The sequence below is a fragment of the Scheffersomyces coipomensis genome, assembly GCF_036884675.1.
Source record: "Scheffersomyces coipomensis strain NRRL Y-17651 chromosome Unknown DFJ63scaffold_3, whole genome shotgun sequence".
NCBI lineage: Eukaryota > Fungi > Ascomycota > Pichiomycetes > Serinales > Debaryomycetaceae > Scheffersomyces > Scheffersomyces coipomensis.
In genome coordinates this window covers 1-283,029 of record NW_027042894.1, presented here as the reverse complement: position 1 = coordinate 283,029, position 283,029 = coordinate 1, and the positions used below count along the sequence as shown (strand labels likewise).

Below are 283,029 nucleotides of genomic sequence, written 5' to 3'. Positions count from 1 at the left end.
CACGCTTGGCTTGTTCACTGGCTTTCTTCAACTTTCCTATTGCAGTTTCATTAGAAGCTACATCCTTTGAAGTGATTTTCTTAAAGCCCCTTGCAAAATATTCCATAAGTCTATTGTCAAAGTCTTCCCCTCCTAGATGAGTGTCTCCGTCTGTAGCCTTCACTCGAAAGGCGCCTTCGCGAATATTTAATACTGAAACATCAAACGTTCCTCCACCAAGATCATAAACTAATATATTTCTTCCTTCGCTTAAATCAGTCTGTACAGCTAATCCTGTAGCTGTAGGTCTTTTCTTCATGAAGTCATTATCATGGTCGTCGTCCAACTTGTTAAGACCATACGCAAGAGCGGCTGCTGTTGGTTCATTGATTATTCTCAAAACATTTAGTCCCGCAATTGTGGCTGCATCTTTGGTAGATTGCCTTTGCGAGTCATTGAAATAAGCAGGTACAGTTATAACAGCATCAGTGACTTCACGGTCCAATGCAGACTCGGCAGCTTCTTTCAACTTTGCTAATATCATTGATCCCACCTCTTCTGCTGGTAATTTCTTCATATCTCCACACGCATCGACCTCAATATATGGTCTATTGTTTACATCGACCACTTTATAGGGTAAATGTTTAATATCAGATTGAACTATATCATCGTCAAATTCCCTACCAATTAATCGTTTAGCTCCAAATATAGTGTTTCTAGGGTTGAACTGGGCTTGGTAATAGGCTGCATCTCCCACTAATCTATCTGTATCAGTAAATGCAACATATGAAGGTGTAGTTCTATTACCTTGGTCATTGACTATAATCTTAACCTTATTGTTCTTAAAAATGGCAGCACAACTATAAGTCGTACCTAAATCTATACCTATAGCCGTTCTTATAGGTGTCAGGTCGTTTGTGCTCGTAGAGCTTATTATACTGGTAGTTCTTGTTGATGTCATGTGGTTTGTTATTATTGCTTAAGGAGAATTTTAGAGAAGCTAGGCTACTAGATATCGATTCATATTTAACTACTAATTGAAGAGTTGCCAAAGGAATTATTTTTAGCTACAGTGCTATTTTTAGATATATGTGGATTGCGAAATCTAAATTACAATTTCTATAAAGAGCAGGGGCGGCTAATTTTTTATTTTTGTGCTACAAGATACTCCATAATCCATAATTAATTAAACAGCTCAAATTAAACTTAAATATGATAATATGATATTAGCATAATCTACACTCTCAAAGCTAATCGACAAGATCTATCAGTCTCATGAATAATTTTTATATACCTGCCAAGTAAGGAGACATAATAGAATGAACTTTCAGCTTGAACAAATCATGGTTATATTCATATTCTGCGATAGAACCCTGCATCGTGCTTTCAAGCCAAGCACACATACTATCTATTTCATCTTCAATTATACTTCTATTGATCGGGGAAAGCTTATTGCTGTGGTCTTCGAAGGCTGAAACTATTGAGTATACATAGTGTTCTAAATTATTCCTAGCTTCATCTCTTAATAATTCTTCTTGATCTTTTTGATAATACTCGTCGGCATTTCTTATCAACTGTACAATCTGTTCATCGGTCAATCTATTAGATTGATTTGTAACTGTAATATTCCTATACGATCCTGTTCCTTGATCGATTGCACTAACTTCCAATAATCCATCACAATCTAGTGACATGGTTAGACTTACTTCTGCTTCCCCTTTTCTGGCTAATGTAACGTTTTCTAAAATAAACTCGCCTAGCAAATGATTATCCTTGACCATTTTTTTCTCACCTTCGTATATTGAATATGTTCGTAACTTCTGATAATCCATAGTATTGTAAAACTTTTCTGTAACAGAAGAAGGAAGAGATGTGTTTCTTGGAATTAAAATATGCATCATTCCGCCTTCGAGTCGAATACCTAATGATAATGAACTCACATCATGTAGATGCAAATTTTTAGTTATAGAGGCCATTTCATCGTTGATTAACATAGCAGCTTGTATTGCAGCTCCGTGAGCAACTGCTTCATCAGGATGTATGGATTTGTTAGGCTTTTTTCCGCCAAAGAATTCTGACACTAAGCTTTGGATTTTTGGAATACGAGTAGATCCACCTACAAGAATAATTTCATCAATTGCATATTTTTCTATTCCAGATGCTATCAAGACATTCTTAACAGTATCTAAAGTAGAGTTAAACAAATCAGCACATAATTGCTCAAAAGCAGCTCTTGTAATAGTACCAACAAGACTTATTCCATCTATAAACAGTTCAATATTAATCTTTGCTTCTATGTTTGTAGACAAGGATCTTTTTGCTATTTCACAAGCGTTTTTCAATTTAGCCAATCCTCTTGCATCGGAGGTTACGTTTCTTCCTGTCTCTTTTTCAAATTGCTTGGAGAAGTATCTCACTAACTTATTATCAAAGTCTTCTCCGCCTAAATGTGTATCTCCGTCGGTTGCCTTTACTGTGAAAATTCCCTTGCTTATATTTAAAACTGATACATCAAATGTTCCACCTCCAAGATCGTATACTAATATATTTCTACCATCAGTCTGACTTCTTCTGTGTCCAATTATCCTTGTATCCGTTAAATGTTTTTTCTTCATAAGTCGATTATCATAATCATCGGCCGACAAGTTAAAACCATACGCTAGAGCAGCTGCTGTTGGTTCATTGATTATTCTCAAAACATTAAATCCAGCTATTGTGGCCGCATCCTTTGTAGATTGCCTTTGTGAATCATTAAAGTAAGCAGGTACCGTAATTACAGCATCTGTTACTTCCCGTTCCAACGTCAATTCTGCTGCTTCTTTCAACTTGACAAGTATCATGGAAGCTACTTCTTCCACTGGCAATTGTTTATAATCTCCACCTGAATTAATTTCAATATGGGGTCTATTATTTATGTTAACAACGTTGTATGGCAAATAATTAATATCTGATTGGACTTCTTTTTCATTGAATTCTCTACCGATTAGTCTCTTCGCTGCAAATATAGTATTCTTTGGATTCAAACACGCTTGATAATAAGCTCCATCTCCAACTAATCTGGCATTGTTAGTAAACCCAATATAAGAAGGGGTGGTTCTATTCCCTTGGTCATTGAGTATGACTTCAATCTTGCCGTTTTTGAAAAAGGCAGCACAACTATATGTTGTACCTAAGTCTATACCTATAGCTATTCTTTGATTTTTTGACATCCTCTCATAGTTTTTAGTGCATACATACCCACTTGTATGAAGTTATATTTTACGGTGCAAGAGTTCGAGATAATATATTATATTTATAAACCTGTTTATTTTTAGGTACAGTGTTATTTTTAGTTACTTTTAGAATTGCGAAAAATCCATTTACAAATTAAAAGAATATGAGTTTGCATCAAAAAAGAAATAGACATTTAATTCTCTGTATCACTTATATAACAACTATTGTTATCTAATACAAATTTAAATACGGAGATATAATACGATCAACGCTCTGCTTGAAAATATCAAGATTATATTGATATTCTTCAATGGAACCTTTTCTGGTATTATCAAGCCACGCCGTCATGCCATTTAACTCTTCTTCAACAAAATTCCGTTTGGCTGGAGAAAGCTTACTTCCATGACGCTCAAATGCAGATTCAACAGAATATACATACCTTTCTAAATCATTCCGTGCCTCAACTCTTCTCGACTCCTCTTCGTCCCTTTCTCTATATTCGCCAGCCTCGCGGATCATTTGTTGAATTTGCTCTTTACTTAATCGATTGTTATCATTCTTAATTGTTTCCAGTCCACGAGATCCATTACCAGTATCCACGGCAGAAACTTTTAATATTCCATTACGATCTAAAGACATCGTGTAAGCGACTGCAACAGTAGCTTCCGGTGCTAAAGTTATGTTATACAATACAAATCTACCAACTAAATGGTTATCTTTACCTAATTTTCTCTCTCCTTCATATACCGATAAATCAATCAGTTCTTGATAATCAAAAACAGTAAAATATTCTTTTGTTACAGTAACAGGAAGTGGGGTATTTCTGGGAATTATAAATGACATCAATCCTGAATGAAGAGTTATACCTAATGATAATGAATTAACATCTTGAAGATGTATATCATTAGTAACAGTCGATGAGGAGTCCTTAATTAATATTGATGCCTGCACTGCTGCACCATAAGCAACTGCCTCATCCGGATGAATAGACTTACTTGGTTTCCGTCCATCAAAAAATGATGTAACTAAATCCTGAATCTTGGGAATTCTTGTAGATCCACCAACTAGAACAATCTCATTGATGGCCCATTTTTCTAAATTCGCCTCTCTTAACACGTCTTTTACCGTCTGTAACGTAGCTTGAAATAAATCAGAACAAAGACTTTCAAATTTGGCTCGGGTGATCGAACTGTTGAGATTTCGTCCATGAACTAACAGATCAATTTGTACTTTCGTCAGTGTATTGGAAGATAATGAGCGCTTTGCAGTCTTCAGTGTCTCTTTAACTTTCCTAATGCAGTCTCATTCGAAGATATATCCTTTCCGGTCTGTCTCTTGAATTCCTCAGCAAAGTATTTGATCAAACGATTATCGAAATCCTCACCACCTAAATGTGTATCTCCATCTGTTGCCAATACAGTGAACACTCCTTCCTTAATATTCAACACAGAAACGTCAAAAGTACCTCCTCCTAGATCGTATACTAAAATGTTCTTTCCACCAACTTTCCCGCCCTGAAGTGCTAATCCGGTAGCTGTTGATTTCTTCATGAAATCATTGTCATTGTCGTCGTCCAATTTATTAAGACCATAAGCTATAGCAGCAGCTGTTGGCTCGTTAATGATTCTTAACACATTCAACCTGGCTATTGTAGCAGCATCCTTAGTTGCCTGTCTTTGGGCGTCGTTGAAATAAGCTGGGACTGTGATCACAGCATCAGTAACAGGTCGATCCAATGCTGCTTCAGCCGCTTCTTTCATCTTTCCTAATATCATCGATCCCACCTGTTCGGCTGAAAACTGTTTCAAATCTCCGAAAGCATCAACCTCAATATATGGTCGATTGCCCTTATTGACCACCTTGTAGGGCAAAAGCTTAATATCATCTTTCACTGTTTTGTCTTTGAAGTCACGGCCAAGGAGTCTTTTGGCTCCAAATATGGTATTTCTTGGGTTCATGGCTGCTTGATTATATGCGCCATCACCAACCAATCTATCATCTTCTGTGAATGCAACATATGAGGGTGTAGTTCTATTACCTTGATCGTTGGGTAAGATTTCTACTTTATTGTTTCTAAAGATAGCAACACAACTGTATGTGGTACCTAAATCAATACCTATGGCTGTTCTTTTTGACATCTCACAATGTTATCATCAGCATATTATCACTGAATTGACATTGAAAGTCATGATAATTGCCTCTCTATTTATTTTAAACATGTGTTTTTATCTATTTTTAGCAAGAGAATTTATTTTTAGAAATTATATTTTAGCATTTTTCTGCTTATGGCCCATTGAAGTGATCCACACTATATTTGGTTTGGCAATTATTATTAATCGTATTTCAGAGAAGTCAGAAGCCTATATTATTAATATTATTTGATATATTGCCATATAAAGAGATTATACTTGAATCACAAGAGTAAATTCTTGTATTAGAAATGTTGTGCAATTCAAATTGTTAATTTGTATTTTTCCAGCATTTAGGTGTAAAATTATTAAAATGTATATGTAAAAATGTTCCCTTTTTAAAGGAAATCTTTATATCTAATGACAGCAACACAACTCACTACAAATCATATATATCCTTTCTAATTGTTGTTGAACTATAAATCATCTCCAAAGAAGTGTGCTCTATTTTGCAGTCTTTAACAATTCTCAGTAATTTTTCAATGCCCTAAATTGCCTAATTGGAAACTTTTTGTGGTGAGGGAAAATTTTTCTACTGGAAAAGAAAATTTATATAATCAAAACAAATATCAATTAGTGATAGGTATCATCAAGTACATATATAAGTGTATATGTCAATAAATTCTTCATAACTCAAACCAACTGTTAACTATGTAATCATTAATCTCCATCGATTAACGCATAAACTTAAGTTGTCCGATACTGGTTTCATTTTATGGACTAATCAATTAATAGATCCATCGGTTCAATGTGTCACTATGCGAAGATTAAAACACGAAATACCAAATGTTGGGTTATTCGCTAAGATTCTTATTGGATGTGATAATGGAGAGTTAGTTTGTGGATTTGAATTTTCGATCATTCGTTTTGAATGTGTCGGTTTGAGTCTACGCTTTGAACTTGACTCTGTGTTTCCAGATAACATTAGGGATTTTATATTGATACTAGGATACTGGTTCTATAGTGTTTATCGATTTCGTTCTGAAATTGTGTAAATGAGAGCTTTTCTAGTGTTGATTTATTTACTCGTTGTTTGGTTTTCTATTAAATTTGAATTGGATAACTATACAAGTGATAGAATTAGTATAAATAATCTACATACTAACTCTGGAAATGGTTATTTACATCTATGTCATTTGTTCGAGCAATTTATCTTCTTCACTCTTTTGGGAACCCTTTGGTCTTCCTCCTCCTTTCTTCCATAACCATAATGCATCTATGGCATAATTTCGTACTGATAAATTCGTAGTATACTTCTCATCAGCTGCTTCCTTGATGGTATCAATAATTCGAAGTTCATCTATTAAATCCCACATTAAACTCTCAAAACTTAATATAACTTCTTTTAAACTTTCATTGAATTGTTCATCTTCAGGATTATTGTTTTCTTCAATAGGAATTATACTATATTTGTGTAAACCTAATTTATGTAATATTCTTCCTAAAGTTTGAATACTAACACATCTTTGACTTGGTACCACTGATCTTGACAAATGTCCCAATTCTGCTAATGTATAACCTGCCAAGTGTGGGTTATCCGAATGATGATGTAAACCCATGTAGGTTGGAATCTCTTTCTCGGGTTGAACTTCATTTTCTAATTGAATTAAATCTCCTTTAAAGTCAAATCTCATATCTGAAATCGACTCATATGTAGTTGAAACTTGTTTTGGCAAAGGTTTTGTCATCCATGACAACTTTTCTGTCTCTTTAGGTAAATCAGGATAATACTTTTCATGTAACTTATCATAAAAATCAGGATCATTTAAATCCAAGTCTTGATTTGATGATTTTGCTTTTGTAAAATGAACACCTAAAGTTCCTTCATCTTGATCATCATCATCAATAAGTTGATATCCATCAGGAGCAATTTCATCTTCTTCATTCTTCTGGATATTTGGAATCATTTCATTAATATCATTAACATCTTCCCATCCATTTGGATCCAACTCGACATTATCTTCTAAATCATTATAATCTATGGTAGTCACCTCTCCAAACTTGACGCCTTTCTTATTTGGACCAGAAACCTTTTCAGCATCGTTGAGATCATCTAATGAAAGTCCTTGTATTCCTAATGCTTTATTGACATCTTCTTTATCAAGTTGGGACAAATCTCTAAGCCTACCATCGGTAGTTCTTACAGCCCCAATCCATCCATTATACCCTTCTGCATGCTCATGATCATCATGATTGTGATCATGACTATGTGTATCGTGATTATGTGAATGCTCATCAAGTTTCTTCTCTGATAATCTTTGGCCGGTCCTCTTTAATAAACTTTGAATCAATTTTGGATCTAAATTATTTAATAACTCTTCTCGTTCTGCCTGTATTTCTTCCGGTGACATTTTAGACATACGATCTAAATTCTCTTGATGTATCTTTTCAGATTCACTTAAAGGCTCATCCTTACTCTTGATTTCAGGTCTAGTGGATTCTTTTTCAGTACTCTGTTTGGTTTCCACTTGTTGCCTCTGCTTCCATCTCGACACTCTCTTAAGCTTTAATTTACCCACCTCTGGAAAACCAGTAGTTTCTACCGGCACAGGAGCTATTGGAGTCTCCGTATCGTGCTCTATAATATCCGCTATAAAATCCATTAGATACTAATGTAAGTATGATGACAATTACTAGTAAATCAAATTTTGATTATACCTTTATAGATGTTGCACAAAAAATAAAAAATAAAAAATAAAAAAATTCCTGTATACAACCAATATGGTTGCTAATATATTTAATACATCTATAAACATTATTTAGAGGCAGTAGACAGCTCTGGTGATTTCTCATTTGTTGTGTCGGGTATACCTGTATCATCATTATGATTCTGTTCCTGATCCTGGTATGTATGTTCATCAATCACTGATCGTGGAAGATACAGAGCAAGATAACATTCTTTGTTTTCGATCTTTTGATATAATGATTGTACAAATTCAGGATTCATAGCACTTGAATTCTTTTCAAATTCAATTAAAAGAGACTCAGGATCACTACCTTCTCTCTCCATAGGATGTGATCGGTATTTAAATCCATAAGGAATATCAATGAATGGAACTAAGAATATCACAAATGAAGTGATTAATCTTTTCGTTGTATAAAACTCACTAGGTTTCCCATGATTCCTGTTACCGTTAAATATTAAATTGATCCAATTCTTTTTAAATCCCATGTTATAAACCTCATCCATTACATCATATTGCACCACTACTCTTAGGTTATCCTTTTTTATATTAATGTATCGTTTCCCATCTTCCTTTCTAGGTTTCCTTCTAAATGTTTTCTTTTCTTTTTCATTACTTAACTCCCATCGTTGATAAACTTGCTTTTGCTTCATCGTTATTTCATCCAATGTAGTCATGTTTACACAGACATACTTCAAATGAACAGCAAACAATGCCCCAATGATTATAATCCAAAACCCGGATAGAACATACGCCGGTATGAAGTTATGGTTTATTTCTCCTTCTCTTGAAACTTGAGATCGAGTATATCTCATTAAATAAATGATTGGAATGATAAAATGTAATAAAAAGAATGTCATAAATTTCATAAAAAATAAATAGTTACATTCTCCAAGGACTGTACCTATCCAAAGACAATAATGATCATATTTCAAAACATTATAACCAGTGTGCTTCAGATAGAAACCTCTAGGCAATACTAGAGAGTCGGTATGAGAACTATAGAATGGATAACCAAACCTATCACATTCAAACGCATTAGGAACTTGGGTTAATTCATCAGTATCATCACCACGAAGATTGAATGGAGGGAATTTTGGGGCTTTACCGGGCCCAATTATGAATATAAGTATCCAATATATAAATACCGATAATTGTAAGAATGCTAATAATATCCATAAACTTATGGCCACCCCATGAGAATGATATTTGTATATTACTTGATGACCCAAGCAAAATCCCATTACAAAATCATAATAACCCAAACCGATAACTACTAGTACCGGAACTATAAGCTGTAGTATTCGATTATTTGCAAATGGAATATCAAATATCATTTATCATTGCTTTGTCTAGGTATAGTTATAGTTGTGCCGTTGAAAGGTGGAGTTTCATATTCTATGCTATGCCAAAAGCTGATATTATATGTGCGACATTTACATGTCGTTTAACCGACATTATTTTACGTAATATACAGGAATATCCAATTAGCTTATAAAAGAGAAAAAACGAACTTTATAACTTTAATAATGATTTGAATCAATTGATTAGAAATCAAGTTTGTCAAGTATTGGTTCAGCATAGAAACAATATGGTGGTTCAAGACAATAAGTCCAACAGTTACGCGTCGCGTAGACAGAGCAATATCGTTGATGATTTTGATGATAGATCACTGGATATGTGTCCGATATGTAAGACAGATAAATATTTATCACCAAATATGAATTTCCTTATTAATCCTGAATGTTATCATAGAATATGTGAATCATGTGTGGATCGTATATTCTCATTAGGTCCAGCACCTTGTCCATATGCCAATTGTGGAAAAATATTGAGAAAGAATAAGTTCAAACAACAGATATTTGATAATTTATCAATTGAAAGAGAGATTGATATTAGAAAGAAAGTAGGTGCTATTTATAATAAGACAGAAGAGGATTTCAGTGATTTAAAGGAATATAATAAATATTTGGAAATTATAGAAGATATTATTTTTAAATTAAACAATGGTATAGATCGAGACCAAACTGAAATGGAATTATATACTTATGAACAAGAACATAAATTGGAGATTTTGGAAAAGAATATCACAGAGAGTCAAAAGAATGCTGATGCTCAAAAATATAAAGAAGCCATGGAAAGATTAAGACAAGAGAAATTAAGATTTGAAAGAGAGCATGAAATCGAAGATTTAGAATATCAACAGAAACAACAGCAAGAATTATTAGATACTTTAACCAATTCCAATTCAACAATATCAGCTGAAGAGATCATCAAACAACAACAATCCAATGCATTAAAGAGAGCATCATTACGTAAGAAGCAATTGCAACAAGTTAACACACAATTGGAACAGAAATTTAATCCAGTTTATCAACAGAAATTATTAGAACAACAGTTGGCAATAAGTAGGATGCCATTTACTCCATTTCAAGGTGATAGAGATTTGAATAAACTCTATAAATTGTTACCTATACCCAATGAAATTGATAAATTAATGGATATTGAGAATCATATAAGTGATAGTTATAATGATCCATATTTGAATAAATTAGCTAAGAATAAAGAATATTTGGGTGCCGGGTGGAGATTAACGACTGTTTATGAAAGAGCATTGGATGAAGCATTTATTGGATTGGGCTGCATAATAGAGCAAGAAAAGCGTCAAACAACTGCTGTATAGTTAATCGTAATAGGGTTTTAATAGATTAATAGTAATAAATATTTATTTTGTTCAAACTATAACTCTATAAATTTAGCTTCTGGATGATAGTAAACAGGACATGACCAGTATGATCTCTTGACGTCATCCCATACTGATTTATCTTTGTATTGTAAAGTTTCTTTTGGAACTTCAACGTCAGTATAAGTAACACTTAAACCATAGTTTTGTAAATCAATATCCACCAACTTCTTATAAACTTCATAAATGATTTGTCTATCAGCACCTAACCCGTTAAAGAATGAAAATATACCATATGGTTTTAATAATCCAACCACAAAATCGAATAAATCCAACATATCACTATAATGTTCAGAAAATGTATCATAATAAATTCCATTAAAGAATATTCCCTTTGTTAATAAATCATCTAATTGATCTTGCCATCTACCTTCTAAGATGACAACATTTGATTTTTCATACCATCCATCGTCTCGTAACTTTTTAAGCACATCAGGATGAGCTTCACAAATATAATGTTTGGTTGGATTTTCAGCTTGAATCATGGTATCTATTATACCCATACCAAATCCTATATTTAAGATATTTATTTCGGAATCAATTTCATTTTCTTCAATGATCGAACCTTTGAAAAGAGAATCACATCCTAATTTCATTAAATCTGATTCCCAACTCATCATAACACCATCTTTTCTATCTTTTGTTATAAGGGCATTATCAACATATTCTAATTTGGTGTTAAGATATGAATCTTGATTTTGGGATGGAGCATCTGGAGCATCATCGATTTCTGGTTTATTTGATTTCTGTACTACTTCAATCTCCTCTTGTTCTTTTGTCAATTCAGTTACCAATTCCGGTACTACTTCATCTTCTTGATTTGGCACATCATCTTCATCAATGAATTCCATATCATATTCCGAGACTTTACGTAATAATAACTCGGCTCTGACACCAGCATCTAGAATCAATTGATATAAGCTAGAATTATGAAACCCACGTTCAATAAGGATACATCCAGGAGTATTATTATTGACATCAATGAAACACCATCCAGCCCCATATTCGAATAATGTAGTTATCATTTGCTCCACAATGGATAATTCCTCAGAACTCAAGTCCTTTGGAACATGTTGACAAATCAAATGCAATGGAGTTGTGTTTGAAACAGATTCACTATTCTCGTCATCATCCTCTATGTTATTTAATACTTTATAAGCTTCTTCAACTGTATATGTCGCAGGAATACCACTAGTTAAGTAATGATTCAATTGTTTAACATAACCACTATCGATTGGTCTCACAGGGAATTTGCATAAATCATGTAAATCTGACATTACGGAATTGGCCTAATATTGGATATGACTTTTAAATAAGCTATGAATGGAGTCTTCGACATTAACAGCTCACCATTGCAAAATTATTCATTTTCAGGTCAACGTTTGATTTTTTTTTTTTCAATCAAACAGCAGTGATGAGCATCTCCTGTTTTTAATTCAATGTACGATTTAACCTTTTTACAACAAATCTCTAATGGTAACCGTTAACGATATTTCGCCGTAATATTATCCTAATCTACTTTTAACCTTTCGGCGTAATACTTTAAATCAATAATGTTTCGGTTAAAAGGCTAGGTCACCATCGAAGACCTACTCCGTAAATAACATTCTCGTTACTGATAGACACAAAAAAACAGACTTCAAGTTGCTACCAAATGGGACGATTTTTTTTGTTGAACTGCTCGTATTCATGACTTTTTACGGACTGAATCAAACTTGGAAGTAAAAATTATAGTAAATTCAGATCATTTGAATTTGACTTGATTGAAACCTAACTTAAAATGCAAAGAAATGATTGGTTATGAATGCTGGAACGTCATATATCTATGGTACTACGTCAAGGTGCCGAGATTGCAGACACATTTACCATCGCTATGAATAATCCAAAATACTCAAGACTCGGAAAGGAAAGGAATTATAAGAAATAGGGTTGCCAAGGTAACTCAAAACGGTTAGGTTCCAACTTTTTGAGTATTAGAATGCACTTTCCTATTTGGGAAATATAACTTGCTTCTTGAACCATTATTATTTTATTTGAATTTAGTTCATTTAATATTTTATTTTTTATTGTTATAATTATTTGTTATTTTTTTTTTTTTTTGGCCTAAGCGATGTTTGTTTGGCACTATTTCTAGAAGTCTGTTAGAGAAGAGCGCAAAAGCGTATATATTTTTAGAGACGATAGCAGTATCGAATGTCAAATCATTCTAAAATGACATTGACTACAATTGCACAGTAGTTTACGAACTAGATTGTCGTGAGGAATAATATGCAATCCATTAATAAACTACGACTAATGTGGATCAGACGGCAACAGTCTGCATAGTTAAAATCCAATTTATTGGAATTTCTCATTACACCAGACTCATACCAAGACGGAATTCATTTCTAGATTAAGATAATTATTCGATATTTCAGTTTTCTTAATTCTGGTATTTCTAGATGTATGGAAGACTAGGTCACAATAATAGAACATGCAGTGTACTTATCTCCATTTAATGTATAGGCTTTGTAACTATATTATTTTTTATGACTGGAACATGAATTTAAGCTCCCCGTTTATTATAATACCTGTGGCTCACAATCAATATCCCGCCCAATATCCAAGGCGGATTAAACCCAATATGTTGGCAATTGCCTTGACTTTCGGGATTTTCATTTAACCATTTAAACTTACTCGCTTTTAAGTACTGATTTAGATTAGACTTTATAGATTGGTGGATCGGTAACTTTTTGTTTTGTTGAAAATTGGTTTATTAACTGATATTTAACCTTAATATGAGATTACCATTTAAAACCTTAACTTGATAAGATATAGGATAAAACTTTTGACATGGAGAGATTATTGCATTGTGTTATACATAATTTTGAAGCCGCTTTTTTCTTAGCTATCGATACCGTTTACATGTATATAGATTAACTACGATAAAGTCAAACGACCTATTAATAGCAACGATAACCGTGGATATGTAATATGTATACCCCTAAATGATATGATTTACTCGGTTAAGAAAAAACTTGCCAAATATATGAAGTGTCTATAATAAATAACCGAGACTATTACGAGTTTTGATTTTCACAAGGCATTTATATCACAGCTGGATAACATTGATCCAAGTCAATTAATGAAGTTTGATTGAATCCCCCATTTGTGAGTTTCATCAGACTCTAAACCATGTATATTCAATTAATCATAAATTGCATTTACCGTCCCCCTACAGATATGATACTTGGTGATTGGGACCATTTAACTATTCTTAGCATAGGTTAATAAGGATTAAATCAAGTCAGGTACAATGGGTTAAGTAACAAACTTAATTTAGTCTATTGGATCTCTATGTCTGCCAAGTCCAAAGCAAAAAATAACCAAATGCCAATGCAAAATTGAAAGCTTTTATTGTCTATAGTAATTTTATATAAATCTATAGTAGTAAATATCCTGCACATAAACATTTCCTAACTATAAAAATTGCAACAACTGAACAGCAGAAAAAAAAATAATCGTACGATTATTTTTGGGATGTATGATAAAAATTGAGATGACAATAGAGAATAGAAGAAAACTGGGTACCTAAAGTAAACAATAAAGTATATGCAGATAAACAAATGACAGAATGACTTACATACATACATTTTAGTTGTTTCAATCTGTTTTGGGATTCTTCTACATTTGAAGTGTCCGGATAGAAACAAAATTTTGTTTATAATTTCATTCTTTCGATGCATTCCAATTTAAATAAGCATTAGCCTTTTCATATTTTATTTTATGAATTCAATTACTATCTTTTTATTGCTTCCATGTATGGACTAACCTTGAAATGTACAGAACAAGGGTAATTCTCCTTACGTCGTCCTTGCCACACTCCTATCCTGTTTCGTAGTTTAAGATTTTATGGAGAACAATGACGAACTAGACTTCTAATTCCTAAAAAGTCTTTAGAGTTAATCATACAAGAGAAAAGAAGAAAAACACAATTATGACGTTTTGCGGCCCCTATCACCTATCAAAAATTAAGGTCAAACAGCACGGAAAAATATAATTTAACAATCAAAAAAAATAAAAAAAAATAAAATCAATTAAATAAATAAATAAATAAACAAAAAAAAAAAAAAAAAAAGATTTTGCGTTTCTTTTTTCACAACCATATATACAGAGACTTACATTACAGTATATCGTAAAGGTTATATACCCTGTTTGATTTTCGTTTTTAAATACATTTTGGCACTGTAAATCTTAAATTAAAAATAAAATAATACTAAAAACCAAGAAAAAATAGAAGAATATTGACAATCATCGCAAAATCGATTTTAGTCGAGAGCTCGTCAAAGTTGTTCCCGACTAGTTTGGATCTTTTATTGACCACGTCAACTTATTAGGTCACCAGCTTTAGCCATCATCAATCCAAGCAAAATGTCATTTTTAATATTTCGATGATAAATTCCCAACAATACAGATAGAGTCTAGATTGAATTTAGTTTACGAACCTGAAACAATATCAAGTTGGGTTAAATTGGATTCTTTTTCAATCCTTATCTCTTGCTTCTTTTTGGTAAGGGTACTTTTTTTGGTTGCTGATTCTTTTATTTTGGTAACCCCAGATTTTTGATAAAACGTATAAAATAGAAAATGGAAATTATACTACCTTGAACTAAACTAGATCATATATTTTAGTAACAACTGTCATCAAGCGAAAAACAAGCTTGAAGGGGGATTAACTAGCCACTAACCGAACTTAAGGGGAGAAGGGTATGGAAGGCGTAAACCTAACCCATATATTAGATCCCAAATTAACTATACTGAACGGGATGTAAGACACTGCCATCGATTTTCGGTACTAGTTTAAAAACAAAATAACTCAAATGACAATGATTTGTTGGCCACAACTATGTCCCGTATACAATAAACTAACTCAAAGAATAATATACGTATAATCTAAATATCTCTTACATAAAAATTAATATAAATACATATTAATATGTACGTGGAGTGACTTTTTTTTTTTTGCTTTGTCCTCTTTCGGTCTTTTTTTTTTTTTTTTTTAATTTTTTTTTATTTTCACGGTTGAAAATTAAATATTGTTTTGTGCACCAGAAAATTTCCCTAAATCAGTGTTTGAAAACCACTTAAGCAGAGAGAGGAGACACCTACATGCCTAGGATTATCCCTACAGAAAAACAGTTAAGATAAAACCTAATTACACAAGGCTATTTAAGAACTGGAGATATATTCGATCCGGATTTATCACTATTATTTTTTGAAGTCAAATATTGAATCTAAATAAAAGAAAAGAAATCAAAAAATAAAAAAATAAATTAAAAAAAAAAAATTAGAAAAAAAGAATTAAAAAAAAAAAATAAAAAAAGAAAAAAAAATCATAAGTTCACATCACTCATTTTACTTGAATTCTTTTTTTGGTTATAACGGGTACAGTTTCATAGCGATTTATTTTTTTTTGGTTTAAATTTTGAATTTTCTTTTGGCTTTTTAAACAATTGAATTTCTTCGAAATTTTGTTTTTAAAACTTTTTTAGAATTGAAATATCTCAAACGTCCTGTGTTATATTTATTTGAGTGTTTTACTTAAGTTTGTTCATTCAATTATTTTCATTCCTTTCATTAAGTGTGAAAGTCTTGTGTGGTACAGAAAAATCTCAAATCACTGCTAAAAAAAGCGAAAGTAGCTACCTCAATTACCACAAAAATAATATAATCACCCCATAAAATTTAAGAATCAAAAATTTGTTGATAAACCTTACATATTCATTAAATTCAACTGGTTCAAACTCAATTATAGACTATTGTAAGAGAATTTAAAGCTACATCTATTGTCGTGATAACCTTTTCCTTAGTCAGATCCCAACTCAAAAACTATATCAAAAAGCTCATTCTGGAGTAAGGCTGTCTATTGGGGGCTTTTTTTCCGTCTTATTCTATATAATATATCGAATTCAATTCATACTTTTATCAACCGATTCTTAATAAGATCAAGCTCAGTTTATGTGAATCTAAGTGGTACAGTGAATCATATATATATATACTTCAGAAACCCATCCACTATACGTACATATCAAAATTTTATTTCTTACCTTTAGTTATATCGTTTACTAATAACTACAACTACTACTACAAATAACAATGTCATTTAAAATTAATGATTATAATGCGTTTTTAACGTCATTATTCGATAAGAACAACACCAATCCAAACTCACAAACTCCTTCCAATGCTAATGGAAGTCAACAACAACAACTGCAACAACGTTTATTACAACCAAATTCAACTGCTGCCGCAGCCGCATTCCAAGCTCAACAACATCAATTACAAGCCTTTGCTAGTGGAGGAAATATGGATGATGCTAATGGTTCATTTCCAGTTGATTTTGAATTTGGTTTAATTCCTCCTCAACAACAATCTCAACAACAAACCCAAAGTCATCAATCATCATTATCATCCGATGGATCATCTCCAACATATAATAATCGTTCTAAATCTATCAATTATCCTATAATATCTCAACAACAACCACAACATCCCCATCCTCAACAATCTCAATTACAAAATGAATATATTCCAGACATGTCAAATGGTATGAGTCCACCTATGAATAATAAACAATTCAGTCCAAATCAACAACAACAGCAACAACAGCAACAATCACAAATACTATCACAATCAGATAATTTATTCCCGTTAAGCTATATGGCTACTTACGATACTCACTCCGACTTAGTATCACCATTAAATAATCCAGGCCAAAATGGAGGACAAAATGATTTATTAATTAAACAAGAACCTTTATATAGCCAACAACAACAACAAATATTACTTCAACAACAACAACAGCAACAACAAAGTAATCAACAACAAAATTCACAAGTGTTTGTCAAACAAGAAGATGAATCTAATAGTTTATCCCCATTATCAAGTAATCAATCCCCCTGGAATAACAATATCAATCAACATTCCCAATTCCAACCTATTCCACCACCAGTTCAACCTATCATAACTAAAGTAAGAAGCAATAATAGTGTATCAGGTACTAGTAATGGTAGACAAAAATCAACTTATTCATTTGATGGATCATCACCAGTATCATCTACTACCACATTACATAATGGACCTGGTAGACCTCGAGTTAAATCTGCCCATAATGTGATTGAACAAAGATATAGAAATAAAATCAATGATAAATTCACTGCATTACAAGAACTGGTACCTACATTAAAGATTTTAGCTCGAAGAAAACAACGTCAATTATTAAGACAACAAGAGAATGGAGGGAATGGAGATGAAGATTTAGATTCTAGTGAAGAAGATAATGATTTTGATGGTCATGGATATGGCGATGATCCTAATGAAGAAATCATTGATTTAGAAGGGTTGGAACCTGCTAGAAAATTAAATAAGGGGACTATCTTAGCCAAATCGATTGAATATATTAAATTCTTGGAATTAAAGAATGATAGAATTAGACAAGAGAATAATGAATTGGTGTTAAAGGCAAGAATGTTAGGTATTCAATTCGATGCTGGATTAATCAATGATGATTCCAGAAGATAAGATAAAACGGTTTAAAAGGGGTTAAAAGAAAGTCATGATATGATATGAAAGAAAACATAAAGATGAAAAAAAAAAGAGTACAGCACCCAAAAGAAAGCATTGATGATTGTAATGATTATGTTGATGATGATTATATTTTTGTATTAGTTACTCGATTGAGATTTAGATTGATTTGTTAGTACTACTATTTGCTACTACTATTATTATTATTACTATCTATACATTTGGTTTTTAGTTTTGTTATTTATATTATTTATTTATTTATTTATTTATTTATTTTAGTTTAGTTACATTATTTATTTATTATATTATTTATTTATTTTCTTATTTGTTTAATACATTAGTTTATACAAGTTTATAATCATATGATAATCAGTGGGTGTTTTCCCCCAAGTGGTGGTGATAATAATGGTTATTGGTGATGGTTATATCCCTTAAAATTTATTTTGTGCCTCCTCCTCCCTCCCTCACTTCTCCCCTCCTTTTATCGTATACGAGCACAGAACATACACAGTGGAGGATCTCATATATAATTTATACGGGGGCACGACACATAGGAGACAATACCGTTTAATAAAACAATAAAACGAATAAAATACTTAATGCTTAAACAACTTATGGTGTGCTTTTTTCCCAATCAAGTTATAAATTATCATTTCATTTTGTACTATAAGTATGAATGATAATACCATAGCCAATAGATGGTTCCATTTATATAATTATCATTTATAAATTGCAGCCTTTTTTTGAATTTATTATATACAGTCCCATTCCATCGTTTAAGTCAAAAGTAAATAACGCGATACCACCACTCACTCATAGTTAAATTTCCTTATACGATACAAACGACCAAAACAGGTGAGAAGAAGAAAAAAAGTTATCAAATGAGTTCAATTGTTATGCAAATCTGAAATTTTATATATATATATATATATATATAATTGTATCATCCTAACGTTCATACTACTGTTAGAACCACTACTACTACTAGTACTACTACGTATCCCATTCATTTACATATTCAACGTTTAGTATGGGTGTTGTCGATTCTATTATAGATTACGGTGAAGTGGCTTTCAACTTATTCACCTCATTAACTTTAGGCCAACAAATATCAATCATCTTATTAACTCCTTTCCTTTATAACTTATTATGGCAATTGCAATTCTCATTAAGAAAAGATAGAGTTCCATTGGTGTTTCATTGGATTCCATGGTTTGGTTCTGCTATTGGTTTTGGTATGAAACCTTATGATTTCTTTGAAGAATGTAGACAAAAACATGGTGATGTATTTGCATTTATGTTATTAGGTAAAGTTATGACGGTTTATTTAGGTCCAAAAGGTCATGAATTCGTTTTCAATTCAAAATTGGCTGATGTTAGTGCTGCTGATGCTTATACTCATTTAACTACTCCTGTATTTGGTAAAGGAGTTATTTATGATTGTCCAAATGCTAGATTAATGGAACAAAAGAAATTTGCTAAATTTGCTTTATCAAAGGATTCATTTAAAACTTATGTTCCCAAAATTAGAGAAGAAATTGTTAGTTATTTTGAAGAATCTGATCAATTTAAATTATCCACTAGAGAAAAGGGTGTTGCTAATGTTATGATAACTCAACCTGAAATAACTATTTTTACTGCTTCAAGATCTTTATTAGGGGAAGAAATGAGAAAGAAATTTGATAAATCATTTGCTCAATTATATTCTGATTTAGATAAAGGTTTTACTCCAATAAATTTTGTTTTCCCAAATTTACCTTTACCTCATTATTGGAAAAGAGATGAAGCTCAACAAAAGATTTCTTCAACTTATATGAAATTCATTAATAAGAGAAGACAATCAGGTGATATTGATCCAAATAGAGATTTGATTGATTCTTTATTAACTCATTCAACTTATAAAGATGGAGTTAAAATGACTGATCAAGAAATTGCTAATTTATTAATTGGGATTTTAATGGGTGGTCAACATACTTCTGCTTCAACTTCAGCTTGGATTTTATTACATTTAGGTGAAAAACCAGAATTACAAGATGAATTATATGAAGAAATCACTTCGGTTTTAAATGAAAAAGGTGCTACTATAAATGATTTAACTTATGAAGATTTACAAAATTTACCATTAGTTAATAATACTATAAAGGAAACTTTAAGAATGCATATGCCATTACATTCTATCCTTAGAAAAGTTAAACGTGATTTATTAGTTCCAAATACAAAGTATGTGGTTCCAAAAGGTCATTATGTTTTAGTTAGTCCAGGTTATGTTCATACTAGTGATAGATATTTCCCTAATCCTTATGAATATAATCCTCATAGATGGGAAGCTCAAGCTGCTTCCACTGCTAATGATGATGAAGGTGAAGTTGATTATGGTTTCGGTGCTATTTCTAAAGGTGTTTCATCTCCATACTTACCATTTGGTGGAGGTAGACATAGATGTATTGGTGAACAATTTGCTTATGTTCAATTAGGTACGATTGTAGCTACCTATGTATATAACTTAAGATGGACATTAAAAGGTGACAAAGTTCCAGATATTGATTTTGCTTCTATGGTTACATTACCTGAAGAACCAGCTGAAATTAAATGGGAAAAGAGATCCACCTGTGTCCTTTAGATTTTGAACAAAAGAAAAGTATATAGACTCCATCCATCCATCCATCCATAAAAATCAAACAAAACAACACGTTACCCTCTACGTATGTTAACAAGTATAATAATCACCTAGTTTAATCTAATTTTAATATTAAAAAATATATATGTTCGTATATCAAATAATAATGATGATAATAATATAGATTATCGTATCACCCACCTTTATTGTCATAAACTGTTTGTCGCAAATCTAAGACAAGACGAAAAGAGAAAAAAGAAATTTTTTGCGTCATAATTGATGATTCATTTTATTTTTATTTTGTTGACTCTTTTTCTCTTTTTGCATATCGAACAACAAAACGATTTTTAAAAATTAAATTAAATTAAATTAAATTGAAAAATTAAGTACGATTAGGTCATCGATTAAGGCTAGTTCTTTCAAGAGATAACAAAGCGATTTACGTATTACATAGGTTAGAAGATAGACACGATCTGACCTTACTTTCCTTTTTATCTTACACATCACATCATAAAGGTCATACACAAAATACCATCTATGACAGTCAAACAATTCCAAGTCAAAGTCCCCGCTTCTTCAGCTAATATAGGACCTGGGTTCGATGTTTTGGGGATTGGTTTACAATTATACTTAACTATCACCGTCACTATAGATCCATCGAAAGATACCAGTTCTGATCCTCATAATGTCAAATTAACCTATGAAGGAGATTTAGAACATAAAGTCCCATTATCATCCGATAAGAACTTGGTTACTCTGACTGCATTATACATCTTAAGGGCTAATGGTATCACTAGTTTTCCAAAGGGTACTTTTATTCATGTTAATAATCCAATCCCATTAGGTAGAGGATTAGGATCATCTGCATCAGCTATTGTGGGTGGGATAATGTTAGGGAATGAAATTGGTGAATTTAAATTCTCAAAGAATAGATTATTAGATTATTGTTTATTAATCGAAAGACATCCTGATAATATCGCTGCTGCTATGTTAGGTGGGTTTGTTGGTTCATATCTTAATGAATTATCTCCTGAAGATGATGATCATATTAATGTCCCATTAGAATATGTATTACCAAAAGATTCTACTCCAAAGGATAAATATCTTAGTATTCCTCCACCTCAAGAGATTGGTGAATATGTTCAATATAATTGGAATCATCAAGTTAAATGTATAACCATTATCCCAAATTTCGAAGTTTCAACTGATGATGCAAGAGGAGTCTTACCACCAAATTATACTAGAAAGGATATTGTTTATAATTTACAAAGATTAGCAGTCTTAACTACCGCATTAACTCAAGAAAAAGTCAATCATAATTTAATTTATCAAGCTATGAAAGATAAAATCCATCAACCTTATAGAGCAGGATTAATTCCAGGTTTAACCAAAGTATTATCAAGTTTAACTCCTGATTCTCATCCTGGATTATGTGGGATTTGTTTATCAGGGGCTGGTCCAACGATATTATGCTTGGCTACATCTAATTTCGATTCCATTGCTGAATCTGTCATTGATATTTTTAAAGCTGCTGGTGTGGAATGTAGTTGGAAATTATTGGATTTAGCATATGATGGTGCTGTTGTTGAACAACAAAATTAATCCTATTCCTTTCGACTGTAATTAGAAAAATACCCATTCTTATAACATGTTCTACTTATGTATATACTCCTATCCCGATAAATATAAAAAAGTTTTTAGATTGCTTGCTTTATCAATATCTATCATTCTAATTATAACTTCTAATTCGTAAATTATTATTGACTTTGATTTGACCCCCTGCGCACGACCAAAAATTAATCTACCAATTAAAGTTGTATCGAACTAAATTTTCCATACCTCAAAATCAAACAATGAAGCATAGATCAAAAAGGGGGTTTGAATTATCATAGATACAATTTATAATAGTTCAATTCCAGTCATGGTGAGTGAGATTAAAGATGCTGATGCATTGAAATCTCAACTTTTAACCGAATCGATCATTAAACGTTCACAATCTGCTCCTATTTATTTATCAGCCATTGAAATTAATGGAGGTGAACGATTTTCAAATAATTTCTTTAAGAAATTATTATACCCCTTGGTGGATAAAAGTGATTATACTTTAAGTCAATTGATTAAAGAGATTGGTGTTACTGAAGAACGATTATTAAAAACCAATGTGTTTAAGGATATTGGCATTAGTTTACATTCTGATTATGCTAATTTACTTCCTTCATCAGTCAAAAATTATAATAATGAAACTCCAATTTCAACTAAATTAGTATTAGATTTACTGGCTATTAATTTAAATATCAATGAATCATTTTTGAATTATAATACTCAAGATAATTTAAATGTTAATTTGGATTATCTTAATAATAACTTTAATAATAATGCTGAATTAGTCAACATTGGAGTCAATTATAATCCATATAAACCAAATGATCATTTAATCACCAATTTTAAAGGGTTAGCCAGTTTAAATAATCCATCTTATAAATTCTTACTTAATATCTTACATAGTCAAGAAAATAATCAAGTTTGGCAACAATCATCTCATGGTGTAAGTGGAGGATTAATTGGATTACAATATTCTCCTAATACAAATTTCCAATCATTAACTGGATTAACATTATCAAGAAGAACTCTTCATAATATCGATGATGCTGCTCCTGATGAATTGAAATTCTTTGCCGGAGATTATTTCAAATCATCAATCTTACAACAAATCGATTATAGTGATTTATCATATTTGAATTCCATCACCAAGAATTTCCCCGTGCAAGGTACGCAACAACATGTTGATGTTGAGTTAGCCTCTAACCAAGAACAACAAAATCCAAATAATATCGCTAGTTTCATTAGAGCTGCCTATAACTCCAAATATTATAGATCATTCCTTCATAATTATTTCACTGCTAAAGTGAATTTTGATTTTGGTGGTATTTTCCCATTATCAACTAATACACCAGTTCATATTTCTGATCGGTTCTATTTAGGTGGGATCGATTCATTCAATGGATTTATTAAAAATGGAATCAATACTAATGGTGGATTACAATTTTATAAATTACAAGGTACATTATTTTCCAAATTACCTTCATTCATTCATAAAACAAAGAAAGAATCAACTACTTTAGGGGGAGAAGAATCAAACCCATTAAGATTATATATAACATCTTCCCTTGGTAATGTGTCAGATAATATCTTTGAAGATGATACCGGAGCTTCTAATGTTGGAGTTGGGTTAAGATATTTCAATTATTGGGCTAATTTCGATATTGGATATTTCATAGCCAAGAGGTTTGGAGCTGATCATGGGGATGAACTGATTGGTATTAAAGATGGATTCCATTTCTCAGTATCTCTAGGAGGATCTAACAGATCTCTCTAGGCATACATATATACATTCATCATCATATCATTATTATTTATTCATTATATATTCTGTAAAACATAAAACTATTCATATTAATAGATGCAAAAATTATACATTCATACAAAATTCTGTAAAAACAAACATCCAAACATCCGTGTTGTTTACTTTTTGGTGCCAAAATTTCATTTTTGCGTTTCCTCTTCTTAGTTTTTATTTCTTCATAAATCGCGTCTATCAAATATCAATTTGGTGTATTTGTGGACGGTAAAGGTTAAAGGAGTTAGATTGATTACATTGTTTAGGTGTAGTCACTATCTCGAATAATCATTAAGAAGAAATTGAAAGATGGGAGTTACTGGTCTTCTTCCTAACTTGAAAGATATCCAAGAAGCAGGAACCTTGGAACGATATAGAGGTAAAACTCTCGCTATTGATACTTATGGTTGGTTACATCGAGGTTTAGTCTCTTGTGCTCAAGAATTGTGTCAGGATAAACCAACTACAAAGTATATCACATCTATAATGAATAAAGTTGCCATGTTGAAACATTTCGGAGTAGAACCTTACTTTGTATTTGATGGAGCTGCTTTACCAACTAAGGCAGATACTGCTAATGAAAGAAGATCTAGAAGAGTTGAAGCGCTTCGAAAAGCTCAAGAATATGAAAAGAATAATAAATCAAGTTTAGCTTGGAAAGAATATATGAAAGCTGCATGTGTCACATCTCAAATGGCTAAATCTTTAATGGTTGAATTCGATAATCATAAAATAAAGTATGTGGTTGCGCCTTATGAAGCAGATCCTCAAATGGTTTATTTAGAAAAGATTGGTTTAGTGGATGGGATCTTATCAGAAGATTCAGATTTATTGATCTTTGGATGTAACAAACTTATAACTAAATTAAAAGATTCAGGATCTTGTGTCGAGATTTGTCGTGAGAATTTTTCAAAAGTACTGCTGTTGCCATATTTATCAAAGTATACTCAAGAACAATTGAGGTTGGTGGCTATGTTATCAGGATGTGATTATACTAAAGGTGTAGCTGGTGTGGGTTTGAAGTCGGCGTTTAACTTGGTGAAGAAATATAATAACCTTGATAAGGTGTTAATCGCATTAAGAGCTGATGGTAAAACTATCAATGATGATTTTAAAGATGAAGTATTTAAAGCAGACTTGGCATTTCAATTTCAAAAAGTTTTCAATCCTACAACCAACACATTAGAAACTTTAAATCCATATCCTGAAAACTTCGATACAGACTTTGATATCTTAGAATCTTGTTGTGGAAAAACATTTACTCATGAACATTATCAAAAGGTATGTAATGGATTCTTAGATCCTAATAGTCATGAAATATTAGTATCTAGAGAACAAAACTTATTCAGTTTGAAAAGTAAATCCGTCAATTTGGGTTCAGCTTCACAATCAACATCAGTGGCTAGTAGGAGTAAATCTACTGGGTATAAATCTGCACCTGTGAAACATTCAATAATTGACATGTTAGGAGCTATGAAAGCTCCTGTCAAGAAAGCAACAGTATTTGAAACACCGGTTAAAAGACCAAGTGAGTCTAAAGTATCACCTACAGCCAGGAAAATCCAAAAATTGTCTCCAGCTGATCAACCAAAATCAGATGGGATAAGTAAATTCTTCACTTCAAATACAGTTACTAAAGAAGAATCATCTATGAATTGGGATATTTCAGGAGAATCTGAATTTTCTGAATTCACAGCTCAACCGTCCAATGATAAATCTAAGGAAGAAGAAGTTCCTCCAAATACAGATAATATACTAGATGAACTTACCGATAATGACGAAGAGGATATCGGAACTGATGAGTTATTGGATGACAATGAAGTCTATGGTAGTGATGATGATCCAGTGGTTGATTCGTTACCTAAACCTGAAGTTTCGATACCGTCAAGCAAAGATTCTGATGATTTTGAATTATCGGATGAAGATATTGAAGAATCGCCCATTAAACCAAAAGTGAATTCTACTATAGTGACCAATAATTTACGTCAAGTGAGAACATCGTTACGTGAAAGTTTCCTGTATGGACACACCAAGGAGTTTATAGCTCCAGTTACCACTAGAGTACCATTATCATCAAAAAGCATAAATCAAGCATATTCAATAAAGGATACATTTAAATCAAAAGCAAGTTTGTCGCAAATTACAAAGACAACAACTGCAACTACGACAGCATCAATTCATTCATCTCAAGAAATACTAATCAGCAATACTACCTCACTCAAGGGAAGTGTTGCTATGAAGAAATCTTCCGGCATTAATAGTTTAAAACGATTTGCATTTCAAAGATAAAAGCATATACTTACATTTCAGCATTTTATATAACGATTAATAAAAAAATTTCTATTGCATTTATAATCTATTAACAGTATCAGTCTATGTAACATTTAAAACCCTCTTAAAAGAGTAGCTCCTATTATTAATCTTGTTAACTCAGCTTGTAACTCACTTTCGTTTCCTGAATATGTAGCATCGTTTAATTTGTATAATTTCTTTGTCTTTTGAACACTTGCAAGTTTACTGAATAGTATTTCATCATTTAATTCTATATTATGGGATTCGTCGACATCGAGTAACTTTAACAAATGTTGATTTAACTCTTTTAACGTATCAGATTCAATTTCATCTGTCTTTAACACTTTGATAACTATCAAGTTTGGACATGATTCATCTACCCCAAATCTTTTCAAAGCATCCATGATATTATTTACAGAAGATAAGTTGAAGATTATTTCCGTATTTAAAGTCTTGGCCTTCATTAATTCATTGGATTGGTTTAAGATCGACCTATGTATACTAGCATATAATTGTTCTAGGGATATAATATGATTGGTATTCAAGAAACAGAAATCATAATCTTTATTAGCACCAATTAACTCAGACTTTATGGTGGCTGAAGTTTCTGTTTTGATATTTGTGAATAATGAAATGAACACAGTAAACTGTGGGAATTGAGGAAATGAAGTTGTTATGAATCCCATGGTATCTAGATAAGCTATTCAACTTGAGTAATTCATCACATCGAATTGATTTGATTTGACTTACCTTTAATTTTTTTTTGCTGGGAAAGTTTGTGCACCCAAAAAATAGAAATAGAGTAAACAGAAACTATACCGTGTAATCACAACCATCAAATCATTAATTACAACAACACATATTCAATTGGATTATCTGGTATGAGTATTGATCAACCTGAGAATGTTAATTCAACGTCTCTAGATCAAGTAGATGGTGTATTCAACGGTGTAGAATATGATTCATCTCCTATAATACGAACACCTCCAGAGTATCCTGAGGCTATACTACAACAAACCGATAAAGCCAATCGATTGTATTCATCATTCCAAAGTCATAATAAGCAATTCGTCACATCAAATAAGAGTTCAAGTAACTTGATGGTGCGATGGAATGATTCATTTATAGATTCTACTCAACGATTAATTGTTGATTCTTGGACAGGTGCAGATCAAAAGGGTATGCAAAAGACCAGTAAAACCATATCAAAAGCCAATTCATTGTTTTCTTGGTCATCGACAGATGCATATATAGCTGAGAGGAAAAGACAATTAAAGTTATCTCGTTCCCTTAAACTGAAGAGCAATGACAATAAGACTGATGAAGTTAACCATCTTAAAGTAGAAAAAGAATCGGAAGAAACATCTGAAGATGTAAAGAGGAAAAAGGAGTTAAAGAAACTACATATTAAAGTTCTGAGTACATCAACTACTAATAAATTAAGTAGAATAGTTGAAAATGAGTCAAATAAATTCATTCATGCTCGAATACAGATGATAAAGGCTCATCATAGTGAACAAATAAATCAAGAAATTCATGATAGAAAGAAGAGAGACCACGAAACTTATTTGAGGAAATTGAAAATGAAAGAGGCTGAATATGAAAGAGAATTACTAGAAGCTACCTTGAATAGAGAGAAACATAGTTTCTTCAGTACATTATTTGGATTCAACGCAACTACATCAAAGGGTGACTCTGATGCTCAACTGAGAACATCAATAGATAGTGAAACCAGTGTGGCTACTTCAACTAATCAAACAAGCGTTAATTCCAAAAACAAACGATTCTCATTTTTGCCAGTAGTATCAATATGGGGTCTGCAAGGTTCGTCAAATGGTAAAATAAGAAGCAATGATTCATTAACAGTAAAGAAAGAGAGTAAGCCAGATCATATTCCAGGGTCAAATGGAGGTTCACCCTCACGTCCCACAACCCCTAAAATTGTTATAAGTGAAGCAGGTGCACCAGATGCGGTTGAGTCTACCCCACAAACCCAAGTTGATGAGGTTCTTTTTGAGGATGAAGAAGGTCTGGAAGATGAGGAATTTTCTGAATTTGCATCTACTCCACCTCCCACTAATTCAAGGTTGGCCTCTCCAGTGAAACAAGATTCGCCAAAGTCAGGGCAGAGTCCGAATAGTTATAAATTTATGAGCATTGATGATACCATCACGGCTCCCACTAGCAAAATTAATACAGATCTTGTCGATTTTTTTGATTCCACCTCTGTTAAAAAGCAAAATACTACTAATAATGATATTAACGACGACAATTTAGTTAATTTATAGACATGTCACAAGAATACATAGTTATATATAATAACTCTCCTAATATAAGTTTACTTAACACTTATAGTTAGAAATTTGATAAACATTTTGTATGGCAATATTTTTGAGTGCACTTTTTTTTCTAAGCAATGAGTCTGGACCTTTAATTTTTCAACTTTTGAGATAAATTCATTATCAACCATAAATCTTTCATCCATATAGCCTTGAAGAGCCCTCCAGGAAAAATAAAAGATGTTGGCAAGCATAAAGAGGGTGAATTCAAAGCCTTTTAGGATATTTAGACAGTATGCTTCTAGCTCCAAGGCTACAAATGAAAACACCGCCATCGAAATGACGACACTTAACAATGGTGTAAGAATCGTTACCGATTCTACTCCTGGTCATTTCAGTGCTTTAGGTGTATATGTTGATGCGGGATCTAGATATGAACTGCCAAGCAGACCTGGGTTATCTCATATATGTGATAGAATGGCATGGAAATCAACTGAAAAGTATAGTGGAGTTGAAATGTTACAAAACTTATCAAAACTTGGAGGTAATTATATGTGTGCAGCTCAAAGAGAATCCATGATTTATCAAGCTTCTGTGTTCAATAAAGATGTGGATAAGATGTTTGATATGATAAGTCAAACTGTTCGTTATCCAAAGTTCACCGATCAAGAATTATTAGAAACATTACAAACTGCAGACTATGAAGTGAATGAATTATCTCATAAACATGAAATGCTATTACCAGAAGTCTTGCATGCTGCTGCTTATAAGAACAATACATTAGGTTTACCGTTGTTCTGTCCTCCAGAAAGAATTCCTGAAATCACAAAAGCAGATGTAATTAAATATCACCAACAATATTTCCAACCTCAAAATCTTGTAATGGCCATGGTTGGTGTATCACATAATAAGGCAGTGGAACTTGCTCAATCTCATTTTGGTGATTGGAAAGGATTAGTCGACAGTAAACCTGATTTAGGTGTTGTCAACTATACTGGTGGTGAGATTGCATTACCTTATCAAGCCCCATTATACAGCAATTTACCAGAACTTTATCATATGCAAATTGGATTCGAAACAACCGGATTATTAAGTGACGATTTATATGCCTTAGCTACTTTACAAAAATTACTTGGTGGTGGTTCTTCTTTTTCGGCTGGTGGTCCAGGTAAAGGTATGTTCTCAAGATTATATACTAGAGTGTTGAATCAATATGCATTCGTTGAAAATTGTATGAGTTTCAATCATTCATATGTCGATTCCGGATTATTTGGTGTAACTATTTCTTGTTCTCCAAATGCTGCTCATGTCATGTCTCAAATCATATGTTTTGAATTATCTAAATTGCTTGAAAGGGATCCAAAGAATGGTGGTTTAACTGAATCAGAAGTTAAAAGAGCTAAAAATCAATTAATCAGTGCTTTGTTGATGAATGTTGAAAGTAGGTTAGCCAAATTAGAAGACTTAGGTAGACAAATACAATGTCAAGGTAAAGTCACCAGTATAGACTATATGATCAATAAGATTGAAAATCTTACTGTTCAAGATTTAAGAAATGTTGCTGAAAAGGTACTTACCGGAAATGTTGTTACAACAGGTATAAGTTCTGGTACACCATCAGTGGTTATGCAAGGTAATAGAGAAGCATTTGGTGATGTGGAGTACATTCTTCGTCATTTTGGATTAGGTAAATTTACCGGTCCTGAATTAACAGAACCAAGAGATTTTTCAGCCACTGTTAAACAAGAAAAGAAATCTAGAAAATGGTTTTAAACCCTTACTGTACTACATGTAATATTCCTGTATATATATAAATTAAATAACACATCATTTGTGATTATCATACATTAAATATTAAGACCTAATGCCTAACTTTTCCCTTAATTGTAAGACTTCTTTTTCTAACAATAACATGCTTTCCTTTAATTGTTCATTCTCTCTTTCGGAAGTCTTTAAAGATAAATCCTTTTCAGCTTGTTCACTTTGAAGGATTTCAATAGTGCTCTTTAAGTGCTTGGACTTATTTTGATATTCAAAGTTCTCATCGTTATACTTCTTGGTAAGTTTCGATTCGTTCTCGGCTCTAATTTCTAGTCTCTTGACATCTTTTTCAAGCATCTTGACCATTTTAGACGATTCATAGCTTTCCAGTCTGGACTTATCTAATTGTCTGTTTAATTCTTTCACTTTTTCTTCCCAGAATTTAAGTTGTTCATTGCTGTATAATTTCTCTTCTAAATCATGGACTTTAACACTTAAGTCTTTATTTACTTTCTTCAATGTAATATTTTCTTCAGTTGCAACTAAAAGATTCTTTCTAACATTTTGATAGTCTTGGATTTCTTTACTGTTGTTAAGTTTTGATTCATTGAACTCAACTCTAAATTCCTCTGATTCTTTTCTTTGGTTCTTAAGATGAGTTCTTAACATAGTTCCGTCAACAAGAGCCTTTTTCAATTCAACGCTAGTATTATCAAGCTGGGATGATAATTCTGAAACCTTCTCTTCCAAGAGTTCCTTATTTTTCAATAATTGTTGCTTGTCATTGACTAAATCACTATTTAACTCCTTTAAGGAAGAAACCTGCTTTTCAAAATTGCTAATCTTCCTTTCATTGATATCTCTTGTGTTTTCAAGTTGAAGTTTTCTATTAGATAATTCATCAACTTGAGTCTGCAATTCTTCCTCTGATTTAGACAATTCATCAAACTCTTCTTCAAGTGCTTTCTTTTCTCTGTTTAAATCTTCAAGATCAAGCTGAAGCTTCTTGTTCTCTTTCACCATAGTAGTTTCTGTTTCATTCTTAAAGTTCAACTCTTTATGTAATGCCCTTATTTCATCTCTATATTTTTCAGTTAATTCTTTATTAGCGTAATTCTTTGTATAGTAGCTGACTTTTTCATTCAAATCTCTCTTTTGAATTTGAAGTTGTTGAATCTTATGGTCTCTATCTCTTATAGTTTCTTCTAATTCTGAGTTCTGGATTCTCATCTCTTTAATGATTATTTGGGTAGTTCTAGCCTCTTCTTTGATTAATTTCAACTGATTCTTCATATCTTGAAGCTCATTAACTGCAAGTTCTTCATGACGTTTCGAAATCTTCACAGCAGATTCTGCTAACTCCAACTTCATCATGTACTCGTCCGCTCTTTTCTTATAAACATCAAGACTCTGGTTTATATCTTTGTTCTTAGAAGAAAGAGCATCATGTTTTACTTTAATTTGTGCAAGTTGCTCTTCATATTCCGATATCGATGCCTTGAATGTTTCAGTCTTGACTAAGTATAACTCTTCTTCTGATTCTCTTAAGAGTGATTTCAAACGAAGAATTTCTGTTTTAGACGATGATAACTCATCTCTAGTAGATTTTAAAGTTTTCGTAACATCTTGATATATCTGAGTGAAGTCTTGACTCGAAGACCTTACCATCCCTATCCTATTGAAGCTTTCACTTTTTGTCAAAGGTCTGACAACACTGTCACCTCCTTCAGAAGATACTAACTCTTCAATTCTAGCCTCTAATTCGGCATTTCTTTTCTGGGTCTCTTTGAATTTCTTCTCATAATCGTTGAAACTATTCAATCCACGAGTTGATTCTAATTTATTGAATTTCTTTTGAAGATCAATAGCATACGTTTCAGCTCTTTGGGCGTTCGCTTGTTCTTGTTGTAATTGAACCTTCAAAGAGTTGATTTCTTCCATAAGAATATCAATCCCACCATTTATGGAAATCTTCTCTCCGATAGCGACTGATCTTCTACTAGGAGTAGAGTCACCCGTGCCTCTTATTGATCCTGATTGTATTCTATCCTTTAACATTCCGAGCTCTTCGCTAAGTTTCTTGTTTTCAAACTTTTCCTTCCTCAAAGAAGCACTATGTTCATTAAGTTTCATCTTCATATTGGCAAACTCTTCCACGAAAGCAGGATCAGGTGGCTGATTCTCCTTTTCAGTATCTTTATCTATCAACTCGTTTTCTAATTGAACGAGTTTCTTATTCAATACAGCTATCTTATCAGCGTATTCGGCTTTTGCTTTCTTGGAGCTTTCATAATCTACTCTAAGTCTCGAAATTGTATTTTTAAGATCATCCTTGTCGGAATCTACAGATTCTAATTGTGATTTCAATTCTCTAATTTGATTCAAATGATCTGTTTCGGATGCTTTCAACTCCTTGATTTGATCTTCAAGAGCTTTGAGACCGTTAAGTCTTTCAGTTAAGTCAATAACTTCTTGTCTGTATTGCGATGCTGAGTCAATATGTTCTTTCTTCTCTTTGTTCAAAGTAGATATTTGTGATCTTAATTCGTTTAATCTCTTTTCATGATCAGCTGCCTTCTGTGATAATCTTGTTCTTTCCGAATCAAAGGTCTTAGAATTGGATTGTAATAATGATATTTCTTTATCTTTCTGGGAAATTGAGCTTTTATATGAATCTATTGTTTCATTTAATTTAGTAGCTTCTTTTGTAAGTGTATCTTTAATTAGTGATTTATGGGTATCAACTTCGGATTTTAATTGGGCATTAACTTGTTTCAATTTGTTTAATTCGTCTTGAACTAAACTCTTAGCCTTATCATTAGATGAAATCAATTCAGAAATTCTTGCTTCATGATGAGACGATTCTTGTTTCTTTTTCTGTAATTCATCATGGAGTCTTGAAATTGTGGATTGTGTGCTTTGTGAATCGCCGTTCAATCTTAATATTTGATCATTAAGATCTTTATGTTTTGATGATAATTGTTTAAGCTCGGATTCTTTCTGCGATTTCTCAGCACTAAGTTTCGAATTAGCATCTTTATATTCCTTTATCTTAGCTTCTAGCTTCTTAATAGTTGATACTGATCTAGACTCATCAGACTTCAATTTCTCTAACTTTTCATCTTTATCTTTGACGATATTAGTGGTAGTTATTACCTCATCTTCTAATCTATTAACATTAACTCTTAACTTTTCAATTTCTTCTGAAAGATTGGATTTAATCTTCTCTGTCTCTTCTAATTTCAGATTAAGTTCTTTAAGATTATCATTCAATTCTTGATTATCAAGAACTTTAACAGAGTCTTCTAATAATGGCTTAATAGAAATGAACAAATCTAACCAAGGATTGGCATTCTTAGATTCATATATTTGTTTGAAAGTTTTAGCAATTAATTGAGATGATTGAACTTGTCTTATTTTATGTTGAATATCTTTTCTAACTATTCCTCCTCTTATAACACTTTGTAAATCTGTAAAAATTCCTTTTAAGGTTAAATCTCTTATCTCTTCTAACTTACCCAATATACCATTTCTGAAAAAGATCTTTGTTATACCAACTTTAAAAGTATCAGGATCTAAATCGATATGTTTCAAAATTATTTCACTATTTGTTTTTAAATCCTTGGTATATACTTCTTTGACATTTATAATAGCATATCTTTGGTAAAATTCGTCAAATGTCATTCTATTTGGATAACCTGCACGTGTAATTCTGATCCCTTCAAGAACCCCGTTACATCTTAATTGACTTAATACTAATGATTTGTCGAACTTATTAGGTTTCTTTTCTAAATTTGGTAAAATACATCTCACGAAATGTGGTTCAGTTCTTTCTAAATGATTCATAAGATTACTTAATTGGCTTTTATGTTTTCTAGATACTGATTTTAATCGAGGTTTCTTGGAATCATTTGGAGATAAATGTTCATCATTTTCGAATAACTCTTTGATGAATTGATTAAATGAGTTTGGAAGTAAACGTAATACATTCTCACTTACTGGATCAGTGTTCTTTTCTAACCAACCATCAACATTATACTCGACTTGACCAGCATAATGATGAATTATAAATCCTGATTTATATTTATTTTCTTTAAATTTCTTACTTTGATCATTACCCCAATTATAAGATAACTTTTCCATGAATGATTGATCGGAAGATTTTGGCATTACACATTCTTCGTCCAATAATTTTAAGATACCCATTGGTTGAGTGGTTTCAATTAAGTCGATGGTAGGTTGTAAATCAAGACCGAAATCGATGAATTCCCATTGAATGTCTTCTTTAAGATATTCACTTTGTTCTAAGATGAATGAATGATGATTGAAGAATTGTTGTAATTTTTCATTAGTATAATTGATACAAAGTTGTTCGAAAGAGTTGATTTCAAATATTTCAAACCCGGCAATATCCAATACACCGATAAAGTTTAATTCATTACTTTCATAAGCTGAATCCATTCGTAAATTATCATTAATTCTGCTTATGATATATTGGAAAAGAGTTTCATACAAGTGTTTAGCAAAAGCATCAATGGAGAATTTAACTTCGGAAGCCTTCTTCGATTTCTGAACTAATTCTCTGCCTGCTTTAACTTTTGGTCGTAATAAATTTTCGACAAATTGTGATTTATCAATTCCCAAGAGTTCAACTAAGATATCGATAGGTGATTCCTGAGTGAAATTAGCTTGTTCTGCTTTCCATGACATGAATTCAAGATTACCAAGATGTAAGATAATAGCTAATAATTGAAAGATATGGTTGATCTCATCTGAAGAAAATCCGACTATTTTGAATGCTTCAACCAAAAGATTAAACTCTTTAAAATCATCCACATTCGGTATTTCAACCTTACTATTTTCCAAATATTTATAAGTGGAGATATCTTTATTCAATCCAAAGTTAGATAATTGATCGTACCCTTTTAAGAATTGATAAAAAATATGATAATTACGTTCACTATTTGATTGATGGACGACTCTTGATTTTTCTAATAAATAATAATCGATGTTAGCACCATTAATTTCTCCCTTAGGAGAGAAGAAGATCTCAATAAATTTCCCAAATCTTGAGGAATTATTATTCTTGACTGTTTTAGCATTACCAAAACTTTCCAAGATCGGATTGGCTTGTAAGATCTTAACATCAATATTATGGGTAATGGATGAAGTTGATGCGATGGTTGTACCATTTCGTACTGGTGAAGCAGGAGATGATGATGCAGTGGATGGAGTAATAGATGACAAATATTGAATGATCTTTTTGGTGTTTTCTGTTTTACCAGCACCACTTTCACCTGTTACTAAGATAGATTGATCCTTTTTATTAGATAATAAGTTTCGATATGTTCCTTCGGCAGTCGAGAAGATATGAGGAGGGGATCTTTCAAATTCATGATTATGGAATTTCTTTAATGCATCAGAGCCATAGATGGACAATGGCTTATATGGATTGATCGCCACTAAGAATAATCCTGAATAAGTATAGATCAAACTATCATTATATCGAAGATAAAGATTATAGACGACTGAGGGTTCATTTAAATGAGTTAACTCAGCCATATCATCACATTTATTAAACTTGGGAGGATTGCAATTCTCAATCTGATCCTGATGGACTATTCTCTGAGACTCTTGAGTTCCATTGACAGCAGTTACTTTACAAGTACCATCCCCTATGTAATCAGTAACGTATGCCTTGGTAAATAAGTTTTCATCATCAGGTATCCATACCCAATTCTTGGATGAATCAAATCCATTGTCACTATCCTTATTCGACATAGATGTTAGTTATCTGTTTTGACTATATTAACTTGATTATATATAAGATGATGAAGATGCTAAATCAATCAAATCAGATCTTGTTTTGGTAGTGCTCTCTAATTTTTTTTTTCTTGTTTACCTTTTTTGTCGCTATACCGTTAAACAGGCCCAAATTTTGATTTTAAACGTAAACATTGTTTATATGCAGGAGACGTGTTTTAATATGATATTTCAATTGTCAACCAAGACTTTATATCGTGTAAATTGAAAGGTAGTCAGGGCAACTACATATATGTGTATGCTACCAAGTCTTTACGGTTCCCGTTAGCCCTTGATGATCTAGTATAGCTTTGATTAATGTAACAGGGTCTAAATCACCTTTTCAGTCCTTAATCGGTTTGATGTCGCCCACTCACTTGTCCATTCTCCCAGTGCTCACTTTCTTAAATAGTAGACTTTCCGTTTTGGGAAGGGTTGCAAACAAAAGGGGAACCAACCTAATTATTATGGCATTTGCCATATTCGTCCATCCGCACCTTGTTAATACAATAGAACATACTCTATATTTATCATATGATCATGTTATAGATAAAAGTTCCAAAAAATAAATGTTTACAGAAGAAATAAATATGCACTGATGCAGACCATGTCTTGATTTAAAATCGGCGATCTTTATATCTTTAGGTAAAACTAGACTTAAAATCATCATATTTGAACTTACTTGAGTTTATATCTTAAAAGGGAGATGGTATTACCACATTTACTCACACGTCATTGTTCACGTTAACAATAGTGAGAAATGTATTTTTTTCGTTTCCCGGCATTTCCAAAAGTGTTTGATGGACTAATTTTTTATGTATTATGTACAGACAACTCAAAAACAATGGTTGACAGATTTACAGGTTAGATTTATGCGAAAAAAGCAATTCAAAAATAATTTTTCAAAATTGAAATTTTTCGCAACAAAATTGTAAAAATGACTTTTCGCAGATAGATTAGAATAACAACTTGTTTAAATGATGTAATGTGCATTAAAAAATGTTATTGAGTAAGGTAAAAGCATAATAACATATATAAATATATATAATCAAACTAGTAAAAGATAGAAAAGAACTGAAAGGGAAAGAAAAGCTGTTATAAAAGACGTGAATTAAAACAAACAAAACAAAAAATAGGGAAAAAATATATGCAAATTATCAATCATGTCAAAACTAAAAGGAAGCTAAAACCAAAAAAAAAAAAGAAATAGTAAGCATAAAAAAGCAATCGTCGTTGGATAATAATAGTGAATGATGGGGTATTAAATGTTTTGCATGATTGGAGATGACCAAACGTTTCCATTACTATCAACAGTAGTAGTTGATGTCAATGGTGAAAATTCCAGTCTACTGCTATTAGTTGGAGCAGCTGAATTATGTTGATGCAGTTTATTATTATTATTATTAGAATTATTGGTTGAATTATTATTAGAACTACCACTGTTCTTACTGATTCTCATTTTACTATTATTACGAAGTATACTTGATGAACCAGAATTATAAGTTAATGAAGATGCCATATTAGCATGAATTGGTGTAACACAAGTAGAACTACTATTATTTCTTTTATTGGAAAAGACTGAGTTTTGAGAACTGGCTGATGGTGGAGTGGCAGGAGCTGGTAAATGATTTGAATCATTAGTATTAATATTAAGATTCAAAGTAGCTGAACTGAATATAAATGGTGATTGAGGTGGTTTAAAATCATTACTACTACTGTTATGATAAAATTTATCAGCTTTTGATTTTTCTTCTTCAAGTTTTGGAAATTGTAATAAAACTTCTGAAAATTGAATTAATTTTGAATCAACTTGATCAGGATTAGAAATAATAGAATCTTGATTTTCATAAATTGATTGAATTATAAAAGTGAATCTTGTATGGAAATTATTAATCACTTGAATTACACCTAAAGTTTCATATTTCTTAGATAATACTTCAGTGACTTTACTTAATTGAATTATAAACAATAAAGCAATCTTTTTAATTGATAATAATGAATTCTCATCTAAACCACTTAAAAATGCTCCATGAACTTCAGGTTGTTTATTTTCAATAAATGAATCTTCATCTTCATCAATATGTTCTTCATCAGTTTCAATAAAATCATCATCCTCCTCTTCATCATCATCATCATTTTCAGTATCATCATAATCAATGATATCAGTATCAAAGCTGGCATGTCTTATATTAGCGAAAGAATTATTATTATGATGACTATAGTTACTTTCATTATTATTGGCATAAAGAGTTTGTTGACCTTGACGACGATTGTTTAATGATGATTTTTTAGGTAATGCCTTTTTCATTAATTCTAATAAAGAATTAGAACCATTTGGAATTTGTAACATTGAACAAGCTAATAAATTAGCGGTTATAGAAACCAATGATGTTGGAACTGATAAAAAGCATTTATCATAAAGGGATAATTCACATAAGAATCTTCCAATAGCGGTAACAGCAGATAAAGTTGAAGCACTATTATTATGATTTGAAGCTGGTGAAGGTAATAATTTATTATATTTGGTTGGAGTAGTATTGTTGGCAATATTTGAAGAATTAATCGCCAATTGAAGACAATCTTCTAAATTAGGATGACTTAACGACCATTCTAAAGTACTAAGAATATGCATTTCCATTTGAACAAACATTTCTTCATCATAAGCATTTCTACACATTATAGTTAATTCCTTTAATGTAGGTACTCTCAGTTTTTTATCTTCATATTTACCAGCAACCCATAATGCAGTACAACCAACTAATTGATAATGTCTTTTAAATACAATTCTTTTAGCACAATATCTATCAATAATATTAAGACATAAGAACAAAGTTTGAGGTTGTAATTTGAAAGATGAATGTAATTCAATGAGGAAATCCAATAAAAATGGTCTCATAAACCATTGAATTTCGGGTTGTAAATCAATCATGGCGGGGTTGACGGAACTAATTGATTCTAAATGAGATAAAGTTTTGGTAACTTCAGAATAATATTCATTAGTTAATGATTTATTAGCTTGAGTTTCTAACAATTCAAGCATTATGCTATAGGGTCTTGGTTTTATGTGTGAAGGAGGGCCATATTTAGTAGGATGAAGAATTTGGCGATTGTTATGATGCTGATGATTATTATTGGTATTATTATTGGGGTAAGTATTTGATTGAGATTGAGACTCAGTATATTGTTGAGGTTGCATTATAGTTTGATTGGATTAGTTATATAATGATGAATTAAGAGATAATTAATGAAAGTATGATTGGCGGTAAAAAATTGTAGGAAAAATTTATACTATTGCCAGAATAGAGAGAAGGGAGAGAGATGGTTGTAAAAGAAAACGGAGGTGATTGATTGACTCAATATGAAGGTAAAGCGAAGGAAGGAATGACTGGGATTGGATTGATTCTTGTTTCTATCAAAAGGAAATGATATGGTTGAACTGGTGATTGGTAAGGATGGGATGGGAAGGAGGGAACACCAAGTACTATTTAAAACAAACGAACAAAATAATGCTGCTATTGAATGAATGAAGAAAGGAAAGAAACAAATATTTGTAAAACGAAACAACTGAAGAATCGAAATTAGTTTTATATAAAACACCACTTTACCTTAAGGGCAACCTTAGATTAGATGTAACAACAACAACAACAACAACTACCAAAACAAGAATCTCTTCAATTATTCTACTACTTGTAACCCTCCACCAAAAATTTAATTTGTAGATTGAAAAGGGCAAAAAACAAACAACTCCTTTTTTGTCTGTATACCAGAAAACGTATGGAGACGCATTATTTTTTTTTGTCTTTTTTTAACGCGTTTTTTTTTGTCTTATTTCTTTTTTATATGTTCAGAGAAAATGTCCGTGAATACGTCCTTAGGTTCATTATTCATTTTATTTTATTTTACGATTATTAAGGTTATCGTTTTGTGGTATGCCACGAAGAAAACTTGAATATGCATGTATTTAATTAATTTTCGGTGTAGTTAAATTACCTAGCAATTAACTTGGAAGGGGACGAAGACACAAGAAAAAAAAAATCGTTATTGAGACTAACAGACAGACAAAAAAAAATGTTTAGAAAGCGTGAATTTCCGTCAATTTTTGCAGCTTCGAGAAACTATCGTACTACATTTTCTAAAAAGGATCGGGCTAACGATCTAGGTTTGATTTATGAATGTAATTAATTAAATCTAGAGAACTCTTGGTGAATGATTCAGATTAATATCACTATCACAGATAAACTTGAACTCTACGATATAGAGAAAGTACATTATCACTCGATATGCTTGCTAACAATCATCTTAGATCTTAATGTGTCGTCAAATCTCCATGGTAAACTGCAAACTGCGAAGAAAAACTACCACAAATTAAATTTGCATCTTTTTCCCTTTTTTTGGTGTCTGTGTAAGAAATAAATATTTAAAAGACAAAAAAATAAGTCGCGAAAGAAAAGAGCGAAAGAAAGAAAGAGAGAACTCCTTAATTATTTAACGCGCTCTTCTCTAAATATTTAGTGGAGAGCCGTAAAAATACCGAGCTAAATTAATTGTATCATATAATTTGGCGAAATGTAATTTTAAATTTTAAATTTTTCATACATATATAATTATAGGTTAAATTGATAACTCCAGAGACTATCCTGCATCTTGCCCAGTTCAGTTAGACTTAGTTAATACCTACAAACAATACAAATCGTCTAATGTTTTTAGTTTACCCATTACCTATTTCATTACTAGAATGAATAACCATTTGGAGGATAATTGTAAACATCATTCTTATATCGCCCTACTTGGAGGAATGACTGTTTCATTTACATAATCTTTCTTTACATCCTGTACGAGCCAACCTCTACTCCTTCCTTTCTTCCTTCTGTCGTCCGTTCCTTGCTTCATCAGATTTTCCATTAAATCTTAATTTGGTTGATGTGGTAAAAGTTAAAACTAACACAAAATAATAATTATATTTTTTTCCTGTACCGATATATTTACCACAATATTAAGGGGACTCTCAGTAAAGGTTTCCTCTCACTAAATTTTTAGTCAAGTTTTGTCGGTAATTTTATGATATCTCGCGAACGCCAAATTCAATTTTTATTTTGTTCTCAGCAACAAGGAGGAGTTCACAGGAGTATAAGTCAAAGCTAAAGTGGAGAATTAACGCTTAACTTACAAGTTAACCCCTTTTGCACCTTATTCATTGAAATTTTTCAATCTCTTTCAAAGAACTGTCTCCCCCGCCGCCCGCCCGTCGTTATGATAGTTAACGCTATATGTCTAATTATAGTTCAATCTGATTAATTTAAATCTTATATTTATCTTCAAATGGAAAAATAATTATTCCTATCTCTCCCTATCTTTACTTAGAAGGGATTCGAAAATGAATTTCATTATTAAATCTACTTTCATTTCGTGTACTATATATTTCATCCCTTTCGCTTGTACTGTTATCAAAAGATATATTCACCTCCTAATACTCCTGATAACTACCACCAATTTCACCATGACCACTAATATTATTTATAAACTTCCCCACTAATTGTCTTTTCAACTACTATTGCTACTCTCTCACTCTCACTCTCACTCTCACTCTCACTCTCAACCACCCTTTTTCCATCTACAACTTAACAATATTTGGTATAATTTATATTATCATTATATTTATACAAGACTATCCGATTCTATAACAACAGAAAATAAAAATAATTCTTCTTCTTTTTTTTTTTTAAATTGACACCTCTACACACAACTAAAATGCACCTCTACCTCTAGCACTACCACCAGCAGCTCCACCATCTTGTGAATCATCATTCTTTATGGTTTCATCAACTGATAATAATAAAGTAGCTGCTTCAGTAGCAGATGATAAAGCATTTATCTTAACTAATGAAGGTTCCCAAATGAAATTCTTCATATTATTTCCAATACTTTCCTTTTGGAAATCAATACCATACCAAAGTTCACCTTTAGCATGAGAACTTCTTAATTTATTCAATAATTCAATACCATCCAACCCAGCATTTTCACATAATTGTCTTGGAATGATTTCTAATGCTTTGGCATAAGCAGTTATTATCAATTGTTGTTTACCAGCCACAGTCTTAGCATAATCTCGTAAATATTTAGATAATTCCATTTCTATAGCACCTCCACCAGCAACAACTTCACTATGACTTACGGCTCGTTTAACAATCATAATAGCATCATGTAATGAACGTTCAACTTCGGCAATAACTTGTTCAGCACCACCTCTTAATACTAATGTACAAGTCTTGGCTTGAGGACATCCCTTGAATAAATTATATCTTTCTCCACCAATTTGAGCTTCTTCAAAAGTAGCACATGTACCTATATCTTCAGGATTAATATTAGAACAGGTAGATTGAATATTACCACCAACAGCTTTAATAACTCTATCCATATCTTCACTTGAAACTCTACCAGCACAAAATATATTTCTATCAGCAAAATATTGAGTAGCTAAATCACCGATTGGTAATTTTGATAACACGATATTAGCACCAGTGTTAGCAATGGCTTCTAATTTATTGAAAATAATTTGCCATTCAGCATCAACAATAGCTTGATAATCTTTAACTTGTTCAACTCTTACTTCTGCGTTTTCCTTTTCAGCTTTTAATTCTAATTCAACGTTTAAATTGACAATCTTTGGATTATTGAATTGTTTAGGTTGTTGTTCGAAACCAGCATATGAAAAAGTCTTTTTAAATGCAACCCCATCAACGAAAAGTGAATCTTCCATTCCACCACCTGGAACTTTCTTGATCCCGATTAATTTCTCATCTAAATCTTCTTGATCTAAACTTAATACAGCATCAACTACCATTTTAGTGAAGAAAGTTGAATTCTTACTAATTAATTTAGAAGACATGGCAGTAGTAGCGCATTTTTCTAATAATTGTCTGAATTCAAAACCATCTTCTCGTTTAATTTGAACAGCTATGTCTTTAATTTTTTGAATGGCCAATTCATTGGCTCTTCTTAAACCTTTGATAATAAGATGAGATGACATACCATCATCAATGAATGTCTTGGCTTCTTTTAAGAATTCCCCTGCTAAAATTGTAACAGATGTAGTACCATCACCAACTTCAGCATCTTGGGCACGTGAAATGTCAACTAACATCTTTGCTGCTGGATGAACGATATCTAATAATTTCAAGATAGTAGCACCATCATTGGAAATGGTGGTTTTGCCGTTTGAGGATACAATTAAAATATCAGAACCAAATGGTCCAAGGGTTGGTCTTAACGTGTCTTGAATTGCCAAACACGCATTAATATTACTTAAAATTTGACCCTTTCCTTGAGAGGAATCAGTACCTTCCTTTAACACAACAATAGTTGGTGTTTGTGTGGAGAAAGACATCCTGAATAATATTTATCAATTGTATAGAAATACTTCTTTAGCTAATCTGTTGATGGCAAGCTTTCTTTTCATAGTTTGATTTATGATCCTCATAGTGAAAAAAAAAATTATCAACAAAAAAATATATATTTGAGTTTGCACACGACTATCAAAGTTCCAGAAAATTTTATTTCTATAATTTTTCAGGTATCGTTAAATGATATGGTAGATGTTGTAAGATCATCATTAAACCAAGCATATAAACAATGTTCAGTTCGAGAGTAGTGACAACTTCAAAGGGTATAACAACTCCTTTCCAAGTGTTCCAAAGAAACATGACTAGAGGAAGTGGAGGTGATGCTGTATCTCTTTCCAATAGAAGAGTAATGAGAAAGATTAAAATGGGTAAAGCCAGACCAGCTATCTTCTATCAATTCGATACTTTAGTGGAATTAAGTGATGGTTCCGTTGTCAAGAGAAGATCACAAGCTCCTAAGGATGAAATCAGAATGATCTCAGATCAAAGAAATAGCACATTATGGAATCCAAATAGATCTGATATTGTTACTATAGATCCAAATTCTACTGGTAAAGTACATAAATTCAAACAAAGATTCGCCTTCTTTGAAGGTAATGAAGAGCAATCACAAATACCGAATGAATCTGCCGATGCTCAACCTGATCAAGAAAAGATTGAACAACAACAAAAGGCTTCTAAGGCAAATGATGATTTCCTCGATTTATTGGGTCAAAATGCTGAAGAAGTTCAAAAAGGTGGTAAATTATTTAATAAGAAAGAATCCAGAAATAGAAAGTAATAGTTCTATTGGCTTATACATAGTTGCATATTTCACCTCCCTCTTGTACATATAAATGTTAATATAAATGTAAATTTTCATATCTATTAAATGTCTTGTATATATACATAACCAGTTCCTACTATTTACAATTGTTGATGGATTTCTGGTTTTAAAATCGAATCTATAAACTTGTCTTTATCACACAAGCGTATGTGTGGTATGATATCCTTTACATCTAAACCAATAAATCTCATTTCATCAATACCCCATAATATAGTATCAATATCCTTTTCAATCAAAGCCTTGTTTATAATTATATCCAAACACTTTATCCGACATTCTTGATTCATTGTAATTAAGTCCTTAAATGAATTGGGTATGCCAAATTTCTTGAAATTAAATACATAATAATACTTATCCTCTTCATTAATGATCGGTTTTGAAGCAAAGTTATGAATAGTCAAATACATCTTCTTTGCAGCACGATTACTGATTCGAGAAGAATAAAGCTTAATAATCTCACTAGTTAATAGCGTAAATGAATGATCTCTCTTGGGTAATTTTAAAGCTTCTATACTGTATTCGTCGAGAAACTTGTACCTTAATGAAATATCTTCTTCATATTGGAAAATATGCAGAATTATATTGACATATGCTAATTTGGAAACTGAAATTGAAGAGGCTTTGGCCATTTCGATACATTGATCCACTTTACCCTGTTTGAGTAACTTTTTAACCATTGCATCCATATCTTGACTTTCAAGGCCATCTTTTGATTTAAAAATCAATTGAAGAACTTTATCAGTAGCTTGCTCGTTGTTTTGATATAGGAATGATTTAAACAACAGTGAGAGGGTCAGTCTTCGTAATGGTGATTCCAAAGTACTTGTTATTGTGTGAAGTAATTCTCCATTGTGAGTAGATTTATTAGTTCCCAACTTTTCGATAAGAACATCAGTCACCTCAATCGAGTCAACTTCTTTATTATGCATGGATTTTATTACTTTCTCAAGCCAAGCTGTATCAGGCAGCAATCTTAACAATTTAGCATATATTATAGCCACCTTCGATTCCGGTTCTTCTATTTCAGCTGTGATACGTTTCCAATACTTGAATGCTACCTCATAGAAGCCATAATCTAAGTTTTGATTAACAACTTGCATCATGATATCAATATAAGCGTTGGAATCTGATTGGAATAACTTTGATAATAAATGATCTTCTATTATCAACTCAAAGCACTTGTTTACAAAAAGAATTGATTTCTGCTGAAGAAGATATTGCAATACTTCAAATATACAATCTTCTTCGAAGTTGGAAATTTGATATCTTTGTAAAGTCTTAATTATAGCATACGAATTATAAAATCCTGCAGCTCCTGATCCAACTGTCAAACTTTGTAGTATTCTTTGGATTGTTGATATGGGAAATATAATACCATTCTTCTCGAGTTCGTTAACAACAGACGTGGAATATACACGCTCTTGTACGGTAAGTGCTTGCAAGGCAATGCAATTGGCTAAAGTTGTTTTCAACTCTTCATTTTCTTGTGACTTAGCCTTTTCAAATTCTTCTATAACATTCAAAGGAGCCAACTGTAATTCGATCAACAACTTGAGACTTGTTATAATATGATCATACTTCTCCTGTCGTATTAATTCCACTAAATCATCGATTATCAACACTCTCATAGATGGTGATGATTTGTAGGCATACATTATGAATTTAAACACTTTATCCAGGCTATTAGGAAATGACACAACATCCTCTAAGAATATGCTATTCTCTTTCTTATAGAATTCAGATATCAATTTACTTGATATTCTGAATTTCTTACCTTGCTGAAACACTTCAAAAGAAGTTCTAAGCCTATGAAGTAACGGTACAGTCTCACTATTCAAGTTCTCTTCACGATATATTCTATATGGATTTTTAGAATGTATGGATTTGAAATGAGCATTTCGAGTGAATAATTTAATCACACTTATCGGCCTCCTCTCTATTATATACACCGGTCGTATCATATCCACTTGATTATGGTAATATTCATTTACAACTTGATAAAACAATCTACATCATATTTCAAAAACACCTAAAAAATTTATTTACAAAAAGGGAATGCGATCACGTGAAAACTACAAAATTGAAAAATGGAGTTTTATAAATTGTAATTATTTACTTAACAAATGGAACAATCCCCTAAACCAAAACCATACATAACCTTCTCTACATGTTTTCTAATCACTGGCCAATCTGCTCTTCGTTGGACGAATTCATAAATCTCTTCTTGACCAAAAATCCCGTTAAACTTTGACAAATCACTGACCAATTTCCCAATCGCTTTTGAATCATCTCCACTAATTAAATATACATTTCCAAGCTTTTTCAAAGCTTCGTATAAGGGTAAAACCATTCTTTTATTGGTCTTGATGTGTGAAGAAATGAATTCATAATATAAGTTCAAGTCAGAAATTAACTTAGTTGCTCCTGTAACAGATACCGTACTCTTCTTTAAGTATTTAACAATGATTTGAAAGAATCTTTCTGCAATTTCTTGATGGAAGACTTCAACGACAGACTTATCAGCACTGTCAACAATCAAATCCATATTGTATTCCAAGATCTTTACCGCCCTTTGAGCAGCATCAGTGGCCCCGAAAAGGGATGGTTCCTCACTTGGTGGGTTATAGTCTTCATTGGTTAATGTTTCCTTGTAAATTGCATCAATTTCATTAACTAAAACTTCAAGTCCTATATTTAAACCATCAGCCACATATTTATCGACCAATCCTTCCAACTTCTTTTTGTTTTGAAGTGAAGGGTTTAAAATAGAATTTTCATTTTTGATGATTTGCCTATTTATCATTTCCTCTTTATAAAATATATCAATCATTTGAATAATCAAGTCAGCCATAGTAATTAAATCACAGAATAACACTAATGGTTCCACAAATGTTTCGTTATGGGATTCTGTATAAGTTGGTGAATTTGGATTGTAAGTCTGCAAGTATTGAAGGGCCTTATCAAATCCGGGTCTTAAATGTTCGTTACCGATATCATCAATGACATCAATGAAAATTTCTTGCATTGCAGTAAAGATATCATTTTTTAAAGATGCAATGGAAAAATTCTTAAAACTCAATAGTCTATGTAAGGTGATTTTAGCTTCATTCAAAGTTTCAAGGATAAGCTCCGGACTAAAGCTCTTTGACAACGACTTTATATTCTCTGATAAGATCTTAGCTTTAGCTTGAATCTCTGAGTAGTTTTCATCCTCAGTAGCTTTTTTTTCTTTATCTGAACTGTTACTTATGGTGAATACCTTTTTAAAACTTGTTAAAAAATCATTTTTAGTTTCTGATTTAACTAATTTCCATATATTCTGGGATGTTTCTGCTTCTCTTTTGGAGATTAAATCCTTCCATTCTTTGATTTTCTCATTGGTGATTAACTTGAAGCTTTGCATTTCTTCCCTGATATACTCAGCCACGAATGATTCAAACAGCATATCGATCAATTCACAAATAAGTTGCTTATACAGTACACCAATATTTTGGGATTCATTTAACAATTCAATTAACGATGTAGTCATCTGTTGATATATGAATGGTACAAGATTTAAATATAATCCCCTAGATTTTGAATTTTCTATTAAAACTAACATTAACTCAGTTAATTGATTTGAAATTAACTCTTCACAAACTTTATACATGATGGGTACTGTTTGAGGGAAGATTAGGTCTATTACTTTTGATTGATGATTGAATACATCAGCTATATCCTTCACCAATGTATGAAATGCTTCTTCGTCAAGATGATATTTTGATCCATCTTCTTCTTGTGTATAGTATTTGTCAGGGTTGAAGTTTTCTAAATTGAAAATATCACTTTCTTCTTTATCAAATATACTCTTTTGAAGGAAAAAATCAATTAAAGTCTGTTCATTCTTTAACATTATAAGGATTAAAACAAATTGTCTCGTCTTATCATAATCTTCAAGGTCATAATGAATTTCCATTTCTCTTAACACAGCATTCTCAAATATCTCAAAGAGCGAATTGACTTTCTCTTGTACTAATACTCTAGACTGATCAACATAGTCAATCTTATTGAAAATAAGCATATTGTATAAAATCTTTGCTTGATCCTCGGGAGTCTCAAAGTCTTTAAATATCAATAGCCTGTCAAATGGTTTATTACTAAGTAAGTCCTTATAATAGGGCCATAGACTTCGATGTATCTTTAAAACTTGGAGTTTTGCCATTTTGGATGATTTGACAACTTTATCTAAACAGTGCAAAGGATTGTCCAAATAATTTAATGCTTTTGGATCTGCCAAGTCTTCTTGCTTCAATGAAATAGCTGAATTCCATACCTGCAAACTCTTAAGCTTTGAAACCCATAATTTAGGATTATTGACACTTTTATACGTATTCTTGGATACACGAGCGAATGTAAGCAAATCTTGCACCGGCAAGTATTTCGCTATACCTTCTGCCACCAGCAATGGTATGACTTCTGTATTATACACATCAATGTCCGAATTCCATAGCAAATTTGCCATTGCAGCGTTGATTAACACTATTTAGATCCTATTTATCAATTATGCTAAATCTCGGTTCAGAAATGAAAATAGTTCTGTTGCGAGAGAGCCTTCACTAGATAAAAAAAATATTTTGAAAAGTTTGTTACGCTTAGAGATAGACAGGACTAAGACATATTGATTCCAATGAATGGCTTATTGAAGACATGGCCTAGGAGTTATGGTCTGCATCTTAGTAGGATACGACGAATGCCCGCAAGATATAATTCCAAATGGAAATTCACAGACACATTCTTCAAAGAAAACCGACCGAATGAGAAAGTTTCAATCCAATCTAAGATCTCCAACTATTTAATGAATATCATAAAACAAGAATCGTCAAACATAGTCAACTCATTAACAAAAGATCCATTATACTTGGGTGATGATGTTGATCTGTACCTCACAAAGAACCGTTCTTTATCTTCAAAATTGAATGAAAGCATAGACATATACAATAAATTATACCGACTATTATCTTACAATCCTATTGACATTCCTCCAGAGTTATACATTCATTATTATGAGAAACTAGAGATCCCGTTGGATCCAGATTTACAAAAGTTACTTATACAGAGATTGCTTTTCCATAAAGAATATAACTATTTTTGGAAAATTTGTCTAGACAATAATATATCACTTACTGATTTAGATGATTTCATAGATTTAGTTTATAAAGTATTGAGTGAAAGCAAAGACCAAACATATGGAATATCAGAACTTTTGACTTATTTCCCACAGGAATTAATTAGTGAAAGATTAGGTCATCATATCATGGATACTCTTTGCTTTAGATTCAACCTCGATAAAGCCCGTCTTGCAACCCAAATGCAATTTTGGAATGAAGTGCGGCATTTGCTGTCATCACAAGACCTCAACACCATTTTAGAAGTAAATGAAGATCTTGTCCAGAATCTGATAGTGATACAGGCACTTTTCATGAAACGTTTGTTTCAAATATGGAGTGAAGACATGCAAGATATTAAATCAAAAATTGTACAAATTATAAATCAAAACCAATCAAATATATTTCAGCACCCAGGATGGGTAGCTATGATATCACCACTTCGGGTAACTTGTATGCAACCCATGGGAGAACATAATCCATTAGCAGCATCACCTAATATATCTTCTTTTAAAGATTTTCTTGTTTCATCTGTAGATGAATCAGGAAGTCTTAATGAAGTTGATATTACTTGTATATACCATTTGCATGCTACATTGGATCCCTATACTATATATAAATGCTACACAAGAGCCACGGAAACGGTACCGACGTTTAAGAATACTACAATCGTGAACTTCTTAGTGAGTGATATACTTCAATCCGGTATAAATAAGCAATCAACCTCCATGCTTTCAAATAATTTTAAATTTTTAGATTACAATAACATATCAAAAGGGTTATTAAAGGTATTTCAAGAACAACGTTCTGAGTTTGAAACTCTCCTTGCTGAATTAAATCAAGTCAAACAAAACGATGACATTACGGCTATTATAAATAAACTAACTGATGATGTCCTAAAAGTGGAAGGGCTCGAGGTAAACGATTACCTTGATTACGCTTATGCTATAATAAAAAACGACAAGACCTACAAATGTTTTAGATACTTTTTCAAATCCTTGCAATTGGAAGAAGACGATATCAAAGTTTTTTATACAAGCTTGATATATTCAACCAGAATTCAATCTTGTAACACGTTACTCGAAATAAATCGATCAATAATGAGAAATAAGTTAATTTCGATGGAATTGATTTCGCCTTTATACGAAAAGATCTTAAGAAATGTCTTAAACCGAAAGAATATGAATGATAACTTACTTGCCGAAGATTTCTTATCTATTAAAACCTTAGTTGGTCGCGAAAGAATTGTTAAATTGCACAATAGTCTTCGTGCAATGGGTCAAACATTTTCTTTATTAGATGCAAAGGAAATTGCCTCTGTATTAGACATCCTACGTAAAGTGACAATGTCTAAATCCTTTTCAGTTACAAACAATTTATCATGCCAAAACTACATTCTAGATTGTATAATTGATGAAACAATGAGGTTTATAGAAAGAGATAAGAATCTCAACCGAAGTGCTGTTTTCAAGTATAGAGACATTATGTCTTATATGAAGACTTCTCTGAAACCAGTGGCGTCTTGGTTGTTTAGAGTGATGGTCAAAGAGGATACTACCAAGGCTGTTAAGTTACTTAATCACTATAAAGATAATAAGAGAGCTATTTCTGGACTGGTCAAACATATTATATCGGGTATATTAAGCAGCGATCTTGAGGTTAACATGAAGCTTTCAGTGTTGACTACCTTTTTCGATTCTATGAGAAATTTGGGTTACAGACATAAATTGAAAACTTCAAATGCTTTACAGCTTTCAAAGATTATAGCAACCAACAAGGATAGGCTATCAGGCTTTTCGTTGGAACAGATTAATCAATTTATAACTGAACACAGAACATTCAGAGAATCCTATGTGCGTTCTAACGATAAGTTTTCAAATTTATAAAATAGTATTTCTTCATGTATTATATAATTAACTTTAAAGTACAACTAATTATATTCCATTGAGATATGCACCAGTGATATAAACAGCAAATGGTTGTCTTATTATGAATTGTTTTTTGATCTCATTCTTTTGTTTGTAAACTAAATAATTTTGTTAATATATGGAACAAAGTATTAAAATTAAAGTGAATTACTTACCCAGACCCTAACTTGTAAGTTAGTTAAACCACATTTTTTAGCTAAAAGTTCTCTATCTTTTCTATTTGGAAATGGTTGAGCGTCGAATGCCTTTTGTAAGAATTCCTTAGTTTCTGCGGTGAGAATACAACGCTTTCTTCTAGAAGCCCTGTAACTACTTCTAATCGAGTCCAATATGTAGTTTGACTTTGGTTCTGTCTTTTTGTTTGACACGGAAATTGTTGCCTTAGAAAGGTAAAAACCTTCAGACCTGTCATCATGTTCTGTAATATAGATCTTATTACCTATCGACTGTTTTTCTAAAGCATCATATAAATTTCTTATACAGAAGGCATATTCTTCGCTATCACTGACAAGCTTCGATAACTTGTACATGTTATGTTAGTATTAGCTGAAAGTCATTAAAACACTTCTACATACCTTATTCATTCTCCCCTTTGATGCCACAAATTCATTTTTGGAAACATTTTCGTGCCTCAAGCTGGAAATGACTTTTATTCTTTCAGCAATCGGATCAGACGAGCAGCTAGTAGTTAAATCCTCCAATATCAGAAGATTTTCTAGCAAATTGTTGTAGGACGACAATTCCGAATTCATTTTACTAGATAGTTATGGTATAACCAAATATTAAAAATTGTTGAGATCAAGAGTTTAATAAATCCAAGCAACCCCTTAAGCGTATGCAGGTATTACCAAAAGAGTTTAGTTTGTGTTACAGACATGACACAAATTCAATTTTCGAGGTCTGTCTTTGTTTTTATCGTCTTCGTAACCAGGATTATTTTTTAATTTTTATCTTTCTTTTTCTTATTACATGAGATAATTAGCGTTGAGAGGCTCTAAAACATTCACAAACTGCAATTTTTTGAGGCCTGCATTCCAAGAGTGAGGGATATTTTTAAGTTTCACTTAAAAAAATAAGAAGCACAAAGACACAAAACCAGATTTGCTGTTTACACAATCTGAGAAAAATCTAAATTAGAACACTTATGTTTGGAATAATTCTTATTTTATAAGTCCAAAAAGGTGACGACTTATGAATAAAGTATACAATGAGTAGTCACATAGCGTGACAACAAGTTTGTATTTATCTATATGTATATGTATTGTTAAAACTAGTAGATACCACGGTTTATGGGAATCGTAAAATGAAATATTAGCTGCATATGCAATGTAACCCTTACTAAAAATGACTATAACTAAATTTATTATTTATGTTTCAGGAAACAAATACTAAGTAAAAACATCTTCTGTAAAGATACCAAGTTTTCGATTGAAAACATAATGTTGGAGTTGCAGTTTGGAACTTAACTTTATTATTCTATGTCTAGGACGCTTTACTTGGTTCTTCTGTACTCTGAACCTTATTGCATGAGAAGTTCGAGAATTTGAATCGACTTCTTTTCTCATATATACACAGCGACAAGTTAGTTGATATTCTTTAGAACTCATCTTATAACGTGCTTCCTCTTCGTCATCTTTCTTTGAAGATAATTCGTCGTAACAAAACGAGTCGATGGCCGATAAATACTCGCAATAACCATTAAAGCGCTTGCTGCATTGTTGCCACATCTAAAAGGTTAGTATATTAGTCTCTTAAATTAATAAAATGCACATAATACATACCAATGCAGTTACTTTGGATACAAATCTGTAGTCTCCGTATTCACTGGAAATTAGTTTACCAAGAGCGTTCCTTGCAACAAAATACTTATTCCTAGATCTGAAGTTGTTTTCTTTGCTTTTTGGGTCTTCAACCTCTGGAGATAAAAATGAAGAATCCGCAAAGCTGAATGACCCATCCACGGATGTAGATATCAAAGGATAAGATTTTGAGTGGGTAAAGACTTTGAGTTTGTTGGAGGATCCTTTCTTATTCGATTTGGACGCTTTTTCGGGAAATGAAAATGAGTGGCTCTTCATGATAAGAGTTTGTGATGTAGCGATTACAACGATATTCTTAATTTGATTTAGTAATTTTTTTGAAGTCTTATATAATGAAATACCCGAACAAACTTGAAACAACTTTTAGTCTCATTTAAAATATTTTGTACATGCAAGCTCGGTCACAATGCAAAATATATTTACGAGCGACTATTGTTCGCACCAGCGTGCAGATATACAATGGACAAATATCAACTGTAAATCCCTTGAGTTATCATCTGGAATTGATCATATAGACGAGTATACATACTTCCCAAACTTTTTGCAATAAGGGCGGTCTCGACAAATAAGTCAGTCTCTTCCTCGCTGAGATGTAATTGAAACCTTTGTTGCAACAAAACACTGGTATTCTCACCATTCTTAAAGCATGGTAAGTTAGAATCCTTTTGCATTAATTCTACCAAACTTATGATCAGTTCGCTTTCGATTTGCAAACAACGAAAGCATGCTTTTGATAATGTTACAAATGTTTGATATGCAGTACCTTGTGGCCCTCCTAATAAATCAAGATACTCTGTCGTTAATTTGAACGGTGCCGCTTCAAAGCCAACACTCCCTGGTGAATTCGATAATAGAAAACCAAAATCAATGTGTATGATATGCCCTTCGTCATCAATCATTATATTTCCATTGTGTCTATCCTTTATTTGTAAGATGTAGCATATGATAGAGTACGATGCTAAACTTCTCGCAAAATTATCTTGCGCCTGCTTATACCTTTGCGAATCTGGATTGCCAAATAATTTTTCAAAATAGTCCTGTAAAGTGAATATTCTTCCCTTTAAGTTTTCTCCATTAGCAATCGACATTTCAGTTAAAGATTTCTTAACTGAATGAATTGATATGGCATTAGTGATAGTTTCAACTAAACCTGAATTTGCGCTAGTTATTAAGATCTTCATTCTTTTCGTCCATACACCTATATTTTTACTCTTCCATATATTTGATATCATTGAAATCAATTGACACGCAAAAGCTTCCTGTGGAAGATCGTCACCATTCTTTGCGATAACGGAGCAGAGATCCCAATTTGGAAAATGCCCGAAAGCACTTGACTTTCTAATCCTCAGTCTCTTTACATTCCAATCTTCACCTAGTTTAAAGTCATTCTCCAATTTACGTTGTCCGGCATCTGGTTTATCTCCTTTCAATTGATTCAACTTATTGTAATCTATGGAATCAAATTGATCCTGTAATGATATCATTGACTGCACGATACGATTTTTGATAGAAATAAATTCTTGTGAATTCGATTGCCCAGAACTCTCTAGTTGTTGTAGCATAACTGATGCAATCCGCATTTGGTCAGCAAGAACTTTAGTAGATACGTCCCCAGTATTTGGAACTATTTGAACGATACCCTTTTCGTTGTTCACTTTGGGTGATCTCAAGGTAGCATCCTCAACTGAATCCAGACTCCACTCCCCAATAATTGGTGTATCACGCAGCTTCATCGGAAGTTCTCCTAAATCTGCCTCTACCTGGATAATAGACGACTTTATATCATCTTTATCATCCAAGTTTGAAAGGTTAGTGCTATCAGGAAGATTTGAAAAGGAGTTAGCTGTATTTGTTGCATTGGACTCTTTCTTCTTGGCTATTATATTTTGGTTATGTTCAGAAAATGGATTGAAGTCCATTTCATCGCTGAGATATTCAATGAGAAGCAAGAATGGTACTCTTTCTGCTGAATTTAACACGCAGGCTTCATTAACACTCAACCTTAAGATTTTGTGATATTTTTTATTCTTGTTACTTGTTATAGGAAATAACTGCGGGATATCAATCTCTGCAGGAAGTATAGATTCATTAATGATGGATAATTCTGCACGTAATGCTGAAAGTCTCGCCTCCTTTGGCACCTGTGATAGACGAACAGAGATATTTTGCAAAGCAATTACAAACTCTGTTTCTTTTTTTGCATAATTGACTCTTACTACCTTCAATAACTGCTGGTAAGAGGGAACTCTATTCTGAGAATTCTGTGAATTGCTTCTAGTTGGTATGTCTCCAAAAGATAAACGGGCAAAATTCAAAGACGATGCTGAATCTGTCAACGAAATATACGGTCTAGACTCTACCTTTGAGAGGTCTGGCAAAGAGTGAGTATTCAAAATATATGGATCTTGAGTATTTAGCCCGTTTGTTAACCTGTGATTACTCTCTGTGGCGACGACATTAAGGCTCTTGAGACTTTTCTTTGACCTGATGACTGTGTTAATTTTAAGTCTTGATTCAACATCTTCGAGTTTGATATTATCTTTCACCACATTAACCGGTTCTATAACACGCTCTCTACCTATTTCCAACGAAGCCTTGTCATCGTCGTCCGTTGTATACGCTTCAGATTCATCGGACAGTAATGTCAAACTTCTTTTTGTTGGTATACGAGGAACAGAAGAAGATCGCTGATGGTATTCAGAATTAACAAGCCTTTTCCCTGAGATATCCTCATCATCTGAAGCAGTGGCTATTTCGGTAGATAAACGCAGGTTTTTCATAGTCAAATTTTTGGTTAATGCTTTTTGAAAGTTTGCCAATTTAAACACGAATGACTTCTCTTGTCTTCCCTGCGATTTGACCAATGATGATGCATAGAAGTTGAATTGAGGACTCGCAATGGCAGATCCAACTGTGGCACATAATACCAACGCAGGCATAAGATTTTCTCTAAACTCTGAGGTCTTGGATGACTTAATTTCAGCATTGAAAAGAACATTTTGTAATTTGTTTATGAATTTCCTGATGGTTTGGAATGAGTACGACTCGGGATCGTTTCTCAATTCAAAAATGGAAGCTTGCAAATACCAAAAGCAAATTAAACTGAAATGCGGATATTTTTCAGAGTATTCAAGTAAGAAATCTTCAAGTGCCATTGAATCAGTCTCAAATGATACCAATAACTGAACAAACTGAGGAATACAAAATTCAAGATCATCATAATTATAGGAGCGTAGTTTCTGAACTAATGAGTGATGAATTCCAATATTATCACTATGCTTTTTTAGACAATCTAAGCATTGAAAAACTGAGAAGTCCTTGGAATTCAAAACTGTTAGAATTGATGGTATATCTTGGGTGGACATAGCTTGCTTACTCCTCTGTAATGTTGAATGAAGTTACCAAATCAAACTATCTGAAAACTTTTTGTTGTTCTCAGGATTGATTCTACTGTCTGCAGGAGGTATTTTTGGAGTTGCCATAAAGATGTGCTCAAGCATAAAACAATATCACACTGAGGGAGTAGGTAGAGCGAAGGTGTCTGAGTATATCAGTTGTCAGCACGTTGTTATTGAACTTGCAGTTGGATCGATACAACTAAAGGAAAGTGCTTAATGCATTCCTCGTTCTAAAGATTAATATTCAAAGAGACCGTGCTCTGATAAACAGAATATTGCAAATCGTAACCATAGAAAGTTTCTGGTTAGACTTACAAATCGATTTTATTCGACAGCATTGAGTTAATTCTCTGAGTAACAAGTATTAAATTAAAATATATGGCATACTGGGCAAATATATAAACTAAATATCAAAAGTAAAATAAAAGAAAATAATGAAATAATCTATATCGAGATTGTATAAATGAAATAAAAATAAACAACTTTACTTACTGTCTGCAACACTTGAATGCTTCTTAAAAGCAGGAATGTGGAATTTATCATCAAATTCTTGACCTGGCAAGATGGGTGCAGTTTCTAAAACATTTTTCGTGAGAACATCTGCACTATCAGACAAATTGAAAGTTTTGTATATGATGTATACTAGATCCGCTATGCTCGTTTCAGCATCGCTAACCCTTCTAAATAACTTTGGATGAAATTCAACACCATCTTCAAGTCTCTTTTTAGTTCTTTCTCTTTGATCGTTTTCGACTTTAAATTTCTCCTCCGTTGCTAATGTGTGGTCTCTTTTTCCTAGAGCTTTGATTGTAGGACCCCATAATCGCTGGGATTCGTAATCAAACTGTTCTGAAATTGGTCTCACCTTTGGTCTTATGGTTACAGATTTGGCTGTATCAAATAAAATCTTCTTTTTACCAGTTTTAACGTCCTTTATGTACATCTCTTCGTTCCATTTACCACTGATGATGTACAATTCTTCTTGAGTCTTCGAATCCTTTATTTTACCTTCAATTGCATCGTAAGTTCCACTGATAAAACCTTTTGTCTTAAATTCAATATCAGCTTCCAAACCTGACAGAGCACATTTAATGTACATATGATCACCCAATTCCATTTTCATTTTTCCGAATAAAATTCCTCTACAATAAACATTTGGTTGGTTCATAATATACACTTCATCGTTATGATCTCCTAATGTAACATGTCCCCAACCTTCCATTATAGCTGCTGAAGAATTACCTAAAAACTTAGATTTGGGAATAACAACTCCATCAACTCGTATCTTCAGCTCAGGAACTAAGTAAAAATAAGAAGATTTCGGTGGATGATGTGAAGTTTGCTCAGAAATATAATAAGCAGTGTTGTTGTAAGGCAAATTATCCCAATAACAGGTGAAAATCTCTCCCAAAACAGGGTTTAGTGGCTTTTTTACTGCTTTTGGGGCTATATGCCAACTTGCCAAGTACCACTTCAAGATAAGGATAAACCTCTCCAACTCATCATCAGTTTTATTTGCTTCAAGCAAAATATCAGGAATTTGGAAGAAGTTTGTTATTCTTTCTAGCATTGACTTTTTCTCTAAAATGAAAGTTGGAAGAGTTATCTTTGAGAGATCCATTCCAGGTCTCAATTGGGCTATGATGCCCATGAGGATAGACTGGCCTTCATTATCGACCTCATCAATATCGTCCGTATTTTGTTGCGAATTTTGAACATTGCTCGAAGCTGTATCCAACTCACCTGTCCCAATGATCTTCAATTTGTCTAATCTAGAAGTCAATCCCATCTTTATTCGTTGTTGTTGTACCTAAGCAGAGCACTGTTTTGAAGGAAAAATTGCTTTTAGGGATTTCAAAAAATGTACTCCTCTCGATTACAGAGTGCGTGTGAATTATACGGTACGCTTTCCCCTTAAGAGCTAGAATTCGAATTCTATATCTAACAAATATTCAAAACTTGTTATAAACGTTTAGAGAAACACATAAGCGTAGTTCCCCGGTTTATATAAGTAAATATTTAAGGTCACAATTAGACTTCAGCCACCATTGTGACTAAAATCCGGGTAACATTCTCCCATAGAAAACATTGAAAATATGTGAACAAAGTTTGATTTGTTAGTTATAATCGAACTTTAAGAGAGTATGAGTTTAGCAAGCTATGGTGTAACTCCGCCAATCTCGATAGCAAACCCGACACCTAAGGAGAATGAATTGAACGATTCTTTGATCAAAGAGTTGAAACAAAGAGGCTCATTCGAGAGTGAGGCCGCCACCAGAAAGAGAGTAGAGGTTTTGACCTTGTTTCAAAAGCTAACCGAAGAATTCGTTTACAGAGTTTCGATTAAAAAGAATATGTCTGAAGGGATGGCCAGAGATGCAGGAGGTAAAATTTTCACCTTTGGTTCATATAGATTGGGGGTTTATGGTCCAGGGTCAGATATTGATACATTGGTAGTTGTACCAAAGCATGTATCAAGGAGTGATTTTTTTGAGATATTTACCGAATTATTGAAAGCAAGACCTGAGCTAGAAGAAATTGCTTCGGTCCCTGATTCGTTTGTTCCTATTATTAAATTAGAATTTGGTGGGATATCTATTGATCTAATTTTTGCTAGATTGGATATACCTAGAATTCCTAAGGATCTTTCATTGGACGATAAGAATTTATTGAAAAATATAGATGAGAAAGATCTCAGATCATTAAACGGTACCAGAGTAACTGATGAAATATTAACACTAGTCCCTAAGCCAACAGTATTCAAGCATGCGTTGAGATGTATTAAAATGTGGGCCCAACAGCGTGCAATCTATGCTAATGTATATGGCTTTCCTGGAGGAGTAGCGTGGGCGATGCTTGTCGCTCGTATATGTCAATTATACCCGAATGCTGTCAGTGCTGTAATTGTTGAAAAATTCTTTCATATTTATTCTCAATGGAGTTGGCCACAGCCAGTGTTATTAAAACAGATCGAAGATGGGCCATTACAAGTGAGAGTCTGGAATCCAAGATTGTATTCCCTTGACAGACTGCATCGAATGCCGGTTATTACACCTGCATATCCATCTATGTGTGCAACCCATAATATCACTGCATCCACTCAGAAGGTTATTTTAGCTGAATTCAAACGAGGTATAGAAGTAATGAATGGAATTGTGCTGGGTGAGAAGACTTGGTCAGATTTATTAGAGAGACATGACTTTTTCTATAAATATAAATTTTACTTGTGTGTTGTCGCTGGTACTGAATCTTCGAGTGAAGAGCACTTAAAATACAGCGGTATGGTAGAGAGTAAACTAAGGTTGTTGGTACAGAAACTAGAGGTCGTAGATGGTGTTGATTTGGCCCATCCATATATCAAAGCTTTCGACAATGTTTACTTTTGCCCCGATGAAAGTAAGGCTAAAGAAGTTTTAGATGCTTATGGAACGAGCGCTATAGACAAGATTGCAAAAGATATTCCAGTAGAAAAGGGTGAATTAGAAAAACCTCATGAAATCCGCTTAACAAAATTGTACATTGGTCTTAAATTGGATTTGCTGAAGAGTGGGGAGCGGAAATTAGATATTCAATTTCCCTGTTCTGAGTTCTTTAATATTTGTAAGGGGTGGCAAGATTTCGATGCCAAAATTCATAGTATCCAAATCAAGAATGTCAAGCTTTATGATTTGCCAGATGATGTGTATTTAGAAGGAGAAAAGAGGCCCACAAAAGCACCAAAAAGAAAGAGATCGGAATCGAAGACCGAAAATAAGAAGAGGCCAAAAAGTGTAGGTGCAATACCTACTGCTGTTAGTAGCTGAGCTACCCTGTTTATAGAAATCTGAAATATAACGAATTGGGAATGCATTTTTATTACTATTTATTACTATGAAGGAATTGTTGTTTTAAAATGTCTATGACGAAAAGTAACTTAATATAGTTTTGGATTGGGTGCTAGTATCTACTTCTTCGGTTACCTCTTCATTCAAATTAGTATCACGTTTACCAGTATTTAAATCAATATCTTTTAATTTGATATAAAATTTCCAGTTTCTTGTAATTAACTTATGACCAACATAAAATATAATGACAAATATTACACCCAAGTAATTTTGAAAGAAGTTTGTAGCATTTGCTTTTCCGTTGCTACCAGGAGGGAATAATGAATAAATGAATACTAAAACAAGTACCACAACTAAAAATAACATTGAATAAATTGAAGCATATACTCCTCCGATTGATGTGAAGACCAATTCATCAGTTGATCTACCTTGAGCTTTAAGTGCCATTCTGAATCTTACATGACATAAGGAAATATTAAACCACAGGAAAATAGTTGCTAAACCACAAACACTTAATAACCAACCAAATACTAACCCTTGATCTTCATAAGCTGAAAGGAAACATAATAATCCAAATACAGCTGAAATAGCTAAACCACCTAATGGTCTACCTTTTCTGTCAACATATCCTACCCATTTTGGTGCTAAACCTTGAGCACCTAATGATTGAATGGTACGAGAACAACCATAAACGGCGGCATTACCAACTGAAAGAATGGAAATCAAAATGGCAGCATTGAAGATAGAAGGTAAGATTTTAATTCCACCTTTTTTAATAGCAATAACGAATGGAGATGTGGATGAATCACTTGAAGCACCTAATAAATCAGGAGAATCATAAGGAACTAATAAACCAATAACCATAAGGGATAAAAAGTAGAACAAAAATAATCTCCAAAATACTTGTCTGACAGCTTTTGGTAATTCTTTGGCAGGGTTTTTAACTTCAGCACTAGCTAAACCAACCATTTCAGAACCAGCTAAAGAATAAGATGCAGTAATGAATACGGTTGCAACACCTTCAAATCCATTTGCAAATGCTCCAGGGCTTTTAAAGTATCTATTACCAATGAAATCATGAGTTGGACCACCACCACAGATTAAAACAATACCTAAGATTATAAATCCTACTATAGCAATAATTTTTATAATAGTTAATACAAATTCTGTTTCTCCATAACCCTTTACACCAAAAATATTAATGGCTAGAAGACCAACGTAGAATATTCCAACCCATGCAACGGGATTTATCGTACTATCCCAATATTTTATACACATAGCAGCTGCCACTAATTCTAAGGGGAATACCACTAACCACATCATGGCATAATTCCAACCAACTGCAAACCCCCAAGATCTACACACAAATCTTGTAGCATAAGTTGAAAATGCACCATTAACAGGGTAAGCAACACATAATTCTCCTAAGGCATGAATAACGCAAAATACCATAGTACCAACCAAACCCCATGCTATTAATAAAGAAGCTGGACCTCCAGTTCTTAATGCAGTTCCTGAACCAATGAATAAACCAGTACCTATACTACCACCTATAGCGATCATTTGTATATGTTTACCTTTAAGTTCTCTATGTAAATCACCTTTAGAAGTTTCGGCATTTGCCATTTCTAGGTCAGTTCTATCTTCTAAATTTTCAACTTGATTCAGTTCGGCTGGTTTGAAAGAGTCTTTGAAATTTTTCCATTTTGATTGTTTAATGCTTGCATCTGATGATGAGTATGCTGAAGAATTGTCTTCACTAGCAGTTGTCTTTTCCAGTATATTCTTTACCAAAGACATTCTGATGGTATCTGACTAGTATGATAGAAGAAAGATAAAACAAAATACAATCTAAATTATTTCAATCCTATTTTATTATAACCCTATAAGGATCAAGCAAATTTTTCATCATTGTAACGTATGACTCTAAGATTGACAAGAACTTTCCCCATATGAAAGTTTAAGTTACCTTTTTTTATGAATTTTAGCTTTTTCGCAATGAGAAATGAACGGCAAAAGCATTATTTTATAAGGCGTTTTGCGCTTTAACGACAGATTCAAAATTCTGATCCAATAGTTGGTTATAGGATTGGAATGTTGTTCTTGGATATGGAGAAAAGGAACATCACTTATGCTCTGAGATGTTTATTGGTCCAGATTTGTTGTTCCTTACATAAAAAAAATGTGTGAGATGTTCTTCTAATTAATGTACTCGCTAATGGTAACCAAATTTGTAGAGCCTTACAAAAATTAATCGAGGAGAAAAAAAAAAATTAACACAGACTTGCTTCGTTATTTTCAAAAGCAGAGTTGAACAGAGATGAATCAATGAAGTAACTTTGGGCTTAGAGATAAGGTTCTTGATATTGGTGCATAATCTCTTAGAACAATATACGAAGCTGTCAAGTATAAAAGTCAAAATGGGTATGGACCCCTTTGCGGCTTCAAATTATATCAATTTTGAAGCAGTTATGAATTTTATAATTTATATTCATCACTTGGCCAATTAAAATTGAGCGCGTACGCTTAGCAGCGCTTATGGACGGACAAAAATATAAATTGAGCCTCACTGAGTAATTTGAGCTAAACCCATAAAGGTTGCAAAACGTGAAATATCTATTTGAGTTAAGAAGTTGACGAATGGTATAATCGTTATTATTTGGATTAAATGACCTTCTACACCGTTTGAATGACGAAACAGTTTTATTGTAAGTGTTAATTTTATCAAATTTTTAACTAAATTTAGCAAATTTGGTTAACCAATTAAAAAAATATCCCACTTGATCATTTAATTCAACTACAATAGATCATCGGATTAGATATCTCAGTTCCTGTAATCTAAATTAGCCTAATCTAAGAACCACTATTAGTGGTAATGTCTATTCCGTGATATGTAACCGGAAGAATCTTGCTTCTCTAGACAAAGCCGTGGAGAAGGCTATGGAAACAGTTAAAAAGAAATACCACAGAAAATAATTATCACAATATTAAAATTATTTTTCTTTTCACATCGATATCTATATATTATAAGGGATTAATATCTTATCATTAACAATATAACTTTAATTTAATAATTGCATTTTGGTCCGACGGACAACATTTGGCCTTGTTCCATATATATATTTTACCCCAAAAAGCTTCGATGATGAACGAATAGAAACAAAAGCCGCACTTGTCCGACACGTGACCACAAAATGTCACTTTTTTTCCCTCTTTCCTCACACACTTTGTGATTAGTAAAAGAGAATTTAAAATGAACCAAAATTTCTCATGAAATTGGTTTTCATTAATAAGTATTAGCTAACGAATCAATCTAATTAAGTGTGGTGATATTATGGCATACGAAAACTTCAACACGCAGCAAGTGAACCAGACCCCATGGGCTGAGAACATGGCCAATGTTTATGATGATTTATGTCCCTTAGAGTTAAACCATGAAAATGTATCTTTATTTAATAATGTCCACAATACCAACAATGGTCAATATGAACCAACTCAACCTCAAGCTTCATATTCTAATTTCAAAGGTGAAGAACAATCTCAATATACCATCTCACCAGATTCAAACAATTTAAGATATGATAGTGATCTGTTAAACCATAATAGTGTGTTTGATAATCATGCTCTTCATGGGGTTAATATTAGTGATGAATCTTCTCCTATTGGAAAGAATCAAATCCCATCACCTGAAACTGCTTCAAGTTCAGGTGGATTAGATAACTTAGGATCTAAGAAACAAAAATCAAAACGTCAATTATTAGATGAACAAGATGCTATGTTAATCGCTAGAGATGATTCTGAGTTGACGGAAGATGAATTACAATTAAAGAGAAAAGCTCAAAATAGAGCTGCTCAAAGAGCTTTTAGAGAACGTAAAGAAACCAAATTAAAGGAATTAGAAGCTAAATTATTACAAAGTGAAGAAGAAAGACAACAGTTGATGGAACAATTAGATCTTATCAGAAAACAAAATATATCAATTCAAACTGAAAATCAAGTTTTAAGAGCTAAACCTCAAACAAATGATTTTAATATAAGAGATATTGGTGGTGCTAGTGAAGATAAATTCACATTTCCTCAAACTCAATCTGATTTTATTGATGCTTTAGTTGGTGGAGAAGGTCATGAAGTTAATCAAAGTACTATTAATAAAGTTTATGAAAATTCAGGTCAAAAGATTTTAGCTATTGGTGCTGTGTGGGATTATTTACAAATCAAAGCTGAAGAATATGATATTGATCTTCATAATCTTGATGTTAATCTTATCATGAGTAAATTAAGAGGCCATGAAAAATGTCATGGTTTTGGCCCGGCATATCCATTAGAATTAGTACAAAAGGTATTTGCTGAAACCGTTGGCCTTTAAACTTGCTGATTCCTCCATCATTCCCCCCTTTTCTTCTTATTCCTTTGTATTTTTAGACATTTTTCTCTCTATGTTTTAAGCTAACTACAGCTTTTTGGTTCTATTCATTCACTCCTTCACTTTATGCTTTTCAATTTTAAATTTTCACTTTTAACATTATCATTGATATTGTTTGTTGATATCTTATTTTTCAAATTCTTTTTATTTATCATGGGTTTTATTAATATTTTATTTTTATCTTTTTATATCACTAGTACTTATTACTATTATTGATTCTAATATAGTTTCTTTTAGTTAGTTTGACGAATACATTCAAATCTAAAAATCGAATAAATATGGTATGTCATAAATTTTCTGCGATTTGACATGACATAAAAAAATGACACCAAATTTTGAGGTTTGATCAAGAATCTTCTAGAAATCATTCCCACAAAATTTTTCTCGTTCGCCAATTATACTATTTAAGATTTTCACATCCATCCAGTTTGATTCTATATTGATAATCACTAGTAATTAGAAGATAAGAAACTACTAATATGTCAACCGCAGACGAATATAAGGCTCAAGGTAATAAACACTTTGCAGCTAAGGAATTTGATCAAGCAATTGAATTTTTCACTAAAGCAATCGAAGCTTCAGAAACCCCAAATCATGTATTATATTCAAACCGTTCTGGTTCTTACCTTTCTTTAAAGAACTTTAAGAATGCATTGGAAGATGCGGAAGAATGTGTCAAGATTAACGGTACTTGGGCTAAAGGTTACAATCGTGTGGCTGCTGCTCATTTCGGGTTAGGTAACTTTGATGATGCTAAACAGAGTTATACTAAGGCTCTTGAATTAGATCCAACCAATGCTATGGCTAAGGAAGGGTTAAAGAGTGTTGAAAATGCTGTTGCCAGTAGAAATGCTAAACCAGATTTAGGTTTAGGTGGTATGTTTTCTGATCCAAATCTTATCACCAATTTAAGAAATAATCCAAAAACAGCTGAATATATGAATGATCCAGCTTTAGTTCAAAAACTTCTTAATTTCCAATCTAATCCACAAGCTACTAATCCAACTGAATTATTGGGTGATCCAAGATTAATGCAAATCATGGCTGTAATGATGGGTCTTGATTTAAATATGCCTGATCCAGAAGCTTCAGTTCCAACTCCAAGTTCATCTTCTCAACCAGAGGAAGTTAAAGCAGAAGAGCCAAAAGCTGCTCCAAAAGTCGAAGAACCAGTAAAGAAAGAAGAACCAATTGTCTCTGAAGCTAAGGATGTTGAAATGGAAGAACCAGAAGAAGAACAACCAGAATCTGATCACAAGGCTGAAGCTGATGCAGCTAAAGCTCAAGGTAACACTTTATATAAACAAAGAAAATTCGATGAAGCCATTGAATATTATGAAAAAGCATGGAATTTACATAAAGATATAACTTATTTAAATAATCGTGCTGCTGCCGAATATGAAAAAGGAGATTTTGATGCCGCTATTAAATCATGTGAACAGGCTATCGATCAAGCCAGAGATTTAAGAGCTGATTATAAAATCGTTGCTAAATCCTTTGCCAGATTAGGTAATACTTACTTAAAGAAAGATGATTTACATAATGCCGTTAAATATTTCGATAAATCATTAACTGAACATAGAAATGCTGATATCTTAAATAAATTAAGATCTACTCAAAGAGAAATCAAAATAAGAGAAGCCAATGCATACATTGATCCTGAAAAAGCCGAAGAAGCTAGACTTCAAGGTAAGGAATACTTCTCTAAGGGTGATTGGCCAAATGCTGTTAAAGCTTATACTGAAATGGTTAAGAGAGATCCAGAAGATGCTAGAGGTTACTCCAATAGAGCTGCTGCTTTAGCTAAATTATTATCATTCCCAGATGCTGTTGAAGATTGTAATAAAGCCATTGAAAAAGATCCAACTTTTATAAGAGCTTATATCAGAAAAGCTAATGCTCAATTAGCCATGAAAGAATATACCCATGTTATGGAAACGTTAACTGAAGCTAGAGAAAAGGATTTAGCATTAGGTGAAGGTAAGAATGTCAACGAAATTGATCAATTATATAATAAGGCTGCTTCTCAACGTTTCCAAGCCATTGAAGGTGAAACTCCAGAACAAACTATGGATAGAGTCTCCAGAGATCCAGAAATTGTCGCTATCTTGCAAGATCCAGTTATGCAAGGTATATTAGGTCAAGCCAGAGAAAACCCTGCTGCCTTACAAGATCATATGAGAAACCCAGAGGTTTCCAAAAAGATTAATATGTTAATTGCTGCTGGTGTTATTCGTACAAGATAGGTTGTTTTGGGATAACAGTATATAGTTTATTTTATTATAACAGAATATAAACTTTTTAAATATATATAGGAATATCAAATCCCTGAATTATTATCAAAGAAAAAATTTGGTAAACTATTCATTTGAGAAAAGAATATTGTAGACAAATTGTCATCATTCAAATAGTCCATTAAAGCGTCACTATTACCTGGAGTAATTACCGAACCTCCTCCATTATTATATGGTTGTGCTTGTTGATTTGGTCGATTAAGTCCATCAATGACAGTCGAATTCATTGACATTGAAGGTTTGTATGGAATATGTGTGGATTGTGCAACAGTTACTGGAGGACTTTGATTGACTGGGATATCACTAGGATGAAGAATATTTGATAATGCCGGATTGTAACTTGGAGAAAGTGCGTATGGACTATTACGGAAAGATGTTGAATTTTGACGTTGTCCCGAGTAGGAATCACTACTGGTCATACTGCTACTAGTAGATGGAACATTTGGATTACTTGAGAACGGAGATGCTCCGAATATAAAGGCCAATTTTGATGCAAATTGCAACTTATCTTGGAATATTTCAGGATAATTCTTCTTAACACTTTCTAAATGATTTTTTAACTTTTGATCACTATTAGCCAAAGATATATTAGTTTTTGATTCATAAAATTTAAGGACAATTCTTAACATTAATTTCACAATTAAGCCTACCAACACCTCTTTACTCAGATAGACATTTAAATTCGAGTTATCTTCTTCAAATATAGAATTTGGTTTACCATCACCGAAGAAGTTAATTGAACAGTCAATTAATAATTTCAAGTCACCGTTAGTTTCCACAATATTAGGATGATTTAAAATAGCGGCTGACAAAGTCAAAAATGCTGCAACTGGAAAAAATAAGAACCAATTATAATATGATACACTAGTATGCTTCTTATCTATTTGACGAATCAAAATCAAAATGGTTCTAGCCGAATCTAACGAAAGGTTTCTAAATTTGTTAGCCTGAGCATCATTCAGACACGCAGGGAGCATTGATGGAACTCTATTCATGATCATCAAATGTAAGAAGTATGTCAATTGAAGTCCAAGGATACTTTCACGTTCTGTTCTTGAAATGTTCTCTGAAGTCAAATTAAACTTAGGGTCGTTATAAAATCTTGGTTTCGCATGATCAGATACATGATCCGATATTTGGAGCATATCTTGATTTAATGAGTCCAATGTTTTGTATAATTCACCTGAATTTTCAGTTCTTGCATTGGCCACGAATAATTTATTATATGATTTGACTTTGACTTTGGTAATCATCAATAAATAAAAATAAAAGAAAGCTGGATGTGTTTCTGTCCTCATTAATCTCAAATATTGAGGCAATGTAGGAAGATTTGCATTAAGCTCGGGGAAATCTACTATACCGCCCGTGTTTTTGCATTTATCGTAACTTAAGGTCCAGAATTTTTCCAAATCTTCATCTGAATTTGTGGTTACATCAGCATCGTTGATCATAGGAGGTTTTCCACTTCGGAAGCAAATCTCCATGTCAAAATAATGACAATATAACCATACGACTCTCCTTCTTTCTTGTTCTTCTATAGGTAAGCCATCATAAGTCTCAGACCTATGCAAACCAAGCTCTTGAGCAAATCTAATTGCCACAGATGTTAAAATATAGTTAACATGACTAGTAAGCCAGTTACTTTCAATGTATGTCACCAATAATAATATCCCTTGCACAGTTTCGAGACCTTCACTAATCACCGAGATTCGATGGTAATAGAATATAGCATTATCTAGCAAGCCAACCAGCATAGCAGATACCTGATTTCTAGTTAAAGAGTTTATGGTAGATGGGGGTAGTACGAGAATTAACAGGAGTGGAAACTTCCGAAACCGAATCCTCATCTATTTTTGCTGTGATACACAGCAATACTCCAAGTGACATGATCAAATATTCAGATAATTTAAACTTTCTTCTTTTTGTTACATTTGGTTGATTGAAATTATCATAATAAACTGTAAGAAGATCCCTGAGATAGTCCTCTTTACAAAGAGAGTTAACCATGGTAAGATCTTTATAGTAAGTATCAAGTAAATCAAATACTAGTGCTCTATTATCAGGTAAAGGTCTTTCCAACAATTTCCTACGACCTTTTGCGTCAATAATAGGTGGATCAATCCATTTCAAAGTGAACGACTTCAATTTTGAATAAAATACCAGCGGTAAATTGGTGATTGGAGTAATGACATCTGCTGCTTCTGGACCTAAATGACCCTCAATCCACTCCAAAGATTTCTGAGAGAAAATACACATGATTGAATGAGTTCCAAAATATTGTTCAATTTTTAAAGTTTGTAAAATGCCTTTATTTGGTTTTCTCGGATCGTTCGCATGAAGTTGTTCTTCTTTCTTTGATGATTCGTTATTGTCCAGACCTTCAGTGGATGATTCATCCGAATTACTATCTGAAGCCGTTAAATCATCATCTTCATCATCATCTTCGTTATCGTCTTCATTATCATTATCATTATCATCTTCGTCATCGTCACCATCACCTTCTCGAATTTTATAGAAGGTATCAGCATCTGTCTCTGAATCAAGAGAAGCAGTTACATATGCACTTGAAGACTTCTTTCTATTTATAGTCTTTGCATTCTGGGAGTTTGATATCTTGAAATGACGCATTGATTTAGATTGAGGTGGAGAAAATTGATCTAATTTATCAGTCAACTTCAATATAACATTTTCCAAACTTGATAATCTAGTATCTAGAATCTCTATAGTCTTACGGTTTGATACTCTCTTAGGGATTTTCTTTACCTTTTCCACAGGTTGCTTCGGTGGCGCTTTGATCTTCTTCTTTACTGGTCTTTCCTTATATACACAGTTTGCTTCATTAGATGATTGTGTACAATTTCCACAGGGGTAACTACCGTCACATCTTATCTTCTTACGACGACAAGTATCACAAGCCACCCTAATACGTTTCTTAGGATTGTTCTTATCGTTTTCCATCCTACCTCCATCCTGAGAATTAGTGGGCAGAGGTATACTTTTGAAAGTAGTTGAATTATCCATATTTGTGCCTGTTACCCCTAGATTTGCAGGGAGGCCATCACGAACTGTCATTATGTAGAATGTAAGTTATCAAGCAATCAAGGCAATTTATGATGGTATGAACTGTTTAAACAAACAATAGGTCGGATATTTAGGGATTGTTAATTAAAATTTTGAAATTAGGGTATCATAAATTTGTGTCGCACAAACCTCAAAAATGAGGCTAAAAATATTGTCGTATAAAATTATCATGATCTATTTCAGGTTTAGTTTTAGTTTAGAGGTTAAATTCATTTCATTTCATATTTAGATTAGTTTAAATTTCATAAAAACCACACGTTAACACTATATACATATAATCAAACTAGTTAATGAAATAGTCAAAGTCATTTTCTTCATTGGTTACAAAACTATTGGACTCTAAATTACCTTCATAGAAGAAATTTGGGAGGTTGAAGGCTTGAGAATTGAGGATTGAACCAAATGTCTCTTCAGTAAGTTCATCAAAATTGAAAGAAGCTATAGAGGAATCAGTTCCACTTATACCCACACTTTGTGCTTGTTCTTGTTCTTTTTCTTGTTCTTGTGATTGTGGTTGAGGTTGAGGTTGTGGCTCGGTTTCTCCATCTCCATCTCCCTTCATTTGTACATCAAGATTCAAAAGATTCTTACGGAGACTGTTTGATGAAGTAGGAGTATCAATAGAATCTGAAACTGTTGTTGAAGCTCCATGACCACTGGAACGTTCACTTCCTAGTATATTATTACTTCTGTAACTAGAAAAGAATGCAGGATCAAATGATAAGTTTAATGATGGAAAGTTACCATCAAATCTCTTAAATAATTCAGGATGCATATTCCCACAAGCATCTAAATGTTCCTTTAATCCTTCAACTTCTGCATAATAATCATGATCAGATTCCTTAATCATCAAGTTTACCACTATTTTCAAAAACAATCTTGTCATTAAATCCATCATGACGTTCTTACCATCGTATAATCTGGCCTCATCCCAACTCTCTACAGTTGCATTCCTACTATCCTTATGAGCAAAGAAATACATTGATGATTTAATTAACAATGTACAATCCATATGAGTACTTCTCTCTTTAGGAAATCCAATAACATGGCCAATTAAACTACTGAAAGCCATAAATGGATAAAACTTAACGAATGTTGCCATACTACCAGTAAGCATGGATTTATCAAAATCATTCACAAGATGTAACATTGTTCTTGCACTTTCCAAGGATAAATTACCGAATTTAATACTTCTTTGAGTAGCGACGAAATTTGGTTGCATAAATGGCACTCTATTAATTGTTAACAAATGACAAAAGAATGATAATTGTAACAATAAGTTATAGTAAGCATATGTGGATTCTTTTCCTTTGAATAATTTTCTGACCCCTTCAGATCTTGAATTGGATTTCTTAAAATAATACAAGGTAGGTCTCACATCCGGTTCCATTAATTTCGCCATTTTAAACATACTATCATTAGAACTTTGTAAAGCATCTAATAATTGATCTTGTGTCATAAAGTCTACTCTAGGACCATATAACTTACCATAACTTTTACTCTTGATACGACTAAGCATAAGGGAATAGTAAGCAAAATAATACTGATGACCATAGAATTCACAATTTCCAATTAAAGTAGTTGAATTTTTTAAATAAGAGTTAGTTTGAAATGGATCCATAGGAACAGAATAAAAGTAATCATCATATTCACTTAACGCATTAGCATCATTTTGATTAATGATCTCAGACTTACCACTCTTATAACACATTTCTTTATCCATATATTCACAGAACCACCATAATCTTCTCTTCATTTCACTAACGGATTCATTACTGTCATATTTGTATAAATCAATTCTATGAATCCCCACATCACGAGCAATTCTAATCAATGACGAAGCTAACATGTAATTAATATGAACATCCGTGATATATGAAGCTTCGATGAATAACATCAATAAACCGATACCTTGCACAGATTTAATACCTTCAGTAAGAACACTAACCTTTTCATAACAATGAATAGAATACTTAAAGAATTTATGTTTCAAGACATTTAATTCATGAACTGATTTCTGACTTAATACTGGGAATTTCTCTGATGAAACTTTATCAGAAACATTCATCAAACATAAACATAAAGATACATTCATGATTAAGAAATCACTTAATGATAACCCATTGATAACATCAAAGTCTCCTTGTGAAATAGCATAATGATATACTTGAAACAATTCTCTTATGGAATTCAAATTGCATAAAAACGGAGCGATATGAACACTATCGTAATAACATTCCAAAAGCTCAAACGTTAAGTTTTTATCATCTCTTGAAAAATATAAATTATTAGTATAAATTTTATCAGTTTCTGGTGAATTCCATATTTTCAATGTTGCATCAACAGTATTATTAAGTGCGATGGGTAAATTCTTGATAGGTACAAGTAATTCTTCATTACCATCATCTGAAATTTTGGTTCTTAACCATCTAATTGATTTAGCTGATAAGACATGAAATACTGAATGAGATCCTACCCATTGTAAGATTCGTTGACGGGGATTAATATTTAAAACACAGTGTTGATGGACACGTTCTGATTTCATCATTTCTCCAAGTTTATTAGCATTTGTCACCGATTTCTCATTTAAAACAACTTGGTTTGGCATTTGATCATCACTCAGATCACTATCACTACTAGGTAAAGATGCGAGAGATAAGGTTTCCTCCTCATCACCTTTCTTATCGAGACTCATTAAATCTTTGGAAAGCGGACCTGAACCAGTATCCAACTTAGTAACCAATCTTGTTAATAATGTTTCCAAAGCAGATAATCGATTATTCAAACCTTGTAATGAATTTGGATTATATTTCTTCATCGAAGGTGGAGCAGTATGTTGCTTGGTAACTCTCTTTTTCCTAGCCTTGGGCACATAAGTATAGATACAGTCTCTTTTATAATATATACAGCTTGCACAAGGACTATCACCATTACATTTCGTCTTTCTCTTACGGCAATAATCACAAGCTGTCTTGGTTCTTAAACGTTTTCTCTCCTCATCCTCTGCATCAGGAGAAAGCTCTTGATCATGACCATGGTCCACATCTGCAAGGTCCTTTTCCTGAAAAGGTGGCGAACTGTCAGAAGCAGAGGAACTAGTAGCTGAGTATAGGGTATTTGACATCTGCGTAGTTACTTTCTAATATAACACAAATTGTGTATCCAAAGGTGAATGATTAAACATTTCTATATTGCCTCCCCCCCTCCCATTCTATATATTTTGCCATAACTTTACAATATGCAGAACGGATGGCGGAGAGTTTGACAATTTAAATTTAAAATTTCCGCAGATAAGTGAATCACATGACCGGAAGATAACGTGATCGATCACGTGTACAAAATCAGCTGATTCAAAAACATTTTTTTTCCGTTACACTCAAATTTTCCAACGATTAAATATCTATCTGTGATTAGGAAACCTTATCCATTTAAGATTTATCATTTGATTCAAGCATAGTGACGAACATGGTTGTTGCAAAGAAAGGTTCTCCTATCTTTCAAAGCAAAGAAGATGCCAACTTCAGAGAGGCTTTGAAGTTGTATGATTCAAAGCAGTACAAAAAGGCATTGAAATTGGTTGATGCCAACTTAAAGAAGAATTCGAATCATGCCGAATCATTAGCATTGAAAGGTTGTTGCAATCATTTTGTAGGAAATAAGCTGGAAGCTGAACCTTATATTTTAAAAGCCATTCAAAAGAGTCCAGAAAATTACCTTGTTGATCATTTAGCTGGTATTTATTATAGAACGGTTGAAAATTATGAAGAAGCTGCCAAATGGTTAAAGGCTGCTAATGATAACGGATCTCCAAATAAACCAATTTTAAGAGATTTATCATTCATGCAAACTCAAATCAGAGATTATAAAAATTTAAAGGATTCAAGACAACAATACTTAGAGAACCAACCAGGTTACAGAGCTAACTGGACTGCAGTTGCAGTTGCTCATCATCTTAACAAAGAATATTCCAACGCTGTCTCAACCTTAACCAAAATTGAAGGAATTATCAGGGAACATTTAACTGAAGCTGATAGATACGAACAAAGTGAATGTGCTTTATATAAGAATTCAATCATAGCCGAATCAGGAGATCCAGCTAAAGCTCTTCAAACTTTGGAAGATGATAAAGACGAAATTAGAGATGGGTTATCATACTTAGAATATAAGGCCAAGTATTTATTAATGTTAAATGGATACGAAGAAGCATCAGTTGAATATCGTAAATTATTACAAAGAAATTCAGATAATGCTGGTTACTATCATCTTTTAGAACTTTCATTAGGTTCAATTTCCAAACCATTGGAAACTAGAATCAAGTTATATGAAAAATTAAGCAAATTCTATCCAAAGTCTGATCCTCCAAAATTCTTACCATTAACATTCATTCCAGCATCAAATAAAGCATTTGAAACTAAGGCAAGAGAATACATTCTTCCTCAATTACAAAGAGGTGTTCCAGCTACATTTGTTAATGTCAAACCATTGTACAAAAACCATCAAAAATTAAAAGTCATTGAAAAGATCGTAACTGAATTCTTTGAAAATGAAGTTGGTAAAATTGCTAATCCAACTGTTCATGTTTGGACCTTATATTTCTTAGCTCAACATTATTTATACCTTAATGATCTAGAAAAAGCTTCTAAATTCATCGACGATGCTTTGACTCATTCACCAACTTTAGTTGAACTTTATATTCTTAAGGCTAAGGTTTTAAAGCATCAAAAAGAATATGTTGCTGCAAGTGATATCATGAATGAAGGTCGTGAATTAGATTTACAAGATCGTTTCATCAACACTAAAGCTACCAAATATTATTTCAGAGCTAATAGAGTTGATGAAGCTATTAACACCATCTCATTGTTCACCAAAGTTGAAGATGGTAATGTCAATGGGTGCAAGGACTTACATTTAATGCAAGCTAATTGGGTCTTAATTGAAAGTGCTGAAGCTTATTCAAGATTGTATCATGAATATCAAGTTAAATTGGAAGAATTAAAGAATTCTGAAGATGAAAATGAAGAATTAGAAAAAGATGTTGTTGAAAACATTGAAATTTACAGAGGTTTAGCTTTGAAGAGATTTAACGCTATTATTAAGATTTTTAAACTTTATTATAACGATCAATATGATTTCCATTCTTATTGTATGAGAAGAGGTACTCCAAGAGATTATATTGATACTTTGAAATGGGAAGATAAAATTCACTCTACCCCTATGTATACTAGAGTTTTGAAAGGACTATCCAGCATTTACTTTGAACTTTATGATGAACAAATTAAGAAAAAAGAGGATGATTTAGAAGACAATATTAAGATCAAAAAAGCTAATAAGAAACAAAAGAAAGTTAAAGCACAAGCAAATAAGAAGAAATCAGAATTAATTGCTAAAGTTGAAAGTGAAAAAGACGATGCTGATCCATTAGGTAATAAATTGTTAACCGATTTAGCTGAATCAGACATTATCGAAGATTTATACTTACTCTTCAAGCCATTAATCGAAGAAGGTAAAGATTTAAGATTAACTTGGGAAGTGTTATATAAGATTTATTTAATCCAAGGCAAATATGTATTAGCTTTACAAGCTATTAAAAGTTTGAATAAGATCTTGACTGCCGCTGATGATTTTAAATTTAAAGCTGTTGGTGCCAAAGTAGTTGAATTATCAGAAACCTTATCCAAAGATCCTAAAGTGAATGCAGCAATTGCTAAAGTTGTTGAAAAGAGTTTAGTATCAACTTTCCCTCAGTTTGGAGAATTATCTAAGGAAGCATTCTTAGAAATTTACAGTAAATAGAATTTTTATAAATTTTTATAGATTTTGCATATATGTTTATAATTTAATCGCTAATTTATGTATTTATCCATGATTCTACTTGACTTCTAGCAACAGTTCCGGCTAGGTTTAAAGTTTGAGTACCCATTGGGAAATAACTGACTGTATACCATATGGCACTTAACAATTGAATAGCAGCAAATATTATTGATAACAATGTACTCTTTAATCTCAAACTACTAATAAGCGTCAAAATAATACTAGTGACAAAAGTAATGGTAAATATTAACCGGGTTGACAGGAATAAATGTTCCATATAAGCTTTAAAACCTTGTAATACTCCAAAACTAACCAAAAAGAAAATGGATCCCAATGACCATAGTATAGCAAACTTTCTTGGTTTAAGACTAAGTACTGGGAATAAGAATATACAAATCAAGTAGCAACTAACAGATCCAGCAAATGTCAATCCAAATATCAACATTCTGTCCCAACGAGATAATTCAAAATAACCAGGATCAGTAGTCACATAGTTGGCATCATCTTCAAGATAAATAGGATTTTCTCTGAATGGATTCAATTTCTTCAATCTTGCGGAGAAGGAATTCTGATTTTCATTAGGTTGGGTTACAGGAGGTGGTAAACTAGTAACACCTTCATTTTGGTTCAAAGGAGAGTAATTCTCTTGATTACTTCTGAATGCTTTGAAGAAACTCATTATCAAATCCAATTGACCAAGTAATTATTGTTATGAAATTGACAATTAGGTTAAGAAATGACAGAATTTGAATCACTTTTTTTGACCTCCTACTTATTTTTTTTTGGCTCGTTTGCCTCAAAACCAAAGCCTTCAAATCAAATTTACAACACACACTGTGATATATTATACAAATAGCCAGTGAAGAATCAGATCAACAAGATGTCAACCACCACAGTAGCCAACATAGATAGTGAAAAGCAGTTTGCCGAAACATACGTAAAGTTAATTGCTTTATCGAATGATGCTGCTCCAAGTCAATTTAATTCCACGTCAGACTACCACAAGTTGGAATCGTTAGGGCCAAGTTTACCCAAATTTAAATTCTCTTTACCTAAGTCAGAATCAAAGAATAAAGGATTAAAAGTAAATTTGAAGTTCAAATCAATCAAGCCACCATATAAATTCACTGCTGAATTAAACAATGTTCATATTTCCACCACCATTCTTAAAGTCAAATCTGATTTAATAGACTCGTTGCCTTTATTGAAGGATGGAAACATAACACCAGTTAATCTTAAAGTGTTACATAAATCCAAGGTAGTGCAAGATGGTTCTGAATTGTCATCTATCTACAACCAAGAATCAGAAATCACTTTCAGTTGTTTGGTTTCGGCTCCTACAGTGACCGCAACAACTCCAGCAGCTACAACTGAGGAAGTGGCAGATATAGAAATGACAAATGCTGAAACTGAAACCTCAACTAAATCATTACAAGTTTCTGATTCCACTTGGAACAAAATATATGAGTTATTGGTTCAAGATGTAGGACAGGCAAATGCTCATATAGTTCAAACAAAATTTAAAGAAAGTTTACAGTAAATAAATAGAACAACTTTATTTACAATAGTTATATATATATATATTAATTAATAAATAGATATGTCATTATGTCATTATGTAAAGGTTGTATGAATCAGTGATATCCTATGTCTTGTTACTTAGAAGCATACTTTTTGATTAATAAATCTTTCAAAGTATGACCTTCAGGTCTATTCATTCTTCTTTCATGCACATAAAAAGCACCTAACCCTATAGCTATACCAAACAATGGATCAACCGTTCGAGATATTAAGTAACGATATTGCATGTTTGTTATTACTCTGATATTCTATATCAATATCAGTTAATTACCAGTTAGATATTCTCAAATAAATGTCTGATAATATTTACGGTACCAAATCCGGGTAAATGGGGCGGCGGTTCTACCAGAAGGTTCAAAAAATTTTTCGCTAACAATTATTAGAAGATATGGGGACACGTTTGAAATCATATCAAATAAACTTAGGTTTAACTACAGAATAGAACATTTCAAATGGCTGCTGTATTTCCAAGAACTTGCTACAAATGTGGTGAAGTTGGTCACTTAGCTGATGACTGTACTCAAGAAGAAAGATTATGTTACAACTGTCGTAAAGCAGGTCATGAATCAAGTGATTGTCCAGAACCAAAACAAGCTACTGGTAAACAATGTTATTCATGTGGTGACGTAGGTCATGTTCAATCTGATTGTCCTACTCAATCTCAAGGTTCAAAATGTTACAACTGTGGACAATTTGGCCATATCTCCAAAAACTGTAATGCCGATGGAGGTTCTGCTACTGCCACTGCTACTGTTACCAAAAAGAAACCAGCTTCAAAAGCTGCCAATGCTACCACTTGTTATAAATGTGGTGGTCCAAATCATTTTGCTAGAGACTGTCAAGCTGGTAATATCAAGTGTTACGCCTGTGGTAAGACTGGACATATATCAAAAGATTGTACTTCAGCTACCAGTGGATCAACCACTTCTAACTTCTCATCTAACAAAACTTGTTATAACTGTGGACAAACCGGTCACATTTCAAAAGAATGTACCGCTTAAGACAATTTTTTATTGATTATAACTTAAAAGTAATCAGGAAATCAGTGGTGCTTTAAAAGGGCCCCCTTTTTTTGAAACAAAATTTATCTTTAAAAACAACAAATGCCTAATGATATATTAATGATGTCAAATTCAAATCAGATTCAATAATTTAATTCTTTAGTTGATTGGTGTTCCTTTTTAATATTAACTGTAATACTTGTATCTTCGTGATGCCTTTAACTTTCTTAAATAAATTCATAAATAGCAATGTACATATGTCATGATTCTTTATTATCATCAAGTTTTGATTCTGTAGTTGTAGTAGAAAATTCAAAATAAGCTTGATATAGGTTCTTTAATACTTTTAAGAAAATAGAGCAAATGTCTTGCTATTTATATCAACAGTTGTGTTTTTGAAAAATTACCGTGGAAGTTATAAGACAGAAAAGAGCATAAAGTTGAACTTTCCCGCGCCACACTATTTAGCCTTATGATATTTAAGCTTTGTTCACTTATCTTTCATCTTACTATTAAGCTGTCATGTTAATAACCATATCAATTATGTATTCCATATACTAAGATGTAATAAATATATAGTTGCGCCCGCGCAGTCATAAATAAGAATTGCGTTTATATACTGAACGCAAAAATTAACTATAAGAATGTATACACACTATACCATAATAAGCAAATCAAAAACAAAAGGATGACTCTTCCTCTATTGGTAAAAGTTAACGTTAAACTATATCCAATCGTATTATCTACCAAAAATCGAATATATGTTTGGATGAAATAATCGACTTTGGTAGGAAGCATATATATTTGAGTGGGATCGTGGGGTAACACTTTTAAGAAACCGTTGCTGGCTAGGATGGGGGTGGGAGCATTAAATGGCAACGTTATGAAGGCATGCACCGGTTGATGATCAGATAATAGGATAGAATTTATACTTTTGTAAAACTTTACAATAGGTATTTTGGTAACATTGTCATCTTTTTTCAATCTTGGTGCTGATTCATCTTGTGCTTCATAAGTTGACTGATATAGAATTCTATCACACCATGCTGGTGATCTTTTTGAATTGTAAATTGCAGTATGAACATGATACTTATAAGTTGGTTGGAATTTGATTTGAGCTTCTGTAAATCCACTATAAACCTCTTCAGTCTTCAAAGCTGTTGTAAGTTCATCATAAAGATGAAGTAACTCATCAATAGATTCGGTTGTAGCCAATGATTGATCTTGTAACGACAATAATTTTTGAGAAGAAGCAGAACTAGAAACATAAGTTTTACAAGTTCTATAGTTCAAGTCTCCCATGAAGAATGTATGAGAACCTGGTTTCAATAAACCATAACCATCACCAAAGTCCAATGATCTCATGATCTGCGTAGCATCTGAATTTCTTTGAGTGTAGTAATCATCACCTTCATAAGCACTTAGATGAGCATTTGCAAATGAAAGCGTCACAGAAGAATTGTTAGTCTTACCACCTGGACTATATACAACTCTAATTCCAACCCCACCTTTCAATGAAGAATAAGCATATCCACATGAAGTCAGAGCTTTTGTGATGTGCTTGAATTTCAGAGGATATGGGGTAATCAAAACAAGACCAATTGAACCAATATGTTGCATTCCAATTGTCTGAAACCTTATATTCCTCGTACCATATTTAGATGATAAAGCCTCTAAGAATTTCCCATTATATTTGATTAAATGCTGATTAGCTGTCAGATAGAAACTTCCATCTTGAATGGAACAGAATTCCTCTAACCCAAACGCATAAACAGTTGCCAATTCTTCCGGAAGTGATTCCTTGAACTTTGGAAGAAATATATCCCAATCCAATGATTGCTTATTGCAATTGTATGTAAATAAGTAGACAGGTATGTTATCCATTGTTGTAGTGATATGACGAAGATGATACTGTACAGACAGTTTCAGTTGTAAATTATGAATTTTAAGGCACAAAAATCTGAGAAGTATCAAACCTTTGCAAAAAAATAAAATAAAATATTAAATCTTCACATAGTTAAATTTAAAGATTGATTTATATTCAACCAAATGTCTGATTTATTGGAGATAGAGAGATCTATATTCGAGGAAGTGAATGTCATAGAAGATGCCATTGCTCAGAGATTTAAACGTAATCCAACTTTGTTTCCCAATGGAAAATACGCAAAGCTTAAGAAATCACATAACGAAAGACTAATCCAACAGCATGAATTAAAAGTGTTCAAAGAACGATATGTAAAAAGGTCTAAGTTACTATTACATCACAAGATTCTACAAACTACTGAAATAAAGAACGGGTTGAATTCTATCAAGGACTCTGACTTTCAATTTAACAAGTTTGATGAATTGCTCAATAATATCAAGACCAAATATTCCAATGAGTTGCAAGTTCAATCTGAAAGCATCAAAGATCAGTATGCAATGTATTCATCAGTATCACTGGGTGACAAAACTGCTAAGAAATCGAATATACTAAGTGCTGCGGCATCTGGTTTGAATATTTCCAGTTTATTTACAGAAGAAGAAGCATATGGAAAGTTTCTAGGATTACAATCTCATTTTGAAGAGTATAAATCTTGCATTGTAAAAGATGACTTATCATACGTTGAGTACATAAATCTAATAGATACATTTCCATCACAACAGATACGTAATATGGATAAATATAAACATTACTTGGTAAGTTTATTGGAATACTTAAATACATTCATAGAAAAAACACACCCTTTATCAGATATAACGTTATTAGTTGCCCATGAGTTAAATCCATCAAACAACATAGATGCTGAAGTTAACGAACTCTATTGTGTAGCTTGTCATAAATTATTTACTAAGGCTACTGTTTTTGATGCACATTTGAGTGGGAAGAAGCATATAAAGAATGCTAAAAATTCAGGTTCAGATATCTCAGACTTAGAGAGTAAGGTCAAGAGTTTGATGACTTACTTGAGTAAGTGGAAAGATGCAACAATTGCAAATGTCGAAAGACGCTTGACTATGACTGATAGAGAAAAAGAATTAGAAAAGTCAAATATAGATGAGTACGAGAATAAGAGTGGCAGTAGTACGGACGATGAAGATGAAGATGAAGATGATGATGATGGAGCATTCAAAAATCTTCCATTAGATGCATACGGGAAACCCATTCCATTTTGGTTATATAAATTACAAGGTTTACACAAGACTTATATCTGTGAAATTTGTGGAAATATAACTTATAAGGGTAAATCTGTATTCGTCAAACATTTCTCAGCACCCAAACATCAGTATGGGCTTAAATGTATGGGAATAGAAGATGAGTACATGAGTCTATTCAAAAGTATTATATCTATAGAAGAAGCTCAGAATTTATGGAAAAATATAAGGAAGAACAAAAGGGAACAAGAAGGTGATATTGAAAATGCAATTGAAGTGGAAGATGATGAAGGAAATGTTATGTCTGAAAAGGATTATTTAGATCTTAAAAAACAAGGGTTATTATAGAGTTTCTACATTTTTAGTGGTTTGTAGATGTATTAGTTATGTATATAGTATATATTAAATATTTCGCAATCAGAACTTTAATAAAAATATCGATTGAAAAAAAAATTGTAAAACTGAAAACTATAATTGAAGACCAATTAATGGTAGTGAAACGTATACCACTCATAATTAGGCAAAACATATCTTATTCGTTGAAAATGGCTGCCAAACGTGAAGCATCTCCAAGTATCCAACTCCGAGATACGAATGGATTTCGAATGAAAAGACAAGCCTTGGATAAGCAAACCTTGACAGCTTATGAACAATTAGGTGGTAGTGATGCAGCAGATAAATCAGTAATAGAAGGTAAAACTATAGAGGAAGAGGAATCTGAAGGAGCAGCATATATAATAGATGGAAGGTTGAGAAGAGTGAAACCTTACTATTTTACATACTTGACATATTGCAAGTTGAGATGGAGAGATAGGAAACTAATTGATATATTTGTTGATGAGTTCAGAGATAGATCAGCTGAGTATTATAAAAAGGCAATTTCAGAGGGACAAGTAACTTTAAACAAGAAACCAGCCAATCTTGATTCAATAGTGAAAAATGGAGATTTAATAAGTCATAGAACTTACAGAAGAGAGCCTCCAGTTAGTTCAAGAGAAATAAAAATTGTATTTGAAAATGAAAAAATAATAGCCATTGATAAGCCATCAGGTATACCAGTACATCCAACTGGCAGATATAGATATAATACTATCACAAAAATATTTGAGCATGAGTTTGGGAAAACAGTACATCCATGCAATAGATTGGATAGATTAACCAGTGGTTTGATGTTTCTAGGAAAAACATCTAAAGGTGCTGATGAGTTTGTCAGTCAGATCAGAGACAGAAATGTTCGAAAAGAATATTTAGCAAGAGTTAAGGGAAACTTTCCTTTAGAAGAAATCACAGTAGATCAACCATTGCGTACAGTAGCTCATAAATTAGGTTTAAATAGAATAGATCTAGTGGATGGAAAAGAGGCTAAAACACATTTCAAAAGAGTTTCTTATGACCCAAAGTCAAATACATCAATTGTTAAATGCATGCCATTTACTGGTAGAACACATCAAATTAGAGTTCACCTTCAATACTTAGGTCATCCTATTGCTAATGATCCAATATATTCTAATGAATTTGTTTGGGGAAAAAACCTAGGTAAAGACAACGAAGGATCGACTGAAGAAATCATAGATAGACTCGATAAAATTGGTAAAGAACGTTCATCATCTAGTTGGTTTCACCCTGATGAAGACGGAGAGGTACTTACAGGTCAGATATGTGATGTTTCAGGAATGCCTATATATTCCGATCCAGGAGATAATGATTTAGATCTTTGGCTTCATGCTTATAAATATGAAGCAGCAGACAAATCTTGGGCATATAAGACGGAATATCCAGAGTGGGCTCTAAGTTCTCTGAGAGAGTTTATGGAATTAGCCGTTGAATTGGCAGATAAATGTGGTGAAACTCGAACACAGTTTAACGTAGGAGCCGTGCTTGTTAAAGATGGAGAAATTCTTTCTACTGGTCATTCAAGAGAAATTCCTGGAAATACACATGCTGAGCAATGTGCTTTGGAAAAGTACTTTGAAAAAACTGGCGAAAGATCTGTTCCTGTTGGTACAGAAATTTACACCACAATGGAACCTTGTACTTTAAGATTAAGTGGTAATGAACCTTGTGCGGACAGAATTTTGAAAACTAGTATCAAAACATGTTTTGTTGGAGTTGCTGAACCAGATATTTTTGTGAAGGACAATTCATGTTTCAAAAAGTTCCTGGATAATAATATTGAGTATATTCATATTCCTGGTTACGAAGAAGAATGCTTACGAATCGCTAAGAAGGGACATGATAAATAAATATATATTGTAATCTTACTCGTCATCCGAGAAATCTATAACTACTTCCTTTCTAGAATATACATAAACATTACGTCTATTTCTTGAACTTCCTTGCTGTGTCACATTTGTAGTCTCAAAATTAGAATTTTCAACGGTTACTTCATCATTAGTTCGAATATGATCTGCTTCATTTCGGTGAAACCGAGAGCTAGATAGTTGAGGTGCAATTTCTTCCAAATGATTATTCCTATTTTTCACTTCTACTGAAGTAGAGACACTAACTGATCTCGGTATTGCAAAACCAGCTGCAATAATATTATCGGTCAAGGTTAAAAATACATGTTTAGTTTTATTAAACCCTGAAACAACCTTGTTCGTTTTTGAAGTTTGTGGTTTCCGTTCTGGTTCTGTCTGTTCAGCAGATTCCGCTGTATTAACATTTGAGACATTTGGCTGTGTATTTGACTCATCATTGTCACCTGTAGGTTCATCAGGATCTGAATCCTCTTCCACAAATAATTGAAACCTATCCAACTCATATAATTCGTCCTCGTAGAACCGTCTACCGAGAACCCCTTCCTTTTCCTTAACCTTCATTATTGCATTAAATTTATTACACCATTCCCACGGTATAACCACACAAATAACATAAGAAACCACTGAAAATATTTCCGACAATTCGTAAACAAATGCATTTGATACATCTGCAATGAAGAATGCAACTGGGGTATAGATAAGTATAAATGTCAATAATGAAAGTAGCCATATACTCTTATTAGCTATGATATAATGGATTTTACTGATTTGAAATACACTTATGATGGCAGCGTAACATAAACCCATAGCAATACGTACCAAATAAATAAAAGCTGGCAAGATATCCCCAGCTTCGTTATTATTGTTAAAGGTATGAAATTTCGTAACACCCCATATTGTTTGCGATGTTATTGATGCAATCAACCCTACAAAAAATGCCAATCTCTTATCTTTCTGTCTCAGAAATATTCTCATTATCACTTGGACTTGATTGATTTGGAGTAACAATACCACTATAAAATCAGCAATGTTCACAACACTACTTGCATTAATTTGATCAAGTAATTGTGCACCATGCAAAAACCCTTCTCGTTGTTGTTCATGCAAAATTATAATAGATTTAATGACCACAATTAATATATATACGGAAGACAATGAAGTTGAGGCTTGTAGTATGAATGATGGTTTGATAGTGTAGTTGGTTAAAACAAATAATGTAAAAAACCAAGTAATGACACCCAGTACTGACAACGCATATATAATTGATGTTACACTATATGCGAATGTTCCTCTAGCATTATCTCGGGTAAACGCTTGCCACGATTGTTGAACCACAGGTAAAGGTAAACTGAACTTATCAATAACCAAACCCACATTCGTATTTAACATCGGTATCTGATTTTGATAGCAAATCTGCTGATATATAATTTGTTTCACATATTGCACAGGAGCATATAGGTCATGCGATACCAACATACCTTCAGCAAGCTGAAGTGACTCGCAAGAAGGATAAACACTTCCTTTCAACCAAGTATTTCTCCAATACATATCATCTGTAGTAGTAGTATTAGTAGCTTAACAAAACGGTATATGTTGGTATAAGATTGATTCAGATTTAAACATGATTATGTCTTTGCCAAGACACAGGAGTGTCGTCAAAAAATATGTACGACATTTTTGTGGCTATTTCTAACTTTTTTTGGATATAAAGTGGAATATCATGAATCAAATTCAAGTTTCATTGGCTAATGATCCTTGCAAACTAATGCAAAACGTACTGTTAGATCCATCTTTACAGGTATCAACACCCAAGAAGCTGGGTCACACAAGGAATACTTCGGGTTATTCCACCAGTTATTCCGTTCTAGATATATATGGTACTGAATCACCGTTATCAGATCGAAGTCCAACAAAACATGATCTGTTGATCGATGATTCAATTATGCAAGGGCTTGATCAATTGGATTTCAAAAACTTATCTAATGAGAATACATTGTTTGCTCCCACCATGTCTGATTCAACTTCGGGCGTGGAAACAAGAGAACAATATGTGATTCCTATCTCAGAATCTAGTGTGGAGTCCATCTTAAAATCACCGTATGATATGTACGGCTTCAAGAAGAGTTCAAATCTTAGTAGTATATCAAAAGACAAGTACAATTCCTGGTTTTCCAATTATGCACAGTACACCATTAATGAAAAACTGAAGTGGACTGCTCTAATGAGAAGTAATGGTTTATCGTCGGTTAGTAACGATATCCCTACCAGATATCCGCCAAAGTCTGCCAAGGTCAAAAAGTTAATACGCAAAGGTATACCGCCAGAATGGAGAGGAAATGCATGGTTCTTTTATGCCGGTGGTTATGATAAACTTAATAAACATAGTGGTTTATATGATGATCTTGCTTCCAATGGAATCAAAAACAAGGATTCCGATATCATCGAACGAGATCTAGATCGTACTTTTCCAGACAATAAATATTTCAAGCGTGAAGATGGAATAGAGCCTCACATGATTAAAAGTTTGAGGAGAGTTCTAACTGCATTCGCTCATTATCGACCTCAGATTGGATATTGTCAATCATTAAACTTCATAGCGGGTCTTTTGTTATTATTTATGAATGAAGAGCGTAGTTTTTGGATGTTAGTAATCCTTACAGAGAGGATAGTTCCAAATGTTCATTCTCAAAATTTAGAAGGTGTTCATACTGACCAAGGTGTATTAATGCTTTGTGTAAAGGAATACATTGAACTGATGTGGTCAGTTGTTGGTAGGGGTTTCGATGGGGCACCAATTGCAGAGGACAAAATATTAAGTAATTTACCTCCTATTGCATTGGTAACTTCGCCCTGGTTTATGTCAGTTTTTGTAGGTGTTCTACCAATAGAAACTACGTTGAGGGTTTGGGACATATTATGGTATCAGGGATCAAAAACTATATTTAGGGTAGGTTTAACAATATTTCGTATGTGTTCTGAGACAACTGTATTTCAAGATCAGATACGCTCACACTTGCAAGCTGAAATTGATCAAGTTGAATTATTTCAGTTTATGCAAAGCTATCCCAAGACTTTACTAGATCCAAACTTAGTACTTGGCAACTGTTTTAAGAAAATTGGAGGATATGGATTCGGTTCATTATCTCAAGCTGAAATTGATACCTGTCGGGAATTTGTCTCCAAACAAAGAGAGAAATTGAATAATAAAAAAAATACTTCAATAGCTGTTACTGATGAAGAAAGACAAAGATTACTTTTAGGACAGGATGTCCACGATGTCTATGGGTTTCATCGTTCTATTATGAGTGGAGTTGTTTGGAATAAAAATATAACTAATAAGATGAAGAAGAGGTTAACTAAAAAGTTTACTTAGTATAAATATCCCTATAAATTGCATCACCGGTGATAGTTGCTTCCTTTACCGTTGCTACGTCATGTACTCGCACTATATCTGTCCGCTGCTCAATGCAAGCAATTATTGAAGCAGCGGTACTTATGACTCTATTTTCTGCATTAGGTTGATTGGTAATCGTACCTAAAAATCTTTTTCTTGACGTTCCAATAAGCATTGACAAACCGTTAAAACTTATATAGGAATGTTTTATTTTAATATCATTATCATTTGCATCGTATTTCATAGAATATTTTTTAAATGTAGATCCATGTCTTACAATATCTAAATTTTGACTTAAATTTTTAGCAAATCCAACACCAGGGTCAAGAATGATTTGCCATTTTCTAACTCCCTTTTCAAATGCCTTTAAAATTTGTAAACCCAATTCTCTCGAAATACCATTAATTAGGTTTTCTGTTTCAGGGCCGTAGTTGATCTCTTGATGACCCGTGACTGGATGGATGAAATACTCAGTAATATCATCATTTGTATTTGATTCATACTCAGTTAACTTCGACATAGTATCTGGTCTGCCTCTGGTATGATTTACAATATAAGGACAACCATGTTTTGCAACAACTTCGAAGATTCTTGGTTCGTATAGACCCATTGAAACATCATTAATTATATCAGCACCTACCTCTAATGCTCTTTCTGCAACATTGGCTCTATAAGTATCAACAGAAATTATACATTTGGATAATCTAGAATCATCTGATGATCTTAGGGCCTGTATAACAGGAATCACACGGTTTAATTCTTCTTCTTCAGAAGGTTCAACACTACCTGGTCTAGTAGAAACGCCTCCAATATCTATTATCAAAGCACCATCATCAAGAAGTTTAGATGCTTTCGTACGAATATCTTCAATTGAGGTATTGAAGTTTTTACCACCATCACTAAATGAATCGGGAGTAATGTTCAATATACCCATGATTAAAGTTGGATTTTTACTATATAATGGATCAAACTTTAATGGATTTGAACTGATATCGAGACGAGTTAAAGGATTCACTTGCCATAAGGCAGATGAATCTTGAATCGAAGTGGCTGGATTGCTCTTGAGGAGTTGTTTTAAATGATTATGAATTGGTTCAGCTGTAACTGGGTGGATTGTATCAGGAGGAATCAACTCACATAATGGTTGCATTACAAAAGTTCTATCTAACATAGACTTGTGTGGAATGACAAGATCATCTGTATTTAAACTGACTTCATCAAATAATATAATATCCAAGTCAATTGAACGTGGACCATTATCAATAAGCTTAATTCTGTTAAGGTGTACATATTCAATATCTTTTAAAACTTTAAGCAACTCGTGAGGTGATTTGCTTTGGAATAGGACTTTTATAACACCATTCACAAAGTCTGGTTGGTCTTTGACATACATTGGTTTTGAAATGTAAAGAGAAGAAGTAGAAACAACTTTAATGTCATTCTCTTCCAATAATTTCAAGGCAATTTGAATATTTTCAACTTGATTCCCTATATTAGATCCAAATGCAATATAAGCTTCGTGCCAACCTTCTGAAACAATTATCTCGTCTGCAGGTAAATTAAATGAATTTTCATTATGTTTATGTTGCACTTGTAAGCTGATTTTTTCAAGACCTTCAAAGGAATTGGCATCCATTCTTGACGAAACACCAACACCATCAGTGTAACTAATAGCATTCGGTTTGGTAACTTTGATATCGGTATATTTTATACCCTCGCCATGTTCTTGGAAAATCAATTGTCCAATATTCATGACCAATGCCTCCACTGTTTTGAAGTTCGATGATTCCACATAGAATACAACATCATCTATAATATGATGAATAGAAACATTTGCACGTTTTTCTAAATTGAATGATAAATCAATTTCCACAATTTGTTTTTGATATCTCTCAAATGTGAATACCCCGATAATAGTTAATAATCGTAACTTAATAACATTTATTTGATCTGGAGTATCAAGAGTACCTTCTCTTGATCTGTTTATCTTGTAATTGATTGAGTCAGCTCTAATTTCAGATTTATTACTTCTCACAATAACTTCTGCAATAGTACCACCACCTTTCTTCTCATCTAGCACAATTTCCCCTACTGATTCAGCAATATTTCCTAACGATTTAAAATTCTTATGCTCGTTAGCTCTCATGAATTCAGAAATATTTCGGGAAATAACAGCATAATTTAAGGAATGATTAAGGTTATCTGCAATTGCTGCATTATGGAAATTGGTTTGAAGGGATACTGATATAGTAATTGGTTGAGGAGTGGCTTTATTCCAAGCATCTCTTCCAGTTATAGCTATAGCTGATATTTCAGACGCAAACACCTTATCAGTTAATAGCATTGATGATTGGGAAAATGTTCTTCTTAGAGCCGGTACAAATGCCGACAAGCGACCTTTAAGGAAAATCACTTCTGTAAACTGCTATAGTAGTGGGACTCAAATATTCCCTTCTAGAGTAGTTTTAAAGTTATCAGTGGTTTGAGCTAAGTTTAGTTCAAGATTAAATTTTCAAAGAAAAAAAATTTACGATAATCAATTTGGTCTCACTTTTATATTGATCAATTATTTAAAATGCTAATTATTTACACAACAATGCTAATTATCCTCTAAAACTACTTGGAGTATATCCTTTCTTGATTTCTTAGGACTTGGATCTGGCAGCTCATCGTCCAATTCAGGGGAAAACTCTTTCATAAATTCTTTTGCTTGATCTGTGGTATGATCTATATCATCTTTAACTTCTCTAGAATCACTTACAACTATACCATATTCGACACTTTTCTTTATGATTGATTCTGCTTTGTTGAAGTTGACATCTAGATCTTCCATGGCCAATCTAATGATTAACTCATTGGCCAAGATATATGTACAGAATCCAGTTATGGTCCAATATGAAAGTGTCTTATTCTTCTTCTCAGCTGATTTTAACTCTTTTTCAAACCTGGTTGAAATAGCATCCCCTATTATCAGCTGTCTCTTAAAACCATAATAACCACCATAATAATCTTTCCATTTGATCTCCCACTTTTCTCCTACTGCCATGGTTTCATGAGGAGATGATTGTCTTTGCTTCTTTGCAAGTTCATAAAAGTCTGATGTGGATTCCTTGCCTTTTAAGATCTTAGGAATTATATCCATGTACTTCTCACATTTCTTAAGTAGTTTTCTCTTCGACGTTGTTAACTTAGGAAAATTATACTTAGCATATTCTTTCTTCACATCCTTTATCTTTGACAGGTTGTCTTTCGACAATTCCTCTAAAATATTACCATTGGCAACCTTTAAAGCAAACCCTTCGTAATGAGATAATTCTGCAGCAGAATCATCATCATCATCATCATCACTCAATTCTTCTAAAATTTTATGATCATCCTTGGTAGTCTTTATATCTTTGCTCTTAACGGATGCATCTTGTAATTTACTGATATTTATGATCCCATTATCAAAATCATCGTCCGATGCATCCAGTTTTGAAGTCAATTCGTATCTATTGTAATTATGAGATTTAGCTGCTTTTGGATCTGGTGAAGACTGTATGGCATTCTTTTTGTAATAGTTCTTTGACTTTTTAACTTTTTTATAAGTTCTTTCCAGCGACGATGACGACTTTCGGTCATCTTCACCAAATATGGATGAATTGCTTTTATTACCAAATATGGAGTCATCAGTACTCTTTCGCTTTAGCTTGGAACTATTTCCAAACATGGCTGGCTGTATATACTTATAATCAGGCAAACTGAATAAACCTACAGATCTACAAATCTACAAAATATCCATATCGCGTCTGATGAAAATTCAATGAGATTTGGCGCGCAAATAATTTTGCATTAATATTTTATTTGTTACTTGTTTATTTTACATATATTATAATTATTGGTTTAAAATTTTATTTAACTATAAAAGGTATTATTAAATTTATTGTTGAGGACCTCCATTTTGAGGATAATAGTTTTGATATGCTTGATTAAAGTTTTGAGGTGGACTTTGATTTTGAGGAGGGAAATTGTTCATAAAATTTGGTGGAAATTGTTGATTTGGTTGATATTGCGGATTTGGTGGAAATTGTTGACCTTGAGGTTGGTATCCCATTGGTGGAGGACCTTGTTGTGCATTGGAATTAGCAAATAAACCAGCTAATGGATTTGAACCTGGTTGAGAAAATGCTGCTGCTGATTGTGGTAATTGCATACCTGGTTGGGCGATTAATGTAGTTTTAACAAAATCTTCATCTGGTTCACCTGGTTTATTGGATTTTGGACCATTTCTAGCAGAGTTGGTTGGCATTTTCTTAGACATGGCTTTAGATGAAATACCAGTACCAATTTCGATATCAGGTTCATCTAATACCATACCTGGTTGTAATGGTTCTCCACCAGTACCACCCCATTGAGCATCAACAACCCATGCTTTATCAGCTTCAGTTAATCTGGACATTGGAATCATAGAAATACCATGTTGATAATTACAACAATCTCTTGGACCAAAACCAACACCCCATCTAGTTCTTAATGGTAACTTTCCATCTTTATTAAACAGGGTGATAACCTGTTCAGCTTCACGTCTTGAGTAAACTTTAACAAAAGCATGCTTTCTTTCACTGTTTAAAATTACAGATTGAACTTCAGCAAATGGTCTTAAGACAGAAGCAAGACTTCTTTCATCCATATTACGTGGTACACCTCCAATGAATAAAGTTCTGGATAAAACTTTGAATGTATTTGGTGGAATAGAATTATCAAAGCCTACATTACGTTGACGATAATGTTGCGTACCTGGAATATTCATTTCACCTCCCATTTGAGAAACTGGAACAAAACCAGGATTATTACTGTTAGTACTATGTTCTTGTGGAGGAGATCTAAGATTATTACGGTTTGGAGATCTTGATCTATTTCTTCTAGTATAACCTGATTCTTGACGTGGCTCTCTTTGATAGTAGTTACTTTGAGGTTGAGGTGGTTGTTGATATTGTTGTGGAGGGAGTGGATTACCGGGTAATTGACCTGCACTTTGTTGTTGCATTTGTTGAAGCATATTTAAAATGTAAGGACCAGTATCAGCCTTTGGGGGTTGAATTTGACCTTGACTTTGTGATGGTAATCCTGAAGTTGCGTTAGAAAGAGCTGAAAGTTGAGATAAAATACTGGTAGCATCACCTTTTTTAACTTCTTCAGGTCCGGCAATAGTTGGAGTAGAAGCTTTTGCAATTGATGCTAACGACAGTAAAATACTACTTGGACCATCAACCGATTCAGATTTTGGCTTAACAGGTTCAATATTTGTTTTTGGAGGAGATCCTGGTGGAGTTGTAGATGCGAAATGTTTCTTTTCAATATTATTAATAATTTCAGGAGTAAAAGTATTCTGTTTTTTCCATAATTCAACTAATTTGGCAAATTTATTTTTCACAGAAGGATCAAATTGTAATTCCATAGCATCATCAAATAAAGTATCTATTAATTCACTAATTTTAGCAACACCAGAAGCAAAAGTACCTTCAGGGGCCAGAGAGTCTAAAGTTTCACCCTTCTTTCTGGCTTCATCGGTATAAGCTCTTACAATGGCATCGACAACATACATGGTAGCTATTTTATTTTGCGATGGAGCTGCTTTACAATTAGAATAAAGGATATTAATAAGTTTTGATTCTAAACCAACATTTTGTAAAGCAAGGGACACTAACTTATTAATACGACTTCCAGAAATGCTGCCTGAAGTTTTCAGACGCAACTCTTTCAAGTTAGATTCAAACTCTTCTTCTACTGATGACATACTAGATTTTTACTAAAAAGATATAAAGTTTTTTAAAAAAACGTTTCTTTTGAAATTATTATTATTATGGTTTGGAGTTTGATACTTCAATTTTTTGATTTTAACCGATTACTAAGAGGGAAACTCAAATAATTAACACAGTTTTACAAAAAAGAAAAACGAATACAATTAATTAATGATGGGTAATGATCTATCGATATGATGAAAATTCTATAATCTTTGACCTACGTTCTCTTAAGGGGATGGAACTACTAGTTTTTTTTGATATTTTTATTATGCTATCTTTTCCACGAGGTTCTTATAGCGATAATTTACTTGATTACTCAACTCTTTACTTCAACAATCCGATTCAGACGTCTCTATATATAATAAGAACTCGATGTATTGATATATTACTTCGAAATGACTTCGTTGGAGGTAACTAATTCCCAAAAAAAAGTGACCAGCAACAAAAAGTGGGAATTGGTTCATTATTTATAGACAGAAAAAAAAAATGTATGCTGAATTAAAATTACCCGGATTTTCGAATTTATAGACCATATCGCACGACTTTTCAACCAAAGGAAAAAAAGTTAAACGTAAAAATTTCCAGAGGTTAATGAAAAATTCGATTCAATATCGTTAAAGGATTAGTGGATTAGAGGAATTATCGTCATGGTTGGAGTTCTAAGAAGGTCCATAGTAAGGGCTTATTCAAGTCAGACAAGTCCAATAATATCGTCAAGTTTATTATTGTCAAGAAATCCTATAATTACTGCTGATTTAAATCCATTCGAAGCTCAATATTATAAATATCAACTGGAGTTATGGAGAAGATTGATGTGGACTTTCCCTAAATGGTTTTATTTTAGAGAAGGTACTTTAGCAGAACAAAGATTTCGTCAATTAAATAAAGATCCTGTCAGTTATAACCCTGATATTGAATATCCTCAAGGTAAACCAGAAATAAGACATAGAAGAGATAGAAGATTCAAACAAGTTATAAATCTTCCAAAGACTTATAAACAAGTTGGAGAAGAAGGTCATGAAGAAGAAAGTCTTACCAAGTCTCATGATGATTTAGCTCGTCAAATCATTCCTAATTCACGTGTTACTAAAGCAGATGAATCCAATGATTTAACTAGTTTAGAAAGAAAATTGAGTCGTACTTTATACTTGGTTATAAATCAAAATAATAATTGGGTATTACCAAATTTTGTTGAGAGTTCAACTGAAGAAATCAAAGCATTACATACATTAGCCGAAGATGGATTATATAAGATTGGAGGGGAAAAGATTAATTACTTCAATGTATCAAATACTCCATGTCATCTTCGTATTAATGAAGTTGAAAATAAAAAAGAATTCATTATAAAATCACATATATTATCAGGTGAATTCATACCCCAAGATGAATCATTACAATATTTATGGTTAACTAAAGAAGAATTGAAAGGAAAATTAGATCCTCAATATTATTATGAAATTTCTCACTTATTTAGTGACGTTTAAACAGCATAGATTATGTACATATTATTATCATCATTATTATTATTCATGTAAATAGATTATTTTTAATATTGATATAAAACTTTTTATTATTAATTAATATTATGTACTTACTTATAAATCTTTTTTACTTCTGATTGCCTTTTCAGCGGCATATACAGATCTATCTATTAAAGTTCCAACCATTAAAACTCCAGCAATTGAACTAATGACTCCAAGAACGAATCCTGACCAAGTCTTAGCATATTCTTCACGATTGATAATCTTTAATGGAGAAATGTCAAAGTTAAGGAATACACCAGGTACACCTCCTCTAGCATGTAAGGTATGTTGATGATCTTCATCTTTACCACCTTTTAATGGTCTATCATGAGTAATAACAGAAAATTGATTGGTATCGATAGTATCAGCCTTTTTACTTAACATATGTTCATATCTAGTGGCAACAACTTTAAGATAATAAGAAAACATATGATCTTTTGCCCCTAAGCTTGAACTATGACCATTTAATGGATGAGTAGATAATCCATCTGGAACAATGGCTCCAAATGATAAATGATTAATAATATGATCAAAGTTAAATTTATCAGGATATTTTTGATACAAAGAAAGATCATGAACATGTTTACCATTCATAGTAAAGGAGGCACCAGGAGCAAAATCTAAAGTACCGGAGATTCTATTAATTTGAGAAGTTCCCTTAACTCTACAACCTTCACGATTATTGATTCTTTCAGTAATTCTTTTCACATAACCTTCCTTTTCACATTGTTCAATGTTGGAACCATCATAGAATCCCCATAACTTTTCAGCATAAGCTAATCTTACTGATTCACATGAATTACAACAATATTGATTTTTATCTTGAGGTAAAGCACCATAACATGATCCACAATGACCTTGTTCACCTTCTTTTAAACCCTTAGCTAATTCTTCTAATGAAATATCATTGTTCAATGGGGTTGAATCAACATCCAAAAGTTCTTCTAATTTATGACCATTTGAGTCTTGAATAATTCTAAATTTTTGAAATCCTGATCTTAATACATTTAATTGAACATCACCAGTTTCATCTAATAAATCCAAAGAAATGATATCACAAGGTAAATTAGGGAATGATATATCCAAATGAATATCCAATTCTTTATTTATATCTCTATCAACCACCAATTCAGGTCTAGTGATAATTGAAGTATACTCCACATACTCACTTCTAATTAAAAATAGTACTATCGCAATACATAATAAAGTGATTATCCCACCAGAAGTAGTTCTGATTCTTGCATCTTCCACAGTCTTTGCAAATGCATCTATCGATATCAACTTGGGTCTTTGACCTGACATCCTATCTAACTATGATCTGGAGAATTGAATATGAAAACTTATCAACTTTATCTAAGCATATATATTTCCATATTTATTACGTGGACAATTAAATTTCTGGTGCTCTCACTTCAATTTGCTCGAGAATTTTTCAGTAACACAAAATTAGAATCAAAAGTTAACTTCAAATATCAATTGATCGATTTTATTGATAGAATCCACTTTATTGATTCCATTCAAATTGAAAGTAGAAACGATTGATATTAGATAGGTGATTGTTACCAAGTTCAAGATGTCAGCTAATAATTCAAGGAATAATAAGACATTTTTCAACAATTTTATGCCAGTAGTGGTGACGGATAAACCATTACCAGGGTATACATCATCATCCAGTGAAATCATTCTTATAACAATCAATGCCACAGGAACCAAATTGATTACCACGAGAACCGATAGATCAATTAGAATATGGCGATGTTTTCCAGAAAGGATAACAGACCCTCATGTTATAGAAGATGCTCATAGTAAGGCGGTTGAAAGTATAAGTTGGGATCCAAACACAGAACATTCATTTGCATCAGTTGGTAGAGATGAATATGTTAAAATATGGAATGGACACACTGGAGCCTTAGAAAGACAATTCAAAGTAGTTAGGGATGATAAAGAAGAAGTTGCTGCTCTTAAAATAGTGAAATATTCATCGGATGGATTGGTATTAATTACAGTTGATCGAGATTCTGAAATTACATTTTATTCAGTTGAAAACAATTTCAAACAAATATATCGATTAAAAGATATAACTGAACCAATATATGATTTCCAATGGTTTCATAATGATCATAGTTTTTTTATTTTAGCATTTCATAATGGGAATTTACCTATATATGAATTCATATACGATGAGGGGAAAGAAACAGAAACAAAATTAAAGACCGAATTAACTGCACATAGATCGTCTGCTACTGCTGTTGTAATTGATCCAAGAGGAACTTATTGTGCAGTTGGTTCAGGTGAAGGTGTAGTTAGTCTTTGGAATACCAAATCGATGTTACATTTTAAAACTATTAGTGAGGTTGATGAATCGATTGCATGTATAGATGCCAGTAGGGATGGAACTTATATTGCTGTGAGTTATGATAAAGGAGAGAATATTGTTATATATGATACAGTTAGCGGTGATAGAGTATATGAAGTTGCTAATAGTCTTTCAGGTCAATTAACATTTGCATGTATCGCTTGGTTTCCAAGTAAAACTTCATTTGCTTATTCAAGTGATGAAGGAACCACCTTAACAGTGATGAGAAAGCCTGAAAGAAACGGTAGACCTAGAGATAGAGATAGAGCACAATAGTTAAGTAGTGGTAGTAGTAGTTAAGTATACATTTGTAACAATAGCATATGGCAAAATTAAATTTAAAAATGGTGACGCGTAATTTCACCTCGGAAACTGATAAATACCGAAATAGGAAATGGGTTCTACTGGTTTTAGATATCATTACAAAGTTCTATTAAAACAGTTTGGGTTAAAGGGCTGGTATAGAATCCTTGGATGTAATGTAGATGCGAGTAAGTTCCTCGCCGTAGACTAATGTAAATGAAACTAGATGTAATGATAAGGTGATTATTTTATTAAACCCTTAATTTACATAATTCAGTATACAGATTAGAAACAGTATAAGTTAACACATGATTCAGATACTACACCCATTCATAACCTTTTCGCGATATCCCCTAAGGCTATCATTCAATCTTTCTAATTCAAAAAATAAAAACGCCAAAATTCACCATTTCAAGGATTTATTCTGTTTTAGCTCGGGATACCAGCATAATCTGGTATAACATTAAATAATAGAATAATCTTATAAATGAAATCGCCACTAAAATAATATGACAGGACTCTCTTAAAAAGTAGCCACATATCGTTATTTGTTTTTATAATATGCAATCAGTTGCCTTTACTCTCTTTAAGCTAATAACTGGTATTATTGTTGTGATAATTCCATTAATTATTGATATCCCCTATATCGCAATAATAACCATCCCTCTGAAGTAAAATAGACATGTCCATTACAAATTGATTTGCTCATGAGTATCGTCATATTCATATATCTTATTTACAACATTCAAATCTCTACATAGTTAATAAATCACCAACTAAAACTATCAATTCAATTTAACTAATTTGGTATAATTTCTAATTTGGTGCTGTTAATTAAATGGCTTCCCAGCAGCAGAAAAAAAATAATTTGAATTTCACACCAAAAAAAAAAAAAACAGAAAATCAACAACTCGTCTAAGTGTTAAATTCAATATCAATTAAGCATCATATAGAGTAGAATAGTTAAACAGAGAGTGATGACGGACGGCAATCAACAGGGTCCGCCTAGTGCTCCATTTCGGACACTTTCTACTAGTTCTCAGATATCTTTGAACTCATCTTCCACCTCAATTACCAGAGTTCCTCTGGGACCTTTACAAGCATTAAATTCTAATTTCAATCGACAATCTACTCCACAAGATCATTTATACTTCAAGGCAGAATCTTTGAAACAAAGAATAAGTAAGATTGAAGGCATGGACCAATTTTTAAGGAAAGCATACAATATAGCTGAAGGATTAGCAGAACAACAAGCCTTGGCATTATCTCAACAGATTCAACAAGATAATAATGGATTTAGAACTTCGATTGAATCTTCAAACTCAGATAATTCATCATCTTCGAGACAACAATTGAATAATGTTTATACTTTCACAGCAGGGATATTACCTGCCAATATAAGTGTTGATCCAGCCACTTTATTATGGAATTTGTTTCAACAAGGGGCTCCATTATGTCTTATTTTTAATTATGTGGTTCCCCAATATGAAATACCTATCCAAGGTAGTGATGATTTAAGACTTTGTAAGAAATCAGTGTACGATTTCTTAATTGCCGTAAAGACTCAATTAAAGTTTGAAGATGAATTCATGTTTACTATTTCCAATGTTTTTCTGGATAATACTCAAGATTTATTAACTATTATTGGAGTGGTTAATAAAGTATTGAATTCTAAAGCCAAAACAGCCAAATTCGACATTGATAAGGAATCTCCTCAACAACCAATTGGAGAAGTTATCATAAGTGATGATAGATCGAAAGTCATTAAAGAACTTGTGGAAACAGAAAGAAAATATTTAAAAGATTTAGAATTACTTTCAAGTTATCAAAAGGAATTATTAGAAGCTGAAATCTTACCTAATGAACAAATTCATTTGATCTTCCCTAATTTAACTGAAATTATCGATTTCCAACGAAGATTCCTCATGGGTTTAGAATGTAATATTAATGTACCATATAAATATCAAAGAATTGGATCAGTTTTCATTCATGCATCGAAGGGTCCCTTCAAAGTTTATGAGCCTTGGACTATTGGTCAATTAAATGCATTGGATATCATCACCAAAGAAGCTAATAATTTAAAAAAATCATCAAGTTTATTGGATCCAGGATTTGAATTACAGTCATATGTTATAAAACCAATCCAAAGATTATGTAAATATCCATTATTATTAAAGGAATTGATTAAGAATTCTCCAGAAACTCTCGATTCAAGTTTACCAACTTCAGCACTGTATAATGAATTAATCATGGCCAGAAGTGCAATGACTGATTTAGCAAATCAAGTGAATGAAGCCCAAAGAAGATCAGAAAATGTCGAATATTTACAACAATTGCATGAAAGAGTAAGTAATTGGAGAGGATTCAATTTACGAGATCAAGGAGATTTATTACATCATGGTATGGTTGGAGTTAAAGATGCTGATACTGAAAAGGAATATGTGGCATATCTTTTTGAAAGAATTATATTTTTCTTTGTTGAAGTTATTCAACCTGATCAACAACCAAAGAAGAAAATATTATCATCAAGAAAAAAATCAACTAGTAATGTAACAGCATCAACTGCTAATTTATTAGAATCATTAACCATATCTAAAAATGATAAATTGATTCCATTGGAATTAAAAGGAAGAGTTTATATACTGGAAATTTATAATATATCAGCCCCAAGCAATCAAGGTTATACATTGGTGATATCGTGGTCTGGTAAAAAGGAAAGTGGATCCTTCACATTAAGATATAGAACTGAAGAAATTAGAAATCAATGGGAAAACTGTTTAAGAAATTTAAAGGCTAATGAAATGAATTCTCAAATTCATAAGAAATTAAGAGATTCTCAAGCTTCAAATGATTCTTCTACAATCTATGATTATACAGCTGCATATGCTCAAGCCAATGGTTCATCACCACCAAATGGAACTGAGTCACAACCTTCATCAAGATCTTCCAATGGATCTACACGTCATCATTCATCATCATCGACATTCAGTATGATGAGAAGTGCTCGTGCCAAATCGGGTGGATTTGAAAGCTCGAGATTATCATCATCATCTTCAGCTGGACCACTTCCAATCCAACAAAGTGTGAGTGCTCCATTAACTCCATCTACAGAACCTGCATTATTTTCCAATGATATCACTGTGAAATTGATTTATAATTCAACTGAAATATCAGATCCTTTAATCGTCCCATCCACCGTACAATTCCATGATCTTTATCTGAAGATATCAGGTAAAATCGTCAACAGTGAATTGGTTACAGATGATATCTTAGTCAATAAGTTGAAATATAAAGATGAAGATGGTGATTTTGTAGTGATGGATTCCAATGATGATTGGACATTAGCAGTAGATATGGTTAATGAATATTCACTTGGTAGTAATGAGAGAAGAGAATTAACTATTTGGGTTTCATAAATTAGGTTTTTATATAGTAAATATAACTGCTAGATTTGTATTTTAGAGTAATATCATGTAAGATGCAAAAATTACCGGAGTCATATTGCGAAAAAGGTTACAAAATGTTAATAAGAAGCAAAGTCAAGATCTGCCCCACTAAAATTGAGCTTAACATTTACGTAAACTGTTTCTTATCTACGGTAAAGATAACACCTGTTGACATTATAAAAAACTCCTAGTTAGCTTATTATGCCAATATAAATATTATATAGTGCTATTATGTCATACCTCCTCATTTCGTAAAAGTGGTGTGAGGATTATCAATTTAATGGTTTTGATTCGTTGATGTTTACCATACTAAAAAAAATCTAAAAGTTACACAAAAATAAAGGGTAATGAATCATCAGATTGAAAAATTAAAGTTATATATCTGTATATTCTATTTTCTGAAATATATATATATATATGTGTCAAAGGTGAATATTTGATCACTATTTCAATTAGTATCACCATTTGTTCGTCAGTTAAGTGAACTATATTTATTTATTTATTCAAGTCCATTGTAATCTTCACTTTTATAAGGAATATAATCACCATTTAGTGAGTCATAAGACGTCTTTTCCTCGGAGTGAATTATACCAATCATGAGTTACAATAGAATAACAAACCTATCATTACGTCAAGCTTACAAGCAAGACTTTGTCAAGAGAAGTTTAAATGGTGTTAAACTTAATCAAACTTCGATAAGGAGGTTGAATCTCAAATCAAATCCACAATCTTCAAGACAATCAGTAATAACAACAAAACCATACGGCTGGAACATACAAAGACAGTTTTCTATAACTTCTAAATTATCAAGGGAAACCCCATCCAGTAAGCTTTCCGAGGAAGATCAAGCCATACTTTCCGAAGAGAGAGCAGTCGATTCAGTTGATGTTTGTATTGTTGGTGGGGGACCTGCTGGGTTAGCCACCGCTATAAAATTAAAACAATTGGATAATGAACATGGTAATGGTGAATTAAGAGTGATTGTATTAGAGAAGGCGGGAGATTTTGGATCTCATATCGTGAGTGGAGCTGTTCTTGAACCAAAGCCATTCCTTGAATTGTTTCCAAATAGTGAATTAACTAAAGAATCAGGTGGTATACCATTACCAAAAGATATGGTTACAAAAGTAACTCGAGATTCAATGAAGTTCTTAACCAAAAACAGTGCATTCCCCTTGCCTGAACCACCTCAAATGGCAAATAAGAATAAAAACTTCATTGCTTCCTTAAATAATGTGGTGAAATATCTTTCCGAACAAGCTGAAGAAGTTGGAGTTGAATTATATCCTGGTATCTCAGTAAGTGAATTGATCTATAATGAAACCGGTGATGCTATTAAAGGTGTAGCAACCAATGATTTAGGTATTTCCAAAGATGGAACTCCAAAGAGTTCCTTCGAGAGAGGTATGGAATTCCATTCTAGAGTTACTGTATTTGCCGAAGGTTGTCATGGTTCATTATCCAAACAAGTTATCAGTAAATTCAATTTAAGAGAAAACAGTTTCCCTCAAACCTATGGATTAGGTATAAAGGAAATTTGGGAAGTCTTACCTGAAAATTTCGAAAAGGGTTTAGTAGCTCATTCTATTGGATTCCCATTATCTTCAGATGAATATGGTGGTGGGTTCATGTATCATTTTGGTGATGGTTTAGTTGCCGTTGGGTTAGTTATTGGATTAGATTATAAAAATCCATACATTTCACCATATCAAGAATTCCAAAAGATGAAGACTCATCCATTCTATTCAAATACTCTTGATGGTGGTAAATGTATTTCATACGCTGCTAGAGCTTTGAATGAAGGTGGTGCTCAATCCATTCCAAAATTACATTTCCCAGGTGGTATTTTAGTCGGATGTAGTGCTGGTTTCATGAATGTTCCTAAAATTAAAGGTACTCATACCGCTATGAAATCAGGTATGGTAGCCGCTGAACAAATCTTTGAAACTATTAAAGAATTAGATGCCGTTGATGAAGAAACTTTTAATGATGCAGAATATAACCCAATTGATTTACAATCTTATGAAGTTGCATTCAGAGAATCTTGGGCTTATAAAGAATTATATGCTGTCAGAAATGTCCGTCCTTCTTTCACTACGCAATTAGGTCTTCTTGGTGGTTTAGCTCATGCTGGTATGACCACTATGTTAACATTCGGTCATGAACCATGGACGTTTGGTCATCATCAAACTGATGCATCCAAAACCAAACCAGCTAGTGAATTCAAGCCAATTGATTATCCAAAACCAGATGGAAAATTAACATTTGATATCTTAACTTCAGTTTCAAGAACAGGTACTTATCATGACGAAGATGAAAAATGTCATCTAAGAATCCCAGGTCAAGATCAAAGAAGACATGCTGCTCGTAATTATCCCCAATATAAAGGTATAGAACAAAGATTCTGTCCAGCTGGAGTTTACGAATATATCGAAGATGATAAAGAAGAATTAGGGGTCAAATTCCAAATTAATAGTCAAAATTGTATACATTGTAAGACTTGTGATATTAAAGTCCCATCGCAAGATATTACGTGGACCGTGCCTGAAGGAGGTGATGGTCCAAAGTATTATATGACCTAATCATAGTATTTTTTTGTATATAGCTAATAAAAGACTAAAAAAAAAGAGTAATAAATATACTTTTCAATGTAATATTAACAGAGCTTCATATCTTACTTCTTAAGAACTTCATACGACTTTAAGTTCAATCTTCCCAAGTGATTATCGATATCATCGATCGTGGGAATATAAGGTCCAGATTGCTGGAATATGCAATTTTTACGATGTGATTTAGAATTATACTTGCCAGATTTTTCAATTTTCAAGTTTCCTGTTTCAAGCTTTCTTATATTACGAGTGATTTTTCCAAGATCCTTATAATAATTTAAAGTCAGTTCATGGTGTTGACTTTCTTGGTCTTGAATTTTGCGATCTTTAATGGCCCTAAGCCAATCTGAAACCTTTGTATGTGTTCTTTGTCTTTGCTTTTGCTCTCTATAAAATTTAAGCCAATGGGCATATTTCTTATTAGGAGAGGCAAGCACATCTAAGATAGTTTCATCTGTGTCAAGTTCACCTGATTGTAAAACCTTAATGAATTGATTGTACAGCTTGATACCTTGTTTTTCTCTTTCCAAAAGTGTTTCAATTAAACGTTGATGGACAGGTTGTACATTTTCAGATTTCAGATAGAAAGCAGGAACATAAGAATGGGGTTCATCATTATCAGATCTCAGACAAGAATCTTCAAAATAGTTGGTATCTAATTCATTACCTTCAATTAAAGTATCGAGACTATTCGTTGAGAATCTTCTGGTTAAGTTTGCAAATCTGTTAAATTTTGGAAATCTAGTAGGAGCAGCTTGAAATTCTTCAAGTTCATCAGTAGGTCCATCATATTTTAACCCATTAACAATTGCTCTTTCTTCAATTGTGATTCCAAATGGTCGTGCTTCCATTGCCATTTCAAGACAATCAGTTTTCAATTGGTGTACATTAACATCTTTGTCGGTTGCAGCTTGTCTGTAAACGAGTTGATCAATATCGTCTTCAGCAATATCTGACATGGTTGATAGTAGATTGATTGGTAAGAAGAAATAGTAGGTTATAATATTTGCAACATATGAATGGGATCAGTCACTTTTTATCTCGCTTCCTGATATGCATAACAAACATTGCTTTAAGTGTTAGTCATTATACTTACTGTAATTCTAACCGATAAGATCATTTTTGCAACTATAGTTGCCTCAAGTTACATTTTTCTACAGTGTGCGAAATTGAAAGTTTTTTTGTACGATAATATAAGATGTATAGTATATATTTAAATAAGATAAAAATAGGGTGATAAGCAAACAAAAATATATAGGGATGATGTAGTTGATGTAAAATTTATATATAGAGAGTAGAATTTTTTTAAGAATTTTTAGTAATTGTAGTTTTCATTTCCTGCGTCACAAAAGTCAAAAATAAAAAAAACATAAAAAACATAAGAAGATAAGAAGATATAAAAATGGAATGAGATAGGGTTGATTGATTAATTGATTGGATGGTGGATTATATATATATATTTGAAGATGGAATTGAGTCGTAATAGTAACATGATTGTGAAAAGTAAAGTGTGATGGAATGGATGTAGAAGAATTTTTTTGGATTTGCCAACTGTAAGTAAGTTAAATATAAATAATAATAAACACAAGTTCAAGAAGTAGAGAGTAAGAGGAAAGTTGATAAGTTGAAAAAGGAGAAAAGGAAAACAAGAATAACATTAACCATTATAATAAGTGAAAAAATAGTAAGAAAAATTTGAACCCCCAAGTTAAAACGATAGTTTCTTTAAGAACCAAATTGATAATAATAGAAATTTTTTTTTGTAAAGATAATAAAAAGGTAGACCACGTATAATAAGTAATAGATTTTTTTTTGAAAAGATTGATTTAAAAGAATGAATTTTTTTTGGATTTTATAAAAAAATGGTTTTGATTTAAAAATGAAAAGGATAAAACTCACATAATTCATGAATATATATTTAAGCGTTTATTTTTTTCGTTTTGTAATAGGATTTGATTTGATTTGATAGGTTTAGATGATTTAAAATAATTTTAATTAAAGAATTTATCTAAATCTGATAAACTAATATCTTCTGGAGCACCAATATCTAATGACAAGAAACCAGATCTAATGACTTCCAACCATTTCTTATTCGAAGGAACTGAACCAGCGGAACTTTCTGAATCCTTGACAGTTGAAGAAGAATCGGAAGTATTGGAATCTTCATCAAGTTCAGGATTTGAAATGGCTCTTAATGCAGCAGCATGTAAATCAGCAGCAGCGGCAGCAGCATTAGCGTTATGAGAACTTGGAGTTCTTGGAGCTCTTGGAGCAGCAGCAGCAGCAGTCAAGATCTTGGATTTCTTGTTCAATGAAAGATAAGATAATGATTTTGAACGTTTACCATTCTTTTTAAATGATTCAATATAAAGATCATTACTAAAAGAGTGAGGATTGTTAGATAAAAGTCCAGCATCATCGTCATCTTCTTCATCATCATCTTGGAAGACTTCAAAATCTTCAAAATCAAAATCAGATTCATGATGATTAATCATCATAGTACCATTTGAGTTATTACTTGAATTTCTCTTAGTATGATGTTCAGAAATGGTAGATAAATTAGATTCAGTTAATGAAGCAGTTACTGGAGCTGAATTATATGGAACAAATAAATTCGATTTATCAATTGAAGTAGCATCTAAAAATGTATGTTTTGAAATACCTAAATCATACATTGTTTGTCTTCTTGGTTTTGATAAAGTAGCTTGTTTGCCAGCTTCTAATGGATCATCTAAAGATGAAGAATCGGAGAAATTTTGTTGAGATTGTTGAGCCAATTGTTGTTGTTGTTGTTGTTGATTTTGTTGTTGTAATAACAATTTTTCTTGTTTAGACTTCTTAGTAGAACTAGTAGTTGAACTTGATTTTGGTGAAGCATTAGTACTAGTAACATTTGAACCATCTAAATTAGAATTATCATCATTTTCAAGTTTTAAAGCAGCTTGTTGTTCTTGCTTTTGAATTTCCATCAACTTTTTAACATGGACATGGAAATCTTCGGTTAAAATACCACGATAAACATAAACCATTCTTTTTGGTGAAGCATCAGCCCAATCTCTTGATAAAGCATATTTTAATGATGTATCACCTTTTTCAACACGTTTAACATAAGCATTCAATTTAGCACTAACTAAATTCGAAGTCTTGGTTGATAAATTGGCCATATCAGGATGTTGTTCAATTAAAATATCACAAATTTGTTTAACAGTCATACCACTACCTTCTGGATCCTTTTCAAATAAAATGACAAAAATGGCATATAAGACATCATCTTCCAAAGAAGCATCATCTTTTTGATCTGGTCTTGGTTTTTCACCTGTGACTGGAATAGTAGTTGAAATACCAGTTGCAATCGGAGCGCGAGAAGGATTCTTTGGTTTTTTAGCATTATTGTTATTAGTTTGAGATGATGGAGGAGTTGAAGTTGAAGTTGGAGGAGTAGAGCCTCTTGAATTCAAAGATAATTTTTTGAAATCATTACCACCTTGCATTAACGAATCTGGAGAAATACTTCTCAGAGAAGTTGGAGACATTGCTTCTGGACTAACACTCTTTTCAAGATTTTGATGATTGGAAATATAACTATGATGAGATTGATTTAGAATGGAGATTGGAGATTGAACATCTTCATCATCTTCATCTTCTTCATCAATGTTATGATTCAACTCATCATTCATTAAATCATCTTCATCTTCTTCAAGAATAATATTATCACTTGAAGTATTACCAATATCTAAAGTGATAGAAGAAGTTGAACCTGATGATTTCAAGTTTGAAGCATTTGAATTATTTGAAGATGCGTTTAAGCTAGTGGTATTAAAAGCAGGGGAAGCTGGTGTGGAACCAACTTGGAACCCGATATTTTGAGGTCTTCTTTCAGCTAATGCCATATTCTAATAGAAAGTTCTTTCAAAAAGGAAGGACTTTTTACGATAAAAATTTATAGTTCAGATCAATGTGGGATGTGAAGGGGATTAGTTTGATATGAATTCAATTAAAGATTTGTTTGGAGATTATTTCTTAATGACAATGAAGAATTAGGAAATAAAAACAAAAATGATATAATTGAATGGGATTGATTATGATCAGATTAGGTAAAATTCTGAACAATTGATGTAATAGTTGTGATTAAAAGGACGAAATTAATGATAATAAAAAAGATCCAAAGATAAAAAAAACCCAAATATAAAAAAAATTATGACTAAAGGGAATATTAAAAAGAAATGGAAACAATATATAAATTAAAGATGAATTATGTTTCGATTTTGATTTGTTTGACTTTGATACAATGGTTCTGGATTAGATGAATTTGTCCATATATGTAAAAATAACAACTGATGAAAGGATTTAGATAGGTAAAATACAAAGGTAAAAACTTAAATGAACAAGTTATTAGCAATGAGATTGATATGATAAGAATAAATTATAGAATGGAATGATTATAATAGAAGCAAAATCAAATGATACTTAAATCTTTAATTTATTAGCAAAAATATTATAAGCGGCAATGAATGGGAAGGGAAGGGAAGGGATGGGGAACTCAAGTAAAACGATAGTAAGGAGTATTGATGGGATAATGTGACAAAGAACAACCAGATGCGGTAGATTTACTACTGTACTATACGTTTAGATGGATCGTTAGATGGATGGATGCAGGGATGGATGGAATGATGATTTGTCTTTATTTGATTTGATTTGATTTGATTTGGTTGTAAAACTTTTAAAGCTTTCTTGTTATACCTATTTTGAAAAATAAATAAAAAGAAATCAAAAAAAGGTAGAAACGGGTCGTGTACTAACACAATCAATTTCAATTTCAAAACTTCAGACAAAAATTAAAAAAAAAACAGACACACACACACACTCACAAGCACGCACGCAGACAGTCAGACAATAATAAAAAATAGACACTAAAAGACAAAAATAAGTATTAATATTTGAATAATTGAAAAAAAAAGAATAGAGAGGGTATAGATAGTAATAAAAGATATCATTTGTGTAATACACAATCGATATTAATCACTACCTCTTGCACGCTCTCTGTTAGTACTGAAGTACTCTCTTTGATGAACACATACATTAATTGGTGATTTTCTTCACAATCTCTTTGGCGAAAAGAAGTACAACTGGAAATGAAATCTATTAGGGAGCAAAAAATTAAGCTAGTAATTTTTCGTTTTTTTGTAATAAATAGCGATCTCTTAGATGATAAGTTTCTTTTGTAAAAATTTCTTTTCTTCTTCTTCTTCTTTATTGATATATAAGTGAATATATATCAATAGATTCTTGTTGATGCTGATAGGAAACAGCTAAGAAGTAACTGTAAAAGTTTGTATAATCTGGTAAACAGAAAAAGGATATAGGTAGAAAAAAGGAAAACAAAAAAAAAAAATGAATTAAAAATTAAAAATTACAAAAACATAAATTAAATTGAAAAACTACAAATGTTAGACAAAATAAGAGAAGAGTCAAGCTAAATCAGGTGTATAATGGGATATTTTTGTTTGCAATAGAGTTTTAAATAAAAGTAAAAGTAAAAATAAAAAAAAAAAAAAATAAAAATAAAACTTAGTCCTTTGCAAAAAAGGGGGGTGAGACTCAATAAAAAGAGTTTAGAGCGATGTAGGAATAGAACTCAAAAGAACAATTTAATTTATGAAGAGATGAGATGGACTATATACAGGATTTGCATTATATAGGGGGGAAATAGAGAGAGGGACTGTTTTGCCTAATTTTGTTTGGATGGTTTCGCACGACTCGAATAATTTAGTGTAACCCTTATGATGGAATGGTGGAGGGATCTATTTATCCACCACAGATCAAGATAGTCAACTAAATAATTATTATTATTATTATTATTATTATTAATATTGCTATATAAAATAATTCATTTAATGAATTGAATGATTACAGTAGGAGGAGAAGACATGCGATGGTAATGATCTCACCCTCATTAAAACCATCATGAGATGATTTCAATTTCTATAAATAAGGTTAATTTAAAAATAAATCACTAACAAAATGATTTACCCGCACGACTCTGATCCCTCCACTCCACTCCTTTTCCCTTCCCTTTCTCCCTGCTCTCCCTAAATCATTTTTCAGCGCCGCTTAAGAAAATATGATGATTATTGTTTTTATTAAAATAATAATAATCAATTGATAATGATAATTGTGATGACTTATCTATCAGCTACCATTATAATTAATCTTAAAATTAAAAATACAATTATAAATTATAATATTAACTTAATTTACTATACTAGAGAATGGAGGGGTGTATGTTGTGGTTAGGGTATAAAGCCTAATATTGTTTCACTCCATTTACTATAAAATCGGTTGTGATAATTAAAACTATCCTAATTTAATTAAAACCATGTGTGTTTATTTGATTGATTGTCTCTGTGTCAATATGTCACTCCCGCTAACTTTATTTTGAATGATTATCAATTTCTATTTGTGTAAAAAAGATAAGCTTTTCTTTTTTTTCTCAGTAAATTGATGAACGAGATAATCTTAGTCCTCCCCTAAAAAAAAGACAAAATTTAAAACCACAACAACTAAAATTACAAAGTGGAGATTTTGTATCACTAAATTTTTGTTTTCTTCTATCTAATTCTATATTCTTCTATTAATTAATAGATAAGTATACAGTGGTTTATTTTTATTTTTCATAACTAGCCGCTTACTCAAGCGCAACCATTTTATCTTTTTGGTATGCTCTTTGGTTATCTTTAGTTACCGTGGATTCCAGTTATCTTTAACCACTTAAGTGGAAATATTCCTATTTATCACCTCCATTAGAATTGACTCTGAACCGATATCTATCTATCGATATCAATTGAGCGATGATCATCGATTAATTTAACTTAATAATTGAATCAGCTATAGTCAATTCCACGTTTTAAAAAATAATTACAATTGGTATACTCCACAACAAATTACATTTTAATACTTTATTTGGTCTGTACTGCATGGATTCAGCAGTACCACAAGTAAAATCGCAAGCCCCACCTTTTGACAAAATCTGATAAAAATTGCGCACGTGACTTGTGGGTCTCAAACCCTAACCGGATCAACTTAATCAAAAATGTCAAAAAGTAATGCTCTCCTGAAAAGCGCATTACATATGTACCAATACAGAAAAAATAAGTTTTTAAGTCTATTTATTTTTTTTTGCATCCATTTTAGTTCTCACTGTTTATTTTTTTAACTTTGTCATATGCACGCTTTAATTTTTTGATGTAAGTGCGGTATGGGTGTTTGGAGTAAGTTATACTTTCTAATCTCTAAAATAATGACATAATCAATATAAATGTGTTCTTAAAGAAAATCCAGTTATCTGATCTTATGATAATTCATTATTCTAACTTTATTTATCATCTTAATTCTAAACATTTTTATTCTCTCAAATTTTAATTTTGTTTTTGAAAATGTCGCACGGTTTACTATGTTTTACTTGGCTGCATATACACATGGAAGAATTTCGATTTCGGCATTTGTATTTATTTGTTGATGAAAATGATGTAATTTTAAATTAATTAGATTTCAATTATACCTCCCCCACCTGCTATATTTCTTCCCACTTGTTGTAGTCCTATCTTGTCTCGTGTTGTCTTATCTTGTCTTGGCCATAATCTATGGAAATTATTAATACAACGTCAAAGTTTTATTCTCTGCCTCAGCGCTAATCAATACATCAGGTACTTGACATTTCGTTTGTTCTTTTTTTTTCTTACCGACGTTCTTGCGCTTTTATTTTATTTACTTCGAACCTCGAAGATAATGGATCATAATACCTAAACAAGGAAATATTACTCTTTTCAATATCGTTTCATGTTTTCCTGAAATGAAAGAGTTTTTAATATCCTCTAAGTATAAAGGTAATTATTTAGAATGTGAACATATGTTTCCAGTATAAGCGAAGTTGACTCTTGGTATTTCCCACAAATAAAGAGTTCCCTTAGTTCTTCAATTTTGATTTAATATCGCCTTCAAAAATAACCTAATTAATGATCCGAAAACTTTACCATAAAAGATATAGCAATGTCTACAATCCCGTATGGATTGAATTTCATAACGTTATTGTGAATATATAAACGTTCTAGGTAATTGTTTCCCTTTTGTTAAAATGGTATTTTTCGAACCTGGAAATATTATATTAATTAGACTTCGCCATTTATTGGATCAATTATATCTACTATTATTGTGGATATATTAACTCTAAAAGTTTAAATTTTGATTAAGGTTACCCTCCACCAACCCCTATCAGTTCGCGTACTGTATATTATTTCAGTTAAAGCGCAAAAAAAAAGTTTATAAAAAAAAGCGAGGAGAGCCGAAATTCAAGTCAACTTGTACAGTTCATTTTGTGGCTTTCAAATACAATACAATGTAAAAACAGAATTTCATCATTGAAAAACTATAATGCGTAAATGATCCGAATTGCAAATCATTTTAATATAGTTTTGTTCTATTTTATATTTACAGAAATCGTAAGTCATTCTATTTACAGTGTTGTTTTGCATACATTCCTATCGTTCATTCTTTTCTGATTAAATTGAGACATTTTTGAGTTCTGCTCCAATCTTGGTGCCAATAATTATCCTCGTAGCAATGTTTAAAATTGGTAGAATTTGGTGGCACAAACCAATAATTTAAAGCAATATGAACGTTACTTAACTTATTCTTTTGATTGCCTTCTTCATTCACATTACCCTGTGATTTATCTCCAAAACTTGAGACTTCATGAAACCAACCAGCCGGTAAATATAACATTTCACCTCGTTTCAACCATACTTTATAGTTGTTCAATTGTAAAAATCCAGGGAAATACCTATTAGCAAAGTCAATTAATTGTCGGCGAACCTTTTCATCGGGAAATTCATCAATATGTAACAAACTAGGAGGAATCTTTGAAAAATTAGGAGGATCAAGCTTCTTAATAGGGATGAAGTCTGCAAATTTCTTCTGTTGTTTAATGATGGACTGTAACTCATTTAATAATTTAATCCTTTCTTCGCCCTTAACAGCATCATTCTCTAATGTCCAATCAATGATATCTTCAAGAATAGCGCCATCATCTCGAATATGTTTCCAATTAGGAGCATTTTCATTGATCTCATAATCAATTATTCCACTATTGAACAATTTGAAAATACTACCGATAGTATGTAATTTAGTGGCATCAGCAGGACTGAATAAGGTGAACCTCTTCTTACCTGAAGCTAAGATATATAAATTATCTGCATGATCATGATGCAAACCTGAAGATGTTCCTCCTCCTGGAATATACTTGCCTAAGCCTAATGATTCATGATCTCGAGAATTGAGCTTGATCTCAGTGTCTTTCAATGAACTATTACCCATCCATAAGTTAATCTGTTGTGGGATTAAGGTTGAAAACAATTGTGGTCTGATTGATAATACTTGAGGATGATGAACGAGATTAGTTAATGGTGGTTGTAATAGTTCTTTTATTCTTTGATCTGACTCGGACTGACGAAGTTGTAATTCCTCATCAAGAAGATCATCACCTTCTTCGGGTTCTTCTTCTTCTTCGCTCTCTTCAAAATCATCATGAAGATTGTTCATGTCTATCGAAGAGGTATCAGAAAAGTCACTATCTTGAATATTGATTGAGATGGGAGGAAGTTGCTTATCTTCTTCTTCTTCTTCTACTACTTCTTCTTCGTTGTCGTCTTCATCTTCAGGATCCTCATCTTCAGGATTCTCTACATCAATTCCTTCTTCTTCATTATCATCTTTGATTCTATCGTTTTCCTCTTCTTCATCCTCTTCATCGACTGTATTTTCGTTGCCATCATCTTCTTCGTCTCCTTCTTCATTAAATTCTTCTTCTAAGTCACCATGCTTCTTGGGCTCATCAAAATCATATTGAGTAGTCAAGTAATATTCATCATGACCATCACCAAACAACTGAATCAACTTTTCAAGTGAAAATTTCTCCCTTTCTTGACCAGAACCAAAACCAGCCTTATATTTTCTCTCAATTTGCAAGTCTAAGTCATAGTTTAGTGTTTCCAATATATTTTCACTGGAGAATTTACTAATATCAAATTCTGATCCATCCTCACCAATTAATGGATAATTCACCAATTTCACTGGCTTCCGAGGTGAAATATACACATTGAAGAAATCAATTGAACTAATGGCCTTGCCTTTGTCATTGAAATCTAATTGATCTATGTCCTCATCTTTATTTCCAATAATGAAATTCTTATAATTCGAAGTCAATGTCGTTTGCAATTTTTTTGGTCTAGACATTGGAACCAAATAATGAAAGTGTGTATCTGTAAGGTGTCAACATTGAAGTTGTCTTAGTGAAATTCCAAGGTTGTTACCTCCTAAGGAACTGCAGCGTAAATCTCGGGGGATGTAAGAACGTATTGCAATGCCCCTATCAAATAAAACAATTACTGCAACTTTGTGGCGCCGTACAACGAAAGAGTTACGTAAACTTTTTTCAGCAGTTAATGATTCAGTTTCTGTCTGTCTGTCTGAAATTGAATTAAATATAACACCAGCCTGTGACTTTAGTATATGAACCAAATACTTTTCTAATGTTGAAGGAAAGGATCGGGATGAATTGACTTGATGGTTTGTAGTTTATTAACAACAATTATGAAGTAATATTCAAGGAAGAGTAAAACGATGTGATTTTTATTTCATGTCTGATTTTTTTTCCTGTCGTTTCTTTGTTTTGTGATCGTTCGACTTCTTCGTTCCAGAGATAACCTTTCATTCACCGCATGAGAGAGACGATTAATTCAAAGTAAAATAGACTTTAAGTATTGTTGAAAGCATACAATAGGTCGTGGGTTTACATCTGGTGTATAGTAGAGAAAGTTAATTTTTCAATGGGATATGTGGGAGGGGGGTTAGACAAACAATTAGATAGTATTTAAAACAACAATTTATGTCCGCTTCTGACGTTAACGAGGCAATTCAAAACCTACACTTAAACAAAAGGATATTATCTGGTTAGGAAGAACTATTATCCCCTAACAATAAAGACAATTAAATGAGGGATTGAATAAAAGAAGGTTTTATACCTTATTTAACCCTTTCTGGAATAATTCAATGTAATTACATAATGAACGGTGACTGAATATTCAGAATGCGTAAACTGTAAGAGACAATAAAAAAAAAAAAAAAAAAAATAAAAAAGACAAAAAAAATGTTAGAAATGGCATCAAAAACTGAGTTAATATTTAACACAGTTTTAGAACAATACCATAGTCAGACAATTCGGACAGTGAGTGTGTGGGTACCTTTGTTCAGTATTAACTTTATCGAATATTTTCTAACTTTAATGTGGGTATTCATGATTCACACATAGCTTAAGTAGTAAACGTCGTCTAATTGAGTTAGTAGACACTCTTGAAAAATTATTTTTCAAAAAAAAATGTCTGCTTGAACATTTGATTTCAATCACTTCCTACATTTTACACATTTTCTTCACCCTTTGTTCTGGGTTAAAAATACCAACAGCCCTTTGATAAGTATGGCGTATCCATACTTTACATAGGGTTCTCTGTTTTAAATAATATTTAGTAACCACTAAATCAAAAAGGGGAAGTCGAACCAAACGTCTTGAAATTCAAAACTACTATAAATAAACAAATCGAACTACACCGATCAGACACAGCAATAAAAAATGTCGGTATGACTCCTTTTTTGTCTTGGGGTTATTTCTTTTTGCTTCAAAAATAAATCGCAGTTTAGCCCCCTTCCCACTCCCCTCGCTACCCCTATACACAGTGAGGAAAATTATCTGATAGTGAGGATAGTGTCCCCTGATAGTAAAGACTTTTGAAAATTTCAAGGCAATGTTTTACAGTAAACATATAGTTTATAGTCTTACATACAATTCTATGTCATTTTTAACTCTTCACATATCTCCAAAGCTACCTACTTGGTTAAGTTTCTTTTTCGATTCGTAAGTAAGTTGTCTGTTAGAAGCTTGATATGCATCTGTCTGTTTCTGGAGTTTAAGTAATTTCGATTCCATTCAATTGAATGGAATCGGCGTCATAGCTCTCGATACCTTTTCACTCGCAGTTTCTCTAAGCCTTTTTTCAAATTAATACTATTTGGAAAGCTTCCTATCTTTGACTATGATTATTATTTTACTTACTATTGTCCTTATTTATTTATTTTTGGCTTTTTTTATTTTTATTATTATTATTTTTTTTCCTCACTATTCGAAGAATTTCAGGATAGTCTACGCAAAAAAAGACTTATATGGCTGCAGTTATTGTCTCTTGAAAGATTAGCAATCTCTTAAGAAAATAATATATTTGGCCGTAATACGAACTATTATTATTATTTTCCTGATAATGGCAGTGTTGAATAATTAAACCAGATCGGGTTACAGTTAGGATATATTACATCTGGAGCCAATTGGCATGTTGTTGCAGTTATTGACTCGAAGCAAACATTTTTCACTTTCCTCGTTCATTTCTCGTTCAACATTCACTTACCTTTTTAGGTCAAACCATGTTTTGCTTACATGATATTTCTGTCATTCTTGTAACTTCAATTAGCTTTCGAGTAACACCTGTGTTGTATTAATCTTTGGCTCGCGTTCAAACTCGAATTATCCTGGACAACGGTTATACGTTAAGTAAAATCACGTCGTTAAAATTAGCTGATAAAAAAAAAGGCAAAGTGGTTAGTTGCTCGCAAAACAAAAAAACCCTTGTTATCAAAGACTCTCCCTGTAAAAATTCTCCCTATGATTTTTCTAATGAGTCTTGGCCTCACTAAAATAATTCCATGCGTCCTTTAATTCTGAATAAAGTAGTCTAAGCTACGTTTAAATGCAAATAACCACCTTTCTTTAGGGCGAGCCTTTTTTGTTAGGCGTCTTCATAGTAGATTCTATATGTAGCATTGAATCAACCGCTGTAGTATCTGCTGACTTGAGCTATATAAAACGTATACATAATTATGCCTTAAAACCTTATGACATTTTATTATGTGCACTTTTAAAATTTTCCAAATTGGTGATAAATATTTATTTTTTCTTTTTTAATTAATTGATAGTTTAATCTTTTATATCGATATCTTTATTTTTAATCACTTTTCACCCCTTTAAACTAATTAAACTTTATGAATAAATGATTCAATTAGAACATAATCAATAATATAGCTTCTTTCTAATTTAAATTTACGAATTTAATTAGAAATTTCTTTCTGCGGTATGTGAGATTGGTGAAAATTTGATTATTTTGTGTGCTGCAGTTTGTGCAAAATGATCGGCAAGTGTTTGATTTAGGGAGAAACTGAGGGAGGATAATTAGCTTTGTTCCATTACTCTGTTTCAGCAGGGTTAATTTAAGTTTTCATTTCAATTTGGACATTGCTACATTCTTGTTCATAGTTGAACCAATTAGTTTCATGATATAGCTTGTAATATTTAATTAAAAATAAAAAATGACGACTAAATAATAATATAAAAGAATTTCACGTATAAAAATATTCACATAGAGCAACGCAATGTTGAATGCAAATGAGAATTTTTTCAATGGTTAACTTAATTAGCCAATTGAAAATAATCACTTAGGAAATGAAAATAAAGGAAGATCTACTAATGCAGCAAAAACCATTAACTGAATGACAGTAAATACTAGAAATAGTAAAAGCAGGGAATAACTTCGTTAGCTGAGAAAATTCTCAATATAGATGTAAGCGTAAATGCTTTGTAAAAATGCTTTGGATATGTTTATGGAAGGATATGAGTGTAGTAGAATGAATTGAATGAATAAGAACCTTTTTTTATGAGTTTTCTGTGTTTTTAAGATATGTTTTTCTCTGTTTTAATGGTTTATTTGTTTAGTATATAAAATCACCTCCTGTAGAATAAAATAAAAAAAATTAAAAAAAATTAATCAATATTTCACGATAGTTATTAAAAAGTAAAAACCAGTTTACAATTTATCATGTAATAACCAATCGTGTTCCATAAAATATTTCGTAAGCAACATTAAGCACCATAATGAGATTACTCAACCCACCAACACGTAATTTGAAAGATCAAGGAATAAAAAACAACGGCTTGTTAACACTCTTTGTTCTTTTAAGATGATTACCAGAATCAACTTCTTGGATTTTGTTAACTTTATTTTCTACTACAGCATCAAACGATCTTTTCTTTGGTGGAAGAAATGGTGGATTCATTTCTCTGATACCATTAGATGGAGCAACATCAGCGGCAACGGTAGCAGCATCAATCACTGTTGATGTTCCTTTGACATTATTTGGACTACCTCTAGAAGAAGCTGGAGTATTTGGATCAATGTTCATATCATCACTTGATTCATTTTTCTTTTCCAGATCACTAAAAATTTCATCACTACTAAATCTTTTTGGGCTAGTGCTATTAGAAATAGGAGTCAATGGTAAAACTGTGGATCCAGTTTTGGCACCAACAAGTGGGATTGAAGTACCAACAGAATTAACACCGTTAGCAGTAAGACTCATACAAGCGATGGATCCGATCCTTGGAGTGACTGGTGGTTCTAATAATGTGTTTAATGAATCTATGGCACAATGAACAACGGATCTCATCAATTGAGTATATTTACCACTTTCACTAAAATACTTGATTTCTAAAGATTTTGGTGGATGATCAATGATCTTAACTAAATTCTTAAAGAAAGATTTAGAAAATAATGATTGGAATGATGCAACAGATAAAATCTCATCAAATTCTTCACCTTCATCAGCAGTGATGTTTAATCTATATTCTTGAGATTTTAAAATATCATTGTAGTAACCTAATAAACTTATTAAATTGATTGGTAACTTCAACATTAAGATACTAACCAAGATTGAAATTAAAGCAATTTGAGATGAAGTATAATCAAAATAAATATTTGGATAAAATTGAAATAATTCTCCACAGTAAGTAGCTAACAATTTAATCTTGTGGTGACTTCTCTTGATTAAGGTTGAAACATTGGAATTGCTATTGTTATGAATGATGATATTCAAGAAGACGTCAATAAAAGCATCAAAAGTTGGACTATTGACATTCCATTCTAATGATTTTAAGATATGTTTTTCCATTTCAATAAATAAATCTTTGAAATAACTATCAACACAGATCTTTCTTAAATCATTCAAAGTTGGAATCTTGAATTTAGAATCTAAATTCTTACAACTAATCCAAAGGCTGGTTAAACCTAACAATTGATAATGTTGTTTCTTGACAATTCTAGTTGAACAATATCTATCAATCAAATTAACAGTTAATGGAAAGGTTGATTTTGATAAATTCAAAATAGTAATCACTTCCATTAAGAAATCTAACAATAAAGGTCTCATACCTAACTTAATTTCTGGTTGTTGTTCAATTAATGCCAAGCTTGGTAAAGTTTTGGTCTCTGAATTTAATAAGTGATGTAAGATCTCCATTTGATAATCACAAACTGTGATTGAATGACACTTGAACTCCATGGATTGCAAATTCAAATTGGAAGCCTTGAGAGACGAGTTGTACATACGAATTGGATGGAACAAGTCTGGTGAGTTTGGAAACATGATTGAATTTGATCTATTAAACTGTAATAATAACTTCTAGTGATGTGTAATTTCTAATAAAATTGGCTGTAAAAATTTTGATCCCTATGGTTTGTAGGAAAATGTCGCTGTTGTCGTCCTTTTTAAAAATGTCTAAAGAATGGATTGAATGTGTAAGAATAGATAGATCTAGATGGTTGGAATATCTGGGATTATCTGTGAATATATACAATTGAAGAATTGATTAGATGATGTAAATAATAATTGTCTATTCGTAAATCAATTTAACATTAAATGACAGTAAGGTTGAAATGTATCAAGTAATGGAAATTTGAGTTGTAAAAGTTTTTCAAAGAATGAAGATTATGATGATGATGAATGCTGTATGAAACAAGATGCTGATGGAGTAGATATGATTGTAATGATAGTTACTACTAGTAGCAATGACAATATGACAGAATATATGTATGAACCAACAAACACCGGAACCTAAAGCACACAACAATGCAATTTTTTATCAATCAAAAAAATTGAAGAATGAAAGAATGAATATACTATGACCAGTATGAATTGATACTTAATTAAGTAAAGTACTCTAATATGTATGATTTTGTATATACGTTGTAGTATATAGTAAAACAAAACAAGTACCAAATAATTAAGTAAGAATGGAATGGAATAGATCTATGATTCAAATACAGTTGAATGACAGATATCTATATAAAATGGAAGAGAAATGAAATAGAGAGATGAGAAAATGACTAAAACAGATGCAAAGAAGAAAAGAAGTCTAGTCTATGAATTATTTGAATGCAAATAATCAATAACTATAACAAAAGGCAACACTAATAAAAGTATTTGTTGAAATACTATTATTAAGTAGAAGAAAAGGGGAAAAGGTAAGATGGAATAACTGTTTATGAAAAAGTTATAAATCAACTAAGTCCAAGAATTTAAACTTGAAAGGAATCTGGATATATATATATATTTTTTTTAGAAGCCATTGTAAAAATATGGGATAGAAATGGACAAAAAATAGATTTAGGTATATTAAAAAAAAGCCTCTTCTATATCCTCCTCCACCCACTACCACCAATCCACCTTATATCACAAAGATCTAAACAAACTATATTTCAGTTTTACCATAGTTAACTCAAATAATATAATAAAAAAAAAGGAGTTACACTTTTTTTTGGTGGTTATCTGTTTTGTGTTTTGTCGACTATTTTATCTGTACAATGTTAATTATTCCATTATCTATCTTGAAAAAAGATACCTGTGTAATCAGGAAAAATTATTTTTTAAATTTCTTCTCTATTACTTGCATGATGCATGTATTTTCAAGAAAACGACCACAAATTAAGAGTCTAAAATATTTTTGTCTTTTTTTATTTTTTTTTATTTTTGATGTTGAATTTCTTTTTCTTCGGTAAGTGCACACTACCTATAAGGAATTTTTGAACTAAATGTCGTCGTCGTCAACTAGCAACCTTGATTAGTGGGGATTGATTGAGAGACAACAGACAAAAATGAAAAAAAAAATACTAAAAAAATAAATAATAGGATTAAAGAGCTAGACAAACAAACTATAAAATGATGAAATCCTTATTTCTTACTTACAACGCCTTGATAATAACGGGATTGCAAACAACAACCTGAAGTAAGTGTGACAATGAACTATTATCCTCTACTCAAGGGTGAATAAGTTGTACTGAAAATGTGTGACCAACTCAACTGGAAAGACAAAGGCATATAATTATTATTGATCTGTCAACTGACAGATAAGTTAGTCTCCATGACAGCTTTTTGTAAATGATGATTAACATAAAAAGCGCAAAAGTGTGTTAATTAACAGCAGAGTTTTTATCGCTGGTCATTTTACACGAGGGCTATAGCAGAGAGTCTTTACCTTCATTTACTATTAATATGAAGATGGATGTAGTAATGGATCAAAGTGTTCAATTTTATCAGCCTTTGCTCATAATCACAAAACCAAAAATGAAAAAAAAAAGATTTTAAAAATAATAGTAACTGAAAAATATATATAGAAAAAAAATCAAAATTATAAACATGTGTAAACATACTTTGTTACTCTAGAATCAAAATCATACAACGCTGAGGATATTTGCTCTCTCTCAATTTACTGCAAACCTCTGTAAGTTGATGTATAAGTTCTTGAGATGAAGTCGAGATTTAGTCTCTCATTTTGACGAACGAAATTACAATGATGCTACAATTTGAATCAATAACGTTAGGTGACAGAATGTGTTAATTCATATGGAATCCTGTAAGGCTTCTCCTTAGTATTATTCAGTGATATAGCCCATTGCTAAATATTATATAATTTTCATCTATCGGCCACAATAAAAGCGTTAAGAAAAATATATATATAAAAGGTATTAATCGACTGTATACAGGAATGCAATTCGATGCAATTAGATTTCCATTTCGGGATTAATTGGGTAATATGTAAAATATATACTAAAAAATATCATGATGAACAAAGTTTTGGTGAATAAACATTTTCCCCAGTTGATACAATGCCTTTAATGGTTAGTATTCATTCATTATTTAATCCCAATTGGTAAACCTGTTAATATAACATAGTGGCCTATAACGCGGATTTATTTGATATAGTAGAAATTTTCAATGTTTTTAACCTTGATTTCTTTCCGGGTTATCGAATGTTAAATGTATTTACAAGCATTCTAGTTATAAAAATGGGATTACACCTCTTGTATATCACACAAAGACGCAACATGAATCTATTTTTATATATAAATTTTCTTAATTAGAGAAGAGAAAGTGGTTCGTGGTTATGGTCTATGTTTGAAAAACTCTTCCTAATAAGAACCACCTAACGTAAAAACTTCCACTAAATTGAAAAATGTAGACATTTTTTTTTTAATTTTTGCAAATCGGGCAATAAAATCCAAACTGGTAAAAGTACGCTTCTCCTATTACTGTACCATTTCAAGGAGTACATTAATTTAAGTTAAACGTTTGGACTAGAGTAATCGGATAGGGAGACTTTGAAAATTATTTTATTGATTTATATATTTTCAATTCAAATCAACATGTATACCCCTTTCCCATCGATTACGACTATGCTAAAGTAAATTCATATTTAAAGGAGTTTATTTAATGTTGAACTATTAGGATAGGAGACGACTTTGAATTGTTCTTCATTCAATTGATATAATCGAGGCAGTTAATTTAAAGAATAGATTATTAATTACTTCGATGATCTAGCAGTACTGATTTGTGGAGCAAAATTTCAATTTAAAGTCTTCTCCTTATAAACTTTTGAAAAAGAGTCTTGGAAATTTTATGAAAAATATTTTATTTTATTTTTTTTGGCCTGCTTTTGTTTTTGCAGTTTACGAGTCCCGAAATTTTAATTGTTTTTGTTTTTGAGTCTCTTTTTTTACAGCTTTCTGTAGTGCGACATTTCCTCCTTTGCTGGCTGTTTAAGGCAGACAAATTGTCAAGAATAACCTAACCACATTTTGTATACATATTCCAAATTACATACAGTTGAACAAATGGAAAACGTTCCTTATTGCCTCCTATTTTATCAGTATCATTCAATCATCATGGAACTACTATGATTAATAATAATTATACTGTATAATGCAACGTTAGCTGAATGTTACGGTCCGTTATATTACGTCTTTCTTTACAGTAAATTCTTTGTATTTATGTTTCTTTTTTTTTCGGTTCATTCGCCGCAACACTTAGCGGATCAACGTATATTTAATTGGCTCAACTTGACTTGTGTAAATCAATTGTTTATTGCTTGATTTATAAATCATTCACCTATTTGATAGATTGGGTTTATTCTTCTTCGTCATGTGGTCTAGTGATATGTATTGTATGTATTGTGACTTTGATCTTTCCAAATCGAAGAGTCTCCATGACTACTCACAAACTAGAGTAAACTTTTTTTATCTATTTGTGTTATAATTTAAATTATATAAACTCATAGTTTTCATTGTTCTGATTTCAAATTTTGTTCTCTACGATGGTTAATTCCATTTTCCAGAAGAAACCTTCTCCACTACTTCCTATTCATTGTTGTAGACTTAGTTTAATTGTTTACATGTTCTCTAAAAATTTTAATTGTTTAAATGATCATTTAATATTAAATGAGAATATTCTGAAATTTCCTTCCTTATCGGATAAAAATCCTGATTATATATAGATAAATGTTAATTTTAAAATGAACCAATTCCAAGATTATAGTTTACAACAATCACGTATAAGATTTCACTAACAATACGAAAGAGTTCCTCATCTCATTAGTTTATCTAATATTGTGTGTTGATGATTGTTTAAAACTCCTTAATTTCCACCTCAGTAGCCATGGCATTCCCTAAATGAAAGTATGTCGCACTAAACGTAAATTCTTGTTGAACAAATAAAAAATTTTCTGTGTAATAAAGAAAAATAAAAAAAAAACTGAGGATACCCGATAATTTTTGATCCTAGCAACTAAAAGTGGTACATACCGGGATTTTGAGTTAAGTAGTTCAAGCAACGTCTAAAAGCTCATCTCGAAATTTTTCATCACCCGGTTAACATCTTCCATTCATTGGGTTAACGAAATAGACAAGGCTTAACTGGTCATCTCATCGCAAGAAGAACCCCTGTCCAAGACCTTTTATAAATTGATTGATATAATAACAGGTGACTCCCATATAAAGTTAAGTACAGATAACAATGTCAGAAGTGGAATTCCCATCTACCAAAGAGGAATTGGTGGCCAGACATAAAAAAGAAGCTAAAGATTTAATAGCAACTATTACTGGATTAAAAAAGCAAGCAACCAAAAAGACGAGAAAAAATGTAATGTCAAAATGTCAGGAACTTCAAGACCAACTAGACAAGAAGCAAAAGGAAGAATTAGCAAGCTTTGATCAAGATAATGTGAATGTTGACGATAAAGGCGCAGTCAATGATGATTCGATTACTCCAGAATCGTTATTAGCTCAATTGGATCTTCAAAAGGTATCACAAGAACCATCTTCATCAGAAGTCAACGTTACTCCTCAACAAACAAAAGGGAAAAGAAATCGTCAAAAGGAAAGACTTGAAAAACGTAAGCATGAAATTGAAAGAATAAAAGAGGAAGCTAGAGCGGAAGCTGCTAATACAATTGATTATAGACAAATAGAAATCGATTCAATGAACCAAGTGTTAGCATTAAATGATCTCCAATTACATGAAATCAGACCTGATGGTCATTGTTTGTTTGCTTCAATCCAGGATCAACTTTTGATACGACACCAAGAAGAAAAATCAGTGCAAGAATTGAGAGAATTAGCTGCCGATTATATTTCTAAACATAGAGATGATTTCATACCGTTTTTATTCGATGAAAAGACAATGGAGTTGCGTGATATGGACTCATATCTCGAAGAGCTTACCACTACGGCTATGTGGGGCTCTGATATGGAAATACTTGCTCTTGGTAAGTCGTTTGATTGTCCAATCAGTATATATATAGCAGGAGCAGCAACTATGACCATCAATGAAGATGGGGCTGAGCCAAAATTAAGGTTAGGATACTACAAACATACTTACGGATTAGGTGAACATTACAATTCGTTAAGAGATATTGTGGTTGATGAACAAGAAATTGAAGACGAAGATGCTAATTGATAGATTCCATATATAGATTATAGAAGCTCTAATTTTCAATAGGGAGACAAATTTCTTGCGACTTTTTTTGAATCACGTGAATTTCTCAAGAATTATACTGCGCTTAGCACCATGCGAGACATTTCTTTTTTTGACTAAAATAATTGGCTCTCCGCATTTTGATCTCGTAAATTTATATAGTAAAGTAGTCACCGGAAAAATGTTAAAATAAGATATCACAAATCCGTATTAGGAAATTTTTACGAGGTGCATATAATTCCTAATTGTTAATTATAAACTGATGATAAATTAATATGGCTCGTAGGTGGAAAGTCATTTTTTGTTATGTTTTCGTTATATTCTTTGATGATGGAATATTGGTGAAGAGAAGCAGTATTGAACTATGTATATGTAGCGATCTAAATGATTTAGACCAATTTTTTAAATTTTTCGCATAGTTCTGATCACATGCCTTCAACAATCTAGATTTAAAATTAACCTAGACTCTACATATTTATTTAAAAAATAGATTCATTTCATTCCATATCAATTTAGAATGATTTTTAGTTCAAGGCAGCCAAGAAATGGGGAAATTCTTGGAGTAAAGATAGAAAAGGTTTGTGGTTAAAATCAATGGAAGATGTAGACATGACAAGGCAGGACTCTCTTAATAAAACAAAACTACAGGCGGGGATGACGGTTTTCTTTATGTGTTTCCGTATAATTAGAAAGAACAACTGGGTAACAAATAGCAACCCTGCAAATGAAGATGTATCAACTTGGCTTCAAATCATACATACGAATGTATAATTGAATCTCATCTACAAGTATGTGGCATGTTATTAAAATGTCAAGACGATTTTTTTTTCTCTTCATTGTTCTTCAAAAATCGGAGGCGAATTAATTTTACGCGGAACATGAAAGGCAACTAGAGTGAGGGGATTACAAGGATCTTATCGAAGGCAATTTAAGATTTTAATCAACTTCACGTAAGTAAAAAAGCACAAATTGAAATAATTTTCAGATGCTGTTAGTGGTTGAGTGAAAATACGGACAATGTCGAATCAATCCTTGAAAAATTATTCATTAATTTTAATTGATTCACAAATTAAGATGTATTTTCACAAGGAATTGACTAAAAAATTTGAGTCAAGATTAACAATGTAATGTAAAATAATAAATCTAAAGGAGAGTCAATCTATAAATTTCTTATAGTTTTAATTGGTGTAAATCAGCAACCAAGGTGATAACAAAACCAGAAAATGAGGAGTGCGATGGTCAATTTTTTAAGATTTATTTTTGAGGTCCCTCCTTAATTTCATATTTTTTTAAAGATTTATTTCCTTGAACAGCTAAAGTAATCAATATTATTTATGACAATATATTATCTAACATTGTAGTGAATTGTATACTATTGTAATATATAATATTTTAAATTAAACTTGTAAATAACAAACCTTAATTTATTAATGCTTGTTAATAATAATAAGAGTACGAATAGGGATTTATTCCTAATTGAGTTTGGTGACAAGAGTACACTTAGAGATAATTAAAACAAGTCTAGTTGAGGTGAAGCTCTCCTCCACATTTAGGACTGTATTAGACTATAATCAATGGTTATTCAATCTTTTGTTATTTCTTTCAGCCGAATCTTTGGTATTAGTATTGTTCTTAGGCTGGCTTGATTGTCCATAATTGCAAGAAACCACCATTGTAATTAGACGACAAATACAATCGAGTGCAATTAAGTTATGAGTTTGATTTTCTAGTTATTTGTCGTTGATCAAAAAGTGCCACTATTTGTTGTGCTCATAATAAAGGGGAAGGAAAATCATTGCATGATTAATATCACCGATTTCTTTAATCATATCATGGCGTACGACACCATGCGCTTAGTTAAGAGCGGTAGTCCTACTTTTATTATCTAAACTGTTAAAAATAAAATTTGGCTTTAACAGTGTCCACAAGTTGTAGGTAGTACTACATAAGTGCATTTTTATATATATTTTTTTTTTAAATATTTTTATTTTTTTTTTCATTGGCGGATAAAAAATAAGGAATCCTGATAAGTGAGGTAGCCATTTCCTAATGAGGTTAAATTATAGATTCTCGTTATTTTTTACATTATTTTTATTTTTTGGACGTAGTACAATGGCCATGCTCTTAATTATTTTATTATTATTTTTACACTTACATCCTTGTACGTATAATTTTTAAGGCAGACAGACCAGACAGACATTTCGACACTGAAAGGCAGACAGTCAGACAGACATTCGTTGAATAATTCTGACAGAGGCAGGCGACTAAATAGAGAGAACCTCAGACACTCAAACGGCACATCAAGTAAAAATGCTTGTACATAAAAAATTCATTGTTCGATGGAAAGTGTGGGATAGAGATAATAGATATTATAAGCTACGGCTCTCATCTCCATATTTCATTCTCTTCTCTACTTGAAAGAGCTTCACCTCACCCCGTATTTATAAATACTTGTAACATGATATATACCAAAAAAGACTTTTCAATGAAGTCATTGAAAGCTTATTTACTTTGCCTCGGCAAGCGGGAGCTTTGATCTGAAGAGGCACAACGATAAAAAACCGTCTTCAAAAACGTTTCAAACAAATGTCTTGAAAAGATTTTTTTTTTATTTTTATTTTAATGTCGTAAAATATTTTTTTCTCATAAAAGGAGCTGAAAAAATAAATAGGAGGCTTGATATTTATAGATGGTGTTAATTTTTACATCTAAAGAAAATACTTATTTATTATTCAATAAATCCTGTTAAGCTAGACATTATAGGAGTTAAAAATAACCTATTTAACTTATTATCAGGAAATTTAATTTAGAGTTAATTTAATACAAATTCTGAACTGATAGCCCCCCGTATTTAGAGATAAGTTGTGGTGGTTTTTTATCTTTATCTTGACAGCTCTTAACTTTACGAGCTAGATAAAGGTTACTTTAATTTGGTAACATTGTCATTGGAAACGGTTGCCATAAGATTGAATTATTTATTAATTATTATTTATCATTTATATTTCATATAATCTGCGTTATTTAATATGGTTGATTATCTTTGAATTCGGATCTGATTCTCTTGTGTCCGGATCTATTTCTTTAACCGTATTTTAATCCCAATTTGTATGTTTTTCTTTTTTTGGGGATCGATTTCTTGTTTAGTCTTTTTCACTTCTGTGTTTATAAATCAATTTATTTATTTTTTCCCACAACCTGGTATGGCATGAGTTCAATCATTTAACCACATCCTGAAACAATACCAACAACCGAACAATGAATTACCGCTAGATGGAATGTGGGAACTAAATTGTTGATATTTTTTAATATGACTCTAAAATGTGGGAGTCGTGGCACGTGATTATTTTTGTGTGGTAAAGAAATGTTGCGGGTATTGGAAAAAAAGAGAAAAAAATAGGAAGCAGCATCATCATCGTCATCAAACCTCATCAGTCTAACAATTTGATAATTTACACATTGATTGTTATATCACAAAATGGGGTGGTTTTGGGCTGATAGTGTTAGTATTAGTGTGGATAAAGGGGCCTCAGGGGCCAAATGTCCTGTTGATCATAAAGCCTTGCAAAAGCCTCAACCACAGCAATCTCTGGCTTGTCCTATAGATCATTCATCATTCAAGTCATCGGCAGGTTCAAGCGGTGAATGTCCCGTGTTAGGCGGAGATGAAGTATTAAATCCATTGAATAATATGCCTATGTCTATTTCATCTGAATTAGCACCAGGTCAAAAGATTAAATTATCTACTGAGAGAACCATTTCTACAATTCCAAGAGGTGAAGCTGACGATCAAGGCTTATGGGAGTATCCATCACCTCAACAAATGTTAAATGCAATGTTAAGAAAGGGTAAAGGGGCAGGTATAGATGAAGAAGCTGTCACCTCTATGGTCGAAGTTCATAACTTCTTAAATGAAGGTGCTTGGCAACAAATTCTTGAATGGGAACAGAAATATACGGTTGATACTAGGATAGAACCAAGATTATCGAAATTTACTGGTAGACCCCACGATTTATCTCCTAGAGCTCGTATGTATTTGTGGTTAGGTCAAGTATTTCCAAGTACGTTCAACTCCCAACCTCCTTTCGATAGACACGATTGGACTGTATTAAGATCATTAGGTAAAAACCAAGGTTGGAAACCAGTCAGATACGTTATTGATTATTATAGTGCTCCTGATGATGAAGAAACTGGTATGCCAGCTTTCGTTTTGGATACAAGACCAGCATTAGACAATCCACAAAACGCTTATGATAGATTTTCTCATTGGTCTTATCCGTTATACAAGAAGGCAATGGGAGAATTTGACAATTAATGAAATCATGAAATGGGGTAATGTTAATACCTATCTATTTATCTTGAGTGCCACTGTGGCACTTTACACTTTGTAAAATACGTCATATCGATAATAACTTAACTTTTATCTTCTGAATTCTATGTACATAATTATTTACAGGAAAATATATATTCTGTTTAAAGGGACCCTAATATCTTAGAATCAACGTTAAATTTTTCTGACAATGATTTTATTAATGTAGGTAACTGAGTTCCAAAGTCTTTTGGTGGATGAATGGCAATATCATTAAGAATTTCTTGAACATTTTCATTAGCACCTCTTCTACTAAAATGATTTAATAAGAAATAGTAGGTAAATTCATTAGGAGAGCTGATTTTATCTTCCTTCAATCTGTGATAATACGATAAAGCAACTCCTTTATTTTTATTTAACATCATTTGAATTACCATATTCCAAACTCTTGTATCATTTCTAACGTTAGCAAGATAAGCTTCAAACAATGCGTCACCTACTTGTAACAGACCTTGTTCAAATTCACCTCTCATCATAACAGTATATAAATGTTGAGCTTTGGGATACTTTTCAACTGCTTTACCAAATAAAACTCTCGCAGCTTCGAAGTTAGAAGCATTATTGATTAAACCATCAATTATGGAAGTGAATGTAAATTCATTCAATTGAATATCTTTAGAATTGTTAATGTTTTCTAATAAACCATCTATATCAGCAGATAAACCTTTAGAATGATGAGCTTTGAAATAGTAATCAATTAAAATAGAATGAGTAGCAACATTTTCAGGAATAGAATTAGATTTCATAAAATTCACAATCCCTTCAACAGCTTTGGCATTAGATGCTTTAGAATAAACATTTAAAAATGAATTCATCACAGTGGTTGACGGCACGTATCCATCGGAACTCATAAAAGTCTTCAATTTGTCTTCTGCTTCTTGAATCTTCTTATTATGAAGTAAACCGAGTAACACATTATTCTTAATTGGACTGATCATTGGTAATTTTCCACTTTCAACATACTTCTCTAAGTACTCATCGACTAAATTGAATTTATCAAGAGTAGCATATCCACTGATAATGACAGCAAGGATCTTAGAATCTAATTCATTTCCATTAGATAACATAGTTTGAATAACACTTTCGAAATTTGATAATAAAGCTTCCTTATCTTCGGTTCTGGACACATTAGTTGGACTACCAATTGCTCTTATCACAACTTCCCAGATTTTAGTTGAAGGCTTTTCAACACCACTATGAATCAATTCATCAAAAATTCTGAAAACATCATCATGTAAACCTAAATCTAAATATGCATTCATAAATCTAGCCAAGGTATTTTCTGAAATGTTTTTACCATTTCTGGCTGAAGTTTCTTTTACTTCTCTAAATAAGTTATTCAAAGCACGGGCATTATTCTTTGAAACAATATCAGTAATTCTTCTTAAAACAAATGGACCATTTGGATCCAAGTTTAAACTAGCTTCGATCTTGACAGCTTTTTGTAACTCTGATAATTCATTTTTATATTTGGAAGATAATCCCACATCCTCTAAGGTGTCAGCAATTAAGTATCCACTTGGAAGTTTATCGGTTAATAATAACTTTTGAATGTCGTTAAATGAAATCTTGACTTTTTGTTCAATACAAACTTGAACATAAGCAAAAAACACAATATTTGGAAGATAATATGGACGATTTTTTAAAAGAGTGTTCACATAAGGAAATGTTGAAGTTAAGTCATGAGATTTTTCAAATTCAATGCATTTGACCCAGAGTTGTAAAACCTTTTGAAATGGATTTTCATCTGTCTTTAAATAATGAACGGCAACAGCAGTAAAGTAATATCTGCTGGCAACACCATATTTCACGAGTATATCAAGTAAATCTTCAATTGATTTACCACCGAGAGATGCATTTGAATGGATAGCCTTGAAAAGAATCTGGGAAACAATAGGTTGGAACTTTGAATATAATGATTTATTGTCGATTCTTTCTGATTCTTGAATCTCACGTAAATAACTTAATCCTTCTTCTAGAATTTCAACAGTTTCTGATAAATCACCCTTGGCTGCTTGAGATGATTTTTGAATTTGATGAGTGATATCTCTTAACTTTGGATTGATATGACTATATACTCTTTTGTTTTCTTTGTTAAATTTGGCTTGTGGTTTGATTGGAGTTTCTGGATTGACTGCTGTAGTAGTTGTCGATTGGAAACGAGGTGCAACGACACTTATTCTACCAATACTAGCCACATTGACTCTATTCAAATTCCTGCAAACTGTTTTTCTTAGTGAAAGCATATTTATAACCCACTTACACCAGACTAATTCTGACCTGGCTCTTAATCTATTCGAATTATCTATCGATATTCTGGGTTAACAATTGAAAATTTTTTTTAGTGCACACAAAATTTAGTTCAAGTTCGTGTGCGTTAATAATTGTTTAATTTTTGCGGTAAAAGGCTGTTTTTATTTATAGATCACTAATCATATGCCCCAGGGATAATTACTGCAATCGAATTAACCAATAATAGAGGATGAGTGGTGGGGAGAATGTGAACAATCCAGATGCTAGGGCAGCAGGAGTAGTGGCTTCAAATGACTTGAAATCAGTTTCAAATGATGAAGAAGGTTTATTATTCTTTAATCATCATGAGTATCTTATTGACAAATATGAACCTTTAACTTCAAGTTCTGGAGGTCCATCATTAGTTATAAATCATTTTCCTAATATTCATGCAGCCATAAATTCATCTACATTTGCTTCTACTAGAATTGTACGAATACCCAGAGTTTATCACACTATAGAGAGCTCAGATAGTGTTCCTCAATTCTCATCATATATCCCTGGTAGAGAACCAGCATCAATTACATTGGATACAGAAAATGAATATATTCCATTTGGAAGATTTGATGATAATATGTTTGGCCAAACGTCATTAACTCCTTTAGTTCCGGATTTGATTGGCGAAGATGAATATATTGAGATTATTACAACCATCAATTCATATCTATTAGAAGCATTCAACCCATACAACTTATATAATATTATCGATAGTATTTTTGACTTTTTGACAGGCGGGCTTTTGTCAATGACAATGGAATCACTAAGATGGCGTTCGTATTCAAAGCGTAAACTAGCTGATTTAGATAAATACATAGATCAAGAAATCAACCAAAAACTTTTCAAAAACAAAGATGGTCTTCAATTAATATCTCCAAGGTCAAGTGGCTATTTATCAGTAAGTATCCAGTTTAATGTAATCTAAATAACTTTCATTTTACAATACTAACGTACCCTTATTTAGCTTGATATTCAAATACAGAAACCATAATGAAACTTATATGCAGGCATATCCAAGTTTCTCATATTTCACGATGCAATTAATACATAATTTTCATCTTTAACTAGAATCAAAACAAGGGAAACCTATGTTTAGATTTAGACCTAAATCAATGAACGGAGTATTTGCCATATATAAACCCTCAGGGAAATCATCCACTCAATTTATCCTGGATGTACAGGATATTTTCACCAAATCAAAAGTTTTTGAAGATGATTTATCAAAAGCTAAAAATAAAATGCGTTTTGATTTAGGAACCAATAAACGAATGTCAAAAGAAAGAATTGACAAGAAAGCCCGTAATTTAAAGGTGAAAATCGGTCATGGTGGAACTTTAGATCCAATGGCAAGTGGTATTCTTGTGGTTGGTGTTGGGTTAGGTACTAAGAAATTACAGTATTACTTGAGTGAATGTGAAAAGACTTATGAAACTAAAGCATTACTTGGAATCTCAACCACAACTGGGGATGCCGAAGGTGAAATAATAACACAGAATCCAATCGATCACATAACCAAAGAAATGGTTAATGAAACTGCAAAAAAATTCGTTGGTGATTTAAAACAAACTCCACCAATATTTTCTGCCCTTAAAGTTGATGGTAAACCATTATATGAATATGCTAGAGAAGGGATCCCATTACCTAGAGCTATTAAAGTAAGAGATATAAAAGTTTCTGATATAAAAGTCGAACAAGACGATTTATTAAGCACTGATCATGAATTCACCAAGTTAGAAAGTCAGCTTGATAAAAATGGATTACCAAAAGAGCATGGTTTAGCTAATAATCCAACATTAAACGATTCACCATTATATTTTTCAAAACAATATTTGGAAAAGGTAGAGAAGGAAAACTTATCAAACGAAGAAATTAAACCAAAAGTATTCAAGGAAGGAGAATCATTACCAGTCAAACTTCCATTACTTCATTTCACTTCAGCTGTCTCATCAGGAACATATATCAGAAGTTTAATAAGTGACTTTGGAAGAGCATTAGGTTCATCTGCCTATATGGTTGAGTTAATTAGAGTTCAACAATCTGAATGGGAATTAGGAAAGAATGTGTTTTCATTGGAAGATTTCACAAACAAGGATGAGCGTATATGGGGTCCAGTATTGAAGAGAGTATTAGATGATGGAGGAAAAGAATCCAATGTAGCAGAACTCTTTAAGGAAACTTCTGAACAAATTCAGCCATTAATAGAAAAGGAAAAGGAAATTTTAGCTAAAGTTTCTGAAGATAACGTTTCTGACGATAAAGTAGAGGATGATACAGAAACATCTAAGAAAAGAACTATATCTGAAGTAGAGTAAAAATGTGTATATAATTTGTAATGTATAAAGATTTAGCAAAATTTTGTCATATTGTATGGTAGCTGCGAGGTCATTTAATTTTTTTTTGGTTGTCTCTGCAAATTGCATTCACAATCGTTAGCAAGGCTAGAAATAGTGATATGCTTTCGAATATAGCGAAGAGATACTTCTCTTACTCAGGTATACTAAGATCAAAAGCTTATGGAAGAACTATTATCAATCCGTCCAATGGTTTCAAGCTAATTCACCCAACAATGTTCAATGCCAAATCATGTTTGATATTTTCAACTCCATCCAATATTTCAAAAGTGATCAATGAAATAAGTCAAACTGAAAACCAGCATATTCAATTTGTGGTAGCAGGTACTGATTCAGTGATACCTAATTCAAACAGAAATGGAGTGTCGGTATTATGGTTAGATGAGCCAGTAAATATCACTGGTAGTAAGAAATTGGATGAGATTCCGGATGATGTTATGCACAAAAATTGGAAACTAATGGAGTCCAATTTAAGACTTGAGGCTGGAAAATCATCTGTATTTGATTTGAAATTGGCAAATACTTCTTTTGTCGGTGATTTACCTATTACCCTATTTTATATCCAACCGAAACATATTGAATTAGAATTGGAAAATTCAGGCCAAGCTTTAAAAGAGTTGTCTTTACGATTACCAAAGAATGTGATATCGAATGATTCAAAAGTGGAGGAATTTGATAAATGGACTGCTTTATACGATACCGCAGATCCATTCCATGTAGCTGACTTCAAAGGTAATTTATTGAAGACGATTAATGATAAATCTGCAGCTGGATTCTTAGAGAATAATGAAAAATTAATGAGTATTGGATCTAAAGATACAGAAGTTTATGTGAAGATTTACAAAAAGGATCTGGATTTAGTTTACAAGTATAAAGTCATTGCTGGAGGTGGTGGATGGGGTGCTAAAGCTAACATTATAGCTCTTTCTCCTGAAGCTAAAATCAATAAAGGAGATCGTATTGAATTTTATATGTTGACCCCACAACATCGATTTAACGAAGAACAATCATTGGTTGCCATTGAAGAGTATATTAACAAAATTTCAATTGAATGTGCTTATGAAGAGCAAAGTTATAATGATGATACTTTAGGTGATGAATTAGTAATAGAGAAAGCATTTGGAGCTGGATCAGAAGAAGAGTTCAAATATAATGATGTAAAACATCATTCTTCTGGGGAAAGAATATCAATTGGTATATAGTCAACCGAAAAAAAAATTGTACATAGTTAATAAAAGTTAAATCTAATCTTCTTTGACCTTAGTCATGATAACATATATCAAAGGAGATCTCTTCACACATTTACCAAAACAGAAGAACTGTATATCAATCCTTGCACATGCATGCAATTGTCGTGGATCATGGGGTGGTGGTATAGCAGCTATATTCAAAATCAAATATCCTGATGCTTTTAGTGATTATGCTCAACATTGTCATAAATCTGGTAAGGACCCATCAAAATTACTTGGTTCAACATTGATAACAAAGTCAACCATTCCATATGTGGCTTGTTTATTTACAAGTGATCTATCAGGAGCATTCATATCAGAACCTCCAATAATTGTTCATAATACTGAATTTGCCATTCATGATCTTATCGCTCAAATAAGAGAGTTGCAACATACAGGAACAAATCTTGAAACTGACGAACATGGTAATGTGATAATTAACATGCCCAAAATCAATGCTGGAATATTCAATGTACCATGGGAAGATACCGAACAAGTATTGAACCAATTCGATGACATTCATTTCAATGTATATGTAGTTGATTTCTAAATATATAGATATATATATCAAGACTTCGCCTCTTGATGACTGCTAGTCAATTGGGTGGTCAAAAAAAGTTAAGTTTTGAACGAGGTACACGACGCCGCTCTTCCTCTGTCTGAGGTAAACAGCGCTGTTTTGCCTTTCCGTAATCTATTTTACACGAAATTGAACACTTAATATGATTTAGATCATATTGTTTTGGATTAAATATTATACAATTCAATAGTAATACATCAAGAAATCATATAGTTTAAGATGGATGAGTCATTGATTGCCACGATCAACAAGCTTCAGGATGCATTGGCTCCTTTAGGTGGAGGTTCTTCTTCCCCAGTTGATTTACCTCAAATTACCGTTGTTGGTTCCCAATCAAGTGGGAAATCTTCGGTATTAGAAAATATTGTGGGTAGAGATTTCTTACCAAGAGGTACTGGTATTGTTACCAGAAGACCGCTTGTTTTACAATTGATCAATAGAAGAGCCACTCCAAGAGCTAATAATGATTTATTAGATATCAATACAACTAAAGAAAATGGTGAAGCCAGTGAAAATAATGCTGATGAATGGGGGGAATTTTTACATTTACCAAATAAGAAGTTCTTTAATTTTGAAGAAATTAGAAATGAAATCGTTAGAGAAACTGATGCTAAAACTGGTAAGAATTTAGGTATTTCTCCAGTTCCAATTAATTTAAGAATTTATTCTCCTCATGTTTTAACTTTAACCTTAGTTGATTTACCAGGTTTAACTAAAGTTCCAGTTGGTGATCAACCAAAAGATATCGAAAAACAAATTAGAGATATGATTATGAAATTTATTTCTAAACCAAACGCCATTGTTTTATCTGTTAATGCCGCCAATACCGATTTAGCTAATTCTGATGGATTAAAATTAGCTAGAGAAGTTGATCCTGAAGGTGCTAGAACCATTGGTGTGTTAACCAAAGTTGATTTAATGGATGAAGGTACCGACGTCATTGATATTCTTGCTGGTAGAGTTATTCCATTAAGATTTGGTTATGTACCAGTTATTAATAGAGGTCAAAAAGATATTGAATCTAAAAAGACTATTAGAGATGCATTAAAGGATGAAAGATCATATTTTGAAAATCATCCATCTTATAGAGCTAAGGCTCATTATTGTGGTACTCCATATCTTGCTAAGAAATTAAATGGTATATTATTACATCATATTAAAGGTACTTTACCTGATATTAAAATGAGAATTGAACATTCTTTAAAGAAATATCAAAGTGAATTAGCTATGTTAGGACCAGAAATGGCTGAATCTCCAGCTTCTATTGTTTTAAGTATGATTACAAGTTTTAGTAAAGATTATAATGAAATTTTAGATGGTGAAGCTAAAGAATTAAGTACTCAAGAATTAAGTGGTGGTGCTCGTATATCTTTTGTTTTCCATGAAATTTTTAAGAATGGTATTAGTGCTTTGGATCCATTTGATCAAATTAAAGACACTGATATTAGAACCATTATGCATAATACTAGTGGTTCAGCTCCATCATTATTTGTTGGTACTCAAGCTTTTGAAGTATTAGTTAAACAACAAATTCATAGAATGGAAGAACCATCAATTCGTTGTATTAATTTGATTTTTGATGAATTAGTTAGAATTTTATCTCAAATTCTTTCTCAAACTCAATATTCTCGTTATCCAGCTTTAAAAGATCAATTATCTCAAAGTTTTATTCAATATTTAAGAGAAGCTCTTATTCCAACTAATAAATTTGTTACTGATATTATTGATTCAGAAGAAACTTATGTTAATACTGCTCATCCAGATTTATTAAAGGGTTCACAAGCTATGACAATAGTAGAAGAAAAATTCCATCCAAAACCTCAAGTTGCCGTTGATCCAAAAACTGGAAAACCATTACCACCAACCCAACAATCATCTCCACAACCTCAACAACAGCAAGGTGCTAATAAAGCTGGAGAAGATGCCAATGGATTTTTTGGAGGATTCTTTTCATCTAAGAATAAAAAGAGATTACAATCAATGGAAGCTCCACCACCAGTTTTAAGAGCCACCGGTACTATGTCCGAAAGAGAAACCATGGAAACTGAAGTGATTAAATTATTAATTTCATCATATTTTAATATTGTTAAAAGAACTGTTGCTGATATAGTTCCAAAAGCCATTATGTTAAAATTAATTGTTAGATCTAAGAATGAAATTCAAAGAGAATTATTAGAAAAATTATACAGTTCACCTGAATTAGGAGATTTAGTAAAAGAAAATGATTTAACCATTCAAAAGAGAAAAGAATGTGTTAGAATGGTTGAAGTATTAAGAAATGCTAGTGAAATTGTATCCAGTGTTTAGATTTTTCAGTTCATAATGTTTATCTATATTAAATTTAATCTTTTAATTTATAGTGTTTGTTTATATAGCCCCTTTCCTCCCCCTCCTTTTTTATTGTTATGTTACATATATAAATCTTAATTTAACCCTTGGATTCGTAGTTATTATATAGTTATAATTAACATCTTCTGACTTTAAAAGCCCGGTTTGTATGCAGGAAATTATAATTCAGACTTTTTTTTGAAAACTTAATTTTTCAGACAGACATTTTTTATTTGACTCCAATGTATCATCAGAAAAAAAATTTTAAACAGTTTTGAAAAGTTTAACTTCTGTTGCCAATCCTTTATTTTCATTAAAATCAGCCAATTCTAAGCCATTCGTTCAGTACTGAACTCGTTGTTTATCATCGCTTGATTGTCATTGCTGTATTTGAATCATCCCTGGTTATATCTTATCCCTTTTTTTCCCGCTAGACAGAGTTTACTATCTCTTTCTCCAGAGTTAGACCGCCTCACTTCCCCTCGTCATAGTTGAGTCACAACCTAGACTTTGATCCTATTCATATCTTCAGAGATCTATAATCAGTGATTTGACTGCAAATTATACTACTTCCCACATAGAAGCACCTTTTAGTTTTCTGATTATTTCCTAGGAGTTGTGAAAAAGCTGTTTCTGGTTAATAATTAGATCTTGAAATTGTATTCCATAGTTCTGATCTAGTCCCAGATTCGTCATCTATAAGCATTTATATGCCAAAGAAGGAACCACGACCGCATCAATTTTATATTAATAGATTACTTGAACCTGGATAACATCAATCTAAACTGTTATTTCGCCAAGGATCATAAATCTAATTTAGTCCCAAATTATACTCAAAATAGTATCCAAAATTACTTCGTGTATCACTTTAGTTAACGTCTGCTGACATAACCCCCCATTTAATTCAACTTATTCTTCACATACACATATCATCACCATAGTCATACTATCCCACCTCCCTTCATACGGATCCATCCTATCATTACATCAATTATACAATAGTTCACTTTAATTAATATATTTTGAAACGTTTCTTGCTACTTCTCTCTTCGTTTCAAGCACTATATTAATTAGAACGATCACCCTTTTTACAAGAGTAAGTTCCAATCCACCTCCAAAAGAAAAAGTCAAATTAGTTTTTTTACCAAAGATTAGTTTGATAGATATTCACTTAAATTTAAAAAAAAAATATAAAAAAATATTAAAAAGTTATTATAAAAAAAGAAGACATAACAAAAAAAGCTAAATATTATATATTCAAGTAAGAAACAATAATAGCTACAGATAAGAAAAGTCATAATAATAATAGTTATCGACTTTATATAATAAAATTAGAAAAAAAGAAATTACCAAAAACACTAACCAAAACAAAATTATTCAAGGTATGGTTGCTCCTGCTTATCATGAAAATTCCTTTGTTGATCATGAATTATCGGCTAATTTAGATTCAACTTTTGCATTTGAAGGACCTGAGAAATTATTAGAAATCTGGTTTTGGCCATCAGAAAATGATATACCAAACTTTGTTAATAATGAAGGGTTAAGATGTATCCCATTAGAAAAATGGAGTGAAATTTTAGATTTAGTCAGTTGTAAGATTTTATCTATGAAATCATCTTCATTTATGGATGCTTATCTTTTAAGTGAAAGTTCATTATTTGTTTTCCCTCATAAATTGATTTTAAAAACTTGTGGTACTACAACAACTTTAGCTTGTCTTGATAAATTATTTGAAACGATCAATGTTCAATTAGGATTCAATTCAAAGTTTAAAGGTAGTAATATTTATAAGATTTTTTATTCCAGAAGATCATTTATGTTTCCTGAAAAGCAAATTCATGTTCATAAAGATTGGAAACATGAAATTCAATTATTAAATGATCATTTTCAAAATGGTAAAAGTTATATTGTTGGAGATTTCACTAGTGATGATCATTGGTATTTATATGTAGGTGGTCAAGATGAAACTTGTAAACCAACTACTACTACTACCACTACAACTGATAATCATAAACATGATCAAACATTTGAAATCTTAATGACTGAATTAAATCCTGAATGTGCAAAGAAATTCATTACTTCAAGAAAACCCGGTGTTGCTTCTTTAATTAAAAGTGGCATTGAAGAACATGATTTAGGTCATGATATTGGACTTGAAACAATGGAAGAAACTGGATTAGATAAAGTATTTGAATTATTTCATGGAGGATTACCATCACCATCAAATTCTGATAATATGGTATTTGATGAAGATGATGATGAAAGTGATGATAGTCCAATACCTGAACCTATCAAAAGACAAACCAAGGATAAATTTGAATTTATTCATGATGCATTTTCTTTTACTCCATGTGGATATTCATCTAATTCAGTTACATCTAATGAAGGAGGATATTATTATACTTTACATATTACTCCTGAATCAGGTTGGTCATATGCATCTTTTGAAACCAATTATCCATTTGGAAATGATAAAAATGGAGTTGATATCATTGATGTATTATTAAGAATTTTACAAATTTTTGAACCTAAGAAATTCTCCATGACATTAATTACTGAAGATGTAGGAGATAATCAAATTAGTTTTTCAAAATTAAAGAATTCAAATTCAATCTTACAAGATCATGGATATCTTAAACAAGAAAGGGTCATGTATGATTTGAAAAATGAGTATAAGTTATTATACTTAAATTTTGCCAAACTGAAGAATTGATTTCATATCAATCATTGTGTTTTTTTGGAAAAGTCAAACTGGTTTTTTTATATTATATCAGAATCATTATTGCTATAATTACAAAATAGGTTTTCATTCAACTATCAAGATGATGATTGTTTTAGAGGGGCTTTTTATATTTGAGATTAATTGTGAATTAGTTGGTTTAAAAGGAAATTTTCAATAATTTTTCTTTTTTTTTCTCTATGGGTGGTCACCGTTAAACTCATTAAAAGGCTTTTATAATAACTATCATTAAGATCTGTTGATGATCTATTATAGTATTTTATTTTACTTTGCTTAAAATTTTTTGTTATTAATTTTTTTATTATTATTTTATTTCTTTATTATTTTATTTATTTTTTTATATGTTTTATAAGTTTGAGTTTATTTTAATGATAACGACTTTTTCAGAAATTTACAAAATAGATATAAAGAAAGAAAGAGATCCGTCTACAATGATTTCTACTGTAGTTTATATAAATGTAACGTATCTTTATAAACAGGAATTCAAAAACAACCTTTGAAGTTATATTTTGCTTAGATGATCTGCCTATATGATATGTTAGTATAAATCACTAGATAAGAGTTATTAAAGTCGATAATCAAATCAACTTAATTAAAGACTCTTTTCAGTTCAAATTAAAAGGTAGAGAATTATACTATCTTTATATATGATGAAAAGTTGAAAAAAAAAAGAAATTTGAAAAATTTAAGCGCTGACGATAAAATTCCTTTTTGTAATGGTTGCAAATTAAAAATTAATTAAAATTAGCGGTTACGATTAGGTTAAGTAATTTATTAATTAATTTCTAATATAATTTTTCTGTTTAAAGCTATCGGATAAACTACAACTCTGATTGAACGTAAATAAAATAATGCAAAAGAATTTTAATTATTTTAACAACTCACATTATATAATCAACCTAAAGTTGACTGTTTTCTCTACTAAGTTTGGTTAAACCTGTAATTTGTCAAACACTTTGGTCAAAAGCTATATTGAAAGGAAAATTATAGGTCACAAGACATTTTATCACTTGTTGACTAATATAGATTCAATAACAACAATTTAATCAGAGATATTCTACCCTACATTTTCAAAAATTTTAAATTATTATACAAATATATTTATTTCTAATACAAAATCATTCCACTAGGAAACAAACGATCACATGCCGTATGTGTATTGACTATCGACTATTAAACCTGTAGGTCATACAAGAACAATTTCCTATGCCGTTAGTATAAATAACTAAATATAATGGTTAGTAGGGTGACGCCTATTTTGGTTAGTAAAACATTTACACTATAATTAATATTAATTAGTAAGTTCCCATAATTGGGGAAAAAACTCTCAAGATATCTCTATTCTCGATACAGTGGATTAGAAAAAATCGAAAGAAACAATTTAATCACCACGATAACTAGACGCAATACGTTTAATTAAGAAAGTTTTATCATATTTACCAAAATCAAATTATAAGATGATATATGTTTGAAAAAAAATTTTTTTCCGACATAAATCGCATCACATGACCACACGCACATGACTTGTTAAGCCAAATAAAAACAGTTTTGAATCGCTTGTGATTAACTATTTGAAGTGTGCACCTCCCCAGAATTTCCAAATTAGGACATACGCACACCCCCTTGAAAGTTCTACAAGTTACAACTAAATAAAATAAAATAGAACAGGGAGTTCTCCTTTGGATGTGATTCACCACATAAACTTAAATCAACCTTAAATCAAGATAAGTATGATCGATCATTCAAATTTCAATTTATTCAAAAATTGATTCAATTGATCTGTGGGTCAACTTTGTAATTCTTATATAGTTAATTGTACTATCTCAATACCATTATGATTATTGACTACTTGACAACTGAATCCCAACTCTCCCCCATCGCGCACACAAAATCAAAAAATGTTATATATGGAAAAAAGGGGTGTGAAAATTAAAAATAGTTATATTGTCGTGTACTCATGGACAATATTTCAAACAAGGATAAACCAGAGATGATGATGACGATGATGATGATGTGTATTCATCAAGTTATATTACAATTAAATTATTCAATTTATAAAATAAACATTAGTTAATATAATAAGAAATATATATAGCAGTAATAAAACAACAAAAATCTAATACAAAGATATATATATATAAATGTAAATTCTTTCTTTTTTTTTTTCAGTTATAATAAAATTAATTAAATGATATATCTTTAACAAAATTCCAAATTAAATTAAATTAAATTAAATGGGACCAATAGTTTAAAACTTATTTTTCAATTAATTGTTTTATAATCTCTATGAATTAACTAGCTTATTTAAATTTCTTACCGAAAACAATAACTTGTAATTGATCATATAAGGAAATAACACCGGCACCAGCAACACCTCTTAAGATATTGGCACCACAACCTTTAAATAATGATTTAACACCTTCAGCAGCAACAACCTTTCTGAAACAATCAAAAGCACCATCATATTTAACAGCTTGACCAGAAGTCATCATCATTCTTCTTCTAACAGTATCTAATGGATAAGAAGCAGTAGAAGCACCAGTAGTAACAGCCCAACCTAATAAGAAAGAAGCTAAGAAAGAACCTTCTAATGGACCAACTAAAACAACAGGTTTTAAGGAATCATATAAACCAAAATATAAACCTCTGTAAACAACAATACCAATAACAGATGGACCGAAACCTCTGTATAAACCAGCAATACCATCAGAAGCTAAAGTCTTTTTATAAACATCAAATAAACCATTAAATTGTCTTTCACCACCAGTAGCAGATTTAGCATCATTAGCTAATCTAGTTCTAGCATAATCTAAAGAGTAAACAAAAGCTAAAGAAGTGGCACCAGCCATACCACCTGAAGCTAAGTTACCAGCAAACCATTGCCAATAGTTGGCATCTTTATTGAAACCAAACATTTTCTTAAATTTATCTTTAAAAGCAAAATTTAAAGCTTGGGTTGGGAAATATCTGATAACATTGGCAGTGTTACCTCTCCAGAATGAAGTGATACCTTCTTCAGCAGCAGTTCTTCTGAAACATTCAGCAATACCATCATATTTTCTTGATAAACGACCTTGTTTCATCATTTCATCTTGATTTTGAATTAATAATTTAACTCTTTCAATTGGAGCAGCGGCAGTCTTGGAGACAGCGGCGGAAACACCACCCATTAAGAAATCAATTAAGAATTGGTTATCCATTTTTGCTTACTTTTTGTTTAGATTAATTATATACTTGAATAGATATAGTAAGGATAAAGGAAGAAAAGAAAGAAAAGAAGGTAAAAGAAAGAAAGTACTAGAAGAAAGGGAAATATATATATATAAAAAAAATTTCCAACGACGAAATGAGAAAATTTTATTTTGTTCAACGTTAGAAATTATCTTGTATACTGTAATTGATACTACAGGTGCAATCAATCAAAATAAACTCAAATCAAAAAGGGAAAATTAAAAAAGAAATAAAATGTCGTATTAAACACCTTGCGGTAGGGAGGTAAGAAACTATTGAAGACCGGACTATTACGGTTGGTTACCATTTAAATAATCAATTTTAATTGGTTCAAATAAGGTCACAAACTAAATTCGCTCAAAGGAAAAAAGAAATTTATATAAAAGTGAAAGCCGGGTAATCATGATAATCCCCCATAAAGGGAACATGAAGTGAAGTTATTGGTCTACTGACCTTTAGTTTAGATGAGTGATTATGATTGATTGATTGATTGATCCAATTGATCAATTGATCAATCCAATATCATTTGATCAATTACATCACTAATGTTGAGTCAACGTATATATATATATATATATATCACTTCTCTTTACTTTATAAAAATTTAAACTATCCCGGAAAAAACCCCAGTGCGCTATCATTCATTAACGAGGGCTTGCTTCTTCACTAACTAACTAAGTAAAATAGGCAACACAATACAAAAAAAGAAATTTATTCCATTATGGCAAAAATTAAAATTTCATTGGTTGTGAAACTTTGTTTTTTTTGGAACATGAATGATCTCTAGATAATCGTTTACAATGACAGATATACATGAATAATATACTATACGTGAATTGGCATGTATACGATATATCTCCTCCTTCAATCTACGTTATAGATGTAGTTCTTTTGTCCCTACCCCTAACTAACTTTCAAAAGTTATACCATCAATAATATGGAGTTCGTTCTTACTTAATTTACATCATCTCACAATTATGTCATGTCATGTCATCTCATCTCTTATTCACATACCTTATTACTTTCTTTCTTTCTTCTTTCTCTCACTTGTTCGCTCTCGTATCAGTTCGTTACTTGCATATATTAATCGTACAATCATTCAAATGAATAAACCCTTGAACGGCTCTAAAAATATTGATGACTAGTTCATGGTCGTTAAGTATTATACCGATATTACCTGTCAAAAGTATTTAATCAACCACGGAAGTTATTTTCCTTTGGAAACGACATTTTCTAAATAAAAAAAAATTAAAAATAAAAAAGAAACGGTTAAATGTCGTCGTGGAGATCGGTTAACTTCACAATACAAATAAACTCAAATCCGACTTTATTTTTTTTGTCTTGTCCTTTTCCTATTTTGTCTTGTGTCTTGACATTTTGTCATTTTGTCTGTCTGTTTATTTATTTAAACTTTGATTGCAAAAAAAAAAAAAAAAAAAACCAAAATAGTAAATCTACAACATCTAAAACACTAATAAATCAAAAATGAACGTATATAATAAAAAATGTAAATTACAAAACAAGAAAGAAAGAAACAAGTAGTAGAAGAATAAAAAAAAAAGAGACAGTCGTAAGACTTCTATATGTATCATATATAATATATGTGTATGTGAAAATGTGTTTATAATTGTACTCCCAAATGAGTACAAGATCGTTTTATATTCTTTTTATCATTTGAAAAGCAAACAATAATCTTTATGCATAAGTTTTTAACTTTTTTTTTTTAATATTTTTAATGCCTTTAAACATCCCTTGGTGAGTGAATTGAATATTGTTGTGATATCCTTCTGGCTTCACTTGATATTTGTGATGCAACTCGTTGATTATTAGAAAAATCTTCCATGGCAATTTCTTCAGTTTGAACAGAATGATTACCTAAACTATCAGTAGATTGAAATTGAGCATTTGCATTACTATAATCATCAATTAATGATCCATCATTATCATAAAATGATGTCGATGAAATACCTTGATTTTTTCTTTTAAAAAGATCAATAAATGATTTTCTATTTTGTAATGGGGTAGTATTATTAGAATAAACTGGTAATGGTGGTGGTGGGATTGATGGAGTTCTTGGAGCAGAAGTTAATTTGGGTGATCCTCCACTACCATTTCCAACCATTGTAGCATCAGTATCATGTTCACTCGTAAAACTTGAACCTGATTTAACTCTGGCATTGGGTGACATACTCATTCGTTTAACAACTTCATTACTATAATTACTAATCTTAATTCTATTTGGATCAGTTGGATCATAATTTTCAGGGTAAGCATCAAAATCTCCTCGTTGCACACATTCACGAATAATATCAACATCTTTTGGCCAATAAACTCTTTTTAGGAAATCATATACAAATCTTGGAAGTAAACATGTTACAACTCCAATAAAGGTACATACCCAAAATGATAATGTACCAAACATTTGTGGAGCTGCTTTATAAAATTCTTGACTATAAGTCGTCGTGGTCCAAAGTCCTGTCCAAACATAAATCACTAAAATAGAAATTGCAATAATTAAACTTGATAACCAATCCCATCTATATTGATGTAATAAAATGTATAAATTACATGAAATACATGCAATACAGGTAACAACAATACCAATCCAATATCTATGATCAATAGGTAAACCATTACTTGATGGGAATCCTTGATAATACATCAAATATGGAAAGAAAAATGATATAATAGATTGATAAGTAGCATCACCCATATACCAAAAGAATTTCAGTTGAGTAAATTCTGATCTTAAAATACCAGTACGATATAATTGTGGTACTAATAATGAGACTTTAGCACTAACATCTTGATCAAAAACACCTAAGAAAATAACTGGTAATGATGTAAATGCTAAATTATAAAACATTAAATAGGTGAATTCAAATAAATATGATCCATCAAAATTATTATAAATACCATACCAGAATAATGCATAATTAAAAATAACATTCTTAAAGAAGAAACTTGGAATCATTTCACTAAATCTTTTATAAGACCATCTACCATGAACTAATAATAATTTACCCAAAAATCTAAATTGTCCAATAGCATAATCAGATGACATAACAGCTTGTCTACCTTCTTCACCTGCAATACCAACTCCAACATCTGCAGCTTGAATCATAGCCACATCATTGGATCCATCACCAATAGCTAAGGTCATAACATCTAAAGTATCTTTAACTAATTTAACCACAGCAGCTTTTTGAGCAGGTGAAACACGACAACATAAAACTGCTTTACATTGTTTACATAACAATAAGAACTTTCTTTTGGTTTCAGCATCAGATAAAGCTAATTTAAGAGCATCACCATCAATGACAACCCCAAATCCTTCATCTGGTGGTGAATGATCAAGTTCCGCTGCTTCCAATTCTTCAATCAGACCTGACATATTAAAATAAGTCGACAAATAACGAGTTAATAAATAATCTATTAATTTTCCTTCGGACAATTGAACATCTCGTTCAAGCCCGTTATTTTCCATTTCTTCGTTATTTAATGAAGTCTTTAATATTAATAATTCCATATCATTTCCTAATAAGTTACATGAAAATCCAATATTGATAGCAGTTTCAACTTTATCACCTGTTAACACCCATAATTTGATACCAGCTTGGGCTAAAACTGAAATAGTATCAGGTACACCATCTTGTAATCTATCTTCAATGGCAGTACCACCTAATAAGATCAATTCACGTTCAATTGAATCAGCCACAACTTCCATTTTAGCTTCTCTATTTTCAATAGATGACGCAGCAGCCTGATGACGTTTATTCCATTCAGTATATTGACTCCAAGTTAATTCACGTTGAGCAATACATAATGTTCTTAAACCTTCAGTAGCATACTGTTCTAAATGTTGAGAAGTAGTTTCTAATAATTGGGGATCATTGTCAGTCTTAGATAATCTACCATAGATAATAGAATCAGCACCTTTACAAATTAATAATGCTTTTGGTTCATCTTGAGGTTTTTCACCTGGAATTTTAATAATAGCACTCATTCTCTTTCTAGTAGAATTGAATTCTAAAGCATTTAGAATTTGATATTCCTTGGTAACACCATGAATTTCAACTAATAAACCTTTCTTGGTTGCACCTTTAAACATATAACCAACAGATCTGGCAGTACCAACTAAAGCAGCTTCATCAGGAGATTGAGCTTTTAATATTAATTTCAGAGGCTCTTTTGGATCAGGTTCAGTTAACACAGAATGACACAAAGCTAAAGCTAACATGAAATGTTCATTGCTTTGTTTTTGAACATCTCCTGCATCACCTAATATATCATTAACAAAATTAGATGAAATAAATGTTAATTCATCTTCATAGTTTAAACAAGCTGGAGAAATTTGGTTCAAAAGAGCAACCATATTGACTTTATCCTTAGCGATTATTTCTCTTTCAATAGCTGCTTCCAGTTCTACATCAATACCTTGTCTCTTTCTTAAACCAGCTAAAGCTTCAGTATACGCTTTACCATATGATACACCGTTGATTGTACATTTTTTGAATTCCATTAAATTTTGAGTTAATGTACCAGTCTTATCACTGAAAACATATTCGATTTGACCTAAATCATCAGAAATCGACCATGATTTTGGAGTACATGGATAATCTAATCTTTCATAGTACATTCCGATATCAGAATAGATAAAGAAAGCTTGAGCAGTCTTAATAATTTCAATGGTAATATAAAGGGAAATTGGAACTAAGGATTGATATAATATAAGGGCCACGAAGAATGACACAATCCCATTTAAAGCTGGTGTTCCAGCTACTGTACCGAATTCAAAATAATCTCGTGAAGTTGGATGATGAGTATACCATAAACCATTTATTAAACCAGACACAAAACAAATAACGAATAACATGACGAAATTCAATAACACATAGTAATTCAATTCACGAGATATACGAGATTGTTTGGTTGGAGTTATACCGGCATTTAACATGATTTTAGTATCGTCACCTGTGAATACTACTATACCAATGACCCATTTTGTATTTCTTAAAAAACAACCTCTTAATAATAGATTATTAATGGTAATTGATTCTTGTTGTTCTTCATTATTAGAATCATCATACTTCAAATTACCTTGATATGAGTATAAATTGACATGAGGACCTTCACTTTCAATCAGGAATTGATGATTTATTAAATCATCAGCTTTTTTAATTGGATCTTCGACAGATGAATATTTTAAGGCTTGTTTTACTTTTAAATTGGTTTCACCATCTAAATTCTTGGTTTCGACATAACAACAATTATCTTCATCACTGGTGGCTAAAATTACCACATCAGCCGGTATTTCATCATTATTATAAATTCTTACCATATCACCTACTTTAACATTTTTCCAATAATTTTTGGCAAATTTTAAGATTTTATCACGATGATGATGACGTTGAGTATCTTGACTTAATCTTTCTCTTCTTTGTTGTTGGAATGATTTACGTAATTGAGATTCAGTATTTTCGGCGAATGGATTATTATCAGTATTACGAGTACCAATATGTTCCAATGAATTTCTTGGAGAGAAATCCACAATATCACTATCAAATGATTTTCTATTATTACCATCAGGTAAAGATTCTAATGATTCATTGGCTTCTCTTCTTTTCTTTTCTAATCTCCCTTTTTTAGTTAAATTTTCTTTGGAAGATCCCCATATTTTAATTAAAAGTCTTGTATTAAACTTTTTAAATCTTCTCCAAGTTGATACTTTTTCATTATCATTATTAAGATTATCATATTTATAATCAGTATCGAAACCATCTTGAACTAAAATATGAGTAATTTGATTATTAACTTCTAAATCAGATACTGTTCTTCTTGAATCTTCTATAGCATCTTTACATGCTGTTATAATGACAATAACAATTAAAGGTACCGCAGATAAAATTGGAGATGGAACACCAAAGATACCAAAAGCACCAAGAATGATTAAAGCAAGGAAATAAATATTTGCCACATTATGGAAGAATTGATTGAATATATTTTTCGGTAAGAAACTTAATGGAGTATATTTTGTAGTTCTTATTTTATTTCTGGCATAGTTATTTATGGTTTTACCAGTTTCTGCATCGACGAATTCTTCTGGTAAAGGTTGATTGAAAGCGACAACTCTTGTTTCTGCTTTTCTATTAGTTGGATCTACTTCTTCTGAGCTTGAATTATCTTGATCCACAGAATCATGAGTCACATCTATACTATGCAAGCTATTTTCATCATCATTATCGTCATTATCATTTTTAGATTTTGATTTTTTGGAGTTATTACTATCATTTCTTAGTATTCTCCTTAAAGTTCTTGCTCTACTTGGTCTCCCTTCTTTATTTCTAGTAGTACCCCAACGATTTCTTTTCATGACAGTTTCCTTTCTAGAAGGAGGAGGAGTTGTAAGACTACCATTACTATTATTAGCTTGATGATAAACTTCATCTTCTAAAATAGTGGTTGAACTATCTAAAAATGGAGATGTAGTATTATTATTGATGTACGAGTTATCGGATGTGTGTGGGGGAGTAACCATAAAACTTGAATTGGATGAAGAATGAGATTGATATATTTGTTGTTGTTGATCACTTATAGGAGGGAGTGGGTGAGTATTATTAATATGATTATCTTCCGGTAATTTGAATCGAAGGGAAGGTTTTCTTGAAGTGTTAGCACTTGGTATGGGACTGGTTGTATTGCTGGAATGGAATCTTGGTTCTACATTTATGTTAGGGGTCGGCAAAGCTGAGTTGGGGACATTACTATTGTTGTTGTCTATTGGTATATCGGTAAACGACTCATGCGTGTCATTAAAGGGACTTTTTGGATCATAATCATTTTGCCCCATGATTGAATTATGGTTGTATTATGAATAGATGAATAGATGAATGGATGGATTGATTGATAGATTGATCCTCCTAACGTTAATAATCTACCGTCTAACCCTTTAGTGATCAATTGGAGGAGAAATGAAAGTGGTTTCAGTTAAAACAAGATTTGACTGTAAAAAAAAATTTCTTTTTCAGGCCTTTTTTTTTTCTCTGGCTCTTTTTTCTGCTTTACTGTTAAACTTTTCCGGATCAGTTCGGTACAGATCCTTTAGGTCAGTAATAAATACAACAATCTAACTGTTGGTAAGGAAGGGAAGGGAAGATATTCTATAAAAGATATGGATGACAGATTAAGAAAAGAATGAAAGTTGATGATACTTTTTATTTGTTAATTAATTCCATCTAACTCAAAACTTCAAATGTAAAAGCTTACAAATTAAGTTAGTTAGCATAATCTTTTAGCGTGTAATTTATTATCACATAATTCTCTTTTTTTTTGGTTTGATCTTACTGTCTCCTTAAAGGTAAAAACAAATGTAGTACAAAAACCAAAACACGCTATTTTTAAATTGGATTTTTTTTTTTTTACCCGTCATGATTTGATAGGAAGGAAGGATCTAAATGAAATGTGGGTAGATAGGTAGGTTTGTGGGAGTGGGAGTGGGAATGTTATTGAATGCATGGTTAGAGTACGCGTGTCAAGACTTTAATCAGTACTTGATTATCTAGATTAGATTTATATTAGAGTTCTATTGTCTATATAGTAGGTGATTAACTATGACTTCAAAGGTACACGTTAACCGGTGGGTGGGTGGGTAAAAATAGAAATAGTGAGACTGCGTGCCTGTAGCGAACAAAAATTTATAATTTCCTCATTACTTTGGCTTAAGTAGGCAGAGTGGCAGGAAGAAAGAATAAAGAGACAGGCCGGCAGACAGTCAAAAATAAGGAGTCAGTCAGGAATTAGGCGGGCCAAGCCAGATAATGTTTCGGATCATCACCAGTCAATATATACCCTTCAACTGTTAAGCCATTTTCATTATTATTATTATTATAGTGTCTTCTTATTTGTTAAAATGGCCATAGGTTTAACACTATCCGAAGCTATAATCCCTTATCCGACTATGTACCCAGTTATACATTTGTTTCATAGTTTTTGGTTTTTTTTTCTTTCTATTACTTTACATGCCACATAATACAATACATACTAAAACTACTAAACTAACTAGTTTAATCTTTACTAACAGCATACTTCTCAGTCCATTCTTTAGCAACCAGAATAGCCTTTTGTTCATCTTGTTTCCATTCTTGAGCAACATCATTGGCCAATGGATCATCCGGATTGGGTGCTCCTAATAAAGCTTGAATCGATAATAATATAGTTCTAATTTGTAATGCTGGAGACCAATTATCCTTTAATACATCTAAACAAATTCTTCCTAACTTATCAATATTAGGATGATATATCTTCGTTAAAAATCGAACTTTTGGGGCACACATTGGATATTCATCAGGTAAATATAATTCTAATTGAAATTTCCCATTAGCATATGGTGATAAACTTGGTCCATCAATAGTAACTTCAAAGTATCGAAGATTATCATCCAGTGGTGATGCAGTAATACCAGGAACTGGATCACTTACTAATCTTTCTGTTTCTTTGATGATTCTTTTAGGTAAAGTAGCCATTATTATAATTATATTCTCTCTATATAATAAACCAAACTAATCGATGAAGTAAAATAATCAATCAACGTTAAAATATTGTTCTTCCCCTTTAAACTTGTTTCAGAATCCGGCTCTGCAATAGATATCTAATTTATTATACACTTGTTATAATAATCAGTATCAACTTCGTCGTCGTTACTAATATTTTAACCTGCTTGTGACTCCATTATACCCTTTTTTTTCCATTTGTCTCCTTAATTTTGAAAGTTTGAGATCTCCTGCACGTAATACTGTCACATGACGAATCTTTCCGAAAAGAAAAATATTGAAAGCAAAAACATTCAAAGCGTAATATCGAACTTGATTAAAGCTTGTTCAAGTTAAGTCTTATCATCTAGCTAATTATTTATCTAGAATCTGTATCAGAGCAATATGAAACTACCTCCATCACCGCCATTCATAAATCGTTTAATTGTGGGCACAATAGCTATGGCAGCAGGTATTTACGTAACGATGGATGCTGGAAAAGATTTTGAGTTTATTAAATATGTCCCTCATAGTCCTGAAGAAGTTGAAAGAAGAAAAAGAGAAAACATAGGTTTATCATTGAAGTATATGGAAACTAGTACTTTGAAATATACCCCTGAAGCTGAAGAACGTTTCAAAAAGTTGGTTGATGAAAAGCAGAAACTTGAAGATGAGAAGAAACAATCAACCACAAACTCCCAATGAATGAAATCAATGATTAAACATATAATGATGCCATACATTCCCAACATCCTTGAATAATTGTAAATAGAAACCCAACTTTGTATTATAGATATGTATATTTTAGTATTACCCAAAAATGACAATTTAATAAACAGTTCATTATATTTTGAGATCAATGGTAGTTCATTCTTTTTGTTTGATGGTTGGATTTATACTCCCACTTTAGTGATTTATTGTTGTCAAAAACAAAATTCCATGTTTACTCATCTCGGTCAAACATTATTATACAAAGTAAAAATATTTTTGTTTTTATTTGTGAATTATTAATTAACTCGATGTTATAATTTAGCTCTAAACTTTATCCACAAAACTGATCCAAAATAATTATGTATAAAAATAAATAGTTGAACTATTGTATAATTTGAACACACTAAAAAATATTTTTGTGTATATTGTTCATAACGAGTAAAACCAAATCATTGTACGAGAAATGTGTTAATTGACTACATGAAACTGACAATCATCCTTTGATTTCAACTGTATTCGCTTCATCCCTTACCCCTGTTTCTCAACAGTGATGACTACTCACAACTAAAGCGTCCAATGTATATTTGATCTTTTTGATTATGAAAGAAATCTAACTCATCATAATTCAGTTTTACTCAACAAAATTTTAAACCTAATTAGAAAGAATAATAACTTGAATTTTAATCATCCCTCCAACAAATATTTTGTATCATTTACATCGTTATTAATATTTTTATGATTCAATGATCTCAACTACATGTCAATTTCAGTTAATCCATGGTGTAATTGTTAGGTAGTAATCGCTATTGTTTGTTCTATTATTTGAGACAATGTAGGTATTTTTTAAGGTTCTGAGTGCGTGTGCCTAAATAGGATCCGCATGCCTTTTTGGGGTATATAAGTGCATGCGCGGAGAACCTAACCGTTACCTAATTAAGCCCTGAGAGCCTAACTAGTTAAACCTTGTGCGTTGCTACAGTTCATGCGGGGAAAGATTTTCGAGGCAACCAATTTGTATCATTCATTCACTCTTCGTTTGGCGTGGGGGTTGATTTTTGAAGAGGGTTTTTTATTTCATTTATTCATTATTTTAACGAGGCACTTTTGAATGATATAATGCGATAAATTTCACGGTTAACCATTCATTAGAGGTATTTATTATTATTTGTGGTAGCTATGACAATATAGGATATGGTATCGTTGAGACAATTGATTATATTGATATTTCAATATAATTGCTCTGCTCCCATTCATGTAAATCGGGCAAATTATTTAATATTAGGAATAATATAATAAAATAATGCAAAGCACTAACAATATTATATGAAATTTTGTAAGCAACTCTTAAGTTTGGAAATGATCTACACTGTAGGACATATTATAATGATGTTGATGTTGCTAATTTCTGATTATTTTCATATGTATTGTAATGAGTTCGTAAGTGACCTTCGTGTATTGTTACATTCCCCTTGTTCCCGTTCGAATCCAAGAAAACGATATCATTGCTTCAAGGTTGGGATATTTTTTAAATAAACTCATCTACCTTCAAGTTACTGTTGTTGGATTGAACAGATAAGATTAGGAATATGTATAACCTACATATGTGTAAGAAAATTATTATACAAGGTTGTCAATTGAACTTGATTAACACTTGGGATGTGATTAATTACATGCATATCGTTAAAAAAATTGTTGATTCCTCTAAACCATTGGTCAATGTAATGAAACCAACACCCCGGCGGGAAAAGGTTGCCAAATCAATTCATTAATTCCCTTCTGATAAAAATCCATTACATCACTCGATAATTTCCCATATTAAAATTCTCTACAATTGACTTGTTGAGCTCCGATAATATGAATATGATAAGCGTATTTAAGTTTAAACCATGCAACTGAGTGTTTCATAAATTAAATCAATTGGAAAGTAAAGTTTTTAATATCATGGTTTAGGCGCAACAATTGAGACAGAGGGAGGGAAAAAAATAAAAAAAAACCATTTAACACAAAAATTATGGCTTGTTTCCCCTCATAAAGAACTTTCACGAGCGTTATTGAATATAATTAAATAACTCCCCTATTCTTTGATTGGCACTGATATGCTTCAATAGCTCATCATAGTTATTAGACATTTCTGTTGGATATTAATTATAACCACTATTAAAGGCGGTAAGTGCATTACGCTTCTTCATTTTCTTCTTCTTCACATATTTACGCTAACTCCTTGGTTATAGCAATTCTTGTCAACTATTGCTATCTTGACTCCCAATTCAATCATAATAATATCTCATCATATTGGCTATAAGCTTATAAAATAAAACGGACTATCTGAACAATGCCAAAAGGATAATTTACTATCTTGAATTATTTTTTAGTCGGGGAGCTTAATTGATACAGATTAGATTCTACCCCATGACTAATGAGGAAAGCTTGTGACTTTTTAGTGCGACAAAATTATATGAAAATAAAGTTTTATCGAACTTAATTTACACTAAATAGGAAAGAGGAGTCAATTGAAGTTTGCTGCATAATAATTTCTTAACTTTCATTAAACCCTATATTGTAATTCTTCTGATTCAAAGGAACTAGTTTTATTTTTTAAGCGTTGATATATGAATTGCTGTTGATATTTTTGACAAATATAGTTAAGCATTGTGACTACTTCAACGATCTTATGAAACTATTTTCTTGAGGGTATTCATCTAAACCTAATCATATTTCAATGAATTCTATCTTAAATTTTAATGAACTTCTTTTTTCACTCCTTCAATATAACTGTCGCGTATATGTAGAGTCATCGATGAATTAGTCAATTGACTACTAATAAATGATACTAATAGTAAATTTCAGTTAAATCTCTTTCGACACCTTTTACCCCATTCCCCACATTTTGACAAATAATTTCCTGCATAGACGACCTCGATATCTCCTTTAGAAAAGGTTATTTTCCTAAAAAGACGCAACTTGCGACGTTAACTAAAAAATACATTATTTTCCTTCATCTACATTAAAAAATAACTGCCGTATCAAAAAATAATACCAAAAGGTAAAAGGAGCTTCAACCTAATTCTTCAAACAAATTGAGTGTACAAATCCTACACTTTAAAGTTTTATTGATCATACAGATTTAATAAGGGTTGAGCTGCATCTTTCTTAATTATTTAAAATTATTGAAAATTCTAATCGATAAATCCTAAAAATAAATTGAAATAATGGAATATAGTTGCATTGTTAATAAGTTGCCAATTAAGCTCAATTAGAGCCATTCGGGCAGAAGTATAATCACAATCCGTGATACTTGGGGAGTCTTTCGTCATATTAGATTTCAACTTAATAGCCTTTTTGAAACTCCGTCAATTGTGAAACTGCAAATCCAATCGAGAATAGATGGAAATTTTACATGGAATATGTGGGGTAATTATCGGATGACTAGAATAGTCCCTTTCCTGTTTAAATGATTACAATATCCAATTAGTCACTTCTTACCATTCATTTGTAACTACATTCCACATTTTCCTTTAGTTAAAAAGTAACTTTGTCAAGCCTGAAAGTGTAATTTAAAAATATCATACCCTATCGGAAGACTGTTGAAAACCCTTTACCCCTCTACAGTATTAAATTCTATCTTTATAAACGAGCTTTTTGATATAATATTTGAAAAAGAAATAAATAACGGTTATCAATTTCTTTTTAAAATTATACTTTGTAGCACTGTGGGGTAAACATTTTTGAAGTTAAATGGTTATTACCACAAAGTATAAATTTTATCGCCCCTAAATATCAGAACAATTATATTTTTTTATGTAGGTTTTTTTCGCTCTCCTTCGCAAAATTGGACAAAAAAAATAAATGTTTTCCTTAATAAAATTGCTCCCCTTTGGCTCCTTTATTCCACTAACGTTCAGTACGAGGGGTAGTCCCTCACGTCCTCCACTACTTACTCCACTCTGTATACTCTAATTACTTTAATTTTAAACTTCAAAAACCACGGTCATTTGATTTGTAACATAATGTGTTCATATGTTTGAAAATGGATGTTAAACTATGCTATCAAATGGACTGAAGTTATCCTTAATAAGCTGGACATTTTACTGAAATCGGCGTTGCTCAACATATTTCCAGAAATACCCAACCCCCAAAAAAAGTTTGAGTAAGACTTAATTAGGCAACTATAATATAATATAGGCAACTTTTTAGTATTGTAAACTGTATGAAATTGTAAATGACTAACTAAAAGACTAAACAATCATAATCATCGGAGGATACAAGGTAGAAGTCCTTTTGCGCGAGAGCCGCAAGGTGCCGGAATTTTTTTTCCTTCTGCCATTTTTTCGCTGTTGAGGTTCTCCTCACCTTGAAGCCTATTACATCTAAGATCGTTGATAGCATGTGCAAAATAGGCAAACGGCATAAATGTTCATTATTGTGTAGGTTACTTAATTAGGTAAAGTGGAGTAGCCTGCTTCCTTTATAGTCTCCCTCTCATGCAAATGTTGATACCTAAACAGGAAATATTCAAGTATCTAGTATTGTGGTGCTGCATATGTTAAGTGCCCATTTGTGCGTACTTGTATTATTCCCCTGCATTGTTCAATACTTTATTTAGTTAACTATATATTTTTACTATACAACAATCACAATAGCAAACTTAGTTTTTATTTTTGTTCATCCTTTCAATTCAATCATTATATTTTATAAGAATATTAATAGGTTAATTGTATAATTGATCCCATTTAAATGTGTAAAATAGTGACGCAATAATTTTATTATAGACAAAACAGGAGTTGTGAATTATTATTCAAAAAACGAAATACCCTAATGTAGAAGTCAAATGATTAATGATTATCTTTCCGCCTCATCCTTTTAATTTCGCTCTGATGGAGTTGTTTTACCTGATGATGAGCTCTACAAGGTATAATTAATTGCTGGGTTGATGCAATAGTATCACCTCTAAATATTAAGTACCCCATTTTTTTATATGAAATAATGTCGATGGTCTGAACATATTTCAGTTGAAATTCCAAAAAAATATTACAAATTACCTACATGAAGTAACAAACCTAATAATATTTCCCAAATAGTACTACTTATTAACGATCTATCGATTGTTCTGTTCTTGCTGATGCGCAACCATTTGCCTCAAATGCACCTCATTTATTTTTTTATGAAAATCATAAATATCCCCAAAAAATAAATGTGATACAAAATAGCAAAAAAAGCTTTTTCCCTTGACATTTGCAACTAAAATAATATTCACTTACTAGTTTATGCTCATCATTTAACCAAAATAACTTTAATTATGTACATATAAATGATCATTTTGATTTTTTATTTTTTATATGCTATTGTCGTTTATACATTCTGCAGAAGGAAATAATAATTTAAATTATTTTGTGTAAATTCAAAAGTTACAATGTTTTGCATTAATCTATCATTTGGAACCAACCCATACGTGAAAAATTACTTTAAACAGTTACCCCTCTAACTTAGACTTTCTTATGAACTATTCCAAATTTCTAATCCTAGGAATAACTGAAACTAATTATCTAGAAATTAATATATATTCAACCATTTCCACCCTTCTTCTGGAAATTTTTTGAAGTCAATTCCTTTTTTATTTCCCTTTCAGTATATTTCATAAATCAATTCACTTCAAGTCAATCATTACTCGACAAAACATCTTTCGCTTTACCCTAACCTCAACGAAACCAACCCTTGGATACCCTTTCATTTGATACCCCCTCGATAATACTTCGTTATATTTATACCCTTATACTTCCAACACATATATTAATAATATCTATCTACAATGATGCAAGAAGTTTTACCACCAGCTAATGGAAAGAAATTATGGAGAGTGAAAAGAATTAATTCTGTCTCAACTGATGCTACATCTACTACTACTAATAATAATACCCCTGTCGTTGATAGTTCGGTTGAATGCTTGAATAACTCTCTCAGAATATCTGCTGCTGGCAACAGATTAACTACAAAAAGACCACCTTTAAGAAGACCAAAGAATAAACCAGGTAAGCCAAAGGACTTTGTCTTTGTCGACTTATCTCCAATCAAGACTGATGAATCTGAAGATGATGCTTCTACTGGTTCTCCAAATATTGATAACATTCAATTACCATCACCAAACCAATCTATTATTGATGAAACTTCATCTCAAAACTCATCAATGTTTGACATGCCACAATTAAATGATTCATTCTCAGCTTTATCTACTTCATCTGAAGATATATTTTCTAGTTTTGATAACTCTTCTATATTAGGCTCGGGAATTGATGGTTATATGCAGGTTACCCCACATTGTCAAACTCAAAGTCAAAACTCATCACACGGAAACTCCATGCCTCAAGATCAATCACTCTTAGGATTAGGTATTAATAATACTGGTGTTACTAACTGGGAACAACCTCAAATGTTTAAACCACAACCACAACAAGTTCCAGTTCCAGTTGCTCCAAATATGATGTTTACTCAACAAATTTTCACCTATCAACAAGCTATGTTACAACAATATCAACAAATACAATTGTTACAACAACAATTACAACAAGTTCATCAAATGCAACAAGTTCAAGATGTGCAACAAGTTCAACAACAAGTTCCTCAAATGCAAATTCCAATGCCACAACAACCAATTCAACAATCACACACTGTTAGTGCTATTGAAACTGGTGCTATCGGTCATAAGAGATCAAAATCTACAGTGGAGACTTCTATGAAGAAGAGAAATAGCGGGCAATTTCAATTCAAGACTTATACTGGTCCAAAACATAGACATTCAGCTTCTGAATCTTCTATTAAGAAACAAAGAAAATCAAGTAAATCATCTCCTAACTCACCAAACCAAAAAATTGAAGATCAAATTAATTCTTTAATGAAACCAGTTGGTTTAGAAGATTTCATGATGCTTAGTGAACAACTTGATATTCCATTGGAACAAGGCTCTGCTAATAGTTCAGTTAACACTACTAATGATTCTAGTTATGAAACTTTTACTCCAATTTCCGATTATTCTGATGATGATCTTTTCTATAGCAAACCTAAAGCTATTGATGCCAATTTATTATCTAATTGTGGAATTGATCAATTCTTATTCAACAAGAGTGAAGATTTTGAATTATCAGGATTTGTCTCTATGTGAGGGATTTTAAAAGGTTTAACTTATTTTTGTACATTAGTTGCTTCGGTGGTTATATTTCTCTAATCTTTATTTTTTCATGATGCTTATTTATTTATTTACTTTTCACTTCGATACCATTCATTTATTTTCGGTTGTACACTAGCTATTTGATACCCTGTGCCATTATAAAAATTATATATTACAAAACTTTCCAAAATGAAAATCAATCTCAAATCTTTTTCTTTCTTTTCCAAAATCATATTTTCTTGCTTATCAACTACTGACATTATCCATTTTATTCGGTCTTTCCCAATTTTTAATTTTACTTTCGAATTACAATTTTCTTATTTCGCCAAATCATTTTCGGTCTTACTCTTTAGTTTCTGTTTCCTTTTATTATCATCTTTTTATCTTTCGTCAAAATTGTCATAGTTGAAAGCTTATCTTTTATCACTTTCGGTCTAAAAATATATTACCATTTCGGTGAGATTGATTATTCAAAATGGAAGTTTAGTATATAAATTTTTTAAAAATACACTACATAGTTTTTAATGAATATTTTAGTTTTACAAAATTTACCTAAATTAAGTTGTAGTTCAGAAAAGTTTAAGGAGTTGTTAATTTAAATGAAAAAATTGCGAAATGTCGAAAATCTTTAAAGTTTTGTTAATAGCTGTGAAAACCTGCATACAATTGGTAAAAGATTGCTAAAAATAACATCAGTTTTAATGTATCACGACTTCTAGAAACCCATGTCATGTTTAAAGGGAAAATCCCATTTTAGCCGATAACGAAGCATTTATATCGTATAATTGAGGCAAGTCTAAAAAGTCAATCCTGAGAGCTTAATCGAAAAGCCGGACCCAATTAGGAAGTTCCTAAACGAGAATAGCTACTGCAATGCAAATGCAGAACCCTGTGTCAAAATTGAACTAGCAGATCCGAACAAGGTCAAGATGGAGTGAACTGATTATAACTTCATTTGGAATTACGATTATTTTGCATCCATGAAAGTGTATAAATGTAAATTTATGTTTCCTAAATAGGTAATTCTTGTTTTGGTTATACAATTTTTTGGTGTGGTGAGAAATTACCCTTTTAAGAATTCATGGGTCAAGAAATGCGAACAAAGGGTTATAATATTTATTACTATGGTAGGCGAGCTAAGGTTACTAATAGAGCTATTATTTAACTAGAGTGGTAAGCAATTTGAAGTGTTTACGAAACTTCCAGTCAGTTCCAGACTTTTTGGATGACTTTTAAACTTGTACTTTTTGAGACAATGACCTCCCGTTTCCTCTTAATACTTTTTGAGGCTTGACTTGTGGCTTCACTTCCTCTTCTGTTGTTTCGGCAACTTCGTCATTTGGAATTTCACTATTCTCTGGTTCAGCTGACTCTTCTTCACCTACTGGTGCAGCTTCTGTTTCGCAAGGTTCATCTTTCGAACCTCCATATCCAACATATTCAACTGGAGCATATGGCTTTATGTAAGCAAAGTAATCAATTGGCTCAGCTGGAGCAATATAATTATCTTGATCTTCTGTCATCATACATTGCTTTCTTGCCTCAACAGTAAAACTAGTTACAATGCAGTAGTTATCATTGTCAACTAAATCATCACCTAAGGGGGTGAATGGTGAACTTCTGTAAGCCAAACGAGAATATAATTCGCTCATATTGGGCATATCTCTAATTTTCTCAGTTGCATGATACCACCATTCAGTATCTAATGATCTTTCCATAGGCCATAATCCTTCTGGGTCATATAATTCTCTAGCAGAATATTCAAACTGCCAACTTGGTTCGGCTCCACCATTAATGAATGTTTCATTTAACTCAATGTTATAAGTAAAAGAATTGACAATATTGAAAGATTTTTCATCTATGGCGTAATATCTCCAAGCTGGGTTAACTCCCGAGTAAGGACTTATAGAAGGACCTATTAATGCAAAATTAATAGCCTTTTCTAATTCTTTTGAATCGCAACCATCACCACCGTAAATTAAATTAAATGAATCTTTTAAGTTGCTTCCGAAGAAAATAGCAGCTATAACTTTTGGAGAGAATCTTCCAATTATTAAAGTTAAAACTTTAGCTGGTAAGGGTAAAGATCGAGAGCTCGGAGGTAAATGACTTATAATCCATACTCTTTGTTCATTTACTTCACTTTCCAATAATTCGTCAATTAAAAATTTCCAAATGCCAAATTTGTCAATAGAATGGACATTCCAGAAATTGTACAAATTTTTATCGTTCCAAACATTAGAGTTTAGTGAGATAATTTTTAACCCTCTTGAAGTTATTATGGAAAACCCAGTATGCGAATATCTTATTTGCTTAGAGGCATCGAGGTCTATCCAATCCAACTCTAACCATAAATCAGCCAAGAAGTCGAATTCCCATTGGTATGATACTGAATTTTCTATCAAGTTTTTAGGTGGTAATTGATTTATTGGGAACGTGTCTCGAATACCAAAAGTTCCAATAATTGGAATCGATGGTAAATAAGTTTTTAATAATTTATACACAACTTCTTGAGTTTTTAAAATATGATGCTTATCAATGAATATTCTATCTTGATGTTCAACTGTCCCACCAGTGAAAATGGCCATTTCAAATTGTAAATGGTTTTGATGAAAATTTCTTATTGTATGAAGAGTATTATTTAATAACAACAAAGGGGTTTCACAAGTATAACTTCCAAATTCATGACATGGAGACCAAACACTGTTCTCATTTGAGTATAAATCTACATACTGACCCTTTTCAAAATGCCCATGAGTGTATGAACTGTCATAAAATGATAATCCATTGGATGGATTATGAATAGGAGAATAATCATAAGATTCTGGTGGTTTAAAATAATTATAACTATGTTCTGAACAGCATACACTTTGAGAACAATTTGCTTCAGTCAATAACTTATAATTCAATTGAAGATTAATATCACTAATGTGTAATACATTAAAGGTTTCACCGCTATTTTGAGGAGCTTCATATACTTTGGGTTTAGGAGGCCATAAGTTTGATAAATCCAATTCAGGAGTCTCTGGTAATATATGACATTTATCATCATGGTAATAACAGAATAAATCACCATCTAATCCTTCTGGATCCATCAACAGAACCACTTTAGTGAAATCATTTCCAATCGATGAATATTCTAATGATGGATATCCATAATTCATATGACATTGAGTCTCATCATTTCCCGCCTCAAGACACCAAATGGTAAAAATTTGCGGGACTAAATCAGGACGAGTTAATGCTAAGAATTTTCCAATCTGTAATCTAGTCTTACATGTGATACATTCATTAAGATCAGTAGCTGCATCAAGACTATGTAATTCATTGACTGCATTATGAATGATATCTTCATCAGTAAGGATGATTTCTGAGGGGGGCCAATAATGTTCACCAATTGGATGTTCATAATTTTCAATTGAACCAGACACAAGAACCAAGAGGAATGGTAAAATGCTGATGACTCTCATCTGATCAATTGATTGATTGATTGCTTGATTGATTTGGATTGATTGGATAGTAACATCAAGAGAAGTGTTGTAAATCTGATCCTTTTGGCTGTAAAAAAAAGATCCCTAGCAGTAACTGGTGCGAAAGGATCTCCTCCTTTTCCTTCAAACACACTGACAACAACAACTACAATGACAACGTTAGTTGATTATTAATCCAATCAAAGTTGTGAAAGATATTAAAAGGTTCGAGCTGATGATGTGAATTGATTGATATTCACTGCGACTAAGTTTCAGATTCAGATCCCAATATTGGGAATGTTGCTATATGTGGTTCTTTTTAAACGGTATTATTTAGTTTATGTTTAGTTTGACCTTGCCTCTGTAATGATGTTGGTTCTTCTACAGGTATTACATTATGGTCGATATCTATTAGATAGATATAAAACGAAATACATTACAATACATTAAATTCATAAATATAAATAAATAAAATAAGAAATTTTCAAGATCTGGAGGATTAGTCGATTGGTCCACCACCAGATTTGAAGCTTTAGCAATATTTTGAAGTATTGGATGGGGTTTTCTTTATTTTTTTTTAACAAATAGATGTTTATAATTAGTAGAATACAAAAGAAGACACTTATTTAGATAGTGCAACCAAGAAAAGATTAAAAATTGTAAATTTAACAGTAATAATAGTAATAATAACAGTGGTGGTAGGTTTAAGATTGATAGTACATTTTGGATTGAGGGAACCTCTTTGGGGGCTTCCGCCCCTCTTCGTTATAGACTTTGGCTTTATGAAAGTATCATATAAGCATTTACTTTTTAATTATTTATTATGATTTAATGAAATCGATAAATATCTTTGACTTTTCTTTATTCTTTTTTAAAAAATGCAACCAGTGAACCGTCCCGAAAACTTTGTATAAAATGAAATGAAAACATAATTGGAATAATAAATACAAAAAAATAAAAATAAAAAATGGTTTAAATTAAAACGAAGATATCATGGCTAAAAAAGCTATAATAACAACAAGAAATTTTATAGTAATAATGGCAAAAGTAAAATCAATTCACTTTAATGAATCCTTGAATGAATTCAATAACTTCAAAACTTCTTCATTGGAAGTAGAAGAAGGATCGGTAGAATTTAAAGAATCAATCATAAAATCAGTAAATGATTTAAAAGAATTTAACTTATCTTGATTGAATTTTAGATGAATTGTATTCAATTTCTTTTTATAGTTTTTAAAAGCTGAATGTAAATCATTTAATAATGATTCATTCAAATTTTGAACTTTATCTTCATGATTCTTCAATAAAGTATTTAAATTTGCAAAACCTTGTAAAGTTTTAATAAATGGCAACGATTGCTTATCATCTGCATCAATTATAGATGAGATTTCATTAGTCAACGTCTCGAATTTACTTACCAAGTTATCGCTTGGGTCTTCTTCAGGTACTGCTATTGTTTGAGGTGGAATTTCTATTAAACTAGTCGATTCTAAAACCTCTTTCAAGTTCAAATATGATTGCTCTTTTGGTTTTGGAGCGTTAGGACTTGAAGAACTAGAAGATACAGCCGCCACAGCTACAGCAGCTGCAGTTGATGCTGAAACAGTTGGTAATGCAGTTGTATTACTAGTTGTTGTTACAGGGGAAGTTGTACCTGTTATGACAGCTGAAGGATTAGACACAGCTTCTAATCTTCCAGCCTTAAAATTTTCACTTAATTCATTAAGCTCCAATACATAATTTTCCAATTCACTTAATGAATTTTCAATGGTTATAAAATCATAATTATAATAATCATCTGGTTTTTCAATAGTATTTACTTTGTCAGAAGAACCTGATTCTTCACGTCTCGTAAGCGCCTTCTTTATAGCAGTGGCTAACTGTCTTTGTAATGTTCTTACGGTTGGAACTACTAAATTGGAATTTGGGGCTGGTGAAGCTGAAGACGAGGGCTTTAATTGTTCCTTAACTTGGGAATATTTTGCTTGAACAATTTCCCATTTTCTGGTTTGACTCAAAGATCTATCACCAATATATTTAAATGGTTTAATTTTAATAATAAGGTATAAAATTATTTTAATATCTTCGGTTGATAATTTTGATCTTGTCGCAGTTGCAGCCGCTGAAGAAGACCCTGGTGTATTGGTTCTAGCTTGGAAATGTGAGCTAGAAGATGGATTTAATGAATGATTGTAATCTTCAATCTCAGGATCTACAACGACTCCTTGTTCATCGGAATCAATTTCATCATCTTCATCAATTATGCTTTCCTCATTATTGTCGACTTCATCATGAACCCGTTTCTTTCTTAACTTTTCAATATCTTTTGACCCCTTTGGGGATATTATAGGATTTAAAATGCTTACTCCAGAAGCTGACGCCGTGGAGGGTTTAGAAGGAGTAATGGTGGTGGTGTTTGAATCAGATTTAATGTTTGGTATGAGAACTTTACTAGCGTTATTTAAAGCAGCAGATCCCGTAGAAGAATTAGACACTATTGGATTTTTATTTGAAGATGACAGTTGGTTCAGTATTGATGTCTCATTATCTAGCGACATACTAAGCAGGGATAACTATTAACAATTGCTTTATGTGAAGGAATATATATAAGTGAAAGATTTCTCTTTTATATCAAGAGTTGTTTTGATTTATGGTTTTTTTTTGTCTTTTTTGTCTTTTTTTTGCCTTTTTGTTTTTTCTGTCTGGTAGACTGTCTTTCTCTTTTTTTTATATATTTTAAAAATTATTATTTATTTTAAATTTTTTTTTTTTTGTACTTTTTGTCTGGACCCAAATAAAAAAAACAAAAAAAAAAGAATTAAAAATAAAGTTTGAATTAAAATTAAAAAATAACAGGAATATTTAATCAACTCAACAGGATCTAAATACCACTTTAGGATCAATCAACAATGATATGTATCTTGTGGATGTAATCTATATTAAAGGTAGGTGATTCTTTTAGTGTAGGGTTTAGTCTCGATAATGCAATACCTAGTATTCGGTTGAGAATATATGAATATCTCGCCCTATTTTTGTCCTCTTGATTTCCAATCTAAACTTTACGAAGTTGGTAGAATGCAAAGCCCGATCGCAGCGATAATGAAAAGTCGTACTATATATATATAGATAGATAGTTGATAGACCGTGGTAAATAAACAAAGGAGGGGAAACTGAATGATGTGATATGAAACCTTGTTACCTAGTAATAATTGAATAGCAAAAGGAGACTCAAAAACGCAAAACAGTCAAAAATCACAAAACTTATATATATCAAAAATAAAATTTAAAAAATAATAATTTAAAATCAAAGGACAGACAAAATGGAAGAAACTGAAAGGGAATAGAAAAAAGAAAAAGAACCCAACTTTCGAGACATTAATTACGATTTATATAAATGAAATTCAATCTAGTGGAAGCATGTCCAATAAGAAACAAACAAACAAACAGACACATAAAAAAATTTAAGTAAATAAACAACTATTGTACGCAATAAAGTTGGATCCCAAAATGAATTTTGAATTACAGTATATGCATAGCTTCATACTTATGATTAATAATATTAGGGTCAACAATAATAAACCAAAACAAATCACCCAAATATTATTACTATACAAATGTGGTATGTGTGGGTATTAATAGAAGCATTTCACTATTTTATGACTAACTAATTGACACAAAATTACCTCAAAAAAAAAAAGAATTAAAAAATTAAAATTAAAATTAAAATTAAAAAAAAAAAAAAAAAAAACATTTAAATAATAAATTAATTAGTTAGCTAAAAAAAAACAATTGATTTAATTGGGAATTAAGAAAACAGGACACTTAAGGTACTGTGATATTAAAACACAACCGTTAGTATCTTTTTAATTCTTAGCCCTGGATGCTCGTTTTATCTTGCCGAGATATGGTAACGGATCGATGATCTTATTGACTCCGTGATTTACGTTTTACATTCAAGTGGCAAAGTATTAATGCCATTAATGTTCTTACATACGAACCTTTTGGGTTGTGGTGGTGCTAGAGGATTATTTTTGTCAGATTTTCGTTTTCGTTTTCGTTTTCGGTTTCCTTTTATTTTTTTTTTTTTTTATTACTCCTGGATTAAATTCATTCTCTGACAGTTTTCGTCTTTTCTTTTGCGTCTCAAATTTGTGACAATTTATTTATGCGACGTTGTAGAAATCGCTAAGTAGATAAATTTGACATTATCTGATACATCATAGGAAATATGATTTCATCTAACCTTAGTCGTAAATACGACAATATCCGAACAAGGAACAGTAAGTTCACTTTAAGAACTTCACCATACAATAAAAGGCTGAATATGGTCATTTAGTTCAAGAATTCAAATGATTACGGAAAAGTTGATCCACAGGTACAGTTCTAATCGAAGTCAGGGCGAAAAATGTTACCTACCAAAAAAAAAAATTAAATAAAACAAATCTAAAAACGAATGACTTCATGGTAATTTGATTAATAATTATCAGATATAACATAACCCACGTAGATAACAAAACAGGAACAAAAGAGAAAAGAAAGAATACAAAATTTCGACATAGAAGACTCAAAGTAAAACAATACACTAATCCTTTTGGAAACGAACAAACGAACAAAAAAAAAGATGATGCTAAACCGTTGGAATTAATGGAGATTAAATGCAGTTGCTAATATTTCTGTATAATCCATTTGAAACACAATTTAAACTTTTAACCTTTGATCGAAATCGGTTCTAGTCTATGTAGATTTAAAGTTCTAATTAGCTTAGGATTGATCATTCATTTGCCCATGCATCCGATTCTCTAGATGGCTTTACAGGAATATAATTCATTTCATAAACGTTCCTGTTAAGATCAATTAAGAAAATAGGTCATATCAGACAGACAGACAAAATTTTACAATGGTAGTTAAAGTAAGAAATATACCACAAAAGCAAATGCCTTATGGGAAATCACTTACGATTGAAATTTGGTTACCATATTAAAATTAATAAAATATTAAATTGGATTAAATTATTTGGGGGGTTTTAAATTTATCGGACAAAAAATTTATTTAACTACGTGGTGTGTGAACGATATCAACTTGACATCAATCTACCTTAACCTTCATGTTAAAACAGACGGAAACAATAAACAGAATATCTACAAATAAAAGTCACAAAAGAAAATTTAAGACCCAAATTACAAAATAATAATTGTGCAAAATGCCTTATGAACAAACCTCTTAGACCTTTTTAAAAGAAAAACAGCAGGGAAAAAAACGTTTATAGTTCTTACTGTCATGGTTTTGCATGACTCACGGTATAGTATTTGTCTCCTATATTATCTCGTAAAAACCTAGTTTAAGGACACGACATTTTCTTTTTTTTTATATTCTTTAGGTTTTTTTTTTTTTTTTTTTTTTTTTTAAGCTTTTCTTTTAACTTTTTTTTTTTTTTTTATATTCCATTATTTTTTTTGTCTTACGGAATTATGTCCCAGTCTAGGACCTTTGCGCGGAAGTAAAACTAGGGGCTTGGCCCACCTCCTAATTTGTGTCCTCCACCTATTGGCGGAGGTTTTTCTCGTCCTACTATACAACATTTTTATTTTAATACTACCAAAATAAAGCCCTAATTCTGAAAAAAGGCAAACAAATCCTATAAACAACACCTGTGGTCAATAAAAATCATAACCTTTAATAAAATCATCTCTTAATAACGTTTGCAACCATTGAAGAGGTTGTGAGTTGTAGTCATCTGTTGGGGTAATTCATGTTGTTTTCTACGAAATTTTGCTGTTCTTTTTGGTTGAATTTCCATTTATTTTAAATAACAATCTCTATGTAACTATATTATATGAACTTATAAATTTAATCCATTAATAAATGAACTAGTCACACTCTTGATATCATCTTCAATGTTCTTGCTATTATCATAATATTTACCATTAAATTTGGAATTATTGTGACGATTGTTTTGATTGTTATTATTATTGAATTTATTAAAAAAGTTTGCATTAATTTGAAATGTTCCTTCTTCATAAACATTATTGTTTTCATCTCCAATCTTACCCAATTTAGGCCATGATTCAAATGAATTCATTCCATCAAAGTCTTGATGATTATTATTACCATGACCTGCTAAAGTTGAGCCTGGTTCATATGAAATAACACTAGCACTATCCAAATCTGTTGATGTGCCAGCAAAAGTGGATGGAGCAGCAAACTTCTTATGAGGACCACCAATACCTGGTTTATTACCATTAGCTCCTGCTTTACCTTCAGCATTGTTATTTAATTGAACCATAGACATTTGAAGATTATCAAGAGGTCCTTCAACAAGACTACCACGTTCTCTAAAATGTAATAACAAAAAGTTCCATAATTGATTACGACTTAATGTTCGTGGATTTCCTAAGATGATTAAACCATACTTAGCTCTTGTTAAAGCAACATTCAAACGTCTTGGATCCTTTAAAAAACCAATTTGTTGAGCTTGATTTCCTCTGACACAACTTAAAATAATAAAATCTTTTTCTCGCCCTTGAAATGCGTCGACACTAGTAACTTCCACTTGTAAATATTCCTCCTTTTTGTCGATCAAAGTACTATTCATAGACATATATTGAACAATATATGCTCTTTGACCTTCATAAGGAGTTATAATACCAATTTGTTCAGCTTTGACTCCATCCTTAAATAATCGTGTGATAATTTTTTCGACGTTCATAGCTTCAACACGATTTAAAAATGAGTTACCACTTGGACTGATTTCTTCACGACCATAATTACCCCAAAACATCATAGGGTTATCAAGAACAGGCCATGGGAATGACGAGTTATCAATCAATCTATCCTCATTAGTAACACCATTTTGTAAAGATCCTTCATAAAACATATTGGAAGGAAATTCTGATAAACCAGGATGCATTCTATATTGAACTTCCAATCTAATAGGGACATGACCCAATAAAACCAATCTTTCAAACAATGATTGAGCTAAACCAGCTTGGGAAGCTCTCTTGTCTAATATGACTGGACCTAATTGTTGATGATCACCAACTAAAATAACTTGTTTGGCACCTTTAACAATTGGAATTAAAACTTCTGGTTCTGAAGCTTGAGTACTTTCATCAATCAAGACAGTTCTAAATTTAAATTGAGATAAACGTTTATCACCAGCTCCAATACAAGTACAACAAACAATATCACATTTACTTAAGATTTTATTTTCTGCCGTTCGAATAGCTTTGATTAAAGATCTTGAATCAAGTTTTGATAATTCACCAATTTCATTTCTTAATCTTAATAACTTTCTTAATTCACCTTTAGCAGTATCATTGACAATATTATGCAAAGATAAATGATTGATTGAACTTTCCACATCTTCACGAGATTTAGCAGTTAATCTAACCACTTTCAAACCCAATAAATCTAACTTAGCTGCTAAATGATCAACAGCAACATTTGAAGGAGCACAAACCAATACTCTTTCTTTATTTAATTTGGATAAATGATAAATGATGGTAGCAGATGTAACAGTTTTACCTGTACCCGGAGGTCCTTGAATTAATGATAACGGTCTTTGTAAAACAGCTCTAATAGCATTGGTTTGTGAAAAATTCAATTCAGTTAATTTTGGATGACTTAAACGTTTTGGTAAATCAATATCAAATTCAACAGGAGCAACTTCATGACCTAATAATTTATGATAAATATAAGCAGAAACAGATTGTTCATCCATAGCAAATGCTTTCATAGCATGTTGCATTCTTTCATATGATGTCCCTTTCCAAACAAATTCTGCAGTGAAATCTGAACTTAAATGAGTAGGAGGAATTTCTTTACTTGGTCTTAATTCTAATGTAAATTCTTCTTGATAAGAATTTGGTAATTTAATTATAAACCCTGCACCTTCCCAAGGATCATTATTTATTCCTGAATATCTTAAAATAATTTCATCACCAACCGCAATTTTTAATTCATTCGAATCAAAAGTTGATAAAGTAAATGAAGCAAGATGACGATCATTTAATCCAATAGCCCATTTAACTTGAATATGTTCTAAAGCTTGAGATTCTTTTAAGTTTTTATCATATTCAGCCTCAATATTAATTAACGGAGCAAACGATTGTTGATATTGGAAAGCATCATTATATCTCATTAAAATTGGTAAAACTTCTTCATTTGCACCATCTTTCTCTTCAATATCTTTGATAGAAGCATTTCTATTTAATCTCCATTGACCTTCTAATTTTGTAATTTGTTCACTGGTAATGATCCTGGCATTTATAATATCTCCTTCATTGGGATGAGCAGCTACCCAAGGTAATAATTGACGATCTTCAATTAATGATTGCCATTCTGCTGTATCCCAACTAACATCTTTTAATTGAGCACAAGGTATACGACATAATATGACTACCACTGATTCTTGTTTGGCACTAACAAAACCTAGGATGAAGACATTTTTATTACCACAATTGTAACATTCTAATACCGAATCACCTAAATCTGAATCTTGATGTAATGATATTTGATTATGTCTTGACATGACTAAATGAGTTACGATATGAGAACCACTGGCATCTGATTTCGAATTACAAAACCATTTATTACAAATGTTACATTTAACCACTGAATCAATGGAATGGATACCACAATAGGAGCAAGCATATTCAGGTAAATGTTCATTAATATTATCATCATCATGGACATGATCATCATCGATATCATCACCATCATCATCGATTAAATCTTGTAATCGTTGTAATTCCAACAGATTGTTATCACCAAAGTTGGAAATGGATTGAGTATCAGCTTCATCATTATCATCATTATGATGATGATGATAATCCTTGATAGTGGATAATTCGTCGCTATCGGCGACTGAGACGGCAGAAGCGTCATATGACAGATCTTGATTATGAAACAATAAATGACTCATTATATAACTGCTTCGGATATATCTATGTATGTATGTGATTTCTATGTGAAACTTTTGTATGTTATATAATCATATATGACAAATCGAGGTATATAATTCTCTTCCTTTATAACGGACGACTTGTAGTGTGTGAATTGGGGGAAAAATTTCTAGTTGTAGTTGGTAACTTTAAAAATTTATTCAATCAATACATTTGTGACGAATTCTATGGATTATATATCTGATATGATATGATATGCTTAGCAGATGTTATCTATATCTCAAGTTTCAACTTAGTCGTTACGCTTGATTAGGCGTTGAAAGGTTAACAAGCAGAACGAAAAAAAAAAGAAAGAAAGAGAAACCATCGTAACCTGTAAAATCTGAAACATTTACAGATTACAAAGTAATTACATGTTGGAGTTCTAGATTTACAGGTTTTACTCCATTATTTTGTTAAATTGCGCGAAAAATCAGACATAAATTTGTTTTTCATTTTGGATGTTTAAGCCTAGTTTCAGAGTTGACAGCAAACTGTCAAATCGATAAGGAACTTGAGTTAAAGTAAGTCGGATTTATTATAAGTGAACAATTTGCAATGCTTAATATATTGAAATATTAACAAGTAACTAATAATATATTATTATTTTGGGGTTTTAATATTATTTATATGAGCTAACAATGAGGACAAGTTTCATATAAAATTGCATTTTATGAGGCTACCTAGTGAATACAAACCTCATACCCCCCTTACATTATCAAGTAAATCTGAATCACACAGACAATTTCAATTGTATTCTGGTACAATAATAATACCTAGTAGAAATAAAAAATGATGGTCAAAGAAATATGAACAAATCTATAGTGATGAACATTAAACAAGATGTAAATTTATGTAACCTTCACTTCTTAAGACAAGATAACAGAAGAAACCGAGAAACATTAACCGAAGCAGATCAATTAAATTAAGAAATTGTTCCTCAATTAAGCAAATTAGCTCATTTAACTTACATACACAGACACAATTTGTATATATGATACCTGTTGCTAACCAATTTAGACGAAGAAACAGTTTTTCTAAAAACCCAAAAAAGGTTACACAAAATAATTTTTTTTTTAAACGCGTACTTTTTTTTTTTTTGGTTTGGTTTGGCTTGTCACAGTCTGGCTCCTCTAGTTTAACCAAATCAAATTTACGACAACAAAACAGTATCAAATCATTTGACAACACATCATCTTCAACCAATCCATCTATCCATCGATTTCGTTTGTTGTTCTTTCTTCGCCATCCATCAACATCTATAGCCAGTCCTTAGACTTAGACGACTGCTTGTATTATATTCCAACCGCTAACCATCTTGATCCTTCTATCCATTGATTGATTGATCGTTCCACTCACTTATTCATCAAGAATTCCTATCATTCTATCTACGCCTTATTCAATATTTTATATCTAATTAGATTGATTTGTATTACCATTAGCCAGTTTATGCTTCTTTCTCACATTACTAACATACAATGAGTTACCCTTCTCCTTTTCATAGAATTATATTAAATAATAAAGGACTCTTTGAAGGAAAAGACTTTCTCGTGTCAACTGATACCATTAATTGGATTCATACTTATACTTTAACCATCACTGAACATGGTCAACTATACTCTTCAGATGAAAATGACAATCATTACCTTTTATTACAATCCTTACAATCATGTTACGTACAAATATTCCCCACATTAACCACAAATACTGCCGCTTTAGGTCCAACATCATCATCTTCAACTTCAATCTCAAGTTCATCAACGAGGCGATTCATAGCATCTAAACGTTCCATGCCATCTATAGATACATCATCATCTTCATCCACCCTTGCTAATGAGTCTCATGATCCTCCTGTCATCTTTATAAAAACATATGAAAATGATAAATTATATTTGAAAGTTGCATCCAAATCAAATTTTGGTAATTTAATAAGTTCTCTTATAGTCTGGCAATCATTAAAACCTCAAGGATTAGTTAAAAAATGGTATTCTGAAAATAAAGTAGATAATTCAACTATAAATCTGAAAAATCCTCATGAATTATTAGTATGTAGATTCAAAATTTATGCTCCTGTTCCATCTAAAGCTAAAAATTTAAATTTTGTTACTGGTCCAAGAGCTCCAGTATATCAAGCTTTTAATGATGTTCATGTTAATAGTGATTCAAATCCTAATAATATCAATGAATCATGGTTTTATGTCATGGGGGTACTTAAATCAAATGGGATGTTAAATTTCATTACTGAATTAGATGGTACTTTATTATATTCTATCGATATAAAATCAATTATGTCATCTGAAATAAGACAAATGCATCATTCAATCTTTGATAATTCAAATGTATTATTCTTAGGACAATTAAAAGAGTTAAGAAGTCAAAATATATCATCTACTTCATCATTTTTAATAAGAGATGGAAAATTAATACCTAATAATTATAGAATCTTTATTGAATTTCCTTTACATATCGATTTAGAAGATTGGTTTGTAGGATTGAATTATTTTGCTAAACGTGAGTACATTGGCAGTTATAGTCCAAAACTGAAATTATTAATTTCAGCATCACCATCATCAACCACACCACCACCATTATTAAATTTTAGTCGAGAACATTTTCGAGTTTCCAAGAAGATTTCAATTGATATTATTGAAGCTAAATTCGATCAAGTAAATTCCAGTAATAATAATCATAATAAAATCTATGCTGAAGTTAGAATGTGGGGATTACCATGGTCAAGAACTGCTATGGTTAAACATTCACTTAATCCATTTTGGAAAGAAGAATTTTCAACTGATTTACCAATTCTGACTCAAATGATTCATATCTTAATTAAAAAATGTGCATTCAATGATTCAAATTATCTGACAGGTGATAAAATCATTGGAACAGTTTATGTCACTCCTGATATTTTAGCCAAACAAAATATTAATAATAGTAGTAATAATAATAGTAATCAAACTTCAACCATAATGATTGGATCAAATAGTATCCCTAATAATTTATCATCCAGTACTTCAAATAATAATTTAGCTAAGGGTAGTGATATTGTAAGGCTTTCAATTTATGATTCTACCAACGTCCCTATTGGGAAATTGTTAATCAATGTTCAATTAAAAGAACATCATATTTTACCTCCTCGTTATTTCAAAAGTCTTGAACATATGTTGATTCATTCACCCATGAAGGATTTAATTAAATTCATTAATGATACTTTATCTCCAAATGAATTCGATGAAACTAGTGTTATGTTACTTGATATTTTCCAAACTTTAGGAGTTGAAGAAAAATGGTTTAAATCATTGATGGAGTATGAATTGACAGGAGTGGATGTTATAACCAGAAAGAATTATGCCAAGACAAATAGTGAAGCACAAGCATCACCTGCCATACCCGCTAGCACTGGTGCAGCAACTACTGGTACTGGAGGAGGTAATACCAGTTCACTGAATAATGTCTTTAATACATTATTCAGAGGATCAAGTATCTTTTCTAAATCACTTGAAAAATATAATTTAAGAATTGGTCAAGAGTATTTAGAGAAAGTATTTGGGAATTTTATACTTAAGATTGTTGATGAAAAAAAGAATTGTGAAGTTGATCCTCGATATGTTCGAATTCAAGAACGATTATTAAGAAAGGGTAAACCTATAGATTATAAAGATGATGAAGATAATGACTCTGATAAATCTTCTAATGATGATTCTGAAGAAGAAGATGAAAGTTATGATGAAGATGCAAGTGAACAAGTGATTAAAGTTATGCTTGAAAATAATTTTAATAATTTATATCAATATGCTGAAGAATTATGGCATAATATTTATATTACATCTAATGATTTACCTGATCAAATCAAGACTCAATTAAAGAATTTTAGAAATAAAGTTGAATTAGCTTGTGATCCTGATGATAAAACTACCCCATTGAATTGTTTAAGTGCATTTATATTTTTAAGATTCTTTTGTCCTGCCATTTTAAATCCAAAATTATTTTATTTAACCAAACATCATCAATCAGGATTATCGCAAAGAACATTAACTTTATTAGCAAAGATTTTATTAAATTTAGCTAATAGACAAGAATTTTCTCCTCATAAGGAACCTCATCTTGTGAAAATGAATGCATTTTTAATAAGACATCAACAAGAAGTGTTTGATTATTTTGATAGAATCACTGGAAGAAGAAATGATTTTAATGAAAAGATTCTTGAATTAAGTCATGAAGTCAATAGATTTGATTTAGGATTAAAGAATGATTCAACTTCAAATGAATTACCAACTACTCCATATTTGATTGATAAATATTTAAGATTAACTCAAGTTATAACTTTATTGGATTATAATAGAATCAAACTGACCACAGTTGAAAGTCCCAAATTAGGTAATGGAACAGGCAACACACCTATACCAACACCCACCACAACCACCAAGGCTGTGACGGCCACTCCATATAATGGAAGAGATTCTATATCTACATCCACGATTAATCGAGAAAGTTCGACCTTAATTAATAATGGAGTTGATAATTTACTGATTAATGATGAAAAGAATGTTTATCAAATTGGATCATTAGAATTTGAGAAATCTGAATTTTTAGATTTAGCCGGTGATAATGAAACTGAAGGATTTATAAAATCATTATGTAGAGATAATGATAATATTTTTTCATTTATAAATTCTAATATTGGATTAAAAGATTTACAAAAGCAATGTACTAAATTAATGACTAAAATCGATGAATTAGAAGTTTATTTAGAGAATTTTGAATTTCCAGCTAATTATTTACCTAATAATCAACCATCAGAAGATAATGAAGATGATGATATTGATAATGATAATGATGAACTTGAAACATCAAGTCAAGTCAATAATAATTCAATTGAACTTTTATGGAGTTCATTTACTTATAATATCCTTAGTAAATGTTATGTTGATATGACTACTAATAGTTTAGTATATGTTGAAAAGGAGAATCCAGTTCCAAATATTTATAAGAAGTTGATTGAACAAAATCCATTATCAACTTTAAAGTTAAAATTTAATGATAGTAATGGATCATTAATATCATCACCAATTCATGCCGGAAGTAGAGTATCATCACTGTCATTTACAAATAGTAATATTGGGAATATTCTCAAGCCAGCTAGTAAAAATCCATTTAAGAAATGGTTAGGAAAGAGTTAAATAGTTAGAAATAGAAGATTTAGTTTTGTAATATTAATATATAGAATGTGAAAAATAAGAGTCACGCGAGCGTTAGCACGTGCCGGATAGGGGTAACATCTTTTTCTGAGATGGGGACCCAACTGATTCACACACATAAGAGACAGAGTTACCCCTATTCTTGAATGAAAGACATGTTGTAGTTACTTCTGCTGTTGTTGTTATTGTTATGATTATCTACTAGCTCAATTCAGATATCACACATGGTCTATTTCATAACTTTCATTTTCATGATATAGAAAACAGCTTCGCCCATGGGTTGTTTCCATTCCAGATTTATTTTTCGGACGACTACTGATTGAGGGCTACCATCCATTCTTGATAGATAAAGTTAATCGGGAAACTATCAGACAGACAAAAGAGACAAAAAAAAGAAAAAGAAATTTCAGACAGACAGACAGACAATAACAGAAACACAAATACAGACAGACAGACAGACACAAAAAATACCATCAACAAAAAAGAAAGAAAAAGAAAAACTGAACACAGCAAAACAAGTCAGTACCCAAAAACAACACGGTAATCAAATTAATTACTTTATTTGTTAATTAGTGTTATCAATTGAACAGGGTTTACCGCTTTAGAAAGTTCTATCTATTCCGTATATATATAGTTCGGATCCACCACCTTCCATTCTTTGTTTAGATCACTTTTTAATTTCCACCTTTGTTGTCTTGATCGATCATCATCATCAGCATCGCCCCAACCTCCCAGTTTGCCACTTCCTCCACTCCCCATTGATACCTCAGAACTACCCCCATCCTCACTAATACACATATAGACGACCATGACTTCCGTAACAGAAGAAGAAATCTTAGCATCCTATCCTCAAATTAACGCTCCAACCGAACAAACTGGTTATACTTGTAATTTAACCGATGAGCAAAAGACAACTTTGGCTCATTTAAAAGTTTCTTTGGAAGCAATGGGTTATACTGATAGATTAGATGAAGCTACTTTATTAAGATTCTTAAGAGCAAGAAAATTCGATTTATTTAAAGCTCAAGAAATGTTTGTTAATTGTGAAAAATGGAGAAAAGAATTTGGTGTTAATGATATTTTAACTACTTTCCATTATGATGAAAAACCTTTGGTTGCAAGTTTATATCCTCAATATTATCATAAAACTGATAAAGATGGTAGACCTGTTTATTATGAAGAATTAGGTAAAGTTGATTTAACTAAAATGTTAACCATTACTACTCAAGAAAGAATGTTAAAAAATTTGGCTTGGGAATATGAATCAATGACTCGTTATAGATTACCTGCTTGTTCAAGAAAATCAGGTTATTTAGTTGAAACTTCTTGTACTATTATGGATTTAAAAGGTATTACTATTTCAGCTATATCTCAAGTTTCGGCTTATGTTAGAGAAGCTTCTGTTATTGGTCAAAATTATTATCCTGAAAGAATGGGTAAATTTTATCTTATTAATGCACCATTTGGATTTGCAACTGCATTCAGATTATTTAAACCATTTTTAGATCCTGTTACTGTGGCTAAAATTAGTATTTTAGGTAGTTCATATTCAAAAGAATTATTAAAACAAATTCCACCAAATAATTTACCAACTAAATTTGGAGGTCAATCAGAAGCTACTGATGAAGAATTATACTTAAATGATGTTGGTCCATGGAGAGAAGCTAAATATATAGGTCCAGAAGGTGAAGCTCCAAGAGTTTTTAAAACTAATTAAATTTCAAAGTTTTTCGACTTTCAATGTCATTAATTTCATCTCTTTAATCAAATTCATGCTAATCTTATCTAATATATATTTATCAAACTAAAATCAAAAATCAAATGAAATCATATGAAAGCAATATGTATACATTAATTAATTATTCAATTTAGCAATAAAAAAAAGTCATTTGAAAGTTAATTCTAGGTTGCTATGACTTTTAATTTGATTCAATTTCAGTTTGCCGGCTTTTATATAAATTATACACTATTATATCTACTTTTTTTTTCGGTTTTTATTATCTAAATATACACAAAATATACTAATAATAGCCTATTAGTTGAACGACATCCCACACCTTATATGTTATCTAAATTCTATTTATTTTCTATTTTCTAATCTGCTTTTACATGCATGTTAAACATTCATTCATAAACAATAGAATTTCTTTCCAACAGGATGATTTGCGCTATTTAAACTATAAAATAATGGTAAAATGTTATCAATCACTATCCCCTGCATAGGTTTTGACTATATATCCTTAAATTTAAATTTATCCTCAGTGCGGCTCAATGTTCCATACCGCATTTATGAGCAGAAATTCGCTTTGCGTCTGTGGTTTTTTTGCAATGGGAATTATTGTTCTTTATGCTTGCAAAAAAGAAAATAAGGATAAAAAATATATATAAAAAAAAGAAACTTACCATAGTTGGAAAGGGAGTATATGGGTATGGAAATGGGTAAGTAAAAGGTTCCGGGGATGAAGGGAAGAGGCGTAACTTCATTTTAGAGGCTTGAATGTTTTGCCTGCCTTTGTTTTATTTCGTTATTCCAAGGAATTATTTTTTATAGTTTGTTGAGCTGAGTTGTTCCAAACTGGGAAAGAAAAGATTTCATTTTGATAACTTTTTTGAAACTATAATTAGAGGGTTTAAAAAAAATCTGTTTCACTAGGCTAATTCGGTTCAATAATAATTTGAAAAACTCATCTCTATTTATCAAATTAGTTTTTCATGTTTATGAGTTATTTAAATAGATTTACATATCTTTTTGTTTAATTTATTCATTCCAATATTTATCATCAAGGAAGTATCATCCTTATTCAAGAAATGAAAGATTCTTCAAAAGATCAAATTATCCTAGCTAATACTGATCATGATCTGTCCGATGAAAGTTCTGGTTTAGAAATCAACTTTGCTAAAAAAAGTAAAGTTGAATTAACAGCTGTTGAGGCTGAATCACCCATTAGAAGTAGTTTATACGATAAAATCGTTCATCCTACCTTAACTACACCTCAAGTACAAACTAGAAGTGAACCAACAAGTTCCAAAACTTCAAATTTACATTTAGCTCAGAAAGCAAAAGGTTACTCGAGATATTTCTTACCCAGATCAAATTCAAGTCAAGTTTTACATATGGAAGAACCTTATTATTATTTTCATAATAGCTCATCTAAAATTCCAAGTGTCATATTTCTGCATGAAAAATGTCTGGATTCGACTTTACAGACTAGTTCTACCGAACTTAAAGTTGAAGATATTTCAAAAACTATCGAATTACGAGATTTCATAATGAGTGCAGAAGAGATTAAATATATCGATCAAGAATTCGATGAACCTCCTAATCCATTCAAACGGAAATTAGATTATATAAATCCTGTTATTTATTATAAAAATTATAAATTTGGACAATTTTTAGCTGTACTATTATTACTTATTGTGGTTATTTTCGGTTCAATTGGATTTTTAATTAATACTGCTAGAATTGCTTATACTCCTATTCCACCAGAAGTTTATGAAATCCTTTCTCCATATAAATATCCAACTTTGAGTGCTATTAGAACATCACTTGTGGATCCAGATACTCCGCAAGAATTCCATTATAGAAATAGTACCGTTACAGAAGGTGAAGTTTGGAAATTGGTATTCTCTGATGAATTCAATGCTGATGATAGAACCTTTTTCGAAGGTGATGATCAATTTTTCACAGCGGTTGATCTTCATTATGCCGCTACCAATGATTTAGAATATTATTTACCCTTTATGGCTCGAACTAAAAATGGTAGTTTACAACTTACAATGGAAGCTTATAAATATAAAGGTATGGATTACATATCTGCTATGATTCAATCTTGGAATAAACTTTGTTTTAATAAAAATGCAATTGTCGAAGTTAGTCTTCGTATGCCTTCTTATGCTCAATCAAGAGGTTTATGGCCTGCAGTTTGGAGTTTAGGAAATTTAGCTAGACCTGGATATATGGCAACTACATATGGTCTTTGGCCTTATACTTATAACGAATGTGATTATGGTATTACTCCCAATCAATCTTCACCCGATGGAATTTCATATTTACCAGGTCAAAGATTAAGTAAATGTACCTGTTATGGACAAGATCATCCTAATATCGGAACTGGAAGAGGGGCTCCTGAAATTGATATTATTGAAGGAACAAGAGGATTATACGATGATTGGGCTTTAGGAGCTCAAACTTTACAAGTTGCTCCCTTTGATAATTGGTGGAGGCCTGATTATGATTATTTAAGTATTGAAAATTTGAATATTACATCAATGAAACCAGATACAGGTACCCCAAGTCAAGAAGCTATTGCATCAACCACAGTTTTGAATAACGCATGGTTTGAGAATTTACGTAATGCGACTGATTTAAAGAGTTCTATCCCAGGTCAAACACATTTCCAAAAGTATGGATTTGAATATAAAAGTTTGAAAACAGCAGATCGTGATAGCTATATACAATTCTTTGTGGCTGATCAAAAAACATTAGGTATAAGAGGTGATGCGTTACATCCTACTGAATCAGTTGGATGGAGAGATATTTCCAAAGAACCAATGTCATTGATTTTTAACTTGGGTTTATCACCTACATGGATGAATATTGATTTTGGTTCATTAGAATATCCTGCTACGTTTGAAATTGATTATGTTCGTATTTATCAACCTGAAGGAGAAGAAGAAATGACATGTAATCCACCAGACTATCCAACTACTGATTATATCAATAAACATGTCAATGCCTATAGTAATGCAAATCTTACAAGTTGGGAAAATGCTGGATACAAGTATCCCCTGAATAGTTTTATGCACGGTTGTCAAGGACCTACCATATAAAATATTCATAATCTAAATAGAATTTCTTTCAAATAGCTTGATTAGTTAACTCGTACCAGTTACTTTAACTAGGCGGAAGTATCTACTTCACCTATGTTGTATGTCATATTATTGTAGTATATATCAAACCTAATAATAAAGAAAACAAATTAATATATACAAAAATCGCAGCAATTCAATTTTTCATAGCCTTACAAAGAAAAAAAAATCTACAACATCTAGATCATAGTTTGGAAGTTTTTTGGAAAATAGTATAAAACTAACTGTATATATATTTTGTTGATCTTTATTGATTTCTTAACTGATTTTCGATAATTGATATATCATGAAACTACTTAACATCATAGGGAGTTTGTTGCTCCTCGTTGTTAGTGGTGTACTTGGTAAAACACATACATTTCATTTTAATGCAACCTATGTTCAAGCAAATCCCGACGGACTTCATGAAAGACGAATGATTGGATTCAATAATGCATGGCCAAATCCTACTATACGCGTTAAAAAGAGCGATAGAGTTGAAATATACTTAACTAACTTATTAGAAGATAGAAACACGTCATTACATTTCCATGGATTGTTTCAAAAGGGATCTAATGCCATGGATGGACCAGAAATGGTAACTCAATGTCCAATAGCTCCAGGACAAACATTTATATATAATTTTACGGTTGACGATCAAGTGGGTACTTATTGGTATCATTCCCATTCTGGAGCTCAATATGGTGATGGTTTAAGAGGAGTGTTCATCATTGAAGATGATGATTATCCATTTGAATTTGATCATGAAGATGTTATTACTCTTGGAGAACATTATCATAAAGAAACTCCAGAGATCTTGAAATCATTTATGAGTAGGTATAATCCAACTGGTGCTGAACCTATCCCTCAAAACTCATTATTAAATGAAACTAAGAATTCAACATGGTCAGTTGAACCAGATACTACTTATTTATTAAGAATTGTCAATGTTGGACTTTTCACATCTCAATATTTCTACATCCAACATCAATCGTTAACTATTGTTGAAATAGATGGGGTTTATGTTGAACCAGTCATGGTGGATTCAATCTATATATCTACTGGTCAACGTTATTCAGTGTTGGTAAAAACTAGCAAAGCTGCTGATTTGAATGAACGAATGGTTAATATTATTGATTATGAAATGTTAGATGTCCTTCCACCTGATTTAGAACTAGTATCTACAAGTTGGGTTCAATATAATAAATCAGCAGTATTACCAGCACCATTGGCTAATCATAATTATTTTGACTTCATTAAAGCTTTGAATCCAGTTGAAGAATTTGAATTAGTACCTTTGCACAAGGAATTAATTCTTCCAGATGCAGACTATAAAATTGAACTTAATTTTACCATGGAAGTTTTGGGTGATGGTGTAACATATGCTTTGTTTAATAAGCATACTTATGTACCACCTAAAGTTCCTACGTTATTGTCAGTATTTTCAGCTGGAGAATATTCAGGTGGTGATTTTAGTACTATATCAGAAATTTATGGATCAAATACAAATTCATACACTGTCCGTAATAATGAAATTATTGAAATTGTGTTAAATAATTTAGATCCAGGTAAACATCCATTCCATTTACATGGTCATACTTTCCAAGTAATTGCCAAATCACCAGAAGGGACTGAAGAAGAACCTAATTTGTTTAATCCATCCAATATTACATTTCCCGAGTATCCTATGATTCGTGATACTGTGCAAGTAAATCCTAATGGTTATATAGTTCTTCGATTCAAAGCTGATAATCCAGGAGTATGGTTTTTCCATTGTCATGTTGATTGGCATTTGGAACAAGGTTTAGCCATTACAATAATTGAGGCACCTGATTATATCCATAAACAACAATCATTAACTGAAAATCATCTTAATGCCTGTAAGGCTGCAAATGTTCCTTATAAAGGTAATGCGGCAGGTAATTTTGGTGAATCTCACACGGATTGGTCAAACTTACATGGAGAAAATACCCAATTCCCACCATTACCAGCAGGATTTACTACAAAGGGATATATTGCTATGCTCGTATGTTCTTTGGCAGCTGTTTATGGGGTTTATTCCATTTATAAATATGGTATGGAAGATGTAAATACAGAAAACACTGAGAAAATGATTAATAAATTGTATGAGTTATTAGCCGAACATGATGGACAAGATGAGTCGGCTATGTTTAGTTTAAACAGTAATGGGCAAGCAGTAGAGCATTAGTTAGTTATTATAAAGATATTTATTATCGTCTTATTTTATAAATTAGGTAATTGGCGCTTAAATTGCCTATAATATACGACAGAAAAAAATGGTAATAGTTGGCGAGCCCATAACATTTTTAGATTTGCGGAGATTTTTTAGAATTTATATAAAATGAATGATAAAAACTTTGTTCAATTGGTTTTTAGAAAATTAGCATATTATAAGTGTAATAATGAGTGAATACGTGGTAGCAGGGTATGTATAACCGGTATAACTAACGGTAACGAGGTGTTATACAGAGGAATTGATGGTTACTAACTAATTTTACGTTTAGGTGTGGTATTATTGGTCTTTATACAACTTTTCATTTACTCGATAGAGGAATCGATCCAAAGAAGATTACTGTTTTAGCTCAGCATTTTCCAGGAGATGAATCGATTAATTATGCATCTCCTTATGCTGGGGGAGACTTCTCCTGTATAACTGATGATGATCCTAAGACTTTATTTTATGATCAATATACTTACACCAATTTAAAAAAGATTCAAAAAGCATTAGGAGGGCCCGCATGTGGATTAGATAGATATACATCTACTGAATATTGGGATATTAAACCATCTAAGGAAAAAATCGATTCCTTGGCTTCATATTTGGACGAGTATAAGGTTATAAGTCCAGCTAAATATCCTAAGGGAGTTCAATATGGTATTCAATTTAAATCTTGGAATTTTAATTGTCCTTATTTCTTACTCAATCTTAAGGTTTATCTTGAGAATAATGGGGTCAAGTTTGAGAAGACAATCTTGACTCATATAACCCAAGCATTTATTAGTTCTCATACTAAGATTATATTTAACTGTACTGGATTAGGATCTCATTCCTTAGGTGGAGTTAATGATTCTAATGTTTATCCTACAAGAGGTCAAGTTGTAGTGGTTAAAGCTCCTCACATCACTGAGAATGTCATGAGATGGGGTGATGATTATGCTACATATATCATTAAAAGACCATATTCAAACGATCAATTGATTTTAGGGGGTTATATGCAAAAGGATAATTGGACGGCTGATACATTTAAAGATGAGACTGAAGATATTATTAGTAGAACCACTAAATTATTTCCCAAAATCATTGATAAGAATCCAAATGGAGATAAATTAGAGATTTTAAGAGTAGTAGCTGGTTTAAGACCAAGTAGACATGGAGGAGTAAGAATTGAAAAAGAAGTAGTAGGTCATAATAAATTTGTTGTACATAATTATGGTGCTAGTGGTTATGGATATCAAGCAGGATTTGGTATGGCTTATGATGCTGTTAGATTAGCTCTTATTAATGATACTAAGTTTTAGTCTACTCTCAGTAATTTTAATATGTTTTTGTTTATAATTTATTACTCAAACTCACTATATTTAGTCATAATAGCACAGTACTATTTATCTGTATAATCAATCAATGTAAAATCTGGAGTAACATTAATCTTTGTGTAATATTTTAACAAGCGTAACAGAAATTTTAAACCACCAAAAAAAAAGGAGTGTGTAAATTTAAACTGAGTGAGTGATGATAAGTCTTCTCCCTTTCTATCTTCTTCATATATACTGATAACTTACTTAATCCAACATGGCTCTGTTGTTTGAATGGGCCTTTGGGAAGAAGCTAACTCCTCAGGAGAGGCTTCGGAAGAATCAACGAGCTTTAGAAAAGACTCAAAGAGAATTAGGACGAGAAGTTACTAAATTACAACAACAAGAGAAGAAATTGATTAGTGAGATAAAGAAATCCGCTAAACTGGGTCAAATTGCTAGTGCAAAGATTCAAGCTAAGGATTTGATTCGTACTAAGAGTTATATTACTAAATTCAATTCGATGAAGGCTCAATTACAAGCTATTGCCTTAAGAATTCAATCAGTAAGATCTAATACTCAAATGGCCACTTCAATGAGAGATGCTACAAGATTATTAGCTGGTATGAATAGAAGTATGAATTTACCTCAATTATCAAGAATAGCGCAAGAATTCGCTAAAGAGAATGATTTAATGGATCAAAAACAAGAATTTATGGATGAAGCTATTGATGATGCTATGGCAGATGATGAAGATGAATTAGGTGAAGATGAACAAATTGATGAAATATTAGGTAAAGTACTTGATGAGATTGGTGTTGATCTTAATACTAGTTTGAAGGATACTCCAAATGCTATAAATGTTCATACTGAAGAAGCTGTTAGTAATGGTAAAGTTGCTGAAGCTATTGGAGGTCATGGAGGTAGTAGTGCAGCTAATGATGAAGACGATTTACAAGCAAGATTGGATAGTTTAAAGAAGTGAGTGGAAGTGGATGATATATGTATAATGCATTTCATTTCATGTTTTTGTTTCTTATGTTCTAAATAATAGTATTATTTTTATTTTTATTTTTTTTATATATGTCTAATAATCTAATCTTTTATATATATATATACAACTTGGTTTAAATGAATTTCTTTTCAATTAAATATTCAATAATTTGTTCAGCAGAATCTTCAATTGAAGCACCTGAATAATTCTTTAAATGAATTTCTGGCTTTTCTGGAGCTTCATAAGGAGCACTAATACCAGTAAATTCCTTAATAATACCTTCTCTAGCCTTTTTATATAAACCTTTTGGATCTCTTTGTTCAGCTATTTCGATTGGAACATCGACGTATACTTCGACAAATGGTAATCCATCCCTTTCATGTAATTCTCTAGCTAATTGTCTATCTTGTTTATAAGGACTAATGAATGAAGTAATAGTTACACAACATGAATCATTAAATAATTTAGCAACTTCTGAAATTCTTCTAATATTTTCATTTCTATCAGCTTCACTGAATCCTAAATCTTTATTTAAACCAAATCTAACATTATCACCATCTAATCTATAGGCATTTAAATGTCTTGATAATATACTTTGTTCTAATGCACAAGCAATAGTTGATTTACCACTAGCGGATAAACCAGTTAACCAGATAGTAACTCCCTTTTGTTTTCTCAATTCTGAACGTTCAGAATGAGTTAAATTTGGATGCCAAGTGATATTAGTAGCCATGGTTGATATTAGATTATTATTCCTATAATATGTTGTAAAAAATGTAATCTAAAATGAGTTTGATTTAAATGGTTGAAAAATTTCCAAATGACAATAAAAATCTGTGGCTACACCATTGCACGTGATGTAGATAAGATAAAAATTGTCGTTTTCTTAAGTGATTACTTATGTCAGCAAATGACAAGTATGCTTTGTCATTTTTTTCATTCAAAGAAATTTTGAACCAAATGAAAAGAAAAAAAAGTTTTCAACTGTAATATCGATATAGTAGAAATCATACTATACAACCACAACTACAGCTATCATAATGTATTATGAATTATTTGCTATAACCCGTATAACGGATCCTGTTAACGTCAGTAAAGAAGCCCAAAAGATTGTGTCGACCATTGGGAAATTGATTCTTAATAATAGAGGGATTATAAGAGATATAACAAGTTTAGGATCAAGACCATTACCAAAGATTATATCTAAGGAACAAGAAAGACATTTTCAAGGATATCATTTCTTATTAGGATTTGATGTGTCATCTAATGTTCAAGCTCAATTATTAAGAACTTTAAGAAATGATCCAAGAATTTTAAGAGCTAATATTAAGAAGATTGAAACTAAGATTGATTTAAATCCAGGTACAACCATTCAACAAGCATCTGTTGGTGTATTCAAATAAATGGATGATGTTGTTCTTCTTAGATGATTACTTGTCGTGATGATTCGAAGAGTTTGAATGAAAAAGTATTCATTGGTGTAATTTATTTTTATTGTACATAGTCATTATTCCCCCATATCTTATACATTCTTTTGCATTTAATATAAAAATATTATAACAAAACAAGATGTTATGATTGTAGATTAGCTTGAAGGCTTTGATTTAACATTACAGTAACATTTAGGATTAAATGGTTAAGTGTTTCATTAGTTTAAGGATTTGATTAATGATCATGACCGTGGAAATAAGAGAGATTAACAGGATATCAGATTTAAACGAATTAAGAAGATTTTCCATATCATTCCGTATAAACACAAACTATTCATATAAAAGTTGAAGATATTTGAACAGAACTAGATAACATAACTGTATGTAACACACAGTTAGCCCAGCACTGACTATAAATAATGTCGCATTCACATGATCACGACATTACACCAAAATGTCTTCTCAGTATATAAATCGAAAATTACACAAACATTCTCACTTGCCCTATTTGGATTAAACGAAAACAAAACGAACCATTTCACTGATTTTTGTTGGTACATATATGATTGGATATAAATGGATATTTATAGTTTGATTATGAGGAATCTAAGGTGTAGATACAGTCAAGTGTGTTCCTGAAAGAGTAACCACTCTTATCTCAGGCAGACTAATCATAATATGGTTATATATATCTATATATATTTACTTTATAAATCAGTTTTCATTTTGCAATCAGTGTGTCAATTTTTATGTTTATTTTTTGATTATATTTTTTTTTGTTGCACTTATTTTTTTTTTTTAAATACTGTTATAATACAAAATTAATCGTGTAAAAGTTTAACTCAAGCCATTGGTTAAATAAAACAGATAAATAAATAAATAAATAAATAAATAAGTAACACCATTAATATGTATGAGGGAGAGGCAATGCAGACAGGTAACCAGTAGAACAAGAAGGAGAAGTAGGGGTCCAACTGTGGATGAACTGTTCCATATAAATACAGTTGAAAAGACGATTAAATAAATAAAGTTTATAGTGTAGTTGGAGTAATTATTTGTTGTGAGTTTGATTCAAGATCAGACAGACAGACAAAAATAATAATTGCATCAGAAAAAATAACACTGAGAAAAAAACAAATCAATCCAAAATAAACAAAACAAAACGTTTGTTTATGGCAACATCAACAGTTCAAATTGCTTAGATTCATCTCATTCAATACACATCAATTGGAGTATGGAAGACCGTAACGATGATCAAGGATTCACTCTACTAACACAACATCTTAATCAATCCCTTCCCATCGATTCAACCTCATCAATATCATCAACATCAACAAGGTCACTCTCACCTTTAAGATCAAATATAAAATTTAATAAATCTCCAACGCCATCAACCATAAGTAATCAGAAAACTTCTCTAACTGGTTCTCCATCTAGGAAAACCATGGCTCAACTCCAACTGAATGATCTCCAACTATTACAACAAGAATATTCCAGTTTAGAACGTCAATTCACCGATATAATCTTAAAGAATAAACAAATTTATCATGATTTTAATCAATTAGAATCAGAATTAGTATCGAAACGAAATCAATTAAAACGTCAAGATGATAAATTAAAAGAATATGAATCGTATATCAAAGATATTCAATTGGATCATACTAAAGATCAAGAATTATTACAACAAGAAGTTTTATTTTATAAACAATATATCGAAGAATTACAAACTAAAATGATTAAAAGTAGTAGTAGTGAAAATACACAAGTTCAAGAAGAGGAACAACAGCAAGATCATCATGACGAAATAATATCAAATCAATCAATTGAAAAGTTAAAACGCGATTATCGAGTTTTAGAAAGTAATTATGAAGTTGAAAAAAATTCAAGATTAGTTTTAATGGAACAAATTGAATTTTTAACTAAAGAAAATGAATTATTAAATAATCAATTAAATGATGCTGAACAAGTATTAGAACATTCGATTTTAATTCATCATGATTCAATCCATGAAAATAGTGAAATAAGTCAATTGGTTCATACTATTCATACCATGAATCAATTAACTTCTGATGAAGAAGATGAAGATAATTATGATGATGATGAAGAAGAAGATGAAGTAGATGAAGATGCCGTCAATATGATCTTTAATGATAATCATACTGTTTATGAAAAACCTCCTCCTTTTGAAGAATTAAATAGCTTATATCTTGCTGAAGATATTCAACATTCATCTCCTATAAAACAAGATCAATTACAATCACAATCACAATCACAACCACATCCAGATCAAACTTATTCAACTGAAGAGTCAGTTGAAGTATCGGTCAATTTCCAATTCCCACCTCCTATATCATCTACTGTATTTCCTCCTTCACCTGATCCTCAATCAAAACAAAAGAAACGTCAATCATTACCTTTAAAAGTTAAAACCACCGGAACTTCAACTACTTCACCTATATTTGAAAATGAAGAATTTATATTATCACCTTTAAAATTAGCTAATTCATCAGCCTTGGAATCTTCATTAACCTTAAATGATCAACATCATAATAATCATAGTCAAAGACATTCTCCCACTGTAAAACGATATTCAACATCAAAACCTCATCATTCAAGATATAATAGTCATGATATCTTACCTATTCGAGTTGAATTTGAACAGCAACCAACTCATGAATCACAATTAAGAAGTGCTACGGTTCCAGAACAAGAACTTCAACAACATAATGGTACTATTAGTCGAAGTCAAAGTGGCAATATTGATAGTATACTTGAACAAGATAAAATCCGGGAGAATGCCTTTTCAGCCTTGAATGGAGAATTTGAATCAAAAAGATATTCCCTCACTAACTCATCATCGAAAAGATCATCTATGATTGTTAATGAAAGTGATATGACAAGACAAGAAATTATGAAATTAAAATTTGAATTACAATCATTAAAATTACATAATGAGAAATTATTATCCTATATTGGATTTGAATTACAAAAGCAAAAGAAGAATATTAAGAAATTAACCAAGAAGCAAAGTGCTATGTCATTACGTACTAAGAATATTGAATATTCCGATGCCAAATTGATTGAAAGATCTCGAGAATTATTAATTCATAAAAAGAGAGTATTAAGATCAGTATCGATTAATGCTATATTATCGAAGAATTATAGTTCAGGATATCACCAGGAACATCAACAAAATCAAATGAATGGAAGTAAAGGGGATAAGTCTGATGCGATTGGTATTGGTTTAACCCCATTTTCGAAACAATTATTTAACATTCATGAAAATGGAGAGTATGATCAACTCCTTAATAATCAGAATGAAGATGATTATGGCTTCCTTAATCATCAAGAGAAATTCAGTCAACGAATATTTCTGAATGGATTGAATTCATATTTGAATTTTGATGATATTAATGAAATTGATGATTTTGATGAACATGGTAATATAAATGGAGGCAATAAAGGACATAACGGTAATAGTAATAATAACAATAAAGAGCATAATGAACATGGGGATAGAAATCTTAAGAAACATAAATCGCAAGTGTTCATAAGAAAGAAGTATTCACCTAGCACATCATCATCACTGGATGAAGATGATGATGAAGATGATGAACTTGAAAATAATAAATTGAAAGGAAAAGATGGTGAATGGGAAGAAATCACCAGTGATAGTTCATTCTCATCAGAAGAAGATATAGCTAGTGGGATGTTTAATCATATTAAATATTTAATCTTAGGAGCCAATTCAGTGTCCAAAAGGAAAGGTAAAAAGAAGAAAGATCTGTTGGTTGATGATGGATTAAGGTATAAATTTATCACCATAGCTCTTGGTATAATTATCATTGGAGTTAGATTTTCTCATCAAACTAGTCAACAATAGTTAATTGTATAACCTATAGATTACCCTCAATTATTAATATAAATAAAACTGTAACATTATCTTTCAAGTTATTCTTGTCAATCACCGAAATTCGCTTTAATACGATATTGCGACCGCCCCTCCTACCCAATTAGGCAAGCGGCACAAATTGCGTTGCAAAATTTTATTTTTATTTTTTGACTTTTTTTGTTTTTTCGCTTCGTGCATGAAAAGTGGAACCATTTTTTTTTAGAATAAAAATTTTCTGTTAAGTACTGTAATTATATATGGGTATGACCAAATAAATAACTATACCCTCTCTCCCCAAAAATAGATGAAATTGTATAATTATAAATGGTTTAAAAAATGGCATCATATTTATTTTTATATAAAAGTTATAAACATTTTTAGGATTTGATTATCAAATTATCCCTTTCTTTCCTAATTGTGTGTTATCATCATCAGGTTGTGAATACAAGAAGATAGTATTTAAAGGGTTAAAAAGGGATTACATATTATATTGTAATTGCAAATCATTTATTCATTTATTCATTAGTTCATAATTTATTTTATATTCAAATTATTTATTGATTTTTATTTTTATTTTTATTTTAATTTTATTATTTAAGAATTAAATTCAAAAATAAGACCATACCCAAACGATTTACTTCTCTTGGTCATATCGAATCATATATATATGAATGATAAAGAATCCCTTATAAATTTTAATCCCTTCCTTTAGCTTCATCCCTTCGTCACCATCAATAGACTAACAACTAATACCCAAACAACAACTACTACTATGGCATTAAGAAACTACTTGTATGCTAAACACTCTAATGATGGGGTAACAGCGGCAAGAATTAATAAAATAGATCCTAATAATTCTAAAAATGAATTAATCGAACAAACTATAGAAAGTTTCCATACTCATCAACGTCAATTAAATCATCATCATCATGCTAAATCAACTAGTCCTGAAGCTAGACCAAAAACTAAAAAGATTAAAGTGGTTCATGGTCAAAATAAAATGAAAAGAACTAATATTGAATTCTATCAATCAAATGATTCTCTTAATAGTGATGATCAAATTTCTTCACGATGTCATAGTAATAATAATAGTCATGATCATTTAGAAATGGAAGATACTACTCTTGAATCATCTAATAAGAAATGTCGTAACTGTCCTGATTGTAAAAGCAAACAACAACAACAACAAACTAAATCTGAACCACTTTCAACCACAACTTCTCCTTTAACTTTAACTACATCCATTTCCCCTACAAGTTCATTGGATCATCATCAACAATCTCCTACAAATTCAAGAGTCATGGTAGAATATCAAAATTCAGATTATACTACTAATTTAACTGATTTACAATCAAAAATTAATAAATTAAGTATCGATCAATCTAATGAAATTGATTTCACTCATTCCATGTGAGGGTGTTATTACGCGTTGTATGACTAGCATTGCTTCATTACCTTCATTTCTCTTTTACATAGCATTTTCTTTTAATAATAATAATTTTGGTGGGTTCTCGGTGATTCAAAATAAAAATACATACATGAATGGAATATTACATAACATATATATAACATATAAATATATTCATTCAATTAATATTCCCCTAATCTAAATAACTCAGTGTAAGTTTAAACTTTTTTTGTTTCTTTCTACTTTTGCTCTAATCTATGTTGAACCATTGATAATAAATAATATAAGAAATTTAAATAAGGTAAATCTTTCTTGATTTCATTATCATTACCTTTAATTTGTTGATAAACTTTTAAAATATTTCCAAGAATAATTTCAAGTTCAATTAATCTCCCATTTCTTGAATCAACTAACATTGAAGGTTGATAATTTTCGGGGGCATCGAATAATTCAGTATCCCTAATCATATTGGTGATATTTTCTTCGGTAATATATTGATTATAATCTCCATAATCATATTGTTTTAAATCAAGATTAGCGATATATTGAACTTCTTTCATCAAGGGGTAAAACACTTTATCAATGATTTGTTTACTATCTTTTAATTCGTATACTTTCCCCACATCTAAATCTGTTAAACAACAAACAGTATTATAAGCTGCATTATAAATTAATTTCTTCCATCTTGTGAATCTGGCATTATGATCAAGTTTAGTTGAATTAATACCGTTATCATATAATTTAATCAAAGTTTCTAATGAACTAACAGCTTGCTTATCATGAACTTTTTTAATATCAAATAATCCTAATACTAAAGTATCATGAGAAAATTGGGTAACATGACCTTTATTATTAGTGGAACTAATATAGGAAACTCCACTAATTAAATTAACACCCTCGATATCAGACCAATAACTTTCAATATCAATACCATTTTGAACCAAGACAATACTAGTTCCAAAATCAGGTTTGATTAATTTTGATGTATTATGCTTAATTTGATCCCAAATATTAAATTCGGATGGAACAACTTTAGTAGATATTAAAATATAATCAAATGGACCTGAATGAATATCTTCAACTGATTTAACAATAACATCCGGTTTAAACCCCTTGATGGAATCTTCACCTTCCTTTCTACCACCATAATCACAGGAACTAATCGTATATCCTTCCCTAGTAACTAAATCATAATCTGATCTAATCACAGCTGTTAATTCGATATCAGACCCATTGTTTTTCTTCAAGGTGTAGGCAGCCATGACCCCTACACCACCTAATCCAACACATAAGATCTTGGTCATGATATGATATACTGAATGAGATGAAATATAAGTTCAAATGATTTAAACTGAAATTTTTATAGTGATTTTATTTGTGGTTGATGAACTTTTTGTTATCGCTTGTTGATACCTTAGCGGAATTTTCCTAATTAAGACTTTTTCTTCGCATCCACTCCGCAAACCGGTGTCACTTGCCGTAAATTATACTACATAAGGCTAAATATTCTATAAATTTGTATTATACAATAAGATAGAATAAGCTAACTTATAAAGGCTCTTTTAAATCTGATATATCCTTAAAAAAGTTGAAACTGTATAATTCATACAAATAAGAATGCAATTCTTGTTTTAATAGTAATCGCTCTAAACAAACAAATTAATACATGAATATTCTGCTAGTCGCAAAAATATGAAGTTTGGTAGATTTCTATCCATACCCACTTCGTCCTTTTCATACAGTTTATTGAAATCGCTTTTGCTCATTTTACTCTGAAATAATTTGTCTTACTACATTATGGAGTCTCAATACACAAGTATATATCTGGAAACGAAATTGAAGTGACAGTTGAGATTAAAAGCCAGATAAACGATTTAGACTTTGAAAACCAAGAACCAGTATTCGTAGAATCATCTTGTCCAACTTATTCGGATCTTGTCAATCAAATATCGTTGCCATTTTGTAATGTTGGCGACCAATGTGATTAATCTATTGTTTACCATCTATTTTCTTGATTATGTTATAGTTCTGTTAGCTAGATACAACTTGTGAATACTGTTCTATAGCAGTCAATATACAATTTAATTACATTTAATTAATATTCAGCTTGCTTCGTAGCTTCATTCAATATTATTTATGAAGTTTTAACTTCCTAAGCGTAGTAGAAATAATTTTGAAGTTTTATCTTATGAAGAATCTCACCAATATTTTGCAAAGTTTCTTAACCAACAATATCACAACAATGGAAGAAAGTACGTTATCTCGGAGTACATCTTCCTCTGAAAGCGATAACAATACTTCAATCACCCAACTATATGAAAAATTACAAAATATAACTGAAGACATTGATTTCATAAAACAAAATATGGATATTGAAAAGATTCCTTTAAATTTACCAGAATCTCGACGTTGTTGTGGTCAATAAGCCGTTAATTTGTTTTGGGCTAAGATAATGCTTTTTTGTATCGCGTCTTGGATCAATATGCTTCTTGGTTTAGGTATTCAACACATTATTGCAGAAATACAATCTTTAGAAGTCAGTGACACTTGAATTTTTGCTTTTATTTAATAAAAATACAAACCTAATAATACACATATATCCTTCAAGACGGTTGTAAAGATCACGATAAAGAGATAATAAATAATTAATAATTTATAATAATAATACTAATAACAAGAAAATAGCTAGGATTTAAATAAACGTTTAAGCAACTTCACATATCAGGAACTGAAAACTCTCGTAATTTTTTTAATTTTGTTTGATATAATACTGGATGTTGATAATGAACTCTCTATGGTAATCTACTCTTATTCTGATTATGATCCAAATCATTTGATATTAACATATTGGGATTTCTTTGCTGTCTAGAATGATTTCGCGGTAATAACCCTAACGTTGAATTCCTTACTCTATGTTGTTGTTGAACTTGTTGTTGTTGAACTTGTTGGAGGCTATTACCAGATGAACCATTGGTATTGATGTTGATGGGATTATTTTGACCGGATACAGCAGCACGAAGGAAGAAATCATCCATATTGGTTATCGGCGACGTTTGTTGTTGTTGTTGGTCTTGTTGATTCTGTTGCAGATGATGAGAATGATGTTGTTGTTGTTGAAGTTGTTGTTGTTGTTGCTGCTGCTGCTGCTGCTGCTGCTGTTGTTGTTGTTGGGATTGGATATTACCCGATTGATATTGATTACGCATTTGAAGTTGAGCTAAGGGGTCCGAGTTTAAAGCTTGTTGAATTTGATGTTGTTGTTTCAGTAGATGACTATGTTGCTGTTGTTGGTGGTGGTGATTATGTTGTTGTTGCTGTTGTTGAATTAGATGTTGTTGTTGTTGCTGAACTTGTTGAGCTTGCTGTTGAGCTTGTTGCTGTTGTTGAACAAGCTGTTGCTGTTGTTGCTGAGCTTGCAGCGGAACTTGCAGTTGTTGTGGTTGAACTTGTTGTTGCAGGTGCAGTTGAACTTGTTGCTGCTGTTGTTGCATAGTTCTAATCTTCACAATACGTTCATTAAAAAAAGAAGTCTTAAAGTCTTGAAACACTTTAATAGTCTGAGGATATTCATATTGATGATCATGGAAAAATCTGTCAGCAAACATATATATGAATCTTTCAATATCAGCTGCATTAATACCTTGAGCCAGATCTAATAATGATGGTTGTAATAAGCTAGCAGCATCCATTGGTTGTTGAGCTTTGTTGTTGGGTGAGGAAGATGATATGGGTACTGGTTGGATTGGTTGAAGTGGAGCTTGGACTTTGTTGATATTACCATTATTAGTACTATCAGGAGTTGAATTTGTACTTGCGTTAGAACTAGTATTCATATGATTGTTAGACGAATTATTAGCACTATTCCTGGTAGATGATCTAGTTAACCTATGCTCGAATTGTTGTCTTTGTTTTTCATAATGAGCTCTAGCTTGTTGGTATTCAAACGTAGATTGAGGATCTTTTGATTTATGATACCTTGAAGATTTATGAGATGAAGATGAACCTGTGCCTGAAAGGGTTGTTGGTGGAGTAGGTGGCAATTGTTGTTGTTGCTGTTGTTGATGTTGATGTTGTTGTTTCTTTTGTTGTTGATAAAGTGCCATTGGAGTACCATTTGAGAAATTTAGACTTTGCTGAGGACGGAATTGATTATTTGAAGAATCAGAATTACCATTATTATTAGAAAGTTGAGGATTTAATAAATCATAACTACCATTCGATGAGGATGTCGTAGGGGGGAAATTATTGGTATTATTTGCATTGGATGAAGATGTATTGGTATTGGAAGCTATTGTAGGTTGAGAACCATTTGAATTTGAAGAAGAATCATTTTCATTATTTGTACCAAGAATTGGTTCAAATCCAGTATCAGACCCACCATTGTTGGCATTACCATTATTATTGAAGGAATTGACTGGATTTGTGGCTAAAGCATTTGGTGATCCTGAACCTGAATCATTTGAAGATTGAGAATGAGGGGAATTATTAAGATTATTAATGGATACTGAATTATTATTAGTGGCAGATCCATTTAAACCAGGACTTACTGACCCATTAGTATTATTATCATTACTTAAAGGAGAAGCTTCAAGGGAAGGACTTAATGAACCCCGAGAATGACCACTTAATCTTTTTCTATTAAGACCATGTCTCTTTTTAAATTGACTTAACCAACCATGACTGAAACCAACTAAACGTTTTGGATCATCCACACCGAATTGATGAGCATAGATTGACCAATGTTCTCTAAGGATAGGTTCATTTATAGGTTCATTTCTTTCTAATCTTCGTTTCACAAGAGAATCCATGGCATGATTGATTTTTTCATATTTATATTTAACTTTTCTTTTACTATTTTTAGTAAAATTCGAAGAAGCTTGGAATCTATTTCTTAAATCATCTTCATTTTTAAGCCATTCACTGAATGATGAAGTTGAGATGGATATGGTATCTTTATAATGATCAACTGTTTCCAGTTGAGGTCTATTTGAATCGTGATAAAAGTCCAAGATTTGAATTTTTTGTTCAAGAGTAGCTCTTGGTTTTTGAGGAGGAGCAGCCATAATAATATTTTGGAGAGCGTTTAGCTATAATTTTACAGTTCTTATCCTATGTTTATAATGTTTCTGATTTGTTTACTTCTTTTAGTTGAAGAGAAGGAGTACCTATTATTGAATAAAAAGTTCCTGTACCGTAGTTCGATTGGATTGGATTGGATTGGACGTGTACGGATAATGCTAAATGGATATATATGCTAAGATGATGACTTTGATATAAAGATTATGATTAACGAAAGGTATCTAATATATGTAATACTTAGATTATGATAAGTTCTAACGATTGGTGGAAATAGGATGATGGGGATGGTATTTTCAATTAAGATACGAAAATCCAGATAATGATTATCAACACCACAAAATAACTGCAATGATATAAGGGTTGATTTGATGGATCGATGGGATAGGAAGAAGATATGAACAGTGATAGACTATCAATTCTTAGATCTATCTAACGAATTCTATATCAATCGATGATACTATGAAAGAAAAGATCAAAAATTTAAAGATTGTTGTAAATGAAATCAAACTTTCCTTTTACCACAGAAAAAAAAAATTTGTATGATTTTTTTAAACCCTAAACAGCCATACCATATTTGAATTATGATACTACATTGATATAAAGATTACTATAGAGATTTTACAATACATATTTAGCCTGATAGTTAATACTCTACAGTCACTACCTTATCAATTAAATATTACAAAAATTCAACATAAAATTGAACTCTATTTAATCATAGTTCAATCTATAAATCGTATAAGATTTAAAACCAAACCCCTCCTTAAATAAAATTTACCATTCCTGATTGAACAAGTTTTTTATAGATGTATCCTCCTCCACTTCAGTTTAGGGCAATGTCGCGTATAAAAAATGATGAAAATTGAAATGGAGAGACATTTCGGAAACACCTCCTTTTTTGGTCGCATGGTATAAGTAAATAGTATTACAGTATGGTAGAGAAATAACTGCAATCATTACATTTGGTTCAGGTCAATCAATCACATTCGATCTTTACATAGACATCATCTCAATAAAAAACAAAATAGTAATAATAAATTAAAACTAAAATAATGACATAGTTAATAACACAGCAGTAACAAAAAATTAAACTAATCAACCACCAATTGATTAATCCTTATTTGCTTTTTATCCTTATCCTAATGGTTTCTTTTCTTATCTTTAAATTTTAATCTTAATCTTAAGAAGATGAAGTTTCTTCTTTTCTAATCTTAACGGAATCCCTTACTAACTCTATCTAAGACAGATTCATAAGCAACTTCGGAGAAATCAGTACCTTGAACATCTGAAGCAATACCATTTAAAGCTCTTCTTAAAGCATCTTTAGATGATGCATATACCATTTTTGATCTAATTGGAGCAGTATCTGGAGACCATGTGAAAAATACAATCTTGGATCTTTTACCTTCACCACCACCAATTTCATATTCAAAATCATAAACAGCATATTTACATTCATTTTCAGGTAATTTTTCTAAAAATTCATCATAATCAGTACTGGATGAAGTACTATCAACCACAATTTGAGTTTTGGTATCATTTAAAGCAAAAATGATATATTTATATTTCTTACCTAATTTTAATTCATTGAAAGCAGTTAATGATTCATCTGCAACAGCAACACTAGAATAAAGTTAAAGTTAGTAATTATTCCAATTTATTTCATTATTTTTATTCGATTCATTTCATTCAAAAGTTAATCCAAAATGGGTAGAATGCAATCATTCTTCAATTATGACATACCCTGATCTTGACTATACAATTTATTGTTAGTATACTTGATTCAATATAAAAACACGCCCATAGAGATACGTTTTGAAGATTATAGTATGCCGTTGACAATTGTAAGCTTCAATTGATAATGAATGTTCGAATCACCCCATTCCCATTATTTATCACCAACCACAAACAAAAGCTCCGCCATCCACGGACACACTCCTAGCATCACATCAATCCATCTAATTCTGATCCATCTTCAAACCAATCTCATATGCAATTGATCCAATAGGGACCCTATCCATACATACCATTGTGATTTATGTTATATATATTAATTATTAATCGTTATATTTAAAGTATTAAAAGAAATAGTTTGTTAACATTTTTTAGTCAACACATTTTCAGCTTTAGTTTTTCGAAACCAGAAATCAAAACTTGTCCTTCCTTCATGTCTCCTCCTCCTTTCTCTTTCTCCTTTCATTTAATGTCGCACTTGCTTTGTGCAGGTATACGAAAATGTCACTTTTCGCATTTATTGAAAAACTACTAATACGTCATAATAAAATTGTAAGATTAGAGGTAAGGATTACACCGTGTTATGACTTCTTAAATAGTATCTAAAAGGTATCTATTAGGTATAAATATGTTGTAATGTTAGTATGGTATAATATTATAGTATGAAAATAAAATTCAATACTGTTATAATTATCTTTTTAGTTATTTTTTGTTTTAATTTTCGGTGTCACACTTGCCAATTTTTAAATTAATTTGTTATTCTTGAAACAATTCAAAAGTCTTGTTAAATATTCTTTATTTAAATTAGCTCAGTCCATAGTTGTAATCAATATTAACACATTCTCTTTTAATTCATTTGATTTATAGTTACCATAAAATCAAAGAAATACTCTATAAATTATCAAACACTTGTCTTAACTATGTGTCTTGGGGAACGAAAAAATCATTTTTAAAATTGGCTGCAATTTCCTGATTAAAGAGGTGGTTAGTTAAATGCTTGATTTTTAATTCGCCACACCAACACGAAATTTAATAGAAACAAATCCATTTGAATGGGTAGTTGATGAAAGTGATACTGAAATGCTGATGTTCAGCTATCAGTAGAGATAAAGAAAAAGTCATTCGAAGCATTTTCAGACGACTCATCAATTAGACATAAAAAAGTTAAAGAAAGAAGAACTACACAAAGAATTCTAGTTTTCTCAAAACTGACTAATACAAGTTTTATCCTATTCATGCTACAATTACACTACATCCTATTTCAGAATACGATGAGTTCAAATTCTTGCCGAACAATCTAGTCCATTCTAAAATAGAGCTGAATACGAATAATTATCTAATTATCTTAAACTTACGTTTTATGAAAATTCCAATTGTCGAATCTATTATTTAACCATTTATTTCATTGCTTGGATCATTTAAGTATACATTTATTTATTAAAAGGTTGAATTATAACTTCATAAACAAATGGGGTAAATCCCGAACACAGAGGTGTATCAAAATTTTGTATGGTTTTGAACAGATTGTCAACCAGTTTAAAAAAAAATTTCGAGAAAAATGCGTCGATCTGGCGCAATTGGTTGAGGTTTTCGATATATGTTATGGCCAAAAAACAATTGGTCGAGCGTTCGAATCCTTCTTGTAACGATACGATGGCCGAGTGGTTAAGGCGGAGGATGCAGGTTCCTCTGGGCTCTGCCCGCGCAGGTTCGAACCCTGCTCGTGTCGATATAACCAATTCTAAATTTTTTGATGATTTAGTTTTAAATATTTTTTGAAGTTTGTTTAGGATTAGCTTTTATTTTTAACATAGACTTCAATTAATCTAACAATTAGCTATCAAACCACAGTTCACAAATTTTCAACTGCTTTGTGGTTTGTTAGAAGGATCTTTAATTTGACGGCAAGAAGTATTTGGTAGAAAGGCACAAAAGAAGGACCAGAAAAAAAAATTAAATCAGAAAATATACTTCAAATATAAAAATCTATTTAAGAGATCCAATAGAATAAAAGGTGATTTCCCAAATGTCAAGATGGCTCTAGACTTATATGAAATATTGGAAATAAGTGAGAGTGCCACTGATCTTGAGGTTAAAAAAGCATATCGAAAATTAGCCTTGAAATATCATCCTGATAAAGCTTCAGAAGATGAAAGATCTGAAGCTGAACAAAAGTTCAAAGATATATCCCATGCCTATGACATTTTAGGAGATGAGACGAAAAGAAGAGATTATGACATGTATGGTTCGACTGATTCCAATGGAAATGGAAATCTGAATGGTTATCGTTATAGTCCTTATGAAGATATGTTTGGTGGAAATGGAAATGGTCAAGGTGAATATGGGGCAGATGATTTTTATAATTTCTTTAACAATATGAATGGCAATGGATATGAAAGATCTTCTAGACAAACTAAATTAAGAACTGATGATGCTAATATCGAAGTGGAGGTTACATTAGAAGATTTATTTAAAGGGAAAACTATAAGAACTACCTCAACTAGAAATATCATTTGTACTTTATGTAAAGGTTCAGGATTTAAAAAAGCAGCCATTGCAAAAAAGTGTACGACTTGTGAAGGATCAGGACATACTACCAGAATTCGTAGTGTTGGACCTGGTTTAGTAACTCAAGAATCAGTTAGTTGTAAAACATGTGAAGGAACTGGAAAAATACATCGTGCAAAAGATAAATGTAAGAAATGTTCAGGTACAAAATTAATTGAAGAAACTAAGATATTAGAATTTGAAATTGTTAAAGGTTCAAAAAGTCATGAATCAATAAAACTTCCTCAAGAATCAGATCAATATCCAGGAAAACAAACCGGTGATGTGATATTAACTTTCCATTGTAAAGATCATCCTGTATTTACTAGAAAGGGTGATAATTTATATTCAAAATTTAAAATACCTCTTGTGGAAGCATTATGTGGATTTTCAAAAATAGTGGTTAAGCATTTAGATGGTAGAGGTCTAAAATTCACCACCCCAAAGGGGAAAGTTATAAAACCAGGTGATTTCATTAAAATTAAAAATGAAGGTATGCCAATAAAAAGTGCCAATAATTCATGGTTTGGATCAAATACTAAAAGAGGGGATTTATTTATTGAAATTGAAGTAGAATTTCCTCAAGATAATTGGTATTTGGAAAAGAATGATATATTAAAAATGAAAAATCTTTTACCAAATGACTTACAAAATAAGAGTGATATTTTAAATCAAACTATAAATAATGATTCATTACCAGAAGCCAATATTGAAGTTATAACTGATTTTACTATCGAAACATCACATTCGTTACCAAAAGAGGATGAAAAGGAAGAAGACAGTCAACCAAAACCATCTTCCACTTACGATAATTATAATGGCTATGAACAATACGGTGAGCTGCAACCAGAATGCAGACAGCAATAATTATATTAATTCTCCTATATATAGATTTTTTCTAACCATAATGTAAATATATATACCATAGTCTTTTTATTTTTTTTTAAAAAAAAGACAATTTTAATCCAATAAATCTTCCAACTCTTTTGTAGATAATCCTAAAGACATACCAGTGTCTTTTTGTAAATCAACATCAGCATCAGAAATGTTTTGTTCAAACGAATCAAAACTGAGATTGGAATCAAGATTCAATTCCACAAATTTCAATTGGTCTTCATTATGAAGTAATTCAGGATAATCTTGACGATTTTCATTTGTAATTTCAGAACGAGAAGGTTTAGAAAAGAAATCCAAATCTTGTTGATCTAATGGCTCCATCCCGACAGGATAACTTGGAAGTGGAGCATGCTTTTGAGGTATAGTTTCAATATAATCAGGGAAAACCGCTGGTAACGACAACGATGGTTTATGACTCTTTTTGATGGGATCCACATTATTATAATTTATATCATTATTGATTCTATTTGTGGAATTTAACTTGCTTGTATTTGAACTTAAAGTAGATGTAATATTGGGTATATGCTGATGAGTTGGTAAATTCTCTTTCTTAACCACCTCATCGGTAAAGGTAGTAACGGAATTTAATGATGGTGATGTTAATTCATTATTAAGCTTCTTTAAAACCACTTTATCATCTATTTTTGAATATGTATTTAACTTAGGATCTATAACTTTATATTCCTTTAATGGATGCAGAAAACCCAAACTTGAGTTGGCTTTGGATAATAATGGAGCTTTTGCTAATGGAACTCTTCTAATCAAGTTCTTCTTATCAGTAATGGATAATGTAGAATGCGATTTATCAAACGATGGGATGGCCTGATTATTACTCTTACCACCTAAGGGGACTCTTGTAAACTTCTTTGGAAACTTATCTTGTTTCAAATTGTTTCCCTTTAACGAATCTCCTGATAATGGAGCATTGTTGGAAAATGTTTTCCCTTCCACCTTCAGAATACGTCCAACTGCGTTCTCTTTATCTAAGTGTGAAACAATCCTATTTGACATGGTTTGATTGCTATCAATGTTATATGAATACAGCCCTTGGTAAAGAAGTCATTTGTTTATATTTGAGATTTTGTTTGTTTTTGTTCCCCTTTAGATCGGGTAGCAGTTTGTTTGTTTGTGTGCACACTGTAAACGCGAATATATCATGACCCTGCCTGTATATAATATTTGCACTATATACAACTAAATATTTTGTCTCTTTGTATGGGCTGTAGTTTGATTACAGCTAACAGAATCAGATATCATCAGTGGCTGGTCTATACCATTTCAAAGTAGCCGTTAACGATGGCATTCCAATCTCAATTCATATCCGTTGTCTCAACGTCATTAGTGAATAATTCGAGTTGGATCTATTTGGTTGATTGGATTTTGGCTCTTATTCTTGGGCTTGCATTTGTGTTCTATTTCAATCGACTAGTGGGTTATATCATATCACTTATTCTTAAGATATTCCTTTGGAAGAAGTATAAAATCTTGCTTAATGTCGAATCCTTAAAGATTGCCCCTTTAGGGGGTAGAGTGTTTGCTAAAAATGTGACCCTCACTTCTTCAACTCAAACTATATCTATCTTACATATGAATCTAACTTGGAGATATTGGATCTTTAGAGTTACAAGATTACTGGATTTTCACTTTATCAATCAATCATCACCAGGTAAAAAGATATCTAGGCTGCAAAACGAGAAGCTTCCTTGTCGTTTCTTATTGATTATAGATGGGATGGAAGTGTTTATGTATAACAGAACTGTTGCATATGAGAATATATTGAAATCTTTAGATGAGGAAATCAATCTCCCAAGTAATGGTAGTGAATCTAGTTCAGGTAAAGATTCTTCATTTACCTCCAAAGAAGCTACAAAAGAGGGTACGTCAAATATACGGCAAAGAGGAAGTTCATCATCCACTGATTATGACATACTGTCAACTTCTTCTACTCAAAAGGAAGCATTGTCGCCCGTGGTAACATCAGAAGGTGTATTGGCATATTTATTAAGAATATTTCCTATAAAAGTGAGAATAAAGAAAGGTGCTTTTGTACTTGGTAACTCAAGTACTCCATCACTTTTATTAGCTTCATTTGATGCTGCTAGTGGGATTTTCGACGTATCACAACCAACCGATATATTAGACTGTTTCAAATCGGTCTGGGATTTCAATTTTGATAAGTTTCAATTATGGTTAAAATCAAACATAAATCATGATAAATACCGTTATTCAGAAGAGAAGAATCCAGAATATAGAACTGATTTAAGTCATTATAAAAAATATAAACATTGGTACAAATTTCAAATAGCTTTGAAATCTTTGGATAAGTTATTAAAGAAGTTTCGAAAGCCAAAACCAGTTAATGATGTGGAGGCTGATTTCCTAAGAGAACAATGGAGAGGATTAAAAAGATATGTCGGAGATCAGATAGACCCCAAATCCATAATTCAGACTGAAGAAGAGTATGCCAAGTACAGTTTAATCTTAGACTCTGTTCTGACAAGAATCATTTACTACTACGACTTGCCAGGTATAGTACCGTTTGAATCTACATCTGAAACACTTCCTGAATTCGGGGTCGAAGTAGAACTTTCATTAACTACCATTCACTATGGTCCATGGGCAGATAGGCAAAGAGTTCCAATTCAAAATATGTTCTTCCCAAGTGCAGCAAGGGATTCAGAGCCATCACCCAAACCATTACCCGGAAGTCTTCGACAATATGGAGGTTTCCAAGCAACAGTTATTGTCAAGGATGAAGTAATTGTTAGAGTTCCAACTCGTGAACCAAGTAAGTTGAAAGAAATATATAGAAGTTCAACGGTAAACCGTAAAAGAGCTACTCCTCCGTTTGGCTGGTTAGAATTCAAGCTTGGTGTGGGGTCAAATGTTTCAAGTTTCACTACCTATTTTGCAAATGAAAAGGGGTGGCCCAATAAATTAAGAGTAATGTTCAATGCACCAGAAATACGGACGTCTGTAAACCACGATGTATTATTTATTGCTGATACTCATGAAATCAATGCTGATGTAGGGTTCCCCTTAGAATGGAATGGTAAATGTGATTGGGTATTTAATCAAGTTAGTCATAACGCTCGTATATTCTTCTTAAGAGAACACACCATGCTTTTCTCGGATTTATTTGAAGATTTTGCCTCTGGAGAACCTGTGCAATATGAATACTTTCGACAATTTTTATATACCATCGATTGGAAAATTAATGATTATAAGATCTATTTGAATGTTAATGATGCCAATATCATTAATAACCCTCTTGACTTTAATAACAATAAATACTTATCGTTCCAAGGTGATTCGTTTGATTTAAAAGTGGACATTCCATTGAACGGAACATTTTCAAAATCAACAACAGTGTCCTTTAACTTTTGCACTTCAGCTTTCGATTTGATATTAGATACTCCTGCTTGGCATACAACAAGCGCATTTATGAAAGAATCAAAGATAATGGGTAGTAGTAAGGACTTTTCAGTAACTGGTTCTTATACTTTTTTTAGTATGGTCGAAATAAATACTTCAGATGTGATTGATATTAGATGTCTAGGTGATTACGTCAGTCTAAAGTTTTATGGATTTTTAATCAGATATTTGTTTTCTATCAGAGAGAACTATTTCGGTGATTTTATCCATTTTAGGACGTTCGAAGAGTATACTGATACTTTAGATGACGATGGTGAATCAAAAGTTGAAAATATTCGTGATTTTGAAGACATCGACTATTGGAATATTGTTAAAACTGATAATGATGTCGATGTGTTTTTCTTCTTCCAGGTCAGACATGGCCTTATAATCTTGCCCCATAATATCTATAGTTGTGATAATCACGTTGGACTTGCTTTTGATTCTTTAGACATTGATATAAGATTCTGCAATTATTATATGGATCTTCAAGCGGATTTCAGTCCGGTTCGTGGTGTGTTTGTTCATGAAGGAAACTCCCAGACTTTGCATAACATGTGCAATGTTGTGGATTATAGAGATGCATATTTGACAGAAGGAAAGGAAGATATAAAAATAGATGGTTTATCTATTCATGCACATAGAATGTTCGGACTTCCTCCAGAAGAAATAACTTACTTATGTGTATGGGAATTCGCAGCTGATTCTCTTGAAATAGAAGGATTTCCTATTTTGGATGCATTATCTACTGCGATACCTGGGATTGCATTTGGATTTAAAGATGTTGAAAATGCCCTTCATAGTGAATTACCAGTAACTTATGATGGTATGACAGTATCTTTCTGTTGTCCAAAAACATCAATAAAAATAGTTCCTGATGTAGCTGTACCTTCCAGATATATTATAGCTAACTTGGATTCCCTAAGGTTCAATTTATGTGATATTTTTAATAATAGATATTCCAATAAACTAACATCTTTAATACCTTGCATAGAAGTTCAAATCATTGAAGAATTTCCAGAGAAAAAGATTTTAGGTTATTTCAAAACATCTTTGGTGTTTGATAATATTGATCAAAAAGCTGGCATGTTACACAGAAGAGAACAACTCATAAATCATATGAAGATGAACGATGCTCCATTCCATAGATGTCCATTTATCCTATATCCAGAAGACAGAAGTGAGAAATTCAACGATGCTTATGGCTGTTTCATGACATCTTTATCACTTCCTCTGGCTCCAGCTCCAGTGACTGCAGAAACCTATGAATCTGACAGCGATGAGGGTTCTTACACCGATCTAAATTCCTCCGTCAGTTCTGAATCAGATTATAGTTATAGAACTAAATTTCTTCCTACATTGAGTTACAATGAAGCTGACTTTATACCGTCGACAAAAATAGAACCTGACTGTGGATATGATAGTTTCATATTAGAATTACAGGAGGTTAACATGTTTCTCACTCCAGATGGATTACTTTCTTTAGCTAAACTTGCCAGTTTGAAACAACTTTGTGCGGATGCACTTATTGATATTTTCCAAATGGAAATGGTTGGCAGTCTTAAGATGTATTTAACAACTATTAATAAGATCACCAATTTGAGAGTTGTATGCCCAGATATTTCGCTACACTTTGGGAATTTTGATGTATCAGAACCACGAGAAGTTTTTGCAAAGTCCCATTTGGTGCCGACGATAAACATTCAACTAGTGGAGCCTTCGCTAGCTTTATCCACGAGTCTCTCTAAGAAATCTGGTGAAATTGCATCAGATGATAACGGTAAAACGGTTGCCGCATTTCACCTCAAAGAATTGTTATGTAATATTTCAAATCCAGTCGATTTTCAGGCACCTCTTTTCTTCAGTATAAAGGATATCGAATTTTGGTTCCAGGAAGACAATGAGATTGTTAATTCAATTAATATTGAGAGTATCACCGCAGAGGTACAGAGCGAACAAATTGAATGGTTACTCCAGTTTTTCCTTGATATTAAAACAAACATCTCACCAGTTATAGCAGCATTGCAAGAAAAGCCCAAAGGTGAAAAGGACGCAATTGCCGAAATGATTTATAAGCTATCAATGGCTGCTATTGACTATCATATAGATCACGACCCTGGAGTTCTTACAAAACCGGCATATATCCTTAGAGCCAAAAAAGATCATGTTAGATTCTTTGATATTTGGAAAGTCATAACTAGAATTAGACATATTAAAGACAACTTGCCTAAAGAGTGGTATGATGAAATGAATATTGGCCTTGGTGATTGGAAACTTCCTCCGACCGCATACGATGATGTTAAAGATGTATTTGCTAGATGGAGAAGTTGGGAAGCTAACCAAGATCAAAGAAATTATATGTTCCGCAAAATTTTCAAGGACGAGTCTAAATTGAAAGATATCATTCAAACACATCTCGAAATCGCAAATTTATCGATAATTATAGGAGATAATTCAAACCAAAACGATGACCTTACTCTTCTAAGTTTGTCAGGTAACATAAAGAAATCAGCAAGTGATGATCTAATAGAAAAGGTTGATGTGATAATAAATGCACATTCTTATAAGAGTAAGCTTACAACAGTTACTTTGAACTCTATAAAGAAATGCTTAACATTCTTTCTGAATCTCGAAAATAAGAGTTCTACTAGAAGTAAAGCAGAAGAGACAAATACCGTCCCAGCACCAAGTGTTTTTACAGTAGTGAATCTTCGTAGCTTCCAACAACATATACTTTTACCGGTTTCTTCGTATGAAATAATAGTAAAAGATGTTTGTGCTTCAGCAAACATTTTAAATTCATGTTTGTTAACAGCATCGGTAGATATGGGTTCATTTGATGTAAATATTTGGGGTTTGGAGCACAGAATTATATCCGCTAAACTAGCTGCAGTTGGATTATTGGTTGCTAGCACAGACGAGAAAGCTAAAAAAGTTGATCTTTCCATTGGTGCTATTACTTTGAAAACACATGACCAACAAGGATTCCTTCCAGTGTCAATTCAAAAGATTATATCTGAAGATGTTACCTATTTAAAGTCATTTGACAGTCAAAAAGATTCCAAAAATGTCGACGAAAGACCATTTTCATTAGAAGATTTGAATTCAGTATCATTTTCGGCAGAATTAGGAGAGGTCAATATTGTAATAGAGGCTATTCCGCGTCTTGTGATTAGAAGTATAACGAAGGATACAAGAGTTATGCTTAGCGCTAGTCAAGGTAATTTAAATTTGAACTGGTCTGCTCTGAAATTGGATTTCTTGGTGTTCCTTGACAAGTCACAAATTTTTGAACTACAAAATTCACAAATGTGGTTGAATTCAGACATATCATCTCATGGTGAATTAATATTGGTAAAGTTAGATTCCGGTCTTGGCCACACGAAGATTTTTATACCTGACTTGAATAGAACGTCAGAGAAGATTTTAGGAAGAAAACAACATATTATGAATAGCATTTCAAAATTTGAGGACATTTTTAAATCGGTTAGTTCCAATAAGAAACCAACAAAAGTAGTCAAAACAACAAAAGATAAGGATATATTTGAGAATGTTGTTTACAAAATCAACTTTGCTAACGATTATGTTGGTATTGTTACAATGGTTGAAGAAGCAAGATATTCATATGAAATGGAATCAACTAGTTTGGGAATATATAATGTCGCAAATATCGTTAAAGAAAATAACCTGAAGTCATTCACAATTGTTCCCGTGTACGGTGAGTTGGTAGTTCCTGCAACTAGACTCTATGTTATACATAAATCAGTTCCAGCCAGATTATCGAATGTTTTAGATGTTAACTTTTCCATAAGGCTATTTAACGATGTGGATAAAGGATGCGGGTCACAATCTTTACAAGTCGAGTCTCAATATTGTCGTATATGCTTGAATTCATCGTCATTGATAAAATTAGTATCGTTCGCAGATAATGTTGGTGCTATTTTACATAGATTTGAATCAGCCGCCCCAAAGACAGCCTCATCTAAATCAAAGTCGAGTTCAAAGTCGAGTTCAGAACCTATCAAATTGCCTACTTCAGTCCAATTTTTATCATATAACTTTTGTGCTGGTTGGCTTTGCACGACTGCCGTCAAGGAATATCCCGGTGTTATTTTTGGTGCTGAAAGATTCTTTGTTGTTGCTGAAGATAAATTGGGTAAATTCACTTTGATGGATGCTTACTTGTCAGTTGCAAATGGTTCTAGTTCGTCCAATTTTTACAGTTTGCTGAGTGAGAAGAACAATTTAAATAGAGCATTTTTGCCAAATATGCAATTGATATATTCTGTTGAAGAAGCTAATGAGAAGAAAAATATGCGTATTATCATCACTGGTGATGAATTAGATGTTAAATTTCTATCTACATCTATGATTATTGTTGAAAACTTAGGAAACTCAGTGAACGATGTGCAAGATTTCTTTAAGAAAAGATCTGCTAGAATGGCTCATATTCCAGTTAAAAAATACGACGACCAACCATCAAATGAATACATTAGCAATATCCAATCAGCATTTGATTCAATTGAGTTTGTAGCTACATTCGCGGGTTCAAACGTTTTATTTTACCGTTTGGATGCCGATGAAACAGGAGAAACTCCATCATTGTATTTACATTCACCAGCGGTAAGAATCGCATTTATGTATAAACATAGGAAATTTGAAAAGGTTAAACATATTATAAAAGGTGAGGTACTTACTTCTCCATCTGATAATACTTTATATGCATCATGTGTTCCAGTAATTGTTGACATTGTTGAAGGTGTGAAGAGAATGATGCAGAATTCAAACCTGGCCGATTCAAACCTTAAAAAGTTAGCAAGTGAAAGTATGGTAACACCAACAAATCAAGGTGATTCAGTTGATTTCAATAGTATATTTGGTGACATGGATATTCATTTCGGTTTAAAGATTGAAAAACAACAGTTATCATTAAGTTGTGAACCAACTGCCAAAGTGGCGATGATTGTTGGACTTGATAGTATCTACATCCAATTGAACTCTTCTGAACCAGGTTTAGACTTAACTATTTTATTTGATTCCATGTCAGGTTCTTTACAACATATTTACTCCAGAGAGATTAGTGCATCAATATCCATTCAAAGGGTGTTATTGAGTAGTTCTCTCGATATTCATGATGGTTTGAAATTCAGATCGTCTGGTTGCTTAATTGACGTAGATGGTTACGTTAATGTGAAGCAATATCAAGATGTGGAATTATTTACTGATATTTGGTTTCCTAAACAACAATCGGAAGTGTATTCCAAATCGTCTGACTCTTTTGTCAATAAGCTTGATTCAGTTCATAATAGAAACCTTACTTCGAGATTCAAAGAGGTATCAACGACATATGCTATTCCATGGGTAGTTACGTTTTTTGTTAGTACCATATCTTTAAGAGTTGACTTTGGTCCTTCATTATGTGATACTAAACTTAATATTGATACGATATGGGCTATCTCAAAGAAGTCTACCGATTGGTCACAAGATTTGAAGCTAGGGGTAAATGCCATTAGTTTAAATTGTGAAGGTAGACTTGGTGGAAACTTGATGATCAAAGAATTTAACATTCATACTGCAATTAGTTGGATGAGTGATAAAGCTATCCTTGATATTCCATTAATTTTGGTTTCTGCTGGTTTTGAAAAATTCCATTTGAAATTATCGTTTGATTACCATGTATTTTCTATAGCCAATATTGAAGGATTTTCCATGAATGTGTTCAATCAACATAGTGACTTGAGTGATTCTAAAGATAGACTTTTTATTCGATTCAGATTGGATGCAGCTGAGATATACATAACTTCTTTGACAGCTTCTAATTGTTTGGATATTTATAACACTATTTCCAGAATGCTTATGGATAACAAAAAATCTTATAAGGAAACCCTTAGAGATGGAAAAGGTATGAAAGAGAAGACTGAAAGTGCATATGAAAAATTGATTTTGGAAACGGTGAAAAGATTAGAAACGAAGATTGAAGTATCTTCTGGTAGATTTTTAATTCATGTTTACCCCACTTCATTTAATGATTCCAAAGTGTTGGTAGTCAGATTAGATGAATCCAAAGTTAATTTTCAGCAGAATGAATATAGTAGTGGTATTTCAAATGAACTTGATATTCAATTTAATGATTTAACTGTATCGTTGTCTATGACTCAAGCTGTTCCGGATGAGTTTATAGCTCTGTGTACTGTTGAACAGTTTGTGGAATATGCATCAAAAGCAAAAGGTGGTACTATTTTCGTATTCCCATCGTTTAAGATTGCTATGAGAACATTCCAAAAGGATAATGAAAATGTTATAGAATTCTTATATCAATCAACATTTGATGGTGTTGTTGATATCAGATGGAATTTAGGTTCGGTTAATTTCATTAGAGAAATGTTTTCTATTCATAGAGCTGCAGTTGCATCAAGAACTGTATTCAGAAGGGCAGGTGATTCTATTGATTTTAAAGAACAAATATTTGAATCTCAAGGTAGGAGATCATCTAATATCATGAGACAACAATTGAATGAGGAAGATCCAACTGATGAGATTGATCAAGCTATTACTGAAACTATGTCGAAGGTATCAGATGAATCTAGATTCCGGTATGTACCATTAGCACCACCTATTATAGAAGCTCCACAATTGAGAGAATTAGGTAATGCAACTCCACCATTGGAATGGTTTGGATTGCATAGAAACAAATTTCCAAACGTCACACATGAGTTTGGTATAGTGTCATTACAGAAAGTGATACGTGAAGTTGAGATTCGTTATTCAAAGATTCTCGGTAAGGCTTAAATAATCAATCATGATTATTATTATTATTAATAATTTTTAAATATTAATTATTTTTTTATATTTCAGGATCTATTTATGGGTTATTTATATATATATTTACAAGGTTTTTATTTCAAGTACATTATGAATCGTAGTGATGTTGGTAAGTTTAATGAGTTAAATACCATCTACCTTTTGCCTTTCTTCTAGCTAATACTTTTCTACCACCTCTTGTTCTTAAACGAGCAAGGAATCCAAAAGTTCTCTTTCTTTTTAAAGTGGATGGTTGATATGTGTTACCTCTAGACTTAAATCTCAATTGACCCAAGCTAGATAATATAGGTGATTGTAATAAAGTAATTTGACTAGGTATTATATTATTTGAAAATAAACTGTTGGATGCATGATTATATGATGAAGTGAGGGTTGTGATAGGATTGGAAAGTAAGGAAAATGAACGTGTGGATACTAATCCTGCTACACGTATAGTAGAGGTTTGAGCTAACCTTGTTATATTTATCATTGTATGATGGTTTGATATGAATAATTGCTAGTTGTCAATTGATTTAGTTAAACATATATTTATTATTGAAAAAAAATTTAAATAATTCGCGGTACTCTAAATTACCCTATCACCCTAAACAGTAGTAGTAAATGTGAGTATTAAATCAATATTTTGTTAGTAAATTTAAATCACATCTCAAACCAAAAAAAAATCTCTACATCTAGTTGCAATAAATAACCCATATAGAACTAACAGCAATAAGTAATATGTCTCAACCACAACGTCCTAGAAGAGTAGTGTCATCTACTGTTAACACTCCAACTGCAATCCATATAAGTTCCGTCAAATCAATAGACAATTCTGAAGCTGAGAGATTATTAACTGAATTCATAACTGCTAGTGAAGTATCTATAACAACCCTTCCAGGAAGTGCAGCTGATGCTAATATTGATTCTACTTCAGGAATATCAAATAGTGCTGGTGGTAATGTTATAATAAGTCAATTACTGAGGGTTCAAAGAGATTTAAGAGGATTACCTCCTTTAGCTGTGGAAAGTTTCCCAAAGCCAACTGAAAATTCAACTTTAAATAGTAGTGATAAACCTGCTTTAAATAAGAAGATAAAGTTCAGCGATAGTGAAGAATCTGAGGATAAATCTGAAATATAAGAAAGGGTATGAATTAAATGAAAATAAACAATAGAGATGGTTCATAATAATAGAAGATTATAATTACTGGTATTTAATCGTACATTTGAGTTAGACAAACATTGATAAGACAGATCTACCACTCTAACTTTTTTCAGCAAAGACCTAGACTCTTTTTCTATAGCAATATGTATAAATAAGTAAGTAGACGTAACTTTCCAGTTATCAATATAAATAGTAATAAGTGAAATTTTGGTTTGCGCACTACACGTCGTAGTAGCGGTCTCTCTCTCTTTTGTTTTTGTTTACTTTTCAGAGTTTTGTACAATCAATAGTAGAGGAATCAACTTTAATCCATAACTTCTTGTTCAAATCATATCAACACCATTTCATACCTCACATCTACATCAACATCACAATGGCGTTAAAGAGGAAACGTGCTATGCCCGTGATTCAAGACGAAGGGGATGAAACCACATTTATCAATAATAGTGATTACTTACTGGAACGCGACACAAACAATAAAGAAGATACTCTAAATCATCAAATAGATGAAGAAGAAGATAATCCATTCTTCAGTGATGGTGAGTCAAATACTAAGGCTAATATATCATTAAAAGGTTTAACCCCAGAATTGAAACCAAGTCAACCTTCATCCCGAAAATCAAGTGGTAAAGAAGTGGAAGATGAAGATAAAGAATTACAAGTATTTGATGAAACTGAACCACGATCTGGATCATTCGAATCAGAAACTAACACATCAACCCTGTCCAATATAGCAACTGTCAAACCATCTGATGCTAGTAATGATTTATTAACCGATCTGTTTGATTCGAAAAAGACTCCTTTACTAAGCTACTCACAACAACAATCAGAAGTATTATCAAATTCTCCATCCAAAAGAAGAGAAGTACTCTCTCAAATAAAACCAAGTAATGAACCAAGACTTGTTATAAGTAAGTTGGAATTAATAAATTTCAAATCATATGCCGGTACCCAAGTAATAGGTCCCTTTAACAGTTCATTTTCAGCAGTAGTGGGTCCAAATGGTAGTGGTAAATCTAATGTTATTGATTCAATGCTTTTTGTATTTGGTTTCAGAGCTCTGAAAATGAGACAAGGTAAACTTTCTGAATTAATTCATAATTCCACTAGTGGCGAAAAATTGGACTTTTGTCAAGTTAATATTCATTTCCATAATGTTTTGGATAATCCAGATGATCCAACTAAGGCTACAGTAGTACCTGATTCAGAAATAGTTGTATCACGTAAAGCTTTCAGAAATAATCAATCAAATTATTATGTTAACGGTAGAACCAGTAATTATACAGAAGTAACATCGATGTTAAAAGCCAAAGGTATTGATTTGGATCATAAGAGATTTTTAATTCTTCAAGGTGAAGTTGAATCGATTGCTCAAATGAAAGCTAAAGCTGAAAAGGAAAATGATGATGGTTTATTGGAATACTTGGAGGATATCATTGGTACTTCAAAATATAAAAAATTAATAGAAGAGAATTTAACGAAGATTGATGAATTAAATGAAGTTTGTTTAGAAAAGGAAAATAGATTTGTATTGGTGGAAAAGGATAAAGATCTGTTAGAAGATAAGAAAACTGAAGCTTTGAATTTCCTTGAAGCAGAAAAGAAGTGGACTTCTAAGAAATCAGTTCAATTTCAGATTAATATAGCCAGGAACACAGCATTATTAGAAGAGAATAAGAATCAACATCTGGAAATAAGTAAAGAATTGGAGACTGAAAGAGAAAAGAATTCTGAACTTAATAAAGAGATTGAGAAATTCACTACCCAACAAGAAGCTGCAAAAGCTCAAATGGCTGACTGTGATAAAGAATTTGCCAAGATATCTAAAATCAACAAGGATTTATCCAAACAAAATGTTACCGTTGAAGAAAAGATAAAGAACATCAACGGTAAAATAAAAAAGATAGAAAAGACCAAAGAAAGTCTGAGACATATTTTAGCATCATCTACACTGAAGTTGGAGCAAAATAGTCTGGCTAACGAAAAATTCAAGTTAGAAATAGAAGAACTCTCGGCAAATATGGAAGTTGAAAAAGCCAAACTTGATGAAATTAAAACAAATCTTGCCAAGAAGACCACTGTATTTACTAAAGAAATTGAATCATTAAATATAACTTTGGATCCATATACCGAGAAACTTAATGAAACTGAGAATGAAATAAAACTTATACAATCAACTATTGAGATTCTTACCGAACAAAAGGGAAGTATAGCGAAACAACTTGATCAAGCTAGATCTAGATTGATCAGCATTAAACAAGAAGGTAAACAAAAGGAAGAAGAACTTGGTGAGTCCGAAGAAAAGTTGGAAAAGATCACAGAGCAAATTTCATTAGGTGAACAACAATGTACGATTGATAAAAGACTGTTGGATATCAAAAAAGCACATTTAGTCACCATAAAGCAGAAGACTCAAGAATCAATTAACTCATTAGCTAGTTACCAAAATAAGAATAAAGTGTTAACGAGTTTATTCAGGTTGGCTAAATCAGGTCGTATTAGTGGTTTCCATGGAAGATTAGGAGATTTAGGTGTTATAGATGCTAAATATGATGTTGCAGTATCAACTGTTGGTGGAGGATTAGATTCTATGGTTGTTGATACTGTTGAAACAGCTCAAGCTTGTATTGACTATTTGAGGAAGAATAAACTAGGTTATGCCAATTTCGTATGTTTGGATAAATTAAGACAATTCAATTTATCTCCTATTCAAACTCCAGGGAATCCAGCTCATATAAAGAGAATATTTGATTTAATATCTCCTTCGCATCCTAGATTTGCTCCTGCATTCTATAGTAAGTTATATAATACATTGGTTGCACCCGATTTAGGTGAAGCCAAACGTGTGGCATATGGTCCTAAGAGATGGAAAGTTGTGACTTTAGATGGTAAGGTTGTTGATACTTCAGGTACCATGTCAGGTGGTGGTAATAGTTTTGCAAAAGGTATAATGAGGTTGTCGGACAGTACAACTACCTTTTCAGATTTGGCCCCTGAGGATGTTGAGAAGATGAAAGAGGAATTACATGAGTTAGAAGAAGAAGTTGATCAACTTGAGACAGCATATAATCAGAAGAGATCAGTGTTATCTAAATTATCTGATCTTAAACCTGAAACTGAATTCAGTATTTCCAGATTACGTTTGGATATTCAGTCCTTAGCATCTGAAAAGAAAGAAGTTCTGATAACTTGTAAGAATTTAATGGTTGAGAATGATAAAATGGAAAGGGAAGGAACATTTGACAGTGATATAAAAGCAAAGGAGAATGATTTGAAATCATTGAAAGTTGCTAGACAAGATCTTAAACTGCAAATGAGTGAAACTGAATCCAAGATAAAGGACCTTGAAGAGAAGATCATGGAAGCTGGTGGTGTTGAGTTACGAGTTCAAAATTCGAAGGTTGACTCCATCAAACAAAAGCTTGAAATCATTAATGATAAGACTGCTGGTGACAGAATGGAAGTTAGAAAACTTGAAAATGAAATCAAAAGACAGAATAAAATACTTGAACAAGCTGAACAAGATTTATCTAGTTCAGAAGCTGATCTTCAAAAATTACAAGAGCAGAAATCAAGTATAGCTGAAAAATTAACTGAAGTCCAAGCTGAACAAAATACTGTCCAACAAAGAAAAGATGAATTGGAATCTGCTTTAGAAAACTTACAAAATGATTTAGATGAATATCAAGAAAAGATTAACAAATTTAGATCTGTGGAAGTTGAATTGGAGAATAAAATTGAAAAGTATAATTCACTTATAAGGCGGTTAGATCATAATATTAAAGAAGATAATCTTAGTTTGAAGGAGTTAGTTCCTCGAGATGCATCACCATATATATATTGGATGCCAGAAGAAGAACAAAAGAAATATAATAGTGCTATTCTTGAAGATGTTGATGAATCACAAGTTGAATTAGATAAAATCGAAGGTGAATTAGAAGCATTAGAAGAATTCATGAATAATGCTAAGATTGATCTTGAAGTATTAAAAGAATATGGTGAAAAGAAACAACAATTTGAAGCACGTCGTGAAGATTTGAATATAGCTGTGAATGAAAGAGATGAAATTAAAGGATTCTGTGAAGATTTGAAACGGAGAAGATTAGATGAATTCATGGAAGGATTCAATAATATTTCAATGACTTTGAAGGATATGTATCGAATGATTACTATGGGAGGTAATGCTGAATTAGAATTAGTTGATAGTTTAGATCCATTTTCAGAAGGTATTTTATTCAGTGTTATGCCTCCAAAGAAATCATGGAAGAATATATCTAATTTATCTGGTGGTGAAAAAACATTAAGTTCATTAGCATTAGTGTTTGCTCTTCATCAATATAAACCCACTCCATTATATGTCATGGATGAGATTGATGCTGCTCTTGATTTTAGAAATGTTTCGATTGTGGCTAATTATATTAAGGAACGAACCAAGAATGCACAATTTATTGTTATTTCATTAAGAAATAATATGTTTGAATTAGCTCAACAACTTGTGGGTATTTATAAAGTTGATAATAAAACGAAGAGTATTTCATTACAAAACAAAGATTTCTTAGTCTCTGCTTAAATAGTTTAAAAATGCAAATTAATAAATAAATTTAATAAATATTCTATATATGGGCCGTATTACTTCTTTGAGTTTTCCAAGTTGGTTCAACCGATGTAGCGAAATTCTCATCACCTCTTCTCTTTAAGATAAAATTTGAATCAAACCAATCAATTAAATCGATTAAACAAGTAGTTTCATTCATTTCTTTAAGATATTTTCGAGGAAGGACTTTATCCAACATTTCAGAAAGATGATGTTGAGTAATTCTAAACGGAAGTCCATAACTAGTAGCTAAATCCCAAAATAATTCTATAGCAGACCATGGAGTCTTTGAATACCCTGCAAATAAAGCCGGATTGGTTAATACCCCTCTAGCAGACATAACCCCATCCACCCCGGTATATTCTGCTATTCTATGAGCATCTTCTAAACTGAAACAATCACCATTAGCCACTACTGGGATAGAGACGGTATCTTTTATGATTTTAATGGCATCGAAATCACAAGGTTGTGATGATCGAGTATTTTTAGTACGACCATGAACGGTTATGAAATCAACTCCACTAGCTTCCACTTTTTTAACAAATTCTATGGTTTCATTTATATCTTTATGAATTCTTATTTTGGTTTCTAAACATACTAAATCACCATATTTGTCCTTAACGGCTTTAACCATTGATGCCACTAAGTCAGATTCCGACATTAAAGCAGCACCAATCCCTTCTCTAACTTGTTCTTTAATAGGACAACCACAATTTATACCGATCCCATCAACATAAGGATGAATCATCTCCACAAACTTCAATAAATCCTCGATATTATTACATCCCACTTGGACTATAACACTTCTATCTTTCTCATTACTAGTGAAATCAGAGGCTCTTGCAACCTCATTACGAACAAATTCCCTAGCAAGGATCATAGGCGTATATGCTATATCGACGCCAAAATTCCTCACTAACTCTCTGAAGGGAAGTTTCGAGTATCGCACCATAGGACCAGCGATGAATGTAGGTCTACCCTGGGTATCTTTGGTAGTTTTTAAAATATGAAGGGGATTATGTTTCTTCTCTCGTGGTAGAAGATGAGCTGGAGAGGTGATGGTATGACGAGGTGTATTAGTTGTTTTCTCTAAGGTTAACCCTTCTAATAACGTATTTATATCCTCCATGATGTATATAGTCTATAAGAAAAGGATATGATTTTAACTTTAAAATGGTTATCTGCAACTTTATTTAAATAGTTTTTCAGTTTGCAATCAAAAATAATTTTTACGTTAAAGATGTTCTTTTTTTTTTTTCATGATAATAAATATATGGCGGATTCTACATCCCAATTAGGCAAAGATAAACGTAAAAGCTAAAAGATAATAAATATATTTACTATACCGAAAAAGAAAGTAAAAACCTATTTATACTACATTAATGACAACATTAAATCCAAATCAATATAACCAAACCATATTAGAATAATATCAGTATTATTCTGATTCTACTACTTTATACAAGGGGGAGGGAGGGGGGGGATGTATGATGTTATATGATTTTTTGTTTTTTCGAATTATTGCTATGATTAATTATTAATTTATTATTATTAGTTATTATTACTATTAATGACAGGGAAGGAGATTTTTATTGATTATTATTTCCTTTATGTTTTAACCTATTCTTCTTCTGAACTTTCAAATGAAGCATCATCATCATCAGATGATTCTTGAGTATTACCTATATTCATAAATCCATTATTATTATTACCACCACCAATTGAAGATTGATGAGATGAATCATCATCAAATAAAGCTAATTGACTTCTTAAATGAGCCAATTCATCCATACTATTATTTGAAATTAACTTCTTCTTTTTATTTTTAGCTAAATTTGCTGAAGCCTTTTTACCAAATAAGAAATTATATAATTTTAAAACAGTACGATCTTCTAATTGATCCATATCCAATTCAACTTCATCTTCATCACTAATTTCAATATCATCTTTAATGATTTTAATAAGAGCTTGTAATTTTTTATCAGAAAGATTGGGAACCATTTCACTAACTTGTTTTTTCATTTCATAAGTAACAACAGGTGTAGATGGAGCAGGAGGATTAGTTGATGATGAACCACTAACACTTTTCTTTTTAGTTGACTTTTTAGTCTTCTTCTTCTTTTTTCTTGCTGCTTGTTGTTCTTTTAATTTCTTTAAATGTTCCTTCTTTAATTGATCTAATTCTTTTTTCATTCTAATCAATTGATTTTCTAATAATTGAATAGCAGGAATTTCAGAAAGCATAGCTTCATTAATTTCAGGTTCATCTTCATCTTCCCCACTTGATTCAACTTCTGATTCTTCAACTTCAGAATTAGCAGGAGTTGGTTCAGGAATTGGTTTATTAGCCCATTTCTTATCAAATACCGATTCTAAACGATGACCCATCATATTAACATCAGTACCTTCTGGATTAAAGATATAACAATTTTTAAATACTAAACGAACATCAGCTTCAAAAGCATCACCATGTTCATATTCATTATTGGCTAATTTTGATTGAATGGTACCTAAATCCATTGGTTGTTTAACTACTGAAAAATAATTAGGAATATTTAAAGCTACTGGATCAACAGGAGCAATAAAAGGGAAATTATAACTATAATGCTTTTTAGAAATTAATTCTTTAACAGTTTGAGCAGCATATCTTAATTCAGCGGCAAATTTCTTTTTACGTGGTCTTACATCATAAGGTAATTCTTTTGATTTTGGAGGATGAATAGTTCTCTTAGGACGATGAGCAGCCACTGATTCTCTTCTTGTGATATCTGATTCAACCGTTGATTTTCTTTTATTGACATTATTAACATTAACCACAGCAGCATTATTGGCTAAGATTTTAGGAGGGAAATTTAACATATGCTTTTCAAAATGAGCTTGAATATTATCTGCCATTTTAGATATACCTGAATTTTCTCCATTAAATTTCTTACAATTGAAAACCATTTGATTAAAATCTTCGACAATTTGATTCAGATCTTCATAAGCATTGGCGGTAATTTTTTTTTCAATGGTACTTAAATCCATAGGTCTTGGAATATAATTATAATAAAAGGGGATATTTAATTTAACGATATCAACAGGATGTAAAAATGGAGCTGCGTCTTTTAATCTTTTTATGGCTTTGATGGTATTAAGGGCGAATTTTGATTGATGAGGAGGAATTGGATTTTGAGGTAAATTATTCATATCAGGTTCAGGAGCAGGTTTTGGAGCTGGAGTGGTAAATATTTGAGCGGGTGTTAATACTGGAGCGGATGAGGATGGGACTTCTGTGGCGTCGGTGGTAGTGCCAGATGGAGCTGCTTCTGTGGCAGTGGCAGTATTGCTACTATTTGATTCTATATCATTAGTTATAGGTAATACATCATCATCATCACCATTTTGTACAGTTTCATCAAGTTTCAACTTTTTAGATTCATGAATGGTATCTATATCAATATCTGCCACTCTCTTTTCAGGAGTTGGAGATGGATTAGGAGGGGAAAGGGGTTTTTCAGGTTCTATTATATCCAGTTTGGCAACACCACCTTCTTGAGATGGTTGAGATTGATTTGAAGGAGATGATTGAGATTGTAATTGAGATTGAGATTGAAGATCAATTTGAGATGATTGATTATGATTATGATGATGATCGTCAGACTTTTGGAAAAAGTTACCATCCGATGAAGGAGTTTGAACTGGAGTATTGGTATCAGGTACTATATCTGACATGATTATGATTATTCTATTTTAATGAGGGCAAAAACCTGCATATAATACTATGATAAAATTCCCCCAAATTAAAAATGGGAAAAGTGTAAAATTTAAGATCTATTTATAAATAAATTTTTAAATTGTAAAAAATGGTATAACTTGTAAACAAATAACTTAAACTGTAAATTGATTATTTTCAACCAATCGCATCGCGATATCCGGATCAATTTTTTTTTCTTTCCAGAAAAAAACTTTTTGATGGAAATTGATGGTAATTTATATACAGACAGAAAAAAAAATGAGAAAATGAAAAATGAGAAAAAAAAAAAAACTGTTGATCAAGTACACGACTTCTTTCTTTCTTTCTTTATTTCTTCTATTTACAATCCAACCAGCCAGCCAGCATTCACTTGAAGGTAAGGAACTGAAGTAACTTCTTCAGATGAATATGTGGCTGGTGATAATCTTATTTCAGAACAATGAATGACTGTAACTATCAACCATTCCTTGTTATCTATCTATCTATCTATCTAGCTATTGTAACTGATTATCATTTCATAATTACAAATAATGATTATCCCTCCCTATTTCAATTATGAAAAAAAAAATAAAAAAAGGAGACAAATTTTTAGGGAGTTCAAATTCAAACTGTGAGCCTTACGTGTTGGTGAAGTACAATTTTCTTTTTCTTGATCCGGGTAACTCTCCTGGTTTAATTGAAGTCGTGTCCTGATGATGAATGATGACATCTTTTCTTTTTTTTGTTTGTTTGCATGCGCGATTTTATTTATTTCTTTTTTTTTAAAAAATGTATTTTTTGTGATATTTTGTATGCAGGAAGCTACAGGAAATTGCAAAAAATGATCATAAACTGCTGTAAACTACATAAACTATAATCATCTACTTAAATCCAATTATATAATTTTATATTCACAAGTATATTTATAATCTACTTAAAACAGACTAACCAACCATCATAAATGAACAGATAATAAATCATTCACTGAAAACCCTTTATTACATGATGGACACCGTCTTAATCTAGCCGCCAATCTCTCTTGGGTACAATGATGACAAAATACATGTCCACATACCGTAATAGCAGTATCTTTCCAATTCTTGGTACATACTGAACATTTAGCTATTGATCGAAGGGCTTCTAATTGTTGTTCATCTTCTTGTAATATTAATGACGTATTATTCTGTTTATACTTTTGAAGTAATGATTCAGTACTTTTAAGATTCTTTTCTAATTTATTAATCACTATTTCATGATGATTCTTTTCTGCTTGTAAATTATTTATTAATTCAACTTTTTCTTCAATTGATTTTGAAAATCGATCAATTTCTTTCTGTAATGAATCTTTTGATAATTTTAATGATTTAACCGTATCTTGTAATTTACTATTCTCTTGTAATGAAGTTTCCTTAATTGATTTATAATCAGATAAAGATTTAGTTAAAAGTTCAATTTTATTCAAATAATTCTTTTCTAAATCATTTAAATTCTTAATTAATTCTTGTGATTTACTAATTTGAGCTTTCATAACTTTATTTTCCGCATTAAGTGAATCTTTAACTCTCATAGATGCAAAATATTTTTGATCAGCTTTGGTTTTTTCAATGGTTAATTTTCGAATTAAATTCTCTTGATCAACAGCTGGTCCTAATTTCTTTAATGAAATATCTCGAGTTTCTTTAAACGCTAATTCAATCTCTTTAATTTCATTACTTAATCCTTCAACTTTTCTCACTAAATCCTCTTTACTTAAAGTTTGATACTTCTCATCTTTAATTGATTCATCCACTTCTTGTAAATGATCTTTAGTTAATTGTTCAATTCTATCACTTAATACTTTATTAAGATTATCAACTTCTTTACTACCAGGTTGAGAATCAATTTGGGTTTTAAGAATCGCTTGTTTAGCAATTAAATCATCTCGATTAGTTCGAACTCGAACTAAATCTAATTCACATTTATTTAATTGATCTTTTAATTTCTCATTCTCTTCAAGAATCTCCTTTTGAATTGATTGTTTCACATTATTTTGATTTAATTCTAATTCACTTAATTTATTCACACTTGAACTATTAATCTTGGTAAGATTAACAATTTGATCTTGTAAACTTTGATTATTCTTAACCACTTTTTTATAATGAATATTATCCACCAAATCTGCTTCTTCTAAATGATGTAATTTATTATCCAATTGTAAAAGCTCTTGTTGAGATTTATTATATTTTTCCGTAATTTCATGGATCTGTTTATTTAATAATTCATTAGAACTATTCAAGATTTCAACTTCCAGTTTTAATTTTTGTAATTCTTCTTTAATAACTTCATTATCTTGAGATGGAGTAGATCCATCTTCAACTTTACTACCATTAGCTTGTTGAACTTGAGGTTTTGATTCAACTTGTTCATCTTCCTTTTTAATATCTCCATTGGATTTCTTAGTTAAACTATCATCAACTCGTTTGACTGATTTAGAATTATTTCTTTCATGTTGTCTCACAGTATGTAATAACTCTTCTTGTAATTCTTTTATTCTTGATTCCAATTCTAATTTAATATTAGATAAAGTTGAAGCATTAACTTTAAGAGTGTTTAACTCGGTATTCAAAGCTGTTATATCTTCATTATGAAGGGATAATTTATTATTCCCATCCACAAGAGGAGATAATAACTCAAGAAGTTGAGTTCTTCTTTGATCAAGATGTTCATCCAATTTACCATCCAAACTAATCAATAATTTCTCATTTATAGATGATGACTTATCATTACTATGAGGGATTTTCTTATTAAACAACGCCACTATTTCATCATACCATGAAAGTAACACTTTTATCTTTGATTCATTACGTTCAAATTTATGTTGATATTTCTTTGCATCATCCGATAAAAGTCGACATTGTTCTTTATAGGAAATCATTTGTCGCCATATAGCCTCTTTTTGGAAATAAACCACATCAGATTGAGTTAAAGGACCAGTTTCACTTAATTGATGTAAAGGTTTACGTTTCTTGGATCCTGTTTCGGATGATTCTCCTATCAGTCTTTTTCTTTCGTTTTCAACTTTACTCATAGTTTTATGATTATGATTATGATGATATTAATGATAAACAGTAGGATATATAACAAACTTATGATGGAACTAACTTACCAATGTACTATGGAAACAAAATGAAAAATACCAGTAAATGATTGAATGAAAATACAAGGATGAAGAATTAAAACTGATAAACTAAAAACAAGGATGAAGGAACGAAACTAATATACAAATCTAGACAAATAGATATATCACAATCAAATAGAAAAAAAGCACCTAACACAAAAGATTTATCACACACACTGACACTTTCTATTAATGAGATATATGTCGTGTGAACCGTTAAATAGTAACTGATGAATGTAAGAAATGGTTGGTGATAATCAGTTGAACTGTCTTTGTCACTTTCTATCCTCTCAAAAAAAAAAAAAAAGTTAAAAAATATTTCCAACTTTTTTGTTCTCACACGACTCCTAGTCATAGTTAAATAGTACTAGTAAGAAGATATGATAATTATGATGATAAAGGACGTGTTAATTCATTATTAATGGTTTGTATGAGTTGTATTGGGTATAAGTAACTATTTCAATTTGTAAAAATATTCTTTACTGGAACTGTGAACTAGTTAGTTGTCGATATTGAGTTATTCACATTCATTATGTAATGCCATACAAAGTAATAAAACACTCTGATACTCTTCATGGTGTGGCATATAAATTTTAAATGGAAGTTAGTTTGAATAATGTCATTTCAGTTTATCAGAACTTATAGTAATCATTTCATCTATGTACTATACCATAGCATATCATCCTTTAACTATTAAGAAGTTACCCCAAATTTCGGAAAAATTCATATAGTGCAAAATAAATTTGTTTGACTGTAAGATTTGTATGTAGTGTACAAACTCAAAGATTTTTCAGTCTATAACCCCAAACCCCAAAACTTCATTTTCAATTGCTATTCAATTGCAGTCAATTCAAGTCAATTGTTATTCATTCTTAAATCATTGAATGGTATTTCAATATGATAGGTGGACTTCATAAACAATTTCTATTATTGTTATTATGGGGATCATTGGTTGTAGCAGTTAAGGATTATTTATTTAAAACGTGTGAAACAGCCGGTTTCTGTCATCGTAATAAATACTTTGCTGAAAGTGTGAAGAATCAAGGTCATAATTTCATTCCTAAATACTCCATTAGTCAAAGTTCGATATCGATTGATGAAGTATTAAATTCAAAAGTTATTCATGGTAATATTATCAAATTTATTCCTAGTGGAAATCATATCACTTTACCTTTTGAAATATCTCTATTGGATGGTAATAATCTTCGATTCAAAGTAGATGAAAAGGATAGAACTTCAATTGATACCACGAAGTTAAACATAAATACTCATAGATATAATGAAACTAGTGATTGGGCATTTGTATCTGCTGAATTACCCTACTTAGCTAATGATAAATTCACTATAGACCTTAAAAATGATGTATTAATTATAACTTATGGAGATGCCAAACAATATAGAGCAATAGTTGATTTTTGGCCCATTAAATTAACTATCTATCATAAAGATAAAATCCAAATCATTGCCAATGATAAAAACTTATTCAATTTTGAACATTGGAGATTACAAGATGAAAATTCTCATCATCTTACGGAAGAAGAAACCGATTATGACATGTTTGAGGATCATTTCAAAGATAGTAAAGAAGATTCTATCCCATTAGGTCCTGAATCAATTGGGTTAGATTTTACCTTTAAAAATTTCCAACATTTATATGGTATTCCTGAACATGCTGATTCCATGAATTTAAAAGATACTACTGAATCATCCATGCCTTATCGTCTTTTTAATGTCGATATCTTTGAATATGAAACTGATTCAAGATTACCCATGTATGGAGCCATCCCATTCATACTTGCTTCTAAACCGGAAATTTCAGTAGGATTATTCTGGATTAATTCTGCCGATACATTCATCAATGTTGATAAAACCACAAACCAAAAAGATAGTCTGACTCATTGGATTTCTGAAAATGGGATAGTCGATTTCATAATCACTATCGATAAAACTCCAGCTGATATCAATCGTAATTATGGTTTAATCACTGGTTATACTCAATTACCCCCTTTATTCTCTTTAGGATATCATCAATGTCGTTGGAATTATAATGATGAAAAAGATGTCCTTGAAGTTAATTCTTTAATGGATGAATATCAAATTCCGTATGATACTATATGGTTAGATATTGAATATACTGATCAAAAGAAATATTTCACTTGGCATAAGGAAAAATTCCCTAATCCTGAAAGAATGTTAGATGAATTAGATCATACTGGTAGAAATCTTGTTATTATTATCGATCCTCATATTAAAACAGGATATTATTTAAGTGATGAATTAACCAAAAAGAAAAGTTGTATAAATGATGCTAGTAATAATTCCTATCATGGTCATTGTTGGCCAGGGGAATCAGTATGGATCGATACGTTAAATCCTACCGCTCAAGAAATATGGGATGCTCAATTCACTTGGAATAATTACTTCTTAGGAGGTCAATCATCAAATATTTTCATTTGGAATGATATGAATGAACCTTCTGTATTCAATGGTCCTGAAACTTCAGCTCCAAAAGATGATATTCATTTCGGAGGTTGGGAACATCGTTCTGTTCATAACATCTATGGTATGACATATCATGAAGCTACTTATAATTCACTTGCTAAAAGAAATGAAGGACATACCACTAGAGAAAGACCATTTGTATTAACAAGATCTTATTATGCTGGATCTCAAAGAACAGCAGCAATGTGGACAGGGGATAATATGTGTAAATGGGAATACTTACAAATTTCAATTCCAATGGTATTAACTTCTAACATTGTCGGTATGCCATTCAGTGGAGCTGATGTGGGGGGATTCTTTGGTGATCCATCAACAGAATTATTAACGAGATGGTATCAAACTGGTATTTGGTATCCATTCTTTAGAGCCCATGCTCATATCGATTCAAGACGTCGTGAACCATGGTTAGCGGGTGAACCTTATACATCGATTATTAGAGACGCAGTTCGTTTAAGGTATTCTATACTTTCCGTGATTTACACTGCCTTTTATGAATCTTCTCAAACTGGTATACCTGTTATGAAACCAATCTTTTATGAATCACTTTCAAATATTGAAAGTTATTCCATTGAAGATCAATTCTTTGTCGGAAATTCAGGTATTTTAGTTAAACCTGTTACAGAGGAAGATGCTAAGGAAATTAAGGTATACCTTCCTGATAATGAAGTGTATTATGATTATACCGATAGATCACTTTCGAAAATAAATGCTTATAGTTCTGATAAGCCAGGGTATTTGACGAAATCAGTCACGTTAGAAGATATTCCTGTATTCATCAAAGGTGGTTCAATTATAAGTCTTAAAGATAGATATAGAAGATCGTCCAGATTAATGTTTAAAGATCCATATACATTAATTATTGCATTAAATAAAGATGGAGAAGCTAATGGTTCATTGTACGTCGATGATGGTGAATCATTTGATTATGAAAAACACGAAGAATATGCCTATATTAAATTCAATTACTCAAATGGAAAAATCAGTGCTGATGTTAATGAAGTTAAAGATAGATTTAAAGATCTGATTTCAGATGTTAAAATAGAAAAGATCATTATTTTAAACGAACTGACAACTGGAACAGTTGAATCAGTAACCTTTAATCAAGGTGATGAAGAATGGAAGGGACATTTCGATAATTCGGTGGATAAAAAGATTATCATCCATAATCCAAAATTAAGTATAAGTCAATCATGGACAGGTAAAATTGAATTTGTAGTGGAGCATGATGAATTGTAAGATTTATTATTATATTCTATATACTATTTACTTTTCAATATATACTCCCTTAGTTTTGTGGCGATCTTAACTGTAGTTAACCAATCTAATGGTTTATGACATAAGGTACATGATTTTTGGGAAGGTATCAAACTACTAGTATCAGTTTCTGTGTCTCGTGCCATACAAGTTAGATGAAAAGTGTTATCACAATCAGAATGATGGCATTGCGTAACAAGCCTTAAACGTCCCTGTTGTCTATACTGTTCAACCTCCAGTTTAGCTTTAAATAAAGGTACTTCTTCAGGAGAGAATTCCAACAGAGTATTACAAATAGAACAAGTATGACTTGCTTCCAAGAACCTGTTCTTGATTACTTCAAAACTGGGATCATCTTGGATTGGATTCGCCTTAAAATACTCTTCAAGTGAACAAGTCTGAATATCTACATGTATAGTAGATGGAACATTATACTTACTAGATGGCCATATCTTATCAGTTACTTCTGGTTCACAAATCAAGATTCTAAGATTAGTAGTCTTAAAAAATGGGGCAGTAATTAATAATTTCACATTTGCAATAATTTGGTGTAATGACGTCGATCCTTTTCTATGCGAAACTCTGTTATCAGCCAGAATATGTCTAGTTTGATAAGGATGTTGTAAAGAGTGTTCAAACTGAAGAGCGGATACATTAGAAGGGAAATTATACATGATAAGAACTACTTTCCAAGGTCTTAATCCAGTTCGTTTGGTTCTAAATGCCCCACCAGTTTTAAGTTCACCATTATGCTGCCTTAATCGTCTTATCGGATCTGGGGTAGACCCGATATAGAACGATCTTGGTTTAGGAATCGATTGCAACACATAAACACAATAGAAGGGTGATATCACATGAATCAACTTACTCCTACCATTCCCACTTTGCAGTGAATCTGGACTATCCATTAAGTCATATACATATATAATGAAAGTCCCTTTTTTGGTAAATACAGTTTTGACCAAGAAAAATGGAGACGATAAAATTTCAAGTCAAATTTTTTGTTTTATGGTGTGTTTTTCTGTGATGGACACGACCCGACCCATTTCCAACCAAAAAAAAAATTAAAATGTGTGCACTATTGCGTAGAGGGCTCTATGGAAATAAATACAGAAATAGAAATTTTGGATTTGATCAATTTCATAGTTTAAATATATTGTATCATTATTTATTGTCAAACTTGTCTTTGTATTGATTTGACGTGTTATCAGAGTTCATTATCATTGGGCTGTTTCGATTGTGTTATCAAGTAGAAAGCTTGTACTTTGGATAGGAAAGGCAATAATCCCACTCACGTTACGAAAAAGAGACGTCATAGCTTTTTTATCCATAATAGTTCCCATCTAAATTTTCATTTACAGCTAATAATTCAAACTTGTACTATATTAGATTGGCTGTATTGAAGTGATTCTTGGGGTGTGTATGAGAGACTGAATGAAACTCAAGATTTAATAATTGATTATGACTCTCAAGGTAGAAACTGAAAATCAACTAGCAGCTGCATCAGCTGCTAGTTCTAATCAAAGTGGTTCTAATGATTTCGTTAAGAAATTATTCCTAATGTTACAAGATGAAAGTTATAAGGATGTGGTGAGATGGACATTAAGTGGAGATAGTTTTGTGGTGCTTAATACAAATGAATTTACTAAAGATATCTTACCTCGTCATTTCAAACATAGCAATTTTGCTAGTTTTGTTAGACAATTAAATAAATATGATTTTCATAAAGTAAAAGTATCCAATGAAGAAAAATTATCATATCCTTATGGTGAAGATGCATGGGAATTCAAACATCCTGATTTTAAATTTAATGATCGTGAATCACTAGAAAATATTAAAAGAAAAGGTCCAAGTGTTAAGAAAGTTTTACCAACTGGAACCAATGGAACTGAAATAAAAGTACAATCAACCACTTGTAATCATAACTTTTCTCAAATCACCAATTCTCAAAATCATATCAAAGAACAAATGGAAACCTTAAGAGCTGATAATAAAGCATTACATCAAGAATTAAATGTATTACAAACTAAATATAAAACATTGGTGGAAAATATAGTGGCCATAAATACCACTGATGAAAGGTATCATCGTTCCATGGGAATATTGGTGAATTGTCTACTTCAGGCAGGAATCAAATTACCCCCTTTAGATTTCCCAAATCTGCCTTTGATGAGTCTTCCAGTACCTCAAACTATCCCGGGTGCAACCATACCTATTGTTGGTGCTACTGTTCCATTACCTGCTCCACCTCATCTAACAACATTGCCAATCATAAAATCTCCCAAGCTTACTACTACACGATTGCAGAATCCTCCGCCACCAAAACCAGTTATAGCTCAACATATTGCATCTGTGCTTCCACCAACTAAACGATCTCCTAATGGAGATTCTATCACCCCTGTACAACAATCACCATTTGCCAAATCTGTTTCTGGTTCTCCTCCAGCTTCTACAGCTGCAATTGTTCCCCAAATTACAACCACCAATTTACCCAATCCAAAATTCCATGTATTATTAGTAGAAGATGATAATGTTTGTATTCAATTATGTCGAAAATTTTTAGTGAAATATGGCTGTCAAGTCACTGTTGTAACAGATGGTTTGAATGCCATATCAACCGTTGAACATACCAATTATGATTTAGTTCTAATGGATATCGTTATGCCTAACCTTGATGGTGCTACTGCTACTAGTGTTATTAGATCTTTTGATACTAAAACTCCAATTATTGCCATGACTGGAAATATAGAAGATAATGATTTGGTAACTTATTTACAAAATGGTATGTCGGATATTTTAGCTAAACCATTTACCAAAGATGATTTATATTCTATATTATCAAAGCATTTATTAACTGATAAATCGAAAGCGGCGACTGATAGTGCTACACCAACAGTAGTAGGTACTACTCCCAATGAACCAAATGTTAGTGAACCAGCTTCTTCAAGCTTAGATCCATTACTGAGTACAGATTCAAATGGTGTTGCAGAACCATTACCCAAGAAGAAGCGGTTACAATAGAGACATTATCTTATTTATTTTTTGTATTGTGATATTAGACTTAGTTTGTAATATATATATTCTTTATCTATGTATCTATAGGTGATTCTTTATCTGTAATTATGTGGTATGATAAATCAGAAAATGCTGTTCCCCAATTTTGATCTTTGTTTGCATGATTAAGTCTAATGATTCTACAAGATTTGAAATAAACATCAACCGTTGTGTAATCTATTACTGGCTCTATGAATTGACCTTTCTTTTTCTTATTTCTAGATTTCGGTACTACGAATGGTTCTTCGTCTGGTTTAACTTTCTGATCTTGATTGGTTACATTTAATAAAGCACTAACCTTGGGATATTTTTCAAATAATTTCAACTTGGTATAACCATCTGTATGAGAGACGACATCATTACAAAGAAGATAATGAGGTCGTATACTATCTAATAATGTATTCATTAACTCTATTGGAGCATGTGGTAAGAAGTATAATGTACTATTAGCTTCAAAGTGAGTAGGGATTTCTTTATCTATGGTAGCACCTAATTGAGTGACAAGCAAATCCTCATCAACTGAAGTGAAGACAGGATCATAAAATGATAAATTCTTAAACTCAATTTCAAGTTCATTTAAAATAATTATAACATAAGCAAGTTGGAATAAAGGAGTTTTCATACTTGATGGTGATCCTAATGCTAAGCATCTTATGTATGTGAATTTCTCATTTCTGATGATTTCTTTCGTTTCTTTAAAGAAATCTGATTCTTCTAGTATGGCTTGAAACTTTTTCAACTTATTCATGAGTTGAGATATCTCATCATCATCTTTAATTACTTGTTCATCTTTCATTTCATTCATGTAATCAGGCCTTACAATAGTTTAAATGTTGTTCCGATGGTACTTTAAATTGATTTTAAAAATCGATTTTTCAATTTCCTGTATATTACCATTCTCTCCACCCATCGCTGTAAAAAAAAAATCAACTAATTTAAATTCAAAATTTTTTACCATTGTAATCCTTTTACTTGGGTGCAATTGATTGAGAGGTCAACAAATTGTTCTTATTTCATAAGTCATTGCAAAGTCAAAGACAGTAAGTTCATTGGGGAAAGGTTAGCTATACTTGCACACATACCTCCTATATAATTTACTTTGACACTAATTCCAAGTTCAGTTCACGTTGTCTGCCGTATTAAAAGCAGAGGAGTCTATAGCCATGAGAAAGTGTAAAATTTTTGTTGGTTCATCTCACCCTGAATTGGGTAGATTGGTATGTGATAGATTAGGTGTTGAGCCTGCTCCATGTACTTTGAAGAAGTTTTCTAATGGAGAAACTTCAGTTCAAATTGGTGTATCAATCAGAGATGAAGATGTTTACATTATCCAATCGGGTTCCCCCGAAATAAACGATCATATAATGGAACTTTTGATCTTAATATCGGCTTGTCGTGGTGGTTCCGCCAACAAAATCACTGCTGTTATTCCTCAATTTCCATATTCAAAGCAATCTAAGATGAAAAAACATAGAGGTGCTATAACAGCTAGAATGCTTGCCAATTTATTAGTGATGGCAGGTGCTGACCATGTGGTTTCAATGGATTTACATGCTTCTCAAATGCAAGGATTCTTTACTAAACCAGTGGATAACTTATTCGGTGCTCCAACTTTAGCTAGATGGATTCGTCACAATATACCAGATTGGGAAACTGCTGTGGTAGTATCAAAAAATCCAGGTGGTACTAAAAGAGTTACAGCTTTAGCTGATTCTTTAAAGATTAACTTTGCCATGATTCACACGGATAGAAGAAGAACCCAAGATGGATATTCTAAGAAAAAGGCATTAACTAAATCAACTAGAAAAGTTGATGACGATGAAGAAGAAGATAATATTGTTTCTGAAATTCAAACTGCTAGAGTGGTGAAGGGTCATGTTGTGGATGATGATTATCCAGTAAGCAATGGCTCTGCTAAAGTTGCTACTGGTGATAAACCAAGTGTACAACTAGATCATTTAGATCAACCTTCTATCTTGGACTCTGACGTTTTAGGTGGATCTTATGATGCTGCTAATTCCGATGATGAAGATGAACCAACTTCAATTAATCAAGAAAAATTGATTACTTTAGTTGGTGATGTCAAAGATAAAGTTGCCATTATCTTGGATGATATGATAGATAAACCAAGTTCATTTATCTCAGCAGCTGAGCATTTAAGATTGAATTGTGGTGCTAAAGCCGTTTACGTTGTCGGTACCCATGGTGTGTTTAGTGATTTCTGTTTGGAAAATTTGTGTGAAAGTAAATGTATCGACAAGATCGTCGTTACAAATACTTACCCAATTGGAAGAGAAAGAATCGAAAAACATAAAGAAAAGCTTACTGTGATTGATGTGTCTCCAATTTTTGCTGAATGTATCAGAAGAGATCATTTCGGGGAATCGATTTCAGTGTTGTTTGATTCTTTAGCAGCCATTGAATAAGTTTTGCTCGTAAAAAATTTTTATTGTTCTAATATTCTTTTTTTTTCTTTTTACTCATTATATTATTATTATAGCTCCCAGAGAATGAAATTATTTATATATTAGAGGTTACCTTGTTGGTAGTCTTGTAGAGATATATTAAATACAAAACCAACGATGCAGTCATTTGGGCTGCAGGACATAATTTCTTAATCATTTATTTGATTAGGGTTAATATTTCTTGGACTAACGGAGCGTTGGGAAATTAAATTGTAACTTCTTTCTATTCCGATTATTTTAAGAAAATTTGCTACTTCTTGAGATTAGGATTAAAATTACGAAAGGAACATCATCTTATATATAAACAGTTGACGAATATTTTTGTAGCTGCATCGAATATACGGAACAATGGTCAATTAATTATTATATAGAGGCATCGAATCCATCCCAATTTTCAGTCACGTGATGGTATCTCCCGCTGAAATTGGAAGATTTAATTTAAACAAACTTTAATTGGTATAGATTATGCACACGTTGTAAAGGATTATATTCAAGCTATTATGTCAAACGAAGATCAAACATTATCTGAGAGTGATCCTGTGATTGACAAATCATTAGAAAAGCTTTTAGTGAGTGATAGAGTTGCTAGTAGTCTTCCACCTGGCTTACAAAGTAAAGTGAATCAACCTATGTCTCCATTATCTCTCAATGATGTAAATGGTGGGGCAAAGAAGACCAAAGAGGAAAATAGTTCTGTAAATAAGCCGTTGGCTTCTCCAGCTACTGAAAAGGCAATTGCTTCAATTGCTCCTATGTTAGAATCATTTGCTCCCAAAACTTCTGCTCAAGATTCAGGAATCCCAACTTCAACCTTCAATTCAAGCTCATCATCTCCATTAAATTCAAATGTTGGTAGCTACCCTGGTGATAGTGAATTCCCTTTCCAAGATCCAAAACCTAGTTCAAAGAGTAGTTCTGCTGGTGATTCTTCTAATGAAGATATGATAAGAAAAACTATTTCTAATTCTTCCTCGTCTTCTAGAAAATCAATTTCTATTCACAAAGAGTCAGTAGGTCCTCAATTACCAAAGATCGGTAAGATTGGTGTATGTGCTATGGATGCAAAAGTTATGTCAAAACCATGCAGAAAGATTTTAAACAGATTAATAGAGAATGGTGAATTCGAAACTGTTATTTTTGGTGATAAAGTGATTTTAGATGAAGCTATAGAAAACTGGCCCACTTGTGATTTCTTAATTAGTTTCTTTTCCAGTGGTTTTCCTTTAGATAAGGCAATTTCTTATGTTAATTATCGTAAACCTTACATTATCAATGATTTAGTTTTACAAAAGGCTCTTTGGGATAGAAGATTAGTATTAAATATTTTAGCACATGCCAATGTTCCTACTCCAGATAGATTAGAAATCAGTAGAGATGGAGGTCCACATTTAGATGATTTGTTATATGAAAAGTTAAAAGAAATTGGTATGACAGAAGATCAATTACAGAAGTTAACTAATCAACAAGAACCAGATTGGGAAATGATCGATGATGATACTCTTCGTGTCGGTAATCAAACTTTAGTTAAGCCATTTGTGGAAAAGCCAGTTGATGGTGAAGATCATAATGTATACATATACTACCCTAAAGCCACTGGTGGTGGTGGTAGAAGATTATTTAGAAAAATTGGTAATAAATCTTCTGAGTTTGATCCTGATTTGGTTTCACCAAGAACTGATGGTTCATTTGTGTACGAAAAGTTTATGGATACAGACAATTTTGAAGATGTTAAGGCATATACTGTGGGACAAGAGTTCTGTCATGCAGAAACTCGTAAATCTCCTGTTGTCGATGGTATTGTCCGTAGAAATACTCATGGTAAAGAAATTAGATACATTACAGCTTTAAGTGAACAAGAAACAATAATGGCTAGAAACGTCAGTCGTGTCTTCAAGCAATGTATTTGTGGATTTGATTTATTAAGAGTTAATGGTAAATCATATGTCATTGATGTCAATGGATTTTCCTTTGTCAAGGATAATAATGAATATTATGATTCTAGTGCTAGTATTCTTAGACAACTCTTCATAGAAGCTAAGAAATCACGCGACTTGATTAAGGACAAGATTCCAAAGATGACTAAACTTCTTAACAAGAGTCAATTTGAAGAAAAAGAACAAAAATGGGTATTCAAGGGAATGGTTTCCGTTATTAGACATGCTGATAGAACTCCTAAACAGAAGTTTAAATACTCTTTCAGATCTCCATTATTCATTTCATTATTGAAGGGTCATACTGAAGAAGTTATTATCAGAGCAGTTCCAGATTTACAAGTTGTATTGGAAACAGTTAAGATTGCTGAAGAAAAACAATTAGAAGACTTGAAAAAGTTGAAACAATTAAGAACTGCTTTAGAAAAGAAAATGAATTTCCCAGGTACAAAAATTCAAATAAAACCATCTTTGCTGGATGAAACTTCTAACGTAGAAAAGGTTCAATTGATTCTTAAATGGGGTGGTGAACCAACACATTCAGCCAAACATCAAGCAACTGATGTCGGAGAACAATTAAGACAATATATTAAATTGTTAAACAGAGATGCTTTGAAGGATGTGAAGGTTTACACTTCTTCTGAAAGAAGAGTGATAGCCAGTGCCCATATGTCAACTATCGCTTTGTTGGGTTTAGATAAAGAACATGATACCTTACCAGAAGACTTCTTAGAAGTCAGAAAAGATTTGTTAGATGATTCTAATGCAGCCAAAGATTTAATGGATAAGGTGAAGAAGAAGTTGAAACCTTTATTGAGACAAGGTGCTGAAGCTCCACCTCAATTCACATGGCCACCAAAGATGCCTCAACCATTTGTTGTTATTAAGAGAGTTTGTGAGCTTATGAATTTCCATCACAAAATTATGGAGTACAATTTCAAGCACAAGAACGTTGAAGAGTTCCAAACTAATTGGTGTTGTGGTGAAGATCCATTATTATTTAAAGAACGTTGGGATAAACTTTTCCAAGAATTCATCAATGTTGAAAAGACCCATCCTTCAAAGATTTCTGAATTGTATGATACCATGAAATATGATGCTTTACATAATAGACATTTCCTTGAAAAGGTCTTCTTATACGATCCTAATGATCAAGAATTATTAGACTATTTAAGTGAGAGCTGTGGTGATACAATTAATTCATCCGGTCTTGTAAGCGAATATCCAATTAATCTTTTAGCTATGAACAACTTCAGAATTCCTGACAGTTCGGCTTCTGCTATGGGTTCAGTTAGTCCACCAAATATTGATTCTGGACCAAATTCAAGTACAAACTTGACCAGTGCTAACTTACTGTCCACTCCTGTTTCCGCTGGATCTTTAGGTTGGGTCTTAAAAGGTTCCTCTGGCCAAGAAAGTTCCATTGATTCCAAGAGTAGTTCAAATGGACAAGATAATCCATTTGATCACCCTACTTTTGCTCGTTTAAGAGAGTTATATCGTTTATCAAAAGTTTTGTTTGACTTTATCTGTCCTCAAGAATATGGTATAAAAGATGATGAGAAGTTAGATATTGGTTTATTAACTTCTTTACCATTAGCAAGACAGATCTTATCTGATATTCAAGACATGAAAAAGCATGATACTGCAGCAGTAGTCAATTACTTTACTAAAGAATCACATATCTATACTTTGCTTAACATTATTTATGGTTCTCAAATTCCAATGAAAATTGCTAAAAATGCCTTACCTGAACTTGATTATTTATCTCAAATTGTGTTTGAACTTTATGAAGCTGGAGATCCAAATAGTCCAACTGGTAAGAAACATTCTATTAGATTTTCTTTATCTCCTGGGTGTCACACTCAAGATCCATTAGACGTTCAATTAGATGATGACCATTATATTGGTTGTATTCCTCGTATAAATTTAACTAGACATCTTGATATGGATTTAGTTACTCAAAGGTTGAAATCAAGATTTTCAAGGGTTTCTTTACCAAAGAAATTTACCCCTGTCAATATTTCAAGTCCTTTAACAAGTGGTTTATAGGTTGTTGTTATACTATTTCTACAAATTACTTTATGAATTTCTTAAATAAATCTATATTAATTATATTAAAAACGCTCTTGATATGTAAAAACTATAAACAATATATTCGAATATGACAATTGTTACACCACTAAAGTTATAAAAGTAATCAGATAGTACCACGTACCTGAGAATCCTATCTTTAATAGCAACTAAAACAATCAAAATAATTCAAATATGATATAAAAAAAATGATGGAAAATAAAAAATTAAAAATGAAACAAACAAAAAGGATAATAATAATAATAATAATAATAATAATAAGTCCCAACAAACTACCTAAAGTAAAAATAAAAACTAAAAAAAATTCATGCCATTAATTTTAAATTTTTGTTTTCTTAAGCAGATTCATAATGTTCCCAATTTTCAAGAATTTCTTTAATCTTTTCAGATTTGGTAAGTTCGTAGACTTCTTCAAAATATTCTTTGGTAATTTCAAATGGTTTAGCTGTCAAGTTTGGAATATATTTACCAATTAAATCATCTGGTTTAACTGATGATTTTGGAATCTTCTTACATAAGAATCTCTTAAATGGTTTAACACCAGACATTAAGTATGATGAATGGAAAGGAACAGAAATACCCTTTAATGGAATAACGGCAAAACCTCTTTGTAAGTCAATTGGTTGTTCTTTAGCAACAGATTGAGCTGCAACTTCAGTGATGATTTCATATAAATGTTCTTTAACTTCTTCAATGGTTAAAGTTTGTTGCAATTTAACAATATCAATTTTGTTTAATTTAATGACATTTAAAACATTAGTTAAAGTATCTAATGCTCTTAAATCACCAGCAGCAACATATTGTTGATTTTCAACATTGTAATTAACAATTTCTAATAACCATTCAGTCTTGATAGAAACTTCATCAACCACAAATCTTAAAGCAGCATCGTTAAAAGTTGGACTAACTCTACTTGGATTAACAGCACACATACCATAATTAGATCTACCTAAGGCATCTCTTGGAACGGCAACTTGCATAGTCATACCTCTGTAGAAAACAACATCAACTAATGATTCAATTGGCATAACATTAGCTAAAGATGATAATGCAGAATACTCACCTAATGAATGACCAGCAAACATGATATCAGATGGAATTAAACCCTTAGATTTAATATCTTCATAGGCAGCCTTTTCCATTAAAGTTAAAGCTGGTTGAGTGAATTGAGTTGCTGATAATAAACCAGTTGGAGAAACAAAAGTGAAAGAAGTAGTTGATTCATCAATTTCTTTGAAAATCTTTTCTGATTTAATAGAACCATCTTCACCAATAGTTTCGAACATCATACCAATATAGTTATCTCTGATTAATCTACCTTTAGCACCACCGAAATGAATAGTTAATTCATTTGGATTGTTTTGAACAATATCTAAGATAGAGAAACCATAATTTTCAACAAAATGACGATCAGCTTTATCCCAAACATCACGAGCAACTTCAGAAGTCTTATACAAGTCCATACCCATACCTTGTTCTTGAGAACCTTGACCAGTAAAAACATAAGTAGTGATTGGTTGATCAATTTCAGCTTCACCAATTAAGACAGGAGTATCAGTTTCAACATTCTTAGTTTCAACCTTAATAATCTTACGACCATTAATCATACCAATATGTTCTAAAGTAGTTTGTAAAGTATCATTTGGTAAAACCATACCAACAAAACTACATTTGAAAGCTCTAACTCTGGAAGCAACATTATTAGCAGCCCATTCTTCAACTAATGATCTAATTGAAGCAGATGAATACATACCATGAGTAATAGTACCTGGTAATTTAGCATAAGAAGCAAAAACTCTTGAAACATGGATTGGATTATAATCACCTGAAACTTTAGCATAAGGTTCATTAGTACCTGGAGCTTTTGAAGTTAATTCTTCACCAGAAGAAATTGGAATAACATTTTCAAATTTAACAGCTTCTTCAATAGTTTTACCATTTCTAGTTAAATAATCAGTAACTGGATTACCATAAGATTTACCAGCTTCATATTCAACAGTACCAACTTGAATAACTTCTTTAGTTGGTAATTCTAAGAAAACTTGACCAGTAGTATTAATGGAAGAATAAACTTCAGCAGATTTGAATTTATAAGTAGATTCACATCTGAAAGTTAAAACTTGGTTTAATAATTCAATATCTTGTTCTAAATGGAACCATTCTTTAGATCTTAAAATAGCTAAATCTTTAGCAGATTTAAAAGAAATTTGAACTGGAGTTTCAGTAACTTTTTGGAAAGTATTTTCATAATCTTCATAATCACCTCTGTATAAGAATTGAGAAGTAACTTCCATAACTGGTTTAGAATCTCTGTAAATAGTACCAACAACTTCAACCATTTTTCCTGATGGTTGGTTTAAAACAGCTTTAATATCAGCTTTAGAATAAACCACATCATCTTTCTTTAATGGAGCAGCACCTGGAATCATTCTATAACCATTAGATAAATGAACTAATTTTAATAAATCACCATCAACAGTTTCTGGGAAGATAGATTTAATAATAGCTCTCCATCCAATAACAATAGCAAAATCCATTGGAGCTAAAGTAGCTTTACCTGGTCTTGAAACAAAAGCTTCACATTTATTACCAATAGCATGAGTAAATTCAGAAATATCATCACCAGTAATAGTGATTTCTTCACCAACAATAGATTCTTGAACATTAATGTTTAAATCATATGGAATTGATGAACCAAACCATAATTTCCAATAAAATTCTTTAATTCTATCATTTCTACCTTTCATAACTTCTAAAATTGGAGCAAATCCATCAGCTGGGTTATAAGTATATAAGAATGGTAATTTAACTGGATTAGAATCAGCAGTTCTATGTTCAATTAAAGATAATTGAATAGTATCAGCTTTAACTAATTCAATTTCAACAACAGGTTTTAAATCACCTTTAACTTGTTCAAACACAACTAATTTAGTTTTAGCAGCATCAGTTGGATTAGAAATTTCAACAATAGTATTAATAGCAGGAGTTAAAATATCACGAACAGAGTTTGAAGCATGGTTTGAACCTTGAACAATTCTATCACTTGAAATAAAAGCTTGTAACCAAGTTAATTTTTCACCAGCTAATAATTGTAACCAAGCATCTTTTTCTGGTAATGAAGAACCTTTAATTTCATAAATTGATTTTTCAGTAGAATTAGTAATCTTAACTCCTGATAATGATTCAACTTTAACTGGAGCTTTACCACCGAAATATTCAATGGTTGGAATTTTAGATTTATCATCATTATATTCATCTTTAATTAATTTAGCAATATGACCTTCATGAATAGAATTTAAAATTTCACCAATTGGTTCATTAACAGCATTAGTGAATTGAGCAGCAACAGGACCATGTAAAATACAAGTTCTTTGCACATCTTCACCAACAACAGTTTCTAAATCTTCAGATTGCCATAAGGAATCTTTTTTAAAGAAGAATTCAAATCTATCATCTAAAACTGGAACAAATGGAGGTGGTTTTTGAGTTGGTCTTGAAGCACACATTAAGAAATAATCACAATCTTCTTGAGAAATTAATTGATCTTGAGCTAATGGGAATTGTTCAAAGAATTTATCAGTAAATTCTTGAGGTTTAGAAGCTAATTGAGAAAAGTTTTGAATTTGAGAAATAGTACCTGATTTAGTAGTAAATCTTTCTTCAACTCTTCTTAAATAATCACCAAAGAAATTTCTTAATGAAACATCAATCCATCTTGAAGATTTTTTAACATACATTAATTCAATTAATCTATTAGCAACTTCTTGATAAGTCATATCTTGTAAATCACAAACACCAGAACTATTTTTACCAAACCATGGTTTTTGGAAATCTTTATTTAATTTTTCAATAATATAATCTTTCTTTTTATTTAAAGCTTCAATTAATTTATTTTTTGGTAAATTAAAAATAGTATCATCTAATTCTTTCCATAATAAAACCCCTCTAGTAGCAATTTTATGAATTGGTTCACCCATTTCAGATCTAACAGTAATAATACCACCAGTTGGTTTTTTATAAGTTTGTTCCCATTTTTCATCAGAAACACCGGAACATTTAGAAATTAAAGTTTTAGCATCTAATGAAGTTTGAGCTTCTTTAGCAGTCATAACTCTTGAACCAAATAAAATACCATCAAATGGCATTGGTGGATAATTAAATTTGTTTGACCAAGAACCAGTTAAATATGGATAAGTATCTTCATCAGATCCAAAACCAGAACCAGCAACTAAAACAATATTAGAACATCTTCTAATCTTGGAATACATTTGTAAAATTGGTTGATGGAAATCTTCAAAAGAATGATGACCACCACCTCTACCACCAGTCCATTGTAAAACAATAGGGAAGTTTGGATGAGCTTTGGCAATAGTAATACATTGACTAATAGCATCAATTGAACCTGGTTTTAAACCTAAATGAGTTAAACCTAATTCTTCAATATATTCAGCAGCAACTTCAATAGATGGAACACCAGCACCAATAGTTAAAGATTGAATTGGGAAACCACGTTCTCTTAATTCTTTAATTAATGGAATACCCCATTGTAACATTCTTGGATTAACATAAATTAAATTAATACCAAGACTTGAACCAGGTTTAATATTATCAATAACTTGTTGAATAGCAGCTTCCATACCACCAGCATGGAAATAACCACCTCCAGCTAATTCAATATGATAACCAGCATTAATAGTAGCAGCAACAATTTCAGGATTAACTGTAGTTGGAGTCATACCTGGAACCATTAAAGGAGCTCTACCTAATAATTGAGAAAATTTAGTATTAACATAAATTTTATTATCCCCTTTAGTTTTAATTAAAGTTGGTTTAAATTCATTTAACCAATTTGGAGCCCATTTAATTGATTTTGATGAAGAAGTATTAAATAATTCATGTTTAAAACCATATTCATCATCAATTGGATTTGAATCTAAAGCACCAGCAATAATGATTCTTGCACCAGTACCTTCTTTATTTCTATGAGTTAAGATACCTAAACCAGAAACCCCACCTGGACCAAAATCAATAATATGAGTTGAATTAAATTGAGTTGCTAATTCCCAATTAACTCTTAATTGAGTAATACATAAAACAACTCTTTCAATAATAGATTGATTTGAATCATCAAAAGTTTGGAAATTTTCTCCATTAAAAGTATCAAATACAGGAATTTTAATATTTTCTTTTGGAAATGAAAGATTTTCTAATTTAATATCATTAAAAATTAATGATGAAGCATTATCTAAAAGATGAGAATGGAAAGGAGAAAAAATTGGTAAGAAACGATTTGAAAATTTTAATTTTCTTTCACTAAATGGAATTCTTGATTGATCTAAACCATTTGGAGCTTTTTTATTTCTTAAAGTTAAATTTAAACCATAAAGTGATTCTGGTGGTCCACTAACTACTAAATTTCTAGCTCCATTAATTAAACTAATTGCAATATGTTTTTCTTGAGGTAAATGTTTATTAGTTTGATTAATAAATTTTTCAACTTGTTCAATGGATAAATCTCTAATTGATAACATTGGAGATGGTCTACCTTCACCATTATTTAAAGAATCTTGTAACATGGTTGGAGGTAAAGTTGTTCTTGGATAAGTAATTAAACATCTTGAACCAATAAAAAATAAAAGGGAAATAGCTTTTAAAGAATTTTCTAAAAATGAATCCCAAGAATCAGCAGAAGCAATGGCAACAGCAGTAACTAAACCTTGAGAATGACCAGTAGTACCACCATTAGATAAATAATTTCTAAATTCACCTGGAGTTAAACCTAAAACTTTACAAGTAATAGCATAATGACATAATTGAATAATACAAATAACTGGACAACTAACAGGAACTGATAAAAGATAATCTTGATCAGGAGTTAAATCACGATTTGATAACCATTTTAAAATATCAAAACCTTGAGTATATAATTTTGAAAATGAAGCATCTTTTTTAACTAATTGATTTAATTTTTGAGAAATTGGTAAAATTAAATCATCATGAATTAAACCTTTATATAATTTATAAAGATCTCTTAATTCTTCAAAATAATCATCAGTATTACCTTGACCACCAAAAATTGCAACTAATTTAGCATCCCCAGTTTGAGAATGATATAATAAATTAGATTCAATTTTATCAATGGAAGTATTAGCATTAATTAAAGCATTATAATAATTTTTAATAATATTATCTTTAATTTTAGTTGGAGTAGTTTGATTATTTTCATCATTTAATAATTGAACTGCAAATGAATGAATATTATCATTATTTGATTTTAAAAAACGAGAATTAAAATCTTGTAAAGATAATTTTAAAATTTGATCAAATTGACCTGGTTTTGAAGGATTAACTAAAGAAGCAATATAACCAAGGAAAGTAGCATATAATTCAGCTGGACTTGAAGGTTCATCATCACCAGCAAAACCTTCAGTTGGAGTTGGTAAAGTTTTAATGAATTGATCTTTTAATTGGGAATAATTAAAGAATAATTCATTTGGAACTAAGAAAGTATGTTCAATAGTACCATGATTTAAAGAAAATGGACGATGGGATGAAGTAGTAGTAGTGGTTGCCATTTTTGATAAATTGGGTTGTAAAAAAAAGATAGGATTAATTAGTTAGGATAAAATAATAAATAGGGAGGGTTAATAAAGGAATCAATGGAGTAGTTGGATGATTGATGGGATGATTGATTGATTGATTGATTGATTGATTGATTGATTAAGGGTATACTAGATTAAACAACAACAAAAACTAGGGTGGTACGTGTTATGGTTGATGAAATAGACTAGACGTTGCAAATCAAACGTGAAGATAAAGGAGAAGTGAGTATTTTGATATTAAAGAAGTAAAATGTAACACTTACAATTACTTGAGCTAAGTCAAAATGGCAAACTACTTGAGATGGATGGATTGATGAGTTGATCCTTTGATTGATGAACGAAAGAATTGATCAAAAGAAGAGAAGAGTGAAATGGAATTAGAATTAGATTTACTTTTATATAATTCCCTACTTGATTGGTAAACCAGAAAAATTTAGACGCCTACCAAATTGAAAAAAAAAAAAAAAAAAAAAATAAATAAATAAATAAAAAAAAAAAAAAAAGTTGGCGATATTTCTGTGCAGGAATGTTGGATTGATGGGTAAACACAGTGTGAGTTTGGGAGTGTTGAAATGAAACCATGTGGAAAAAAAATTGTATGGACTGAAGAATGGAAAAGGGTAAAGGGATAACTATCACACACACACACACACACACATGTTTATTTATTTAAAGGAGTTAATGATTGTTGAGAGGGTGAGTAGTATACTATGTGTGATCATGTTATACCCGTTAGGTTCATAGAGTAGATGTTGAATTACAGTTATTATCCATAGTACTTACAGTACTAATTAAAAAATTAATTACCCGGTATATATATTGTTGGTGATCGGAGTTTTTTTTGTTCTATCATAGTTAACTAATTAAATTTGCAACAATTTACTATACTATTATTATTATTATTATTATTTAGGATATGGTTATAATATTATTCTTGTTATTATTTTACGATAATTTTGTTAACTATGGGTGGGTGGATGTGTGTCCTGTATATAGTTAACTACTATAATACCAACAATTTAAGATTTGTTGGGAGAAGACAAAACTTTTTTTTTTGGATTTGTTCTTTGTTCTGTATACAGGTCATTTTGTACACTATTTTTTTGGTCTTTCCTGAGTCACGTTCAAATGATCACATGTTTCAATTTATGGGTATATGGATGGGAATTATGGGTAATTATCACCGTCATATCTCAAGACCAATGTTTTATCTCTAAACCAAACCCCATAAAATAAATTCTATCTATCCCTTTTGTAACTTTAACCGTTATGCATATATCATGTCACTACCATTTACATTATTATTATTTTGTTGAATTACACTTAGCTTTTTGTTTATCATTTTTATTTCTCTACTCCTATCTCTATTTTATCTATGTACACAATTATTATTATTATTTAATATGATATATTACGTTACAGCCTTCTTACTTTTTTTAAAAAATAAACCTGGTCTATCTCCGTCATAATCCAACTTTCTCCTACCATTCCTTCTATATCCATTCATTCAACCTATCGATTACTAATAAGATATGCACTTTGTAGCATATCATATCATATCAATCATTTCTTGGGGGCTGGTAATCCTAATGTTGAGTTCACTTGTTTAGGAAACTCTCTCACTATAATCTCACATTTCACTTCCTTACATAAATCCTTCTTATTATAATATGGAACTTTTTGTAATAAATCTAATCCACTTGATCTTTCCAATGCTTCAATTGGAACTTGAAATATAGTTAAGGATAAATCATTTGAAATCTTTTCATTAGGTAATACAAATGCCCCAACACTTATCTTCCCATCATCTTGTTTATTTTCTCCCACAATTAATTTAAAAAAATGAGTTGGAACCGCAATATTTGGTGGTGAACCAATAACTTCATAACTAATTCGATATTTCCCATCATCTCCTTTCTTTGGTAAATATAATGGTCCTGTCATAATCCTTACATCATCATATTTCTCAGTTAATCTTCTTCCAAAATCTTCAAAATGAGCCCAATAATCTCTATTGAACCCTTCTCCAACTTGAGGTGACATATTAGTTAAATAAAATGTTTCATCCATAGCATCTTGATTAAATCTTGCATTAGCAGCAGGAGCTTGATGTCCTCTATCATATCCACTTCTAAAAAAATCTCTTAATCGATTCCTGAATTTCAATGGAATAGCTTCATCTTCTTTAAATACTGAATTCTTTCTATCAACTCCACTAGCTTTCTTAACTGATTCTTTTGTTAAATGTTCCACTACCCAATATGGATTTCTTGAAGCACGATCATAACAACTAACAAACTCTTGACGCGTTTCTAAATCATGAATAGGACCAGGAAACCCATATTTAAAAAACTCTTGTGGTCTGACTTTAGTAACATCAAATTGATTTATGATTTGATTATTACCATTACCTTTTCCAGCAGGTACATTACTAGTAGGTGGTGATGGAGGTTCAATTACGACAGTTGAACTTGGACTACTTGAAGATCTCCCCCAGAAATAAGAAGCTATACCAACGGTACTGAGACCTAATGTATTGATCATAACCTTACTCATGGTGTTGTTTATGTTCTATTGATGATTTACGTAACCTGTTTTAATGATTTGATCTTTTTCAAAAATTTATTTTTTTTTTTGGTTTGTGGTCTCATCAAATGATTTTACAGTCTTTTTCACACTCTACAAGATATCATGATATATTTATAATTCTAATCAATTAAATAATGATCATCCATTGATGGTTGATTAAATTGTCAACATGGTAAGTATATATCACCACTTCTACAGCATACATTCAAAAATTAATTTAACTAATATAAAAATAGAGGATAATCGAATTGACGAATTTTTATTTTAGTTGGTAATGACTACAAAAATTTCGCAACATTTCAACCAAAATTATTTTTAAAATTTAAACCTTTAGACTTTACTTCTAACTCATTTTCGTTAATAGGTTTATTAACAATTAAATCTAGGAAAGCAACCAACGGAAGTATGAAAGCGGATATTAACTCCAATGGTATCTTTAGGCGATAATAGTTATGCCAAATGATACCAAATTACACCTCTGATAACCGAATTATCAAACCAAAAAAGTCATCTATGTTAGGAAAAAGCATTTGCCGGTTAACTACTGAATGATAGAAAAAGGTTAAGTAGATAAATAACCGCCAAATATTACCAATCAAATATCTTAAATCTTTATCTGGATCATACGTGCCGTTCGAGTGTACGATGATTTGACTTCTCTGGTTAGGATGAAACAATTTCGAGACATACATTTGAATAGGAAAGATCTACAGTAAACAAACGCAACAACGGTTTGCAGAACCTTTTAAAAGAATTAAACTTTTAAAATTCAGATAACATTTGGCTCAATTGAACTAAGCAATCAGTTAATTTGCGCCTCAATTTTAGATACCATAATAATAAATTTCATAATCTAAAGTTGTTACCCCTTCCTAAACAGGGTAAATTGAGCGTGAACTGCGACACATAATTCTAACCAAATTTTGAAATCCCGCTAACTACATATTAAAGTTTCAATTATCAATTGCAAAAGATCTATAAAGTTTGATGAAATTTTGCTTATCCGCTTTTCATACCCCTATTGATACCACTGTTTATGTAGTCTACAGACGTCAGTGAAGCTATGATTACGACGACCCTGCCTTTTTGAAATTTATGTAAAAGTAAACGTCAACCATATTCTTTTTCAAGTTGTAGAAAAGTAGTCAGTTTTTCTTTTGAATCCCCGGTACATGCTCCGGATTACGTCGTACATGAAACGAACAAAAAAAATATTATTTACCCCTTGCAACCATAACATCAACAGAAATTTTACGTCCAAACTATCACTATTTGGTTTAAGGTTATCTACGGATTGTATAGCAAGCAAATCCCCCACAGTTTTGGTTTTATAGTTTGTAACTTACTCCAATTATGTAAATATTGCTATATTGTGGTGTCAGTTAGATATGACTGGAACCGCCGTTGTATTAGTATGTAACATATCTGAACGTATTTGACTTTTTAGTGGCCGTGTGTCTGGGCTCATACAACCATTCTAGAGATGACATAGAGGTGAATGGCATCTTCTGATAATTAAGTTATCGATAAGCTTTGATAATGATAAGAGCCATTAAATTAGTTTGATAGTAATTACGTTCGGAACAATGAAGGAACGAATTCTCGCAAAATCAACTGGCGAAAACAATAATCGTACAATACTATACGGATAGAACAATTAATACACCCATTTAATTAAATAGTATAGGAAAATTAGCTATTGAATCGGATCCCCCAAAAATAGAACCAATTGCCAACTGTTTGAAAGGACGCTTCATGTATGTATGAATGATCCTAAAATTCCATTGTATACATTTAAGTTTGACTCAGGTGGAAAACCTTAAAATGCTACCAAAATGAAAACGAAAATGAAAATGAGAATGACAACATGTTGAACCAATAATACTATCACATATAAAATACAAGTCCCCTGATACCTATCAACTCTAATTATACATACTATTTATCCGTACGGCTCCATTATAATAATGATATAGAAAAAGTTTAGGGTTATTGTAATCCTCTGATAATTAGAATTGCGCACTTGATTCATATTAAAATTTGACATTTTAAGCTCAGCTTCTTTATTCCTCGGAAAATAAAAAGTGAAGTAGCGCCAAGAAAATTTAATTTCAGTTTAGTCCTTTTTCGCATTTACGCATTTTTGTGATTGAGAGGAATGAAACCTGAAAAGAGAAGATGCTAAATTTTAGTTTGGCACCTCAACTTACTGATTGATACTGTTGCATAGATGTAAAAAATTGACGACTAAAGTTATCGGTTTTAGTTTCAAATCAATGTTTTAAAGTTGACATTCTGAATGTGTTCTGATGGTGGTAAGGCATCAAAATAGTTATCAATTGCAGTGGCAGTCGATTGGAGAGTCGGGTAACGATTGCAAATCTTCTAAACAATGAATTAGTGCATCTATTGTGGTTTGATTTGAAACACAGTTTAACCAACCACTATCAATCATTCAATTAAAAGTGAAATTTTTCAAAACTTTCTATTATTTAAACTAGAGTTTCTCCCCTGGTAATTCAATCTTCAATTTCAATTTCAATTTTTGAAATCAACAACTACAACAATTTAGAAACAATATCCAAAAATGGTTTCAATCTTAACTTTCACTAAACAAGTCTTTCTTTCTCTTACTTTTGCTTTATTAGTCAATGGTATGGCTATTCCTCAAGATGATTCTATCAAATCACTCGGTAAAAGAGGTGATGGTTTCATCAAAGTTGATTTCGATGTTGCCAGAGGTGTTGACAGACATCTGTTAAACCTTACTAGTAGTAACACTGCTTCATTCTTGATTAGTGGTGGTGCTCATAATTTGAAAAGAGATGAAGAAGTTGTCACTTTAATCAATGAACAAACCTTCTATGCTACTAACTTACAACTTGGTTCAAACAGTCAAGCCGTTACTACCCTTTTAGATACTGGTTCTTCTGACTTATGGGTTGTTGCTAAAGGTGCTACTTGTCAAGATCCTCCAAGTGGTGATTCTTCCACTTATTGTTATGCTGATGGTGTCTTTGATAAAACTACCTCAACCACTTTCCAGAACCTTGGTACTAGTTTCAGTATTGAATACGTTGATGGAACTGGTTCTACCGGTACTTGGGCTAAAGACAGTGTTGCTTTAACTTCTGCTGGTGTTACCGTTACTGGGTTACAATTTGGTGATGTTACAACTACCTCTTCAGGATTTGGTGTCTTAGGTATCTCATTACTTGGTAGTGAAAGTACTACCAATGAATATCCAAACTTACCTCAAGTTTTAAAATCTGAAGGTTTTATTTCAAAAGCTGCTTACTCTTTATACTTGGCCGAAGCTGATGCTACTTCGGGTACTCTTATCTTTGGTGGTATCGATGAAGATAAATACAGTGGTTCTTTAGTTACTTTACCACTTACTTCCCTGGCTCAATTATCTGTCGCTTTAAAGAGTTTCACTTTTGCTGGTACTACTACCACCGCCAATGTTGATCCTGTTTTAGATTCAGGTACTACCCTTACTTATTTACCATCCAAATTAGTCAATGTTATTGGGAAAGCTTTAGGCGGTACACAAGATTCCAGTATTGGTTGGATTGTTGAATGTACTTCAAGTGACACCATTACTTATAACTTTAATGGTGTTTCAATTGTTGTTCCATATTCAGAAATTACTCTTCCATTATACTACACTGATGGTTCAGTTGCTGATGTTTGTGGTTTAGGTATTCTTAGTACCACTGGAACTCCAATTTTAGGTGATAACTTTTTAAGAAGTGCCTATGTTGCTTATGATCTCGATGATCAAACTATTGGTCTCGCTCAAGTCCAATACACTACCAGTGAAAACATTGTTGCTTTCACTTAAAAGTGTTACTTTTACTTTTATTTACTTCTATATTCTCTCTTTGTCTGGCACGGAAAGTAACAATGTGAAGATTGTTATGAATAGAGATTAGAATTTATTAAAAATTATTTATTTAAAACTGTGTTTTTAACTTTGTTTTGTTGATTTTGTTTTCTCCAAAAATATAAAATTTTGTTTTCCTATCTATTCACTTTATGTAGTTCTAATAACGATATTTAATCAACTTTTTCCTTTTTTTCTTTTCTTTCCTTCTTTATATCGGAAATCATTTTTAGTACTCCAATAAATATAATTGAACCAACTGGTCCAAGTAATGGAAGGAATACCGCATACTTATGTTCACTTGGGAAATAAGCTTGTTGAAGCATTTCCTTTTCAAAGAATGCACTATCGGAATTCTTTAATGATAATGAAGAAAGAGTTACTGATTTTAAATAATCTTGGTTATTATTCAAAACTGATAAGGTCTCATTAGCAAATTCCAAACTCTTTATAACATACTCTTTTGTAAGATTAGGGATAGAAATTTCAGTTAATGAATTAGTAACTTTAATAAGGGAATTAAGACTTTCAAAAGTTTGTTTCAAGTTCTTGAAAGTAGTTACTCTTGAAAGAGTATCGATTCTTATTGAAGGAGATTTTGGACTTTTCACAAAACCTAACAATTGGAATAACTGAGATGAAAATATTTCCAACACTGGTGTAAGTTCATTCTCGGTAATTGAAACTTTTGAAGTATCAATTAATGGTAAATCTTTATTGAAAATATGAACACCACCCCATTGTGGGACTAAGAAAGAGTTTTTCTTTGAACCTTCAATCGTCCAACGTTTATTTTCATAGTTTGATGCAGGGAAGAAAATGATAAAATTAATTGTTGGATTAATATCATGAGTGAATAAATTCCAATCACCAAAATTTATAAATGTGGTTAAATCAGATTGACTTAATACGTAAGTTTTCTCTTCTTCGTTGAATTTAACATCTTTAGACAATTTTGAGTAATATTGAACTTGACTAGCAAGCGAGAAGTTGGCGAAATGATTTAACTTTGATAATAATGGTTTAAATAATTCAAGTGACTTTTCAATTTCCCAATCGATCTCAACACCATTTTCAACGAACAACGAGAAAACGATATTGAATTTTGGTGAATATGGCATTATTGCACTTACTTCCCCTTCTTCGCCTGTGTTTTCACTGGTTACACTTAAGAATTGATAGATTTCTTCTCTAAAGACTTCATTGATGAGAATGGTTACTAAAAAGTCTTCAAGACCTCTGTTTTCAATTGTTTTATCTGTGATATACAAGATGACCTCCTTATCAAACGGAGAAACGTGATATGATTCCACCGTAACAGCATCATTAGTTTGCTGTTCAATTTTGACCACCAAATCAGTAGCTGAGCTAATATTCTCCACGTTTGTGTGAAATTCTACTGACCAGAATTTCAGTATAGATGGATACACTTGTTCGAGTTTCTTATCAAATGACTCTTGGCTAGTGGAAACAAGATCAACTAATGTGGTCGGCACTTCCAAATATATTGGGATCTTGAAATGGATATCATGTTGCCAGGAATTGGATAATTCTTGGATTTCTTCAATTGGTAAATCAGCTCTAAAAACTGTTGTCGTGAATAGAAACAAGGGATATCCTAACCCAGACACAATAAGGGCAACTAGGATTATAATCCATCGTCTTGTATTCCGTATACCAACAGATTCAGTCATGGCAATTGGCTGAGATCTGATCTTTGAATGATAATTGAATTTATTTACGTGTTGTTCTGAAGTTTTGTTTTCCCAACTCTGTTTTTCTTTTCAGTTGATGCGATATTGTACCAAAAAAAATTTCATATAGAGAAAGTTGCTAATAGTGGTTATCCTTAATAATTACTAGTTGTGAAGAATTCTTTGGGTATACCATGTTTAAGAAGGATCCTCAGCCTAAGGCATCAGCTAATATCAAATCTTCCGAAAGAAGGAGGCTTCTAGAAGATATTTGCAAAAACTATGGTCTATCACAAGATAAGTTACCAAAGGAAGAATTGAATAAGATATTACCTAAAGTTACAAAACTTGCTAGTTTTAAGAGTATACAGGGTTATAGTGGAAGTATTTACTATGACGAGAATGAAATTCCAACTTGGTTCAAATCAAGAGATTCAATAGTCTATCCAACATTATTCACTGTATGGAAGTGTCCTTATATTATCCCTGTTATTGCAACCCATCCCCACGTCATACAAGTTTTGGAAGGAGGAGCAGATTTAATGCTTCCTGGAACAGTACCTCCATTTGACAGCAGAGCAATTAAAGGAAAAGTTGTCGGTGTAGTGGATACGGCTAATCCGACGGTTGTTAAGTGTGTTGGTATTAGTGGAGTGGATTTACCATCATATACTAGAGTCATCGGTACGCAAGGGATTGCTGTACAAGTACTTCATCATTCTAAAGATGAATTATTCAAAATAAATGACTTGATAGATATACCAGTTCCTACAGAACTTGATTTAACCATGCCTGTCAATGAAGAAGAACCAAGTGAAGAATCGCAGTCTGAACAAACTACAGAATCAGAAGAACCAGAAGAGCAAGTGAAACTGGTAACAAGTCAAGCATCTTCTCCTCGTATAGATGATATTGCAGAAACCTTATCGACTCTTTCATTAGATCAAATTGATAATTTTTATATCAGATCATTACAACAAACCATCAAACTTGATACTATAGAATTACCCATAATTGCATCCACATTTATGTCATCATACATCTATAAAAATTTACCTGTAATTGATAGCTCATATTGCAATGTTAAGAAAACATCATGGAAAAAGACATTTAAATTTCTTAAAGCTATGGTTAAAGAGAAATTATTAGATGTTAAGGGTAAAGATGATGATTTAACTATTATAAAGTTAATGGATAAAACTAATCCATTCATTGAGAATTTCGTTCCTCATAAGACAATTGGATCACTTTCTAAAGTTGCAGCTGCTCCTACCCCATCCAAAAAGGCAAATGAAGCCTCTATTATACATTTATATAAACCAACAAAGAAAGCAAGACCATTTTTCAATGCTACAACTGAGGACTTTGAAGCTTGTTATACTGCCAATGAACTTCGTACTATTGTTAATGATTACACCAAGGTTAAGAAATTAACTAACCCTAAGAACCCAAAGCAAGTAATTCTTGACTTGCCATTACTGCAGTTGGTAGATGTAGCTGAAAACACACCAGTAGCAAGAGATAAAGTATTCAAGGATGCTCTAAGCAAGAGTTTTACGGCATTATACCAAATTGTCATGCCTGGACAAGATGAAAAAGACTGTGAAATCTTCAAAGGTGAACCACCAAAGATTTCAATTATAACTGAGATGAAAATAGGTAGAAAAGTTATTACAAGAACCATGAATTTTGAAAAATTCGGTATTAAACCACAATTGTTATCAGATGAATTAAAAGTTAAATGTTCTGGTTCAAGTACGGTTGGTCCTTGCGTTCAGAATCCAAAAATGACTGAAGTGACAGTTCAAGGTCCTCACTCAAAGATCATCATTGAATTGTTTAAAGAGAAAGGAGTCCCGATTTCATGCATTGAATTCGAAGATAAATTAAAGAAGAAAAAGAAAACTCAGTAAAAAAAACGGGTGTATGTCTATTTTCTAGTTATACATATATATTTATACAGAATTTAAAAAATACATTTATAATTGTCCTGTTTAAATAACGATTTCAATAATATTTTGAAATGGACCAGCAGTAACGAATGCAGATTTAGTTTGTGGATTAATGTTCAATTTTTGAGCTGGAATTCTACCTGGATAGATATGAGCGTTTTTACATTGACTTATATTGATATAATTCAATGGAGAGCATCCACTTAATAAAGCATCAACCCCTGCTCTTGTGACTCTAATACAACCTTTAAGAATCAATTTTTCCAAATTTCTCATATGTAATGAAATAGCCACCAATGATGAATCACTAACAGCTGAACCACAGAATGATAAATCTAACTCTCTAATGTTTGGACATCCCATACATAATACTTCAATAGCAATATCAGTTAATGAACAACAGAAATTTAAATCTAAAATTTCTAAATTGGTAGCTGCATTAGCAATTGAAATAATTGATTTATCACTTAAGAAGGTACAATCTTTTAACGATAATTTCTTTAAGTTTGGGAATGATTTATAAGTCCAATATTGGAAACCTTTATCTGTAATAGCAGTACATCTAGTTAAATCTAAACTTTCTAATCTCTTATTAGCATGATTAGCAATATGACTCATAACATTATCAGCTAAGTGTTTACAATAACCAACATTCAAGATCTTCAAGTTTTTACAACCATAATCATAATCATTATCAACTTCATTATGTCCACTGTTATCATCCTCATCATGAGTTAAATCCCATCCGATTAATCTTTCAATCACGTTATCGCGAACTTTGCGACAATTTGATAAATCAATTTCTTCAAGATATTGTCCAACACTTGGAACAGTTAAATCCATAATTGCCATAGCACTAACTTCCCAATTTGATTTCATCTTGATGACTTTAATCTTACCATTAATACCGATTTCATTAACCATATAACTATAACCTTCATCAGTAATATGGAAACAGTTGGAGATATTGATCGTAGTTGGTCTAGAACCAACGAAATCAGTGATTGAAATTAAAGCCTTATCATCAACAGAAGTATTCCAAGGAGTTAAATCAAGATTATTACAAAGATTTGGAGCAACGTATAATAATTGTCTCCATCTTCTTGAAATGATTCTTAATTTCATTAATTCTGGTAAAGTTAAGAATTCAAATACTTTCAATAAAAGAGTATCTGGCAATGGACCATTATTACTTAAGATAGATGATCTTCTTCTACTAACACTGGCTAATCTGATTCTTTTATTATGAGGTAAATATTGGAATTTACTACCATTAATAAGTTGAGAATTTTGTCCATTGAAATTTTGGAAATTATTAATTGATGAAACAATTGGATTTAATGGAGGCATTGAAAGATTGATTTCTTGACCTTGAGAAATTGATTTTCTCTTTCTATAATTGAATGGTAGATCTTCATTGATTGAGGTAGCTCTTGTACTTTCTCTATTCATGTCAAATGATGATACAGGTGAGATTGATGGTGAAAGATTAGTGATAGGTGAGATTGAACGAGATCTTTTGTTATCTGGAACAGGTGGAGCAGCTTCTAAGGTTGGATTACCAAAACTAAAATTAGATGAAAATAATGATGGAACAGCTTCAATTCTTTGACTTTGGGGATGGTGTAAAACTATGGCGGATGATGGAGATGGAGAACGAGACATTTCAGGAGAAGGAATTGGTCTTTGATTCGATGGAGTAACAGTTGCAATTTCTGATGCTGAAGAATCTTGTTGGTTGATTAAATAATTGATGGATAATCTTGTTTTAATAACATTATCATGGATTGAATTATTTGATTTATTTCTAGCATCAGCAGTTTTTCTCATATCTTCAATAATGAATGGATATTTAATACATAATTTTTCCAATTTATCAGATTTTACCACTAATAATTCCAAATTTGAAATAGATCTAATTGAAGCACTTCTTCTGGTAGTTAATTCACCATTTAAAAAGGCAAGGAATGACATTTCACCGAAATAACTTCCTGAACTTAATCTTGCTAAAGTATGTTCAACTAAATTACCAAGTTTATTATAACTATGATCGATGACTTCCACTTCACCATTAATAATAAAGAAAATATCAGAATCAGTATCATCTTTATGGATAATATATTCAAATGGATTAAATTTCAATGGTTCAATTCCTAAAGCAACTTTATGAATAATTTTAGATGGTAAGTTTTGAAATATTGGTAAATTCTTAATAAAATCTTGGATTGAAAGTGATGAATCGATAATATTATTTGATGGTAAATTTGAAGGAGATGGACTATTTGAAATTGGTGGTAAGACTGGACCTGGAATCATAGATGCTTGAGTTGCTAAAGTACTAGCATTCACACCATTTTTAGATGAAGTGGCAATATTACCATTATTATTGTTGTTACTATTGTTACTATTATTATTATTATTGTTATTACTGTTTGATTGTTCTGTTGGGATTAAAGTTGGTAAATCATATTTGACTCTTTTTTCTTGCATAGCTAAACGTTCTTGAGCTTCATCTCTAATTCTTCTTTCAATTAATGGATAATGATTTAAAACTGGATTTAACGCTTCTGAAGTTAATACTCCAACTAAGACTCTTGTTCTAGCTACAACTGTGGCGGTTCTTGGACGATTAAATAAAATCCCAATTTCACCGAAGAAACTACCAGCTGCTAATTCAGCATAAATAGATTCACCATCAGTCGATGTAACACTTACTGTACCTTTTAAGATCCAATACATTGATTTCGAGGGATCACCTTTTTTAATGATATATTCTTGAGGATGATATTGCATTAAAGTTAATTTAGAAGCCACTTTATTAAGAAATGATTTTGGAGCCTTTTTAAATAAGGGGAAAGTTTGTAAACGATTAAATAAATCAGGTGGTATGTTATAGTGTACTGTAGTTGAATCATTATCATCATAATTATCATTATTATTGTAATCGAAATCGAAATCAGAATCAGATTCATTATCGGTATCATCAACATGATGGTTGTCATTAGCATTTATTTCATTAGAGTCATTATGGGTGGTGGAGGTATTTATAGTTGTCGTTGTCGGTATATTATCATGTTTTTCTTGTCGTATTTTATGATTAAACTTTTTCTGTATTATTGAAGATGGTAAAACTAACTTTGGAGAAGGAGAAACTGATCTTAAATCATCATAAGAAGCAGTTGAATTATGACTATTTGATGGATGTGAGTTTGATTTAGATAAATTAGATGAAGTTAATGATGATGAAGACGAAGTTGATGAAGATTTATTTGATATCGTTGGCGAGGATAGAGGGGAGGGATTATTGGGGATAAATTTTGGATTTTTCAAATGATTAGAAAGAGGTTTCATACTAATCGATGGATTTTCTTATGATATATGCTTTTAGTTTAATTGATTGAATGATATATAGGGATGAAACTGTTGTTGTAAATGTAATTGTTGAATTGATAAATTGATAATTAGAATGGATATATATTGCCGTGCGGAATGGGCTTTTTTTTTGACAGTTTTAAAAGTACGAGTTCAAAGGTCAACGAGCGACGTGACGTGACGTTACACTTGACTTCAACTTTGACTGAACTTGACTTTGACTGGACTGAACTTAGACCAGATAATACGTTTTGATAGATGAATAGAAGAAAGAAAGTTGTATTAAAGAATTTATCTCTTGTAAGAAAAAACTTTAAAGAAAAAAGTCATTAGTAAATAAGAGACCAAACTGAAGTGAAGTTGGAAAAATGTCTTTCTTTTTTTTGTTGTTTCTTTTTTTGTTTTTTTTATTTTTATTTTTTATTTTTTTTATTTTCTTATGTATGTACAATATGTATGTATGTGTTATGTGCTACAGCTAAATAAAAAAAAAGTGAGTGCTTCTTCTTCTTCTTTTTTTTTTCTTTCTTTCTTCTTCTTCTTCTTCTCTGTAAGTGTCTTAATCCGCCCAAAAAAAAGCAATTCAAATTCAAAAATTTCTTTTTTCTGATTTTTTGTCTTCATTTTTTGTCAGTAACTAAGGTTTGTAAATAGAAAATGAAACTTGCTGTTTAAAGTTTAGTCACAGGCTTCTAGAAATAGAAACAATTTATCAATTCATCTTTCTACGCACGATGTATATCATACTAGGAATGAACTAAACATTCTAACCACTGACGTGGTTAGCATTGATGTAAACAAATGACTCAATCCAATCCAATTAGATTATTATTCTCCTCTTTATCCGTTATAGGATTTATTTTTTGTTTTACCCACAGTGGGTGTGCTCGTCCCTAATTAAGAGAGTGTGTGTCGGTATTTTTTTTTTTTTTTCGTCGTTTTTTGTCAGAGCTTCCATTTCAGATTGTTCTCATTTTTCTCTCAGATTCTTTTTTTTTTTTTATTGTTGATTTAATTTTTAATTTTTAATTTAATTTTTTTTTTTTTTTGGCAGTGTTCTTTTCTTGCTGTGCTTTAATTGCACAGCGTCCACTATGCAAAATTTCTATTTTTCTAAACTACCAGTGATGAGATGCCATAAGTCATCCAAACTACATACCAATTGGTTAGAATACAATTCAATTGAACTTGAGATCGTAACTAATAGAGGCATATATACACTCACACACATATAGAGAGATACGGATACAAATACAAATACTAAAAAATAATAGTTACAATATGCTAATAAATAAAAGTATAAAAGCTAATCATGGGAGGAATTTCATGTTTAACCGGCTTCGATTAAGTATTTTTTTGACAATCATTCCCTTCTATTATTAAATCAAAACTATAAATTTATTAATTTGTGTGGGTATATATGACCTGTCCCCCTTAATGAAAAAAAAAGTTCGTATTTCTACATATATGGTATTTTGTTTTGATTTAACTTTCCTTCTTTCATTCCTTCTTTTCGTTCATTCTTTCTCCTTTTTACCTTATTCCTGTTAATGCATCTTAATATTATTTCTCCCCCCCCCCCCCCCCCCTTATCCTTTTAACTTCTCCACAGAAATGATTCATGAAATTCATTTTATTTACTTTTTATATACGGTGAGTGGGGCGAGAGAATTCCTTCTCTTATATGTAAATGTATAGGAAGACCTCACTTTTTGTCCTAAATTTCACTCACAAATCATTCATCCATCAAGCAACATAAAAAAAAAAAAAAAAAACTCACGCTCTTTTTTAATATTTTTATTTAATTTTTTTATTTTTATTCTTTTTTATTTCTTTACCTTTGTGCGATAGTGGAAACCTTATCCGATAAGATCTACAATTTTAATACAATTACACGACTTTTTGTACTGTATACAATCAGGGTTCTATAAGCTTATTTAATATAAAACCACTTTAAATTGCTTCATCGACAATCAACATAAATATAAACATCTACCAAGTATTAAATATCTTTCATATTCTTGATCGCTCACCTTAGTTTAGAATTCTTGACTTGAGTAATGATATTACCTGATTAAATGTATGACATCTTCTTTAGCATTAAATCTGTTCTATACAGTATTTTTTAGAAGTATGTTTCATCAGAAGATATAATCCGAAAATATTTTTTGTATCTCCGTCACTGCTTTTCCATTTTCCTTCTCTTTGTTCGTTTGCTATGTCAAAAGTGGCAAAGTACATTTTTTCTGACATCGGTATTATGGCTCAATTCGTCGACATTTTTCATCACGTGGTTTGTGTCACATATTTTTCTGTACAAAGAAGAATGGAAGAATAAGCAACACATTATTTTCTTTAATTGCAAATCAAAATTTCACTAATCATATATATTTAAAAATAAAATAATCTCTCAAAATTAAATAAAATCAAATCAAATCACTTTAATTTCATACTTTTCATCTTTTCTAATGGATGAAGTGAATGAATTGGCTCTGGATCCCACAAAATTAATATCACCTTCTGGTTTCAATTCTTTGCCAGTTATAATGTTAAATAATGTCTTAATTGTAGTTCTAACTTCCCATAATGGTAATACAATCACCACAAATGATCCAATAAAACCCCAAATAAACATGACAACAATCCATCCTCTAAAGAAAGTTTTACTGAAAACATATTTAGATCCATATAATGGTAAGGGAAATAATACTAAAAAGAATAATACAAATATAACAGTAGCAATAAATGCATATTTACGTTGTCTTAATAATGTTCCAACTAAATGTTCATTCTTATCAAGTTCAAACTGAGTATTTTGTTCAGCACTTAACACTGCTTCTAAATGATGTTCTTCATCAAATTTAACATTATCATCTTGTTTAATTTCTTTTAACCATCTACTCCAATCAAAATTATCAGGCTTAATCCAAACAAGAATAGGAACTATAACTAATGGAACACAAACTCCCATAGTATTTCCAGCAGCCAATGCTTCATTTGTAGACAATGTAGTTAAATTGACCGTCCCTGATTGATGAAGGGTATATCCAATCCAGACCAGGACTGAAATACAAGTTGATAAAACAGTTCCCACGCTATAAGCAAAACTACTCATTTTAGACCAAAATAATGTAGCCATCATTGGGAAAACATTAACCCCGACAACAATACCACAAACGGTAGTAATGAATGATACATCAAAACCTGCATGAGCTAATCCAATAGCTAATCCAATGGTGATAAACCCAAATGCAATAACGACAGCGTGGGACACAAATACTAATTTCTTACCCTTTGCTTCAGCATCAAAGTAACGTTTGTAAATATCATGAGTTACTAATGCTGAGACGGCAATAGTTTCTGAAGAATACACAGCAGTAACAGCCATGAAAATCATGGTTAAAACAGCTCCAAGACCTCCCTTACCCATTAAAGCTGCTGCTGCAAAGGGCATAACCAATCCATCTGCAATTTGTTGCTCAGTCATTAAATTAGGATATGTGGGGAAATATTCTTTAGTTTCAATACCAGCAGCAGCTAATCCAAGAGTAGTAGCTAAACAAAATGGAATCGAGAACCAAGCAATAGAACCTAAGATATATGATAAACTGACTTTTTCAGGTGCGGCTGCAATAGCCTTTTGGAATAATTGGGAATCAACAGAACCAGCCCAACCAGCTCCAAACAATACTAAACCAAATAATCCTCCTTGCACAGAACTTAGCGTCATCAAACTACCATCAGCATTTCCCTCGATTGGTCTTCTTTGTGCTGTTTCGGTTAACAAGTCATATAATACTGCTGGTGAACCTATATGCTCATTAGTGGCATATGTATTAAACATAAACATAAGCAAGATTGCAAAAATAATAACAGTATGCGACCAATCAGTTAAGAATGTGGCCTTAATACCACCAACTAATGTATAGATAATAACACCGATTGGAAACAAGCAAATTGCAGCATCACGATTCATTCCTGTAATATTAGCAAAAATTGACAGACCATTGATTAATAAGTTAACTGTCAAAGTTATCATTTGAATCAATGAATAAGCGAGAGCAATTATATGGGTATGACTACTATATCTAACAGCAACAATTTCTTGATAAGTATGACAATTAGGAGCCTTTCTTTTCATCTCTAACGCCATACATGAGAATATAATAATTTGAACACATGCACCAGCACCATACCAATAAGCTGACGAGACACCATTCAAATAAGCAGTGGTTGTAGATAATAACAATGTCAGTCCCATGGTCCACGAACTTACAATACTAGCAGACAAAAGACCATACAGAGAAATACTTCTCTTAGCTGTCATCAACATTTCGGAATCTTGAACTTCATTAAAGAATTTTTCCAATAATTTAGATACAATCAACATGATAGCAGCAAAGGCTAACCCCAAACCAATAATCAAACCATACCCAATACCTTGGGAGAACGTAGCATCAGTGGACGACATTTTCTATGATTTGTTAGTTGACTACAAATTATTAATTCAAGTTAAATTCTTGAAGAGTTTGATGAACTTAAATACAAGACGTGATCGATGAAAGATTTACTTCTTTATAAGTAGTATAAATGAGGAGCTCGAGATCTAAGACCATAAATAAAAATTGGAGATAACCGATCATTGCATAATAATTAACATACAAAAATGGCCCGATAACGCTTTGTGTAAAATTATCGATGAAAGTAAAAGGATAAATTGGATTGTAGCATCCGCTAGGTAAATAAAATCATTTTACCGTTCATTGCAAATCCTACATTTGAACAATCCTAGTTCAAACCCTAATTGTTTATGTCAACTAATCTGTCATTCCAAAACGAGGCACGCATTTTATTTTTTAACTAGACTTTGTGGTAAAAAATTAGTTTTATCCCGCCTGCCAACTATTCATGATAGTCTATATTATATCAAACTTATTCATTAGAAGATATGAGTTAAAATATTACAAGTGAAGTTGAAAAGATATGATTTTGCGGGGTTCGTTATTTTATGCGATGACGTGATCATCGAATGGTTGTACCTTTTGATTGATAAGTCTTGGTTTTATGAATTTCATAGATAACGATTACAAGATATTTAATATTTTCGAAACATGTTGGCATATTCTAAATTTAAAGGACTTGAAGGGCTTAGATTAGAATTCAAGCTCGAATTCTCATCTTTGTTGTTAGTTATTTGGTCTTTGAAAAACCCCTCCAATTGTTTCGTAATATTGCACCCTTAATTATAATTGAAGTTGTCACATTTTATATACAACGCAAAACTCATAACCAGTTTTAATACTGACGAATAGCCTAAAGCAACCCAAAAGTTGTTATCTGGCCCGACACATTCAATCCCCTCTCAATACCCTATATTCTTAGAGGCAAAGCAATTAAACCTTATCTTTCCTTATATTGGAATCCTTAATTATATGAATCGGTAATTATATTATTTTTCCCGCGCGCCAATCTTTAATTTTAAATTTATTGCAAATCAATCTTCAATTACTATATATTAAACAAAACATTATCAAACTAGACAACTGTAACTTCGACTTTATCGCCTTTTTGTATAGACGAACTGAATGAAGTAGACTCTCTTGATCTAACATAATTAATATCTCCAAGTGGTTTTTGTTTCAGGCCCGTCATAATCTATCTTATACAAGGTTATAACTGTAGTTCTAACTTCCCATAATGGTAGCAATATAACAATAAAAGCTCCTATGAAACCCCAAATAAACATCACAACAATCCATCCTCTAAAGAAAGTCTTACTGAAAACATATTTAGATCCATATAATGGCAATGGGAATACTACCAAAAAGAATAATACAAATACAATGGTAGCAATAAATCCAAATTTTCTTTGTCTTAATATTGTTTCATTTAATTGTTCATATTTTTCAATTTCAAATTGGGTATTTTCTTCCGCGCTTAATACTTGTCTCAAATTGTGATCTTCATCAAATTTAACATTATCATCTTGCTTGATATCTTTTAACCAAATATTCCAATCAAAATTATCAGGCTTAATCCAAACAAGAATAGGAACTATAATCAAGGGAACTCCGACAGCCATAGTATTTCCAGCAGCCAATGCTTCATTAGTTGATAGTGTATTTAAATTGATAGTTCCTGATTGATGAATAGTATATCCAAACCAAACCAGTAATGATATACAAGTTGATAAGATAGTTCCCACACTATAAGCAAAACTACTCATCTTAGACCAAAACAACGTTGCCATCATTGGGAAAACGTTGACATTAACCACAATTCCTGACACGGTGGTTATAAATGAAACATCAAAACCTGCATGTGCTAATCCAATGGCTAAACCAATTGTTACGATACCAAACGCAATCACAACAGCGTGAGATACAAATACCAATTTCTTACCCTTTGCCTCAGCATCAAAGTAACGCTTGTATACATCATGAGTTACTAAGGCCGAGACAGCAATAGTTTCCGAAGAATAAGCGGCAGTCACAGCCATGAAAATCATGGTTAAAACAGCTCCAAGGCCACCTTTACCCATTAAAGCTGCTGCTGCATATGGCATAACCAATCCATCTGCAATTTGTTGTGCACTCATTAAGTTTGGATAAGTAGGGAAGAATTCTTTTGTTTCAATACCAGCAGCAGCTAATCCAAGAGTAGTAGCTAAACAAAATGGTATAGTAAACCATGCAATTGCTCCTAAAATATAAGATAAACTAACCTTTTCGGGAGCTGCAGCAATTGCCTTTTGAAATAATTGCGAATCTACCGACGCAGCCCAACCAGCTCCAAATAATACTAAACCAAACAACCCACCTTGAACTGAACTTAACGTCATCAAACTACCATCAGCATTTCCTTCGATGGGTCTTCTTTGAGCAGTTTCAGTTAAAAGTTCCCAAAGGACTTCTGGAGAACCAATATGTTCGTTAGTAGCATATGTATTAAACATAAACATAAGCAAAACAGCAAATATAATAACCGTATGTGTCCAATCAGTTAAAAATGTAGCTTTAATACCTCCTGCCAATGTATAGATAATAACACCAATAGGAAACAAGCAAATTGCAGCATCACGATTCATTCCTGTAATATTAGCAAAAATTGACAGACCATTGATTAATAAATTAACTGTATATGTCACCATTTGAATTCCAGAATAGATAAATGCGATTATATGGGTATGACTACTATATCTAACAGCAACAATTTCTTGATAAGTATGACAATTAGGAGCCTTCCTTTTCATCTCTAACGCCATACATGAGAATATAATAATTTGAACACATGCACCAGCACCATACCAATAAGCTGAAGAGACACCATTTGAATAAGCAGTGGTTGTAGATAACAATAATGTCAGACCAATTGTCCACGAACTTACAATACTCGAAGCTAAAAGACCATACAGAGAAATACTTCTCTTAGCTGTCATCAACATTTCGGAATCTTGAACTTCATTAAAGAATCTCTCTAACAATTTAGCTACAAGCAACATAATAGCAGCAAAGGCAAATCCTAAACCAATAATTAAACCATACCCATCTCCTTGGGAGAACATAGTATCAGTAGAAGACATTATGAGACACTCTGAATACCTATCTATAGTTTGATACTTGTGTACAAAAGCTAACCGATATTTGAGTCATGACCAGTTAACCGTGCTTAAATACAATGCTTCAAAGTAATTGCTTCGCTAAAATGGCCTTTAGAGATGAATGTAGATAAGACAATTAAGATCTCAACCCATATATGAAGATAAGATATAAAAATACTTAATTATGAACTTTTACAATTGGACCACTCTAGCTTAACCTTCGATTATCATTGGAATGCTGTTGATATTCCAAAACAGTGTACCCGCTAGGCGTATTTAGATCAATTTATAGTTAATTACAAATCACATCAAACACCTTCATTGTTTGATAAGAACTCTTATCAATTCTAGTCAGACCGTTTTTGGGGGGATTGGTTTAGTTAGTTTCAGGCATCTGATTTGTCATAGTAAAAGTGAAGGACGCATTTTTCCTAATTGGGTTTTGTGAGACTTAATTATGTGTCCCGCTGCCGCAATTCAACCCCCTTTGTTTCAAATAGGACTTTCTAACCCAGTACATAAATAGAATATTTCTAAAAAAATGGAACATGATAAAGTTACGTAACTGTAAGGTTCTATACTTTAATCAGAAAACACAATTAGCGGATACCGTTATCTTATGAAAATAAAACGATATATTTTATTTATATTTTTAGTTTGTATCGTATCGACTGTGATATTATTTGCTAAGAAAAAAAAATGTTATATATTCAAATGGGACTATATTCTCAAGCTGTATAAGACTCTTTTAATGTGAATCCTTTAGACTTGTTAATTTCATTTATAGCAATTCTGGCCTGTTTTACATTTTCTAAAGCTGTTGGCATATCCGAATGCAAGCAAACTGTGAATGGACTTGTACCAAAATTTAAGTCTAATGTTTCATCATCTACACTAACTACTTGATCTTGTAATCCTGCTAATAAAACGGCTTCCTTAATTATACTAGGAGTTCTCACACTTTTAGGCCCCGCAAAAATCTTAACTAATTTACCTTCTGACGAATAATTTAAATCAGGATAAAATTCTTGAATAAATTCAACTCCTGCTTCCTTGGCAACCTTTTCATAATGTGAACCTTTGGCAGCTTTGACTGGAACACCAAATACCTTAGCGGCTCTTAAAACGGCTTTCATTACCTCTTCGTCTCTTTCGACATAAAAATAAAGCTCACCATGAGGTTTGATGTACGATAATGGCATTCCTTCAGCATCTAGAAATGCTTTAAGTGCTCCAGTTTGATAAACGACTATATTGTAAATATCTTCAGGAGCAATGTTCCACTGTCTTCTACCAAAACCAATTAAGTCAGGTAAACCTGGATGTGAACCAACTTTTACATTATACTTTTTAGCTAGTCTAACTGTTTCGGCCATTATCTTTGGATCACCAGCATGATAACCACAAGCAATATTCGCAGAGTCAATGTATGGCATGATCTCAGCATCGGGGCCCATTTTCCAAGGACCATACCCTTCCCCCATATCACAATTGATTTCATATCTAGATAAAATCTTTGCGTTATCTAGAGCTTGACCACTAAGACTTTCTGTTTTGATTCCCACTGTCATAATGTTTCCGATAATTTTGAATTAGAAGAAGAAAGAGAGATATACTGGAATCGCAGATTCGGAAGACTTTTAAATATAAGTTTCAATCGATATTATTAATCATAAATTGGTCGATCGCTTTTGTGAAGTAATTGTATGAGAATAGAGTAGTTCATGTTTTACCCAAATTTGTAGTTGCCGCTAAAAAAGAAAACATACTAGCCCCCTAAACTTTTTCGGATAGGTTTTTCTAAAAGCTTGAATAGATAAGAATTAACATTTACGCGACAGATATCGCACAAAGTTAGATAGTATAGCTAATTAGCTAATATGAAGCTTTGTTATCTAACTCCTGGTTTCACAAAATAGTTTTACAGACTTGTGGGGTTCATTCGAAAAATCCAACTATGTAATTTTCAATATTTTAGTTTCTTTACTTTCATATATAAAAGCAAATAATGGTGAAAACTTAGTAAATAAGTTCAAAACATCAATTTAGTTTATTATAAAACATTGATACAATGGAAACGTTCTTGAAAATAAAGAAAGTGTTTATCGCTAATCGTGGAGAAATCGCTTGTCGTATCATTCGTTGCTGTAAAGAAAATGGTTTGCACACAATTTCAATTTTTTCAAAAGAAGATGCAGATGCAAAACATGTTATTGAAGCTGATGAATCTCATTTATTATCGGGTATTGGCGCTCAAGCCTATATAGATATAGATGAGATTGTTAAGATTGCAGTTGAATCAAAAGCAGACGTTGTTGTTCCAGGTTATGGATTCCTATCCGAAAATTCCAACTTTGCTGATGAGTTATCAAAAGTAGGTATATTATTTGTTGGCCCCTCCACCGTATCTATTGAGACATTTGGGTTGAAACACAGTGCTAGAAAACTAGCAGAAGAGAATGATGTACCAACTGTTCCTGGTAGTGACCTTATCAAGGATTTTGATGAAGCTCTTTTCGAAGCAAATAAGATCGGTTTCCCGATCATGCTTAAATCTACTGCGGGTGGTGGTGGAATGGGATTGAAGGTTTGTCATGATTCCCAAGAATTAAGAAGTTCGCTTCTTGAAGTCATTTCTAGAGGTGAAACTCTATTCAAAAATTCCGGAGTTTTCCTTGAAAAATATATTCAAAATGGTAGACATATTGAAATTCAAATTTTTGGTAATGGTAAAGGAGAAGCAATTGCCATTGGTGAAAGAGAATGCTCCATACAAAGACGTCATCAAAAGGTAATTGAAGAAGCTCCAAGTCCATTTGTTAACTCTTTTAAAGATTTGTCTTTAAGACGTAAACTTAGTGTTTGTGCAATAAAACTTGCTTCATCAGTTCATTATAAATCTGCAGGGACAATTGAATTTTTAATTGATGATGATACGGGGAGCTTTTACTTTTTAGAAATGAATACCAGACTTCAGGTTGAACATGGTATTACAGAATTAATCTATAATGTTGATTTGATGAAATTGATGTTACTTCAAGCCGATTATGAATTGAGAAATGAAGTTGGGTTATCTTTTGAAAAGTTAAACTTAGACTTTGAATCTAGTGCTGGAATTTTAACACCGTCAGGTTGGGCAATTGAATGTAGAGTTTATGCAGAAAATCCTGTTAAAAACTTTCAGCCAAGTCCTGGCATCTTGCATTATGTTGAATTCCCTAAATCCGTTCATGGTTGTAAATTAAGAATAGATCACTGGATTGAAACAGGAACTAAAGTTTCACCTTACTTTGATCCATTGTTGGCAAAGGTTATGGTATGGGGTAAAACTAGAGAAGAAGCCAGATTGGGAATGATCCAATGCTTACTCAATACAAAAATTCAAGGACCTCCTGTTAATATTGATTATTTAAGAAGTGTTTTAGAATCTCATGAGTTTAGTGTTGGAAGAACTTTAACATCCTTTTTAGGAAGTACATTTAATTATGAGCCGCCATTAATTGAATTTATTAATGGAGGATCTTACACTACCATTCAAGATTTGCCAGGAAGAGAAAAATGCAGTGCTGGTATTCCCTTATCTGGTCCAAGTGATTCACTTAACTTTCAATTAGCTAATATAATTGTTGGAAATGAAAGGCACGCTGAAGCCATAGAAATCATTCACAAGGGTCCAACCATTAAATTTCATTCATCGGCCGTCGTATGTTTGACAGGTGGAGAATTTAGTTTTAAAGTTAAAGGAAAAAAATTGCCAATGTATACGGCCATTAGTATTCCAAAAGGATCAGTCATAAAAATTGGAGGCTTTAATGGAGAAGGAGCAAAATGTTATTTGGCTATTAAAGGTGGTTTCCCAGACGTTGCATATTACTTAGGTTCAAAGAGTTGTACACCAACATTAAATCTTGGTGGACATCAAGGAAGAGTTGTTATGACTGGTGATTGTCTCTCCATTGAAAAGAACGTATTTATTGATGAATTACAGATTACTTTTGAGCTTCCTTCGATAGCACGCCCAAATTTAGATAGGTTAACTGATGACTTTTGGACTATTAAAATGTTAAAGGGACCTCATGATTCTCCTGATATTTGCAGTGAAGAAGGAATTCATAACTTTTATAACAATTTCAAATATAAAGTGAATCTTAATTCAAATAGAGGTAGTGTTAAGTTAGATGGTCCAAGTGAAGTATTTTCCAGAAAAGATGGTGGGGATGGAGGTAGTCATCCTTCAAATATATTAGAGTATCCGTATCCAAGTTGTGGTCTTAGTGTGGTAGGTAGTGTGATTAACTTATTTGGAGTTGATGGTAGTACTTTGTCGGGCTTTGTTTGTATTTCTGTTCCAGTATTGAGTGAGTGGTGGAAATTTGGTCAAGCCAAGGTTGGAGCTAATATTCAATTTAAATTGATTTCATATGACGATGCTTTAAAATTGAACAAATTGAGAGAATCATTTTTGAATCAGGTGGAAGTTGCCATTAAGCTGAATAACTTCAAAGAAATACCTAAATTTGTTGATGAATTAGACTCTTACGAGGAAGTCGCCACATCTAGTATCTTATATCAAAGAGAAAAGAATGGTGAAATTCCATCTTTTGCTATTAGACAAGCAGGAGAAAGAATGGTATTAATGGATTTTGGAATTGAACACTTTAATTTATTGAAAAGTGGACGTCAAAAGCTTCTTCAAGACAGAATTAATAAACAGCTTGAAGGTATTGTTGTTAGGATTGAAGCTAATACTGGTTCTTTGGGACTCATTTTTGATATAACTAAAATCGACAGGAAATCATTAGTTGATAAGTTGATTCACTTAGAAGGCGATATACCACCACCACATGATTTGAAAGTTAAGAGTAAATTGTTTGCCCTTCCTTGTTGTTTCGATCATAGTGCAATACAACATTGTATTGATAGATACACTCACTCTCAAAGACCGTATGCTCCCTATTTACCCAGTAATACCGAATATGTCATGAAAGCAAATTGTTTGAAACTGATGGAAGAATTCAAAGCTTGTGTTATTGGTCAAACCCAAGTTATCACTGCCGTATCATTCTTGTGTGCCAACACATTAACGGTTAATCTTGATCCAAGGACTCGATTTAAGACAGGTAAATTCAATCCTGCTCGTACATTTACTCCTAAAGGTGCATTGGGATCTGGATCAGTTGGAAATTCTATTTATTCGATTGATTCGCCAGGTGGTTATATGATTTGGGGTATGGCATTACCAGATATTTGTTGGAATACATTTAGTAGGTTAGCAATTTCTGATGAACCATGGTTTTTCAATAATTTTGATCAGATTGTTTATTATGAAGTAACAGAAGCTGAGCTAAACGAATTGAATAATCAATTATTGACTGGTAAATTCGAATTAGATGTTAAAGAAGTTGAATTTGATTTTGGTAAATATGCAGAATTCTTAGATGAGATTCACGATGATCTTGAAACATTGAATAAAAAGAAGGATGCAGCAGTAGCTAAATTAATGGAAGAAGAAGATGAATCTATGAGTAAATGGTTAACAGAAACTGCCAAAATGAAGCCATCCAAATCATCAGGTAGTTCTAATGATGATTTGTTAAATGACCCATCTATTCTCAAGGTTACATGTACTATGGCGGCCAATGTTTTCAAAATCAACTATTCCACAGGGTCAAAAGTATCTGTTCATGATAATTTGCTTGTATTAGAAGCAATGAAAATGGAAATTTATATCAAGGCAATCAATGATGATGAAAGTGATATTGACGATGGAGACGAAGAACAAGTTGACTCCACAAAGCAGCTGAATGGAGGATCATTTGAAGTGGTCGATATCGTAGTTAGTGAGGGTGATGTGGTAAACCCTGGAGATGTATTATTATTTTTAAAGGCTATTTAGATAACTTGTAGAATGTTTAGATTCCAAATTCACCTAGTGAATACAATATAAGTTTAATTTAATTTAATTGTTATAATGGTTACTTTGGCTGTCAAAATTAATTATATATAGTGAGTGCGTGTATTGACCAATTTCTGTTTCTTCCTTAAAAAAATTTTGATACTTTTTTTTCAGTACCAGAAAAATTTATCAAAGCTATTGGTCGTCAGACTTAACTGTCAACTTAACTATACACTTAGAAGATATTGGCGATGTTCAGTTGTACTAGGTCGTCCATAATAAGGCCCATTGTCAGCCAAAATGGTGTCTGTATACGTTCATTTTCATCATCCCTTATAAATCTTAAGCCTAAGGCTACATCAGACCCTAAGAAGAAATTAAAGAGAGAACAAAAAGTGAAAGCATTAAATAAGCAAGACCCAGAATCACACCCATTATATATGACTATTCCTAATGCTATGAGATATTTACGTGCAGCAGAAGTTGGTCAACCAGCTAAAAAGACGACTGTCTCTATTTTAATGACAGTTTTACCAGATAAAGGTTCTACACCATTAAGTGGATCAGTATATTTACCAAAGCCAATCAAAGATAATCATGTAATGGTATTCAGTTTACAACCAGAAATCGTGGAAAAGGCTAAAGAAATGGGTGCCACTTATGCTGGAGGTTTAGATTTGATTGAAGAAATTCAAAATGGTAATGTTAAATTAGATCAATTAACTCATGCATTTGCAACTCCAGATGTTGTTAAAGATTTAAAACCAATAGCAAGACAAATCGGTCCAAAAGGGTTAATGCCAACCCCAAAGAGAGGTACGGTATCAGAAGACATTGAGACTTTAATGAGACAAAGTGTAGGTGCTTTACCATTTAAACAAAAGGAACAGCATTTATCTATTCCAATTGGTAGATGTGATTTCAGTGATGAAGAAATCATAAGTAACTTAAAAGCTGCATCTGAAGCCATCTATGCTAGTCAACCACCTGGTACAAGAAAACCAAATATCATTGGTCGTACTTTCATGAGTTCAACCTTAGGTCCATCTGTAATTATAAACTTCAAATCATAAGTATAATAATCATCTTGTATATATATATAACTCTATAGTTAAAAATAAAATTTCTTAGAGACAAATTAACATCGTTACCGCTGTAGACCCATACCTCGCGCGTCTGTTTATATTTAACAACCAAAATGAGATCAAATTATATAAAATGACAGTCAAAATGACTGCAATTAACAAAATCAATTGAATCCATGACGATATCGTTACTATCACCTGCTCATAAGTTCTTGGGATTGGTTGATGAGAGCCTTATTAATTGGTGTCCCACCTTAAACTTGATTACGGTGGTGATCAATAAGACTTCTGTGTGGGTATATCGATTGAATGGAGAACGGATTTATTCTGTCAATAATAAATCACCAATCCTTTCCATAACATTTATGAAGAATGGATTATTCTTTTGTTTAGCTGGTGTGGATGGTAAGATAAAGATATATGATTCTAATAATGGGAAGTTAATCAAGATTCTTAGTTCAACGTTTGATCAGATCAAGCTCATTAATTGGAATTTTCATACTTATAAGAGTTATCATAAATTCGATGATTTATTCAAAGTCAACGTTTTGGAGAATCTTCCTCTGTTATCATCTGAAGTAGGTGATAATATTGATATCAATAATAACTCAAATGATCTTAATTTCTTAACAATAATAGATTCCCAGCGGTTATGTATCAATTTCAATAATTTACTCATAATAGATGATATTTCATTAGCTTCCAACATAGAGTTTAAAGACCACCTCAATAACAATGATTTATTCAATCAATACTTCTTAATCCAAAATCAAGATCATGATGATGATAGTCTTCAATTATTACAGTGGAACATTGCCGTGGAGAATAAAAAGATTTTAATCGATATAATATTGAAATTTTGTAAAATCATAAATTACTTAAACTACATTGATAGTCAATTACAACAATGTCATAGCAAAGTCACGCCATTCTTACAGTTATATGATAGATATTTAAGTAACTTGAAGGATTCAATAGAAGAAGATGATATCATGATTTATTTATTTGATTTATTATTAACTAATTTAATTCCCGAAGAAACCAAGGATTTTTGGTTGAATCAATTTGGTGAAAGAGGATATAAAAAATTGATTAAACTAGGGTCAAATATGTATGATGGTCTACGTGAGGTGTTGTTTATTCAAATTGTTTCATGTTTGGAAAGGTTGTGTATACTTTTCAATGACTTATACTCAATATCAAAATGGTTAAAAGATTCAAATTCGAATGATGACACCTTTGGATTAAATCCATTAATCATAAATGGTTTATTAAATCATATCAAAGTGTTTTTAAAAAGAATTTATAAATTGATTTGGATCATTAATAAAGAGCAAGAGTTGTTTAATAATTTTATAAATTGGATTAAAAATGACATCATTGATAAGATACTTCTGAGTACTGGTAAAGATTGTGTTATAAAAGAACATGATATCATATTATATTTGAATAATCATTGTTTCAATAGTGGGATATGGCAATATTTTGATTTAAATTTATCAGATTGTGATATTTTACGAAATGAATCAAATCCAAAACTCTTAGTTGATTCATATAATCTATTGAATACTGAATTTAATGAAAAGCTTCTTATTCCATTTAGTAAGTATTTTAAATCACATTTAAATTTCGAATTTGCTGATTTTCCTATTAAATTATCATTAGAAAGTAAATTACATTATATTAATGAAAGTCATAGTATTATACTTACAAGGAAAGATTCATCATTACAGATATTAGAATTTTCCTATTCAAATCCTATAAAAGCAATTACAAAAGAATTAAATTTCAATCAACAAATCAATAAGGAAATCTTAAGTTATCAAGTTTATGATAATAAGATTCTTATATTATTAAAAACCGAAATTGGTTATGATATATCACGAGTTATAATTAAGAATTCAAATGAATTTGAAATTGAAACTGTATCGTGTAATTCTGGAACCAGACTTCCTGATCCTCAGAAATTAGCCTTAAATGCCGAATTTGGATGTATCTTAGATGGGAATAATCAAAATTATATGGTATTTAAACATTGAGGGGTTCTTTATTCATAAAGAAGTTTCTTAATTTACTTAATTTATATTGTCCATCATTTTTATCGAAATAAAATTGTCTCATAGTATAAGATCGAATTAATTTTCTTAAATTATGATCATTAGGAATTAATTTTGATTTTGATCTTGATAAATTTTGGCGATATTTATGGAAATATTTATTAATATGTTGATTATGATTTAAAGCAAATTCAATTAATTCATTTAAATCTTGTTCGTCCATAGGTTTATTTCTATGGAATTGTACTTTGACTTGAGCAATGGCTCGTCTTAATATATCATCCCGATTATTTAAAGGTAATGGCATGCCTATTCTTGTCATTCTATAAAGGGCCTCCATCGGTTTAACATTGATATTAAGATTAGATTGATTTTGATTTAAAAAATTGAATAATTTAGTAACTTCTTTAGTTATTTGTTCAAAATCGGTAGTTGAATCTGAGTACTGTCGTATCAAGGCGAGTTTTCTCGGACTCTGGGTATTATTTGGTAAGTTGAAATGCTTCGCAACAGAAGGATCTTCATTCTGTTGAGCATTTAAAAATTGATCATATTTTTCATGTTTTTTAATTAATTCATCAATAAGATGAACTTGAGGCCAATATGGTTTCAAACTTAAAGCGGGAGCAATTAAAAAGGTTTTCTTCCATGTAGGTATTGGAGCATCTCTTTTATATATGACATCTAATAAATCATGAAGTTTATCCTCACATTTATGAGAATCTAATACCAGATTAAATAATGATCTATGGGTTGCATATCGATGTTGATTGAATCTAACCCCAGCTAAAAACTCTTGTTTGGTCTTTTGTTTGACTCGTAGTAGTATCTCATTGCTTAATGGTAGTTTGACTATAATCTTGAGTAATTCCTTGTACTTTTGTCGTACTACTGTCATAGTGATTATTGGATTGGGGCTCTTGCAATAACAATTTTAACTGAAAAAAAAATTATGGTGTTTTTATTTTTTATTTATTATTTTTTTTTTGGTATTTTTATTTTTCGTTTTTGTTGATACTTGTTCAAACTAAATATTGCTACTCCATCAAAGCAATTATCATAAGGCAATGGCATTAGCGGAGACCATTAGTAGGAAGATACACAAGTTGGGATTGATTCCTAAATTGATCAAGTTATTACCTATTGTGTCGCTTTTGTTGGCAATTTCCAGTGTATCATGGTTATTAATCTTACCACTTGAAGGAAATTATAGAAGAACCTATATTTCTGAAAATGCATTGATGCCATCTCAAGCTACATCATTTTTCCGAGAAAGTGAATGGAATATTGTTAGAGGGTATAGAGAAGAAGTGGGTAAATTAGAAGCTGAATCAATTGAAGTTCGAAATCAAGTCATTGAATCATGGTTACATGAGATTGGTTTGATTACGGCATATCATGAAAATACATTATATTCCATCATGCATGCACCAAGAGGGGATGATACAGAAGCTATGGTTTTAGCTGTTCCATGGATTACATCTGATGATGAATATAATGAAGGTGCTATAGCATTAGCTGTGGCATTAAGTCGATATTTTACAAGATTATCAATTTGGTCAAAGAATATCATTGTCGTATTTGTGGAGGATAATAAAGTTCCCTTAAGAAAATGGGTTGAAGCATATCATACATCGTTAGAAGAAACAGCGGGATCCATTGAAGCTGCTATCGTGATGGAATATGGTAAGAATGGAGATTATTTTGATTATTATGAATTGAATTATGAAGGATTAAATGGTCAATTACCTAATTTAGATTTATTAAACACGCTTAATTTAATTGGATATCATGAAGGATTACATTGTGTTATTCAAGGAACTCCATCGACTGAATTAATTAAGAATACTTATTTTACCCGATTAAGAACATTGGTTAGAGGTATAATTGCCTTAACTTTAACTGGAATTAAACCTAAAGGACAAGGATGTGAAGCATTTTCAGGATGGCAAATCCAAGCTTTTACATTAAAAGCAAAAGGAACTACTGGACCTCATGATATAACTCAATTTGGTAGATTAGTGGATTCAACTTTCAGATCAGTTAATAATTTATTAGAAAAATTCCATCAATCATTTTTCTTTTATTTAATGTTATCTACCAAGAATTTTGTTTCAATTGGAACTTATTTACCATCTGCTGTTTTAATGGCAGTTTCATTTACATTTAGTTCATTAGGAACGATTTTAATTAGTGGTATACCATTAAATTCCTTTATAACTGAATCATCCAAATTATTAATTATATTTGTTAGTATTGAAGGTATTTGTTTAATATTAGCTTTAGCATTACCATTGATAAAGATTGATTTATCCATTGGATTAGTGGTGATATCATTTTTACCATTACTATTAAAGAATTATGTTAAAAAGCTTAATAAAACTATATCATTTGGATTAATTGCATTATCATTATTTTTTATATCATTATTAATTGTGGCGTTATTGATTGTTCATTTTTCATTAGCGTTATTATTAGGATTATTTTGTTTACCATTAACATTCATTGCACAACCTCCTAAACCTCAAATTAAAACCTTGATTAATTTATTAATTTCCAATCCATTTTTTATTATAGCGATATTTGGTCAAGATGTATTTGTGGGATTAGTTACATCATGGCATGATATGCAATGTTGGACATGGTTTGTGGTTATACTTGGATGGTATTCAGCCTGGTTAGGAGTAGCCATAGCATCACTTATGGGAGACTTTACCGTTGAAGTGGATAAAGTCAAAAAAGATCAGTAAGTAAAAAGAAAATATTATATTTATAGAAAAGAGTAATTAAAAAATTTATAATGTATACAAAATGTTTGCTAAGTAAATGTAATCCAGATTTGACCTTGACCATTCTAATTATTAGATGGAATAAGTTTTTAACTTTTATTGAGCTGATTATGGTGATCAATTGATTTTAAGAACAATTTGTATGATGATTAAGTGGTGAAATTGATCAGATCATAGAGTAATTGGAGGTTTAAGTTGGTTTATAGTTTTACAATGGTATGAGTCAAGTGCCCGTAAAGTACAACATCAAACATCCACTTCAATGTGTTCAATTCAAAATAAAGTAAGTCATTTGACTCTAGGCCTTCCAATTAACTATACATCACACATTATCAATCATGTAAACTACCTTAACTCTACCATATATCATCATATCCATTAATCCATGTTAAACAATGTCTTTATATTGTCTGATATAATTAAACTGTTTCAGGAAAGTTTCGCATTTTTTGCGATTGTCACCACACAATTAAATTTTTTTTTTTTCGTTTTGGAGACGTGTATTTTTTTTTGTTTTGATTGTTTCGTCTACAAATGTTTTACAAAAAACTATCAACAAAAAAGGCAACACATATCTCTCATATCAGATCACAAGGATATCTATCCATCATCATCCATATTAATATCAAGTAACAAGAGTAACTCACAGTCACTATGTCAGCTGCCAATTACTCTGTGGATCACAATGCTTCCAGTGCTGCCTTACGTAAACGGAAAACTTTAAAGAAATCAATCAATTTCTCCGTTATGATTATTGGTGAAAGTGGATCAGGTAGATCCACTTTAATCAATACTCTTTGTGGAGGTAATTCCATCGTTCCAACCTCATCTACTGTCAAACAAGATCCTTTCTCCAAGAAACTCACATTAAGACAAGAAAATGTCGAATTGGAAGATAATGAAGGTCATAAAATTTCATTAAATATTATAGATACTCCTAATTTTGCTAATCAAATCAATTGTGAAGATGATTTTAAAGTTATTGTTGATTTCATAAGACATCAATATGATGAAGTGTTATTAGAAGAATCAAGAGTTAAACGTAACGCTCGTTTTAAAGATGGTAGAATTCATGTTTTGATTTATATGATTAATCCTACTGGCCATGGATTATCTGAAATTGATGTTAAATTCTTATTATATATTAATAATTTGGTTAATATTATACCCGTCATTGCTAAAGCTGATTCATTAACTGTTGATGAATTAAAATTAAATAAACAATTGATTTTAGAAGATTTAAATTCTTATGCTATCAATTATTATAAATTTAATGAATATGAATATGAATCAGATTATATTGATGAAGAGATTATAGAATATAATAAATATTTAAATTCTTTAGTTCCATTTGCTATCATTGGAGCTAATGAATATAAAGAAAATCCAAATGAAGATGAAGATTTATTAAAATTAAGAGTTCTTAATCCATTAAATACCAAACCTATTAATGTTGAAAATCCAGAAATTAATGATTTTACTATATTAAAAAATGTATTATTAATAACTCATTTAAATGAATTTAAAGAATTAACTCATGATTTAATTTATGAAAATTATAGAACTGAAGAATTATCAGGTAGAAAATTTGAATATTCTCAAACTGGTACATCAGATGATAAAGATATCACTATTGATGAAAATGATGAATCTCATAATTATTTATTAAAAGAAGAACAAATTAAACTTGAAGAAGAAAGATTAAAGAAATTTGAAGAAAGAGTTCATCAAGAATTAATCGATAAACGAAATGAATTATTACAACGTGAAAACGAATTAAAAGAAATTGAAAAACGTTTACGAGAAGAAGGTTTAAAACAAGGTGAAGTTGTTTAAAGTTGTTGTTGTTGATGTTATATAGGTTTGCTTTCTTGTTTTGTTTATTAATATTTAGTTACTTTATATAAATTCTTTTCTGTATACTTTTTAAGATTAAACTTTATATTTTAAAACTATTTCGTCAAATAATTGATTCTTTTCTTCTAAATCAACTAAAAGTGGATGTTCACCATCTTGAACTTTTAAATCAGTTAATAATTGTTCAACATTATCTCCACTATTTACTAAATAATCAAATATAATACTATTGGCCACAAAATCAGCATTACTCTTACCATTTAAAGCTTTAATTTGTCCACTTATCTCTTGTGCTTCAGGATAATGTTTCAATTGTAAAGTTAATACAAATAAAACATTTAAAATCTTAGCTTTACCTTGAGAATCTTCATCAAAATCTGATGATAATAATTCATCATAAAAATAATAAGCATTACTAATATTATCTGATTCTCCCTTTATGGATAATAACCATGATTCTAAAACATGATATATTATATTATCTCTTGCTGAATCTGGATAATTCTTAAAATTTAAAAATAATTTATTAGCAGCTAAAAAGTTCCCTTTAATTAAATATAATTGAATTAAAATTAAAATTGGTTCTAATTCATTATATTTTATAGTACTTGAAACTCCACTATCGATATAAGTAGTTAAAAGAACAATGGCTTGATCAATATCTTTCTTTAATTTAACTAAATAAATAGCAGTTAAAATCGCTTGTAATTCAAATTCAGCAGTTTTAACATCTTCAAAATATGGTGAATCATCCACTCCAAATGATTTTAAATCATCCCATGCTCCTAAAACTTGAAAGAATTGTTCATTTCCAGGGAATTGGGATTTCCCATTAACAATCAATTGGGAAGCATCTTCTTCTAATGCAATGAGTGATCTGATTTGATATTCAAGTACTTTTAATTGATTCTCTTCTGAAAATTGAT

The 283,029-nt window shown here is 31.6% G+C and overlaps 106 protein-coding genes across 106 annotated transcripts in view; 54 read left to right on the top strand and 52 right to left on the bottom strand. All coding sequences in view use genetic code 12, as the record gives it.

Moving 5' to 3' along the window:
- Positions 1-1,119, bottom strand: part of DFJ63DRAFT_101068 (chaperone) — a 2,282-nt gene extending 1,163 nt beyond the window's left edge. The window contains exon 1 of the mRNA XM_064903137.1: positions 1-1,119. This exon is cut by the window's left edge and continues 1,163 nt beyond it. Coding sequence (XP_064762326.1) covers positions 1-940 — 940 coding nt within the window. The 5' untranslated portion in view covers positions 941-1,119.
- On the bottom strand, positions 1,103-3,305 carry DFJ63DRAFT_101028 (heat shock protein 70 family). The gene has a single exon (XM_064903135.1). The coding sequence runs from the start codon at positions 3,186-3,188 to the stop codon at positions 1,266-1,268; it is 1,923 nt and encodes a 640-aa protein (XP_064762325.1). The 5' UTR covers positions 3,189-3,305; the 3' UTR covers positions 1,103-1,265.
- DFJ63DRAFT_338465 (heat shock protein 70) lies at positions 3,306-5,330 on the bottom strand (the record flags this gene model as incomplete). The annotated part of the gene is made up of 2 exons (XM_064908675.1): positions 3,306-4,421; positions 4,577-5,330. The coding sequence occupies 2 exons, from the start codon at positions 5,328-5,330 to the stop codon at positions 3,424-3,426; spliced, it is 1,752 nt and encodes a 583-aa protein (XP_064762324.1). The 3' UTR covers positions 3,306-3,423.
- A 1,178-nt stretch (positions 5,331-6,508) lies between these two features.
- DFJ63DRAFT_312321 (uncharacterized protein) lies at positions 6,509-7,984 on the bottom strand (the record flags this gene model as incomplete). The annotated part of the gene is made up of 1 exon (XM_064905945.1): positions 6,509-7,984. One exon carries the CDS (start codon positions 7,982-7,984, stop codon positions 6,509-6,511), a length of 1,476 nt encoding a protein of 491 aa, XP_064762323.1.
- Positions 7,985-8,003: 19 nt separating this feature from the next.
- Positions 8,004-9,436, bottom strand: DFJ63DRAFT_318180 (palmitoyltransferase). The gene has a single exon (XM_064906908.1). It carries the CDS (start codon positions 9,400-9,402, stop codon positions 8,137-8,139), a length of 1,266 nt encoding a protein of 421 aa, XP_064762322.1. The 5' UTR covers positions 9,403-9,436; the 3' UTR covers positions 8,004-8,136.
- Positions 9,437-9,656: 220 nt separating this feature from the next.
- Positions 9,657-10,748, top strand: TFB3 (TFIIH/NER complex subunit; the record flags this gene model as incomplete). The annotated part of the gene is made up of 1 exon (XM_064905944.1): positions 9,657-10,748. The coding sequence occupies one exon, from the start codon at positions 9,657-9,659 to the stop codon at positions 10,746-10,748; it is 1,092 nt and encodes a 363-aa protein (XP_064762321.1).
- A 56-nt stretch (positions 10,749-10,804) lies between these two features.
- RMT2 (protein-arginine N5-methyltransferase) lies at positions 10,805-12,085 on the bottom strand (the record flags this gene model as incomplete). The annotated part of the gene is made up of 1 exon (XM_064905943.1): positions 10,805-12,085. The coding sequence occupies one exon, from the start codon at positions 12,083-12,085 to the stop codon at positions 10,805-10,807; it is 1,281 nt and encodes a 426-aa protein (XP_064762320.1).
- Positions 12,086-16,943: 4,858 nt separating this feature from the next.
- HMS1 (Hms1p) lies at positions 16,944-18,368 on the top strand (the record flags this gene model as incomplete). The annotated part of the gene is made up of 1 exon (XM_064905942.1): positions 16,944-18,368. One exon carries the CDS (start codon positions 16,944-16,946, stop codon positions 18,366-18,368), a length of 1,425 nt encoding a protein of 474 aa, XP_064762319.1.
- A 1,033-nt stretch (positions 18,369-19,401) lies between these two features.
- ERG11 (sterol 14-demethylase) lies at positions 19,402-20,991 on the top strand (the record flags this gene model as incomplete). Its single annotated transcript, XM_064904995.1, has 1 exon — positions 19,402-20,991. One exon carries the CDS (start codon positions 19,402-19,404, stop codon positions 20,989-20,991), a length of 1,590 nt encoding a protein of 529 aa, XP_064762318.1.
- A 267-nt stretch (positions 20,992-21,258) lies between these two features.
- Positions 21,259-22,750, top strand: THR1 (homoserine kinase). Its single transcript, XM_064903130.1, has one exon. The coding sequence runs from the start codon at positions 21,526-21,528 to the stop codon at positions 22,588-22,590; it is 1,065 nt and encodes a 354-aa protein (XP_064762317.1). The 5' UTR covers positions 21,259-21,525; the 3' UTR covers positions 22,591-22,750.
- SAM51 (Sam51p) lies at positions 22,750-24,469 on the top strand. The gene has a single exon (XM_064903134.1). It carries the CDS (start codon positions 22,910-22,912, stop codon positions 24,362-24,364), a length of 1,455 nt encoding a protein of 484 aa, XP_064762316.1. The 5' UTR covers positions 22,750-22,909; the 3' UTR covers positions 24,365-24,469.
- A 1-nt stretch (position 24,470) lies between these two features.
- Positions 24,471-26,722, top strand: EXO1 (Rad2 family nuclease). The gene has a single exon (XM_064903131.1). The coding sequence runs from the start codon at positions 24,695-24,697 to the stop codon at positions 26,672-26,674; it is 1,980 nt and encodes a 659-aa protein (XP_064762315.1). The 5' UTR covers positions 24,471-24,694; the 3' UTR covers positions 26,675-26,722.
- DFJ63DRAFT_100826 (uncharacterized protein) lies at positions 26,723-27,461 on the bottom strand. Its single transcript, XM_064903132.1, has one exon. The coding sequence runs from the start codon at positions 27,361-27,363 to the stop codon at positions 26,770-26,772; it is 594 nt and encodes a 197-aa protein (XP_064762314.1). The 5' UTR covers positions 27,364-27,461; the 3' UTR covers positions 26,723-26,769.
- A 97-nt stretch (positions 27,462-27,558) lies between these two features.
- DFJ63DRAFT_334556 (uncharacterized protein) lies at positions 27,559-28,965 on the top strand (the record flags this gene model as incomplete). Its single annotated transcript, XM_064908054.1, has 1 exon — positions 27,559-28,965. One exon carries the CDS (start codon positions 27,559-27,561, stop codon positions 28,963-28,965), a length of 1,407 nt encoding a protein of 468 aa, XP_064762313.1.
- A 116-nt stretch (positions 28,966-29,081) lies between these two features.
- Positions 29,082-30,770, top strand: MAS2 (mitochondrial-processing protease subunit alpha). Its single transcript, XM_064903133.1, has one exon. It carries the CDS (start codon positions 29,197-29,199, stop codon positions 30,727-30,729), a length of 1,533 nt encoding a protein of 510 aa, XP_064762312.1. The 5' UTR covers positions 29,082-29,196; the 3' UTR covers positions 30,730-30,770.
- Positions 30,771-37,780: 7,010 nt separating this feature from the next.
- CCN1 (Ccn1p) lies at positions 37,781-39,715 on the bottom strand (the record flags this gene model as incomplete). Its single annotated transcript, XM_064905941.1, has 1 exon — positions 37,781-39,715. The coding sequence occupies one exon, from the start codon at positions 39,713-39,715 to the stop codon at positions 37,781-37,783; it is 1,935 nt and encodes a 644-aa protein (XP_064762311.1).
- A 2,419-nt stretch (positions 39,716-42,134) lies between these two features.
- CCT7 (chaperonin-containing T-complex subunit) lies at positions 42,135-44,058 on the bottom strand. Its single transcript, XM_064909299.1, has one exon. The coding sequence runs from the start codon at positions 43,901-43,903 to the stop codon at positions 42,263-42,265; it is 1,641 nt and encodes a 546-aa protein (XP_064762310.1). The 5' UTR covers positions 43,904-44,058; the 3' UTR covers positions 42,135-42,262.
- Position 44,059: 1 nt separating this feature from the next.
- MRPL36 (mitochondrial 54S ribosomal protein bL31m) lies at positions 44,060-44,756 on the top strand. Its single transcript, XM_064909300.1, has one exon. It carries the CDS (start codon positions 44,149-44,151, stop codon positions 44,698-44,700), a length of 552 nt encoding a protein of 183 aa, XP_064762309.1. The 5' UTR covers positions 44,060-44,148; the 3' UTR covers positions 44,701-44,756.
- A 25-nt stretch (positions 44,757-44,781) lies between these two features.
- Positions 44,782-46,750, bottom strand: DFJ63DRAFT_318168 (uncharacterized protein). The gene has a single exon (XM_064906907.1). It carries the CDS (start codon positions 46,704-46,706, stop codon positions 44,826-44,828), a length of 1,881 nt encoding a protein of 626 aa, XP_064762308.1. The 5' UTR covers positions 46,707-46,750; the 3' UTR covers positions 44,782-44,825.
- Positions 46,751-46,861: 111 nt separating this feature from the next.
- Positions 46,862-49,246, bottom strand: RCY1 (Rcy1p; the record flags this gene model as incomplete). Its single annotated transcript, XM_064907433.1, has 1 exon — positions 46,862-49,246. The coding sequence occupies one exon, from the start codon at positions 49,244-49,246 to the stop codon at positions 46,862-46,864; it is 2,385 nt and encodes a 794-aa protein (XP_064762307.1).
- A 165-nt stretch (positions 49,247-49,411) lies between these two features.
- On the top strand, positions 49,412-51,775 carry DFJ63DRAFT_312303 (uncharacterized protein; the record flags this gene model as incomplete). Its single annotated transcript, XM_064905940.1, has 1 exon — positions 49,412-51,775. The coding sequence occupies one exon, from the start codon at positions 49,412-49,414 to the stop codon at positions 51,773-51,775; it is 2,364 nt and encodes a 787-aa protein (XP_064762306.1).
- A 179-nt stretch (positions 51,776-51,954) lies between these two features.
- Positions 51,955-52,347, bottom strand: MTLA1 (Mtla1p; the record flags this gene model as incomplete). Its single annotated transcript, XM_064905939.1, has 1 exon — positions 51,955-52,347. The coding sequence occupies one exon, from the start codon at positions 52,345-52,347 to the stop codon at positions 51,955-51,957; it is 393 nt and encodes a 130-aa protein (XP_064762305.1).
- Positions 52,348-52,746: 399 nt separating this feature from the next.
- Positions 52,747-54,001, bottom strand: MTLA2 (Mtla2p). The gene is made up of 2 exons (XM_064903129.1): positions 53,599-54,001; positions 52,747-53,544 (listed from the first exon to the last, which is right to left on the bottom strand). The coding sequence occupies exons 1-2, from the start codon at positions 53,893-53,895 to the stop codon at positions 53,206-53,208; spliced, it is 636 nt and encodes a 211-aa protein (XP_064762304.1). The 5' UTR covers positions 53,896-54,001; the 3' UTR covers positions 52,747-53,205.
- Positions 53,826-57,416, bottom strand: PIKA (1-phosphatidylinositol 4-kinase). The gene has a single exon (XM_064903128.1). The coding sequence runs from the start codon at positions 57,000-57,002 to the stop codon at positions 54,108-54,110; it is 2,895 nt and encodes a 964-aa protein (XP_064762303.1). The 5' UTR covers positions 57,003-57,416; the 3' UTR covers positions 53,826-54,107.
- Positions 57,379-59,012, bottom strand: OBPA (oxysterol-binding protein related protein). Its single transcript, XM_064906906.1, has one exon. The coding sequence runs from the start codon at positions 58,822-58,824 to the stop codon at positions 57,520-57,522; it is 1,305 nt and encodes a 434-aa protein (XP_064762302.1). The 5' UTR covers positions 58,825-59,012; the 3' UTR covers positions 57,379-57,519.
- A 167-nt stretch (positions 59,013-59,179) lies between these two features.
- Positions 59,180-60,838, top strand: PAP1 (polynucleotide adenylyltransferase; the record flags this gene model as incomplete). The annotated part of the gene is made up of 1 exon (XM_064907432.1): positions 59,180-60,838. The coding sequence occupies one exon, from the start codon at positions 59,180-59,182 to the stop codon at positions 60,836-60,838; it is 1,659 nt and encodes a 552-aa protein (XP_064762301.1).
- A 93-nt stretch (positions 60,839-60,931) lies between these two features.
- HIP1 (Hip1p) lies at positions 60,932-62,659 on the bottom strand (the record flags this gene model as incomplete). Its single annotated transcript, XM_064908053.1, has 1 exon — positions 60,932-62,659. The coding sequence occupies one exon, from the start codon at positions 62,657-62,659 to the stop codon at positions 60,932-60,934; it is 1,728 nt and encodes a 575-aa protein (XP_064762300.1).
- Positions 62,660-64,250: 1,591 nt separating this feature from the next.
- Positions 64,251-65,225, top strand: FCR3 (Fcr3p; the record flags this gene model as incomplete). Its single annotated transcript, XM_064908052.1, has 1 exon — positions 64,251-65,225. One exon carries the CDS (start codon positions 64,251-64,253, stop codon positions 65,223-65,225), a length of 975 nt encoding a protein of 324 aa, XP_064762299.1.
- Positions 65,226-65,493: 268 nt separating this feature from the next.
- Positions 65,494-67,565, top strand: STI1 (Hsp90 cochaperone). The gene has a single exon (XM_064909301.1). It carries the CDS (start codon positions 65,762-65,764, stop codon positions 67,526-67,528), a length of 1,767 nt encoding a protein of 588 aa, XP_064762298.1. The 5' UTR covers positions 65,494-65,761; the 3' UTR covers positions 67,529-67,565.
- Positions 67,566-67,602: 37 nt separating this feature from the next.
- On the bottom strand, positions 67,603-71,028 carry DFJ63DRAFT_338461 (transcription factor domain-containing protein; the record flags this gene model as incomplete). The annotated part of the gene is made up of 2 exons (XM_064908674.1): positions 69,392-71,028; positions 67,603-69,339 (listed from the first exon to the last, which is right to left on the bottom strand). Exons 1-2 carry the CDS (start codon positions 70,646-70,648, stop codon positions 67,603-67,605), a joined length of 2,994 nt encoding a protein of 997 aa, XP_064762297.1. The 5' UTR covers positions 70,649-71,028.
- On the bottom strand, positions 70,941-73,781 carry DFJ63DRAFT_334542 (Zn(II)2Cys6 transcription factor; the record flags this gene model as incomplete). Its single annotated transcript, XM_064908051.1, has 1 exon — positions 70,941-73,781. The coding sequence occupies one exon, from the start codon at positions 73,779-73,781 to the stop codon at positions 70,941-70,943; it is 2,841 nt and encodes a 946-aa protein (XP_064762296.1).
- A 171-nt stretch (positions 73,782-73,952) lies between these two features.
- Positions 73,953-76,478, top strand: DFJ63DRAFT_99719 (peptide alpha-N-acetyltransferase complex A subunit). The gene has a single exon (XM_064909302.1). It carries the CDS (start codon positions 74,123-74,125, stop codon positions 76,448-76,450), a length of 2,328 nt encoding a protein of 775 aa, XP_064762295.1. The 5' UTR covers positions 73,953-74,122; the 3' UTR covers positions 76,451-76,478.
- On the bottom strand, positions 76,479-77,248 carry DFJ63DRAFT_99720 (uncharacterized protein). Its single transcript, XM_064909303.1, has one exon. The coding sequence runs from the start codon at positions 77,145-77,147 to the stop codon at positions 76,506-76,508; it is 642 nt and encodes a 213-aa protein (XP_064762294.1). The 5' UTR covers positions 77,148-77,248; the 3' UTR covers positions 76,479-76,505.
- Positions 77,248-78,254, top strand: DFJ63DRAFT_99752 (uncharacterized protein). The gene has a single exon (XM_064909307.1). It carries the CDS (start codon positions 77,349-77,351, stop codon positions 78,006-78,008), a length of 660 nt encoding a protein of 219 aa, XP_064762293.1. The 5' UTR covers positions 77,248-77,348; the 3' UTR covers positions 78,009-78,254.
- Positions 78,255-79,368: 1,114 nt separating this feature from the next.
- DFJ63DRAFT_99723 (phosphoinositide 5-phosphatase) lies at positions 79,369-81,248 on the bottom strand. Its single transcript, XM_064909304.1, has one exon. The coding sequence runs from the start codon at positions 80,932-80,934 to the stop codon at positions 79,687-79,689; it is 1,248 nt and encodes a 415-aa protein (XP_064762292.1). The 5' UTR covers positions 80,935-81,248; the 3' UTR covers positions 79,369-79,686.
- Positions 81,100-82,533, top strand: DFJ63DRAFT_334537 (SF3a splicing factor complex subunit; the record flags this gene model as incomplete). The annotated part of the gene is made up of 1 exon (XM_064908050.1): positions 81,100-82,533. The coding sequence occupies one exon, from the start codon at positions 81,100-81,102 to the stop codon at positions 82,531-82,533; it is 1,434 nt and encodes a 477-aa protein (XP_064762291.1).
- A 140-nt stretch (positions 82,534-82,673) lies between these two features.
- DFJ63DRAFT_286630 (bifunctional DRAP deaminase/tRNA pseudouridine synthase) lies at positions 82,674-84,428 on the top strand (the record flags this gene model as incomplete). The annotated part of the gene is made up of 1 exon (XM_064904987.1): positions 82,674-84,428. The coding sequence occupies one exon, from the start codon at positions 82,674-82,676 to the stop codon at positions 84,426-84,428; it is 1,755 nt and encodes a 584-aa protein (XP_064762290.1).
- Positions 84,429-84,443: 15 nt separating this feature from the next.
- RIM21 (Rim21p) lies at positions 84,444-85,994 on the bottom strand (the record flags this gene model as incomplete). Its single annotated transcript, XM_064905938.1, has 1 exon — positions 84,444-85,994. One exon carries the CDS (start codon positions 85,992-85,994, stop codon positions 84,444-84,446), a length of 1,551 nt encoding a protein of 516 aa, XP_064762289.1.
- Positions 85,995-86,532: 538 nt separating this feature from the next.
- On the top strand, positions 86,533-87,636 carry DFJ63DRAFT_338460 (Rab GTPase-activating protein; the record flags this gene model as incomplete). Its single annotated transcript, XM_064908673.1, has 1 exon — positions 86,533-87,636. A coding segment is annotated over one exon (1,104 nt), but the record flags the coding sequence as incomplete, so codon positions are not given.
- Positions 87,637-87,811: 175 nt separating this feature from the next.
- FOL1 (trifunctional dihydropteroate synthetase/dihydrohydroxymethylpterin pyrophosphokinase/dihydroneopterin aldolase) lies at positions 87,812-90,184 on the bottom strand (the record flags this gene model as incomplete). Its single annotated transcript, XM_064907431.1, has 1 exon — positions 87,812-90,184. One exon carries the CDS (start codon positions 90,182-90,184, stop codon positions 87,812-87,814), a length of 2,373 nt encoding a protein of 790 aa, XP_064762287.1.
- A 255-nt stretch (positions 90,185-90,439) lies between these two features.
- On the bottom strand, positions 90,440-91,549 carry DFJ63DRAFT_312284 (uncharacterized protein; the record flags this gene model as incomplete). Its single annotated transcript, XM_064905937.1, has 1 exon — positions 90,440-91,549. One exon carries the CDS (start codon positions 91,547-91,549, stop codon positions 90,440-90,442), a length of 1,110 nt encoding a protein of 369 aa, XP_064762286.1.
- A 210-nt stretch (positions 91,550-91,759) lies between these two features.
- Positions 91,760-93,616, bottom strand: DFJ63DRAFT_334532 (Nrd1 complex RNA-binding subunit; the record flags this gene model as incomplete). Its single annotated transcript, XM_064908049.1, has 1 exon — positions 91,760-93,616. One exon carries the CDS (start codon positions 93,614-93,616, stop codon positions 91,760-91,762), a length of 1,857 nt encoding a protein of 618 aa, XP_064762285.1.
- Positions 93,617-94,112: 496 nt separating this feature from the next.
- Positions 94,113-95,167, top strand: DFJ63DRAFT_99744 (mitochondrial 54S ribosomal protein mL46). The gene has a single exon (XM_064909306.1). The coding sequence runs from the start codon at positions 94,271-94,273 to the stop codon at positions 95,105-95,107; it is 837 nt and encodes a 278-aa protein (XP_064762284.1). The 5' UTR covers positions 94,113-94,270; the 3' UTR covers positions 95,108-95,167.
- Position 95,168: 1 nt separating this feature from the next.
- Positions 95,169-96,584, bottom strand: ERV46 (Erv46p). Its single transcript, XM_064909305.1, has one exon. The coding sequence runs from the start codon at positions 96,446-96,448 to the stop codon at positions 95,219-95,221; it is 1,230 nt and encodes a 409-aa protein (XP_064762283.1). The 5' UTR covers positions 96,449-96,584; the 3' UTR covers positions 95,169-95,218.
- Positions 96,585-96,719: 135 nt separating this feature from the next.
- DFJ63DRAFT_334529 (uncharacterized protein) lies at positions 96,720-97,778 on the top strand (the record flags this gene model as incomplete). The annotated part of the gene is made up of 1 exon (XM_064908048.1): positions 96,720-97,778. One exon carries the CDS (start codon positions 96,720-96,722, stop codon positions 97,776-97,778), a length of 1,059 nt encoding a protein of 352 aa, XP_064762282.1.
- Positions 97,779-98,624: 846 nt separating this feature from the next.
- On the top strand, positions 98,625-101,616 carry CDC24 (Rho family guanine nucleotide exchange factor). The gene has a single exon (XM_064906905.1). It carries the CDS (start codon positions 98,783-98,785, stop codon positions 101,219-101,221), a length of 2,439 nt encoding a protein of 812 aa, XP_064762281.1. The 5' UTR covers positions 98,625-98,782; the 3' UTR covers positions 101,222-101,616.
- On the top strand, positions 101,617-103,896 carry DFJ63DRAFT_295002 (putative electron-transferring-flavoprotein dehydrogenase). The gene has a single exon (XM_064905423.1). It carries the CDS (start codon positions 101,848-101,850, stop codon positions 103,831-103,833), a length of 1,986 nt encoding a protein of 661 aa, XP_064762280.1. The 5' UTR covers positions 101,617-101,847; the 3' UTR covers positions 103,834-103,896.
- On the bottom strand, positions 103,897-105,042 carry DFJ63DRAFT_318149 (uncharacterized protein). Its single transcript, XM_064906904.1, has one exon. The coding sequence runs from the start codon at positions 104,817-104,819 to the stop codon at positions 103,926-103,928; it is 894 nt and encodes a 297-aa protein (XP_064762279.1). The 5' UTR covers positions 104,820-105,042; the 3' UTR covers positions 103,897-103,925.
- An 809-nt stretch (positions 105,043-105,851) lies between these two features.
- GDS1 (Gds1p) lies at positions 105,852-107,750 on the bottom strand (the record flags this gene model as incomplete). Its single annotated transcript, XM_064908047.1, has 1 exon — positions 105,852-107,750. One exon carries the CDS (start codon positions 107,748-107,750, stop codon positions 105,852-105,854), a length of 1,899 nt encoding a protein of 632 aa, XP_064762278.1.
- Positions 107,751-112,401: 4,651 nt separating this feature from the next.
- On the bottom strand, positions 112,402-114,147 carry DFJ63DRAFT_334524 (uncharacterized protein; the record flags this gene model as incomplete). Its single annotated transcript, XM_064908046.1, has 1 exon — positions 112,402-114,147. One exon carries the CDS (start codon positions 114,145-114,147, stop codon positions 112,402-112,404), a length of 1,746 nt encoding a protein of 581 aa, XP_064762277.1.
- Positions 114,148-117,921: 3,774 nt separating this feature from the next.
- CLN3 (cyclin) lies at positions 117,922-119,430 on the bottom strand (the record flags this gene model as incomplete). The annotated part of the gene is made up of 1 exon (XM_064905936.1): positions 117,922-119,430. The coding sequence occupies one exon, from the start codon at positions 119,428-119,430 to the stop codon at positions 117,922-117,924; it is 1,509 nt and encodes a 502-aa protein (XP_064762276.1).
- A 4,442-nt stretch (positions 119,431-123,872) lies between these two features.
- On the top strand, positions 123,873-125,379 carry DFJ63DRAFT_99567 (uncharacterized protein). Its single transcript, XM_064909297.1, has one exon. The coding sequence runs from the start codon at positions 124,132-124,134 to the stop codon at positions 125,071-125,073; it is 942 nt and encodes a 313-aa protein (XP_064762275.1). The 5' UTR covers positions 123,873-124,131; the 3' UTR covers positions 125,074-125,379.
- Positions 125,380-128,566: 3,187 nt separating this feature from the next.
- On the top strand, positions 128,567-129,403 carry CYC3 (holocytochrome c synthase; the record flags this gene model as incomplete). Its single annotated transcript, XM_064905935.1, has 1 exon — positions 128,567-129,403. The coding sequence occupies one exon, from the start codon at positions 128,567-128,569 to the stop codon at positions 129,401-129,403; it is 837 nt and encodes a 278-aa protein (XP_064762274.1).
- Positions 129,404-129,482: 79 nt separating this feature from the next.
- DFJ63DRAFT_99582 (uncharacterized protein) lies at positions 129,483-131,966 on the bottom strand. Its single transcript, XM_064909298.1, has one exon. The coding sequence runs from the start codon at positions 131,701-131,703 to the stop codon at positions 129,562-129,564; it is 2,142 nt and encodes a 713-aa protein (XP_064762273.1). The 5' UTR covers positions 131,704-131,966; the 3' UTR covers positions 129,483-129,561.
- DFJ63DRAFT_312270 (uncharacterized protein) lies at positions 131,940-132,671 on the top strand (the record flags this gene model as incomplete). Its single annotated transcript, XM_064905934.1, has 1 exon — positions 131,940-132,671. One exon carries the CDS (start codon positions 131,940-131,942, stop codon positions 132,669-132,671), a length of 732 nt encoding a protein of 243 aa, XP_064762272.1.
- A 187-nt stretch (positions 132,672-132,858) lies between these two features.
- PUS4 (pseudouridine synthase) lies at positions 132,859-134,058 on the top strand (the record flags this gene model as incomplete). The annotated part of the gene is made up of 1 exon (XM_064904989.1): positions 132,859-134,058. The coding sequence occupies one exon, from the start codon at positions 132,859-132,861 to the stop codon at positions 134,056-134,058; it is 1,200 nt and encodes a 399-aa protein (XP_064762271.1).
- A 254-nt stretch (positions 134,059-134,312) lies between these two features.
- DFJ63DRAFT_312268 (uncharacterized protein) lies at positions 134,313-135,299 on the top strand (the record flags this gene model as incomplete). The annotated part of the gene is made up of 1 exon (XM_064905933.1): positions 134,313-135,299. The coding sequence occupies one exon, from the start codon at positions 134,313-134,315 to the stop codon at positions 135,297-135,299; it is 987 nt and encodes a 328-aa protein (XP_064762270.1).
- An 826-nt stretch (positions 135,300-136,125) lies between these two features.
- Positions 136,126-138,213, top strand: VPS1 (dynamin-like GTPase; the record flags this gene model as incomplete). The annotated part of the gene is made up of 1 exon (XM_064907430.1): positions 136,126-138,213. The coding sequence occupies one exon, from the start codon at positions 136,126-136,128 to the stop codon at positions 138,211-138,213; it is 2,088 nt and encodes a 695-aa protein (XP_064762269.1).
- Positions 138,214-139,331: 1,118 nt separating this feature from the next.
- SPE2 (adenosylmethionine decarboxylase) lies at positions 139,332-141,271 on the top strand. The gene has a single exon (XM_064906903.1). It carries the CDS (start codon positions 139,619-139,621, stop codon positions 140,945-140,947), a length of 1,329 nt encoding a protein of 442 aa, XP_064762268.1. The 5' UTR covers positions 139,332-139,618; the 3' UTR covers positions 140,948-141,271.
- A 2,003-nt stretch (positions 141,272-143,274) lies between these two features.
- PET9 (ADP/ATP carrier protein) lies at positions 143,275-144,174 on the bottom strand (the record flags this gene model as incomplete). Its single annotated transcript, XM_064905932.1, has 1 exon — positions 143,275-144,174. The coding sequence occupies one exon, from the start codon at positions 144,172-144,174 to the stop codon at positions 143,275-143,277; it is 900 nt and encodes a 299-aa protein (XP_064762267.1).
- A 1,772-nt stretch (positions 144,175-145,946) lies between these two features.
- On the bottom strand, positions 145,947-151,490 carry DFJ63DRAFT_322430 (aminophospholipid-translocating P4-type ATPase; the record flags this gene model as incomplete). The annotated part of the gene is made up of 2 exons (XM_064907429.1): positions 145,947-150,952; positions 151,472-151,490. 2 exons carry the CDS (start codon positions 151,488-151,490, stop codon positions 145,947-145,949), a joined length of 5,025 nt encoding a protein of 1,674 aa, XP_064762266.1.
- Positions 151,491-152,268: 778 nt separating this feature from the next.
- DFJ63DRAFT_285632 (E2 ubiquitin-conjugating protein) lies at positions 152,269-152,727 on the bottom strand (the record flags this gene model as incomplete). Its single annotated transcript, XM_064904915.1, has 1 exon — positions 152,269-152,727. One exon carries the CDS (start codon positions 152,725-152,727, stop codon positions 152,269-152,271), a length of 459 nt encoding a protein of 152 aa, XP_064762265.1.
- Positions 152,728-153,138: 411 nt separating this feature from the next.
- DFJ63DRAFT_334514 (uncharacterized protein) lies at positions 153,139-153,438 on the top strand (the record flags this gene model as incomplete). Its single annotated transcript, XM_064908045.1, has 1 exon — positions 153,139-153,438. The coding sequence occupies one exon, from the start codon at positions 153,139-153,141 to the stop codon at positions 153,436-153,438; it is 300 nt and encodes a 99-aa protein (XP_064762264.1).
- Positions 153,439-159,250: 5,812 nt separating this feature from the next.
- Positions 159,251-160,597, top strand: AGA1 (Aga1p; the record flags this gene model as incomplete). The annotated part of the gene is made up of 1 exon (XM_064908044.1): positions 159,251-160,597. One exon carries the CDS (start codon positions 159,251-159,253, stop codon positions 160,595-160,597), a length of 1,347 nt encoding a protein of 448 aa, XP_064762263.1.
- Positions 160,598-161,835: 1,238 nt separating this feature from the next.
- Positions 161,836-164,073, bottom strand: DFJ63DRAFT_322429 (uncharacterized protein; the record flags this gene model as incomplete). Its single annotated transcript, XM_064907428.1, has 3 exons — positions 161,836-161,984; positions 162,027-163,952; positions 163,998-164,073. 3 exons carry the CDS (start codon positions 164,071-164,073, stop codon positions 161,836-161,838), a joined length of 2,151 nt encoding a protein of 716 aa, XP_064762262.1.
- A 1,058-nt stretch (positions 164,074-165,131) lies between these two features.
- On the bottom strand, positions 165,132-166,631 carry DFJ63DRAFT_334511 (uncharacterized protein; the record flags this gene model as incomplete). The annotated part of the gene is made up of 1 exon (XM_064908043.1): positions 165,132-166,631. One exon carries the CDS (start codon positions 166,629-166,631, stop codon positions 165,132-165,134), a length of 1,500 nt encoding a protein of 499 aa, XP_064762261.1.
- A 7,761-nt stretch (positions 166,632-174,392) lies between these two features.
- On the top strand, positions 174,393-178,608 carry BUD2 (Bud2p). The gene has a single exon (XM_064909294.1). It carries the CDS (start codon positions 174,494-174,496, stop codon positions 178,193-178,195), a length of 3,702 nt encoding a protein of 1,233 aa, XP_064762260.1. The 5' UTR covers positions 174,393-174,493; the 3' UTR covers positions 178,196-178,608.
- Positions 178,609-180,205, top strand: SEC14 (phosphatidylinositol/phosphatidylcholine transfer protein). The gene has a single exon (XM_064909293.1). It carries the CDS (start codon positions 179,022-179,024, stop codon positions 179,928-179,930), a length of 909 nt encoding a protein of 302 aa, XP_064762259.1. The 5' UTR covers positions 178,609-179,021; the 3' UTR covers positions 179,931-180,205.
- Positions 180,206-181,483: 1,278 nt separating this feature from the next.
- Positions 181,484-183,043, top strand: KRE62 (Kre62p; the record flags this gene model as incomplete). The annotated part of the gene is made up of 1 exon (XM_064904978.1): positions 181,484-183,043. The coding sequence occupies one exon, from the start codon at positions 181,484-181,486 to the stop codon at positions 183,041-183,043; it is 1,560 nt and encodes a 519-aa protein (XP_064762258.1).
- Positions 183,044-183,368: 325 nt separating this feature from the next.
- FET33 (putative oxidoreductase) lies at positions 183,369-185,270 on the top strand (the record flags this gene model as incomplete). Its single annotated transcript, XM_064904996.1, has 1 exon — positions 183,369-185,270. The coding sequence occupies one exon, from the start codon at positions 183,369-183,371 to the stop codon at positions 185,268-185,270; it is 1,902 nt and encodes a 633-aa protein (XP_064762257.1).
- A 153-nt stretch (positions 185,271-185,423) lies between these two features.
- On the top strand, positions 185,424-186,737 carry IFG3 (Ifg3p). Its single transcript, XM_064909295.1, has 2 exons — positions 185,424-185,507; positions 185,587-186,737. Exons 1-2 carry the CDS (start codon positions 185,485-185,487, stop codon positions 186,599-186,601), a joined length of 1,038 nt encoding a protein of 345 aa, XP_064762256.1. The 5' UTR covers positions 185,424-185,484; the 3' UTR covers positions 186,602-186,737.
- Positions 186,738-186,872: 135 nt separating this feature from the next.
- VPS2 (ESCRT-III subunit protein) lies at positions 186,873-187,580 on the top strand (the record flags this gene model as incomplete). The annotated part of the gene is made up of 1 exon (XM_064904961.1): positions 186,873-187,580. The coding sequence occupies one exon, from the start codon at positions 186,873-186,875 to the stop codon at positions 187,578-187,580; it is 708 nt and encodes a 235-aa protein (XP_064762255.1).
- Positions 187,581-187,651: 71 nt separating this feature from the next.
- On the bottom strand, positions 187,652-188,476 carry MET14 (adenylyl-sulfate kinase). The gene has a single exon (XM_064909291.1). The coding sequence runs from the start codon at positions 188,320-188,322 to the stop codon at positions 187,723-187,725; it is 600 nt and encodes a 199-aa protein (XP_064762254.1). The 5' UTR covers positions 188,323-188,476; the 3' UTR covers positions 187,652-187,722.
- A 153-nt stretch (positions 188,477-188,629) lies between these two features.
- Positions 188,630-188,992, top strand: MRP17 (mitochondrial 37S ribosomal protein bS6m; the record flags this gene model as incomplete). Its single annotated transcript, XM_064908042.1, has 1 exon — positions 188,630-188,992. One exon carries the CDS (start codon positions 188,630-188,632, stop codon positions 188,990-188,992), a length of 363 nt encoding a protein of 120 aa, XP_064762253.1.
- Positions 188,993-190,253: 1,261 nt separating this feature from the next.
- DFJ63DRAFT_334504 (uncharacterized protein) lies at positions 190,254-192,902 on the top strand (the record flags this gene model as incomplete). The annotated part of the gene is made up of 1 exon (XM_064908041.1): positions 190,254-192,902. One exon carries the CDS (start codon positions 190,254-190,256, stop codon positions 192,900-192,902), a length of 2,649 nt encoding a protein of 882 aa, XP_064762252.1.
- Positions 192,903-193,256: 354 nt separating this feature from the next.
- On the top strand, positions 193,257-194,579 carry DFJ63DRAFT_99263 (uncharacterized protein). The gene has a single exon (XM_064909296.1). It carries the CDS (start codon positions 193,684-193,686, stop codon positions 194,323-194,325), a length of 642 nt encoding a protein of 213 aa, XP_064762251.1. The 5' UTR covers positions 193,257-193,683; the 3' UTR covers positions 194,326-194,579.
- Positions 194,350-196,065, bottom strand: DFJ63DRAFT_99166 (ketopantoate reductase family protein). The gene has a single exon (XM_064909292.1). The coding sequence runs from the start codon at positions 195,621-195,623 to the stop codon at positions 194,559-194,561; it is 1,065 nt and encodes a 354-aa protein (XP_064762250.1). The 5' UTR covers positions 195,624-196,065; the 3' UTR covers positions 194,350-194,558.
- Positions 196,066-200,609: 4,544 nt separating this feature from the next.
- Positions 200,610-201,026, bottom strand: COF1 (cofilin; the record flags this gene model as incomplete). Its single annotated transcript, XM_064904947.1, has 1 exon — positions 200,610-201,026. A coding segment is annotated over one exon (417 nt), but the record flags the coding sequence as incomplete, so codon positions are not given.
- Positions 201,027-203,039: 2,013 nt separating this feature from the next.
- DFJ63DRAFT_98907 (uncharacterized protein) lies at positions 203,040-204,593 on the top strand. The gene has a single exon (XM_064909282.1). It carries the CDS (start codon positions 203,167-203,169, stop codon positions 204,544-204,546), a length of 1,380 nt encoding a protein of 459 aa, XP_064762248.1. The 5' UTR covers positions 203,040-203,166; the 3' UTR covers positions 204,547-204,593.
- On the bottom strand, positions 204,593-205,729 carry DFJ63DRAFT_98982 (uncharacterized protein). The gene has a single exon (XM_064909290.1). The coding sequence runs from the start codon at positions 205,585-205,587 to the stop codon at positions 204,640-204,642; it is 948 nt and encodes a 315-aa protein (XP_064762247.1). The 5' UTR covers positions 205,588-205,729; the 3' UTR covers positions 204,593-204,639.
- DFJ63DRAFT_98981 (uncharacterized protein) lies at positions 205,730-214,853 on the top strand. The gene has a single exon (XM_064909289.1). The coding sequence runs from the start codon at positions 205,873-205,875 to the stop codon at positions 214,777-214,779; it is 8,907 nt and encodes a 2,968-aa protein (XP_064762246.1). The 5' UTR covers positions 205,730-205,872; the 3' UTR covers positions 214,780-214,853.
- Positions 214,854-214,927: 74 nt separating this feature from the next.
- DFJ63DRAFT_278500 (mitochondrial 54S ribosomal protein bL34m) lies at positions 214,928-215,107 on the bottom strand (the record flags this gene model as incomplete). The annotated part of the gene is made up of 1 exon (XM_064904611.1): positions 214,928-215,107. A coding segment is annotated over one exon (180 nt), but the record flags the coding sequence as incomplete, so codon positions are not given.
- Positions 215,108-215,405: 298 nt separating this feature from the next.
- DFJ63DRAFT_98911 (uncharacterized protein) lies at positions 215,406-216,130 on the top strand. Its single transcript, XM_064909283.1, has one exon. The coding sequence runs from the start codon at positions 215,530-215,532 to the stop codon at positions 215,929-215,931; it is 402 nt and encodes a 133-aa protein (XP_064762244.1). The 5' UTR covers positions 215,406-215,529; the 3' UTR covers positions 215,932-216,130.
- A 4,416-nt stretch (positions 216,131-220,546) lies between these two features.
- On the bottom strand, positions 220,547-221,875 carry DUS4 (tRNA dihydrouridine synthase). The gene has a single exon (XM_064909288.1). The coding sequence runs from the start codon at positions 221,676-221,678 to the stop codon at positions 220,569-220,571; it is 1,110 nt and encodes a 369-aa protein (XP_064762243.1). The 5' UTR covers positions 221,679-221,875; the 3' UTR covers positions 220,547-220,568.
- Positions 221,876-221,890: 15 nt separating this feature from the next.
- BDF1 (chromatin-binding protein) lies at positions 221,891-224,576 on the bottom strand. The gene has a single exon (XM_064906902.1). The coding sequence runs from the start codon at positions 224,261-224,263 to the stop codon at positions 222,170-222,172; it is 2,094 nt and encodes a 697-aa protein (XP_064762242.1). The 5' UTR covers positions 224,264-224,576; the 3' UTR covers positions 221,891-222,169.
- Positions 224,577-228,318: 3,742 nt separating this feature from the next.
- On the top strand, positions 228,319-231,159 carry ROT2 (glucan 1,3-alpha-glucosidase ROT2; the record flags this gene model as incomplete). The annotated part of the gene is made up of 2 exons (XM_064905474.1): positions 228,319-231,012; positions 231,076-231,159. 2 exons carry the CDS (start codon positions 228,319-228,321, stop codon positions 231,157-231,159), a joined length of 2,778 nt encoding a protein of 925 aa, XP_064762241.1.
- Positions 231,160-231,182: 23 nt separating this feature from the next.
- Positions 231,183-232,085, bottom strand: DFJ63DRAFT_334489 (endonuclease; the record flags this gene model as incomplete). Its single annotated transcript, XM_064908040.1, has 1 exon — positions 231,183-232,085. The coding sequence occupies one exon, from the start codon at positions 232,083-232,085 to the stop codon at positions 231,183-231,185; it is 903 nt and encodes a 300-aa protein (XP_064762240.1).
- A 276-nt stretch (positions 232,086-232,361) lies between these two features.
- SKN7 (kinase-regulated stress-responsive transcription factor) lies at positions 232,362-234,231 on the top strand. Its single transcript, XM_064909287.1, has one exon. It carries the CDS (start codon positions 232,639-232,641, stop codon positions 234,196-234,198), a length of 1,560 nt encoding a protein of 519 aa, XP_064762239.1. The 5' UTR covers positions 232,362-232,638; the 3' UTR covers positions 234,199-234,231.
- Position 234,232: 1 nt separating this feature from the next.
- Positions 234,233-235,399, bottom strand: DFJ63DRAFT_98960 (uncharacterized protein). The gene has a single exon (XM_064909286.1). It carries the CDS (start codon positions 235,034-235,036, stop codon positions 234,266-234,268), a length of 771 nt encoding a protein of 256 aa, XP_064762238.1. The 5' UTR covers positions 235,037-235,399; the 3' UTR covers positions 234,233-234,265.
- DFJ63DRAFT_98921 (ribose phosphate diphosphokinase subunit) lies at positions 235,216-236,927 on the top strand. Its single transcript, XM_064909284.1, has one exon. It carries the CDS (start codon positions 235,395-235,397, stop codon positions 236,655-236,657), a length of 1,263 nt encoding a protein of 420 aa, XP_064762237.1. The 5' UTR covers positions 235,216-235,394; the 3' UTR covers positions 236,658-236,927.
- Positions 236,928-237,325: 398 nt separating this feature from the next.
- On the top strand, positions 237,326-240,679 carry AFL1 (inositol polyphosphate kinase; the record flags this gene model as incomplete). The annotated part of the gene is made up of 1 exon (XM_064904966.1): positions 237,326-240,679. One exon carries the CDS (start codon positions 237,326-237,328, stop codon positions 240,677-240,679), a length of 3,354 nt encoding a protein of 1,117 aa, XP_064762236.1.
- Positions 240,680-240,708: 29 nt separating this feature from the next.
- Positions 240,709-247,449, bottom strand: FAS1 (tetrafunctional fatty acid synthase subunit). Its single transcript, XM_064909285.1, has one exon. It carries the CDS (start codon positions 247,294-247,296, stop codon positions 241,057-241,059), a length of 6,240 nt encoding a protein of 2,079 aa, XP_064762235.1. The 5' UTR covers positions 247,297-247,449; the 3' UTR covers positions 240,709-241,056.
- A 1,264-nt stretch (positions 247,450-248,713) lies between these two features.
- Positions 248,714-250,131, bottom strand: DFJ63DRAFT_98857 (ribonuclease). The gene has a single exon (XM_064909281.1). It carries the CDS (start codon positions 249,877-249,879, stop codon positions 248,887-248,889), a length of 993 nt encoding a protein of 330 aa, XP_064762234.1. The 5' UTR covers positions 249,880-250,131; the 3' UTR covers positions 248,714-248,886.
- Positions 250,132-252,499: 2,368 nt separating this feature from the next.
- SAP8 (Sap8p) lies at positions 252,500-253,759 on the top strand (the record flags this gene model as incomplete). Its single annotated transcript, XM_064905931.1, has 1 exon — positions 252,500-253,759. The coding sequence occupies one exon, from the start codon at positions 252,500-252,502 to the stop codon at positions 253,757-253,759; it is 1,260 nt and encodes a 419-aa protein (XP_064762233.1).
- A 113-nt stretch (positions 253,760-253,872) lies between these two features.
- Positions 253,873-255,592, bottom strand: DFJ63DRAFT_98828 (uncharacterized protein). The gene has a single exon (XM_064909279.1). The coding sequence runs from the start codon at positions 255,493-255,495 to the stop codon at positions 253,975-253,977; it is 1,521 nt and encodes a 506-aa protein (XP_064762232.1). The 5' UTR covers positions 255,496-255,592; the 3' UTR covers positions 253,873-253,974.
- Positions 255,593-255,689: 97 nt separating this feature from the next.
- On the top strand, positions 255,690-257,408 carry DFJ63DRAFT_334480 (uncharacterized protein; the record flags this gene model as incomplete). Its single annotated transcript, XM_064908039.1, has 1 exon — positions 255,690-257,408. The coding sequence occupies one exon, from the start codon at positions 255,690-255,692 to the stop codon at positions 257,406-257,408; it is 1,719 nt and encodes a 572-aa protein (XP_064762231.1).
- Positions 257,409-257,421: 13 nt separating this feature from the next.
- DFJ63DRAFT_318114 (uncharacterized protein) lies at positions 257,422-261,293 on the bottom strand. The gene has a single exon (XM_064906901.1). It carries the CDS (start codon positions 260,796-260,798, stop codon positions 257,490-257,492), a length of 3,309 nt encoding a protein of 1,102 aa, XP_064762230.1. The 5' UTR covers positions 260,799-261,293; the 3' UTR covers positions 257,422-257,489.
- Positions 261,294-263,250: 1,957 nt separating this feature from the next.
- On the bottom strand, positions 263,251-265,290 carry DFJ63DRAFT_312226 (sodium:solute symporter family protein; the record flags this gene model as incomplete). Its single annotated transcript, XM_064905930.1, has 1 exon — positions 263,251-265,290. The coding sequence occupies one exon, from the start codon at positions 265,288-265,290 to the stop codon at positions 263,251-263,253; it is 2,040 nt and encodes a 679-aa protein (XP_064762229.1).
- A 1,143-nt stretch (positions 265,291-266,433) lies between these two features.
- On the bottom strand, positions 266,434-268,401 carry DFJ63DRAFT_322411 (sodium:solute symporter family protein; the record flags this gene model as incomplete). Its single annotated transcript, XM_064907427.1, has 1 exon — positions 266,434-268,401. The coding sequence occupies one exon, from the start codon at positions 268,399-268,401 to the stop codon at positions 266,434-266,436; it is 1,968 nt and encodes a 655-aa protein (XP_064762228.1).
- A 373-nt stretch (positions 268,402-268,774) lies between these two features.
- On the bottom strand, positions 268,775-270,240 carry DFJ63DRAFT_98820 (LamB/YcsF family protein). Its single transcript, XM_064909278.1, has one exon. The coding sequence runs from the start codon at positions 269,988-269,990 to the stop codon at positions 269,148-269,150; it is 843 nt and encodes a 280-aa protein (XP_064762227.1). The 5' UTR covers positions 269,991-270,240; the 3' UTR covers positions 268,775-269,147.
- Positions 270,241-270,490: 250 nt separating this feature from the next.
- DFJ63DRAFT_304173 (allophanate hydrolase subunit 2-domain-containing protein) lies at positions 270,491-274,385 on the top strand (the record flags this gene model as incomplete). Its single annotated transcript, XM_064905473.1, has 2 exons — positions 270,491-274,172; positions 274,230-274,385. The coding sequence occupies 2 exons, from the start codon at positions 270,491-270,493 to the stop codon at positions 274,313-274,315; spliced, it is 3,768 nt and encodes a 1,255-aa protein (XP_064762226.1). The 3' UTR covers positions 274,316-274,385.
- A 55-nt stretch (positions 274,386-274,440) lies between these two features.
- DFJ63DRAFT_98818 (mitochondrial 54S ribosomal protein uL1m) lies at positions 274,441-275,482 on the top strand. Its single transcript, XM_064909277.1, has one exon. The coding sequence runs from the start codon at positions 274,567-274,569 to the stop codon at positions 275,386-275,388; it is 822 nt and encodes a 273-aa protein (XP_064762225.1). The 5' UTR covers positions 274,441-274,566; the 3' UTR covers positions 275,389-275,482.
- Positions 275,483-275,576: 94 nt separating this feature from the next.
- DFJ63DRAFT_312221 (anaphase promoting complex subunit 4) lies at positions 275,577-277,439 on the top strand (the record flags this gene model as incomplete). The annotated part of the gene is made up of 1 exon (XM_064905929.1): positions 275,577-277,439. The coding sequence occupies one exon, from the start codon at positions 275,577-275,579 to the stop codon at positions 277,437-277,439; it is 1,863 nt and encodes a 620-aa protein (XP_064762224.1).
- A 1,000-nt stretch (positions 277,440-278,439) lies between these two features.
- On the top strand, positions 278,440-280,554 carry DFJ63DRAFT_98851 (GPI-anchor transamidase subunit). The gene has a single exon (XM_064909280.1). It carries the CDS (start codon positions 278,525-278,527, stop codon positions 280,205-280,207), a length of 1,683 nt encoding a protein of 560 aa, XP_064762223.1. The 5' UTR covers positions 278,440-278,524; the 3' UTR covers positions 280,208-280,554.
- Positions 280,554-282,130, top strand: CDC11 (septin). Its single transcript, XM_064909276.1, has one exon. The coding sequence runs from the start codon at positions 280,901-280,903 to the stop codon at positions 282,080-282,082; it is 1,182 nt and encodes a 393-aa protein (XP_064762222.1). The 5' UTR covers positions 280,554-280,900; the 3' UTR covers positions 282,083-282,130.
- Positions 282,131-283,029, bottom strand: DFJ63DRAFT_98814 (coatomer subunit epsilon; the record flags this gene model as incomplete). The annotated part of the gene is made up of 1 exon (XM_064909275.1): positions 282,131-283,029. A coding segment is annotated over one exon (851 nt), but the record flags the coding sequence as incomplete, so codon positions are not given.